Source organism: Hylobates moloch, unplaced genomic scaffold, assembly GCF_009828535.3.
Source record: "Hylobates moloch isolate HMO894 unplaced genomic scaffold, HMol_V3 SCAFFOLD_20, whole genome shotgun sequence".
In the NCBI taxonomy this organism is placed as follows: domain Eukaryota; kingdom Metazoa; phylum Chordata; class Mammalia; order Primates; family Hylobatidae; genus Hylobates; species Hylobates moloch.
Window position 1 is genome coordinate 12,683,642 of NW_026652295.1, and position 288,358 is coordinate 12,971,999.

The window sequence follows — 288,358 nt, forward strand, 5'->3', positions numbered from 1 at the left end:
AATATTACATAAGAAAAGCTAATTAGATCATGGTATGATATAACTGAGACCTCCTGATTTGATCAGGCAACTGACATATTTACTTAAGCTCCATTTCCAGGCTTAAATTATTTTTATTGAAATCAACAAAGTGGATCAAATTTCAAAATCTTAAAAATCAAATTTTACTTAGTTGAAGTATATAAAAACTGCTCTTATATAAGTGTTCTCAGAAGCTGAAGGGTCTTGCACATTGCCTTATTAATAATTAACTGCAGTGATCCTCAGTGCTCATCCAACCATCATCACTGCCCCACATCTGATTTTGCACCCTGTACCGCAGTTACCACTTTCAGTAGAATTTTAAAAAGAAATAACCCAATAATTTAAGAAAATAAGGTTTATTTTTATAAATGAGATAAATAAGGGGAAAAAACTAGAAGAAAAGAAAATGGCAAAGGAAGACTAGCTTGTGCAGCGCAGCAAGTACCATTCAGTTCTCTGCCTTCCCAAGCCAGGCTATGACAGAAACAGCTTGCTGCCTGCCACACTCCCATGTGCCCCTCCTATGTCACTCACAGAGCCCCTGTTTTAGTAGGAGATCACAAGGCTTTTTTTAAAAAAAGAATACCTTTCCCAGCCTCTACTGCAGACAGGGCAGCCAAGTGACACAGTCCTGGTCACTAACATATAGTTGACCCTTGAGCAACATGGGTTTGAATTGCAAAGTTCCCCTTAAACATGGATTTTCTTCCACCTCTGCCAACCCCTGAGACAGCAAGACCATCCTTCCTTCCCTCCTCCTGCTCAGCCTACTCAGTGTGAAGACAGTGAGAATAAAGACTTTGTGATGATCCACTTCCACTTCATAAATAGAAAATATATTTTATTTTCCTTATGATTTTCTTAACATTTTCTTTTCTCTAGCTTACCTCATTACAGGAATATAGTGAATACACATATAACAAAATATGTGGCTGGGTGTGGTGGCTCATGCCTGTAAATCCCAGCACTTTGGGAGGCCAAGGTGGGCGGATAACTTGAGGTCAGGAGTTCGAGACCAGCCTGACCAACACGATGAAACCCCATCTCTACTAAAAAAGATACAAAAATTAGCCAGGTGTGGTGGCAGGCATCTATAATCCCAGTTACTTGGGAGGCTAAAGCAGGAGAATCATTTGAACCCAGGAGGCAGAGGTTGCAGTGAGCTGAGACCACGCCATTGCACTCCAGCCTGGGTGACAGCATGAGACTCCATCACAAAAAAACAAAAATGGAAACAAAATATGTGTACAACATATGTGTTAAATGACAATCTATGAATCAGTAAGGTTTCCAGTCAACAGTAGGTTATTTGCAGTTAGGTTTTGGGGGAGTCAAAAGTTATATGCAGAGTATCAACTATGCTGGGGTTGGGTCAGTTCTCCTAACCCTACACTACTCAAAGGTCAGCTGTACAGCTGTACATGCAGAGGGAAAGCCTAATGGGCCACAGATGTGGCTGGCTTGTCCCTCTTATTCCTTTGTGTTTACCTTTGCCTTCCCTTTCCTCCTGCCCAGAACACAGATGTCATGGCCGCTGGTCCAAGAGCCACCTCGTGAGCACAAGAGGAAAGATCATTCCTATGAATACTGGAGCAGAATGGCAGGAGTCTGCAACCCTCTCCATACTGTGGTTCTGCAGCACCAGCTCTGCACTAACTGGATTCTTAGCTTCTGGTATTTGGGCTTCCCATTATATGCAGCCAAATGAAAACCTTAACTTATACAGAGGGATTACTCTAGACCAGGGGATTCTAGACCAGAATAAGGAATACTATAGAGCAGGACTGGCCACCTATAGCCTGCAGCAGGGCAAATCCAGCCAGGAACATTATTTTATGCTTTGTCTAAGGTTGCTTTTGTGCAACAACAGCAGAGTTGAGTGGTTACAATAGAGACCATCTGGCCCACCAAGCTGGAAATATTTCGATTATACGGACTTTTACAGAAAACACTGGCTGAGTCCTACTATAAAGGGTTATTCATAATTGTAGCAGCCCCAGGAGGTAAGAGCACTCCCTGAAGACCCCCACTACCATTGTTCACTCTCCAATAGCCAAAAAAAAAAAAAAAAAAAGCCCTCACCAACTGGGGCAAAGAATCCCGGTACTTGGTATTTAATTGGTTCACAAAGCGTCGGGTGATCCAGTAACAGTCGACACTATCTTCCACCATTTCCTCCATGGCTTTAGCTATGGCAAGAAATACTTCATCTTCTGGCTCCTGAAAGATTAATAATAAATCTCAAGAGGAAGGCAGTGAAAGAGAGGAATACATATTTCTTTAATAAAAAATGAAACCTTGCTCCCTAAATTTTGAAAAGGCTACATTAATAAATCAAAGTGGGATCAAAAAGCACAGAGTCCATCCCTGAAGAGGGGAGCAAGGGGGAGAAAAGGATGAGTAACTACAGGGTCAGTGCTGCTTATGAATGACCAGGTTTCAGGCTGAGTGTACAGAGACTCTCCAGCTTCTAACATTAAGCCCCTCACAGAGTCAACATAAATCATAAGCAAGTCACTGACTCTCTCCACCCGAAAATATTCTCAGTACTAGGTGAGAATGTCTTTGAAAAGGGTGTAATAAACAGCACCATCTGTAACTGGAGACATTTTTCAGCACGGTAATTTGCAATATTGAAGAGCTCCAAAAAGACTAATAAAGCATTTGCTTTATTTCAAAGCATTCATGCATACCTTCAGAATTTTGTTCTATCTTAAGCAGTAAAAAAGTTAAAATGTTCCTAGAATCAGAATTTTAGGAATCAAAAGAATGGCATTTCTCAAACCTTGCGTCAATACTCAGAATGCAAAAGTAAACTCTCAGGTAAATTTCAAAAGAGAAATCTTAGAAAAACCAGGACCTTATTTGAAAACCTCTTCTGTTTTCAAACACCATATCATATACAAAAAGCTTTACATTTTCATCTAGGATTTAATAGCTGAAGGATTTTAATGTTAAAAAGAAACTAAGAAGTATCACAATTTCCCCTAAAAAGTACCGACTTAAATCAAAATTGTTATTTTAATGTATTATTTCATTCTAAGCCCCTCCTTCAACTTGTTAATATTCTATAAAATGTCAAGAAAAACAGAATTCAAATAAAAGGGAATAAATTTTCTCTAAGCATTTTATTAATGTGTCAGAGGAGAATGGAAAATAAGTAGGAAGAAAAGGGAAAGGAAAATCTCCTTTCTTGGACTCCCGTGCAGTTCTGTGCACTGTACTTGGCACCCCCAAAGGTGGCATATCACTGACTGCTCCTGACCACTGACAGGTCAAGGGAAGAGGACCCACGTCGTCCTTCCTGGCCCTGTGCCGAGCAATGCTGCACCCTCTTATTAACGGATTAAAAAATGAGGCAGAGTGGGCGCTAAGTAGGTGCTATGGTTCAATTATCTGTCTCCTCTGAAACTTATGTTGAAATTTAATCCCCAATGTGGCAGTATTGAGAAGTGGGGCCTTTAAGAGGTGACTGGATCATGAGGGCTCTGCCCTCATCAGTGAGTCAATTCATAGATTAATGGGTTACCACAGGAATGGGACTGGTGGCTTCCTACGAAGAGGAAGAGAGTCTTGGGTGAGCACGATGGCACGTTCAGCCCCCTCGCCATGTGATAGCCTGTGCCACCTCAGGACCCTGCAGAGAGTCATCAGCAAGAAGGCCCTCACCAGATGTAGCCCCTGAATCCTGGACTTACCAGCTTCTAGAATTGTAAGAAATAAATTCCCTTTTTAAATAAATTATCCCATTTCAGGTATTCTGTTATAAGCAACCAAAAACAGACTAATATAATGAGGATCATGACTGGGGAGACATGGGGTGGCAGAGTCCAAAACACACACTCAGAAGCACGTTTGCCTGACGCTGCAGTAAAGGTGTCTCAGCTTGGAACACAGACAAGCTGAGTAGCGGTGAGGGGGAGCCTATACCCTAACATCTCAATTCTTTGAACTAACAAATTATCTAATTTAATTTTATATGTAATTTAAGAACGTGTGTACTATCAACTTCACTTTGCCAATAAGTGAAATTTAAAGATGATTGCTTAAATTATTCCAATTATTTTTTAAGGACCTTCTCTCTCTTGATAAACGTAATAAATATAAATGATCTTTATTAGCTCTAAGGTTTGTCCATGGATACCCCATCATTAACTTCAAAAAAAAAATAAGATCTGCAATAAAAATAAATTTTGTAAAATAGGAATGTTCCAGCAAATCCATTTGAACAATTCACTGTTTTAGCCAAACAAATAACACTTTAATTTCATACTGATAAAGAAGGAGAAGGGAAAATTCTTCCTTAGAGAAGAATGCCAACTAATACATGCAGAAAGAATGAGGGAGTTAGATCACCATTTGGCACCCAGCATAGTAAAACTTGGTTCAAGCAAGAATCATTAGTGGATGGCTATTTACAAGTCTCAAAGTACTTCCCCACAGTTACTTATTAATTACAAAGAGGAAAATAGTAGCCTTATAGTGGAGAAACTCTGCAGACACCATCTTACCCAAGTGATCAAAGTTAGCAGCAACAGTAATGAGTCCCATACTTCTGTGGTATTCCTGCCAATAATGCGTGACCAGAGTTTAATCATGGAGAAACATGAGACAGACCCAAATTGAGAAATGCTCTACTGGCCAGGGCTCTTCAAAAGTGTCAAGGTCATGAAAGACAAAGACTGAAGAACTGTTCCAGGCCGGGCACAGTGGCTCACACCTGTAATCCCAACACTTTGGGAGGCCAAGGTGGGTGAATCACCTGAGGTCCGGAGTTCAAAACCAGCCTGACCAACATGGAGAAATCCCGTCTCTACTAAAAATAAAAAAAATTAGCCGGGTGCAGTGGTGCACACCTGTAATCCCAGCTACTCCGGAGGCTGAGGCACAAGAATTGCTTGAACCCGGGAGGCAGAGGTTGCGGTGAGCCGAGATTGCACCACTGCACTCCAGCCTGGACAAAAAGAGAAAAACTCCCTCTCAAAAAAAAAAAAAAAAAGAACTCTTCCAGATGAAAGACTAAGACGTGGCAGCTAAATGTAATGTGTGATCTGGGACTGGATCTTGGATCAGAAGAAGAGCATCAGTGGGACATCAGCAAAATCCCAGTGAGGCCTAGAGTAGCTCTCAGTATTGTGATTCTCTGGTTTTGATCTTTACATTATGGTTGTATGAAATGTAATATTTGAGGACACTGGGTGAAGGTATTTGAGAACACTACTATTTTTGCAACTTTTTTCTACATCCAACATTATTTAAAAAGTTAAAAAATGAAAATTTTTTAGAAATCGTCAAATAACAATACTCATGAGCAAAAGTTTAATAAGGAATAGGATGTTTACATAGCAGTTTTAAAGTGTCTCTCCACAAAGAGAAATAGTAATTACAAAGGGAAAAATAAAAACTTTCCAGTGGAAAATTCCAGTAGGCACCACCCTTGCCAACTGATCGAAGTTAACACTACTTCTTATGGGGCAAATCCACACTATGTGCCTCCTGATAAGAGACACTGAGAAGGACACAGCATCACCTACCTGGTATCCCTGCCAAAAATGAATAACCTGAATCTAATCAGGAGGAAACACCAGACAAACCTAAATGGAGGGGCTTTCTTCAAAGCACCTGATTATGCCCTTCAAAAATGTCAAAATATATGCAAATTCTTGGTAGTATTCTTGCAACTTTTCTAGAAGTTTGAAATTACTTCAAAATAAAACGTATTTTAGAAAAACAAAAAATAAGAAGGTTGGGTCAGAATGTGCATGGCCATGAATGCCAAGATGTGTCACTTTTATTCTAATAACAATAGGGAGCCACCAAAAGTTTTTAAGGCAAAACATGATGCAATCAAAGGCTGGCAAGATGGGACAGTCTAGAGTTGAGCTTAGTGTCAGACAAAAGTGACCACTAACCAGTGGAAAAGAGGGACTTCGAGGTAACTTCCCAGACTCCAGCTGATACATGCGGAGATAGACTTCAGCCTGAGGTGTGGCATCACTAACAAAGCGAACGACTTTCAGGGCATGAAGGACATCCAAGTACTGCTCCCTACGATACATCATCACCTTGGCATGGGACTCATGGTGTGGAGGCAGGATTCCTAGAGAGAATAGGAAAAATGAAAAAAAGACAAGATACTGAGCCATCACTCCAAATCCCTCATCTATGAAAGAGGATGCTGCGAGAATCGATCAAGACAATTAGGCTAGAATTCACACAGATATTCAAGTACCATATAGAATCTCTTTTAGAAATTTTCACTATAAAACAATCTTAAATGTGAAATATTATCAGTGTTTGAATGCTGATGCATCATTGATATGAGAGAGAAATGAAACAACACTGGCAAACCCCTTGATTAAGTGTGCCGCATACATTCAAGATTAACAACCACATCAATCCTAACAACGGTTTAACTTAATTTATGGCAGCCTCAGGCTGCTTTTAGCTCCTAGAGGTCTCACCCTCGTCTTTGTACTTGGCCCCTACATCTCAGAACCACCAACAGCCCATTGAATTCTTCTCTTCCCCAACAGTTAAAACTTGCTCACTAAGTATCCTATCCTTCAGGTCACAAAAGTCCTTAATCTTCATTGGTGAGGTCACCTTACAGGACACTTCTATGACATATTAAGCTCATTAACCCATTTAAACATGGCGTCATATCTTTTTTACAAACAAATGGCTCTGAGAAAACATAGCGGAAAGACCACTAGACAGGCCAGCCATCCTGGATTCTAGCCTCAGATTGGATAATACTAGGACTCTGAATGTGTTTGTCTTTCTGGGCACTTGTTTCCCCACCTGTCACAGTCAGGAAATGGGATAAGCATTTCACCAAATGCTTCTCTACAGACTGCTAACCCCAAGAGAAAAAAAAATGCCCTCGTCAAACAGATTTGGGAAATGGTGACAATGAATTTTAATGGCTCTAAGTTTTGCCATAAGGAAAACATTTTAGGCCAGGTATGGGGGCTCACGCCTGTAATCCCAGCACTTTGAGAGGCCAAGGCAGGCAGATCACTTGAGCCCAGGAGTTTGAGACCAGGCTGGGCAACTGGGTGAAGGTATCTGAGAAACCCTGTCTCTACAAAAAATTAGCCAGGTCCAGTGGCACATGCCTGTAGTCCCAGCTACCTGGGAGGCTGAGGTGGGAGGATCACCTGAGCCTGGGAAGTCAAGGCCACAGTGAGCTGTGATCGTGCCACTGCACTCCAGCCTGGGAAACAGAGTAAGACCCTGTCTCAAAGAAAAAAAAAAAACAAAAACACATTTTATTTACTCAAGCCTCATTAAACTTAATGAGGCTCTACAGAAGCATAGACTCTGGAACAAAGTTCCTGGGTTTAAATCCAGCTCTACAATTAACTGGCTGGGTGGTGACCTTTAGCAATTACTTTATCTCCCTATGTCTTAGCTTTCCCATCTGACAAATGGGAATAATAATACCTAATATTATACAGTTGTTGAGATGAATAAACAAATCAATATACACAAAGCATTCAGAAGAGTACTCAGCAAACACTAAGCTAGTATAAGTGTTAGCTAGTACATTTGACTATGAATCCCTCTTTGGTGCAAAATGCCACAGATTTAGTATTCTAAAGAACACCCCAGAAAACAAAAACAATAGTAGCTAACATGATACCAGTTAATGTTAGAAAAAAAACTTGCTTAAATGTTCTTTTCCCTGAAATAAATCTTTACTCATGGTAGCTATGAGACTGTGTGCCAGGCTTCCAGAAAAGCCAAGGGAACACACTAAAGCGTCTCCTACATCTCGGCTAATACAGATTAAACAGCTGCGACCAAACCCTCAGCACACTGCTAGAGGCAGCACGTTAACCCTTGTTTTCTAACAGCTGGTCCTAAAAAGTCTCTTTTTGATATTTAACTAAAATAGCATCAGGAAGTAGGCATTTGAAGTAAAGATCCCTAAGTAATCAAAACTCTGTGCTAAGAAGAGTCAGGCTGTGTCCTACACAGCGCGACAGCTCTAAACTTCCAGTGCCTTGTCCTCAAAAAATAACTATGACATGATAAAGAAAGGTGGGCCGGGCAGGGTGTCTCACGCCTGTAATCCCAGCACTTTGGGAGGCCGAGGCAGGTGGATTGCCTGAGCTCAGGAGTTTGTGACCAGCCTGGGCAACACAGTGAAACCCCATCTCTACTAAAATAAAAAAATTAGCCAGGCGTGGTGGTGCACGCCTGTAGTCCCAGCTACTCGGAAGGCGGAGGTTGCAGCGCTAAGATCACGCTACCGCACTCCAGCCTGGGTGACAGAGCAAAACTCCATCTCAAAATAAAAAAAAGAAAGAAAGGTTAAGAAGCGTAGAAGTGAGGAATAAGCCAGATAGGCTGTAGCACTCAAGAAGTGAGGGAACACACAACTGTACAACTCCCATTAATCCACTGGAGTTATTAATAGACACACAGCACCTCCCAGAAATCGACACTGTTGACATTACCACTTAAAATGTACCCCAGAAGGCACTGAGAACAGTAACATTTAAAGAAAGTGCTCTAGGAGAAACTAAAATAGTTGTCACCACTTCTCCAGATTGTAACTGCACACTGACCTACCAGACATAAAAGTGCACGGAGACTGCCAGGATGAACAAGAAACAAGTCATTCTGCAGGGCTTCCTAGTACCGCTTATATTCCCTCGCTGCCTCCATATTACATAACCAGACGGGGTTGCAGGCTTCTCAAGCCCTGAAAAGATCCTACATTTTGGAAAGAAAATGAGGTCCACAATCTATCTTACCTTCAAATGAGTTCCACGAACGTAAGCTCAAATCCTAGCTCCGCCATTTACAGGCTGTAATGCCTTAGGCAAGTTATTTAGCCTCAGAGAGTCTTTTTCCCCACCTGCAAAATTAGGATACCAATACCTGCCTCACAGGGATTCTAGGATTACTCTGTATAATCTATGTAAACTACTCAGCCTACTGACAGGCACACAGGGATACCCAATAAGGAGCAATCATAGTTTATATTCTTCAGGGAATTTAGTCCTCACCACTATCTCACAGTTAACAAACTAAGTTTTTTTTTTTTTTTTGGAGACAAGAGTCTCGCTCTGTCACCCCGGCTGGAGTGCAGTGGTGCCATCTCGTCTCACGGCAACCTCCACCTCCCAGGTTCAAGCAATTCTCCTGCCTCAGCCTCCCGAGTAGCTGGGACTACAGGCACGTGCCACCACGCCCAGCTGATTTTTTGTATTTGTAGTAGAGAGGGGGTTTCACCGTGTTGGCCAGGATGGTCTCAATCTCCTGATTTCGTGATCTGCCCGCCTTGGCCTCCCAAAGTGCTGGGATTACAGGTGTGAGTCACTGCGCCCAGCCAAAAATACTTTTTTTAAGAAAGAAAAGAAGGATGGTAATGGATAGGAATTATATGCTCCAGCAGGCTCAGCAATGATAGGGGAAAGAAAATCTTGGGCTCAAAAGGGATGCTGCCAGTTACTCATGGCACTTAATTCACGTTTTCTTCCATAGAAACTAAGTAAGATCAGTTTTCCTTCTCATTCAGCCACTCACACCACTGGAATTTAGTCATTCACACTTCTAGGGAGTAATAAGTCTCCAATTCCTCTTTGACAGATTAGGAAGTTATACCTCTATAGCTGAGAATCACAAAATCTTACAAATTTAGAGCTAAAAACTAGGAGTAATTTAGCTCAAAAGCTTCAGTTTATAGATGCAAAAAATGAGTCCCAGAGGGGTCGCCTTCCTCCAGGTTACCCAGCTGATAGCAAAGCCTAAATCAAATCTCATTTCTCCTAGTCTAATGCTCTTCCCAGATCTTGTCTCAGGAACACACACTATTTTCTTTTCTATAGTATCATTAATAGAACAGAAAATAATGAGTGGTAATTGAACCTCCTGGGGAAGATCCAATATTCAGTAAAAGGCCTAAACAAATTCTCCTTTTTCTGACTGATAAGATAGCAAATGATCCCTTTATTCAATATTTTTTAAGATAAATCTTCCAACTCCTGGGTCTCATACCTAGAAGCACCTTCCATACCAATGCACGGTACATGGACGGGAGAGGGAACCTCTGACTAAAAGTACAAAGTTTCTCGGTATCTAGAGGAAGAAGAAAACAATTGTTAGAAGCTTTTCATGCTGATCACAGTATGTCAAAGCACATTTCATTTTTTAAAACTCAAAGAATAGTTAAGACATTTCTTCAGGGGAAGCCTACCATATGGTCAGTAAGTTTAGGAGAGGCAATACTAGTCTGATTTCTAGCCCAAGACTTCTGCCAATTAAGTTATTTAAAAACAATTTGCGGCCAGGCACGGTGGCTCATGCCTGTAATCCCGGCACGTTGGGAGGCTGAGGTGGGCAAATCACTAGAGGTCAGGAGTTTGAGACCAGCCTGGCCAACATGGTGAAACACCATCTCTACTAAAAATACAAAAATTGGCTGGGTATGGTGGCACACACCTGTAATCCCAGCTAGTCAAGAGGCTGAGACAGAAGGATCGCCTGAACCCAGGAGACAGAGGTTGCAGTGAGCCAAGATCGTGCCACTGCACTCCAGCCTGGGCAACAGAGTGAGACTCTGTCTTAAAAATAACAAAAATAAAAACAATTTGCATTTTACAGCATTGGAGATGCATTTTGCATATATTACTACATTCCCTATAACAGTGGCAGTTATTAATCACAGGGTTTATTTAATTCACACTGCAAGCCTGTTAGGTAGTTCTTGTTCTAAAAATGCAGAAACTGAAGTTCAAAGCAGTTAAATGACTTGATCAAACTAACATAGCTATTAAGTGGTACAGTCCACCTTCAAATCCCTACATTTTCCAATAAATTAGTGACTTCCCTGACCCTCAATTCCTCTACTTATCAAAGGAGAATACCGGACATACTAAAGCAAAGATCGCACAGTTGAAGATCAAAGATAAGGTGAGAAATGTTTCAGAAACTTTAAAAGTACTCTACGCAAATAAAGTATTATCTTTAACTATGGTTCAGTTTATTTTACTTTAGTCAACAACAGACCTTATTCAGACTGGCTTAAAATAAACTAAAATGTCAATATACAATGCACTCTTAGTATTTCCATAAAAGAAAATCATGGGCTGGGCACGGTGACTCATGCCTGTAATCCCAGCACTTTGGGAGACCGAGGTGGGTGGATCACTTGAGGTCAGGAATTTGAGACCAGCCTGGCCAACATGGTGAAATCCTGTCTCTACCAAAAATACAAAAAATAGCCAGGCATGGTGGTGCATGCCTGTAACCCCAGCTACCTGGAAGGCTGAGGCAGGAGAATTGCTTGAATCCAGGAAGCGTAGGTTGCAGTGAGCTGAGATCACACCACTGCACTCCAGCCTGGGCAACAGAGTCAGACTTGGTCTCAAAAAAAAAAGAAAATCATGACCAGAGTTATCGCAAATTTACCCAGAAGCAAATTTACCTAGATAATACATGAAAACATATGGGTTCAATAAAAGAAAAAAATACTAATGACTTTCTTAAGAAACCTTTCAAAAACTTCTGACGCTCAGTGAAATATGAATTTGAAAAATCTTAACTTTTCTCAAAATACACCATTCTGCTTTACCACATCACTAAAAAATACGGCAAGTAACCAATGCTTCTGGATGTCTTTTAAGAAAATATTTACTTCAGAACATGTGGAGTGATTGAGAACCAATGCGATTAATTTTAAAAAGTACTTACCCAGACGGTCATCTTTCAGGAGAATTTCTAATGATTTCTTTTCTTCAACTCCACGAAACCCCACTTTCTCATAATATACTGAACGAAAGTTTCTCTGAGAGTCCTCAGTCATATTTCATTCTTGGAGGAGACACAGAAAGATAGAGAGAGAGAGAGAGAGAGAGACGAAAGGGAAAAGTGAGTCTAGAAACAAAGAGTCAAGAATTAGAATAATTTTCAATGATGTTCTCCACCTTTTCAATAAATGTGATGTACCCTTGCATAGGGACCCAATATTAAATCTTTCCTTTTACTCAGTTCTACAACCATCTCACCTATGCATCTTGGCTAAAAACCAAGATATAAGTTAAAAGTTCTCTGAGCTGCTAAAATAGATGCCACAAGGTTTATGCACTAGGTTTCCCACTATACCTACGAGTGCCTAGCACAATAGAACATTCTGTAGCTATTATAAATGCGCAAAGAAAAAAAATAAGTGAAATGGAAGCCAGGCAAGATACGTCAAGCAAATTATACTCGAACAGTATACACTATTATTTCATTTTTTGTTTTTTACAAATTTCATGTATTTTAAAACTTAACACTCTATTCCAAAATGTTAGCAATGGTTATCTTTAGATAGTAGGATTCTAGATGATTTTAATTTCCTTTCTTTTGCTTAGCTACGTTTTTTTAAATGGGCATTTTGTAAAATGAAAAATTAAGTTATATAAAAGTAAAAAGCCACGAGTTCCTCACTTATCTTTCTTTTAAACACAATTCTATTAAGAGTGGCTATCAAAATTCAAAACCCACAACAAATGAATCGCGTTAAATTATAACTAGAAGAGGGTAAAGAATGTAGCCAATTGACAGTGATCCCAAAGTCAGAGTTGAAGACAGAAAAACGATTTAAAATCTATCGCAAGAACTCAAAAAGTTCAGTGGTCTCAGGTTCCTTCACAGTAACCTACCGGCGGTAATTCATCCAAAAAAAGACCAAGTTAGATTTGGCGTTTCAAGAACAGAAAAGATGTGATGCATTTCCCAAAAAGCACTGCACTGCCTCACCCAAATGCTTCCCGTGTCTGTGCACAAAAGAGTAAATCTTTAGGTTTACAAATCCTGCGACGTTCCCAGTGAGCAGGGGAGGGCTTCCTTCCTTACTGAAAAGATACCCTCTGAACCGATTCAGTCACAGGAAAGATTAGGATTCGTTTAGAAAATGAAATGCTAAAGGGCTCTGAGCTTTCGGGAGCAGATGTCTTAAAAATAAAAAAGTCAGCAGCATAAAACGCGTAATGAGTGTGGGGATTTATTTTTTTAAAGCATCCAAACAGCTGCATGACGATTTGGTCGGTCCCTGTTGTCTAAGGACACCCATTCTTAGATTGCACTACAATGACAAAGGCGTCCTCTAGGAGGAAATGCTGCAAATAATATCTCCTGCCCACGCGCGTCCACCTGATGGGAAAAGTAAAAACACCCTGGTCCAAGACCCCAGGTCCCATTCTCTCTATGATGGATGCTTCACCTCTAGTAGTGGAAACACACCCGAGTTGAGACTAAGTGGTCCGAGAGAAGCAGAGGAAGCCGTGCCCTGTGCGCTGACCGACCGCCGGGCAGGCGGGCACCGTTGGGGCCCGGGGCCCAGGGCCAGGAGGGGCAAGTCCTGCGGGAAGGAGGGAGGCGGCGGGACACCTGGGACACCGGCGCGCGCCCCGACGCCCCGGGAGACAAAACTCAGCGCCGCTGCCGCCGCCGCCGGACGTGACATCAACTCCAGGTCGTGGGGCGGGCACCGGGCGGGCGCATGCGCAGAGGGCGCGGGCAGGAAGCTCCACCCTCACTCCGGGAAGCTCGGGCTTCGTTTGTGAAACCCGACGGGATGAGGAGCTAGGCTCGCCTCCAGACTACTGTAGTTTCTCCCGCCATGGGCAACCGGCCCCTTGCTACCCCGCAAAATCTCGCGATCATTTACTCCGGCCATCCGAACGCGCGTGTCTGGGCTGCACTCCTGCCTCCGGCCCTCGAGGTTCTTGCCTAGGGGAGACCCGAGCCCTAGGGCCGTAGTTAAGCTGCCTGCGTGCAGGACCCGGGTTTTGCTTTTGCTAATTTCCTCCCCACCCCAGGTGTGTGGGAATAAATGCAGACCATCCGAACGAGAAGAAAAAAGGCAGGCAGAGGAGTGCAAGTCTGATTTAGAGCAGGCAGGCTCCTTGGGTTGGTTATTGTAGGGAACCGACTGGTTTTCTGGGCAGGTTGCAGCAGGTTGTGGATTAGAGGTCTATTTTTATATTAGATTTGGCCATTGTCTTAGTATATTCAGCCTCTCAGGTAAAACACTAAAATAGAAGAAAAATGAAGTTGTTTTTTTTTTTAAATGATGTGTTAAATACAAGCTCCCGATTTGTTATTAGTAGGTCTAACAGAACAGTTACTCTTTAAAGCAGCTACTAACGCTTACAAATGCTTTCTATTTCTGTGCTTGCCTCCCTGGTCCTCGGGCCGGCTGAGCAGCAGTGCCCAAGTAGGATTTTAAACCGCCAGGGTTTGAGAGAAATCCCCAGTGATGGGTATCGTCCCTTTGAAAGTCCAAATCTCTACCAAATAAGCCACACAGATGCCAAGCTTTAAAGGAAACTTAGGACTATCAACAGTGCAGAAGTCCAGTTATAGTGCAGACAAATATGTGGTATAATGGCTAGACAGAACTTAAAAATGAAGAAACGTGTGGTGGTTGAACTCAAACACTGATGTCCCTCCCCACCCCCTTACCACCACCATCTTTAGTTCCTCAGTACTGGGGTACTAAACCTTACCTGGGTAGCGTTCACATGAGTAAGCAGAGTTCTTCAAGTTACCTTACACAAGTTCCATTTACTTCATCTAAACCTTGGGCCGGTCACTAACTTTTACAATTTCCTTTTCTTATCTTTAAAATAATCACCAGGGCTGGGCGCCGTGGCTCATGCCTGTAATCCCAGCACTTTGGGAGGCCGAGGCGGGCGGATCACCTGAGGTCAGGAGTTCGAGACCAGCCTGGCCGACATAGTGAAATCCCGTCTCTAGTAAAAATACAAAATTAGCTGGGCGTGCTGGCACACACCTGTAATCCCAGCTACTCAGAAGGCTGAGGCGGGAGAATCGCTTGAACCCGGGAGGCAGAGGTTGCAGTGAGCCGAGATGGTGCCACTGCACTCCAGTCTGGGCAACAAGAGCAAAATTCTGTCTCAAAAAATAATAATAAAATAAAATCATCACCAATAGTGGTGATTATCTAGAAAATGGGAAGGGTTAAATGAGAAAGTACGTAAAGTGCTTGGCACAGTGCCTGGCATGTGGCACAGTAGGGATATATGTGAATTGGCTGTGTCAAGATCAATTAAAAATGCAAAGATGAGTCTCTGAATCATTTTATTTGGGAAAACAGAATTGCAGTTCAGGGCATACACATAGACTGGGGTGGTCTTCAGAAGAACAAAGAGATGGTTGGAGGTTTCATTAGAGAAATGTTATGTATTGCCTTGAAAGATAGCTCATTGACCCTAAGCAAAGTTTTTAGGAGCGGGCAAGCTCTAATTTGTGAGAGAAGGTGGTAGGTAAAACTAGTCTTAGAGTTGCAGGAATTCGTTTCAGCAGCTACTGGGTGAAACTGGTCTTCAGGTTATAGCAGGTCACCTTGGCAGCTGGCTTTCAATATAATTCCTGGGCAGGCACTTTGTGCCCCAACTGCTTTCTCTTCTCCCTCATCTCTGGACTCTAATTTAGCTGGGTATGACAAGATAACTCCAATTCATATACTCAGTTTTCAAAGCTGCTGTTCACTGAATGGTGACAGCAATATGGGTGCCTTCAACTGCCCTTCATTCTGTTTTTTGAAGAGCTGATAACAGAATATGTGGAAGCTTCCCTAAGAGATAACACTCTGAGACTTTTGTCAACTCTGCAGCCAGAATGAATCTAAAAATATCCCTCATCTACACAAAATCTTTCAGTGACTCCCCATTTCTCTCAAAGGAAAAACTGAAGTGCTCACAACAGCTTACAACACTTCCTCATGGTCTACCTCCTCTTACCTCAATCTCAACTACTATGAGTGACTCCCCTGCCTTGGGACCTTCTCATGTTCCCTCTGCCTGCAACACGTTATCCTCTGCTAGCGGCAAGGCCCACTCACTCACCTCCGTCTGGATCCCTGAGGCTACTCTCCCCACCCTACCTAAAATTACAACACTTTACCTGAATCTCAGTCCCCTGTATGCAGTTCTACTTTTTCCTTCTTCCACAGCAATGATCCTTTTTTTTTTTTTTTTGGAGACAGTTTTGCTCTTGTTGCCCAGGCTGGAGTGCAATGGTGCGACCTCGGCTCACTGCAACCTTCACCTCCCGGGTTCGAGCGATTGTCCTGCCTCAGCCTCTGTAGTAGCTGGGATTATAGGCACCCACCACTGCGCCCAGCTGATTTTTTGTATTTTTAATAGAGATGTGGTTTCACCATGTTGGCCAGGCTGGTCTCAAACTCCTGACCTCAGGTGATCCACCTGCCTCGGCCTCCCAAAGTGCTGGGATACAGGCCTGAGCCACGGCGCCCAGCCAGTACCGATCACTTTTTAAGACACTACATCATTGACTTATTTATTTTAGTTTTTACTGGATCTGTCCTCCCACCAGAATGTCAGTTTCACAAGGTTAGGGATCTTTGTTTGGGTAGCTGATATATCCTGAGTCCGTAGAACAGCGCCTGGCACACAGTAAGTGCTTAATATAGACTTCTAAACAAATGAAAAGGGCTATCACACAATGTGAAGGGGTGGCCATTCATTCTTACAGTTGCATATTTGAGTTGTGAACTGATAGCATTATTGGTCACTGGACTCTTAGCATAACACAGATTGTAGAATGGAGTTGTCAGGCAATAAAATTTTGTGGAATTTAATTGAAATAAGAATTGTAAAAGTCACAGGTGTACTTCACTGTAGCAGACATCGCTCCTTTCTTACTTGTAATATTTCTGCCCTCTAGTGGTTAGCCTTTTTTGCTAAATTATTAAAAAAAAAAAAAATGCACCGTACTGCTAGTTACAGAATCAAATCTCAAGGTTGAAAGGAACTTAAAGGTCAGCCAGTCCCATTAAATGTGGTGCAGAGAGCTAAGCTTCAGGGCATAAAAACAGCCGCATATCTTTGGAAGTGGCATCCTATCTTTCAGCTTCTAAATTTACTTTGGCAGAATAGTAATTGTCACATACCACTGGCCTCAATCCTTGCGCCTTGTTTTCTAGAGATAAGGAAATGGAGATGGAGTGAGGTTATCCCTGTAGGACAACTGTCTTCATGTTGAGGAGCCATTAAAGTGCATATAGTAAAAATCCCATCACAGCATAATTGGTGAACATATACGTTCAGATAGTTCATGGGTCAAACCACATCTCCAAAACATCTGAAGAGAGACAAACCTGGATGGTCCTGGACACTCATTTCCTCCCTCATTTTGGTAATTTGGCAGAAAACTGGCTCAGCAGGTCTGTGTTAACTCAGTCAGATAGGCAGAACCACCTCATCGCTATAAATATTTACAATATTGGGGCATGGAGATCAGCCTTTATTGGAATGTTGGTCACAGCACACGTAAACCTCTATGCCTGGCCTAAGCTGAAGGATAATTCGATTCCAGGGATGGCATGCGCTCTACTACTTTCTGCTTGTGTGTTTTTCCTCTAATAAACCCAAACTTCTACCTGTATCACTTAACACGGTGGTGTGTTTTCATGGCCCTTCCTGAGCATGCATAACTGTACCCCAGAAATGTCCTGTTACAGAGAGGAGACATTGGTTCACCTGTCAAAACGGGTGGCATATGTCTTATGTAGATGTGATTATAGATTTCCAATACTGTCCTCGTATATAGAAACCTCTGGTTACAGCCATAGGTTTCCTAGTGCGTATGGGGTCATTTAAAAAATAATGATTCCATTAACCACTGATAATTGTCTGACCTCGGCCCTGTCTTCTCTTTTCCATGAATCTTTGATAGTTCTAGTGTCAAAACAGTAAGTACAGTCAGCGGGGTAGAAAAGCAAACTCTATTTTCAGTGAAACTAGAAAATAACATGTTGAGTAGGTGGAGACGTTTCCAAAAGCAGTGGAAACCAAACAGGGCACGTGTAGGAAAAGGCAGAGAACAAGAGAGAGGTCCAAAGCTGCAGATCTCAGAAATAGCCAGCAACACACACACTTCTCAAAGGTGAGGGGTTTACCTTGAGAAGCAATATGTATTTCTGTTGTGTGCCATCTTGGGAGTGGAACAACCAGGCTGGTGATGAGGGCATCTCACAACCAAGTTAGATTCTGTGATGCAAAAAACAGGTCACTCTCCTGAAGATAACAGTGATAAAATCTGGACAAAATATAAAAAACAAGTACTTGCAGGTGTTTTAGTGTAACCGAGAGCAGGTAGATTCTTGTGGGGTGCTGAGCTTTGGAAGAATGGAACAGCCCCAGGTAAGTTTCCCATTTTCAAAGCCACCGGTGGGCTCACCCCTTGGCCTTGGGGGTGTGGTGGTTGTTTGCAGGGGCTGTGCCTGAAGCTTGGGCCTGTGGTCTGGGGTGCCTGTACACATGCACAGGAACTCCCAGTCATGGAGGTGGAGGCAAGAGGAGAAGGAGGGCGATGGAACTGGTAGAAAGTGAACAGCTTCCGTATTCCCTCCTCTTCTGTATTGTGGAGCGGTATGTAGAGATTGGTATTGTCTCTTCCTTGAATGTTTGGTAGAATACACCAATGAAACTATCTGGGTCTAGAGTTTTCTTTGTGAGAAGGTTTTAAACTATATATGCAATTTCTTCAATAGATACAGGCTATTCAGGAGATCTGTTTCTTCTTTCTTAAGATTTAGTAGTTTAGGGCTGGGCGCGGTGGCTCACACTTGTAATCCTAGCACTTTGGGAGGCCGAGGTGGTTGGATCACCTGAGATCAAGAGTTGGAGACCAGCCTGGCCAACATGGTGAAACCCTGTCTATACTAAAAATTAAACAAGTTAGCCAGGCATGATGGCAGTTGCCTGTAATCCCAGCTACTCAGGAGGCTAAGGTGGGAGAATCGCTTGAACCCAGGAGACGGAGGTTGCAGTGAGCTGAGATGGCACCATTGCCCTCCAGCCTGGGCAACGAGAGCAAAACTCCGTCTCAAAAAAATAAATAAATAAATAAAATAAAATAAATAAAAAGATTTGGTAGTTTAGGTCTCTGAAGAAATGTTTCTATTTCATTTAAGTTTCTAAGAGTATTACATTAAATTCAGGAACACAATACATTGTTATTAACTTTAGTCACCATTATGGACAATAGAACTCTTAAACTTATTCCTGCTGTTTAAAATTTTTTACCCTTTGACCAACATCTCTGTAACACCTGCCCACCCCAGCCCCTGATAACCTCCATTCTGCTCACTGCTTCTATTAGTTCAATGTTTTAAGATTCCACATATAAATGAGATCATGCAGTTTTCTCTTTCTGGGCCTGGCTTATTTCACTCAACATAATAAGTCCTCCAGGTTTATCCATGTTACTGCAAATGGCAGGATTTCCTTCTTTTTAAAGGCTGTACATATATGTACCACATTTTCTTTGCCCACGAATATACCCATGATTGGGATATTTCTCACACTGTGAGCTTAGGAAAACTTCATTTCTAAACAGTGGTTGGGATTCTACCTCCACCAACTGACAGTAGATGTTTGTCCATTAATCTGTTGCTGTACACTTGAGTCGTTTCATGCATTGGCTATTGTAATTAATGCTGCAATGGAGATAGGAGTGCAGACAGCTCTTCAACATACTGGTTTCAATTTCTGTGGATATATACCCAGTAGTGGATTGCTGGGTCATATGACAGTAGAAAAAATTTTAAGAAGTAGTGTGCGTAAGTAACAATGCATTTGATAAGGGCAACCCAGGTAAGACACAAGAAATGTCATAGAAGTTAAGGTACTCCCTGGAGTGTTTAGAGAAGGCACTATGTAGGAAATAGCATTTGAGCTGAGCAGTGAATGATTTTTATAGAAAAGAGTGCCTTTTCAACACAAGAAAGAGCAATCACTAAAATACAAAGGCAGGAAATGACAATGTGTGTGTGGATGATGGGAGCTGGCCTGGCAGCTGTGGTGGGGTCATGAGAGATAAGGCTTGGAGCTGGCAAAGTCGGTTGCAGGAGGCCCAAGGAGCGTGGGCCAAGCTCGGGCTGTGCAGAGATGACTCAAAGCAGAGAGAGCCTTTGAACGATGGATCTCCATAACCTGTGAAAGGGAGAGGCTTGGAGGCAGGAGTGCCTCTCTCAAGGTGCTAGAAGCTCTTGCAGAGGGAGGGAGGGAGGGATTGGTTTGAGCCACTGAGAGGATGTGAAAAAAGAGAGGTCACAGCTACTGGGGGCCTTAAGTCTCTGGGATACGAGGGTACAGAAAACCAAAATGAGAAAGTCAGAGAAAAGTAGCTTTGAGAATTGGCCGTGTTCAGAAGCCTGCTTGAGGTAACATAGAGCAACATTTGATGTCCGCGCACAGTGGCTCATCCCAGCATGCTTTGGGAGGCCAAGGCAGGAGGATCACTTGAAGCTAGGAGTTTGAAATCAGCCTGAACAACAGAGTGAGACTCTGTCTCTACAAAAAATAAAAAATTTAGCTGGGTATGGTGGTTGCATGGCTGTAGTCCCAGCTACTTGGGAGGCTGAGGCAGGAGGATTGCTTGAGCCCAGGAGTTCCAGGTTACAGTGTGCTATGATTATACCACTACACTTCAGCCTTGGTGACAAAGCAAGACTGTCTCTAAAATAATAATAGAATATTTTTAAATGGAAAATAGAAAGTATTCTATGAAAATGTCCAGAAATAGTTATAGGTTATAAAAATGCAGTGCTATTATGTTAAAGTCACTGTGAAATCTGAATTCTGGGATATTCAATGAAATCTTAAACAAAGTCCAAAAGTACAGAATTATTTAAAATATTATATAAAATTACCTTCAGGCTATGTGGACAAGATGTATATGAAACTCATATAAATGAGTTTCATGTTTAGACTTGGGTCCCATCCCCAAGATGCCTCATTGTGTATACGCAAATATTCCAAAATCTTAAAAAATGCGAAATCGAAGACACACCTTGTCGCAAGCATTTTAGATACGGGGTACTCAACCTGTACTAATTCTCTCCGTATGAGGTTAGATTTTGCCGGTCTTGTGGCAGAAACTCAGCTTGGTGTAATTCTCAATGGCAGCAGCAGAGGGCAGCAGCAGTAGACGGTTGGGATATTCCTCACACCGAGTTAAGGGAAACTTCATTCCTTAATGAGGTTTGGGATTCTGCCCCCACCCACTGACGGTAGCTGTTTCCAGATGCTGGGGAAGAGACGAATGGCCCTGGCTTGCCAAGTAAACCGCAGTTTAATCTACACTTTCCAGATGGAAACACTGAGCAAAGCAATAGGGATCTCTTTATTCCACGAAGCAAAAAGAATAATAATAGGCCTGGCACGGTGGCTCACGCCTGTAATCCTAGCACTTTGGGAGGCCGAGGCGGGCGGATTGTCTGAGGTCAGGAGTTCAGGATCAACCTGGGCAATATGGCGAAACCCCGTCTCTACTAAAAATGCAAAAAATTAGCCAGGCGTTGCGGCGTGTGCCTGTAGTCCCAGCTGCTCCGGAGGCTGAGGCAGGAGAATTGCCTGAACCCAGGAGGCGGAGGTTGCAGTGAGCTGACATGGTGCCACTGCACTCCAGCCTGGGTGACAGAGCAAGACTTGTCTCCAAAAAAAAAAAAAGAATAGTTCAAGGTATTGAGTGCCTATTCTTCTAAGAGCTGCATGCATACTATGCCATTTAATTGTCTTAACCCTGAGAATCTGGCATTATTATTACATGGTATTATAAATGAGTTTAAGTGGAAGCAACTTATAAATGATTGATATCTGACTCCTGAGTCCATTGTATAATTATCCCTTCCACTGTATTACCTGTCTACAAAGTGTTGTTATTCCAGTGTGTGTATGTGCATACATGCTCTCTGCTGCACAGAGAGTTTTTGTTAGCTTATTTAGATTTTGGGGAAAGGTGAAGAATTTATGCATGTTTTCATCTTTTTTTTTGAGACAGAGTCTCGCTCTGTCGCCCACGCTGGAGTGCAATGGTGCAATCTTGGCTCACTGCAACTTCTGCCTCCTAGGTTCAAGTGATTCTCCTGCCTCAGCCTCCTGAATAGCTGGGATTACAGGTGCCCGCCACCATGCCCAGCTAATTTTTGTATTTTTAGTAGAGACGGAGTTTCACCATGTTGGCCAGGCTGGTGATCCACCCGCCTCAGCCTCCCAAAGTGCTGGGATTACAGGCATGAGCCACTGCGCCCAGTCTTCATCTCTTCTTTTAAACCAAAACACTGTAAGGCGTGAACAACATACTTTGCTGGAACAGTGCAGTTTCAAGCGCAGTCCCCTCTCTGGTGCTGTCTATGAGCTGTTGGTCAGGGGCCTGTGAGGTAAGTACAGAAACCGAGAGCATTTAGATACTTTGATAGCAATTTGACAGATTCATTTTATGTCTGTTGAATCTCATAATAACAATTATGGGCTTGTATTTTATATATCTTTTTCATTTGGTTTTTCTAGTAATTTGTGGCTAGTTCCTTGCCCACAGGATTGCTCGAGAAGCACTGCAGTTGAATTTATAACACACATGTAAAAGTCTAGAGGATTTTAGATAGTTCCTTTCACAGGGGAAATGAAACCCAGCACCATTATTAAGACATGGAGCGTTGCTCCTCTAAATCCTCCAACAGCTTCACTGATTGTCAAGATTAAAATACAATAAAGAGAGAGAAAGTGGCAGAGAGAGAGGAATGGAGAAGAGGAACACAAGGAGGGACAGTCTTGACAACTCTCGCAGGAGGACTTGGGCCACACCACTGCGATGAGTACAGGAAAAGCACAAAATTAAAAAGAAGCAAATGGAATATGGAATACTTTTTCTAAAATGAAAACCAAAAGAAAACCCTGCTCTTAGATATGACTGCTGCACCTTTTGCATATACATTCGATACGGCAAATGATCCTGAAGTCCATGTACTAGGCCAGGCTTCCGCATTCATTTCTTCCATTCACTTATACAAATCAATACTTGATTTGCAACAAGCTGCAAGTCAGAAGTCGCCACTGAGGGTGCGGTGAGGTGGCTAACACCTGTAATCCCAGCATTTTGGGAAGCTAAGACAGGCAGATTACTTGAGCTCAGGAGTTCAAGACCAGCCTGGGCAACATAGCGAAACCCAGTCTCTACAAAAAATACAAAAAATTGGCTGAGCGTGGTGGTGCACTCCTGTGGTCCCAGCTACCCAGGAGGCTGAGATGAGAGGATTGCTTGAGCCCAAGAGGCCAAGGGTGCAATGAGCTGTGATTGCGCCACTGCACTCCAACTTGGGGAACAGAGTGAGACCCTGTCTCAAAGAAAGAAAAAAAAAAGTCACCATTTAGGAATGAAAAAGAAAAAAAGTTCTTTTAGGAGAAGTAGTATGTCTTAGGGAAAAACAAAAATCAAAACAATAAAGGAACTTGTCACAGCAAATGAAAAATTTTAAAATGGGAGGGAGAGTTTGTTAGAGTGAAGAAGTCAGGGGAAGCAGCATTGTTCACGTGCAGGCACTTTCTTTCTCTGAAGATATAAACTGAAAAATGACTGGCTCGGTTTTGACTCTGGAGTACTTGCTTAGCAGTGCACAGAGATAAAGGAGATGTCCAACTGTATAATATGATTTGCCAGGCAGTCTTCCCCAATTGCCCCCAAATCTTTCTTCCCTGTCCCTCCTCTGTATTTAATACCATTTCCTTGGCTTAAGGCTCTCTCCACTATTAAAAAGCCGAAGGAAGGAGTAATACATTCAACCAAATGGATCATTTGGTATGAGTTGACCAGATCCTCTCCAGAGAGCTTCATTTGATAAGAGGGACAGAGGGGACTGGAGGGGGCTCCGGACATTTCTTCTTCAGCAAACATTTGAGTCCCTACGTGCCAAGCACTGGGAACTCACGCCCCTACCCTCAAGGAGCTTGTGATCTACTGAAAGAGACGTGAGTGAATCCAGAAAACCATGCAAACATCCAGCGCTTTTATGTGCACAGTAGGTGGTTACATAAGGGTTAGAGAAGAACGCATTCAGACTGTGAGAGGTAGTAGAAAATGAGAAAGAATTAACTCGCTAATGCATACATGGGGGATTTCAGAGCAATGGGAAGCCATTGCTCAGATAATGCCAGGAGGTGGTACAACTGGAATAAAAATAGGAACCTAAGACCCTGTACACCAGCTAGTCTTGGGGGTGTGGACACGAAGCCCAGGATGATGTCAGGCTGTTCTGATTGGCTCCCATTGGAGCCTATTAAGACTGATTAAGGACTGTTCACTTTGGAAAATCACATTTTGACTTCTGTCCCTTCACAATTCAGCTCAAAACCAATGTTTAATTCAAGTTCAAGTCAGATTTAGCTCCCTTCAAATTAGTCATTGTGATTTTCATGACATAAAACTGCATTTTGGCAACAGGGCACAGACACATTCCACCTACTCAATGTGCTAGTTAAGCAAAATACTAACTTCTCAATGCCTCATTTGTCTCTTCTGTAGAATGGGCATATTGGCACTATTTGCCTCACAAGGTTATCATGAGGATTAAAATAAATAAACCCGTAAAGCACCTGTGATTACTTTGATTGCTAATTCACGCCCGATGGTTTGATGACCTGAGGGGCTGTTGGGGTGGGAAGGCCTCTTCTCACTGCGCATAAGAGGGGCTTGGATGAGAGGGTTGAAGGGAAGAAGTAGCAGGTGAACATCTGAATGGGTCTGCAGAGAGAGGTTGGAGCCACTGACAGAGGGATGGAACAAAGGTGCTCCCAAATCAGAAGCAGGCACTTGAGAAGAGGCTTCAGTAGAAGCACAAGCTTTTAACAGGAAGAGAAAGTAACTTCCTTCAGGCATATAGGAAGCTGGCAGGAGGTGTGGCCACAGGACACCATCCTCTGTTGAGGATACACAGCTAGATCTTCAATATTCACCTAATGTTTCCTGAGCTCCCACTATGTTCCAGGGGCTTTTCTAAGTGCTTGGGTATGTCCAAATGCATACATAAAACATCCCTGCCCTATGGAGTGTAGGGATATATAGTCTAGTGGGGCAAACAGGCAATGAACAATGGATATAATAAATAAGGACATTTATTTTTCAGAAAGAAAAGAGTTGATCAGGGAAATGCTGATTGGGTATTTGGGGGTGAGGTTGCATGTCTATTTATTTCAGGAATGACAAGGGCACCAGTATTGAACTGGAGCCACAGAAGGACAGAGTAGATGTGTGGTGGCAGAAGGGTTACAGGGTGGGAGAGAGAAGTTAGATCGCTTTGGTCACTGTGAGCACTTTGGCCTTTTCTTTAAGTGAAATGTGGAGTTTTAAGCAGAGAATTGATACAATATGACTCATTTTCAAAGAACTGCATTTGTTGCTATGTTGAAAATAGATGTCAGGGCACATGGGAAGACACAGAGACAGAGAGCTATTCCTGCAATTCAAGCAATGGATCATGACGATGACCAGGACCAGGGGGACAGCAGTGGGTGGAGTGACAAGTAGTGGTATTATAGATATATGTTTAAGGTAGAGCCAATAGGCATTCCCCACAATTTACAGGTGGGGTGTGAGAGAAGATGGGAGTCAACTGTGACCTCTTATATCGAACCTAAGCAGCCGGAAGAACGGGGAAAGGTGTATGTACAGCAGGCTTGGACTTGGTGCTTCTGAGATTATAAGACATCCAGTAGAAATGTCGAGTAGATGGCTGGTCCCAACTCTGGAGTATACCGGTTATCAATTAACTGCCTCTCAGCTCCAGATCCACCTTTCATTATCTGCTCTGTGGAAATGGAGCTGGGCCATGTAAATATCTTGACTTTGCCCTCTGGAATGATGTGAAAGTTTCTCAGCAGAGTGCATTGGAGGGATGCAGCAGGAGGAAAGGATTCTCTTCCCAATCCTGGTGAATGCTTCATGGCAGGCCCCTGCAGTGTGCATAGTGTGTGCAGCACCCAAGTCCTACAGTGAGCTGCAGCCAGTAACTGGCAGCTGGCAGCATAAGACACCTCTTATGGATGGCTTCCCTCCATACCTTTGAGCAAGTTCCGAAGCACAGCACCAATCAGCAGACTTTGCAGCAAGTTCCAAGGTGTAGCACCAAACAGCAGGCAGCTCCCCCAGCACCAGAGAGGGCCGATTCTCAGTACCATCAGTGTAGCATCTCAGCAAACCTTTCCACCTTCCCGTGAACCACAGCTGCACCCCTTCCAATAAGGTCTGGATTTCAGCCCTAGAGTATGAGTGGAGGTCCTCCTCTTCCAGATTTGTTCTCTTCTTGAACACTCTATCTCAGCTTTATGGATGGCAGAAGCTCCCTTTATCTGCTATTTATGCATCCTTTGGCATTTTCTTTACCGATTGCTAGCCCATCATCCATTACTCCAGTCTCCGATTATAATTATATTAAACTGTTCCTGTGCAAACTACCCTGTGGCTTTTGCCTCCTGAGTGGACCCTGGCTGATATCTGGGGTTCAGCAGAGAGCTTCAGGCAGAATGTATATCCTTGGGAGCTGTCAGCAAATAAAGGCACATGGAGCCATGAGATCACTAATGGAGTGGACAGATGGAGGAGGAGAAAAAATAGACCCCAACATTAAAAGATGAAGGAAAAAATGAGGAATTTGCATAAATGACAGGGAAGGAGCAACTGTAAGGTAGGAGGAAAATCAGGAGATTTTTCTGGCAACCAAGTTTAAAAAGTGTATCAGGGAGGGAGTGATCCACCATGTCAAAGTCTGCTGATACATCAAGTAAAAGTTCTGAGAGATGACAATGGGACACCATTGTGACCTTGACAATATCAGTGAGGAAGAAGACTGATGGAGGTGTTTTTAAGAGAGAATGGAAGGGGAAGAATTGAGACAGAGACCTTCAGAAATTCTTTTGAGAAGTTTTGTTGCAAATAAAAGCAAATAAATGAGTGGTAGCTGGGTGTGGGGGGCATAAGGAGGTAGTGCCAAGAAGAAGAATCAGCACATCTCTGAGATTATGAAAACGGTCTGGTAGCGAAGGAATAATTGCTGATTTGGCAAGAAGGGGGAGAAATGCTGGAGCCTCATTTTGAGTAGAGGATGGTTGGCCTAGAATCAGGAGTGCAAGTGAAGGGATGATACACAGGGCCTTCGAGGTCTGCCCAAAGGCCAGCTTGAAACAACCAAAGAAAAAGTTGGGCTTATCCAAAGGTGGAGACAGCCTAGACAAAGGGAAGTGTGACTTGGGAATGGAGCAGAATTGCCAGGAAGCCATGCCCTCCAAGCCAACTACAGCTACTGACCAGGTAGCTTAGCCAAGGAGAGCATGCCCTGTGAGTGCCTGTCTTCATGCTTTGGTGAACAGGGAGAGAATGAGACCTAGAGAATGGAGACCTGGAGAATGAGTACAGACTCCAGAGCAGATCACTGGGATTGAATCGCATCTCTGCTCTCGCATGCTCTATGACAAAGGATCAAAACAAAACAAAACAAAACAAAAACTTAATTTCTTTCTATTTCACTTATAAAGAATGATCTTGATAATTATTATACATGCACCACAGGCTGTTGCGAGGATTAAATGAGTTAAGTATCTAAAACACGTAGAACAGTAGCTGACACTATATAAATAATGAGCACTAGATCATACCAGTTAGTATTTTTAATGTTGCCTTTCCTTTAGTTTTAGTTTCCTTTTTCTTTGTTTTTTGTTTGTTTGTTTTGTTTTGCTTTGTTTTTGAGATAGAGTCTTGCTCTTACCGCTCAAGCTGGAGTGCAGTGGTGCGATCTTGGCTCACTGCAACTTCTGCTTCCCGGGTTCAAGCGATTCTCCTGCCTCAGCCTACTGAGCAGCTGGGATTACAGGTGTGCACTGCAATACCTGGCTAATTTTTGTATTTTTAGTGCAGATGGGGTTTCCTCATGTTGGCCAGGCTGATCTCGAACTCCTGACCTCAAGTGATCCACCTGCTTCGGCCTCCCAAAGTGCTGGGATTACAGGCATGAGCCACTGCACCTGGCCTAGTTTCTTTTTTCAAAAATGTCTTATTTGAATTAAAAAAAATTTTTTAAGGGGGATATATCCATTTCTATACTAGGATAGCTGAAGTTGGGTCTTTAGGGAGTGATCTAAACGGAAAGTCAAGTATGGTAGCGACTGATAACGTGGAAGTTTAGGCCAAAGTGGCCCAGAGTGGGGAAACCTCTTGTGGGTATAATAGGGTGACATGGTTTGGATCTGTGTCCACACCCAGTGTGGGGGGTGGGGCCTGGTGGGAGGTGACTGGATCATGGGAGCAGTTTCTCATGAATGGGTTATGCCATCCCCTCGGTGCTGTTCTCATGATAGTGAGTGAGTGAGTTATCGTGAGATCTGGCTGTTTAAAAGTGTGTAGCACTTCCCCACTCCCTCTCTTCCTCCTACCCCGGGCTTGTGAAGTGCCTCACTCCCCCTTTGCCTTCCTCCATGGGTAAATGCTTCCTGAGGCCTCCCCAGAAGCAGATGCCCCTATGCCTCCTGTACAGCCTGCAGAACCGTGAGCCAGGTCAACCTCGTTTCTCGGCCTGCCCTGCAGGTTGCTGTGACCATGAGACTAAGTCTTGGTCAAAGGATGGGAAGGGGATGTTTTACGTGAAACATTGGGGTCATTCTCTTCAAGGGAAGGGACACTCCCTTTTCCTTTTTCTTGATGGCTGGAATACAGTCACAGGGGTGAGCCATTCAGAACCATCCAGACAAAGACGACTCCACAGGAAAAATGGGACAACCAGATAGATAAGTCCAACCCCCAGCAGCTTGTCAGAACAGCCGCCATTCTAGCTTCCCCTGCTGCATGAAGGAGAAGGAGACCTGCATCTTGATTACGTTTCTATTACTTTGAGACTCTGTTTTATGCAACCAAACTTATATCCAAAAAAAAATTGATTTCCATAAAAATATGCCTGCAGGACCACTTCTTTGAATGCCATGAAACCGCTAGAACAGAGATGTGAGCAGATGTAAAGGTGCCAATCTTACATTCGTAGGAAAGTGCAGCTGCAGAGGGCAGAGAGCCCAGCTCTTTGCCAATTAAGAAAAAGAGAATTCAAGAGAGGCCCTGCTCCCCCAATCCTGGGCATCTTTGGCCTTCTGGTACTGTTGTGTTCATTCTTGATCTCATCTTCCTTTCCCTTCTTCATTGAGAAACGTATACTTTCTTCATTGTTCTACTCATGCCTAAGCTATCTGGCCGCCATCCCACCTTCAAAATGCCAGCAACACAATCTAATTCCTCGGTTCTTTGTTTGTTTGAGATGGAGTCTTGGTCTTTCGACAGGCTGGAGTGCAATGGCACAATCTCGGCTCACTGCAACCTCCACCTCCTGGGTTCAAGTGATTCTCCTGCTTCAACCTCCCAAGTAGCTGCGACTACAGGCGCATGTCACCACGTCCAGCTAATTTTTTGTATTTTAGGTAGAGACAGGGTTTCACCATGTTGGCCAGGATGGTCTCGATCTCTTGACTTTGTGATCTGCCCACCTCAGCCTCCCAAAGTGCTGGGATTACAGGCATGAGACACCGCACCCAGCCATTCCTCGGTTCTTATACTTGACTCAATTATCCTGAGTTTAAATCAGAGGAAACTCAACTCTGGTCTCCTGAAAAACTTTCAACTCATTTCCTCCTCTGCATCTTCTCACTATTCTGGATTTGGATTCCTCTGGTGCGGAGTTCCCAGAAGGGCCCCGAAATTATTTCCGAAACCGACAGACATTTTTTTCCTAATACGCATTCACCCTATCTTCGTCTCCCCACAAACATGTACTAGGCTCTTATTTATTCTCTTCCAGGGATCATACCAGGTTCTAACCTATGCAGACACCCGCCCCTGCAAGTGCAAAGCATGAATGATCATGGGAAAAACTCTTTCTTCATAGGATGGAATCAGAACTTCAACACAATATAAAGAATTAAAGTCTAATTTCAAACAGGTAGTTGGCAGGTATCCATCAAGGAAAACTAATTTAGGACTTAAAACATTTCTGGAAATCTACATGCTAGTACCCTAGCACGTACTCTTCATCCTCAAACATTCATTTATTTCCTTTCATTAGCAGTGTTACAGACCTCAAGTAAGTTCAATAGGAAGCCAAACTGACCTGATTAATTATTTTAAACAAACAATACAAAACTACAGTTTGCATGTTGGAGATCCCGAAGAAGCTTCTTTTCTTTGGATCACTGGAGTAATTTTTCTTTGGCTGTGATCTCTCAGGTACTGCATGAAGCTCCATGTTTCTTGGCCCTTTGCCTCATCACCAGGACAGTGGGAAACTCTCAAAATTGATTAGATGAGTTATGTTATAAGAAAAAGGTAGGATCGTCTCAGAATTAACTGGCATTTCACGGTGGAATCTGGCTTCCTGTTGAGATATGGGTTTAGACACCACCTCTATCATTTGCCATCTGTGCTACTCTTAATAAGTTAATTAACCTGTCTGAGCTTTGAATTTGAAAAAAACAAAAAAACAAAAGTGGGGGCTGGTGGGTGGGGGTGCACTAAACAATAGCTGCTATGGTGGTGAGGATTACATGAGGGCATGGTCACACTCCCCTGGCTGAATAGGGCCCTATCTCAGGCCATCTCTGCATAAACCATGCTCTTGCCCACTTTTCCCCACTTTGTAACCAATTCAAGTGGATGCCATATTGAAAAGGATCTGATAAAGTATCACTCAGGCAACATCAATAAGCTGCTTTCTCCTGAGATATTTGTACTTTAGGATGGATATGTCATTAATCAGTAGGGTGGAGTTTCAGGTATGAATGACAGAATGGAAGAGAGGAATATTGTGCGGGAAGTGCCAGAACCATCGAATCATACCAGCTGGACCAGTTTATTTCATTGTGATGCAGGTTCTACTCATTGTAGAATTGTACACTGAGGTTGACACCTAAGTAATGTTGAAAAGGGTGCCTTAGGATGCACATATTATAAAACCAAAAGGATAGAGAAGTTGTCTTGAAGGTACTGTGTCTGCTCAGGATGTAACAACGGTTACAATTTAAAATTCCCCCTCAATTAGAAAAAAAAGTGAAACAAAGACCCAACCAAAAAATTAAACAGTATACAAAAACCCCTTTAGTCATAATGGCTGTAGAAACTCTAAGAATTAGTGTGTGGCATCTGCACATCTAGACATTTCTCTATAGTCCTGGGAAACTTCCACATGGCATAAGGGGACAACAGACCTGGGATCCGGAATATGCATAAATCTTGCCAGTAGCAAGGGAAGGATCCAGAAAAGAGAATAAAAGGCTCTCATCTTGATCAGAACACACCTAATCCCCTGTGGATAAAAAGCATGACTGTTGGCCGGGTGCAGTGGCTCACGCCTGTAATCCCAGCACTTTGGGAGGCCGAGGTGGGCGGATCACCTGAGGTTGGGAGTTCGAGACCAGCCTGACTAACATGGAGAAACCTCATCTCTACTAAAAATACAAAATTAGCCAGGCGTGGTGGTGCGTGCCTGTAATCCCAGCTTCTCGGGGGGCTGAGGCAGGAGAATCACTTGAACCCGGGAGGCGGAGGTTGTGGTGAGCCGAGATCGTGCCATTGCACTCCAGCCTGGGCAACAAGAGCAAAACTCCGTCTCAAAAAAAAAAAAAAAAAAAAAAGCATGACTGTCATTCTTGGCCCACTGCACTTGAGTCTCCCAAATTCAGGCTGGGAAAAGGACTAGAACTTGTACAGCCCAGTGCCTGTTGAAGCCCTGTCCTGCACCTCTCCTCCAGAGAATGGATGGGTGTTCCCTGATTACAGAAATGGAGTCCAGAGTGGGCAGAAGAATTGAAGTTGGGACACCAGCATGTGGAACCCATCCCTGCCTCTCCGTGGTGACCCAGACCATGGGAAGGCTTGGCTGTGTCCTCTAGCCAAATTCCTGGGGTCCTTATATAGTTTTTTTCTCTCTGTGAAGAGATTCCTAGAAATTACAGGTTTACTTGACTTTTAACATAGTATTGAGGACACACTATCAGCTTGAAACAACTTACCATCTTCTCTCAGCCTTCTAATCCCATTACTTCCTCTCAGCCTTCTAATCCCATTACTTCCTCAGGTGGGGCTATAGGAGGAAGGGGAATACCAAACTATTTTGTTTTCAGGGAAGAAAGTGAATATGCAAAAAAAACTTTTTTTTGCTTTTATTTAAGCAACTGACTCAGGAAACACTTGACCTATTCACCTTCTCCTTCCTGGAACACTCGACTTGTTTTTCATAGGAGTCTTCATGTTAGTAGGGTTGGATGGATGAGCTCCGTGAAGATAATCACAGGCTGATTATTGTAGTCTTTGCAGGGCCAAAAAGAAAAGCAAAGAGAAGCCGGGCACAGTGGCTCACGCCTGTAATCCCAGCACTTTGGGAGGCCGAGGTGGGCGGATCACTTGAGGTCAGGAGTTCGAGACCAGCCTGGCCAACATGGCGAAACACCGTCTCTACTAAAAATACAAAATAAGCCCAGCATGGTGGCATACACATGTAATCCCAGCTACTCGGGAGAATCACTTAAACCTGGGAGGTGGAGGTTGCAGTGAGCCAAGATCACACCACTGCACTCCTGCCTGGTTGACAGAGTGAGACTCCGCCTCAAAAAAAATAAAAGGAAAGTGAAGAGGAGTCAGGAGGAAGGGTGGGTAGCTAAGTGGCAGTGAAAGGACGAGGATGTCTGTGAACATGGAGGGTGGCAGCGGGGGGCACACTGAGCATGGAAGTCTCTCTCCTGAGCAGCCGCAGAGTGCCCACTGGAACATTCTAGGGCACGGAGCAGGAGTACAAACATACCACTGTCATGGCTTCCTTCTTGGCATCTGGGTGCTGAGTGCCAGTCCCTTTTAGGCTTGGCCCATATTTGTGAATACTGGAAAAAACACAAAATGGACTGGCTCACAATATTTTCTGCTCATCCTGAAGGATGAAAACTCAATATTAGCAATTCTATGCTGAAGACAAGTTCAGACCTTTCAAAACCTCTTAGAACCAAAGATTCATTTTTTTTCCTGGAAAAGACCTTAAGAGACTATCCAATAAATGTTAATATAATTCCTATTTTGTAGAGGAAGCCACTGAGGCCTGGAAAGATTAGCTGATTTAATTTTCCCAAAGGCTTGCAGCCAGTGAGGGGTCGGGTTAGAAATCCAAGTCTCTTCCTGACCCTGGCAATGCTCTGTCCTACATTTTGTTACCTCTCTGGCTGACGAGTGATCATGAAGAATTGCAAAAAAATAAATTACTTCTATGCTGGGAGGAGGTGGTGAGGAACAAATGGGTGGTTACTTGCAAGGCTGCCAAACTCTGCATGGAGAAGCTTGTGAGTGGTTTTTTGTTTGTTTGTTTGTTTGTTTGAGACAGAGTTTTGCTCTTGTAGCCCAGTCCAGAGTGCAATGGTGTGATCTCAGCTCACTGCAACCTCTGCCTCCCGGGTTCAAGCAATTCCCCTGCCTCAGCTTCCAGAATAGCTTGGACTACAGGTGTGCACCACCACACCCAGCTAATTTTTGTATTTTTAGTAGAGATGGGGTTTCACCATGTTGGCCCAGCTGGTCTCCAACTCCTGACCTCAGGTGATCCACCCACCTCAGCCTCCCAAAATGCTGGGATTACAGGCGTAGGCCACTGCACCTGGCTGTGAATGGTTCTTAAAGCCCTATCTGAACATTAGAATCACGTGAAGAGCTGTGACCCAGCAGATGAATTCAATTAGAACCTTTAGGTATGAGGTCAGGGTAGCTATACTTTATAAAAGCTCCCCAGGTGATCCTAAGATGCAGCCAGGGCTAGCAACCACTGTTCTAAAACTGTGACTCTTTATTTTTTTTTTAAATTAGAGATGGGGTCTCGATATGTTTACCAGGCTGGTCTCAAACTCCTGGCCTCAAGTGATCCTCCCATCTCAGCCTCCCAAAGTGCCAGGATTACAGGCATGAGCCACCTCGCCCAGCCTAAAACTGTGATTCTTATAGGGCAGCAGTCTGCAACCTTTTTGGCATCAGGAACAGGTTTTGTGGAAGACAATTTTTCCATGGACCAGGGGTCCGGGGCATGGTTTCAGGATGATTCAAGTGCATTACACTTATTGTGCACTTTATTTCTATTATTATTACATTGTAATATATAATGAAATCATAATACAACTCACCGTAAGGTAGAATCAGTAGGAGCCCTGAGCTTCTTTTCCTGCAACTAGATGGTCCCATCTGGGGGTGATGGGAGACAATGACAGATCATCAGGCATTAGATTCTCATAAAAAGCGTTCACCTAGATCCCTCACATGCACAGTTCACAATAGGGTTTGCACTCCTGTGAGAGTATAATGCCAGTACCCGTCCGTGACCTGGAGGTTGTGGACCCCTGCGATAAGGGACAGGTGGAGGGCAAACAAGCCTCACCTAGAGCCGTGGCCCCAGTGAACATGAATTAGACTCAGCTGGGGGCCTTGCTGGATCCAGCCTCAGATTCAACATGGCTGGGGTGGGACTGAGGATTTGCATTTATAACAAGTTTCCTATGTGATGCTGATGCTGCTGAGCCGGGGCTATACTTTGAGAAGTGCCGACCTAGAGGTAACTTTCCACACCACACCTGTCCGGTCCCCATCCTTAAAGACTGCAGTATCACCCAGGTGGACTTGGGGTGCACAGGTGGGGAAGACAGTAGCTCTGATTGAGAATCCAAGCAAAACCGATTACAGAACACACGACTCTGATGGTGGAGGGTGTGACATCTCTCAGGAGTCTCAGGGCAGGCAAAAGTTGCCAACTAGCAACCCAGAGCATGAAAACCAGAACGAGAAGCTGGTATTTGTTTCCTGTGCTGAAAGTAAGGTTTCTTGAAACACACACTAGAACTGGTTAATTTTTGGAAAACAGCCGTGCCATAAGAAGGCTGTAAAGGGCCTATTTGGCACCATGGCAAACCAGCAACCAGGAGCAAGACCTTTATCTTAGGAAACCCAGTTGCCAGGAGCTCGGAGGCCTGTTTGGACCTCCACAGGGCTTGCTCCCAACTCCCATACCTCACTATAGGGCAATTGCCAGGATTTCAGCCGTAGGATGGGGTCTGAGAATGTCTGATCTCAGAAGAAAGGCAGCAGGAGAACGAAAACACGTTGAGAGTGGCGGCCCCCAGTTCTCCAAAGAGAACAGCCAGGTCTCACCACTCCCTGGATTCCATTTCTTAAAGATGAACCAGGCCTGCCAGGCAAGGCCACCATAGCTGAAAGGAATGATGTTTGAGCAGGTAAAACCCTAACAGAAGGGACAGTTCCTGAGTGCGTGGACACAGTGTTGGCAGTGCAGTGGGTGGCAGTGGTGCACGGTGAGAGGCTCCAGGGAAGCGACTCTTAGTATAGTGGCTGTTGTGTAGGAAGGAGAAAATGGAGAAGAATCTCGAATGAACCTGTGAGATGAGGTCAGAGCCACGCCTCACCACACCTAAGAAAACTTCCACGAAATGATGAAATGTTGGTATGTGCAATGACCTGGGAGAAAGCAGCCGGGGAGAGGAAAATCCTGGGTCTCCAGTGGAGTCGTCTCCCTGCCAGGACCCAACTGATGAGACTCGGACAGACCTTACAGCCATGCTGTGTGAATGCGGAAAATATCAAGACAGATCCGCCCAGACATTCAGTGATTCCTTAACAGGCAGATGCAAGAATTTTGCATACCACAGTAACCTGTCCAGGTCACAAAATCCTCTTTGTGAAGGGTCTGCCTGTAGCCAAGGCAATACTTCCATAGACTTCTGGGACTCAGAGTTCCCGAGGTGCTGGGAGAGGCTGCCTGTGGATTGAAGACTTGACAATGATGTCCTTGGACCAGCTTTTGTTCCCTCAGATCTGAACTGCTCCCAAGTCTGTGGATCAATGGAATGACACTAAACGGCACAGATACACCACGTCACGCAGAATTTCAGGGGATTTAACTTATCTGAACGTATCACGTGTGAAAAGGCTTTTTCTGAGCCCTGTAGCTGGGTCAAGCATGTGGAAATGCAGGTGAAAGAAAATACAAGGAGGCTTTAGCAGGGACGGGAAGGGTAGGTTTCCATGCAGACTTCTGCCACAGCGGACTCTTTGGGCTGTTTAGGCCTGGGCTTGAATCGCTTCACAAGCCCTGGCCTGATTTCTACAGAGCTTTTCAACACAGAGGATGAAAGGCATTCCGGAGCTGAAAGGGATTCTGTCTTCCCAGAGTACTGGGGCTGTCGGTGGCACCAGCAGCATAACAGCCGTCTGCCGACTCCTGACAGGCCTAGGGAGGGGCCCTTTCATACCACTACAGCTCCGTGTCAGCAGCCGCCTGTGGAGAGGAGGGAATTGTTTCCATGAAGAAATACAACTCGTCTTTTTGCTTTTAATTTCTCTAGAAGGAGTGGACTCAGAATGGTGGCAAAAGAGGCAAAATGAGAGTAGGCGTCTCCAAAATGTCAGGCTGGTGACTGGACCAGGGGCAGGAGGAGCAAAGCAGCTCAATTACCTGGGGAGCTTCAAAAAGTTTGTTTTTTGTTTTTGTTTTTGTTTTTGTTTCTTTAATTGTGGTAAAATGTATGTAACATTAAATTTACCATTTAACCATTTTATTTATTTATATATTTTTGGAGATAGGGTCTCTCTGTTGCCCAGGCTGGAGTACAGTGGTGCAATCTCAGCTCACTTCAACCTCCACTCCACAGGCTCAAGCGATCTTCCCACCTCAGCCTCCCAAGCAGCTGGGACTGCAAGTGCGCACCACCATGCCTGGCTAATTTTCATATTTTTAGTAGAGATGAGGTTTCACCATTTCCTGGGCTGGTCTTGAACTCCTGGGCTCAAGCGATCCACCCACCTCAGCCTGTGGATCCCTCATATCTCTGCAGGGATTACAGATGTGAGCCAGTGTAGGTGGCCCATTTTAACCATTTTAAGTGTACATTTCAGTAGTATTTGGTACATTCACGTGATCGTGCAACCATGACCACTGTCCATCACCAGAACCACAAAATTTTTTTTTTTTTTTTGAGATAGGTCTTGTTCTGTTGCCCAGGCTGGAGTGCAGTGGTGTGATCTTGGCTCTCTGCAACCTCTATCTCTTGGGTTCAAGTGATTCTCATGCCTCACTCACCCGAATAGCTAGGATTATAGGTGTGTGCCACCATACCTGGCTAATTTTTAATTTTTGTAATTTTAGTAGAGATGGGGTTTCACCATGTTGACCAGGCTGGTCTTGAACTCCTGGCCTCATGTGACTGTGCACCTTGGCCTCCCAAAGTGCTGGGATTACAAGTGTGAGTCACCATGCCCGGCCCAGTACATATTTTAAGTTATAATTTTTTAATGCAGATTTCATTCAGTAAAGCCACTGAAAAAGAATGAGATTTTTCTGTGCTGATGTGGAGAGATGTTAAAAATCCTTATTTTTTTTTAAAAAAAACAGCAAGCCACAGAACAGTGTGTATAGTACATATAATGGGTGTGTATGCACTCAGATGACTAGGAGGAGAACACAGATTGTTGATGGTGATAACCTCTAGAAATGGGAATGAAGCTCTGGAGTGGAAGGGTTTTTAACTTTCATTGTATACTTTTATTTTTGTACAGTTTAGGCGTTTTAACAGATGCCTGTGGCGTTTGCATTTAAAAGTTTTCCAGCCACCTATTCTGCCTGAAATCGATGCAGATAGTATGGGGCAGTGCCTCAGGACCTGCTCATGTTGGGATGCCTTTTTGATTCTGACACACTGCTATGTTTAGAAACACCGCTTTGGAACAAGATCTTCCAGACAAAGGTTTGGATACCCAGAGGAGTCTTTGGTGTCAGAATATCTGTTTTAAATGAATTATGTCATTATTCAAATCATATTCAATAAACATGGGAAAAATTTTATAGTTGGGAGTAAGGATCAAGACAAGGCAATTTCTACAGTACGCAGAGGTTCTTAACTTTTTGTGTGCCATGTTTACTGCTATGATTTGAATGTGTCCTCCAAATATCATCTGTTAAAAACTTAATCCCCAAATTCATATTTTGATTGGAGTTGTGGTCTTTGGACAGTAATTGGGATTAGAGAAGTTCATCGGGGTGGGCTCCTTATGTCGGGACTGGTGGCTTTATGAGACAAAGAAGAGAGCCCTGAGCTGGCACAAACGCTCTTGCCCTTTGTGATGGTTAATTCTGTCAACTTGATTGGATTGAAGGATACAAAGTATTGATCCTCGGTGTGTCTGTGAGGGTGTTGCCCAAAAAGATTAACATTTCAGTCAGTGGGCTGGGAAAGGCAGACCCACCCTTAATCTGGGTAGGCACAATCTAATCAGGAGGGTGAAAAATGTGAAAAGAGAGACTGGCTTAACCTCCCAGCTTACATCTTTCTCCTGTGCTGGATGCCTCCTGCCTTCGAACATTAGACTCCAAGTTCTTCAGTTTTGGAACTCAGACTGGCTCTTCTTGCTCCTCAGCCTGCAGACAGACTATTGTGGGACCTTGTGATTGTGTGAGTTCATACTTAATATATATATATATATATGTGTGTGCGTATGTATATACACATATATAAACTTTTTTTTTTTTTTTTTTTTTTTTGAGAGGGAATCCCGTCAGTAGCGCGATCTTGGCTCACTGCAAGCTCCGCCTCCCGGGTTCACGCCTTTCTCCTGCCTCAGCCTCCCGAGTAGCTGGGACTACAGGCACCAGCCACCACGCCTGGCTAATTTTTTGTATTTTTTTTAGTAGAGATGGGGTTTCACCATGTTAGCCAGGATGGTCTCGATCTCCTGACCTCGTGATCCACCTGCCTCGGCCTCCCAAATTGCTGGGATTACAGGCATGAGCCACCGCACCTGGCCATATATAAACTTATAAAAACTTAATACTTAATAAACTCCCCTTTATATATGTATATATATATGTAGATGTATATATAGTCACACATACATACACACACACACACACACACACACACACACATACATATTCCATTGCTTCTGTCCCTCTAAAGGTGGTGAAATGGCAGATGCTAAATCCTTGAAGACTTCAGGTTTGGGGGATTTGCAAATCACAAAAGCAACCAGAAAGGAGGAGGGGATCCAAGGTGCACTCGGGGTCTTAGGGATGTTGCTCTTTTAACACAGTTGTTGGCATTAAAGAAGTTCCAGGAAATGTCAACAGTTTGATAGCTTAGAACAGCCCTAAAAGTGACTCAGCCAGATGGTTCCTGTAAGAATTCCTCCCTCATTCCTCCTTGTCTGCCGTCCTCCTCCTCATACAAGCTGTTTCCAGAGTGCAGATTAAGGCTTGTCAGCCAAAGAGGAACCATACTTCAGATATCTCAGGCAACATTTACTTATCTTCACAACCTTCCTTATTTTAAGTGCAGAGCCCTCTGACCTTTCGTCTGTTTGTTCCCCTTCATCTAATTTACCCTACGTGAACTACCACTTTTCCTGCTCCCCTCTCCTTCCCTTGCTGGTCCATTAATGCCAGCTCCTTCCTCTCTTTTTTTTCTCCCCATCCTTTCCTCTCTCCTGTTTCCTCAGGGAGATGTCGAGTTTTAGCACTTCACAGCCGGAGTGATACAGAGCTGCTCTTTCCAGGCTAGCTCTGTCTTTTGCTTCATGGCGGAAACTTGACTGTCAAGTCCGGATCCCTTGGCCTAGAACTCTGAAGAGTCAGCCTCATCTGTTAGCTCCGAGACAGGCAGCTTTGGGAAGCTGAGAAAGCGCAGATCCTGGTCTTGCTCCTCTCCCTGGAGTTTCACTAGCTCTCAGTCCTGCTTGGCCTTTGCTTCTGAGGAGTCTGGAGTGATGTGCCATTCCCACAGGCGCCTCAAACAGCCTACGTCTGACTTAAATCGGATTTAGACCCTTTCGTTCTTCCTACAAGGGAGTTAGTGACATGGGGAAGTTCGACACTGAGTCTGAACCTGTGGGGTCTGTGCATATGATCTGCACATCAGCTGCAGCCCCTCAGGGCTTCCTAGGGTCCCTCCTTCCCAGGGCATTGATGGCCAATGATGAGTAGGTCAGAGACAAAGGGGCATACATACACAGGTATTCCAGACTATTGTTCTAGGATTGAGTCCCTTCAATGAGCGAGAAATGAATTAATCTATAATTGCCCAAGAAGGCTTCTAAAAGTGACTTAATCTTTCACTTCCATTTATGGCTGAAGAGAAGCAGTTAAGGTGATTAGAATCTGTATAAAATCAGGAGAGAAAGGTGTGTCTATAATTAGAATGACACTTTAGAGGAAGTCCAACAACAGCTTAGGTATGCTGGAGTTTATCTTACAGAGTTGTGGTTGGACCACAGCAATGCTACGAAAGCTGTCACAGCTCAAGTCCTCGCTCAGGAATTTACCTAGCAGATGTAGACTCAGAGATAGGATTCAAAAGGGAGCCTCAACTTGAATGCACAAGGCAAAGGATTTTGAATAGTTTCCATTTGCTTCAGCTTTTTGTAGCGGTCTTGGCTCAAGTAAATTGTAACACTGAGCTTCTGGCAGTGACTTGGCACAAACTCTGAAGTGATGTGCCTTCTTCATCTCTATCATCTAGACTCCTTGGACAACATTCCCTGCAGGGGTCATTGCTACTGCCAAATGCATAAGGGCTGGGGTGGGGGAGTGAGGGCGCCAAGCCTAGGGGATATCTAGGCAGAGAGATCTTTCCTGCTTAAGCAAAAGTTAGGTAAATAAGGGTCAATAACATGGGAGCCTATGAATTAGAGTGAGGTGAAGTTATTTTTGTTTTCATTTCTATACAGAGTTCTGCATACATCATGTATCTGTAATTCATTCTTACAGTAATTGTAACAGTCATTTCATTTTTTAGATCGAGTCACCCAGGCTTGTCACAACAGGTGCTAAAAATGCACAAGATAAAAGAAGCAGGAAGTGAAACCGGAAAATGGTTCTGTGAATCTGGGAGGTGGGGTGTGTAGACAGACATCAGAGGACACCCAGGTTTCTCTTCATTTCACCAGTAAAGAGCAACCTGAATGACTTACCATGCAATTATATCTGTTCTTTTTTTTTTTTGAGACGGAGTCTCGCTCTGTCACCCAGGCTGGAGTGCAGTGGCGCAGTCTCGGCTCACTGCAAGCTCCGCCTCCCGGGTTCACGCCATTCTCCTGCCTCAGCCTCTCCGAGTAGCTGGGACTACAGGCGCCCACCACCATGCCCGGCTAATTTTTTTGTATTTTTTTAGTAGAGACGGGGTTTCACCGTGGTCTCGATCTCCTGACCTCGTGATCCACCCGCCTCGGCCTCCCAAAGCGCTGGGATTACAAGCGTGAGCCACCGCGCCCGGCCATTATATCTGTTCTTTTTAAGCAACAGTTCAGAGACTATGAAAGCACCGCTGATCCTATCATGTGGTTTACTAGGAGGCATATAATCCCAGGTCTACAAAGCAAGAAATGGGACTAAATTGAGACAAACCATCACAAAGAGAATCCAAAACCCATGAAAGAAGAACTAGCTCCTAGATTTAAAATTTATATAACTGGTGAGGAGATTCGAGTTTTCATTGAGGGTTGGTTCTCAGGTCACGTTGCTGAAAGAAACTTAGGGGAATGGATGCCATCGTGATGACACTTCACATTCGGGTGGATGGTGCTTTTAGTTTTGACAAAGCACTCTCCTTTTTGGCCTTATTTAGAACTGCTCTTAGATTTACTGCAGAATCATGTGGTATGAGAATGTCATATGTTCAAGATAATAATCTATGTGGATACAGGGGGTTTCTACAATTTTAGCATAATAGATGGACTGAATTCTGGATGTATTTATATCACGACCTGCTCATGAAGGAGTCAATGAGATTTCAGATTTTGTAGTATTAATTCTTATTTTTAAGTGAAGGGGAAACCATAGACCAGAAGGAACATTCATGAGCATTCTCTAAGACTCAGCAAAAGATAGAAAGGAAAGGCCAGCCCCTCCATAAAATACTCTATGTCATGCAAATTTGAAATTAGGCTGAGCTCAATCTGAGACGGCTGCCCTTAAACACTGCTAAGAAGGAAGTGAGCAAAGATGCTCTTTTAAATGGTCAGTGCTGGGCACAGTGGCTCATGCCTGTAATCCCAGCACTTTGGGAGGCTGAGGCAGGCAGATCGCTTGAGTCCAGGAGTTCGAGACCAGCCTGGGCAACATGATGAAACCCCCATCTCTACAAAACACAGAAAAAAAAAAATTAGCTGGGCGTGGTGGCATGTGCCTGTAGTCCCAGCAACCCAAGAGCCTAAAGTGGTAGGATCGCTTGAGCCACAGGAGGTAGAGGGTGCAGTGAGCTGTGATCGTGCCACTGCACTCCAGTCTGGGTGACAGAGTAAGATCCTGTCTCAAAAAAAAAAAAAAAAGTGCCTTTCAGTGCTTGGTGTGAAGTATTAGGTTACAGTGTTAAAATACTAGAGAATTCTAGAGAATTCTAAAATTTGCTCCCCCAATCTAAGAGCTATGTTCTCATCCTCTTGTTGTCTACACTAGCTTTGGTTGTCCACACTAGCTTTGGACACACAAACACATACCCAGAGGCCATAGGTAGGTTACTTGCCTTTCATTTTCACATTTCCAAAATGAGGGTTTGAACCAGATGGCTTTGAAGTGCCTCCAGTTCTCACATGCTTTGGTTTCCAATCAAAATTGTAGGTCTGTTGATTTCTATTGCTCAGCTTCATGGATGCTGACTCATGAACAGCCTCCCCCAGCACATGCACAAACACCACAGGCACACACACCCCTCTACCTTGGATGCACCCCATTCATGCTTCAGATGCCGCAAACTGATCAGGCGCCTATATTGAGAGCAGCAGGGTGTAAAAAACAGGCAGAGAGCTGGAATTTTATTTTCTTTTAAATCTTTATTTATCCTTTTCATTCCTTTATCCCACCAATGCAAATTGCGGAGAACAGCTGGAAGCCACGTCGGAGCGGCACAGGCCAGCTGGCTGAGTGATGCTGATCGCTGGCTCCGAGCATCAAGCATCGCAGAGGTCACAACGGGCATCAGCTCTGGAGCTCCTAGCGGCGGACACAGGGCTGCTGGAGGCCCGCAGGGAGGGCCGCCTCCCAGCTTCCACAGTAGTTTGGCCTTAAAAACACTAAGAACAGTTGCATTCATTGTCTCTTTTTTCTTCTTTTTTTCCTTTAATAATAAAAAAGAAAACCAAAACCTCCTATAATTTATAAGCTATGTTTGACTATCTACATTATATAGAAAATATAGACTCTGTTTGCTTTATAACACACATCTTTTTCCCTTGATAAATAACTCTTTAAAATATCTAGTATACATGCCTTGACTTCTTATATATATAAGTTTGGTTTTATACATATACATACATATATACTCATGTTTGTAAAACACAATAAATATATACTCGACAATGACAGCCAAACAAATGCTGTTTCGGTTAAAAAACAACAACAACAATACAAAGCAGATGAAGTACTATAAAAGCACCAGGCAGCAGACAGAAAGCCATGTTTGCTAGAAACTTCTCCCTCCCCTGGGCAAGGCACAGGGCAGAATACTAAATACGTCCAGGTGCCTGAAAGAGAAGGAAGGCGGCAAAGGAATGGGTCAGGTCACAAGCTTTTGTTTGTTTCTTAGCCTGGGATTAGACTAAGAATCACAAATAAGTCATTGCATTTATAAGGAAAAACCAAGGGGCTCATTCAACAGCTTAGCCCTTGTGGTGGCTGCAGGGGACAGTAGAGACCTGGAAGGGGAAGGAGAGAGACAGTGACCTGGTGACAACTCCATGACTATTTTCTAGCCCCTGCCTACATTTGCCCAGGCAAGCTTTGATTGCCACACTAAGCATCAAGCCATTGCATATAATATGTTCTTTTCATTACTCTATTCACTGCTGGTGTAAACAGAAAGGAGGATTCAGTAGTGCAACACTTTAGGAGGCTGAATGAGAGCCACAGTTTCGGTGGCCCCCTCAAGGGCTCCAGCAAATGGGGACTGTGACGTGGGGGAGAAAAAGGCCAGTGGGCCATTTCCTTCCACTCCTGAGACAGTACTGGCTTCACCTCCAGATGCCAACGGGAACACTGAGCCCATCACCTTTTAAAGAAGCGCAGGAGGTCTTGACTCCTCTTATGAGAAGTCCCAGAAGCCCCAGTCAGACTGGGTGGGGGTCCCCTGAAACTCAGAGCACACTCCAGCTGCTGGCTCCTGTGCCTGGTGGGGAGAAGATGGAGGGGCGGGCATGCCTGCTGCTGAGAAAGACTGCTATAACGCTCCAGCTGCACACCCCTTTTCTTCCATGGCCCTCCTCTTTCTCCCCAAAAGGAAATTAAAATGTGGGGTTCTGATCATTGATTTTTAAACAAGCTCCCCAATGTCATGGCCTCTGCTCTGTAAACTCCAAGGCTCTGATGGCCAAAGAAAGTAGGCGGTGGTGGAGCAGTAGGCGGTGGTCAGGGCTAGATTTGTATTAATATCTAGGAGTGGGGTGGGGATACGGGTGGAGGGTGAGCCAAGTGGAGCAAGTCTCAGGAAATCCCAGAGGTGAAGATTTGATGCACATCCCCCATCCTTGCCAAATAAAATACAAGTTAGAGATCATTATCACATTACAGTCACAATGGGACATTTTAAACAGCTTGTTTTCTGAGTAGGTTCAAGACATAATTGGGTTTATTTTAAAAAATGGATTTCCCGGCTGGGCACGGTGGATCACGCCTGCCATCCCAGCACTTTGGGAGGCCGAGGCGGGCGGATCACAAGGTCAGGAGTTCAAGACCAGCCTGATCAATATGGTGAAATCTTGTCTCTACTAAAAATACAAAAATTAGCCGGGCGTGGTAGCCCGCATCTGTAATCCCAGCTACTCAGGAGGCTGAGGCAGGAGAATCGCTTGAACCCGGGAGGCGGAGGTTGCAGTGAGCTGAGATCACGCCATTGCACTCCAGCCTGGGTGACAGAGTGAGACTCTGTCTCAAAAACAAACAAACAAACAAACAAACAAACAAACAAAAAAGGATTTCCGGATTTCCCTGCAACTGCTCAGCGAATGGAGGTGCAATGCAGGTCTAATTCCAACTTCTCCACCCACTAGCCACAGGACTTCAGACAAGTCACTTCATCTCTCTGAGCCTCCTTTCCCTAGAGCTCTGGAGGTGCTGTGTGAGGCAGCATGAGACTTAAGAGGCAGAAAACCTGACTTTTCGTCCTGGCTCTACCACTAAAGATGTGGGTGGCCTTGACCATCACTCTCTGTTATGTAAAACAAAGGGACAGCTATTGGACTGTGAAGCCCCTTCAGATGCAGCTGAATTTACCTTCTGCCCAGAAAATCATTAACAAAGCTGATTCTGCCCCCAGTACCCACCAGAATGCAAGAGATCAGATGAGAAACCCAGCTTATGATCACAGGTCAAATTCAATAGCTGTGGCTATGAGACAAGATGAAGAGAGTAAGGGTGTAAAGGTGCAGTGCACAGCTAACATTTGAGTGACAAACAAACGAACTTTAAAGCCCCACTCCCTGAGAAAGGACATTTTCCTATGTTATATTCAGACCTCCAAGAGCAAATTCCAAGGCCATCTATAATAGCCAACAAGATTTTGAAAATCCCCAGCCCTGAGGCTTGCTGCATCACCTACAATCAAAATCAACACAGGAAGTCAATTTTAAAAGAGGCTGAGTGATATTTCCATTTTGGAAGGGGAAGAAACACTGGCTACTTCTATGTGCAGCTCTACAGCCTCCTGGCAGAACATCAGACGTTGCATCCTGCTGAACTGGAGGGTGCTGACAGCAGGCTGAGTGGAGCTGCAGGCCAGTCCATGCTTGTCACAGTCCTTCCTGGGTGTGACAGCAGACCCCTGTAGACGTTGATAAGGGGCGGTTTCCTGCCTGGCAAGAGCAGGAGGTGCCCACATCTCTTCCTGGGAGGCAGTGTGGTCTGGAGGAGAAGATTAAGGATTTGAATGACCTCATTTCTGCCTAACAGTTGTGTGACTTTGAACAAGTTCCTCTTCCTCTTACTGTCTCCATTTTCTCATGTGTATAAAAGAAATAACAATACCCAACACTATAGGGTTTTTTATGGATTGTATGAGATAACATACTTAAAATACTCTGCACACAGTGGACAAGTCTTGGAGTTGGCAAGTCTTGGAGTTGGCCAAGACTACCCCAGAGTCCAGATATACCTGGCACAGTGGTATTTGCTGCCATGTAGGCTAAGGGGAGTCTGGGGTGCCCTACAGTGCAATTGTCTGTTGAGAGGAGAAGTCTTGGAGGAGCCGACAGTGATCACAGATTCAAACTTTTCAAATAGGCCCAGGGCACTCCCAAACATTTTTTAGATACCAGGTAAGAACCCTGACCCACACCCTCCCTCAGAACTTGGAATCTAGGCCATTCGCACATTGATGGGAACGAAACAGGCGTGCAGGAACTAAATGGGAAGACTCCTAAAGCACTGCCTCCTTACATCAAGGCCCTTGATGTACATTAAACAAAGCAGAAAGGAGCCAAAAGATTGCTGGGTTTTAGTCCTAGGTCAAAGTCAGCTGTGGGTACCCAGACCCCTAAGGGCATGATGAACGGTGCTGGGCTGAAACAAAGTCCTTCTGCAGAACGCTGTTGAAGGCTAGAGATTTCAGCTTCATATAGCTACCCCAAATCAAGTCTTTGCATGTGGTGGGATAAGGGCAAATGGAGCACTAAAGGAGTATCTCAAACCCATCTGCTACATTTTATATTTAAAGAAAATGAACTATCCGGTTCTTTTCTTTCTCTTGTTCCTTCATCTACCTACTACATGCATTTCAGTAGATAAAATTTGAGTACACTCACTAAAATATTTTTTCATGCCTCTTTTAAAGAATGTATGTTCTTTCTAATACCCCAGCGTCAAATGAGAGTTTTTGTTTTAGACATTAAATATTTATCACAGAGCTTAGAGGCCTTTGTGGGGACCTCTCTCCAAAACCCCAAGTATTGGGAAAAGATTTCCCAAGTATTATGGTTTAGTACAGAAACATACAATTGAAACCCCAGGAATATCCCTATTTAGGTTATGAATGACTTAGAAAAATGAAACCCATTGAATCATTTTGTTTGCTTTCCCTTCATCCTTAATCGGAGCCCTTCAGGCTAGCTAGAAAATAATAATAAATTCCAATGTTTCCCCAAAAACTACTTTCCCAGGGAGCAATTTAGAAGAACCAGAACCAGCTGGGTGTGGTGGCTCACGCCTCCAATCCCAGCACTTTGGGAGGCCGAGGCAGGCGGATCATGAGGTCAGGGGATCGAGACCATGCTGGCTAATACAGTTAAACCCCATCTCTACTAAAAATACAAAAAATTAGGCGGCTGTGGTGGCAGCCACCCGTAGTCCCGGCTACTCGGGTGGCTGAGACAGGAGAATCGCTTGAATCTGGGAGGCAGAGGTTGCAGTGAGCAGAGATCACACCACTGCACTCCAGCCTGGGTGACAGAGTGAGACTCCATTTCAAAAAAAAAAAAGAAAAGAAGAATGAGAACCAAAGCAGTCCATGACATGGGCCTCTGTTCAAACTATTATTGGGAGACTTCCATTCCAGCAAATCTCTGGTTTGGAACTGATAGCTGCAAGAGCTGGAATGCTGACCATGAAGTCTGTCAGCAACAGGTCAGGGACCACAATGAACCATGCATGGAGTTCCAGCTGACCCACCCTGCAGTGCTGTAGCAATGCCTCAGGAAGCAGGGTGACTCTTTCCAGGAAGGCAGTACTTACTTCTCTGTTCTAGAAAATGCCCAGCATTCCCCTTGTGTTTGGACACACCACACTTAAACCTATGAGTAGCCTGGGCTTCAAAGAATATTGACCCTAGGGAGGACAATGAAGGATGCAACTGATTGGACTCTTCATTCTCAGATTTTGCCTACACAGGCTGGGGGTGGACTCCAGGCCTCTTAGATTCCCTTCTAGTTCTAATGGCAACTATCTGAAAAGAACTCTAAACCTCAGCTGCATGTAAAGACACCCGTTGGACTTCAGTGGGCCTGTGAACAAAAGCTACATAGACTTATGAGGAATGGCTTCCACGTCCACCCTTGATAAATGTCTTATGTGGGGTGAAGAATTAAACAAAGATAACAGAGGATAATTCCCTTTTCTCTGAATGCACTTGATTGGATCTTTCTTTCAAGACCAGATCTGAATTTTTTAAGAATGGTTTCAGCGACATTTGTTGGTAGCAAGCATTCAAAAATCTGTGTGTGTGTGTGTGTGCGTGTGTGTGTGTGTCTGTTCCCTTGTGGCACTGCCTGCTCCCAGCCTGCAGTTCAGCATCTCTAACAAAACTCTGTAAGCAGAGTGTGCAAGGACAAGACAGACAGGAGACCAATTAGAAGAACATGTTTTTTCCAACATTAGCCTTCCCAAGCCTAAGTGTGGCCCCTTGGGGGTTCTAAACCCCCATTTTAGAAACACTAGAAATAATGTTCCTTGTCCTTTTGTTTTGTTTTGTTTAGTACCTACCCCCAAATTCTCAGGTGTCAGAATCCTGAAAGCAAATGCTGGAGCTAAGGAAAATACCTTTTTTTTTTTTTTTTTAAGGAAAGAGGATTCTGATTGGAACTGAAGGCTTCCTTTTTAAATCCACAAAGCTGGATGAATCTCCTAAAAGCTCTTGCCCAGCTTGGTAGGACAGATGGGTGATGGAGCCCCAAACACCTCCCTGGCTAGGCTCACTTTACCCTCTATTTAGGAATTCACACTGCAACACTGAGGCACACAGCTGTCCCCAGTCTTTGGGGGCAGCATATGAGCTTATGGTCAAACCCATACTTTATGCTGTCTTCTTGGCCCTGCCTGGAGAGCCATGTGGCAGGGCTACCTTAACACCTCAGTAATCCCTCTGATACTCAATTCCACGTTTACTGGAAATAGTGTTATAAGGTGACTCCTTGCAGTTTTTACATTGTTGACAAGTTCAAAGAGATATTTTATTCTCTGCTGCCCCTGCTTTGGTGCAGCCTGTGCTCCTTTCTTGTGGCTTCTAGGAGTCCTGCTTGCTATTTCTGACCTCTCTTTCTCCACCAGGTGAAGGGCAATGAACCAAGCACAAAGACACACCCCCAGTGCTTCCTATGAGGAAGCCCAATCAATCAAAAGGTGGCCACTTTGCTACTAAGTACTTTTGCCTTTAGATATCTCACATCCAATAAAAAGTGGCTTCCTGGAATTTGAACTCTCTCACCAGCCCATCCCACCCCCAACCCCAGCCTAACAGGCTTCTGCAGACTGTGAAAATGGGCCTTCTCCTGCCAGCAGTGGGTGTCCCGGGCACTGAGCTTGCCATCTGATACCAGTTCCTTGACCTCGCAGAACCACTTGGCTTGCAGAAGGCCAAGGTGTGTGGGATGGATGAGGTAGGGAGGGAAGCAACCCCTCCTTGCTTGTCACAGTAAAGGGCAGCAGAGGCAGCTAAACCAAACTACTCTCGTGCAAATACCCAGCAGGGATCACCCCAGGAATGGCAGGCTCTCCTGAATGCTTCCAGGCTAGGAGCTCAGCCCACCAACAGTCTGGTTTGGGTTTGGGGTCGGTCACCGGGACTGGAGTTTACCTTCCCAGATGCCATTTACTCACACTGTCCCTCCACCTCCCTGATCCCCACATTCCCCATGGCCACCCTCTCCCCTCGGCCCTTCCCTCTCTGTGGACACCCCCTGCAGAAGGCTCAAGTCCCCGAGGTTCTCAGTCTGTACTAACAGTAGAGGGACACCCTGCTGCGACGCATGGCCTCGCTGATCAGGTAGGCGGGACTCAGCTCCGGCTCCTCGGTCATGACGGCAATGTTCTGCCACTCGCCCGTCTGGCTGGACCTCTTGATGGTGTCCACCACGCACAAGGCATACAGGCAGTCGTCGAAGGTGGCGGCCATGGTGAGGGGCCGCCCGTCCCACGTGCGCCGGTCGTCCTGGTCCTGGAAGGCCTGGCGCACCGCCTGCATCATCTTGATGGTGCCGCGCAGGTAGGGCGAGGGGATGTCGCTGAAGGCCTTCTCCGGAAGCAGGGAGTTGCTCACCGGCGTGGCGTCCTGCACCAGCAGCTCCTGCTCTGGGGCGCTGTTGCGCTGCCCGTAAAGGTCGGTGCCCACGGCCAGCAGGCGCCCGGCTGAGCCCACCACAGTGACATCCTGCTTGAACTCGCCGGGCACGTTGAAGTTGAGGGTGACGGTGCAGCACACCCCGCCCTCCAGCACCATCTGGAAGGTGCAGAAGTCATCGCTGGTGATCTGGCGGATGCCCTTGATGTGGTCAGTCTGCTTCACGAAGGTCTTGAGCAGCCCGTGGACCTTGACGGCCTTCTGGCCGGTGAGGAAGGTGAGCAGGTCGATGATGTAGGTGCCCACGGAGTGCAGGCCACCGCCGCCCATCAGGTCGTCGCAGCTCCAGTTGTACTTCTTGCCCAGCAAGCTGCCACCGTGCACCTGCACCTCGCACACCAGCGGCTCACCCACGTAGCCCTCCTCGATCAGCTGCTTCATGCGCACGAAAGCCGGCAGGAAGCGCAGGACGTTGCCCATGATGCTCATGAGCTTGGGGTAGTAGTGGGCGGCGGAGGTCATGCGGAAGGCGTCCAGCGGCGTGGCCGCACGGTCGCAGATGACGTTCTTGCCGATGCCTGCGGGTGGGAGGAAGACAGCGGTCAGCGGGGCGCGACCATGTCCGAGCGCGCGTCCCTGGGTCATATCTTAAAATATTTCACATTAATAGAAAAGGAAGGTCAGATGTGGTGGCTCATGCCTGTTGTCCCAGCACTTTGGGAGGCCAAGGCCAGAGAAGACCTTGAGCCTAGGAGTTGGAGGCCAGCCTGGGTAACATGGAGAGATCCTGTCTCAATAATAATAATAATAATAATGAGGCGGGCGTGGTGGTGCATGCCTGTGGTCCCAGCTACTCAGGAGGCCGAAGTGGGAGGATCACTTGAGCCCAGGAGGTCGAGGCTGCAGTGAGCTATGCTCTGGCCACTGCACTCCAGCCTGGGGACAGCAAGACTCTGTCTCAAAAAATAAAAAATAATGAAAATAAAAAGAAGATATTCTATCTATTTCAATATTACTTTAAATATTTATGTTGCATTACTTAATTTGTTGTTTTTAGTTTGTTTGTTTTTGAGACAGAATCTCACTGTTCCCCAGGCTGCATTGCAGTGGTGCGATCATAGCTAACTGCAGCCTTAAATCTCTGGGCTCAAGCAATCCTCCTGCCTCAGCCTCCTGAGTAGCTAAGACAGTAGGTGCCACCACACCCAGCTAAACTTTTTTTCTTTTTTGAGACGGATTCTCACCCTATCGCCCAGGCTGGAGTGCAATGGCACCATCTCGGCTCACTGCAACCTCCACCTCCTGGGTTCAAATGATTCTCCTGCCTCAGCCTCCCGAGTAGTTGAGATTACAGGTGCCCGCCATCATGCCCAGCTAATTTTTGTATTTTTAGTAGAGACGGGGTTTCACCATGTTTGCCAGGCTAGTCTGGAACTCCTGACCTCATGATCCGCCCACCTCAGCCTCCCAAAGTTCTGGGATTACAGGCGTGAGCCACCGCGCCCAGCCATTTTTTTTTTTTTAAAGAGATGGGGTCTCCAATTTTTTTTTTTAAGAGACAGGGGTCTCCTTATATTGTTCAGGCTGGTCTCGAATTCCTGGTCTTAAGTGGTCCCCTACCCTCTAAGTTCCCAAAGTGCTGGGATTACAGGTGTCCTGGTTCCAAAAGGCCATGAATTACTTAATTTTAATGTTAAATGTCTGGTATTGCCATTTAAATAGTAAGGTTTATTTTAAGATATTTAAGTAACCTATATTTTAGAAATGTTTAACAATATTTGCTAAGGTAGTATAAAATACTTCATTTTATATTTTATATAAATTTATAACATTTTAAACAGAAATAGATTTTGCTTTTATATTATTTAAATACAAAATATAAGATAGTACTATTAAAGTACACAATATAATCTTTTTACATACAAAATATATTATTACAGTTATATATAAAATGTTTTATATGCTGTATTTTATATTTAAAATATCATTTTTAGTAAAAGTGTATTATTATTAAAAATCATATAGTGAAAGGAGAAGAGTGCCTGTATTTGGACAGAATCAGAATACATAAACTGGCCGGGCGTGGTGGCTCACGCTTGTAATCCCAGCACTTTGGGAGGCCGAGGAGGGCAGATCACAAGGTCAGGAGATCGAGACCACGGTGAAACCCCGTCTCTACTAAAAAAAAATACAAAAAATTAGCCGGGTGTGGTGGCAGGCGCCTGTAGTCCCAGCTACTTGGAGAGGCTGAGGCAGGAGAATGGCGTGAACCCGGGAGGCGGAGCTTGCAGTGAGCCGAGATTGCGCCACTGCACTCCAGCCTGGGTGACAGAGCGAGACTCCGTCTCCAAAAAAAAAAAAAAAAAAAAAAAAAATACATAAACTTAAATCCTAGCCAAGGTAAGTCTAATTAAGTGTGAAGAATTTCTTAATGATACCCTTTGAAGGTCTAAGCTTTTGGCTGACGTCTTCCCCTCTCCACCCCCCACAATTCCCCAGGATTTTATTTTGAGCATTATCATGCTTGTTTATTTTGCATTCCGGATTAGGGCTGGCAGTGGTCACAGATGTGTTCGTTTAAAGTTTTTCTTTTCCTATAAAGAGCAGATATTACCTAAATCTGAGGAGTTGGCAGTGCCTGTTTCCTCCCCGACCCCCATCTGCTTCAGGGTGGGGTATGTTGCTTTTGGCCAGTGGAGGTCAGGCCAAATAAGACTTAGTCTTATGTGATGACTCTAATGTGTGTATAAATTACACAGAGACCAAAATGCCTCTCTGAGCCCTTTAGAAGACTAAGTGGTTCTGGGTCTGGGGAAAACAAAAGATCAAAGGAAAGAAGAGTGGCAGGGAATGAGAAAGGGATTTATTCCATGGAAGCCAAGAGTCAGGGAAGAAGAAAAACAACTCAGCTGGACCTGGAGAAACAGCCAACTGGAGGGCAAGAAAAAAAAAAAAAAGAATGACACAGATTTGTTAGCAAGTCAGATAAAACAGACGCTAGGCAAAAAGACTTGGGAGTCAAAGAGTCCTGGGGCAGGTCTCTGTGGTCTCCGCATGCTCACCCATAGACCCTCTAATGGAGACCTAGGCACTCCAGCTGCAGATGTGGGAGAGACCCCAAGAGAAATGGGGTGATGAGACACATGCCACCCTATCCCACTTGTCCTGACTACAGGCACTCAATTGACAAAATCCACGAACACTTACAACATGGTGAGCTAAGATGGGGTTTTGTAGAAGTCGTGCGATTGCAGATGTCTGTCCAGGGCCACAGCCTGGCACATGGCTTTCTCATTTTCCCATTGGAAGAGCTAGCCAAATCCTAGAACTGGTCAGTGCAGACAGGAGAAAGGAAATACAAACGACGGCTGTCAGTTTCCACGTGCACATCTAGTTCTGGCCCTGAGCGAAAAACCCGGAGCCTACAGAATGACCACACCTCCTTGCTTTTTTTTCTATGTTGGCAGAGCTGGGCTGGTCCCCCTGATGGCCATGAAATAGCAGTGAGAAGCTCTTTTAGTGCTTAGCAACCAGATGAGGACTGAGGCTCCGGCAGAGAGATGAGATAACATTGGTTTGTATCGCCAAAAGTGCCACACTCCTGTTTAACATTATGTTCTGACAATATGATCCTGTAGGCATAAGGCTCATCGAACACCAGCTCATGCTACCAGGAACAGATTTATATGTAAATGCAGTGGTAGGTCACCGAAGGGACAGGTGACAAATACTGCCAAAATCTGCCTCACACCCATTGGGTGTAGGCTCTGGCCTCTACTACACCCTATTTCAAGGTCCCCCAAAGCAGGATCCTGACTGCCATCTCCTCAGTATACACTATTGGTCATATTAATGGTACTTAAGAAAAGTTTTTTATTTTTTTCTATTATAAAAATTATAAAATAATAAAAGAAGAATAATTAGAGAAAAATGATCCACACCCCTTCCCTACACACCCAAAACAATGATTGCATGGAATTCTTTGCAGGTCCATAAAGAGATTTCAATGAAAACTCCAGAAGATGTAAAATGAACATGACATGACACACAAAAATGCAACTCCATCCCGAGACTCATGTGTGGATTCCCCAGGGATCTGAGATACAGACATCTCTTCAGGCTATTTATCAGGTTGGTGCAAATGTAATTGTGGTTTTGCCACTAAAAGTAATTGTGGTGCCCTCTTTTTAATGGTAAAACTGCAATTACTTTAGCACCAACCTAATATATGTGATATGGCTCCACAATATACAGCAAGGTCCTCGAGGATAAGGGCTGGGTCCTTTAATGCTTAAGTCTCCATTAATACCCACAGCACCTTGTGGTGCATCCAATGTGCAGCAGGAACCCAGCAAACCTTACTGCCTGTCCCACCTTTTTGCCCACAGTCTTTCGCAATATTCACGCTTTATAGATGGGTCTCAGCAACATCTTAACACACAATATCTTCAAAAGTCAAACGAGACTTCTAGGAATTTATTGTAAAGAACTAATCCAATATGCAAGCATGGCTTCTTGCCCAAAGATAGTTTTGACTGCATTATTTATTATAGCAAAAAAATGGGAACAGAGGCTGGATGCAGTGGCTTCACGCCCGTAATTCCAGAGTTTTGGGAAGATCACTTGAGGCCAGGAGTTTGAGACCAGTCTGGGCAACATAGCAAGATCCCATTTCTTAAAAAAAGCCAGGCGTGGTGGCGCATGCCTGTAGTCCCAGCTACTCAGGAGGCTGAGGTGGGAGCATCACTTAAGCCCGGGGGTTTAAGGCTACAGTGAGCTATGACTGTGTCACTGCACTCCAGCATAGGTGACAGTGAGACCCTGCCTCAAAACAAAAAAACAAAACAACTGTGAACAACGCAAATACCCAACAGAAAAAGGGGTAAGTCAACTGTCATGCAGCCATATAATAGAATATTGTGCAACCTTAGAAAATGATGCTTCTGAAGACTTTTCAGTGGCAAGTAAGATGATTATGATGTAATGTTAAATGAAAAGGGCTCTATTCATAGACATATATGATCTCAACCCTCTCTAAAATGACAAAAGAAAAAGAAAAACCCTAGGAGGTTTACTCTGATTAACAGGAGTGGTTGGATTAGTAGGATTACGATTAATTTTATTTTCTTCACTACATTTTTCCACATTTTCTAAATTTGTATTTTTACGGTCAGAAAAAAAAAGCTAACTAAAAAAATCCACAAAGAGACAGGAAGAGCTTTGAAGACAGCACTCACAATACTGGGAAAAGGGTCCTCCAAAGTCTATGGGGAGCTGGCAGGTCCCAGCTCTCATGGACCCATCCCAGTTCCTGAGCCCCGGAGAGCTGGTAGAAGGCTCTGCTGACCCTGAATCTGGAAAGCTTCAGAGGCCCGGGCTCTGTTGCCAGGTCTTCTTGCTCCATTTGCTCAAGACCTCTTTATGATTCTTAGTGAAAGCTGTAGACTCTCTCTCCAAAACATGCAACTCAGACAGATGCACAAAACTCTGCCACAGCCTGAAACCCATGCATGGATCCCCTCTGGTTCTGAGGCCCAGGCATCACCACACATTGTACAATAACTTCTTAAAGGCTTTGGGACATATTGTTAAAAATAAGATAATCCTTCCAGTTCTAAAAGGAACCCAAAAGGCAGAGCCAGCAGACCCCTCACAAATTGCTAAGCAAGGTTTGTTTTCTCTGCACTCTGGACAGTCTTCCCTTATCCTACCTCTCTCGGGGGGCTTCTGAAAAGCCCACTCTGAGATCCTCAAGATCCTCAAGTTTTTTCTTTTTCCAGCTTTTCCCCACCCAAATCTTCACTATCAGAAGGTTCTTGCTAAAGGAGCACAATTCTAAGCATAGACTTCTAGTCAGACACTGTGTCTGTGCGTGTGTGTGTGTGTGTGTGTGTGTAGGTGGATTAGTGTGGCACAGAGCATTCCCCTCATCCCTAAAACCACGTGCAATGTAAAGGGAACTTGCATTGTCTGAGTGTGTGGTTGACGTACCCCACAATCCTGGGTGTGTCAGATGCCATTCACTGTACGCTGGGATTTCTCCCAAAGAAAGCACACAGATACCTGTTCTGCAAACTGCCTGTCTGTCAGCCTGGGCTTTGGGCTCAGCTATCCAACAAACACCACAGGTCTTTGATGTTCTCATGACAATCATCTGTCTTAGCATAGGAGAAAGCACCAAAATGGCTCTTTAGAGAAAAGCACTCTCTCTCCATTTAATGTAGGAAATAAGTAGAGGCAGTCTTGCAGTCTTCCCTAAGCATGTGGCTATGACATTTCTTTGACTTGAGGGTAAGTAGATTCTACGGGGGAGACAGAAAATGAGGGGTTCAGGCAGAGGCAGAGGCCCTTTTTTTATAAGCCCTTTACAGCCATGGCTAATTTCCTAATGGGGAAACCTACAAAGCCTTTCCCCCTTTTGCCACGAGAAAAGAATACTGCCCTAGGTCACTCTGCACAGCCTAAGGAGGCCGTCTGCACTTTCTTACTCCTGGGTGAACAACTTCCCTGAAAGGACGAGGGAGCCACTTGTCCCATGCTGCGTCCACACGCCTCTGGGAGCACCAGGCCAACACACGTTCTTTAGGTCTCAGGTTTACATCCTCTGTGGCAAAATGTGGTGCCCTCTTTCTAAGGCAAAAAGATCAAAAACTTTGGGACTTCAAACAATTTTAGAGATAAAAATCATGCTGCAGAGAATTAGGCAAAGGGACTTGGAACATATGGATTCTATTTCACTCCAGATTAACAGGCAGTGAAAAATGAAAAACATGAAAACAAGAAGTGCCTGAGAAAGTATGTTTTGTGTTCTGCCAAGCCCCAAACATTTCCCGAGTGGTGGGAGAGGTCTGGCAAAGTCCCCCGGTGCTCACAATGGTGGCAGAGGAACGGGAGGGGCTTTCTGTGCACATGCAGGTATGATGGATGAGGGTCACTCCGCTGTGTCCATCCAGGACTGTGAGCCATCATGCCACGGCTCCATGCTCAGCCTGCCGCACTGAGGGCTCTGTCCCTGCATCCAGAAATGGCTGTCTTGGAGGGTTGCCGCATTTGTCAATGTGATGCAGTGTGACCACGGGTGAGTGGCAGAGAGCACACGGGGACTGGCCTGGGTCTTGGGGAGGCCTTCACAACTCACTCCACAAAGACCAGGCAGCCCTTTGTGTGAGAACAAAGAGCTAAAGCTGGGTCTTTTGGAGGCTTTGGGGCTTGAACCAACTTAAAATTTTAAGACGAGATCCTCTCAGCAGCAAATAAAGCAAAGCTATCTGTCCTTCAAATGGAGCTGAGAGATACCTTCCAACCTATGTCGCTGTGCTGCAGTTAGGAGCAAAATGAGATCCGTGGGAAACTTCCGACGGGTTAGAGTGCTGTGTGCAAGGCAGTGTGCCTGCTCTTCATCAGAAGCTTTTAAGTTAAGTAATTTCAGAAGGAGCTTTACTGCCCTCCTGAGATCCCTCATGGGGAAATGGAAAATCAGCTCCCTCCGAAGCCTGCTGAATGTGTTCTCTGTAACCGAGCCAAAATATTCATGGCCCTCTTGAGAAATCTGTGCTATAGGGAAGAGTTTCCAGCCCAGAGACCCTAAAGCCCTTCAGGCAGCTGCTCCCCTTATATCCTCCAAGCTCAGGGTCTCCAAGTTATGGCTGAGTCTCTGCTCCTATCTCAGGACAGATCACAGCTTTGGTGGGGCTGACACTTGATCCAAATGGTACTCCGGGGAGTCTGAGCAAGGGGCTTCCCATTCACACCTCTAGGGAAAGATGGAGCTCTGTTGTCCCACAAAGCAGGTACCTGTTGCTGCCCTTCATCAGGGAAGTTATCCCTGGGTACCTGAAGGATGGCTGACACCTGGCCACCCAGGGACCAGGGCTGTTCCCTAATATAATCAGCCTGGAACCTCAAGCATCCCTCCCCATGAGCACATTTCCAATCACACACTCCCTGATCTAATCATGGTGGAAATCTCGGAGGCAATGCTACTTTCCACGAGTTCCTCCCCATCATTCCACTTGTGTTGACAGCCCCTTATCTTCTCGAAGCCAAAACGGATGCTAGTTCTGCAGGCTGGCTTGCAGCTGTCCCAGCAGATTGGCAGAGCCCCCGAAAGAAGTCTCATCAGATACGGCTTCCTATTTTTTCCTCGCATTTGCAGAAGGTAGAGACGGCTTGCTTTGCATTTCAAGTCGGGAACTCATTATCTTCATTTATACTCTGTTCCTTCAACATTTCTGTGCTAGGCACTGGGACCAAAAAATGAGTAAGAAAGATGAATAAGAGCTCACAGTCTAGTAGAGGAGACCAATCAGGAAAGGCGTGATTATGGAATGCAGATCTCAGAAAGTGATAAACAATGAAACCATAAAGGAAGGGCTGCCCAACCAATTTGGGCACGGAAGAAAGTTCTGCTGGAGAGGGAATGTTTGAGCTGGGTTCTGAAGCATGCATAAGAGCTTGCCTATTCATCATTCAGAAGTTTGGGTCAGGTATAAAAAATGGTCTAAAATAAGGTTAATGGTGTTTAATGTGGAATCTGGGAAACTGCTAATACTGGACTGTTTATAAAAACTGTTGTGTGTATGGCCAGACGCAGTGGCTCACACCTGTAACCCCAGCACTTTGGGAGGCCGAGGCGGGCAGATCACGAGATCAGGAGATCAAGACTATCCTGGGTAACACGGTGAAACCCTGTCCCTACTATACAAAAAATTAGCAGGGCGTGGTGGCGGGCGCCTGTAGTCCTAGCTACTCAGGAGGCTGAGGCAGGAGAATGGCGTGAACCTGGGAGGTGGAGCTTGCAGTGAGCCAAGATCGCACCACTGCACTCCAGCCTGGGCAATGGAGTGAGACTCCATCTCAAAAAAAAAAAAAAAAAAGTTGTGTATATCCTGATGCACAATTTTCTGAAAGGTTCATTAGATTCTTAAAATAAACTGTGATTCAAGAAAGATTAAGCAGAATTAGAGTTTAGAGTAAAGAAAAAGAAAAAAGTCAGGTCAAAGACAAATCTCTGGTTTCAACAGAACTAAGCATATGAACAGACAGAGCTATTTATAATCCCCCCAACCCTGCACCCTGAGACATGGGACATTTAGTCACTTTCACTCACTCACTTACTGCAACACTCCATTTAGCTCAGCTCTTTTTCCCCTTTTATTTTTCTTCTTGCTAATCTCCTTCCTGTTCCCCCAACACACACACACACACACACACACACACACACACAAACACACACACACACACACACACTCTACGCTTTTTTTTTTTGAACTTAGAAACTGCAAGAGAAGTGGAAGTATCATCAGGGTTGACTTGTCTAAATTCCACTCTTCCCTCTGTCCCTTCCTCCATATACATTAAAAGAGGCCATCTGGAGAGACTAAATCCCCGATTTTCAATCCCCATGAAAGTTCTTAACATCAATACAACTTCCCAACTCAAAAGACTAGTCTGATCTGCTCATAGCACAAATGGCACAATTTCAAATAGCAACAACAGTCATTTATTGAGTACTTACTTTGTGCCAGAGGAGGCTGAGTATTTTGCACGCATTTTCATGTTTTAGTCTACACAACCAGGTACTTGTCCTGTTCCCATCTTACAGACGTGGAAACTGAGCCTCTGAGGGGTAAGCAACTTGCTTCTGATTCCACAACTCAATAGTAGTGGAGTCAAATCTAGAGTTTGAACCCAGATTGTGTAGCTACAAAGCCAGCCTGGTCTTTTTAAAAATATGTTTTGTGTGTGCGTGTGTGTGTGTTTGAGACAGAGTCTCACTCTATCGCCTAGGCTGGAGTGCAGTGGTACAATCTCAACTCACTGCAACCTCCACCTCCCAGGTTCAAGCCATTCTCCTATTGAGTCTCCTTAGTAGCCGGGATTACAGGCATGCACCTGTAATGCACCTGGCTAATTTTTGTAATTTTAGTAGAGACAGAGTTTCTCCATGTTGGCCAGGCTGGTCTTGAACTCCTGACCTCAAGTGATCCACCTGTCTCGGCCTCCCAAAGTGCTGGGGTTACAGGTGTGAGCCACCATGCCCATCCAAAAATAAGTTTTTTAATTGACTCATAATAAATATACATATTTCTGGGGTATATAGTGATGTTTCAATACATATAATGTATAGTGATCAGATCAAGGTAATTAGCATATTCATCATCTCAAATCTTTTTTTTTTTTTTTTTGAGATGGAGTTTCACTCTTGTCTTTTGTTGCCCAGGCTGGAGTGCAATAGTGCAATCTCAGCTCACAGCAACCTCTGCCTCCCGGGCTCAAGCAATTCTCCTGCCTCACCCTCCCAAGTAGCTGGGATTACAGGCATGTGCCACCAAGCCCAGCTAATTTTGTATTTTTTAGTGGGGACGGGGTTTCTCCATGTTTGTCAGGCTGGTCTTGAACTCCTGACCTCAGGTGATATGCCCACCTCGACCTCCCAAAGTGCTGGGATTACAGGCGTGAGCCACCGCGCCCATGCCAAAGAAATCAAATCTTTAAGATTTCTGTGTGTTGGGAACATTCAGTATTCTCCTTACAGCTATTTGAAAATGTACAATAAATTATTGCTAATTACAGTCACCCTACAGTGCTATAGAATGCTGGGACTTATTCCTCCCATCAAGCTGTACTTTGGGTCTGATCTGAACTTTTGCACTCTTACTGCCTTCTGACCACCCTTCTCTTAAGGCTGGCTAGGTTATTCTTTGCATCCATGTCACCCAGAGATACACGCTCCCATTCTTGCTGGCTACACGTGCCTGTGCACATATGTGCAATGTCTGCAGCACATAGCACAAAAGGAGGGCTCTGAAGACAATCATGCGACTGACTGCAGTGAGCTTCAGAAACCAGGGTGGTGGGGATGGGAGGCCCGATGTTCTGCTGGGTGACATCTGAAGTCTCAGGGCAATTTGATTAAGTTTCCATCCTAATTTCACACTTGAAATGGAAATGGGTCAGAGTGACTCATATTCAGCTCCTGTGTCAAAGCTCCTGGGGCTGTCAGTGGGCTCTGAAAGAGGGTCACAGCCAATGAAAGGAAGTCAGGATGGCTGATGGTGATGGGACTTGGTGTTGAACTGAATTAATTGCTCAAGTGCTTTCTACATTCAATCCCTGCATAAGGCCAAGCCCGTATCCCACCAACCCCTTTGTGGACCTTCCCCCATGACTCAAGCCTGTTGCCTGGGCCCTCTTATTGCCCAGGAACCCCCATCAGCACAGGGATTTTCTCAGATTGCTTCGTGTGCATTTGGTCATTAATGACGGAAACTATCAACAGCTTATATTTGAGGCCACAGTTGAGAATGCAGATATGATATTGGGGAGTCACCAGCCAGCTCCTTCCAGCAGGGGCATTTCCCAGGAGAGAAAAGAAAAGCTTGCTACTTCCAGCCCAAGGGAGACCAAGGGTAGAGGTCTAGAAACAACAGGTAGGTATGTAGAACCAAGAGACCTTCCAAGCTAGTAGCCAGCTTCCCATGCAGGGAGGCCTGGGGCAGCCCTCCTCTTCCTGTTGGTGGTACATACAGACCAGAGTGTGAGGGGTCAGGGAAATGGGATGAGGGCAAGAGGGCCCATGGGAGAACAGAGGCTTGGAGTTGGATACAGTGGTGACAGTGGTCAGGGACTTGCGGACAGAAGAAAATGGCCAGGACTGTGAACTCCAGCAGTTGAGTCCTGCTATAATTGGTCCAAAATAGCCAAATGACAACCACTGTACCTCAGTGGTCACTATTCTAGAGAGTGGCCTAGAACAGCCATTCTTGAGCCTACACCACCATTCCAAGCTTGGACAAGCCAGGATTCAGAGTATAGCCCCCAGATCCAAGGGACATAGCCAGAGTCTCATAAGCCACACTATCCCCATAGAAAGAGCCAATTTCTGGAGTGGAAGAGGAAAAAGCAGAATGCCAAACACTGGGTCACCAGAGTCATTTAAAAGAGGCTGAGATACTTAAAAGAAAACACAAATGATTGGATTGGGTAAGATTGCCGGGTTGAACTACAATTCCATTTCCTACCCACCCACCAAACAGGATGGAGGCCTAGAATGGCGGTCAGCCTGGCTGTTGAGAAATAAAGCAATCTATGCTTTCTCTTCACAAGTATGGTGTGAAACCTCATCACACATCCAAAAGGCTGGGAACCTCCTGTCATCTCCCAAAGCCCCCACGTAGTCCCCAACAAAACCTCAGAATCTCCTTGTTGATTGCAAGTCAATACTTCAAGAGAAACACTATCCTCACTGTGTGTACAGTGGGAAGGCAAGATACTTTAAACTAGGCAACATCTCAGAATAAATGTAGGAAATTCTCTATTCAAGGCAGGTTTTGCTTTAGTGAAGGGATCGCAAGTGCATTTACCCAGCAGATACTTTTTTTTTTTTTTTTAAAGCCAAGATATTTCACACAGTCCTAAGTTTTGGTCTCAAAAAATGCAAAAATCCAGAAACACTGGGTTTCTTCTGCAGAGCCTCCTTCATGACAACACTCAGTTGTAGCTATCTAGTGGCTTCCACAGTTAGATGGCATGTACATCTCCAGTATACCACAGTCCTCACCAGTCCCTAGTACATTGCTGTCCTGTATTAGTTTTGTATTGCTGCTATAACAAAGCAGCACAAACTGAGCAGCTTAAAACAACACCCATTTACTGTTTTTCAGTTCTCTAGATCAGAAGTCCAGGTGGGCTCAGCTGGATCCCTGATTAGGGTTTCACACAATCATTCTGGAGAAGAATCTGCTTCCAAGCTCATTCAGGCTGTTGGTTGAACTTGGTTCCTTGTGGCTGTAGGACTGAGGTCCCCATCTCCTCGCTGGCTGTCAGCTTCTACAGTGCCCACTTTCCCGCTGTGTGCCCTGCCATCTTCAAGCCAGCAATAGCATGTGGAAGTTGGATCCTTCTCATGCTTGGAAGCCCTCAGACTTCCTCTTTTGCCACCAGTGAGAGAGAATTTGCCACCTTTCCAGAGCTCCTGTGATTAGATTAGGCCCACCCAGATGATCCCCTTTTTGCCGTAGAACTAATCACAGAAGTAACACCAAGTGGCAAAGGTCCTCTTAGAATTCTACCTCCCACAGTTCCCTCCAGCCCTGTCCACTTATCGTGTTACCTGCCTGCAAGCTCTAGAAACCCCCACAGAGGAAAAGTCTCAAGTATTCTCAGACATATGCCTACCTTCCTTCCAAACCTCTCTTTGTTTCTGAGTTCCTTCAGTAGTTTTTACTCCATCAAAAAGAAAGACTCAGTGAGGTGCTCTAGGGTTTTTAAAATCTATTTTTAGTCCCTTGTTATCAGTGAGATTGTGTCCCCAGCTCTGGGTTCCCTGTAGGCAGTAGCAACAGAAACAGGTGCAGAACAGGGCCACAGCCTCAGTCTTGGGGCAGAAAAGAGCACAAGGAAGAGAAGAGGAGCTAAAACTTTATGTATCCACTTGGCATCAGGGGCTTCCCTTTGGCTCGCTTAAGCACCACTCCAGAGCCATCACCCCCATTTGTAGAAAATGGGGAACTAAGGCTTAGAGATTATGATTGTCCAAGGTCAGAGATAATGGGCAGATCCAGGGTGCAAATTCAGTTCTGTGGTCCCAAAGCCCCGCGTTTTCCATTTTTCACATCAGTGGAATGGGGGATAGGATGAAATGACTGAGCCTCAAAACTACCAGGTGGGTTAATAAAAGAAGTGCCAACCCCTCAGGCTCCGCCCCCAGCAGGCCCCAGCATTGTATTGAGAAGATTTGGGAAATCAGTGAAAGGAGGGCAGAGTCTAGAGCTTGAAGATGAAAGAACTGGAAAGCAAGAAGGGCTGGAGGCTTGACATGGGAGAACACAGTGGTTCTTCTCTTTGAAGGTGAATAGCTGGTTGCTCCATATCCATGGCAGTGAACCTGCCGGGACAATGGAAAGATTATTATCGAGAAACAGAGAGGCTGGGGAAACCAGCCATTATAGTGCTGGGGTTCCTATGGGATTCCCACAGCTGAATAAAGGAAGCCCTCCCAGGGCCCCAGCCTCTCATCTCAGCCAAAGGAACCAGGCAGTGATGGGCATGCCACATACTCCACTTCTATGAACCTAGGTGCCAGCGGGAAAGCCACTGTGGGACCACACTAACCCCACCTCCTGCAGCCTAGGAACACACGTCCTTGGAGGGATAAAGACACCTAGAGTGGCCAAAGCCTGCCCAAGAAAAGAAAGCAGCCCAATGCTCCATGCTTCCTCCCCAAGAAACAAGAGATCCTCCTGCTTCAGCCAGAAGCAGAGGGAAACCATCAGCTTATGAGAACCCCATCTGCTGCTGGTGTGGCCTAACAGAGGCAATAAACCCCTCCTGCAGCCAGGAGGCAAACCAGCTCCAGGGCTCCACCCACAGCAGGTGGTGAACATGATTAAATGCTACTTCCCGGAGCACTTTCACCTGCACCAGCTCCACATGGTAGACACAGTCTGTGCCAAGGCCCAGGGAGTGGTGGGAAGATTGTAATCGTAAAAACTGACAAGTAACCTACAGTGCAATAATTGAGTGTTTGTGTGTTTGGGGGAGGAAAGATAGTAGAGATGTGTGATTTTGGGGAGCTGCTCAGCCCCTGAATCTCCTTGCTGTGATTGGGAAATTTCCCACCTGAGAGTCTTGGTGGGCGGTACAGCCTCCTCCCATAGAAGGCACGCCAGCTGTTTGCTTTCCCAGAAGCCTTTGCAGCAAAGCCATGGGCACACACCCAGGTTTGGCCAACCATGGACACCACTCTGGCCTGGTACATGAGAATGGAGGAAGGTGGAGATCTGTGCTGGCAGTGGGGGTAGCAGCATCTAGTTTCTAGGGCTGTGATGCCCGTGATGCAATGACAGCTTCTATCACCCAGAGCCAGCACCACTGCAAGCAATCGAGTCTGTCTACACCAGATGGGTTCTCTGGTGTGATCTGGACTGTGGTTCCAGCTGCCAAGCCTTTCTTTGTTCCTTGTGTTTTGCAAGCCGACTTCCCTAGCCTCTCATACATTTCCATGAGGAACTAAGGTCCTTTCAAAAAATTCCCTTCTGCTAAAATCAGCCAGGTAGTTTCTGTTGTTGGCAATTTAAATGCCTCTTGAGCACAATAGGTTTCCAAGCTTTCTGGACCCCTTTCTGAAAAGATTGATTTGGACATGGAGGAAGCTCTGAGTGCCTATTAATAAAGCAGCCCAAGATCTAGTGTGATTTGTCAGACAGGGAAGTGAAATGAGGGTCAAGGGACGTGGACTGAAATTCTCACCTGGCATGTGCAAGCCATGTGGCCCAAAGAAGCTTAGTTCACTTACCTATAAAATTGGAATAATAATGCCTTCTTCAAAAGGCTGCTTTGAGGATGAAAGGACAGATGGGCACTGTCCTGACCCATGAAAAGTGCTCATAAATGTCTGCTCAAGTCAATAACAGACCCAAATAAAAACTACACAGGTCAGCTCTTAGAGCTGCAAGAATTCAAAACAAGTTGGTGGCAGGGAGGTGAGTGCGTGGCAGCACAGTGGGTGGGAAAGATACAGACTCAAAAATTACGTGGGTTCTAGATCTGGCTTTGCCACTCATTTCATGTGCAAAAACCGTCTGTGAAGCAGAGCTGATCTCTGGTCCTGCCAGCTTTGTTAAGACTGCTGACAGTATGAAATGAATAGTATATGGGGAAGTTTGCTGGAAGGAATAAGCCTACTGCAAGAAGAAAGTTATTACTGAGACGTAGTTCCAAATAAAACCAAAGAATACACTTACTGTAGTGTTCTCTGCCAGGGATCCCTGGGCAGATGCTCTTATGAATGAAAACAAAATGCAAAACTGCAGCCCCCAGATCTGCCCACGTGAATATCGTGATGGGGTGCTGGCGGGAGCAGCTTAGCGAATGTCAAGTTCAATTTATGCCATACACACACCCCTGGCGGAGACTTGTGTTGGCACTGCTGGCTGGCTGGGGTGGCCACAGGGAGTCAAGGCTGGAAAAATGGAGGGTAGAAGTTCCCTGGGCACTTAGCTGCACATATTATTAACTGCTCCCAGGAAACAAGGAAGGCTTAGCTAGCTATGGAAGGCTGTAGATTAAAACTCCTCTTTCCAAATCACAAAACCTCACTTTTGGTTGCAAGCTGATATTTTCATAGGTCTAGGCTACCATCCTCACTAGGCTGAGGATCGCTGGGAAATTCGTCTTATCAACAGAGCTCAGAAACCTCAGAAATGGGCAAGGCGAGACACAGAAGTGGGGAGTGTAAAGGAATGTTTACAAAGCATCTGACCCCAGAGAGCCAAGGCTTCCTCCTGCAGCCCAGAAGCCAGTGGATTTCTTCCCTCCCACAACCTCTTATCTCCAAGGGACAGTGCTTAATGTTTCACCTAGGGACCCAATGACAACCGCTGAGCTGAATGAGATGGGGTTTCAGCAAGCCCAGTCATCCAAGGCTGAAAGGCTGAAATACTGCTCACTCCTGGGGGTGGGGAGCAGTCATGCTGCCCCTGGTGCTGGCTGGGCTGAGTCCTGGTGCTTTGTTTTCTTTTGCAACAATATGCAAAAATAATGCAGACTGTTTTTGAAGACAGAAACTCAGTTGGCAAGAACTCCCAGAAAACTGGGCTCACCTGAATCTGTGTTGACCCCAGCAACACTCGTTCAAAATCTGAAAAGCTGGAAGCCCACAGCCTGCTTGGTGATGTCAGGTGGCAGCAGCCCCATTTTACAGACAAGAAAATGGGCTATGAGTTAAGTTTTCATATTTTCTCTTCCACATAATACTGTGAGGCCCTAGAAGAGGCCAGGATACAGGTAATAAAGGCTCCAGCCCCTGAGAAAAGGGTCCCAGCAGAGCTGAAAATGTTCCCTTCTACATCCTGGGGATGCTTCCATATGGAAAGGACTCACTGATTCCCAGGAAAGGGTTCTGCATGGACACAGTGCTGGAACAAGTCTGGCCTGGGGCTCCTGGACAATCAGCCACTCATCCCACTTGCACAGGACTTGGGTGGAGCATGTGGGAGGTGTCTAGATGTCTCAGACACAGCAATGCCCTAAAGGTGTGTCAGATGCAGAGAACAAGGACAGAGGCCCAAGTGTGGCTTGCTTTGTGCTCCAGTGCGAAGGGGCGTGGACAGGTGGTTTATCCCCTCCCCTCCTCCCCCTCAGCCCTCAGCCACCCTCCTCTCATGAACACCTCCTCCTGAGACAGGTCACCATGCTCAACCACACTGAAGTCTAAAAGTGGCCCCTGGAGTAAGAGAAATAAAACACACACACACACACACACACACACACACACACACACACACACACACACAACACACACACACACACACACACACACACACACACACACACACACACAAAACTTGCTGACTGAAGCAGTAACTACCACCAAGTACCTGCGAAGTGCTTTGTAAGAATCATCTCAGTGAATCTTCCCAAAACCTGAAGAGGTTATTGTCCTTCCCATTTCACACACAAAGCCAAACCCTCAAGAGTCAAGGCCCAAGTTCACATCCTAGCAAGTGGTTGAGCCAGGATCTAAACCCCCATAATCTGGCTCTGTGTATCTGTGCTCATCTTGATTATAATATAGTACAATATTGAATGCAATCTGGCAGCCAGTCAAATATGATGGCGAATAAATCAAGTTGTGATATGGTCTGGCTGTGTCCCCACCCAAATCTCATCTTGAACTGTAGCTCCCATAATTCCCAGGTATCATGGGAGGGACCCAGTGGGAGGTAACTGAATCATGGGGGTAGTCCTTTTCCATGCTGTTCTCGTGATAGTGAATAAATCTCATGAGATCTGATGGTTTTATAAAAAGGAGTTCTCTTGCACTCACTCTCTTGCCTGCCGCCATGTAAGATGTGACTTTGCTTCTCCTTCACCTTCCACCATGATTTTGAGGCTTCCCCAGCGATGTGATACTGTGAGTCAATAAACCTCTTTCCTTTATAAATTACCCAGTCTCAGGTATGTCTTTATTAGCAGTGTGAGAACAGACTAATACAAGAGCTGGAATTGTGGATTTTCATGTAACCATTCAACCCCATAGACTTTTTTAAAAAAATTTTAAGTTTCAGGGTACACGTGCAGGATGTGCAGGTTTGTTACATAGGTAAATGTGTGCCGTGGTGGTTTGCTGAACCTATCAACCCATCACCTAGGTATTAAGCCCAGCATGCATTAGCTATTTTTCCTAATGCTCTCCCTCCCCCAACCTTACTCCCCAACAGGCCCCAGTGTGTCCATGTGTTCTCATTGTTCAGCTCCCACTTATAAGTGAAAACATGCGGTGTTTGGTTTTCTGTTCCTGTGTTAGTTTGCTGAGGATAATGGCTTCCAGCTCCATCCATGTCCCTGCAAAGGACATGATCTCATTCCTTTTTATGGCTACATAGTATTCCATGGTGTACAGGTACCACATTTTCTTTATCTAGTTTATCATTGATGGGTATTTGGGTTGATTCCATGCCTTTGCTATTGTGAACAGTGCTGCAATGAACATATGGGTGCATGTATCTTTGTAATATAATGATTTATATTTCTTTGTAATCCCACAAACATTTATTAAGAGCCTACTGAAGAAGAGATGGGGGGTCACCCAGGTTGCCATCAGATCTAGTATTTTCCACAACTATTTTCTGTGCTTTAGAACCATGGTTCCCAACCTAAGGCATCCAGGGGTCCCATGGTGAACTCAGGGTAACTGCAGTGTGTTTTAAATTTAGAGGGAAACATTCTGTTACTTGACATCTATTGGATACTGCAGGAACTGCTAACTGGAGAAAGTTCACAGTTTCAACACTGGGTTACACGAGATTCCTTTCAGTGACAGCCTATCTCTGTGAAGCTGAGTTTTTGGCAGTTGCTGTGATTAGAACAAACACACACCAGGAAAAAATCAAGGTGTGGGATGGAACTGTGGGTGGCTGAGTTCTATCTGATTCCAAGTTTGAGAAGTTGTGCAGTGCCCCACAGGCATACACATCTCATTGTTAAAATAATTAATGGGAAGGCCATTAGGCTGCGATGACTCTCACGCCTTGGGTTCCTATGTTAACGAATCAAAACCCAACCCTATGTAAACAGTAAAATGAAACTTAAGCTTAACCAATTAGAAATGCCAACTAACATCTAATGGGGACTTGCCACTTTAACCAATCAAATGTTTTCTTTGACTTGCTTCTTCACACCCCTGGGTGGAGCACTGAACCACTTTTGGTCTGGTACTGCTGGACTCACGAATTGCTGAATGTTCAAGTGAGCGCTTTAAAATGTTAATGGGCCTACCTTTATTTTTTTTTAACACTATTAACACTGTGATTAAGAACAAAATAAACATATTGGTAGGGTGCGGTGGCTCACGTCTGTAAATCCTAACACTTTGGGAGGCCGAGGCAGGTGGATCACCTGAGGTCAGGAGTTCAAGAGCAGCCTGGCCAACATGGCAAAACTCCATCTCTACTAAAAATACAAAAATTAGCTGAGTGTGGTGGCATGCTAGCTAGCTACTCAGGAGGCTGAGGCAGGAGAATCACTTAAACCCGGGGGTGGAGGTTGCAGTGAGTCGAGATCGCGCCACTTCACTCCAGCCTGGGTGACAGAGTGAGACTCTATCTCAAAAACTAAGCTAAACTAAATGAAAATAAAATAAAATAAAAATATTTTTACTCTTTTGATTTATGAGTTATTTTTTAAAGCACCTGCTAAGTTATTAGGATTAATACTTATTATTTGGACTTAGTCACTTACTGTATGAACTCGTGAAGTCTTTCTTTTGGCCTAGGAGCACCATCAAAAAAATTACTGAGACATTAAAGGCACTGTGCATGGAAAATGTTTGGGCACCTCTATTCCAGAATGTCTGCATCCTCCTACTCCCAACCATAATTATAAGTTCCTGAAAGGCAGGAGCCTTCTCATACTGGTCAATAATTTGGTTTCTCCTCTGCATATTTCACTTGCTGTAGAGACTTTTTAGTACTCGTTAATGATTTACAATAGAGCGTGGCCAAGAGAGGCCCTCAATGATCCACAGCAGCACAGTGAGGTGTGAGTGATTACAGGGAGACCACTGACACACTAATTCGCTGGTTGCACAGGCTGGGAGGCAGAGATGTGCACAGTGCCTTTCTGACCTCGAGAATAAATCCATTTTTCTGAGCTCTCTGATGCACTGTAAAATAATCAATTGCCTCTTAAAGGGCTTTTGCATACAAATGAAGATAGAAAATTTAGGTATAAATCAGTTTAAACTCCTCTGGATTTAGGAGACTTCCTTGCCTATGAGGTTGGGGCTCTGTTTTATTGAAGCTTGAATCTATTATCATTTCATCTATTTAGATGGTTATTTCCAGTCTAAAAGGCAGACCCACAGATCCAGAAGGCAGAGGCCCTTAGGTCACAGGGGAGGATTAGCTTGTGGCAGCAGAGTTCAAGTTCCAGGCCCCTGGGGTATCTCACAGCTGGACTCTACCAATGAGAGTTGCAGGCCTGTCTTCTGTATCTGCTCACTAACCGGGAGAGTACAGATAACCTGGTTGCTTGGCAACCACTGCCATCCAATACTGGGGCCAGCAGAGGAGGTGTGTGTCCAGTGTGAGGTTGACAGTCTAATCTCGGGCATGTGCCAGCCTTCCATGTAGGTATCTCAAGACAGGACAGGCAGGAGAGATTCTACCCAGGTACCTGCTCCCATGGAGCTCTGGACCTACTAAACTGCAAGATGACATCCGTAACATAAAAGTGCCATTGGGAACCATGTGACACAGTTAATGGAACTATCATTCAACATTGGCAAATAGTTACGGTGGGAGCCTCCCTTAAAGACCAACCAATCTGCAACAAGGAATAGTGGCTGTTCTGCTGGGGCTGTGGACAGAAGATAGGAATGTGGGTCCAAAGAGAACTCTTGTCCTGTATTTTTTGCTAGACAAGGGAAGAAAATCACAGAATCATTTTTCTGCTTTCTCAGTGCAGCAAGACGAGCCAATCATCAAGGGTTTTATGAGTAGAACTTTTCAAATTATTCTGTTAGCTCATTGAGCAACTTTTGCATGCAGGTTAATTTCTATGTGAAGAATAAAAAGAAATGTAAGTATTTATTTAAACAGAGTGTAGGTGAGGTATAGGTAAAACACAGTGACTAAAACAAAGCTACCTGCCTTCTTCCTGCCTGCCTTCTTCAAGGGCTTAAAGCCCACAGATTGTACTCTGTGGAAGTCAAAGCACTTACAGAGTACATTAAATCCCAACTTCTAACGATAAAGCCAGTGAACTATTCCCCTTCAGTTCACTCTCTGCTCTACAAAAAAGTACTCAGAACAGAAAAAGTACTCAGGTCTAAGCAATTCTCTTCTTTAGATTTCCTTTCACTCCATCTTTCCCTCAGTCACGAGCTTATAAGACTATTCCTTTATCCTATCTGTTGCCCCAGGCCAGGGAGTTTGGGTAATTCCTTTTTTTTTTTTTTTTTTTTGAAACAGAGTTTTGCTCTTGTCGCCCAGGCTGGAGTGCAATGGTGCGATCTAGGCTCACCACAAACTCTACCTCCCAGGTTCAAGCGATTCTCCTGCCTCAGCTTCCCGAATTATTTTTTTAAACAACAGCCTCAGTGTTCAGAATCCTAGGTTCCCTTGTATTTCCAGATCCTAAAGGATCGTGATGTCGAATTGTTCTAAGGAGCCTCCTATCCGTCAGGTCCAAATCCCCTTTATCATATATAAGCAAGCAAACTGATACACCTGTGCACTGGATACATGCCACATGGGTGAAAGCTGACTCCAGGCAGCACCTGGCCTGACTGAGGAGGAACTCACGTACCTGGGAGGACATGCGGCTGTCCCTGCCAGCAGCCAGAGTCAGAAGTGCTGCCCAGTGCAGGCAGGTGGGCTAGAGTTTGGGGCAGAATCTCTTCTTCCCAGCCATCATTGGCTCCTGTGCCAGTGAGCACCAGCTGCCCACAAAGCTCTGCTCCCCAACGACCCTCATTCTGCCATTGTTCGTGGGGGCTTTCAATGGGTGGTGCTCACCTCAACACACACCTTTACTTTCAGAGGCTGAGTATTCAGCATATATGGGCAAGTGGCAGGTGTAGACTTCATGTGCACCCCTGGTCCCATGTCCCAGTCCTGACTCAGCCACCATCTGTGTGGCCTTGGACTCCATTTCCTCATTGGCAAAGCAAGGGGACGGGACTACAACAGCTGTTCCGAAGCGTTTCTGAGGAAAAGCGGCCCTACAGAGGGTTCAAGATTGTGCCATGCATAAAAAACAGAAGCTAGGGTCAAGAAGTTTGGGAAATGCTGGTGAAAAATGTTAAAAAGCATCAATTCTGCATTCCATCCCCATTACCAGCCTCCACCTCATTTCTCACAGTCCCAGGATAGATGATTAGACCAACGATACCCTCGCTTCATAGGTGTACTTCTGTGTGCTTCTGTTTTGATAGTTTTTGAGGCAATTTTAAACACTCAGTTACATAGGCATACACATAAGAAATTGCAATTGCAAGCAGCTTTCCCACATGGAAGAGGCTTCTCTAGTGCAGCACAGTATTAATACTTCTCAGAGCCATTCATGTTTACATGAGCATCCAAGCAGCAACATAGAGCAATGCCCAGATGATCTGACCATTCCTTTTCATAGTCAAGGGAATGTTGGAGAGAATGCTCTTGAGGAAAGGGCAGATAATGATTGGACTGGATGTTCTATGGGGTCCCTCCAAGTATAACATCCCATGATATCTATTATCCATATAATGCCTTGTTAACTAAATGGTCAATCTGCATTTGTTTCAGGGGCGTGAGAGCAGAGAAGGGACAGGAGGGCCAGCAAGGTTTTGATGCTAAGTTAGGGCTATCTGTGGTCCCACCAGCTGGGCCTGCATATGGCCTTAAGGGAGAATAGCACTCTATATCTAGAACTCCCAGCAATTCTAGAAGCTACAGTTCAAGGAAGGTGGGGATATGAAAGCACCTTAAGAACATGTTGGGGAGCGGGTGCCACCCATCTCCCCATTCCACACACCTTAAAGCTGAATAAGTAGAAATGAGAAGTGTGGTAAGCCGCTCAGGAAAAATCTTTAGCACCCAGGCATGCAAATAGCCTGTTCCCAAATTCAGAGGCCGAGGCAGGCAGATCACCTGAGGTTGGGAGTCCACAACCAGCCTGACCAACATGGAGAAACCCCCATCTCTACTAAAGACACAAAACTAGCCAGGCATGGTGGCCCATGCCTGTAATCCCAGCTACTCCAGAGGCTGAGGCAAGAGAATCGCTTGAACCCTGGAGGCGGAGGTTGCGGTGAGCCAAGATTGCACCATTGTACTCCAGCCTGGGCAACAAGAGCAAAACGTCCTCTCAAAAAAATAAAACAAAATAAAATAAAAAATCTAGAAGAAATGGATAAATTCCTGGAAACATACACCCAGGAAGACTAAACCAGGAAGAAGTGGAATCTTTGAATAGACCAAAAACAGGTTCTAAAATTGAGGCAATAATTAATAGCCTACCAACCAAAAAAAGTTCAGGACCAGATGGATTCACAGCCCAATTCTACCAGAGGTACAAAGAGGGGCTGGTACCATTCCTTCTAAACTATTCCAATCAATAGAAAAAGACGGAATCCTCCCTAACTCATTTTATGAGGCCAGCATCATCCTGATACCAAAGCCTGGCAGAGACACAACAAAAAAAGAGAATTTTAGGCCAATATCCCTGATGAACATCTATGCAAAAATCCTCGATAAAATACTGGCAAACCGAATCCAGCAGCACATCAAAAAGCTTATCCACCACGATCAAGTCAGCTTCATCCCTCGGATGCAAGGCTGGTTCAACATACGCAAATCAATAAACGTAATCCATCACATAAACAGAATCAACAACAAAAACCACGATTATCTCAATAGATGCAGAAAAGGCCTTCGACAAAATTCAACAGCCCTTCATGCTAAAAACTCTCAATAAACTAAGAATTGATGGAATGTATCTCAAAATAATAAGAGCTATTTATGACAAACCTACAACCAATATCATACTGAATGGGCAAAAACTGGAAGCATTCTCTTTGAAAACTGGCACAAGACAAGGATGCCCTCTCACCACTCCTATTCAACACAGTGTTGGAAGTTCTGGCCAGGGCATCAGGCAACAAAAAGAAATAAAGGATATTCTATTAGGAAAAGAGGAAGTCAAATTGTCGCTGTTTGCAGGTGACATGATTGTATATTTAGAAAACCCCATCGTCTCAGCCCCAAATCCCCTTAAGCTGATAAGCAACTTCAGCAAAGTCTCAGGATACAAAATCAATGTGCAAAAATCACAAGCATTCCTATACAACAATAACAGACAGAGAGCTAAATCATGGGTGAACTCCCATTCACAATCACTACAAAGAGAATAAAATACCTAGGAATCCAACTTACAAGGGATGTGAAGGACCTCTTCAAGGAGAACTACAAACCACTGCTCAACGAAATAAAAGAGGACACAAACAAATGGAAGACCATTCCATGCTCATGGATAGGAAGAATCAATGTCGTGAAAATGGCCATACTGCCCAAGGTAATTTAAAGATTCAATGATATCTCCATCAAGTTACCAATGACTTTCTTCACAGAATTGGAAAAAACTACTTTAAAGTTCATATGGAAACAAAAAAGAGCCTGCATAGCCAAGACAATCGTAAGCAAAAAGAACAAAGCTAGAGGCATCACGCTACCTGACTTCAAATATACTACAAGTCTACAGTAACCAAAACAGCACGGTACTGGTACCAAAACAGATATATAGACCAATGGAATAGAACAGGGGCCTCAGAAATAACACCACACATCTACAACCATCTGATCTTTGACAAATCTGACAAAAACAAGCAATGGGGAAATAATTCCCTATTTAATAAATGGTGCTGGGAAACTGGCTAGCCATATGTAGAAAGCTAAAACTGGATCCCTTCCTTACACCTTATGCAAAAATTAACTTAAGATGGATTAAAGGCTTCAATGTAAGACCTAAAACCATAAAAACCCTAGAAGAAAACCTAGGCAATACCATTCAGGACATAGACATGGGCAAAGATTTCATGACTAAAACACCAAAAGCAATGGCAACAAAAGCCAAAATAGACAAATGGGATTTAACTAAAGAGCTTCTGTACAGCAAAAGAAACTATCATCAGAATGAATAGGCAACCTACAGAATGGGAAAAAATTTTTGCAATCTACCCGTCTGACAAAGGGCTAACATCCAGAATCTACAAATGACTTAAACAAATTTACAAGAAAAAAACAAACAACCCCATCAAAAAGTGGGCAAAGGACATGAACAGACACTTCTCAAAAGAAGACATTTATGCAGCCAACAGACACACGAAAAAATGCTCATCATCACTGGTCAACAGAGAAATGCAGATCAAAACCACAGTAAGATACCATCTCATGCCAGTTAGAATGGCGATCATTAAAAAGCCAGGAAACAACAAATGCTGGAGAGGATGTGGAGAAATAGGAACACTTTTACACTGTTGGTGGGAGTGCAAATTAGTTCAACCATTGTGGAAGACAGTGTGGCGATTCCTTAAGGATCTAGAACTAGAAATACCATTTGACCCAGTGAACCCATTACTAGGTATATACCCAAAGGATTATAAATCATGCTAGTATAAAGACACATGCACACATATGTTTATTGCAGTACTATTCGCAATAGCAAAGTCTTGGAACCAACCCAAATGTCCATCAATGATAGACTGGTTTAAGAAATTGTGGCACATATACACCATGGAATACTATGCAGCCATAAAAAAGGATGAGTTCATGTCCTTTGCAGGGACATGGATGAAGCTGGAAACCATCATTCTCAGCAAACTATCACAAGGACAGAAAACCAAACACCACATGATCTCACTCATAGGTGGGAGTTGAATAATGAGAACACATGGACACAGGGCAGGGAACATCACACACTGGGGCCTGTTGGTGGGTGCGGGGTGGGGGAAGGGATAGCATTAGGAGATATACCTAATGTAAATGACAAGTTGATGGGTGCAGCAAACCAACATGGCACATGTGTACCTATGTAACAAACCTGCACGTTCTGTACATGTACCCTAGAACTTAAAGTATAATGATAATAAAAAATCTAATGCCCCTATCCAAACTACCATATTATTAATATTTTCCAAATACTGACACGTACACACACAAACACACACCCCTTCTGTTTAGAACTTAATCTTTGCCATTGCCCATGATATGCATTTTTTACTTTCCCACGTTTACCATGATTTACCTGTCCAAAAGGACTCCCTGCATTTCCTCTGCTCGGTCATCAAGTTCAAACAAGTTCAGCCCCCCGTGCACATTCCCACCTTCCCTCCTTTGCTCCCTGCCTCTCCAGTCCCCATTGTGCCACTCTTCTCCAAGGTCCAACTTAAGTCCCACCACCTCTGGGACATCCCCCCTGGAGACCCCAAGCCTTGGGTATCTCTCCTTCTTTAATATTTGCTGCCTGAGCCAGTTATGACTTTCCGAGCCTTAATCATATGACATCTGGAATTCTTAGGCATATTTTCCTGTGGAATATTGAGGTCCCCAACCACTTGTAAACTCTATTACAGTGAGGTAGTTTCTCCAAACCTTCTGGGCTTCCATTCTGTTGTTGTTGTTGTTGTTGTTGTTGTTGTTGTTGTTTATATAAATAGGGGCTAGGCATGGTGGCTCAGGCCTGTAATCCCAGCACTTTGGGAGGCCAAGGCAGGAGGATCACTTGAACCCAGGAGTTTGAGACTCACCTGGGCAACATAGTGAGACCCTGTCTCTAAAAAAATACAAAAAATAGCCAGGTGCTGTGGCATGCACCTGTAGTCCTAGCAACTCTGGAAGCGGAGGTAGGAGGATTCCTTGAACCCAGGAGTTTGAGACCAACCTGGGCAACACAGTGAAATCTCATCTCTACCAAAAAATTGAAACATTAGCCAGATGTGGTGGTGGATGCCTGTAGTCCCAGCGACTAGGGAGGCTGAGACGGGAGGATCACTTGAGCATGGGAGGCAGAGGTTGCGCTGCACGTCTGTCTGGGTGAAAAAGCCAGACCCTCTCTCAAAAAAAAAAAAAAAAAAAGAAAAGAAAAAAAAGAAAATCTGTTTCCTCTGGTCAGTGTGTTTCTAATAGGTAACAACTCCTCTACCAAAAAATTAAAAGTTGTTTTTAATAAATTTTTTTTTAATTTAAAAACTCAAGCGCTGGTTGGCAGTATTGAAAAGAGTTTTGGTATTTCAAATATTTCAGCAAGTTTTTGTATCACACTGGAGAAATGAGAGAGGAGGAGCCTGTCTTCAGCAGACCCTGTTGCTGTACCATGATGGAGAGAGAGCCTGCAGGAGCTGGCCTGTAGCTGCTGCTGCAGATTTTCTCATATAACTGACTCTTGTCATTTCATATTGGGACAGAGGGGGTAAGCAGATGAGCTAGGGAGGTAGAAACAAAGAAGTCAGGAAGATTTCCAGAGAAGAAGAGAAGTAAGAACGGCTAGGTGCAATGGCTCGCACCTATAATCCCAGCATTTTGAGAGGCCAAGGCGGGAGGATCACTTGAGGCCAGGAGTTTGAGGCCAGCCTGGGCAACATAGCAAGATGCTGTCCCCACAAAAAATACAAATAAAAATTAGCCAGACCTGGTGGCATGTGCCTGTAACCCCAGCCACTTGAGAGGCTGAGGCAGGAGGATTGCTTGAGCCCAGGACTTCAAGGTTGCAGTGAGCTACGACTGTGCCATTGCATTCCACCCTGGGCAACAGAGTGAGACCTTATCTAAAAAAGAAAAAGGGCCAGGTGTGGTGGCTCATGCCTGTAATCTCAGCACTTTGGGAGGCCGAGGTGGGTAGATCACTTGAGGTCAGGATTTCAAGACCAGCCTGGGCAACATGGTGAAACTCCGTTTCTACTAAAAATACAAAAATTAGCTGGGTGTGCTAGTGCATGCCTGTAATCCCAGCTACTCAGGAGGCTGAGGGAGGAGAATCACTGGAACCCGAGAGGCAGAGGTTGCAGTGGGTGGAGATCATGCCACTGCACTCTAGCTTCAGTGACAGAGCAAGACCCCATCTCAAAAACAACCACCAAAAAAAAAAAAAAAGGAAAGAAGTAAGAAGATGTGACAGAAGCCTTTGTACTCACGCCCCTTCCCCTGCTTGCCATCCTTGTAGAAAGGACCACGGGCCAGTCCAGAGAGACCCTGCAGTCACAGCAACAGGGCAGCTCCTGTAGAGCTCTCCATCACGGTACCATAACAGGTTCCTGAAAACAGAGTCTCCTCCTCTCATTTCTCAAGTCTGGTGATAACAACACTTGCTGAACTATCTCTTTTCAATAGTGCCAACCAGTGCTTGAGTTTTTAATTTTTTAAAAAATTATTGATTACAAACAACTTTTTTTTCAGAGAGGGAGTTGTTACCTATTCAATTGATATGGACTCTACAAAATAGTACATTATTTTCCTTGGCCAATTTTTTTTTTTTTTTTTTTAGGCATGGTCTCGCTCTGTCACCCAGGCTGGAGTGCAGTGGCGCAATCTCGGCTCATTGCAAGCTCCACCTCATGGGTTGACGCCATTCTCCTGTCTCAGCCTCCCGAGTAGCTGGGACTGCAGGCGCCCACCACCACTCCCGGCTAATTTTTGTATTTTTAGTAGAGATGGGGTTTCACCATGTTAGCCAGGATGGTCTCGATCTCCTGACCTCGTGATCCACCCACCTCGGCCTCCCAAAGTGCTGGGATTACAGGCGTGAGCCACCACGCCTGGCTCCTTGGCCAATTTGTTAAATAATGTATAGTTATTGTGCTAGCTAGCTAACTGATAAATAGACTCATTTAAAAAGATGTACCTTGTTGTTAGTCACACATTATCTTTTTCATAATTTTATATAAAATTTGTACTTCACATGAAAAAATGAGAAAGTTCTTCATGTATTATACGACAAGTTAGACAAAAATGGGCAAGATGCAGAAGAATGTGCATGGTATACTATCATCTGTGCAGAAAAAAGAATAAATACATATTTGCTTGAATTTATGTAAAATATCTCTTGGAAGGAACACTGATAACTTTGGTTGTCTCTGGGCAGGAGAATGGGTATCTGGGTGGGGAAGGATGGAAGGAGCTTTTCAGCATATCTGCTTTTTATACTCTTTGAATTTTTTTTTTTTTTTTTTTTTTTTTGAGATGAGGTCTTGCTCTTTTGCCCAGACTGGAGTGCAGTGAGGTGATCATAGCTCACTGCAGCCTCAAACTCCTGGGCCCAAGCAATCCTTCTGCCTCAGCCTCCCAAGTAACTGGGACTACAGGTGCATGCTACCATACCTGGCTAATTTTTTTTTCTTTTTTTCTGAGACAGTCTCACTCTGTTGCTTAGGCTGGAGTGCAGTGGCATGATCTCAGCTCACTGCAACCTCCACCTCCTGGGTTCAAGTGATTCTCCTGCCTCAGCTTCCCAAGTAGCTGGGATTACAGGCGTGTGCCACCATGCCTGGCTAATATTTGAATTTTTAGTAGAGATGGGGTTTCCCCATATTGGCCCAGCTGGTCTTGAACTCCTGACCTCAACTGATCCACCAGCCTGGGTCTCCCAAAGTGCTGGGATTACAGGCGTGAGCCACCGTGCTCGGCCTTTCATACCTGGCTAATTAAAAAAAATTTTTGTAGAGATAGGGTCACACTGCGTTTCCCTGGCTGGTCTTGAACTCTGAGCCTCAAGGAATCCCCCCACTTTAGCCTCCCAAAGTGTTGGGATTACAGGTGTGAGCCACTGTGCCTGGCTGGGTTTCTTTCTTTTTTCTCGTAGAGACAGTGGCTTTGCTATGTTGCCCAGGCTTCTTTTAATTTCGAACAAGGTGACTACATTGCCAGTTCAAAAATACATAGATAAAATTAAAATTTGTATTTAAAAATGAAAAAATTGCCCTCACAATGTCCCTTAGATGGGAAATGCGGGCTAAAGTTTCAGGAGGGAGGGGCAGGCTGGATTAAACAAGGAATGGCACATCCATCAGCATGACAGCCATGGCCTTGGCATGGCCGTCTCCCAAGAGGCTGAATCCACGATAAAGAGCCTATAAACCACCCGATAAAACTCATATATCATTGCCTTCCCTCTGATAAGGGGATCTTGTTTTTCCTTTCTTGCAATACAATAGAGATTCATGAATTAGCCAGAAATTCAGATACTGCTGTGTCATGGGCTGGTTGGCTTAGAGGTTGGACAGATGCCAGCCCCTTCCTAGCTGTGTCAGCTCAGATAAGGGAGTTAAACTCTCGGGGCTCCAGTTTCCTCATCAGTAAAATGTAGACAGCAATATCCTGATGGATCAAATAAAGATAACTTACGTAAAGCAACTGGTTGCCAGGACTCAGTCAGAAATGTTAGCCCCTTTCCACTTGAGATAAAGAGCCCAGAGGCTTTATGAGTTCCCTGGTCTTTGTTCCCACTGAATAAACTTCCTTGGCATCAACGCTACAGCCACTCCACCGTGTACCAGTTAGTTCCCAGCCATGAGCACAGAAGCTGAGGACCTGACCCTGAGGGTCCCACTCAGGCCATGGTAGCCCCGGTCCAGGGCACTGAGGCAATTCTAGTCTAGCTGCGCTTTGTTCACTCTGTGGGGGATCTGAGCCTGGGATGAGCAGAGGGCAGGCAGAAGGGGATGCAGGAATGTCATCCTTGTATGTCACTATCATCTGCCCTTTCCAAACTTGTAGCTCTGGGTTTTAGAATTTGGAGGCCTGGGGAATGCATTTACATGTTTCATTTGTTTGTTTTTAGTAATCATGTAATTACCCATGCAAACTAAGCTGAGGAACAGTGTCACTTCTGCTTCTATGTAGCTCACTAGAAATCCTCCAAACAATTATAGCCATCATTTGTTGAGCACCTACTGTTTGCCAGCGACAGTACTAGATGCTTTATCTTCAATCTTCCCTGCAGATCTCTACCTCCATCTTATGGATCAGAAAATGGAGGCTCTGAGATAGCATATTGAATCTGTGCCAGGTCAACAGAGCTAACAATTGGGTCAGGATTTGAACTTGGGTCTGAGGGGCCATGTGCTTTCCAATGCACCTCTCGAAGTGAGTGCCACACTGAGTTACAGAGAGCTGTGCCCATAGCATCATCACCTACAGGGCAGGTGGCTTTTTCCTAGGAGTTGGTGCCAAGGACTCTGAGTCCCCGTGTGGCAGACTGAATGTCAACATCCCGATCCCCAGAGCCTGTGAATGTTTTCTTATAGAATGGCAAAAGAGACTTTGTAGGTGGGATGAAGTTAAGGATCGTGAACTGGGAGGATTATCCTGGATTAGCCAGGTGGGTGGGATGTAAGCACCACTCTTACAAGGAGGAAGCAGGAGATCAGAATGGGTCATAGGAGATGTGTCCTGGAAGCAAGAGGTTGGAGGGACTTGAGAAAGGGGTCATGAGCCAAGGTATACAGGCAGCTTCTAGAAGCTGGAAAAGGCAAGGGTATGGATTCTTTCCAGAAGCTTCCAGCAGGAACACAGCCCTGCCAGCGCACTGAGTTTAGACTTTCTACCTCTACAACTGTGAAAAGAATAATCTGTATTGTTTTAAGCCATTAAATCTGTGACAATTTATTACAACAGCAAGGGAAACTCATATACCTGGGGAGGTTTCAAGTCTGAGGAAGGGATATTTACCTCCCAGGAGGAAGGTAGGGCTTCCTGAGTGGTGGTGATCACAGGTGTGCAGTGACCGACACCTTCAGAGCCACAGAGAGGCCAGATGTTGGAGACAGTGCTCAGAGAAGGGAGAAGGGCACCCAGAACCTTTGCTTAGGGAGCAGGAGCAGACCCATTGTGGGTGCCCACAGTGGTCTCGAACTCCTGGACTCAAGTGACTGGCCCGCCTCGGCCTCCCAAAGTGCTGAGATTACAGGTGTAAGTCACGGCACCCAGCAAGACAGATTTTTAATAAAGCAAAACAAAGGCGTACTCTAAAGCCCAGGAATTCCACTCCTAGAAATTTACCAAAGAGAAATGAAAACAAATATCTACACAAAAGATCCAAATGTGAAGCCACCCACAAAATGAAAAGCGGTGTCCAGCTCAGGCCCCTTGTCTCTCCATTTGAGGACTGGGGCCTGCCGTGAGAAAGTGATCTGCATTTTCACTTTTCACTTCCTCTTTTACCTCCAGGCCCTCTATCATCTCTGGGGCAGCCTCTGCCACAACCTGGAAGGGTGGAGGCCCAGCCTTGTATCATAAAACCCAGGGGCTGGCCCACTGGGGAGAACAGAAGGCCCTGACACCACCTGGGAGGGCAGACATTTGCCTCCACCTGCTTGCACATTAGAAGCCAATGCAAAACAGGACAGCAGGGTGGGGAACAGGACAAATATTTGGCCAAGTACCAATTCAGTCTCAGGAATGAGCAGAAGATGGTGGTGTCTTGCAGTGGGCATACCAGGAATAACACACAGCCCACGTGGCATTATCCTGGCACATTCTATTACTAACAATTTGAATGGGGGCAGGGGCAAACCTTTGCAAATGAAACATATTTTATATGAAAATAAACACTGGCACATTTGGAACTGAAAACAAATTTTGCATTAATTTTTAAAAGAAGACATTTCGGACTACAGGCCACATCCCCAGATACTCCCTCTATCTTCCAAAGTATGCATCTTCTTTCCCCTGTCCTTAACCACTATTGCAGAAGGAAGTCTGAGAAGCTGTGTATAGGGGAAAGTGCAAACCTGGAGCCTCTGCTGCTGGGTTTGACTCCGGGGGCTCCCAGCATGAGCTGTTTCATGTCAGTTACTGTACTATGCCATATATTATGTTATGTACAACGTCAATTACTGCTCTGAGCCTTGGCTTCCTCATCTTCAAAATAGAAATGAGAACTGTTACCTCATAGGGCTGTTCTGAGGATTAAATGAGATCAGGGATGCACATGCCTTGCGCATTAGTCAGTTATTACTGTTAACACCATTTACAGACACCTACCTTGGATCTGTTACGAGGCTCACTTCCTTAGCAGGGATCAGGAAAATGCTGATACAAGACCAGGTAGAACCTCCGTTTTGAGTTTATCCTTTTGAAATGTTCCAAATCTTAATTGGTGGTGATTTGAGTGTATGCATTTAGCAAAGCTCATTAAAGTATACACTTACTATCTGCTTATTTCACAGTATGTAAATTTACCTGAATAAAAAATTGTTTCTAAAAAAAATTGCTCCTCTGTCCTTAAACACCTATTTTGTATATTTAACCCAGAATGTGCACCCCAGTGCACAAATGCAGCGTTCAAGGAGCCCACATCGGGCGTCTAGTTTTGATTAATGGGCTTTCCTGGACTCGGAAAGGAGGGAATTTAGGATCCCAGCTGCCTGCAGGCAGAAAGAGGCTCTGTTGAGCCATCAGCACCTCACTGCCGCCTGCTCAGCCTCTTGGGCTTCTCAATAAATGGCGACTCCACTTTCCTGCAGGTCAGGGCTCAGACCAGTCAGTGGCCACCACAGGGCAGCATCCCAGAACAGGCGGTAGGGAGGGACATCCAGGGGCTCAGCTGCTTTTGAAAGCTCTCTATTGACAAGGATGCCACAGACACCAGTTGATTTGACTTGTTGTTATTTCTTCTGGCACAAATCATGAGCCAGTTACAGTAACACTGGGCGTTTAAAAGGCAGGAGCTAGACAAGCACTTTACTACTTTGGAAAACAGATTTTTTTGTTTTGTTTTGTTCCGAGACAGGGTCTCACTACATCACCCAGGCTGGAGTGCAGTGGCGCAATCAAAGCTCACTTTAGCCTTAACCTCCCGGACTCAGGTGGTTCTCTCACCTCAGCTTCCAGGAGCATACCACCATGCCTGGATTAATTTCGGCAGTGGGAGAGTCGGGGGTGGCATGTAGAGACAGTTTTTCCATGTTCCCCAGACTGGTCTTGAACTCCTGGCCTCAAGTGATTGACCCGCCTCGGCCTCCTAAAGTGCTGCGATTACAGGTGCAAGCCATGGCACCCAGCAAGACAGATTCCTAATAAAGTAAAACAAAGGCTTACTCTAAAGCCCAGCAATTCCACTCCTAGAAATTTACCGAAGAGAAATGAAAACATGTATCTACACAAAAGAACCAAATGTGAATGTTCACTGCAGTTGTATTTATAATTGCCAAAAACTGGCAACGACTCAACATCCAACAGCAGCTGAATAGATAAATAAATTGTGATACCTTCATCAAATAGAATACTACTCAGCAGTAAAGATAAATGAACTGCTGAGACATGCAACAATATGGAGAAATCTCAAAAACGGTATGCAGAGTGAAAAGAAGCCAGAGGCAAAAGGATGCAGACACTCTATTTATCTGCAATTGTAAAATAGGCAAAGTGAGCTATCAGGGCAGAAAGCACAGCAGTGGTTACCAGGGCTGGGACAGGGCTGAGGCTGGGAGGGTAGAGAATGCACCAAAAAGTCAAGTAAGGCAACTATCCGGAATGATGGAAATTTCCTTATCTTGAAATTGCAGTGGCATTGCACAGGTATATACATTTACCAAAACTCACAAAGCTATACATTTAAAATAGGTACATTTTATTGCATGTAAGTTACCTCAACAAAAGTAGCAGGGAGGAGAAGGGTGATCTGATGTCTCCGAGGGGTGCTCCCTTTTGTGGAAGCCAATACATCATTTGTTTCTCCTAAGATCCTCCACGTGGTCACACAGTCACTGAGAAGCTGTTTTAATCTATAAAACTGTGGGGATACTGATTTTATTTTTTTTTAAGAGGCCTCTGGCCTCCTGATATATTGAAGAGAAAATAAAGACTTCCTGGATGGGAAAAGCTCTAAAATAGACATAGGGCAGGCCAATACACTAAGACATGCAGGACTGGGCAGGGATTCAGCCAGCACACAATGGCAGTCACACTGAAGATGGGATAAATGTTAAAATACTTATTTATCAGTTGGTAAATAGCCATTGCCCTGAGATGCCTGAATATCTCTCCATTATCCGGGAATCCTCCCCATCTCTCCAAAGCCCAGCAACTTGAAGAGTTGGTGGCTACTACTGCGGGAGCCACCAAGATCCCACTCCAGCTCCAAGGCACCTCTGTGCTGATGGGTTGGTGCCTGGCCATACTCAATAAAAAGATATTTCAGACGTCCCACTCCTCCTGAGAACAATTTAATTTAAGAGTAATTCGAAGCAGATAGTGATCAAAAGAGCACACATTTCGTCAGAATGAAGTGCTGCTGATGGAAAAATACATAAAAGTGGGAGAATCTTTTTCCACTTTTGAGCTCTGCTCGGACCCTACTCACAGACTCATGTCTCACATGCAGATGAACATTTCAAAGCAAGAGGGAAGAGTCTTGGGAGACCAGAGAGAACACCATATCTGGTGACTAGAGAGTAAAGATGGGGAGGGAACACAGGAGGCCCTGAATGAGAAATTGTTCTGTGGGGCAGGGGAGACTGGTTCTCCACCCTATTGAAGAAAGAGGCACAAGAGTCCTCTCCACCATTCTTTATCACTATTAGTCATTGACTCTCAAGTACACGGAGTGGGGACGGGAAACAATGATGTTCTGTCAATATCCTCAGCAACGATGACTTCCCCTCAACAGGTGCCTGGAGAGACAACAACAGCATCACACACGTGTGAAGACCATAAGTCTATGTTTCAAATTCCTTTCCACAAAGTGAGGTGCGAGAGAGCCGAGACCCACTTAAGGAGGATGTCTGACTATAGATATTAGCCTATGTGAGGTGACAGACTTATTGCACTTGAATAATATGAATTTAAACCCTTAAAGCACAAAAAGGAAAAAAGAGGGACTCTTAGAAAATGAAGGAGACTTGAAAGTTCTAATTGCCAGGCATAAGGTGTGGGCCTGTGTGGATCCCTATTCCAGAAGGCCAATCATGAGAAGACATTTTATAGATAATCCAGGATATCTGAATCTGAGCCGTGTAGTAGATGAGAGCAGGGAATCCTTGTTAATTGTCATGGGTCCAGTAGTGGAAAGGGAAGGGAAGGGAAGGGAAAAAGGGAAAGGGAAAGAACCAGTCCTTATTAGTTAGAGATGCTAGCTATGGTATTTACAAATGGAATGTCATATAAGTATTTATGGATAATGGGGCACTATTTAAAATTTTGCAGAAAAATGAACAATCTGAATATGAATTAAGAAAACAAGTCCATTTACAACAGTATCAAGCAGAATACTTAGAAATATATTTAAGAAGTATAAAATAGGTACTATGAAAATTAAAAAATATATTTGAAAAAAGATCAAAGAAGATCTTAATAACTGGAATGACATCCTGCATCCATGGATCAGAAAACCTAATATTGATAAGACAGTAATATTATCCAAATTGATCTACAGAGTCAGAACAATTGCTATCAAAATTCCAGCTGCTTTCTATGTAGAAATTCACAAGCTGGTCCTACAATTCCCATGAAAATGCCAGGATCCCAGAATAGCAAACGTAATCTTAAAAGAATATCCTCTTTAAAAGTAGTAGGAAGACGACTTGAACACTTCATGATTTCAAAACTTACCTCAAAGCTACGGTAATCATGATGGTACTACTGGCATAAGGATGAACAAATAGATCAATGAGAAGAATTAATTAAGAGTTCAGAAATAAATTTTATCTTACGATCAACCGATTTCCAACAAAAGTGCCAAAAAATTCAATGGGAAAAGAATAGTCTTTTTAACAAGTGGTGCTAGAACAACTGGCTATCCACATGCAAAAAAATGAAGTTGGAGGCCTATCTCACATCATATGCAAAAATTAACTCAATATGGATCAAAGCCTAAATGTAAAAGCTAAAACTATAAAACTCTTCAAAGGAAACACAGGAGTGAAACTTTGACATCTCGGGTTTCGGCAAAGCCTTCTCTAGATATAATACCAAAAGACAAGTGACTATATATAACATACATAACTTGAACTTCATCAAAACAAAAAAACTGTACTTCAAAGGACATCATCAAGATATAAAACCACTGACTGAATGGCAGAATATATTTGCCAATGACAGATGTGAGAAGAAAAAGAGTATCTATAACATGCAAATAACTTAACAATTCAGTAAGAAGAAGACAACTCAAATAAAAAATGAGAAAGGATCTGAATGGACATTTCTCCAAAGAGGGCATATAAATGGCCAATAAGCACATGAAAAGATGCTCAACATCATCAGTCTTTAGGGAAATGCAAATCTAAACCACAATAAGATGTTACTTTATACCCATTAGGATGAGTATAACAAAAAAGACAGAAAATAACAAGTGTTGGCATGGTTGTACAGTAATCAGAACCCTCAAACACTGCTCATAAGAATGTACAATGGTGTAGCCACTTTGAAAAACATCCTGGCAACTCCTCAAAAAGTTAATCATAGAGTGACCATATGACCCAGCAATTCCAATCCTAGGTATATAGCCAAAAGAAATGAAGAAAGGTACTCAAACAAATACTTGTACATAAATATTCATAGTAGCACTGTTCGCCATAGCCAAAAGGTGGAAAGAACCCACATGTCCATCAACTGATGAACAAATAAACAAAAGGTGGTACAGTCATGCATCATTTTCTCATGGGAATATGTTCTGAGAAATGCATCATTAGGCGATTTTGCTGTGCAAACATTATACAGTGTACTTACACAAACCTAAATGGTAGGGTTTTTTTGTTTTGTTTTGTTTTGTTTGTGTTTTTTTGTTTTGTTTTGTTTTTTTTGAGACGGAGTCTCGCTCTGGCGCCCAGGCTGAAGTGCAGTGGTACGACCTCAGCTCACTGCTACCTCTACCTCCTGGGTTCAAGCAATTCTCCTGCCTCAGCCTCCCAAGTAGCTGGGATTACAGGCATGCACCACCACGCCCGGCTAATTTTTGTATTTTTAGTAGAGACAGGGTTTCGCCATGTTGGCCAGGCTGGTCTCAAACTCCTGACCTCAGGTGATCCACCTGCCTCAGCCTCCCAAAGTGCTGGGATTACAGGCGTGAGCCACCGTGCCCAGCCTGATGATAGGTTTTTATGTGCTTACCATACACCTAGGCTATATGGTACAGCCTATTGCTCCCAGGCTACGAAGCTGTATAGCATGTTATTGTACTAAATACTGCAGGCAATTATAACACAGGGGTAAGTACTTGTGTATCTGTAAAAAGGTACAGTAAAAATTATATTAAATGAGACCACCATTACATATGTGGTCCATCATTAACTGAAACACTGTTATTTATTGCAGGACTGTATAGCCATACAATGAAATATATTCAGCCATAAAAGGAATGAAGTACTGATATATGCTACAACATGGATGAACCTTGAAAATATTATAACATGTTAACATAGATACTGACATGATAGGAAGCTCTCAGCTTAGGGAAAGAGAATAAATTTTAGATTATAGAACATGGATTCAAAAGTGGCTGGAACAAATTGGCTGACACCTTACTGGTAACCTGCTATTCCTCTGGTGTTATCCTTCAGGATTGTTCCACTAAAATTTATTTTTTAAAAAATTTATTTCACATTATTCTATGTAAGTGATCACTTGTCAGTGTCCCAGGTGTATCTTAGCTAAAACTAGAGAATGCCCTAACTTAGATGGTTTTTGAAGCCTATATGTTTGGTATTGTTTGACCCTTAAACTTTTACATCTCTTAGCATGGAGGACGAAGAAAGCTGTACATTGTTGCTTGAGAGTCTGTACATTTAGTCCAGATTTGTGTTTGCACTGTCAGTGTGGCAAATGAGTGAAAAATGTTTAAGACACTAAAAAAAAAAAGAAAGAAAATATTATGACATGTGAAAGAAGTCTCACAAAAGACCCCTTATTTTATGGTTTCATTTATATAAAATCTCTAGAACAGGCAAATTTATACAAACAGAAAAATCAATGGTTGCCTAAGGTTGCAGTGGAAGGATGTTGGAAGAGTGATTACTAATGGATATATGGTTTATTTCTGGGGTGATGAAATGTTCTAAACTTGATTATGGAGATGGTTGTACAACTCTGTGAATACATGGCATTTTTGGCAGGAAAAAAGTGGGAAGTTATGGATGAAATATGAATAGCAAAATATTTGAATGTTTATATATTTTTAAAAGTTAAAAAGTAAACAACAATAGTTTGAAATCAGCCTAATTTTAAATGAAACTTGGAATACATTTCTGTAATGTCTAAAATATTGACTACTATTTTAATGCACATAGAAAATTACTGGAAAAGACTGTGCAAAATATTCTGAGATGGGGAACCATTTAAGCGGTCCCAAGGGTCCAAGTCTGATCCAGGCTCAGCCTTTTCTTGCACTAGGAAGTCACAAAGCCGTGGACTCATCAAGTAGTCATCTAGTCCAGCCCCTTCTTAGAATTGAGAGAAACTGCAGCCAGCCAGGAAGACTAAGGAACTTGCCTAAGTTTCCTGCCTTTCATAAAATTCTTTTAAGGATCAAATGAGACAATGTGTATGATGAAGTTTTATAAATCCTTTGGATTACAACTGTAGTATGTGAAATACGTGAGCTTGAACTTCAGTTCTGCCGCTTTCTCGCTACGGCCAAGTTGGTGGCTTAATTTCCTTGAGCCTCAATAAAAATGAAGACACCAGCAGCCTCAAAAGGGTGTTACAAGAACTAAATGAGGCAACACTATCCCAGCATCTCCCAGAACAGGAACTCGGTGTGAGTTAACTGTTAGCCACGTTCTTAGCAAAAGAACATGTGAACTACACAGTGGAGCCTGCATGCAGACTTGGGTGCAAAATTTAAAGTAATGTCATTTCAAGATGTCAAGAGGAAATTCTCATTTACAAAACCTGGTTTGAGTTGTCTGCATGAGTAATTTTCATGGGATCTGCCATGTAAAATAGTTTGTTTTTAAAGGTTCCAAGAATAACATGCTAGAGTCCTCTGTGCTAAATTCCACCTTTGGGTCAAATTCCACCATTGCTTTATGGGGCACCCAGTGTTTAAAAATTTTTGAATTTAAATGCCTCTATGTAGGGCACCTCTCTCCCCAGTGCACCACAAGCCCCACCATTCTCTGTTGTCTATCCTCAACCCCATCTCACCTCACATCAGTAGCTGGTCCCTGAAGGCGATTAAGTTTCTAGACTCTATCTCAAATGCTAGGAACTCTCTTTGTTGGCTATCCAACTTTCCTCTTATAAAGGTTTGCAGAGCCTCTTCTTTTCTTTTGAAGTCTTTTCAAGCTTTAGAAGGTTTTTAAAAGTTCATTTAAATATTTTCAATAACTTAAAAAAATGCTACAAGTTGGATTCCTAGGTATTTTATTCTCTTTGAAGCAATTGTGAATGGGAGTTCACTCATGATTTGGCTCTCTGTCTGTTATTGGTGTACAAGAATGCTTGTGATTTTTGTACATTGATTTTGTATCCTGAGACTTTGCTGAAGTTGCTAATCAGCTTAAGGAGATTTTGGGCTGAGACAATGGGGTTTTCTAGATATACAATCATGTCATCTGCAAACAGGGACAATTTGACTTCCTCTTTTCCTAATTGAATACCCTTTATTTCCTTCTCCTGCCTGATTGCTCTGGCCAGAACTTCCAGCACTATGTTGAATAGGAGCGGTGAGAGAGGGCATCCCTGTCTTGTGCCAGTTTTCAGAGGGAATGCTTCCAGTTTTTGCCCATTCAGTATGATATTGGCTGTGGGTTTGTCGTAGATAGCTCTTATTATTTTGAGATACGTCCCATCAATACCTAATTTATTGAGAGTTTTTAGCATGAAGGGTTGTTGAATTTTGTCAAAGGCCTTTTCTGCATCTATTGAGATAATCATGGATCTCGAACTAGAAATACCATTTGACCCAGCCATCCCATTACTGGGTATATACCCAAAGGACTATAAATCATGCTGCTATAAAGACACATGCACACGTATGTTTATTGCGGCACTATTCACAATAGCAAAGAGTTGGAACCAACCCAAATGTCCAACAACAATAGACTGGATTAAGAAAATGTGGCACATATACACCATGGAATACTATGCAGCCATAAAAAATGATGAGTTCCTGTCCTTTGTAGGGACATGGATGAAACTGGAAAACATCATTCTCAGTAAACTATCGCAAGGACAAAAAAACCAAACACCGCATGTTCTCACTCATAGGTGGGAATTGAACAACGGGAACTCATGGACACAGGAAGGGGAACATCACACTCCGGGGACTGTTGTGGGGTGGGGGGAGAGGGGAGGGACAGCATTCGGAGATACACCCAATGCTAAATGACGAGTTAATGGGTGCAGGAAATCAACATGGCACATGGATACATATGTAACAAACCTGCACATTGTGCACATGTACCCTAAAACCCTAAAGTATAATAAAAAACAAACAAACAAACAAACAAAAAAACGCTACAGTATTTTAAAAGATAACATAGACCAGTACTTTCCCAACAGGAGAAAAATACAAGCTGCAAATACAAGCCACCTGCACAGTTCTAAATTTTCTAACAGCTACGTTAATTAAGGGGAAAAAACAGGTGGAATTAATTTTAATAATATATTTTCCTTAACCCAATATATCCAAATTTTTATTAACATGTAATCAGTATAAACATTTCTCTTTCAAACGAAGTATTTGAAATCCAGTGTATGTTTAATATTTACAGCACATCTTAATTTGGACTGGCTCAAGTGCTGATAGCCAACAAGTGGCTAGTGGCTCTGAATGGGACAGCACAGATTGAGACGACCAGTGATCAATCATCCAATATGAGGCCTTGAAAGAAGATGTGCGGTTACACAGGAGAAGAACCTCTGCATTAGAAAATACGTAAGTGGCAGATTCCAGGGCTTTGGTGGTCTTGCTGGTGACCATGGCTATAGTAAAGTTTGAGATGGAATGAAACTTAGATCATATTATTTCAGCATAGAGGAGGAGGGGAGGACATTCACGGCTTCTATTTTTGCTGCTGTTTCTCCTTCTGTCTTTCCCGCTCTATGTGTATTGTGGGTGGGATAGGGCAGAGTTGAAGATAAAGTGAACAAAGAAGCATAAAAGACAGGATTGAGACATTGCCACTCCTGAGAGAGACTCGCAAGCCCCAGCCTCAACTCATCAGTGGCTTGAAGGGTTCCAGGACCAGGAGGAGCCTGGGGACACTGGCAAGGATTTTCCTTTGATTCTTGGCCTCCCCACCCCAACTTCTGAGGCAGCATCCTCTATCTCTAAAGAACAGGCCTCCTGCCTCTGCTATTCAGGGAATATTATGTTCTCCCAACTGTGATATTTTGGGTCCTTTTGGCAGGAGGTGGAGATGGGCAGGGGTGGAAAGAACCCACGAATGTTCTCAGAACAAGGAACCAGTAAAGTACAGACATCTGGCCCCAGGATTTTGCTGGCTCCAGGGACGTCACTATAAACCCACTAACACTAATTGCTTTCACGTCTGCTCCCATTTCTAGTGGAAATAAAATGCCTCTCTGGCTAATGGAAAATGAAACGCCCGTTTGCTGTTTGTTTACCACATTACATAAGAGCTCTCTGTACCACCCCTCCTCCCCTGGTCCCTGCCCTGAAACCCTCTGAAGGACAGCTTGTGCAAAGCCTGCGAGCGCTCTACAAGTACAAGGCAACACGGCTTCAGAAAGGGCACCCGTATTCATGTTAGGACTGTACAACTCCTTAATCCTAAACAGACGGGAGGGAAGGGCAGAAAGAAGACAGTGAGAGCACAATCAAGAGTGAGAAGAGAAGAATTCTATTTGCTTTAAATTCATGCTTCCAGGAATATTTTCCATCTCCTTACTTGATGCTAAGTGCAAAGATCTAGAGTAGCTCATCAAACCTCAACTTCCAAATTCAATTTCCCTGACAAAGAAGGGGAAATATATGTCCAGCTGAAACTGGGGTTTAAGAAAGTGGACTCTCATCCATTGGGTCTTTAAAGTGTCTGACAGTAGGTGACTGGGAAGCTTTCTTTGACAGTCCTGTTCTGGTTGGCTGCCTGTGTTTATCCCCATGTTGGCATTTGGTACACAGTGTGATAGCAAGTATAAAGACCTCTAGCTGTCTTTCCTCTGCCCTTGTCAGTTCTCTCCTTCTCCAGCAGCAGAACCACTCATTTCAGCTGGACCCATGGTTGCCAAGAATAAAAAACTCCATTTCCCAGTCTCCCTTGCCATTAAGTGTGGCCATGTGACTAAGTTCTGGCCAGTGGGATGTGAATGGAAGAGCTGCGTGAACTTTCCATGGTGCACCCTCCATTTCCCTTTTCCTGTGTGACAAGCATGAGACCATATTGGGCCATGTAGGCAAATACAATACTCTAGGGATGGTGGCGCAAGACAGAGGATCCTGGATCCCAAACACTGTAGAGCTGCCAGACTGCTTACAGAGGGACTGCTGTGGGAGGAAGAACTTTTTATTTTGGATCTGGGTTACGGCAGCTGAAATTGTAAGCTTGGGATCTATTTGCTGAAGAGAAGAAAGGAGGATACCCTTAAAATAGATGACCCCACCATTTGGCTTTCACATTGAAAAGCCAGCCTCAGCTCTTCCTACCTTTCTTATTGATGAAGAATCTTACATCCCTACCAGCTCCTGGGCCTCGGAGACTACATCTTCCTCCTCGCCTTTCTTTGTCCCCATTTTCTTCTGTATGCTGCCTACTCCCAGGCTGGCACAGAGCAGCACTCTTTGACCAGAATGGCCCAGACAGTTGGAATAAAGGATGACATTAAAATACAGCCCTTTGTTATGTCTCTAGGGAGTGTCTTCAAAACACCCTGTTACAATGGCCGGGAAAATTGCCTAATATGGCCAAGTTCAAAGGGCTTATCTTTGAATCAAAAGCGGGAATTGGGATTTGTGCAAACGTCATCTTCTGCCCAGTTCTGAGGTTCTATGCAGCAAACTTGGAGTAAAGTTAAGATCAAATGGGGCTCAGAGGATCAGCTATTACAATAGGCCTCAGTCAGATGGCTTTTCTTGAGCCACTGGATTTCATCAGAAGAGAATTGCAAACACAAACCCTTTGTTTAATGTAGACAGTGATGAAACAAATAGGGTGACTCCATCTCAACCACCCTCCTCCCGGTACTCACCCAACCGACTCTCAGAGATTGCCCAACCAAAGAGCAGAAGTTCACAGAATATCTCTTCTTGGGTCAGCACCCAAAGGTGGGAGCACTTGGCTTTGCTCCCAGAAAACTATAATCTGGTGAAGGCATGCAAGAAATGTGCCCTTCCCAACTGCACACTGCAGAAGAAGGTGGCTGAGAGCCCGGCCACGGTAGCATCTGTCCTCCACATAGAGAGTCTTTATGAACTGACACCTTCTCTCTCCAGCTCAGGCAATAGCTGCTGCCCGATCAGAACACAACTGAATGTGGCCTTGGGCCAGACTATGGCAGGCAAAGGTTAATTTCCTTTCCTTCTTAGGGCAGGACCTAGTTCCAACCGCCTCGCTTTGCCTAACTCAATTCTCCGCACAATATAGCAAGCTCCTTATCTTGGGCAGCGAGGTAAAAGCTTCCCCTTGTTCCTCCTTGTGGTTTCCAGTGGAACTTTGAGGAGGGGCACATTTTGCTTAAAAAACAACATTAATTGTGAAGCGAGAATAGCTTTTCTACTGATGGCTGCTTTTCTAGTAAAAATGTCTGCCTGCAAGGACCTCCCCATGTGACCTGGCAGGGAGAAAAGACAATGAGGAGCTCAGGTGAACAACTCAGGACCTGAGGAAAGTAGGCCAGTGGGTCGAAATAAAATCCAGCCACGAGCAAACAAAAGAGTTAATGAACAGGAGATCACCTGATGCCCAGGCCCCTCTGCCTTCAGCGATTTCATGTCTGAAGGTACTCTGTGCTCACCCGGGTAACACAGCTTTGTTAAGGGAATAGTCGGGCTGATGGATTTGTTCACTTCTATAGTCACTTATCTTGGGATGATTCCATTGTTTTTAGAAAAATGACAGTTCACTTTTTAAAAATTAACACAGGCCAGCGTGGTGGCTCACGCCTGTAATCACAGCACTTTGGGAGGTGCAGGCAGGTGGATCACTTTGAGGTCAGGAGTTTGATACCAGCCTGGCCAACATGGTGAAACCCTCTGTCTAATAAAAATACAAAATTAGCCAGGTATGGTGGCATGTGCCTGGAATCCCAAGTACTTGGGAGGCTGAGGCAGGAAAATTGCTTGAACCAGGGAGGTGGAGGTTGCAGTGAGCTGAGATTGTGCCATTGCCCTCCAGCCTGGGTGATAGAGTAAGACTCCATCAGAAAGAAAGAAAGAGAAAGAAAGAAAGAGAGAGAGAGAGAGGGAGGGAGGGAGGGAGGAAGGAAGGAAGGAAGGAAGGAAGGAAGGAAGGAAGGAAGGAAGGAAGGAAGAAGGAAGGAAGGAAGGAAGGAAGGAAGGAAGGAAGGAAGGAAGGAAAGAAGGGGCATTAATTACCCAATATGCTGGCAGAAAAAAGTGGAGAACAATTTGTAAGCTCAGAATCAGTGTCATGGGATCCCAGGACAGACCAATATAGGTCTGACCAATTTGGATGGAAGGAGAAAAAGTGAGGAGAAAGAGGAAGAAGGAGGGTAGAGGAGAGAGATCTGACTCCCTACACTAACGCTGAGAATCAACACCTTACCTGCCCTTACACCTTACCCCTCACCCTCTGCCTCAGCACGGAAGGGCCACATAATTACCCACACAGCAATACAGAGTTTAATTTCACAGATGCAGAAGGAAAGCTTTCAAAGTAACAAGGAAGCCTCATATAATTGTATGGTAAACTTGAGCTCTCACTAGGAGGAGCCCAGCTCCTGCAAACAGCCAGCATGTATGCAGACCTTTGAGTATGCTGTCATTGCGTTATAGGACAAACGAGACTGTCAGCAGGAAGGGTGAAAAACAGAAGGAAGGCTCCAGGCAAAGGGACACCTTGAAACGCAGAGGAGAACAGAGAAGCCATCTGTGAAGACAGAGGGCTCCAAACCCTGACTGAATCCAACCTGTGGCTCCAGGGCCTGCCTCCTTCATTACCAAGTAAGCATCCACAAAGACATCGGCTGTCCATTTTCTTTCCTTTTCTTTTCTTTTTTGAGACAGAGTCTCACTCTGTCACCCAGGCTGGAGTGCAGTGGCGTGATACCGGCTCACAGCAACCTCTACCTCCTGTGTTCAAGTGATTCTCTTGCCTCAGCCTCCTGAGTAGCTGGGATTACAGGTGCATGCCACCATGCCTGGCTAATTTTTGTATTTTTAGTAGAGTCGGGGTTTCACTATGTTAGCCAGGCTGGTCTCAATCTCCTGACCTCAAGTGATCCACCCACCTCAGCCCCCCAAAATGCTGGGATTACAGGCGTGAGCCACCGCACCGGGCCCTCAGCTGTCCATTTTCATCCAGCTGTACCCTGCAGCCTGGTTTCCTCAGACGCAGTCACACTGTGTCAGCAGAAAGGCCTCCTTCCTGTGCAGTGGCTGCACTGATGAAGGCCTGCCATCCAGTCTGTGATAGCAGCCAGTCAGAAGCGGGAAGGGGCACCTTAACTTTTCCTTCTCTTCAAGGAATTAGGATGATCCCTTTCTACAACCCGCTCATTGACGGCATTTCCAGCGAGAAGCCCGAGGAAAGCCTTTACTTCAGAGACCAGAGGAGGAAGCCCAGAGCACAAGCTTTGGAACAGGACGGCCTGGTTCAAGTTCTTGCTCTGCCTCTTTCTAGCTGTTGCGGTCAAATTACTCAACGTGTTTGTGCCTCTGTTTCCTCAACTGAAACATGAGGGAAATAAGAAGAGCTACTTTAGAGCTATTGCAGGGATTAAAGGAAATAATCCACAGCAAGTGCTAAGAGCAATTCCAGCCTTAGCAAGAGCTCCAATATTAGCTATGAGGGTTAGACTACCACTTAGCACATTATAAGTACTATGAGCTGAAGTGTGTCCCTCCAAAATTCACATATTGAAGCTCAAATCCCCAGTGCCTCAGAATGTGACTATATTTAGAGAGAGGTTCTTTGTGGAGGTAATTAGCTTAAGAGGACGTCATTGGAGTGGGCCCTAATCCACTATGACTGGTGTCCTTAGGAGAAGAGGAGATGACGCAGACACAACAGAGGGAAGACTCTGTGAGGACACAGAGAAGACACCACCTACACGGCAACGAGAGAGGCCTTAGGAGAAACCAACCCTGCTGACACCTTGATCTTGAACTTCCAGCATCCAAAACTATGAGAAGATAAATTTCTGTTGCTTAGGCCACCCAGCCTAAACAGCCTTAGCAAACGAATACAAAGGTTGGCTGGTATTTTTAGCAGAACTGATGTTCAACCAGTGTGGAAGCAAAGCCAATGTCATTTCTGGTTGGCGGTATCAGTTATGAAATATTTCAAATGTCTTTAATGTCCACTCCCTTCCCCCAGTTGTTAGTGTTACTCCAGGGGTATCGACCCTGGGGTGGGAGAACCAGCGTGGGCTGCAGAAATCAGCGGCAACGGGCCTGCCTTCTGCTCCCTCCTCTTGCCTTCCCTTCTGGGCCAACACAACTCAGCATGCCCTGTGCTCTGAGCACTTCCCCCGCCCTCCTTTGAAGCACAAAGGTTGTAATGACCAAGTGTAGTGATGAGGTGGAGGGGCTTCTCTGAGCAAAGCTATTATCAAATGCTCATCTGAGAAGGCCTTGGGGATCCTGTCTGCCTCAGAGTGTGTGTGTTGCTATGACGATAAGCATGATCCTGTTTGCCCAGCATCATTCAGTCTTTCAAGTGGTCTCAGTGGCAGGTACTGTATACACGAGAGGCCCAAGGAAATCTGAACTGGGAATGAAGTTTTGCCCAGGCAGATGGCCCACCCTCTTGGCTCTGCCACTGAGTCAGCCTTTGCCAACATGTTCCCCTAGAGTGCCTGCACCCTAGGCCGAGGGGCCACTCGTACCTGATGTTTTGCCCTCTTTTTTCAGTTACCAGCCATACAATTTGTCACTGCATCTGCCTGCAGGGCCTTGACCCTTCCACACTCTCCTGGGTAGCAGGAAGAAGGAACAGAGGTGACCTGCCAGTCTTAAAAATCTACCTGGGGACTGGCACTATGGGGAGTAGGCCACCCACTTGTGAGGGGTTGTTCAGCCTGTCATTGGCCTCCAGTTTTCTCTCCTGCCACCAAGGCACATCAGCACAGCTGGAGTCGGCATGCACAATGACAAGTAATGAGCACACATGCCTCGTCCAAAGCATAATCAAAAGAAGAGGTCCGATCCAAGAAAAGCCAACGTGATCCTCTCTAATGAATGGTCCCCACAGTGGCATTCAGCTCTAGAAGGGCAGGGAACTTCCAGCTGGCTGTAGTTTAGCTCTGTACTCTCCTTACCCAAGGTAAGCCGAGAGTGAGGCAGGATGAAAAGAATGTATGAGCATTCCCTGGCCAAGATGGGAAAAAAAGCACCACTCTGAAGCTAGAATTGACCGTGCCCTCCAAGGCTGCCCCAGCCACCACCCCCTGGACCATGGGACAGCCTGTGCTGCCTTGTCCAAACAAGCATGTGTGCAAAGCAACCCACAGCAAAGCCAAACAAACAGCTTGGCAGATAAGACCCCAAGGCTCTACCAAGCAAACCAGGTTCAATCTCAAAGCTTAGTTTGGTTCCGTCCCTTGCACAGGTTAACGGGACCAAGAGTCACCTTAGGAATTACGCAGCACAGAGATGCCTGATATACAGAGGCCAATATAGAATGCATAATAGGGCCAAGCCCCTAAGACTCTCCCAGAAATCAGTTTCTAGATTCTACAGATGATGCTTTCCATCTGCTTTACAGTTGCCAAAGCAAACCACGTTTATTCTAAAAACAGATCAGGGCTTGCCCATACCAATCAAAAGCAGGTTTTTATCTACTATTAGTAGGCTGCCTCTTCAGCAGAGACTATCGTGTTCCCCAGTCAGGCTAACTGGCATTAAACCACTTCTAAGTACCCACTAACAAGCTAGGTACCCTGGGGAAACTGAACACAAAGAAAGCATGGGCCCTGTTCCTTAGTATCTTGCAATGTGGATGGCGAGAAAAGATGTGCATATTTGGAGATGACTTGAGATGGCAGTGCAGTCACACTGGCTGGAGTGCCAGGTTTGTGACGCAGGTCTGTGAGTGCTGGAAGCACTGGGCAGAGTCAGCCAGCCCCCTGCAAATCCAACCAACAGAACAAAACTAGCCAGCAGAGGCTTAAGAGGGTGAGAAGCTGAGCTGTTTGTCTTATGTCGGGGGTGTGATGCATTTGGTAGCCCAGGGTGAATACAGCTATCTCTGGCCAGGCATGTAGCACAGCACAGAGTTGATGAGATCAAGTCCAAGAGCTACTCTGCTTGGGTTCAATTCCTGGCATGGCCACCTAGGTCCCTCATGTGATCTCTCTGTGCCTCCATAGCCCCATCTGTAAAATGGAGACCAATATACAGCATGCATATCATAGGCTTGTTGGGAAAAATGTCAGCACAGTGCCTGGCAGGTAGGAAATGCTTGATAAATGTTGGCTATTATCCTGGACCTAAACTTCTAAAGGGGTTCCCTTTTGTTTATGGCAGGAATCAGAATATCCACTCTGAGTCCAAGACAGATTATGTAGCTCCAAGTAATTTTCATGTTAAATTAGATTTTCTTGGGTGGTAGTGGGGGAGGCCTTAGAATCCTATGAACATGGCATAAGTCAAAAGAGACTGTGACTCAAGGTAAAGGCCATTGTAATCCCAACAAATGCAAGGGCTAGAAACAGAATGAGGCCTGCTTTTCCTGCCAGGGAACAGCAGCTGTAGCATCAGAGCAGGGAAGGGAATTAGGCACCAGTGAGAAAGCACATCAGCCATGATATCCCAGAACAGCTAGCAGCAGGGCACAAGCCCAACTCCCTGCTGGCAGGGCCCCCTCTTCATCCTTCACTGCTATATCCAGGTTCCTCCCCAGCACTCGTGCCCTGTGTGGGGAGGACACTTAAAATATTCCTCACAGACTAGACGCCAACACCCAAGTTTTCTCAGGTCCTCCTAAAGCCAATCCCCTCCCCTCTTCCACTCTTTCCAGAACTTGAGCACATGGGACAGTTCTAGAACATGCTTGACTGTGGGAAGCACAGTCTTTCTTTGCCTTCCAGTTGGCCTGCCCTTCTGCCCCCTTCCTTTCAACATCAATGTCCCTTCTGAGGGAGGGCATTGTCATCATGGGAGTGAAGTAGGGGTCGTTGAGTCACCTCCACCTCCTCCACCCACCTTGCCTTGGCCTCTCCAGCTCAGAACACAACACAGCTCTCAAAAAGTGGATGCTACTGGGCAAAGTCCAGTCCTAGGGGTGGCTGCAGATTTCAGAAGCCTTCCTACCTCTCATTTTTCCTTAAGGGGAGGCATCTGCCTGGGTCAGGGGGATGTTTGTGTTAAGTTCCACAGGGCATCCAGTGACAGCAGACCTTCTATGTGTCCGGATTCACTAGCTGGGCAAGCTGACCTCTTCAATCGTCCACTTACTCATCAGATGGATATGTAGAAATGGTTAAATGAGATCATGAATGCAAAGCACATAGAGTTTGAGCCATGATGGCCATCCGCCTAACTGACCACCATTATTATCTATATGCCTATGGTGATTGGCGTCTAGTTTTCTATTCATTCATTCAACGAACATTGACATATTTTTCTAGCATCAACCATGTTTCTGGCACACAGTGGTAACAGACAAACGTGATCCCATCCCTCGAGGAATTTATGGTCTAGTTGGGGAGTGTATATGGTTTGGCTCTGTGTCCCCACCCAAATCTCATCTCAAACTGTAATCTCCATGCATTAAGGGAGGGACCTGGTGGGAAGTGACTGGATAAAGGGGGTGGTTTCCCCCATGCCATTCTCATGACAGTGAGTGAATTCTCATGAGCTCTGATGGTTTAAAAGTGTTTGGCTGTTCCCCCTTCATGCTCTCACTCTCCTGCCGCCTTGTAAAGAAGGTCCTTGCTTCCCCTTTGCCTTCCACCACGATTGTAAGTTTCCTGAGGCCTCCTTGGCCACGCAGAACTGTGAGTCAATTACAAATGGACTCTTTCCTTTATAAATTGCCCAGTCTCAAGTAGTGCTTTATAGCAGTGTGAAAATGGACTAATACAGGGAGACAGCCAGAAAACACAGAAAGGAAGAAACATCATTTCAGGTTGTGAAAATGCTATGAAAGAAACCAGTGGAGTTTGTGGCAGAGGATAACAAGAAGGAACTTACTTTAGAAACAGCAGTCGAAGAAGGCCTCTCTGAGGTGACATTTAAGCTAAAAAGGAACGATGAGAAGAAACTAGCCATGTGGAGAGGAGGGGCTTGATAGGTCCAAGAAATGAAAAAGTCAGTATGGCTGCTGTGCCATCACAAAAGGGATAATGTCATTTGGTGAGGGGGAGAGCTGGGCAGGGGCTAGGTCTGTAGGCCTTGGTAAGAAGCTTAAATTTTATCCTAAGGGTAACAGGAAGTCTCTGAAAGGTTTTAACCAAGAGAGGGTATCTCATATAGATGTACCAGACTTTCTTTAATTATTCACAATAAAAATTCCTATTTACTTCTATCAAGCACTCATTGTGTGCTAGGCTCTAGGCTAAAATTTGTGCATGCATTATTCAGGCAGGGCATGGTAGCAATGGGGACTAGAGTGACGGAGATGGGGATGGAGAAAAGTGCAGAGATTTGAGAAGTGAATAAAGGAAAAGAAAGTGGTCAGGCTTTGCTGACAGAGTAAAGAGGACCCAGGGTAGAGCCCGGCTCAGACACTGCCGCTGGCTTCTCAAGCTATCCCATCATCATCATTCTTATCATATCCCTATCAGAACTATCATTTAACCAAAGAACAAGACAAGATTAAATCAATCAGTCAACTTCTTTAAAACCACTATAAACACTGCACAATGTGCTAAGTAAGAAGCACATGCTAGGTTATTCTGTACTCTAGAGAACTCTAGTACTCCGTGCTTGGGGACTTCAGAGTCTCGCTCTGTCGCCCAGGCTGGAGTGCAGTGATGTGATCTCGGCTCACTGCAAGCTCTGCCTCCCGGGTTCACACCATTCTCCTGCCTCAGCCTCCTGAGTAGCTGGGACTACAGGTGCCCGCCATCACGCCCAGCTGATTTTTTGTATTTTTAGCAGAGATGGGGTTTCACCGTGTTAGCCAGGATGGTCTCGATCTCCTGACCTCGTGATCTGCCTGTCTCGGCCTCCCAAAGTGCTGGGATTACAGGCTGGGGACTTTTTATTAACCTATTTCCAATGGCTGAGTCTAGGAATATTTTCCAAAGGAACCTGACAATTGCTAAATGAGCCAATGGACTTAAATCAGTTCCAAGGACAAAACCAGAGAATTAACCTAGAGACCCAAAGTCCTAGTGCTATTTACCAACTACAACAGTGCTGCTAGTACAATCGGTGTAACCAAGCACAAAGGGCTTCTTACCGCGTCACACAGCCTGTCAGGCACAGACGCAGAACAACATCAGGCTCAAAACAGTCACGGAGCCTTGAGCCCAGGAATGGCTTTTCACAAGTGCAGCAGGAAAATAATTCCCGGAACACGGATTCTTTCAACCATAGCATGAGTAACAATATCAATTGCCACGTTTTTGTGGAAACAACAATGCATGTCTGGGTTCAGAACCTGTTGGGAAAAGATTAAGCTGAAAGGGTCTAACCCACCCCTCACCATGGAGAGCACGTACGCTCATGCAGGCATTCTGAAAACCTTGCCCATTTTCATCAATGCATGGGTGAATTTCAAAACAATATGCAGCAGTCCAAGTGAGAAGGCACAAACAAAGTGAGAGGAGAAAAACACTTTCTAAAGCTGAATGCCTTGGGTCTGTCATCCTCCTGTACCTGGAAAGAATGTGTTAACTTGCAGGTAAGAAGAGAGAAAGGTATCATGCTTATCTGACCTGGCCTCAGCCCCAGACCTGGACAAAGGTTGTCATTTTTGGAAGCTAGCCATTCACTTACTTAGTAAAAATCTTACACCGAAGCCACTGCAGGGGACAGGCAGGGTTATAAATCACAACAAGATGGAGAACGGACAAAAGAAAAATGAAGGCTGGAACTGGAGGAAACAGCCACCTCTTGGAAGGGCAATTGTCCCATTCTCATTAATTACCCTCCAGAGCTGCAAAAATCCAATCTGGGCACATGGTCTGATTGACACATGACTGATCAAACTAGGTCCGTCTGCAGAATATGCAGCCATCAGGGATGATTCTCCTTAGATGAAGAAGTCTTATTTTCTTATCTCAGCCTTCAGTTTGCTCATGTTTCCTTTAACGGAATGAATCAAGTTATGCAGCCTGTGAAAATAATGAATGCAGAGGCCTAAAAGGTGACACATAGGAGCTTGCTCTGAACTTGAACCTGAGACACCACTTTAAGGAATCACCCGAAGCCCAGAGTATTGGTGTCATCTGTCACCTCTGCTCCTCATTTCTTATTCATACTCTTAGCTTAGAACTGTGAGATGTTAAAGCTGGCACACATCTTAGAAATCAAGCTGTCTGGGACTCATGTTGAAGATAAAGACGCAGTCCCAGCAAGGATGGGTGCCTGTTGCCACACACCTGGCCGACGGCAGAATTGGAATAAAACAGAAGGTCTCCTGAGCACTGGTCCAGCGAGAGCCTTCCTGCCACACTGGGAAGTGTTTCTCAGTCCTTTTCATGAATATAATCAATAATGCAAAGCCCTAGAAGGAAGTCGAACAGGTGCTGGAGCTAACAGATTTCAAATGCATCCGGCCAATTGTCCGGTCGGTGTTTCCTGGTCAGATCATGGAGTTTGGGAGCCCCAGCGGGTGGTTCCTGGCTTTGTGTTTTTCTCAAGTTCCCATTAACCAGAAGGCTTGGCATGGAGGGGGAGAAGCAGATGGTTCTTGCTGAAGTCCAGGTTGCCATATTGGACTTCCACTGCATTTCCTGTTGATGAAAGAACTTGGAAGATGCATGCCCATTTGAGAGGTGAGCGTCTTTCCAAAACGAGATGGAGGCAAGGATTATTAAAAACTATGACTGAGATCTGGAGATCAAGATTCCAAAGAGGGAACAGACTATTTTTAAAGTTTCTACTCTTCCCTGGGGGAAGGAAGGATGCCAGAGGCCTCTAAAGCCCACAGATTTCCTCCCAAGGGATGAGTGAAAGCAAATGACATTGATCGCCCTACAATATGTGCTCTTAAATGGGCCACTTCTCACTCTCCACAGAGACCGCCATCCTCTCTCTCCCGGACTGTGGCAGTAGCTGCTGGTCTCCTTGCTTCTATCCCTGCCGATGGCTAAACCAGAGCCACAGCCAACATCTTAAAACAGGGCATTGGATCCTGTGACTCCCCTGCTACCCACCTTCCGATGGCTTTGAATACATTTGATGTAGAACCCCGAGTCACTCCCATGGTTTGCAGGGCCCTCCCCGATCTGCTTCCTCCTCTGCAGTGCCCATGCCGCCGCTCCTCTGACTTCTCCCCCTCACTCGTTTCTTTCCAGCTCACCCACCACCTCCTCACCGTTGCGGGACACAGAAACCCACTCCCACCCCTTTCGCACTCACTGTTGCTTCCACCTGAAACCTGCTGTCCGTAAATGTTCATGTCTCCCTCCCTTGCTTCCTTCAAATCTCTACTTAAACGTCCCCTCTTCGGACAGCCCTTCTCTGCCCACCCCATGGAGGCTGGCACTTTGCTCACCCCTCACCCCTATCACCCCTGTGCCCGGCTGGCCGGGCTGTGGGGCAATGTGCTTATCACCTGCCGAGGGGATGCAGTCATCTCTCTCCCCTCCGAGAAGGTGTGCGAGCTTCATGCAGGCAGGACGTGGTCTGCCTGTTCACTGCCCTGTCTCCCTCCGGTGTCTGGGACAATGGCCAGCACAGAGAAGGGGCTCAGTCCATATCTTCTGGCTCCATGGGATCCATGCCTTTGAATGAGGTCTGGATGGAGAAAACACAGTTTCTAGTGGAAAACCCAAGGCCAGTGGGCCCTCTAGTTTCTTTGTATACACAGATTTGTTTCCAAATAGATATCCTCCCATCTACCCATGCAGCCCTGTTTTAAAGAGTGACAGCCAAGCCTCAGGACACATCACATGGAGGCCTGGCAGGGGTCTGAGGGCGAGGGAACAGCAGTTGAATTCCGGCAGGAAGAGGGCATCCTACTCTCAGATCCCAGTATAGTCCAATTCGTGGGCATCTTTCCAAGGAAGAGCTCATCCCACCCACTTCCTAGACACAGCTAGCTTGAGAGTGGAACGCTAAGGGAATTCGGAGCGGAAGAGAAAAGCAGGGGAAAGAGAAAAGCTGTCACCAATCGAGATGGATCCCAGAGCCCTCCTGAAAACTCCTGACCTCCCTGAGACAAAAGGCACATTTTCTCTTTCCTGTGCAGTACCTCGAAATGCATCCACTGGAAAACCCAGTCAAGAGCTGCTGTCTTTTTTCCTAAGTCTCTAGAATAAACTGCCGGGTATTTATCTTAAATTAACAAGACTTCTAGTTATCCAGCAGGCCAATGGCTCTACTTCAACAAAGCACCGATTTTTTCGGGTCTTTGAGAGGCCTAGGCACGTTCTTCCTTTGTGTGGGAGTATAACATGGCACTAAAGCAGGTTGTGATGTGTTTCAAGTGTATTTAAAAAAATTCCATGCCCAGTAATTGTACATAGAAGAATTCACTCTAAACAGGATGTCATACATCAGATAAAATATTATCTGCAAAGATATGCATCTAAGCACTATTTATAGTGGCGAGGGGGAGCCACAAACCACCTAAATGTCTAAAAATAATAATAATAATGCATGTAAAATTCTTAGCCCAGTGCCTGGCACACAGTGAGTATTCAATAAGGGGTAGATATAACATTGTTATTTTGAATAATTAAAGAGAGTATGGTACATTTATATGATGGATATTTTTGAAGCTTTTGTTTTTCTGTTGGTGTTATGACATGCATATAAAAATGCGAGTAAAAAATAAACTGGCCAGGCATGCTGGCTCATGCTTGTAATCCCAGCACTTCGGGAGGTGGAGGCAGCAAGATTGCTTGAGCCCAGGAGTTTGAGACCAGCCTGGGCAACAGAGCAAGACCCCATCTCTATAAAAAGTTAAAAACAAATATTAGCCAGGCATGGTAGCATGCACTTGGTGGTCCCAGCCACTCTGGAGGCTGAGGTTGGAAGACCACTCGAGCCCAGGAAATCAAAGCTGCAGTGAGCTGTGATCACACCACTGCATTCCAGCCTGGGTGACAAAGTGAGACCCTGTCTCAAAAAAAAAAAAAAGAAAGAAAAGCTTAAAACATTATACTTTCTGCAGGATATCCATCCATATTAAAAAAAACCATCAATATTTCTATACTATCCCAACCTCTATATTTGACAACTGCACAAAAGGCATATGTCACCCACCAGATACTCTCTCCACCCTACCACTGTAATCTTTATTAGCCTTCCCTCCCAGAGGCAAGTGAAAAAAAAAAAACCTTCTGTAACTCAATCAGCATTTTTAGGATCTATTATGTTCTAAGGCCTGACTAGGATGAACATCACAGAAGGGACTGTTGAGAAGATCAGGCCGGAACTCCTCCCACCTACGGAGGATCTCTAGTGAGGGAGCAGAGGATTTGCCGGGCATGCAAGGCCTTTCCCGGGGGCTGCAAATCGAACAGGCACAACAATCTGTGATGAATAAAGCAACGGCTGGGTTTTTTCTCTGGAAAGCACCACTGAGCCAAAATCTGAAATCATGAGCTATATAATTCCTTTGGGGGAGAAATATATCCACAGGGAAGGAAGAAAATAAATCAACAGGCTTTCAGAAAACTAGGGGTTGGTTGGGTCCCCTCCCCTTTTTCACCTTCATTCACACACACAGAAACACACACACACAGGACAAGAACACATGCACAAACACACACTCTCTCCCTTTCTTCTAATCGTGCCCTTCTCCAATTAAGGCTGCCATTCAATCCTTAGGTTCTGGTGACAACAAAATCAACAAGAAGCTCATTTGTATGTTTTGTTGTGTTGCAAAAACCCCAAGTGGAGTCAAAGAACCCTAAAACACATGCTGCCCGAACGGATTCTCAGGAGAGAAAATCTGACTCTGCAAATGCAGAAAATGGCAATAGCTGGAGGGGGCTTGAGACCCCGTCCACCCCGTGGAGGAAACTAGGGTCAACCAACTGACACTTGGTGTCCCCAAGATGCTACACAGAGAGTGTCCATTTTCTCCCCAGCTTCAATCTCATTCAACAAATCCTTCATCCTCCACTTTCCTGCTTACTCAATTTATTTAAAATAATGCCTTGACAAGACAGAAGCAGAAAGTCACTTCCCCAAAAGTCAAGATGTCTTTTACGTGTCTCTACTCCAATCCTTTGAAAGTAGATCACCAGCGTTCATGTGGATGAGAGGGAAAAAAGGAAAGAAAAAAGAAACCTGTGTCCCCCTCCATTCAGATCATTTCCATCTAAGTAGGAAGCCTGTGTTCACCCAGATACCAGTAGGCTGGTTCCTTTGTTTAAACAAAAGCTTTCCTGAAAGCTGCAGGGAACCAGAGGACAGGAATTCTTAGCAAGAATTTTCTCTTAGTGAAACAGGAAGTGTCCTGGTGGGAATGTCTTGGCCTGGTTTGACAATTCTGGAAATTCAGTGTGGTGAGGTAGGCTTTGTGGGAATGTGTGTGACTAGCAGGTTCACCCAAGGAGCTATTTTAAACCCAGCTTGCTTTAATTGGCTATTTCTCCTACATGTACCTCATTTTACACACACATCCTCCAGGTAGAAGAGCAAGTCCAGGAATGAACAGGGCACTTACAAAGTACTGCATGTCCAAGGGTGGCAGAGACACCCCCTTGCAGCTGGGTTACTTGAAAACCAACCAAGTGAATGCCTTTGAAAGTCTGTCTCATTTCCAAAAGACAATAAGGGAATGAAACCCCAGACAGCGTTAGATTTCAAGATAAATATAGACAGTCCCCTACTTAAGAACAGTTTGATTTACAACGTTTTGATGTTAAGATGGTTTTATTGGGGATATTAAATGTATTTTCAACTTAACAATATTTTAACTGACAATGAGTTTATTAGAATGTTGACCCCATCTTAGGTCAAGGAGCATTTATCTGTGTAATATGCCTGACACCATACCTGACACACAGGAAGCAACGTATAAATACCCAAACTCCTCACCCCCGCATTGAGGCCAGATTCCCAATGACAGATGAAACTCATGCACCATGACACACACACACCGACAGGCCTGAAATATATGATAGTTGGTCTGTTCATTGAGGACCTGCCATGCGCAAAGCTCGAGGCAAGCCGCTCTCCACGAGTGTCACAGGTTGCCCTGAGAATGTGGTCAGGTCCACTTTACCATACAGAGGAGGAGCGTGTTTAGGATGCAGGTTACTGAGCCAAGGGCATTCAGTGAGTCAGTAGCAGAACGGGGGCTGGGCCCACTTTGATATGGAAGGCATCCTCTTCCCAGCACATGGCCCTACATGAAGTTCCTTCACTTGACGTATTTCAGAGGTAAGTCCTTCCTTAGAGATCCTTTTTGATCTACCTCCCACCCAAAGCAGGAGCATCCTCAGCAGATGGTCATTCACCCTTCCTTTTTTCTTTTTTTTTTTTTGTTTTTTTGAGACACAGCTTTGCTCTTGTTGCCCAGGCTAGAGTGTGATGGCGTGATCATGGCTCACCACAACCTCTGCCTCCTGAGTTCAAGTGATTCTCCTGCCTCAGCCTCCTGAGTAGCTGGGATTACAGGCATGTGCCATCATGCCCGGCTAATTTTGTATTTTTAGCAGAGACAGGGTTTCTCCATGTTGGTCAGGCTGGTCTTGAACTCCAGACCTCAGGTGATCCACCCACCTCGGCCTCCCGAAGTGCTGGGATTACAGGCATGAGCCACTGTGACTGGCCTGGTCATTCACCCTTTTTAAAAACAATTATAATGGGCTCAGAGAGTCACCACTCCATCGCTGAGCTCAAGTCTAGTGGCCAAAAATTTTGCCTCTACACTGGGTTGGAGGCTGCCCTCACATAACCCTGATGCATTGGTTCTGGGTATGCTCATTTCTTTAACAGATTTGCCAAACGTTAGGAAGATGATGATGATGATGATGATGATGGTGACCACGGTGATCACATCAATGCTTATCTTAAATCCTCTTTAAACAGAGAAGCCATACGTCAAGGGGTTCCCTCTCAAACTTACCCCACTGAGTACATATTGGACATGTGGAGGTGAACAAGAGAATAATACTTATCCTAAATAATGGAACATCATAAAACTATTAAAATCAGGTTTCAAAGAAGACTCCATACCATGTAAAGATACCCACACGCTCTTAAGGAGAAAATTGGAAAAACAAAATAATCATTATTTTGTTTTAAGAACTATGTGTATATAAAAATGTATAGAATATAGAAAGAAATGCAAAAATATTAATAGTGGTTATTCTTCATTGATACAAGGGCTTTTTTCTTTCAAAAAGTCTTCCTTTTATATTTTTGCATCATTTTGAAATTTTACAAAGGTTTTAAAAACAAATTTGGAATTATCCATCCAATCTAGAGAACTTCTCATGAGAGGACAAATCATATAAACATTATAATAATAACAATAATTAGCAGCTCCAAAATTTATATTGCACCTAGCATATGTCAAGCAGTATTCTGAGGGCTTTATATATATTAACACATTTAATTCTTTTTTTTTTTTTTTAAGATAGGGTCTCATTCTGTAGCCCAGGCTGGAGCGCAGTGGTGCAATCTAGGCTCGTTGCAGCCTTGACCTCCTGGGCTCAAGCTATTCTCCCACCTCAGCTTCCCAAGCAGTTGAGACTACAGGCACATGCCACAATACTGGGCTAATTTTTTGTTTGTTTTTTGTAGAGATGGGGTCTCATTCTGTTGCCCAGGCTGGTCTCAAACTCCTGAGCTCAAGCAATCCTCCCACCTCAGCTTTCCAAAGTGCTAGGATTACAAGTATGAGCCACTGAGCCTCGCCTAACACATTTATTTCTCACCACAACCTGTTGAGTTAGTTACCATTGTTGCCACCATTTTAAAGATGAGAAAACTGAGATCAAAAAGATTAAGTCACTTGTTCCAGGTCCCAGAACTAGTAAGAGGAAGAGCCCAGGCTAAAATCCAGGCAGTCTGGCCCCAGGTGTCCTGTGTTCCTGGCCACTAGCCTGGGGTTGATGTTCCCCAGGCCAGAGCTAAAATAGACAGGATTAGGAAGATTGGGAAACGGCTCAAAAACCTATTTGAAAATTGTGAGCTTGTTAAAGTCCCTCATGGGGTTGCTCAGAGAGATAAACCAGAATGGGCAGTCCTCATTCAGATCTGAAAGCTTCAAGATCTTCATCCCATGCAGCTTCCTCACCAGTATACACAGTCTGACATCTCCCACCCTGGCCTCTGTCAAATCTCACCCAGAAAGCCAACTAAAAATAGTCTCCCATCCGGCTCTGACAGAAATGATGATGACAGCCAGGTTCAGGAAAAGGGTCTAGGCCAGGGGTGTCCAATCTTTTGGCTTCCCTGGGCCACATTGGAAGAAGAAAAAATTGTCTTGGGCCACACATAAAATATACTAATGATAGTTGATGAGCTAGGACAAAAAAAAAAAGAAAGAAAGAAAGAAAAAGAAACTCGCAAAAAGAAAAAAATTCACATTTTAAGAAAGTTTACAAATTTGTGTTGAGCCACATTCAAAGCCGTGCTGGGCTGCAGGTTGGACAAGTTTGGTCTTCTGCCATGCTGCTCACACAGAAGCATGCTCCGGCCAGGGAGTGCCAGTTGGGTTTCTGAAGTAGCCCTACCTCCAAGTCTCCAGGGCATACGATGCGAGATGCAAACATCACAGAGCTTTCTAGGCAGCCAGCAGACATGGAAAGCAGGTTAGTCAGGCTATGATTCAGTCTCCAGCTCTCTCCCTTCTCCCCTGGCTTGGCTGTGCCTCCTAGGAGGGAGTTCTGGGCCAAGAAGGCCACACACGCCCCCAGGCAGGCCACAGCCCAGACTGCCTGGTCCTACAATACAGAAGATGTGAGAGCCAGGAAGCCACAGAAACAGCCGTCAATGGGGCTTGGTGTCCCACACACAATCCCAGATTCATCAGACTCCAGCTCTTACTGTGTCATCTGGGTCACAAGGGAAATGGGAGCAGTGAAGTGGAGCTGGACCAGGAACCAGATATGAACCTACCCTGTTCCCAGGAAAGTAACTATGACCTCTCCTTCACTGTCCTTAGGTCTCTCAAGGATCCCACTTCCAATGCCTATCCCTTAAAAGCCCAGGAGGTGGCCTCTGCCCCCTAAGAAGGTGAATGAATCCCCTGCTGGTGTTCTGAAGGCACCCAAGATAGGTGAGGTCCAGGGAGTGCCTGGGACAAGCAGAAGGAACAATCCCCCTGAGGATGCGGAAGCAGAGTGACCAGGCCCATTGCAAGGCAACCCCTGAGCAAGGGACAATGCAGGACCTTTTGAGTAGAAGGGGGGCTAAGAACCAGCAAGGCCAGAGGACAGGGAACCCTTTGCCAAAGGTTTCAACTTCTGCCCAGCTTTCTCTTGTTCTGGCAACGGCTATCAGTGTCTATTGGTGGAAGAACATGCCCCTGGTGCCAGAAGGCTGGGGTTTGAGTCTCATCTCTTTCTCATATCTGTGTCTTGGGGGAGGTTACTTAACTTCTCTGGGCCTCAGTTTTCTCCTCTGTACAGCAGAAATATAATCATATCTATCTCACAGTTATTGTGATGAGCGTGGCAAAGCATTTTTTGTAAACTACAAGGAAGCTGGCAGTGGCTCCGATGTTGTGTGTGATTGGACCTCACGGGACAAAACTGAGGTAACAGAGGATCACAATGCACCTTTTTCAGTTTGATATAATCATCTTGAAATTACATTTATCAGGATCATACAGAGTCTTCCCAAAACTGAAGGCCATGCATAATTTGTCCACCTCAAGCCTTTGAACAGAGAACATGCATGTAGAGACTTCCAGAAAAATCCAATAACTCTTATCCAAATGGTCAAAAATCTAACTGGGCTCAAGTGAGATAACAGACATAGAAAACTGTGAAGAGTTAAAAACATGATGATAAAAAAGGACTTTGTCGGCCAGGCGCAGTGGCTCATGCCTGTAATCCCAGCACTTTGAGAGGCTAAGGCAGGCGAATCCCTTGAGCCCAGGAGTTTGAAACCACCCTGGGCAATATGGTGAAACCCCATCGCTACAAAAAATTAGCCCGGCATGGTGGTGTGCACCTCTAGTCCCGCCTACTCAGCAGACTGAGGCAGGAGGATCGCGAGAGCCCAGGAGTTCAACGCTACAGTGAGCTGTGATTGTACCACTGCATTCCAGCCTGGGTGACAGAGTAAGAGCCTGTCTCAAAAAAAAAAAAAAAAAAGGCTTTGTAATAAACTTTTCTGATGTTTTTCAGAATTCAATTTGTATAAATTTGAGACATCTACATTTCACAAGTGTGATTATCCCATGCGATAATAAAGGAAGGTTTATCCCACTATTTCCTACGCCTGGAGCTTCCTTAGACTTGTACGTAATTCCTGGTGCCCCTGACAGGCAGCTTTCCAGCCTCTATGGAATCTTTAGCAGCCCCGTGAGAGCAGGCTGAGCCTCGTGACATTGTGGCCACCAAGCGTGGGAAGGAACTCCTAAACTTCAAAGTTGACTCAACCAAAAGAGAAAAATGGCGAGTCACCGACAGAAAGGTGTTGATGGCTCTCTTTTCAAACACCTCCAAGCCTGGCTGGGCACAAAGGCCTGACAGTGCCCCGAGCTACATCAACACAAGCTGGGTTCAAAGACTCACAGGTCTAAGCATCCTGGGCACCACAGAGATAGGAAAGTCCATGTGGAAACAGATCGCCTTTTCTACCAACCATGTGTGAATTCTGAACTCCTTTTCTTCTCAATGTTAGAAAAGGAAAACCAACCCACTTTGCAGTCTCTCTGCGGTGTCTTTAGAAGGCCAGTTCCTTTCTGTGCCTCTCAAGCCCATGCTGAATTTCTCTGTTCTCGTCTTACTGCCTCTTTTGACAAGCCACGAGCCTCACTCAGCCCAGAGTGACACTTATCACTGGGCCGTGTGAAAACTGGGGGGCTGGGGAGGAAGTGAGAAGGATGCGAAAGCTGAGGCCGGAGGAGGGGGTGCCGCCTGAGGCCCTTGCGGCCAGCAGTGGAAACGCAAACTTGACATTTCCATTTTCCATCGCCTTCTGATCTCAGGCCCCCAGTGTGATGCGCTGGCTTTTCATTTCCACTCCCTTTCACACCCAGCACATTAAAGGCCGCTGCAAGAACAACAATGGAAAAAGGCTAAGGGCTTTAAATCACAAAGCCTGGGGAAATTCAACAGTTGCTGTCTCCAGCTTCTCTACCCAAAGCACCAAAAAGCCTTCCCTGAGGGAGTCCAGGCCCCCTCCCAGGGCAGGGGGCAGGAGTACTGCTTTTGATCATCTGTACTTCTGCGGCCACTTTCAAACTTCCCTCCCTAAACACCACAGCCCAGCTGTGAGCTGAAAGAACTCCCTTTGGCCCTCCATCAGAAGCGGACATTCTGACCATTCACTAATTCTAGTAAGAAGGTCCACTAAGTATTGTAAAATGTATAGCTTCCCGCCTGCTTTTTCTCTGACCTAGTTAAAAGCACTGTGTTGGACATACATCTTCTCGACCATATGAAAAGTGGAAATAAATATCTTAATTGGTACCAAGTCCCTGAGCACGTGAGCCAGCTTGCTAGATGCTCAGACAGGACTCTACAAACATGAGCCCAGGTCATATATTTACTAAGATGTGCTCCCAGGTGGCTCTCAAATGGCACCAAGAGGAAAGACCCCAGCAGAAATCAAGATCGGTGGGGATCTGTTCTTTTCATGAGAGTGAAAAGACTGGAGCTATCTCATTTTGGGCTGAGAAGCCCTGGCTGGCCATAGCACAGCTGCCAGTAAAGGGAAACAGCGCCACAGGCCGCCTGGAGGAGCTGGTCCCCTGTGCGGCAGACACTGGCTGTCAAAGGGTTGTGTGGCCCCAACATGAAATAATGGCTGTACTTATGAATTGGTTTGTTTATATACCATCAACCAGGATGCTCTGCCAGCTTGCTGCTTTAAGAATGATAAACTATTGAATGCAATTGAATGCCTATCGAATGCAAAGACCTCAGGGGACTTCAGACACAGGGAGAGGGTGAGTTCCATGGTCCTCTCAGACAGAAAAGTTTGGGTTTACTGCTAGCCAAAAACCAGGAGTGCAACAGGAACTGCTGACGTCATAAAGCTTGGCCAGAAATGTAGTCAGGTAGTGCCCTGAGCACAGCCTAGACACTGGCGCTCTAAGAAACAGCCCTTTGCCCAAGGCTATCTGGAAGAAATACAACAGGGCACAACACAATAGCGTGGCAGGAAATCAACTGGGTGGGTTGGCAAAGAGCATCTTTCTTAAAAGAATAGAAGAGGACATAGAGTGTACCCTAGGTAATAAGGGAAGTATTATTTTGTAAAACATTTAAGTTTTATATATTCATATGTATGAATATTACATACAGATGGATATGTAATATATATATTATTATACAAATATGCTACTATACATATATATACACACACATGCATATATAGAGTGGTATGGCAGGTTGTAATTTTCAAAAGTGATCACACTACTTCTCATCTCACATGTTCTTCCAGAACCTTGCCACTTCCTGATTAAGAAGTGAAATATATGTCCTTCCCCTTGAATTTGGATGGGTCTTTGGGACCAGCTTAATGAAAAAATATGCAGTGGAAATGGCACCATGTGACTTCCAAGGGTCAGCTATAAAAGGTGATCACAGCTTCCGTGTAGCTGCACTCTGTAGGAATGCTTGCTTTTAAAATCCCGCCAGGCCAGGTGTGGTGGCTCATGCCTGTAACCCCAGCACTTTGGGAGGCAGAGGCGGGTGGATGACTTGAGGTCAGGAGTTTGAGACCAGCCTGGCCAATGTGACGAAGCCCCCTCTCTACTAAAAATACAAAAATTAGCCGGGCATGGTGGCACACATCTATAATCCCAGCTACTCAGGAAGCTGAGACAGGAGAATCACTTGAACCTGGGAGGCAGAGGTTGCAGTGATCCGAGATCACACCACTGCACTCCAGCCTGGGTGACAGAACGAGACTCCGTCTCAAAATAAATAAATAAATAAATATTAAAAAATAAAATCCAGCCATTGCACTGTGAAGAAACCAAAGCCACATATGGTATGGCATCAAGCATAAATAGAGGGAATGGATTGGCCACAGTGTTGTCCATATTCTCAACACTCTCATTATGGGGTTCCCATAGAGACAGGCAGCTGTGTAAAATGGGGAAGACTTAATGAAAGAAGCTCTTGGAGTCCACCTATGGCAGGAGTAGTGGGACAGCGGGTAGGGAAAAGTATCCTTGTGGCCTCCAGCACAGCCTCCAGACAGTGGAAACCAGGGCTATCTGTGGGTCTCGGGTGGCCTGCCCCACTCCCTCCTCCTCCTATCAGGCTCGCTACCAAACTCTACTCCTCACCTTCTCTGTCTCCAGGACTCCTCCCATCAGGATACCTACCTGAGGACACTCCATCTCCAACTTTTCAGGTAACCTTCTCCTGCCCTCTCTACAGTCCAGCCATCATACAAATGTCTTATATGTGCTTCATCTCATTTGACATTCACAGCCATATTTATACATCGGGAAACCGAGGCATGAAGAAAGCAGTGAAGGCATTCGTCTCAGGTCAAACAGCTAATAAGTCTCGGTTTGGGACTGAATCAGGGCCATTGAATTTTGCATTGCTTATTTAGAATCACTATGCTATATTCTGCAAAGAAGAATGAGTTGGAGAAGGGAAACTGAAATCTATGGGCCTGAGGTTAGTGGTGGTGGGGGCTATGATGATAGCACCTGCTCTGCCACGGTCTGTGCTGTGTACCACATGGTCATGGTGTCCAATCTTCACCACTCTAGGCAAGTAAGATTATTATTATTGCCCATTTTGCAGATGAAGAAACTGAGGCTCAGAAATGTTAAGCGATTGTTCCAAGGTCATTTAGTCAGAGTCAAGATTCCATCTTAGACCTCCTATTCTTTCTACTCTATCATTCATATTCTCTCCTCGTCCAAAAGGAGAATGATGGCCCCACCTTGTCTTGACTAGCCGCACTTTCACACAGGTTCATTTGGACTTTCATTTTCTCTGTGATCTTTCTTTAAAGTCATACGCTGAAAGAGCCTTCCCTCCAGATAATTCCACACTCACCAATAGGGCCAAATGCCCTTTTAGCTACAGAGCTTGGTGGCACTTTTCTAACTAAAAAACTGCACCCACTCTCTTCTCTGAACCGCCCTACTCTAATTAGCATTATGCAAATTTTATTTCAAGAATGAAGCTTTTCATCTGTGATGAGAAAGAACCCAAAGCAATCAAGGACCCAGCACCTCAATACAAACTTAAATGGCCACTTACATTTAGTTCCCAGGTTGCACCAAGTATGAAATGTCACCAGCTAAAAATCTCTAATTAAAGCCATTTTCCCAAAGTCCCTCCTTCCTTTTGTCTGCCTTCAAAGTCCAAAGCTTGGCAGAAACAGTTGATTGTTCAGAGCCTGTGCCTCTAATGGCAGATTTCATGAAAAAAGCAATTCTCTCCACCCTCGGTATTCAAAATCACTAAGAGACCATTTCCTCAGCAGCATTCTGCCTCTACTCTGTTAACATAGTTCAGGGAGGAGAGGGTTCTCATTCCCCAGTGACTCAGCCCCAGCATGGCCCAAGTTGCACACCACATGGCTTCTGAACCCACTCTGAGCAGGCAAACATCAAAACAAAAAACCAACAGGTGTAACAGCACAGGTCCATTCAGAAACAGAAGACAGCCATTTTCCACACAACTAATCACCAGATTTCTTCCTGGTTAAGTAATATTCTTTTCTTTCTTTCTTTTTTTTTTTTTTTTTTTTGAGATGCGGGCACAGGCTGGAATGCAGTCATGAGATCATGGCTCACTGCAGCCTCGACCTCTTGGGCTCCAGTGATCCTCCCACCTTAACCCCCCAAGTAGCTGGGACCACAGGTGTGCACCACCATGCCTGGCTAGTTATTATTATTATTATTATTATTATTATTATTATTATTATTATTTGTAGAGATGGCGTCTCACTAGGTTGGTCTCAAACTCCTTGGCTCATGCGATCTTCCCACCTTGGCCTCCCAAAGTGCTAGGATTATGGTGTGAGCTGCCACGCCCAGCTTAATGATATTCTAAACAGACAAGAACCTTAGGAAGAAAACAGAAGAGGGAGACAGGGTGAATTTCCTATTTCCATGTCAGCCAAAGGTGACACTTCTGCTAGAGGGAAACTTCAGGAAAGGGCATCAAAAAAGAAAGTAACCCCATCCAGTCCCTTACCTTCCTCTTATCACAACACCCAGCTACACGTTTTCCCTTGAGGTTCCAGCCTGTGGCCTGTGCACATCCTGCCATATCACTATGGTTGTCCCCTGAGCAGGCAGCACAGAGGTTATTGCAGCCTGTCCTCACACCTTGCTCTGTCTCCTGTGCATCTATCTCCCCTTCCTACACCATGACTGCATATCCCACCAAACCTTCATCCATGCAGTAACAGAAGACAGAGTGTCAATAAACAAAGCAGCAACTTGCCCCAAACCAGCTTCCTCTCCTATATCTCTGGTCATATGACACTGCCCATAGAATATCACTGGTCACATGTACAAGTTAATTAGAAACATCCAACATTTACTCATGCAGCCCTAGTCTACATGATCAACATGTGGCTAAGCCACAGTCTGCCTAATTTAGGGTTTCTTAATGGCAGCATGACTGATATTTTGTGCTGGGTCCTTTTTTTTTTTTTTTTTTTTTTTTGAGATGGAGTTTCGCTCTTGTCACCCAGGCTGGAGTGCAATGGCACAATCTCAGCTCACTGCAACCTCCACCTCCAGGGTTCAAGCACTTCTCCCGCCTCAGCCTCTCAAGTAGCTGGGATTACAGGCACCTGCCACCATGCCTGGCTAATTGTTTGTATTTAGTAGAGATGGGGTTTCACCATGTTGGTCAGGCTACTCTCAAACTCTTGACCTCAGGTGATCTACCTGCCTCAGCCTCCCAAAGTGCTGGGATTACAGGCATAAGCCACCACCCCTGACCTTTGGGTCACTTTTTGTTGTAGGGAGCTGACTGTCCTGTGCATCATAGGATATTTAGCAGCATCCCTGGCCTCTACTCCTAGATGCTGATAGCTCCTCAATTGGGAAAACCAAAAATGTCTCCAGACATTGCCAAATATTCCCTGGAGGGCAAAATATCCCCCAGTTGAACATCACTGGGTTACGCTAAAGGAGGACTTTCATGGAAGAAAGCCTTGAGGGGAGTTTTCATGTGGGGTTGGGGGATGGGGAGTTTTCTTTTGTCCTCCACCACACCACATTGCATTCCCTCTCTCTTCAGTGCACTGCCAGCACCTTCACCCAGAATGCCTACAACTTCCTCTCTCCTCTGCCCAAACTATGAGAGTCAGTCAGAGAGGCAACTCTTCCATCAAGTCTCCCTCAGCCCGTACAGATCACCTGCTCCAGTTCCCAAAGGCACTTATCTGCAGACTACTGTCTCAACAAACATTTTCATAGTCTTATTGTAAGGCCTGCACCAGGCCCCCTGAATACTAAGAGGAAGTAAACATAGTCCTGAGAAGCACCACAACCTATGAGAGCATCAGAGTCACAGCCAGTGTTACAGCCTGTGTGGGGCAAGTGGAGGGCACAATGGGAAGAGGGAAGTCAAGTACAGGGTATTATGGGAACACAGAAGTCAGGTGCAAGGCATTAGGGGAATACAGAGGTCAAGTGCAGGGTATTATGGGAACACACGAATCAAGTGCATGGCATTATGAGAACACAAATCAAGTGCAGAGCATTATGGAAACACAGAAGTCAAGTGCAGGGCATTATGGGAACACAGAAGTCAAGTGCAGGGCTTTATGGGAACACAGAAGTCAAGTGCAGGGCATTATGGGAACACATACGTCAAGTGCAGGGCATTATGGGAACACAGAAGTCAAGTGCAAGGCTTTACGGGAATACAGAAGTCAAGTGCAGAGCATTATGGGAATACAAAAGTTAAGTGCAGGGTACATGGGAGCACAGAAGTCAAGCACCTAACTCTTGAACTGAAAGAAGAAGTAGACATCCAGAAAAGCAAAACATAAAAGACCAGTAAAAATCAGCCAGGCAAATGAAACACAGAAGGTACTCCTTGAAGACAGAGTAAATAGAAGCATAGTAGGTTCTCAGAACAGCAGGCTACAGGCCAGAACACAGCAGAAGAACCAAAAACAGCAAGGCAAAATGTGGTTGGAAAATCAGAGGCCTAGAGAATTTGCTACATGTTCAACCAGCATCTGACTCTTCAACAGGCCACTTGCAGCAGCAAGGTCACCGCACAAACTCACACATCTTGAGGGGCACATGTCTCAAACCAAATACCTCCAGGGCAACCATAGACCTGCTTCTTTCTAGAACTTTCTCTTTCTGAGCACCTCCAAGCGCATTCTGTGCTGTACTCACGAACATCCCAGCCTTCATGTCCTTACAGAAGGGGGTTTGGGGACTGCAGCCTTGAGCTACAACTGCCGTCTCGTCTCTATTTACCTACCTGGGAATAGAGTGCTAATAAAGAAACAACAAGCAATGGAACTCAAACACAGAGCAGCAGAGAACCCTTGAAGAATGTGTCTTTTACTTGTAAAATATTGGTTGTGGTAGAGTGCTAATTCCCTACTTGCATCATGAACAAGTTACCTTTGCATGTGCTGTTCCCTCTGCCGGGAATACACTTTTTCTCCCTCTCTAATTTCCTATTCATACTCTCCTCTCAAATAAGACTTCCTTTACTCACGAACTACTTCAGACCCCTGGCATACGCTCTTATTTCTCTTTCATCTCTCTTATTATAATTGTAATTAAATAATCAATGGTGTGTTTTCCTGTACTAGACTGTTAGCTCCAAAGAACCTGTACCAGTCATGGGCACCATCCCTCCAGGTGGGTTTGCCCCAGTAAGACCCCCAGTACATCCAAGCAGGTTGTTGCACTGTTGAGAAACTTCTGTGCTGGTTGGTAAACAGCTACTGCTCCAAGCCTGCTGCATGCCTTCCCCAGAAGCTAGACTCGATCCAAACCATGCAATGACTCTTTATAATATGGTTTCATAGCATTTCCTGTGCACAAAGTGTGGGCCCTAAGTAACATGCTAGCCGAGAACTTTGAACTTTTGCCTGCTGTTCTTGACTAATAAACTTGGAAAAGTTGGGTTTCTTCTCCAGCTAGCTATGTTTTTAAAACCCTAACATTATAAACACAGGAATGGAAGAGAGGGGTTAGGAGTGATGGTCAAAGGAGATTTTAGCACACATTCGTGTTTACAAATATAATTAGAAACTAACTTAAGCAACTGTCTCTTACATGAGTAGAATGTCTGGAAGGATTTGCAAGATACCAGAATCACAGAAATGAAACCCAATTTGCATTCCTGACTTCTAGCAACATTCATCTCTGTTATCGGGGAGTAACAGTGGTTTCTCCAAGAAAGGGAGTTGGGTGACCAGAGGATGGAGAAACAGGAAGATTAACGTTTCATACTTTACTCTTTTGTACCTTTGAATTTTGAATCACATGTGTGTATTACCTGGGCTAAAAGTATACAAACATGTTTTTAAAAATTAAATTTTGAAAGTACATAAATAAAATTTAATTTTAAAATGAAAGTAAAACACGAATATGTTCCTTGTTAAAAAAAGTCTGACACTATAGTAGGAAATGAAATCAAGATTTTCCCTTGCCAACTCCTGCTCATTCCCCAAATAAAATGGTTGTAAAAGTTTCTTGTATATTCTCCTGGAATATCTATCTTTTAAACACAATTAACACAAGTGGATCATGCTCTGCATTCAATTTCACATATTAAGTTTTCACTTACTGTATCTTAGAGATCTTTCCATATCAGCATATGCAAATCTAAATTATGGTCTTATAGGCTGCATAATAGTGTGTTGTATTAATATGACACAATTCACTTAACCCATTCCCCTATTTACATAGACACATATGGTGTTTCCAGTTATTCAGTATCATAACCAATGCTGCAATGAATAGTTGTGCTAATATAGCTAAATGAATTCCCACAAGTAGATTTGCAAAGGTGAAGGGTGATGATTTTCACCTTGACCTCTACTGCTGAATTGCTGGGCACGTACTTAATCATTCTGTGGCTTTATTTTCTCCATTTCGTATATCAGAAAATTATTGATGAGCTATCGGATTACTCCTATAAAAGGCTTGGCTAGCCTGAGGAATATGAAGCGAGATCATTTTATGTGACATTCTGTCAAAGGCACTGTGTTCATTCAGAACTCCAATTCAGAGCTTTGTGCGGAGCCAGCTCATATGGACAGCCCCAGGCCAACCTGCTGATCCAACAGCATCAGCCTCAGAGGCCCTGGGAAAGCAGGGCCTGGATATCCCATGGCCAAGTTGTGTTTACCTCCTAAAACCACCTTCAGAGGGAAAGTGTGAGTAAGGTATGAGAGAAAGGGAAAGGCTGACCCAAATGAGGTGGGTCTTGGTGAAGGCAATGATGAAAAGCCAGGAAGTTCCACCCTCAAAGCCCCGAATTGGTATTGGGTTTCTGCCTCTCCCTGCTCCATCATCAAGTTCCCTTGATGACACACCAAGCCTCGCTGAACATTTTATCTTTGAAATCATCCTTTCTCTAACCACAGCAAATGCAGGAGACAGGCTTGAGTAGGACCCTCTCAACTCTAAAAGTCACCTGAAATCCCTTCACACTCCCTCACATGCAGCCAATAGAACTTTCTGCAAGGCTAGAATTGCTCTTTATCTGTGCTGTTCAACATGGAAGCCACTAGCCACATGTGACCACTGAGGACTTGAAATGTGGTTAGTGCAACTGAGGAACTGAATTTTTCATCTTATTTTCTTTTAATTAATTTAAATGTAAATAATTGCTTGTGACTAGTGGCTACTGTGTTGGGCAGAACAGCTATCATTGTTTTTAAAGTACAGGTGCCTTTTTAGTTGAAACCTCTTATAATCAGCCCATTCAAAAAGACAAACCCACCCTCTAGCAATCATGTAACAGATGGATGTGTACAGATATACAGCAATGCATACACCATGGGCCAAAATACTGATCATGACCTTTGGCAGTCACTGCTATGTCTGGTCAGCACACTGCCATATACCAGACAGAAATCATTATTGGTGCACTTGAGTTTGCAAGAGTAAAGATACTTTACTCATTCTTTGTTCAGCAAACACCTATTTCAGCTATGCTGTGCTGGGCCCTGGGGTTACAGAGAAATAAAATGCTGATGGAGAAAATGGGTAAAGGAGGAAGGAAGAAAAATGAAATAAAAAATAAAATATGGAGAGAGAGAGAAAGAGAGAAAAATATAAACTATGTGGTTAGCATTCGGTGTGCACTTTTTAACATGTTATTTCATTTATTTCATTTAGTGGATGAGACATATAAATGCCAAATGGCCATGTTATGTGATGAAGGGTTTAGTAGGCTACACACAAAGAACTCTGGGAGGATCGAAGGGCATACACTAATTTGAGCCTCCTCTTCCATTCCAAAGTGAGATTTTGAAGATTTAGTATTGATGAACCCAGCCCTGAATACCCCCAGTGCACAGTTGTGATCATTCTGTTAAAACTTAGAATACAAAAGCTATGTGCATTGTGTTTACATAAGAATGAAGAGAAAGGGAAGTTCATTTCAACATGGAAGGCAAGAAGGCAACAAAACTGTTGAGGAACTGAGGATGCAATTACCCTCTTTACAAAGAAAGCCAATTGTAATCACACATAGACTTTTACTACAGCCTGTAACTGCTCAAAAGTAGTTCCCAAGCCTCACAGAAAATTCAGTACCATCTCTGAATGTAAAATTATACCTTCTCAAAAATGAATGAAAAAAATTAAATTTGAAAACATGAATGACTAGTCTCTCAATTAGTAATATATTAATATTAATATATATTCATCTACACTGCTGAGTGCTTATAATGGACCCGACATATATATTACTTATATCATCTCTAATCGTCATCACCCATCACCCTGTAAAATGAACACCCACTGTTAACATTTTATAGATAAAGAAACCAAGGTTCAGTGACGAAGTACTCTAGGATTCAACCCAAACTTTCTGAGGTCTGAAGTCCATACCCCAGCCCAGTGGTGAACATCCTAGCACTAATAAATGCCAGTAAAAACCCCTGAATAAGTGAATCTGTACTGGAGCTGGTACTTAGGTGAAGGTGTTAGCTGGTAATGTTCTGAGAGCAGAATTGTTAATCCAGACACAATGGATTTTATAATTAACGCTTATGAAACATTGACAGAAATTGATATCCCATAAGTAGACATGATTTTATACCAGTGAATGAGAACAGAATCATAGAAATGAAAGCCAATTTGCATTATTGACTTCTAGAACCATTCATCTCTGCAATCAGGGTACTCAGGAATTAACTGGTCTAGATATGCTAGATAGAAGGTTAGAGATACATTCCCCAAACCTTCCTCACATTTAATTTTCTCAAGACTGCCCCTTGTCTAACACTACAATAAAGTCACATTTTAAAAACTTATCACAATAAGAAGAAGGAGAATCTGGGAACAAACAATTGAAAATTGAAAGAAGATCATGTGTTTCTGTAATTTCAAGTGGATTTGGGTGTACCTGTAGGTCTAAGAAAGTGGCACAGTTGTCAGAAGAGGCTCTGATGCTCAGCCATTTCCCTCAATGCTTCTCTGCAACAACACCATAGGCTTAGAGTATCTGACTGTCTCTGTCAAACAAATGCAAGAATTGCATTCCCTTGCCTCCCTTCTAGCATCTGTGGGAACCACCACATTTGCATTTCAGAAGTTTTCTTTGCAGGTAGAGACACTGAGCTCACTGGGCACAGTAGCTCATCTTGTAACCCAGTTACTCAGAAGGCTTAGGCAGAAAGATTGCTTGAGGCCAGGAGTTCAAGAAGCTGAGCTAGGGATGTTGGCTGTCATTTATTGAGCATTTGCTATGTCCTGGCAGTGGACTAATCACCATGCATGTATTATCTCTTTTAACCTTCATGGGAAACATGTATGTTAGATAATACTATCCCCAATTTCTAGATGACGAAACTCCACTATTGAGCTATGAAACTCTTCAAGTCTTACTTAAACAGTGGCTCTCAACATGTTCACCCAGGGTGAGAAGAAGGGAGAATACTTTCAAAGACACCAATGTCTATGATTCACCCCTAGAGATTGTTACATCCTTGCTCTAGGATACAGCCTGGGCATCCAGAGTTTTAAGAATTTCACGGGCGATTCTAATGTGCAGCAAAGACTAAGAACCACTGCACAAAAGCAAGTCAGTAGAGGAGACAGGATTTGAACCCAGGCCTCTCTAATCCCAGAACCTGAGACCTTGACTGTTTGCCCTATACTGCCCTAAAGCTGAAATTAATATTGGATATTGGCAATCAATGATAATTGTTACAGGAAATCTAAGCTTGACCAATCCTAGCATTCCAGGCTGCCCAGTTCTTCCATGGAGTGCCAGGTCTTTCCATTTAACGGTTAACATTAGTTCTTTTTTTTATTGTTGTTGTTGTTGCTGTTTTGAGATGGAGTTTTGCTTTTGTTACCCAGGCTGGAGTGCAATGGTGCGATCTCAGTTGGCTGCAACCTCCACTGCCCGGGTTCAAGCAACTCTTCTGCCTCAGCCTCCCAAGTAGCTGGGATTATAGGCACCCGCCACCACGCTCAGCTAATTTTTGTATATTTTTAGTAGAGACAGGCTTTCACCATGTTGGCCAGACTGGTCTCGAACTCCTGACCTCAGGTGATCCACCAGCCTCAGCCTCCCAAAGTGCTGGGATTACAGGCATGAGCCACCGTGTGTGGCCAACATGAATTCTTTATTTGTGAACCATGTACATCTCCTGGACTGTAATCAGTCCATCTACGATGACTGCTCTCAGAGCCCTACCCTTGGGCAGCACTCCTCATCTCTAGAAAACCAAGAGTTTGGACTTCCTCCCATTTCAGGACTGGCTGGGTCTCCTGGCAGCAATTTTGCTAACAAATGTTTTCAGAAATCAAAACCAGATATGTTTCCTATTAAATCAGAGAACAGCTTTCAATGTAAACAGTACTTGGGTAATTACCCTAACATCCCTAGTTCACTTCAAGAAATGCAGAGCTCTTTAAATACTTTAAAATAGTGCTTATTTTGTTATTTTTAAAGCCCCAGCTTTGCAAAAATTTCCCTGGTGTGTGTCTGTCCTGCTCTGCATACATTCTCCACTGCTCTTCTCCTTCTACTGTTCCTCCCCACAGGCAGAAGGAACTGCTGCAATTAGCTGTGTATTCAGATGGACGGGAATAAAAAGAATAGGGTTTGGCCTATTACCCTGATTACTTCATCTGCTAACCTAAAAGTCCATCAGATCATCGTGAAGAAGTCATCACACAGTCCACATCTATTAAGATTGATATAATTTGGTACAATAAGCATTTAACAGTAAGATCTCCTTCCCCAGCCCTTCCCACAGAAGCTAGGGTAGTGCGGTGCCCACACTGAGCCCAAGTTTATTTCTGGATTCTGAGACCTCCCTCCAGCTCTGAAGGTGCATGAGGCCCACCATGGATGCCTGCCCTTCTTCATCCTCCCACATCCACGCTGCCACCACACACCTACGGGCTCTGACTTTTCTTCTTTCCAAATGAGTGGGGTTTGGGATGAAAAGCTCCCTATAAAATGACAAATCTGAGATCATTGCAAGTGATAAATCTCTTTCAAATGAAATGTGGCACACGTAACTTACGCATCACATAGATAAACACCCAACAAAAAGGAGAAAATAACTGACTCTAGAGTTCTCTCCGATTTCATACGTTGTGTTAAAAAATGTCTCTTTTCTTGAAAATTGGTAAGATAGTAGATTTTTAACTGTTCTCACTGCAAAAATAAATGGTACGTATAGTAAGTTCTCCCTTCATCAATATGTTCTTGGAAACTGCAACTTTGCGCTTAAAGTATATTGAGTATATTGTATTGGTATAACAACATACCAATGTGAAACCAATTCGACACAGACTAATTGATATAAATAACAGTTAAGTTCCAGCCGGGCGCGGTGGCTCACGCTTGTAATCCCAGCACTTTGGGAGGCCGAGGCGGGCGGATCACGAGGTCAGGAGATCGAGACCACGGTGAAACCCCGTCTCTACTAAAAATACAAAAAATTAGCCGGGCGTGGTAGTGGGCGCCTGTAGTCCCAGCTACTCGGAGAGGCTGAGGCAGGAGAATGGCGTGAACCCGGGAGGCGGAGCTTGCAGTGAGCCGAGATTGCGCCACTGCACTCCAGCCTGGGAGACAGAGCGAGACTCCGTCTCAAAAAAAAAAAAGAGTTAAGTTCCTATGGCATATTTCTGGTCACAAAAATATCACCAAACTTCTAAGTAAACACCCAAAACACTTATAATATTGAATACTGAAGTAAATGTGATAGATAGACACATATTTAAGAAATATTAATAAAAACAAGTAAGATAATTATTTACCCAATTATTCCAGTTTAGGAGCATGTGTGGCTGCAGCCTGTCCTGGCTGCTCAGGATAAAGGAGAGAACCAGCCCTGGACAGGATATCATCCCATGGCCAGACACACCCACACACACACCCCCACATTCATTCAGATGGGGACCGTGTAGACACGCCAATTCTCCTAATAGCACAGCTTTGGAATGTAGGAGGAAACTAGAGCACCTGGGGAAAACCCAGGCAGACACGGAGAGAGCATGCAAACTCCACACAGACAGTGGCCACAGCTGGGAATCAATTTTTTTTCTAATCATTATAACGAAAGGTTGCTGAACATTGTATGTGAAGTACTGCTTATGTTAATTAGCTTGACTTAGCCATTCCACAGTACATACAGGCACAACTCACTTTATTGTGCTTTGCTTTGTTGCACTTTTCAGCTATTGCATTTTTTTTTTTTTTTTTTACAAATTGAAGGTTTATACGACCCTGCATCAAACAAGTCTATCAGCATCATTTTTCCGATAGCATGTGATCCCTTTATGTCTCTCTATCGCATTTTGGTAATTCTCACAATATTTCAGATTTTTTCATTACTGGTATTATGAAACATAGTGATCTAAGCAACAGATTTTCAATGTAGATGAAACAACCTTCTCTTGGAAAAAGATGTCATCTAGGACTTCCATAGCTAAAGAGAAGTCAATACCTGGCTTCAAAGCTTCAAAGGACAGGCTGACTTTCTTGTTAGGGGCCAATGCAGCTGGTGACTGCATTGAAGCCAAAATTCATTTACCATTCCAAAAGTCTTAGAGTCCTTAATAATTATGCTAAATCTACTCTACCTGTGCTCTATACATGGAACAACGAAGCTTGGATGACAGCACAATATTTTAAGCCAACTGTTGAGAGCTAGTACTCCGAAAAAATGATTCCTCTCAAACTATTACTGCTTATTGACAATCCACCTGGTCACCCAACAGCTTTCACGGAGATGTGAATGTTATTTTCATGCCTGTAGCCCATGGATCAAAGAGCAATTTTGACTTTCAAATCTTATTATTTAAGAAATATACTTTGTCAAATGATACCTGCCATAGATAGGGATTCCTCTGAAGGATCTCTGCAAACTACACTGAAAACCTTCTGGAAAGAATTCCCTATTCTAGATGCCATTAAGAACATTAGTGATTCAAGGGAGGAGGTCAAAATATCAACATTGACAGGAGTTCAGAAGAAACTGATTCAAATCCCCATGAATGACTTTGAGGGATCCAAGACTTCAGTGGGAGAAGTCACTGCAGATGTGATGGAAATAGCATAAGAACTAGAATTAGAAGTGGAGCCTGAAGATGTGACTGAATTGCTGCAATCTCATGATAAAGCTTGAATGGATGAGGAGTTGCTTCTTATGGATGAGCAACGAAAGTGGTTTCTTGAGATAGAACCTACTCCTGTTGAAGATGCTCCGAACATTGTTGCAATGACAAGAAAGGATTTAGAATATTACATAAACTCAGTTGATAAAGGCGCAGCAGGGTTTGAAAGGAGTGACTCCAATTTTGAAAGAAGTTCTACTGGGGTAAAATGCTATCAAACAGTATCACATGATATTGAGAAATCTTTCTTGAAAGGAAATCAATGCAGCAAACTTCATTGTTGTCTTATTTTAAGAAATTGCCAGCCAGGCGCAGTGGCTCATGCCTGTAATCGCAGCACTTTGGGAGGCCGAGGTGGGTGGATCATCTGAGGTCAGGAGTTCAAGACCAGCCTGGCCAACATGGTGAAACCCCATCTCGACTAAAAATACAAAAATTAGCTGGGTGTGGTGGCGCACACCTGTAATCCCAGCTACTCAGGAGGCTGAGGCAGGAGAATCGCTTGGACCCAGGAGGCGGAGGTTGCAGTGGGCCAAAATTGCACCATTGCACTCCAGCCTGGGTGACAAAAGCAAGACTCTGTCTTAAAAAAAAAAATTGTCACAGCTACCCCAACCTTCAGCAGTCAGCACCCTAACCAGTCAGCAGCCATCAACATCAAGACAAGACCCTCTACCAGCAAAAGGATTACAACTTGCTCGAGGCTCAGATGATCATTAGCATTTTGGAGCAAATTAAAATATTTGGGACCCAGCAATCCCATTATGGGTATAGCCAGAGGAATATAAATCATTCTACCATAAAGACACATGCACACAAATGTTCACTGCAGCACTATTCACAACAGCAAAGACATGGAATCGATCTAAATGCTCATCAGTGACAGACTGGGTAAAGAAAATGTGGTACATAAACACCATGGAATACTATGCAGCCATAAAAAAGAATGAGATTGTGTATTTTGCGGGAACATGGATGAGTTGGAGGCTATTATCCTTAGCAAACTAACACAGGAACAGAAAACCCAATACCACATGTTCCTACTTAAAAGTGAAAGCTAAATGATGAGAATTCATGGACACGAAGATGGTAACAACAGACACTGGGGCCTCCTTGAGGGTGGAGGGTGGGAGGAGGGAGAGAAGCAGAAAAAATAACTACTGGGTACTAAGCTTAGTATCTAGGTGACAAAATGATCTGTATGACAAACCCTTGTGACACGAGTTTACCTAACAAATATACATATACTCCTGTTAAAAAAAAAAAAAAGTTTCCCTAGAGTTTAAAAAAAAATCTGGAAAATTCTTTACCCTAATGAAAATATACGTTCACATCTAAGATAGTGCTTTATACTTACGTTCAATATTTTTATTGGAATTGAATTTCAATTATTTAAGATAGAACATTTTATGTCTAAGTAACTAGAAACTTAAAAATAAAAAAAATTTAATGGAAGTATGTACATTGTTTTTTAGACACCATACTACTGCACACTTAACAGATTACAGGGTAGTGTAAACATAACTTTTATATGCACTGGGAAATATAAAAATGTGTCTGACTTGCTTTATTGCAGTGGCCTGGAACCGCACCCACAATTCTCCAAAGTAAGCCTATACATATTGCAAAACAACACATTGTACATGATCGATATTTACAATTTTTATTTGTTAATTAAAAACATAAAAATTAAATATGTATCTTTTCATCTCCCCAGCTCCACCATAAAAATCAACCCCCTCTAAGTATTAAATGAATCCCCTTCTAAAGGAAATTGATTGAGAATACAAATACCAGTCTGGCAATAACACCACATTAATAATCAGTAACACACCAACTTCTGCATACACTGGTGGGGACTAAACATGGCAAAGGAAGAGGGCTTAGCAGCCAGCCACAGGTGCCGAGGCTGAACAGGGAGGAGGGAGGAGTTAGCATTCCGGTGAAGGTGTCGGCTGGCAGCCTTCCAAGCTTGCAGATGTTCACCAACTCCTGTCTTCATCAGGAGCCAGATTTCCTGATGCTCGTTGAGCACCGCTTCTCATATTCATATTTGAATACTAAAGAAATAATATGCATCTAAATGAGTTCCAGAGACTGCCCATGGCTATAATCTCCTATTGATCACAGTAATAATGTTCTGTACTTGTACTGGGCCCTCAATCTGAAGAGACCAAGATCCTGTCCTACCATTTCCCTTTCAGAATAGCCATAGAATTAAAACTATTTAGGGAAACAAGCTCTTGTTTCACATTTTCCAGAGCCAAGGACAAACAGATCTCGTCATTTGGCAATGCCTGGCTTCTTTCCCCTCCGAGTATGGTTCTGAAGTGGGAAGAAGATTCTTACAGCCAAAGAACCAGGAGGAAAAGACAGCTGGGTCTGGCATCTCTGTTCTTCCTAACAGGCTTGCTTTCAAAAGAAAGGCAACATTTTTTCCCTTATTTCTGCAGAATCAAGAGGTTTGCTCTAAAACAAGAAAGCTTAATGCTGCCACTTAGAAGACACAAAAACCAAGTAAAACTCAGGACTAATCTTTAAGAGATCAATAGCTTCTGGCCATGTGTGACACAGGCTTGTCCTGCTGGGTTGCACCGTCCAGACATCCAACCTCAGCTGTCCTACACCTCTTGGGTGGACGCCACAATGTAGGTCTGATCTTTTCATAGAGCATCACACCACAGAGTGGGCTAAATGTGTCAACCTTGATCAGAAGGAGTGTGCTGGGTGGCAGGAGGAAGGTTAGAGAATGTCTGTTTGTTCAACCTCAAAAGGAAAGAAATGATGCTGGCAGGGTCAAAAATAGACTAGCAGAGGGATGCGGGATCTCAAAACCACCGTGCTGGAGTCTGAACCAATCGTTCTGTCCATTTTGCTAATAATCACAGCCCATTCCTAGCCCAGTAACAAACTGAAAGTTAACAAAGCTGCAGCTCTGGGGATTCTAACATGACAGGGACAGGCTTTTGAAATAGCCACATCATTAAATGGAATTTGTTTCAAATCACCTTTAAAACCTCCAAACACTGGCCTGTTCACTTGCAACTCCCAAAACTGAATCCTAAGAACCACCATGCCCAGGCTGCCCCAGGAGAATGAGGAGGATGGCATCAAGACAGAGAACTGTATGTGTTAGAACCCGGGGGACCACTGGGGTCATTAATTTTATCGACTGGTGGCTGTGATCTCTAGGTTGGAGGTTGTTACAGCATGGGGAGGATCCACATCCTGAAAAGCCTGGAAAGAGCCTGGGATTCAGACACAGGACATGGTGAAGCTGGGTGAGTCTGAGCAACAGCCAAGGGTTACACCAGGCCCACTCTGGCCACCCGCTAATCCTAAAGTGGCTTATCAAGCAATGCCAGCAAACACACCCCTGACACTGGCAGTGAATCACATGTGTAGGCCACATCCACTGCCCCAAGCACACGTATGCAAGTGGCCGTCAGCTATAGCAAGGGGAGCCTTGCACAGAAACAGGGGTCCCAAGAAAAAGGGTAAGGGCCGATGTGATCCCACTCATCTGTCCTGCTGACAGTGGAAAGGGATTTTAGAGATGAGAAGCACATATTTGAGCCTTTTCTCCTTTTACCAACTGGCAGCAACACATCCTTCATCCCCACCAGACATTTCTCTGCCCATCTTCTAGGTGTCCAAAACAGAGATGGTTTCCCCAGTTCTGAGTCCATCCAGCTCTAAGTAACAAAGAGTATTGGCAAAAATGGGCTCATCTGTAAGGGATGCTTTTGGAACCTATCTGATCTCCTGGATGTTAAAATAAACAATCCACTGATTTCACCACCATCCCAAAAGATCAGAGGAGATCGGTGTTGGAAGGCTTATTAGTATCCTAGGACTGCTGTAACAAAGGACCACAAAGCAAGTGGCTCAAAAAACAGAGTTACTGTCTTAGCTCTAGAGGCTGAAATTTGAGATCAAGGTGTGGGCAGGGCTGGATGCTTCTTAAGGTTGGAAAGGAAAATGTGCTCCAGGCCTCTCTCCTCTCTCCTGGTAGTATGCTGGCAATCGTTGGCATTCCTCGGCTGGTAGATGCATCAGCCTACAAGCCAGGTGCTGGTGCTCTCTATGTGTGTCTGTGTCCAAATTTCCCCCCTTTTATAAGAACATCTGACATGGTGGATCAGGGCCCATCCTAGTGAACTCATTTTACCTTTAAGATATTAAAATATTAACTTAAGATATTCTGAGGCTGGGTGCAGTGGCTCACGACTGTAATCCCAGCACTTTGGGAGGCTGAGGCAGGCAGATCACTTGAGGTTAGGGAGTTTGAGACCAGCCTGTTCCACATGGTGAAACCCCATCTCTACTAAAAATAGAAAAAAAGCTAGCCAGGCATGGTGGCGAGCACCTATAATCCCAGCTATCTGGGAGGCTGAGGCAGGAGAATCACTTGCACCCAGGAGGTGGAGGTTGCAGAGAGCTGAGATTGTGCAACTGCACTCTAGCCTGGGCGACAGAGTGAGACTCTGTCTCAAAAAAAAAAAAAAAAAGAATGCATAGGAGTTTTCCAGTCAAAGTCATTAGGGAAAAGGCACCAACCAAAAAAGTAAAGAGAACAAAGGTATAAAGCCTCAAACATTTGAGGGTAGGAGGTGAGGATGAAAGAGGCACAGACGGCTGAGGAGGGCTGGAACTCTATCCTGAGGGTGAAATGGAGCCACCGGAAGCATTGGGCATTACTGGCCACAATGGAGAGAATGGAGGGGGTAGAATTTGGGGTGGATTTGGAGGGAGGAGGGAGGTGGACATCTAGCATGGCTTCCAAGTCTCTGGTGTGTGCCTGGGTGGAGGGATGGAGGGGGCACTCGTGGTGCCCTGAACAGAGGCAGGGAAGAAAGGAGCGGAGCAAGCTGATGCAGCAGGGAACAAGATGATGCTTGTTATAAAGGTCTGGCTTCAGCAGTTCCTTCAAAAACCTCATTCTTAGCAACTTCTCTAATTGGCCACACCTGACTCTGGGGACAATCATACATGGAATGCTAATGTACTCGTTCGTTTACCTGTTGTTTTGTAAGTGCCCATCAGTCATTTATTGCAAGTGATGGTGAGGGTTTCAGTGTTGCCCTCTCATGCAGCCCATGGGATGCTCTGGAAGGGAGCCCCTCCTTCCAATTGTTTATCCTCCACCCCTATAAGGCACAGAGCACAGCACGTTCTCTGCACAAAGGAAGTGCTTGACAAAAGTGGCTGGCTAATGGTTTCCTTTTCTTGCTTTAGCCTCAAGGAAAGGGTAAGCCTCAGGTTCCCTTCACTATTTGTGCTCTTATTAGTCTTCCACCTGATAAGGATCTGGTGAACAATTTTGAATAGAAAATGGAAGTTTCCAAATGCCATTGCAACACTCAGTCTTCCTCATAAGTGTCAAGAGAGGCACAATATCTGCCTACTGCCTGCATGTTGTTTGCAGCAGCTCCTGGGCATACAGCTAAAGTCAGTGTCTCGCACCATTAAACCACCAAGGAATTTATAAACTTTTCCAAAACAGCCTCTGAGGGTCATGCTTCTAGAAACCTGGTGGACAGAGATCTGGCTGTACCTCCTGAGATGCTCTGTTCTTAAAGCTGCTGACTTCCAGCCCTAGCTCTGGAGACAGAACCAAAAGTCTCTCTAAAACAGGGGCTAATTTTAATGCTGGAATACAGAGAGGTGGAGTAACTCCTTCTGCCCTTGGAGAGCCACCTGGGCAACCCAGGGCAACTGAAAGAAGAAGAAAGGGCTACTCGAAAAAACAAAAACTGATTTGGTGCCTGTAATCCCAGCACTTTGGGAGGCTGAGTTGGGAGGATCGCTTGAAACCAGGGGTTTGAGACCAGCCTGGGCAACCTAGTGAGACACCATCTCTACAAAAAAAATTTTTTAAATTAGCCAGGCATGGTGGCACATGCCTACAGTCCCAGCTACTTGGGATGCTGAGGTAGGAGGATTGCTTGAGCCCAGGAGGTTGGGGCTACAGTGAGCTATGACTGTGCCAGTGTACTCCAGCCTAGGTGACAGAGGGAGACCCTATCTCAAAGAAAAACAAACAACAGCCTTTGTTGCATTCTCATGGTCCACAAATGATGCGACAGCCAAGCATGACAGTGCATACTCTCCTCTCCTTAGTTACAGACCCAGAGTTCTTGCCATGAAGGGTGCAAAAACTCTGCCTTCACAGAACAGAACTCTATTGGTACCTAAAGCATTCAGAAAAAGTTATGTGGTTTCTATTCAAAGCTCATAGAAACTCTTAAGTATGCTAAGTGATATGGTTTGGCTGTGTCCTCACCCAAATCTCATCTTGAATTGTAGTTCCCATAATTCCCATGTGTTGTGGGAGGGACCCAGTGGGAGATAATTGAATCATGGGGGCGGTTTCCCCCATATTGTTCTCATGGTAGTGAATAAGTCTCATGAGATCTGATAGTTTTATAAGAGGTTTCTCCTTTTGCTTGGCTCTCATTCTCTTTTGCCTGCCACCATGTAAGACATGCCTTTTGCCTTCCACCATGACTGTGAGGCCTCCCCAGACACATGGAACTGTGAGTCCATTAAACTTCTTTTTCTTTATAAATTACCTAGTCTCGGATATGTCTTTATCAACAGCATGAAAACATACTAATACACTAAAGTTAAGACTTTGTATTTCCTCTCAAATAATATTTCCTCCAGCGGTAAATTTTCCCAACTTCTATAAGACTAACTGGCTTTCCTGACTTGGTTCTGGAGAACTATCACCACCATTCAATTACGGAATGCTGCTGCTGCTCTTCCCGAAGCACGCTGCCAGAGCTGCCCAGGTGAGAAGGCACACCAGCTAAATTCTGTTCCTGAGAATTTCCTCCATATTCCAGAATGTCAAACCAGGCCAAGATTTCTGTGATTTTTTACTCCTAGACCACAAATGATCTGGCCTCTCAATGGACAGCACATCATTTGGATTCTAGGTGGCGCTAAGGGGGACATAAGTAATCATGACGCCACAGTTGCAGATGTTAACTAAGCTAAAGCTCCTTTTAGCACAGGCAGAGGGGCCCAATCCTCTGTAGCATGAATTAGCACCAGGGAATTACACGGGGCTTATCTTCACTTGTGCTTAGTCACTTTGAAAATCCATGAGTGTGTTTGGGGTCTCCAAACCTTATCACCCCCAGGTTTGGTAAGAGGGGATCTGGTAGCAGGACTCAGCATACAGCTGTTCCTATGGCTAAGAGTTATGACAGTGAAAGAGGATGAAGCACAACCAGCAAAGAGAAGGTGCATGGGATGAAGACCGGAGCACACCAGGCTCAAGCTCCCAAGAGTCCTCTTCTGGTGGATCACACTGGACGTGCTTAACTCTCCCAGCAAAGAGCGGTGGCTACAGATGTGAAGTGTTGTCAACCAGGGAAGTTCGGTAGAAACTCATCACCCAGGGACCTTATCATGGGGCTGCTGATGTAGGCAGCCTCTGCCTACCATGTCCCAAAATTCCAGACTCCCAAATGGAAAGCAAGTGTTCAGTATAAATCAAACTGTTTGCACAAACAGCTTCAGCACAGTAAGCCCATCTTATGATTTGGGGGAAATTGTATATTGGTGAAGGAAACTGTTTATCAGTTAAGTTGCCAGACACCAGCCAAGGGTCAACTTTGCAGGCAGGCCTTTATAAGCACAGCAGCCTAGAGCCTGCACGATGAATAAACCAAGACTCCGGTGAGGTATGAAAATCCCAGGCCTCAGCTGCTGTGTGATTGGTTGTCCTTGTTAAGGTTTCCTACCACACCTTGACCTTAGAGTAGTCCTCACCTCTGGGCTGGCCCATGTGATGCAACGGTGCTCCTTCTTTGTACACTTTGGGCAACTCCTGCCGGAGTTTTTAGTGACATCACAGAATTTCTTAGAGCCACAGGGCCCTGAAAGAACATTTGGTTCATTCCCCTTGGAATAGAGATGTGGCGAGGTTTAGTGACTTGCCCAGACTAAGTCTGGCCTTGAAAACCTTCCTCTTCCGCCAGACTCTACTGGCCCCAAACATGGGAAGGGCTTTGACATTGATGAGGCCTTCATCCACGGCCCTCATCCATGACCCACAGGCCTGAGAGGAGGGAAACAGACCAGCAACACGGAGGCCGGAGCCTAGGGAGTGGCCTGGCTGTGCAACCAGGCCTGGTGAGGTCAGGGAGCCATTGCCCGCAGTTCAGTCATGATGTACGAGAGCTCGTAGAGAACACAGGCTCAGGGCCAGTCCACTCTGATCAACACAGGGTCACCTTGAGGTGTCTTGAGACTTCATCAGCAAAGCCCTCTGAGTAGCTGTCAAGCAGGTGGTGGTGTGGGTGCCCTAGGGGTCCATCAATTTGAAACCAGTAGCTTGGGGGAGAGGGGCGGCCAAAGGCCAAGCAGCTTGCCTTGGCCCCAGGCAAACAGGATGCACTGTCATCTCAGGGGAGCAGGCGGGCAAGTCAGCAATTGCAGAAGGTGGCAGCCTGAGCGGTAAGAACCAGGGTTGGGAATGCTCACCCCAAAGACACGCTGGACACCAGGTTAAGGTCGGCAAACGAATGATCCTGGGTCAAATGCACCACGGGAGGGAGGGTTTCCACTGCATTCATGTGTGTGTTCCATGTCATGTTTTTTTTGACTAGGGCCCCACTCACCACCACAATTTTCCATCGTCATGCAAAAGGGAAGCAGACACATGGGGATTTGGATTGGATTTAAAAGACTCCAGTTCAGCTCAGCACTGTCTTAAATTGAGGAGATAAAAAGTCAGGTTTAGCGGGTAGTAGCTGTTTTCTATCACACGGACTGGGAAGCAGAAAAAGTGAATCGTCAAAGAGAGATGCTCAGGTGGGAGGCAAAGGGAGAAAACTCCCGGGTTCCCTGTGTCTCTGATTCTGATCCTTCCTGAGGCTGAGCCACAGCTCTGTCTGGGGCTCCATGAGATCCAACCAAATGCAATGCCTGATCCGAGACTGGATCATATTGAGAAGGGGAGGATGCTGCAGTGGGTCAGCTGGAGACACTGGCATATGGACAGTGAATTGGATAAAAGCATTGCATCGATATTAAAAATCACTAAAGTTGATCATTCTCCTGTGGTTATGTAAGAAAACCTCCCAGTTCTTAGGAACCACACACTTGAAGTATTTCAGACTAATGGATGGACTAATGGCATCCATCCTGGCTGTTATAACATAATGCCATAAACTGGGTGGTTTATGAACAACAGGCAGTTGTAGCTCACAGTTCTGGAGTTGGGAAGTCTAAGATCAAGGCGCCCGCAGATTCGGCATCTGGTGAGGGCTCGCTCCCTTCCTGTTTACAGGGGGCGCCTTCTCGCTGTGTCCTCACGGCAACATATAAATTTTGCGAGGATACAAACTTTCCAACCAGAGCACCCCATATCCTAATCATACCTTACCCACCTTGCCCCCTTTTTGTCTACTCCTCAAGCAGGCTTCTGTGACTTGTAAGCAAAGCAGCCCTAACATTTACCATTAGGATCGGCTGAGCCAAGCAGGCAGAGTTAGCTTCTTCACTCTTTATGACAAATAAAGCTTGTGGAAGTGTTCCAGATGAAAGGAGACTAAAGACACGATCGCACTGCTCCCAAGCTTTGGGACTGGAGCACACCGTCTAACTCCTCTGAAGCTCAGTGTTCCTTGGCTGTGAAATATCTAGTTAGACAGTCCCACCATCCCTTTTCCAGGGATTCTGGGCCAGATGTGAAAGGGAATCTGGTGACGCATTTACTGGATGTTATGTATCATCTCTGGTGTTTTTCAGCAAACTTTGTGAACATTCACATGCTGGGAAAGAAGATAAAACTATTGCCTCACATCAGTTCAGCTCAGGTTTTGTAAGCAATTGAGTTTGCACCAAACCTATCAAAGAAAGAATTCAATTTTCAAAGGTTCATTTCGTTTTGTTTTTCAAATTCAGAATTGAAGATAAGGAACTGTGTTTATCTCCTTGGGTTCTTTTGAAATTTCCATCCTGCTTCCAGGTCGATCCAGGTGCAGCATTTTGAAGAATGCCTGCTACCTTCTATTATTGCATCATTTTATGTCCCTGTCTCTCACTGGGCTGCAAGCTCTTTAAAACCCAGAGCTATTATCACAGTCATTTTTGTACGCACCTCACTACCTAGCAAAGTGTTTCATGTACAGCGAGGCTTGAATAAATGTTTATCAGATGAATAAATGTGGTTTCAAAGATAATTTCTTTTCAGTATTCAAAACACAATGAATAGTTGCAGATTTCCTAGAGTGAGCAATTATTGAGTCATTTGAAGATATATAAATCTAAAAATTCAGGTGGCATTGTCCTTATTCCTTTCAATTCACCCTTTTTAAAACATCCTCGATAAAACTATATTCCCATAACTTTAAACAAGCAAGTGAAATAGAGGTAGTAGAAGTGACAGAAGCAACATAGATTTAGTGAAAGCTACAATATGCCAAGTATTCTTTAAAGAACTTTATGTGTATTAAATTATAACCTGTCAACCATAGTTTAAAAATTGTTCATTTTACTGATATGGAAACAAGACAGGCAAGTTGCCTAAAGACACACAGCTAGTAAGTGGCAGCTGTCAATCCCAGGCCATCAGCCTCCATAACCTATGATCACATGACCTCTCACATAAGGGGAACAAAAAACCCCCTTTTGCTTTCATTATGGGTTGAATTGTGTCTCCCCAAAAGATGTCACAGTCCTCACCTCCAGTACCTGTGAATGTGACCTTATTTGGAAACAGAGTTGTTGCAGATGTAATTAGTCAGGATGAAGTCATGAGGGTTGGCCCTAATCCAATATGACTGGTGTTTCCACCTATATAAAGGAAAAATTCAGACATAGGCACGCACACAGGCAGAACCTCACTGAACATGAAAGCAGAGATGAGGTGATGCATCCTCAGGCCAAGGAGCATCAAAGACTGCCGGCAGGCCAGCAGAAGCCAGGACAGGACTGGAACAGACTCCCTCACAGCCCTCAGAAGGAACCAGCCCTGCCCATACCTTGATACCTCCAGCTTCCAGCCTCCAGAACTGAAAAAATTAATTTCTGTTGTTTAAGTCACAAAGCTGATGGTACTTTGTTATGGCAACTCCTGGAAACTAATATGAGTCCATCATACTGCTAAAAGACATTAGCTGGAATCAGCAATGCCAATACATAATCCTGCAGAAGGCATGTGCATAATGTAATAATCGCACCCTTGTTGGATTGAAGAGCTAAAGATACAGGACATTGATGGGACTTCTAACTCACTGGCATGCCCCCAAGTCCTACTTCCTGGCCTTTCAGTAACTATGTCTTAAAAAAAAGAAAAAAGAAAAAAAGAAACTAGAAACCCAAAAAACCAAGTGAAGTCACATTTCCATGCTACCCACCAGCTCCTCAGAATGAGCAATGCCACCACTCCCGTCCAGGAGCACACACGTTCCCACACTCACACATCAGCCACAAAGCAGACACTTCCCACTCCCTGCCCTGCAACCCACTGATGATATTCTCCACCCTCCCACAGACAGTGCATGACTCAGAGACGGCAGGTGGCAGCTGGGGACCGCTGTCAATGCTTCCCAGTCCTTCTGTGGGCTGCAAGAGGGAGAGAGAGGTGGCCCCGCAAATGGACACCAGAGCAAGAGTTTCGTAGAGGTGGGGGAGGAATCTTCAGACCCCAGGATATTAGCATCACTCCCTGGCTGTCACTCACAGCAAATCTCTGGTTGCCTTGATATCAAAAACCTCAAATAGACTGTAAAGGCATTTGAATGAGATTTTCCACCATCTGATGCAGTTGCTTCCGCTAGAGTTTAGGGTTTCGTCATCTGAGGTCTCCTGATCTAAATCTACACGTGTGCCTGACACACCAGGGCTCTACACACACACACACACACACACACACACACACACACACTGGCTCCTGTCCCTGCAAGAACATAGCCTCCTGAGAGAGCCCCAAAGCCTGGCAGTGAGCGATACACCCAGAGAGGTGCGGGGTGGGTCAGGTTTCTGACCCAACCCGAACTGAGTTTTACGCTCGGGGTTAGTTCTTTTAGAAGTCTCTATCACTAAATCACCTTGGTAATTCCAGACGCCCATCAGGGATTTTGTTTCCTGAGAGTGAAGCCAACTCTGGACTCACAGAAACCATGGGGAATGGTCCCCAGCAGGGTGGCTACCATGAATGGGAAAGCCACCTTGTCACTGGTTTGAATTGAGTTATAGAAACATCTGGGACATGAACGCAGGTTATTCTAAAGAGAAAATCCTATGATATTCACCAAGGGTTGACAGTTTGACAGAGGGACGCCTAAAACTGCAGGCAACGGAGTAACATTAAGCCAAAACGGTAGCCCACCAGACACCCTCCTACTGCCTGTCAGCAGCACCCCACATGGGCCAACTTTCTGTGTGAAACAAGGAAGCCCATTCAGAAGAGAAATACATGTTTCAGCCAAATTAAGCACAGACACCCACACAAAGAGCTCTATTAGATCATGACAGGCACAGAAGGTCAGCTTGCCCCGTGACCTGCCTGCACTTAGGCGCTGGAACACCCACCTACTGGAACTCTGCTAACAGGGAGGGGGACTCATTACCCGGAGCATCCTCAACTCCCAGTCGGTCACAGTTTAACACTGGCCTCGTCAGCCCTCTTGGGACAGCATTGTCCAATAGACAGGATGGGAGTTTACTAGATGCACACCTCTATCTTGACTGCTGCTTATTCAGACAAGATTGCGGGGCATGATTTTGCTATAGCAGGCCCGACAGGCTGGGGGCTGTCTCCTCATCTGGCTAAGCTCCATCATCCCAAGAAGGACGTGGGTCTCAGAGGTGGGTTTTAAAGTGCAACAGCCCTATCTTGAAGCAAGATCTCAGAAGGTTGAAAGGAAATGAGGCTTCCAAGAGACTCCTTTAGCTTTTTAATGTTTTTATTTTTTCTTTATTTTTTGAGACAGGGTCTGGCTCTGTCACCCTCTCTCATGCCAGGCTGGAGTGCAGTGGCAAATCTTGGCTCACTGCAGTGTCCACCTCCCGGGCTCAAGCAGTCTTCCCACCTCAGCCTCCCAAGTAGCTGGGACTACAGGCATCCACCACCACGCCCAGCTAATTTTTGTATTTTTTGCAGAGACGGGGTTTTGCCATGTTGCCCAGGCTGGTCTCAACCTCCTGAGCTCAAGTGATCCACCTGCCTCGACCTCCCAAAGTGCTGGGATTACAGGTGTGAGCCACCACACTTGGCCTCCTTTAGCTTTTTAAAATTTCTCATGAATATTGTCATGACTACAGATGCAAGCTTATTCCACTTTCTTTTGCCCATTAAATTCAGGTTAATTTTTGAACTACCCATCATGGTCACCTCTAATCCTTTCTAGACTAAAGCAAGAATCTAAATAAATATATAGACAGATTGGACTGCTCTCTTACTGCAGGTGATTAAACCTGAACAGATGATAGGTCCTGACATATAGCCTCCTAGAGCTGCACCATATAGAGTGGGCGGCCTGCACACTGCTCGTCTTGGCCCTGCACAGATCTGTCTTGGGAGCCAGGAGGTCTGAGCCTCCTGGGAATGAAAACCTTCCTATTCAGACAATCACAGGGACGTTATTGAGTAGAACAGAAAGTTCACGTGAACTTTTCAAATAAGAACAAGAGACCTCATAGAGACTGTGGTGCCCTGCAGGAGGCTTTGAGCTAAGCCACTCCGCGACTCGGGGGCACCTGAGCAAAGAGGTCAGGGACAATTTCAGAGCATTCAGGTGATTTCAGTGGCCCACCTGGGAAAATCAAAGATGGGGCTTTTCTCTCATAAACAGGAAGCAAATGGGCAATGCTGCCCACAGCCCACAGCTAGCAGAGTAGGTCCACAACTGCCCAACATGGAAAGTGAAAACAGACTGCAAAAGGAGCTCAGCCTTCCCAGAAAACAAGCCCTCCTGTGGATCCTGAGTCAGACCTTGCCAGAAGCAAATGGGCACCAGCCAGGAATTTGAGAGGTGACCTGGACTTTCCGAAATTTTTCAGAGTCTAAAATGGAGGGATGGTGTCTAGAAAGTTCTGCAATATCCCAAACTGTGCCCTATAGATAACACGCACTCAATAAACATTTGGGGATGATGAGAAATCAGCCTGCCATAAGCAGACAGCCAACCAAGAAACTTGGCTCACACAGCACCAGGAGCACCCAATATTCCGGGGCAGGAAGCCAGAGTCTCCCTCCTACCCCCAACCCAGGGTCCTCGTGAAGTGGTCCTCAGATACCCTTTGAGAGACCCTGATCCCGACACGTCACACACCCAGGGATGATGGAGCTGAGATTAGAATGTGGTCGGATAATGCCCCACTCAGTGCTGCTTCCCTTGTGCCAGAGCATGACTGATTATTGATAGAGACGGGGTATTTCTCTCTAAGTGCCAACAACCATCTATAACAAAGTTCTGCATTTGGATGTGATTCTGAGTAAGCAAGTCATCCTTAATGCAGTTCTAAACTGGACTCTATGACAAATGTTCTTTGAAAGTGGCTGCCGGCCTGTTTTTGCAGGAAAAATGAACTTGGGGGCTTCCACTGGCCTGGCTCAGTGTGCTCTTCATCATTCGCTTGACCTGTTCCAGCAGCAGCCTGCAGCTGAAATCAAGAAGCATTTTCTATCCAGCCAATGGCACAGGTCCCAGTGCGATGCCTGGAGCTCTGACTGGAGGCAGTGGCTCAAAAGGATTATTTCATTCCTTCTCACCAACCCAGAAGTCTCACCTCATCCAAAAGCTCATGTTTGAACTAATGACAATTAAAATGCAAAAGTACTGTTTCCTAGTCCCTTAGCCCTGTTTTCCTCATCCATAATTTTAAACCCTCTTTGTATTATCCAATTTTTGTTGTTGTTGTTGTTGTTTGAGATGGAGTCTAGCTCTGTTGCCCAGGCTGGAGTGCAGTGGTGCAATCTCAGCTCACTGCAACCTCTGCCTCCCAGGTTCAAGTGATTCTCCCGCCTCAGCCTCCCGAGTAGCTGGGATTACAGGCGCCTGCCACCATGCCCAGCTAATTTTTGTATTTTTAGTAGAGACAGGGTTTCACCATGTTGGCCAGGCTTGTCTTGAACTCCTGACCTTGTGATCCGCCCCCCTTGGCTTCCCAAAGTGCTGGGATTACAAGCATAAGCCCCCACGACCGGCCTGTATTATACCATGTTTTATATACTATTTCCAAACCCCTTTGAAATGAAGATGTAATCAATAATGCTCTCCACTGAACTCATCAGGTGATCTCGCATGGTGAAGGAGGCACACTGACCTTGATTTCAGTCCCAGAGCCCTTCCTGTACTATCTGTGTGACCTTCAACAAGTGACCTAAACTCTCTAAGCCCCATTTTCCTTTTCTACAAAATGGTACCAATACCTGCATTATAAGGTTGTTTGGACCTTAGAGGGACAAAAATAAGCTGATATGAAAGTGCTTTGTGCAGGTGGTATTGTCACTAAGGCAGCCAGCAAAATGACTCCATTTCCCCTTGGGCAAAAAAAAAAAAAAAAGTGAGAGGGGGATGAAGAGCATTTGGGGCATAATTTCTTGTAAGAAGTGATGATGGAATAGTGAGAAGAGAAGCCTAAAGAACAGCCAGAATGGTAACTGATAGATAATGCCTGTGTTTGTTTATCAAAGGCAGGTAGACAGCAAGAAGAAAGGCACATGCAGAAAGGATCCAGAGATTTTGTCCTATCTTGCTGCAGTTTGAATGTTTGTGTGCCCTCCAAAACACATGAATTGGAAACTTAATCCCCAATGCAAAAGTGTTGGGAGGTGAGGTCTAATGGTAGGTGCTAGGGCCACAAGCACTCTGCTCTGATGAATGGGTTAATGCCGCTATCAAAAGAGCTTGCAGTGGTACTGGTACCAAAATAGACACATAGACCAATGGAACAGAATAGAGATCTCAGAAATAAGACCACACATTTCCAACCATCTAATCTTTGAAAACCTGACAAAAACAAGCAATGGGGAAAGGATTCCATATTTTATAAATGGTGCTGGGAAAACTAGCTAGCCATATGTAGAAAACTGAAACTGGACCCCTTCCTTACACCTTACACAAAAATTAACTCAAGATGGATTAAAGACTTAAATATAAAACCCAAAACCATAAAAGCCCTAGAAGAAAATCTAAGCAATACCATTCAGGACATAGGCATGGGCAAAGGTTTTAAGATGAAACTGCCAAAAGCAATTGCCACGAAAGCAAAAGTTGACAAATGGGATCTAATTAAACTGACGAGCTTCTACACGCAAAAGAAACTATCATCAGAGCACATAGACAACCTACAGAATGGGAAAAAATTTTTGCAATCTACCCATCTGACAAAGGTTTAATATCCAGAACCTATAAAGAACTTAAATTTATAAGAAAAAAACAACCCCATCAAAAAGTAGGCAAAGGACATAGACACTTCTCAAGAGAGGACATTTATGCAGCCAACAAACATATGAAAAAAAGCTCAAAATCATTGATTATTAGAGAAATGCAAATCAAAACCACAATGAGATACCATCTCATGCGAGTCAGTATGGTGATTATTAAAAAGTCAAGAGGCTCATTACAGGTATGGTGGCTCACGCCTGTAATCCCAGCACTTTGGGAGGCTGAGGTGGGCGGATCACCTGAAGTCAGGAGTTCAAGATCAGCCTTGCCAACATGGTGAAACCCCATCTCTACTAAAAATATAAAAATTAACTGGGCATGGTGTTGTGTGCCTGTAATCCCAGCTACTGGGGAGACTGAGGCAGGAGAATCACTTGAACTCGGGAGGCGGAGGTTACAGTGAGCTGAGATCGTGCCACTTGGGAGACAATGTGAGACTTCATCTCAAAAAATAAAAATAAAAAGTCAAGAAACAACAGATGCTGGCAAGGCCGTGGAGAAATAGGAACACTTTTACACTGTCGATGGGAATGTAAATTAGTTCAACCATTGTGTAAGACACTGTGGCGATTCCTCAAGAATCTAGAGCCAGAAATACCATTTGGCCCAGCAATCCCATTACTAGGTATATACCAAAAGGCATATAAATCATTGTTATAAAGATACATGCATGCATATGTTTACTGCAATACTATTCACAATAGCAAAGACATGGAATCAACCCAAATGCCCATTAGTGATAGACTGGATAAAGAAAATGTGGTACATATACACCATGGAAAACCATGCAGCCATAAAAAGGATCAAGAGCATGTCCTTCACAGAAACATGGATGGAGCTGGAAGCCATCATTCTCAGCAAACTTCTGTTCCTGTGAACAGAAAACCAAACACTACATGTTCTCACTTATAAGTGGGAGCTGAATAATGAGAACACATGGACACAGGGAGGGGAACAACACACACTGGGGCCTGTCGGGGGTGCGGGGAGAGGGAGAGCATCAGGATAAATATCTAATGCATGCAAGATAAATATCTAATGCATATTAATACCTAGGTGATGGGTTGATAGGTACAGCAAACCACCATGGCACACATTCACCTATATAACAAATCTGCACGTCCGGCACACATATCCCAGAACTTAAAATGAAGTAACATTTTTTAAAAAAGAGTTTGCAGGAGTGAGTCCACTCTCTTCTACCCTTCCACCGTGTGAGGACACAGAGTTTGCCAATTTTTGCCCTATTCCGCCACATGAGGACACCTCAAGAAGCCCTCAGCAGACACCAGATGCTGGCACCTTGGTCCTGGACTCCAGTCCTCCAGAACTGTGAAAAATACATTTCTGTTTGTTATCAATTATCTGGTCTGTGCTCTTCTGTTACAGCAGCACAAGACTGTCTAAGACGTACCTTTGTCCATTGGCATGGGTTATGAGTGTGTGTACTGTCTACTTTTAACCTTCCACACTGACTCCCTAGAAGCCCAGAGTCCACCTCACCATGTTTGCATCTCCTTCACAGCCCTTGGTGGGGTATCTTGTACATGGTGGGTCCTCAGTAAGTGTGCTGCTCTCTTGATCAGGAGCAGCCCTTGGCCCTCTTTGTAGTGTCATTGAGCCAGAGCTGCTAGGGAGAAGGAGGGACACTGAGTTTGAAGGGGAAGGGAGGCATCCAGCCTTTACAGGCCCAGCCCCACACAGACCCTTGCTCCAGTGCCATCTGAAACATGCTAGGGCTCCCAAGTCAACTACCACAGCTGGGATTCCTCCAGTGGAGACTTGTCACCATCACCGTGGCCTCAGTTGGCTGAGCCCAAGCCGCCAGCCCCCGCTTGTTTTTACATCCACTGTCAGCTCATACCTTCCACCCTCCGCAGCAGGGCGGCAGCACTCTGCTCCCACATTGCCCGGTCGCCTCTGTGACTGTCTGCTGCCAGCTGCATCTGTGAGTGGTGTGCTGGTGTTTTTCCCTTAAGCTGGTGTGTACCAGGGTTCACTCTCTCCCTCACACGAACTCCTTGCCTCTGACTTCAGAGAGAAAGGAGGCTCTTTCTCCATCATCCCACCTCATCCCAGCCTCAGCTCTTTCCAGAAAACACACTAGCCAGGCTCAGCCTCTACCAAGAGAGCTGGATTGTGGAGGACCAGGGTTCCCACCTCTCAGAGTGATGGGCGCCAAGAACGCCACTTGCACCCTGTGTACCAAGCATGGTGCAATGAGTCACCAGTGCCCTGGGGCAGAGCAGGCCACCTCCAGCTGGTCAGGCCTCAAGTTGAGAGGCAGCACAGCAGCGCAACAGCACAAATGCTGGGAGCCAAGCTCTGACACCACCAGCTCCTAGTTGTGTAACGCTGGACAAGGTCCTTAACCTTGTACAAGTGAAGAGTCACTTCCTCAGACCATAGTGGTAAGAATTAAGTGAGATGCTTGGCACATGGCAAATACCATGGGGTTTGCATTTATGTTGGGGGTGAGGAAGGATCTGATATAGCATTTCTTCAATGCTATTGCACTGTTTTTTAAAATGCCCCTCATTATTTCTATACAGAGAGAATAAGAAGCAAACAAGGTCCTCGCAATCTTGGACCGCTTCATTCTAATCAGGGAATGGATATTTTTGTTCCCAATCTGTCAGTGTCATAAATTAGGGTTCTTCCTAGGATTTCTGCCCCTATTTGTACCCCACCCATCAGAGCCACAAGGAATTGTCAGAACGTCTCAGATCACTTCTGGGCTCAGCACAAATCAATGGGCTGTGAGTCTCACACCCAATTCATCTTCAGTCTGGTCAACTGTGAGCACCTGGGAGAAGGAACTGCTTTCTGAGAAGTCAAATAAGCCAAGTGATACAGTCTGCCAAACCCACCTCCTCTGTCAAAATTGACTATCATTACTTTTCTTCTTGCTGACAGTGAGGAAGAAACCACCCCTCCCCCATCCTTTCCTGGGCCCCTTAATTTTCCCAGCAGGGTCCTGAGGTCAGTGAAATCATAGGTCCTTTCTAGTTCCAGCTGCTGGAATTTAAACAAATCCTATCCGCCAAACCTCCAACAGAATTGCTGGCTTTACAAACAACATACAACAAAAACAAACTAAACCCAACCCGATGGTTAACCTATGCACCAAACTCCCACTGTCATCTCCGTTCAGAACATTCCGCCTCTCTGCTGAGAGAGTTCTTATCCTTGAGAAGAAAGCAACAGAGAGATAAAAGTGAAGCACCTCCTGTTCAGGTTGCAAATGCCATGCCAGAGCTCAGCAAGTCAGCTGAAAGGGAAGGACCTGGCTTCTTAAAGAGCATTTAAAAATGCAAAGCACATTATCTGTGACACCGCCCAGGGTACTTAATTAACTCCATGCCCAGATGAAAGCCCAAAGCCTGGCTTTCCAGACCACCGGAATGCAGAACAGTGGGGCTGGCAGCCCCTGGGGAGATGACTGAGTCTGGCCTCCCAGTTTACAGAGGCTGCACTTGGAAAAAGGGGTCTCACTGCCAATTAGCGAGTTAGGGGCAGGCACAGGGCAGCAACCAAGATCTGTGCTGTCCATCACAGGAGCCACAAATTAATTAAAATGAAAGACAATTTAAAATCCAGCTCCTCATTCACACTGGCCTCAGTTCACATGCTCAGTAGCCATGCGGGGCCAGTGGCTACCATGTTGGACAGCGCAAAACAGAATATTTTCATTGTCTTGGAAACTTCTATGGACAAGACTGCTCCAGATCACAAGCTCTTTCCATGTCATCAGGGTGTGGGTCTTTTTTTTTTAACCCACAGTTATCCATCCATGAAGCGTTGTGAAATCAGTTCAGTGGGTCACAGCCAGCTTTTCCTCTTCTTGTTAATGAAATGAAAGAAAGAAAATACGATAGCATTTCACGTGCCAATGAAACAAGGGTAAGCATCATGTCATAAACCTTATGTTCATTATTATTTATATTCATACATACATATGTAGGTTATCTGTAAATATTTTTAACGCTGATACAGTATATATATGCTATATATGTATACTATATACAATATTAATTATGATCCAGTATATAAATACAAAGATAAATATATATCTATCCGGCAGGGTCCTGAGGTCAGTGAAATCATGGGTCTTTTCTAGTTCCATCTGCTGGAATTTAAACAAATCCTATCTGCCAAACCTCAAACTTAATCACTGGCTTTACAAACAACATACAACAAAAAACAAACCATATATACGTATATACTGGATCATAATATAAAATTTGTTCTCCCTGTAAGTCAGGGTCAGAAAAAGTTACTCTGCTGGCCCCCAGATGTTTGGGTAATTTCACCCCCACTCATTTTCCCCTTTCCCAAATGACTCAGATCACGAGAGAGTGAGGCAAAGTGTCTGCTCCACAGTACCACACATGGGTTTTACTGCAGACCTGATTTTCCATGCACTCTTCCCTGTAAATCCATTTCCTCTGGACACACAGCCAGGCAAGTGGAAGGCTCCAGACGCTCATCTGGGTTCCAGTGCCCCCAGCACAAGTAAGAGCAGAAGGCAGTGGGCAGGGAGACCACAGCTGAGCCAGCGTCCATGCTAGGGCTTGTGAAGTCCTGCTCTTCTATCCTTACCACAGAACAAAGATTTGTTAGAATGTCAACAGTGTCCAGAAATCATTCTTGCTCCCTGGGACCACAAGCTCCTCCCTGTCCAACTATAGTTCTATAGTTCTTAGAGGTCAGAAGAAACTGAAGTACTCTTTCCCTCATTGTGATGGTTAATTGCAATATGTCAACTTGGCTAAGTCACAACAGCCAGATATTGGGTCACGCACTTTTCTGGATGCTTCTGTGAAAGTATTTTTTAAATGAGATTAACATTTATATCAGTAGATACTAAGTAAAGCAGACACCCTGTATAATGTGCTGGGCCTCATCCAATCAGTTGAAGGCTTTATGAGAAACAGACTGATTTCTTCTGAAGAGGAGGAATTCCACCAGCAGATTGCTTTGGACTTGAACTGCAACATTAACTCTTCTTTAGGTCTCTAGCCCACTGGCCAGGTCTACCGTGCAGGGCTTCCCTGCACCCTCTCTTCCTCTTTCTGTGCGTGTGTGTGTGTGTGTGTGTGTGTGTGTGTGTGTGTATCCTTTTGGTTCTGTTTCTCTGAAGAAACAGAAGTTTCCTTGACTACTACCTTCCTCGTCATTCAAGGCTCTCTCAAATGCTACCTCCTCTGTGCAGCCACACCTGATTTCCTCTGCCAAATCTAATTGCTTCTTCTTCTGTGCTCATTCTCATAGTATATTTCTTGTGCCACATTTTTGCAATTACTATGCTTTGTACTATCATTAATTGATCATTTAAAGCAGGGGTGTCCAATCTTTTGGCTTCCCTGGGCCACATTGGAAGAGCTGTCTTGGGCCACACATAAGATACGCTAACGATAGCTGATGAGCTAAAAAAAAAATGCAAAAAATTTTCATAATGTTTTAAGAAAGTTTATGAATGTGTGTTGGGCTGCATTCAAAGCTGTCCTGGGCCACATGCATCCCACGGGCAGGGATTGGACAAGCTTGATCTAAAGCTTAGATTCTAAATCTTGTTGCTCAAAGCTTGGTCTGTGAACCAGCAGCATCAGTATGCCCTGGAAGCTTGCTAGACATGCAGAATCTCAGGCTCCACCCCAGACCTACAGAATCAGAATCTGCATTTTAACAGATGCCTAGGTGATTCACACGCACATTAAAATTTAAGCAGCACTGCTGTAAACAAGTGCTTCTTAACATTGAGGAGATTTAAAAAATAGATATACCTAGTTCCTACCCTCAGAGACGCGGATGTAACCGGTCTGGGGCGCGGCCTGGGCTTCAGGATGTTTGACACCTTCCCAGGTATTCCTAACTCACAGCCAAGCCTGAGAACCATTGTAACAAACCCCTTGTCTTAGAAGGAGAATTGAGCCCGGTGAAACTGAGAGACCCCTGTTAAGGTCATAAAGTGAGTTAGTATCAGGAATGAGAATCCTACCAAGGTTTCCTGTCTCCCTAAAAATGTTTTAAGGAAAGAGGAAAAAGATCCATGTGCACTATCAGCACATTTGTAATGAAACCTGGGTCATCCAACACCCAGCTGACACAGGAAACTGTCATCATACCAAATATCTCCTCTGTAGGGAGGAACCAGCAGGGTTCTCTAGAAATAAAAGAAATGACTCAGCCTAGGTTGGATCTTAGGAACACTTCTCATTTAAAATGACTGTCAAACACCAAATTTGACAAATTTACACCAAGGGTAAAGTTACTGCTAGGGCAGATGGGTGCCACCTCTGATCTCGGAGGACCCAAAAATGTCCCATGTGGATACAGGCAAGTCTCCACTGGCTCCTTCATTCTCTGCTGATCCTGGGATGCTTTGGTTATGTCACTTCTTTGGAAGGTACAAGATGATGATATAGTGCCTTCTCTTTATTGCCATATGGCATGGAGTTTTGATCTGAGTTAGAAGATAATAGAAAAGATGAGAGAAGTAAAGCAAACAGATTTCTTTTCCTTTCAAGACCCTCTCTGGGTTTTACATTTATACTGGCCCAGTGAGGTCCACTAATTCTTCCGTCAGGGTTATGACCAGTAACAACAGGCTTTCTACCCACAGAGATTATTAATGTCACATCCTCTGCCTTTGAAGAAGGATGACTACATGCCGAGGGAGCCTGTCAGTGGCAGGCACCCACATAAAAAGTGGCTGTACCTGCCAGTGACTCAAGTGTGACAGGGTGACATTCTCAATCGCCTCCCTCCCTGTGGCCTCCTGTGAACTGTCCATGATACAATTTCTGACCTGCAGTTGCTTGGGATGGATATCCCCTTGATCTGCTGCTGATGGCGCAGTATTTCTTCTTTGCAAAACTACATCTTTCCTTGGTGCAGTGGACCACAACCTGCTTCATGAAGCATCTGCAGAAGGAGCTAACCCCAAACGCCCACTGTGCTGATAAATTTGTGCTAGAAAATTATACCCAACCCCACTGCTTTGCTAGCTTGACAGTTGGTATTAGCAGTTATTCATGCAGATGTGTTCTCAGCAGTGCCATTAAAGAGGGGAAAAAAACAAGGCACGACACATTGGGCAGGTGTGTACACACACCCATGGGCACACACATACACATATGCACACATACACACACGTACACATACACACATACTACCGGCAAGCAGCCGTCCCACTAACCCACAATAAGCCATGCTACTTTGCCCTGGAATACATCTCCTCCCTTACAGATAAAAGGAAGAATGCTTCCTGGTATAAAGGAGAGCTGTGTATATTTGTGTAACCGATTTCAAAAAAAAAAAAAAAAAAGAAGCTATAGCAGAAGCCAAGTGAACCAACCATATGACAGCAGTTGTAATAAAACAGCACGTAAAAATATTTACCAAATTACCAAATTAAATAATTTGGCTAAGTCAATACCAAGCTTTTAAAGTGAGTTATTAGAATAAACATAAAAGGTGGGAGCTAAAAGGAACTCTTAAAAATTGACTCTGGTGCCTGCATTATATAGGTAACGAAATGAAAGTCTAGCAGGGTGAAGTCACTTGCCCGAGGTCACACCACTAATTAGTATGGTGTCAGGACAAGAACCGCCTGTCCAGGCTCTCTGGCCAACACCCTTTTGGCTGCACACCACCACACACGCAGCCCATAAAGAGATTCAAGCAGATGGTGGTGAATTTTCTCAGGCCCAGGGTTCTAAAACTGCTAACCATTTACACCAGCACAGGTTTGACTGAAAAGAAACCTGCCTGCAAAGAAAAGGGGAAATAAAAAATGGAAATGTTGCAATTGTACATTTTCTTTGGAAGGCTGAATTGCACATTTTCTTTGGAAGGCTGAATGAAGCCAACAAGAGCTTCACTTCCCACCCTGGGGCAAATTCAGGAGGCAGAGAAAAATGATAGGACTGTTCCAGCTGTTTCTGCCATGTTTGGGTTTTTGGCACACAAGGTTAGAAATACAAATAAATTACCCTGCAGCCAAGAGTCTATGGTTTCTCCCCAAATTCAGAGTCATGCCTAATTACTCTCCTAAACAACGGGAGAGTCCCTAGACCTTTATTCAACCACTTCCACCTCCTAGAAGACTGCCTTTTTCCTTTGGACAAGGCTAAACTTATTTTTGCCCTATGAAAAACATGTACCTGAAGCTGGGAACAGCCAGTCCAGAGCCAAAGGATCACAGAATATAAGAACTGGAGAGTCATCTCAACCAAATCATTTTTTCCCATCTTATTGTCTCTTTCTTTTGAAAAATACATTTTTTCATTATGACATTTTTTAAAACAAGAAATTTAGAGAAGAAAAAAATTTATAATCCCATTATCTGATAACAAACATCATTAGGATTTGGGCTCCTTTACCAGACTTTAATTTTCTAGGGGTGTGTGTGTGTGTGTGTGTGTGTGTGTGTGATTTTAAACAAGGCTATTATCATAATATACAAATGCTTCTGTGTCCTTTTTCTTTACTTATATCATAAGAAAATTTCCTATATTGCTAGTCTTCCTACACATAATTATAATGGCTATTTAGTATTTTATCAATTATATTTATCATATTTATCTAACTGTTCTCCTACTGTGGAACATTTATGTTGTTTCTAGTGTTTCACTAATCATAAATAAGGCTTCACTGAACACTATTGTGCATGTAGGTGTTTTCATTGTTGTTATTTTAGGTTATTTCCTTCAGAGACTTGCAAGAAGTCAACCACCTCGTTTTCTTCATTGTTGGAAAAGCACAGTTCCCCAGTGATTAAACAACCTCATAAGGTAATAGGCACACTCTCCAGGGACCTCGGATTGGTCCTGACTTAGCTGTCAGTGTTCAGCTGTGACAACCCGGATAAGCCACTCAGTTCCTCTGAGACTCGGTTTCCCCTCGGTGTTAGGAGACAGGGAGCTTCCAGCCTGTCCTGGGTGTTCTGATTACCAGTGGTGTTCTCTTTCCACTATTCCCCACAGCCTCCCATCTGAGATATCAAGGCCCCTGACCAATCCCCCTTCCAGTTCTCTGCTTTTCACATCAGCTGCTCGGGAAAATGACTTAATCAAAGCCCATTATGGAACCAAATGTGTTTAAGCATATGGGAGCCAGGCAGATCAAGCCTATGGTGTGCAAAAGCCAGCAGCAGGATTGGCTGTTTCCTCCCCTATGGAGCCCTTGCTACCGCTTTCTGAATCCAGGTCATTCGTGGAACTCAATAGACCTTGCTTCTTCTCTGCAAGTGCTGGCCACAGGGCATTGTGACAATAATAAACACACATGGGCCTGCTCTTGGGGACTTCCCAGAACTCAGTTATGTAGGTGAGGGAGTCGGCCTGTGTCTCCTATTACGGCCTTCCAGAACAGTAAAGAGGCCACTGGTCACATCCCCTAAAGAATCCCTGTTGGTAACAGCACCACACTCAACCTGGAGCACGCCAGAACAGATGGAGGAATACATCACACTTGCCTTTTATATCTTATCCATACAAGAGTTTGCCATTTATTTTGGCCTCTTCAAAAATAAGTTATAATCAACAGAGAAGTGAAGATCATGAAATAACATTTTCTCAATTTTTTAACATCCTGTGGGATACATGCAGTCCCCAGGCTATTGTCTCCTCAGTTATGGAATTAGATGACGCAAGTTCCAGTTCAGTCACCATTTCCCCCTTTTTATACTTTGTCAATAAAAATGATATGGCCTTTGTTCATACAGACCATTGATACTGCAGCACATTATACTGGAAAACACATAAGCTTTGGAGTCAGGCAAACTTAAGCTGAATTCTGATTCCACTTGTTCTTAGCCATGTACACTTGCCAAAATACCATATTTCACAGAATCTAAGACACTACTGCAAAGACCAACAGTTATCTTACTACCAAGAAAGAAAAGCCCTTTTAGACATATCTATATTTCAGATGTTCAAATGTGAAAATAATACATGTCACAGAATCAGTGACATGTGATATTTAACTTCTCTACAGTGAAATTTCTCACTTGTAAGATGGAGATGCTAAATGTCCATGTTGGAGGGTGGCCATGAGATGTAAATGAGTAACACTTGTACTATGCCTCACTCCAGATCTGGCACATAGTAAGTACTCCATAGAACGTTAGTTTCTCTTCTCTTTCCAAATGTGATGAGTAGGTTCTGGATAGATTATGAGTTCTCTCAGAGTACATGCCATATCTGATATGCCTTTGACCTTTTCAAACTCCCCATGACTGAGAATATTGCCTTACACATTGTAGGCACTCAGTAAATGGGTGAGGAATACAGATGTTGAATTTGTTTGAAAAAGCGATAAATACTGAAGTTGGAAAATCCTGTTGGTGAATGTAAACAGTGATGTCCCACTGGCTTCCCCAGCACCTGTGTGCAATGAGCACATCTATCTATAATCTTGGCTGGGTCTGGGGACTGGAAAGGAGAGCAAATGCCGGCTCATGAAGCACATCCCTCCTGGAATCCCCCATGCCAGCAGGCTGTGGCTGGAGGCCCACTGCATTCAGGCAAGAATGTGCAGCTAAATCTCAGTTCCACAGACAAATGCAGCATTGTGGTTCCCGTGGGCCTCCAGGGAAAGCCAGGCTGCCTCTGTGCCCTGGACGTGAACGGCTGTGCATATTAAGTTAGACAGGCTGCATCCCCAAGGGCTTGAAACCTGTCCCCTGGGACTCTCCAACAGCAGCATCGTGGGGGGTAAACAAATGTCCCACGTGGGGATGCTGGAGGGAGCAGAAGCTCAGCTGAACAGAACCACGTGGCATTTTTTTTCCCCAATATTTTTCTGCCTGCTGATTTTCTTCCTCTGATGTCCCGATTCTGCTGGAAAGGGAGAAGAGACAGAGAAGAGGAACACATCTCATTTTCCACCACCCACTTTTGATTATTCATATTCATGTGGGAGATAAGAAGAGCCTGCCAGGGACACATTTAAATAACAAGTACTCTAAAATCATTACTTTGCCCTTGACTACAGTCAAGAGACATTCTGTGGGCAGCACACTGTAGTGTGTGTGCACTCACACTCTCACAAATGCACACTCACCTCTCCCTCCAACCCCCCACAAGCTGGAACTTAGCAGCCCCAGTTCCCTAAAGATCGCTCACACAGATGGATGTGGCTTTCACAACGTTAATGGGACTCGAAAGAAAAAAAAAAGCAATAATAATTAGCAAAACAGTAAGAACGTATTAGTTGAGGTTTCATGCTTTAGTATTTATGTAGCCTCTCCCCTCGGCTGAAGGAAAGGAAGAGGGAGTGGAGAGAGGAGGAATAAAGTCGGAAACCCCATTGCCCATGGAACTGCACAGCATGCTGGCAGTAGAGCAGAAAGCACCTTACTCTGAAGTCAAAATTCCTCCCCCTGGCCCAGGTCCTCAGGAGCTAGCTGCCGGGTGTTCTCGAAGGTTCTTGCAGGACAAAGAGGCCTGGCATATACTTCCTTCCCCTCACCACCTTCCTGAGCCATCTACTAAGACCTTTTGCTTCTTAGTGCTTTGAGGAGGGAAAACGTATTTCTTACCTCCCCTAGAGGATGGCTGAGAGGGTTAAGGAAGATGCTATCTGTGAGCAAAAGCACCCAGGTCCGTGCCATCTGCTACCTAAAGTCCTGTAATAAACCTGAGGGAAGGTGGCTGGAGCAGGGAGGGGCACTGTCATTTATCTCGTTGCTCAGTCCCTACGTCTAATAAAGAATTTAGGAAACTTCCCACGGCACATCTTCTTCTCATTAATAATAGAGTCCTTACTAATAAATCCAGAAAGCAGAACCCAGACCTTGTTAAACCTCTACTAATTAGTTTTGAGACACCCATAGCCCAATGTGGAGACTATCAACACATTCCCAGGAGAAAATGAAACATACCCACAAGTTGGGGTTGCTCGAAAATCCATGTTTGGATCTCACATAAGTGACTGATTAGCCCATTGCTATATCCATTAATGCTGTCCAGTAGAACTTTCTGCAATGATGGAAATGTTCTATGTTGCATAGTCCAATATGGTAGCTACCAGCCAGTCACATGTGGCCTTTGAGTGCTTGAAATGCGGCTAGGACAACTGAGGAAATTGTATTAGTCTGTTTTCAAGTTGCTGATAAAGACATACCCAAGAGTGGGAAGAAAAAGAGGTTTAATTGGACTTACAGTTCCATGTGGCTAGGGAGGCCTCAGAATCATGGCAGGAGACGAAAAGCACTTCTTACATGGTGGCGGCAAGAGAAAATGAGGAAGACAGAAAAGTGGAAACCCCTGATAAACCCATCAGATCTCGTGAGACTTATTCGCCATCACAAGAATAGCACAGGAAAGACCAGCCCCCATGATTCAGTTAACTCCCCTGAGTCCCTCCCACAACACATGGGAATGCTGGGAGATACAATTCAAGTTGAGATTTTAGCAGGGACACAGCCAAACCACATCAAAACTGCATTTTTCATTTTATTTAGTTTTATGTAAATTTAAGCAGCCACATGTGGCTAATGGCTACCGTACTGCATAGCACAGACCCAGAGAGCGTCTGGTATGTAGCTGGCACTCAATAAATCTCTGTTCAAGGAAAATCATAAATGGACAGTAGTTCACCATAATAAGTTCTGATTAAGCAGGATTCTCATATTTATTGAGTCCTCATTTTAAACAAAGCCCTGTTTAGGTCAACAACCTTCTGAGATGGGTGCTTTTATTATCCCCATTATACAGATAAGGAAATTGGGGCTTCAAAGAGTTAAGTGAGGAGCCCACACCCACATAGCACATGGCCAGCCAAGGACTCAACCCCGGGCAGTACCCACACACCCATTCCTGCAGTGCCTCCAGCTTTCTGAAGTCTGATGGGACAGCCTCTTCAAACTGCCTTTTCCATTGACCAAAAAAAGCTTTCAGGAGCATCACTTTACTTTCACCAGAATGACATCAAATTAGCCAAGGAACTTTTCCTTTTGAAATAGAAAAAATGAAGATACACAATTTTTGTCACATCTAGGGATCTTTTAAAAGCCTAGCCGGAGTAGTAACTTTGCAAGCCTCTGTTGTCTGATTTCTGGATCCCAAGTCAAGAGTTAACTATTCATTCCACCACTGTGGCCTCTTCCTCAAACCATCCCAAGACGGCAGACTACACTGAGAGCGCGTCACAATCATCATTTCCACGAGTTCTCACTTCTGAATGCTGAGAGGTGAGAAAGGGAGGAGAAAGGGAGGTGAGAAAGGAGGAGAAAGGGAGGTGAGAAAGGGATTTGAAACACCAGTGACCTAAATCCAGAGTTTGTAGCCCCACCCACCATGAAAGATGGGAGAGGCATGTCCACATGTCATATGCAAATGTCCTTTTCCAAAGAGATTATTGCATCCTTGCTCATCTAGTAAATTATAGCTGCAGCCAGCCCTGACCCTTGCACCATCAGGTCTCAACTGTATAACAAGAGAACATGCGCTCCCACCACCATCAGATGTAAGCACCAAACCAGGCGCAGGGCACCCTTCAAGGCATCCTCTCAACAGCTGACTGTTTACCATAGCATGCCCCTGACTCCATCAGACACAGAGCTGTCTTGACAGCACTACGAGCTGAATCAACTTTTGCAGTTCTTCCCACGCCCTCCAAGGTGGCCATCTGGGCTCCTCTCAACAGGGTCCTTTCCAACACTCCAGCAAGCTGTTTGCCTTGACTGACCCCAGAGCTCTGTCATTTGTGGCTGTCACCATTTGAGATATGAAGGGAGAGAAAGATGCAAGTGACACTTACTGCTGATGAAGAAAAGTATTTGTAGAATTTCAGACATTCTTAAACCACTCTAACTTTGCCCTAGGAGGTCAACTGCAAGCCACACAGTTTATCTTGCAGAACCAGTGGTTCCTTGAGGAGGACTTTACATCATAGAGCCTCCCATGTCTTCCTTTCAATTATTTAAATCCTACTCCCTCTTCTGGGCCCAGTTGAAGACCAACCCACCTTTTCCAAGAGGTTTTCTGGGACCCTTCCAGCTCTCAGGAATGCCCCTTTCCTCAGCTTTCAGGCAGCATCCACTCTCTGCAGTGCCACCTTCTCAGCAACCCACCAAAGAGGGGAAGGGTGCCCGGGACAAGTGGGGCCCCACTCACTGGCCCCACTCATTTTATCTCTGATGTCAAGCTCATCTTCCCCACTCAACAAAACAAATGTGCAGCAGTAAACCGGAAGCAATAATTCACCAGCTCTTAGGGGAAGCCCCTTCCAGGCCCCTTGTGCTGCGAGTGTCTCATTCAAACACACAACACATTTTATGAGGGGGATCCTGTTAAAACATTTTTGCAGCCAGGTGCAGTGGCTCAAGCCTGTAATCCCAGTACTTTGGGAGGCCGAGGTGGGTGGATCGCCTGAGGTCAGGAGTTCGAGATCAGCCTGACCAACATGGAGAAATCCCGTCTCTACTAAAAATACAAAATTAGCTGGGTGTGGTGGTGCATGCCTGTAATTCCAGCTACTGGGGAGGCTGAGGCTGGAGAATCGCTTGAACCTGGGAGGCAGAGGTTGTGGTGAGCTGGGATCATGCCACTGCACTCCAGCCTGGGCAACAAGAGCAAAATTCCATCTCGGGAAAAAATAAAATAAAATAAAATAAAATAAAATAAAATAAAATAAAATAAAATAAAATAAAATAAAAATAAGAATGCCTTTTTTTCCCCTTTGCCTTAGTGCCTTTTGTAGACTGGCACTGGGAAGCTCACCCCGGTGATCGACTCTTAATCCAATAATGATTTTTTAGGGATTACTCAACTGCCTCAAGCAAGCTCTTCCTGGCATAGCAGTATAACCATTCACTCTGCACTTAGTCATGTATCTCATTGCATTGCTCCATGTTTGCCTATGGGCTCTTCTTTCAAGGACAAAGACCATGTCTTACTTTACAGGGCATTTCTCACCACAGCTAACATAGTGCTAGAGGGATTCAAAAGGCATTTACTAACTAAAAATAAATGGAAAAAAAGAAACACTCTCCAGACACTGGGCAGAACAGGTGGTTAGAAAACCCTACTGGAAGACAATCTTCAAGTTGGAAACACCCCCTGGCAGAGGGTTCAGTGCATTCTCACAGCCCAGGGCAACGCCAGAGCCCCAGACATGGGCACCCCTCACCTGGTAGTCTTGCTCTTCTACTCTATGAACGATTTCAATGAATACTTGGCAAAACTAATTTTACTTGGGTTGGAGAATTCGTTCCGCTGTACTAGTTCCAAAATCAAAAATAAGAGGAAGTATATGAAAAACAAAAACAAAAACTCTACCCCTTCCCCCAAGTGAAGACTGCTACCTCAACAAAATAAGAAAATCACAAAACCAATGCTTACCAATCAATAAATGACAAACAACCCAATTTAAAAATGGGTATGAGATTTGAATAGTCATTTTATGAAAGAAAAATGTGACTGTCTAATAAACACATGAAAAGCTGTTCAACATCATTAATTATTATTAACAAAATGCAAATCAAAGTCCTAACAAGATACTTCTACATACCAACTATAATGGCTATGATCAAAAAGACTGACAAGGCTGGGCACGGTGGCTCACGCTTGTAATCCCAGCACTTTGGGAGGCTGAGGTGGGCAGATCACTTTAGATCAGGAGTTCGAGACCAGCCTGGCCAACATGGCGAAACCCCATCTCTACTAAAAATACAAAAATTAGGCTGGGCGCAGTGGCTCACGCCTGTAATCCCAGCACTTTGGGAGGCCAAGGCGGGCAGATCATGAGGTCAGGAGTTCGAGATCAGCCTGACCAACATGGTGAAACCCCATCTCTACTAAAAATACAAAAAAAAAAAAAAAAAAAAATCAGCTGGGTGTGGTGGTGGGCACCTGTAATCTGAGCTACTCGGGAGGCTGAGGCAGGAGAATTGCTTGAACCCTGGAGGCAGAGACTGCAGTAAGCCAAGATCATGCCATTGCACTCTAGCCTGGGTGACAGTGCAAGACTCCATCTCAAAATAATAATAATAATACAAAAATTAGCCAGGCATGGTGGTGCACACCTGTAATCCCAGCTACTTGGGAGGCTGAGGCAGGAGAATCACTTGAACCCAGGAGATGGAGGTTGCAGGGACCCGAGATCATGCCACTGCACTCCAGCCTGGGCAATGGCGTGAGACTGTCTCAAAAAAAAGACTGACAATACCAAGAGTTGGTGATGATATCAGAAAATTAGAACTCCCCTACGTTGCTAGTGGGAATGTCATGTGACGCCACTGCTCTGGAAAACAGGTTGGTAGTTTCTTAAAAGGTTAAATATATACACACTATACAACTGAGCAATTTCAGTCCTAGGTATTTAACCAAAGAAACGAAAACATGGCTCCACAAAAGAATTATATGCAAATGTTCACAGCAGCATTATTCACAATCACTAAACACTGGAAACAATACAAACATCCATCAGACGGTGAATGGATAAACAAAATGCGGTATACCCACACAATGGAGTATCACCCAGCAATAAAGATAAATGAACTTCTGATCCGTGCAACAACATGGCTGAACATCAAAAACATTGTGCTAAGTGAAAGAACTCAAGCACAAATGACTACGTACCTCACGATTCCATTTATAGGAAAGTTCTAGGAAAGGCAAACTATAGAGACAGAAAGTAGATTAGTAGTTACCTGGAGCCAGAAGTGGGAGTGAGGATTGACTGCAAATTGGCATGAGGAAATGTTTTAGTGTGTTGAAAATGTTCTAAATATATAAATTTACTAAAAATAATGGAATCACTTACAATGGGTGAATATTGCAAAATAAAAAGAATGAAGAATTTTATGGTATATATAGTTCAATAAAGCTATTTTTTTTAAAAGTAGTGTTAAAACTACAAACCAACTTAATTGGAGCTTTAAAATTTTGGCTGGGTGCGGTGGCTCACGCCTGTAATCCCAGCACTTTGGGAGGCCGAGGCGGGCGGATCACAAGGTCAGGAGATCGAGACCATCCTGGCTAACACAGTGAAACCCCATCTCTACAACAAATACAAAAAATTAGCCAGGCTTGGTGGCGGGCGCCTGTAGTCCCAGCTACTCGGTAGGCTGATGCAGGAGGATGGCATGAACCCAGGAGGCGGAGCTTGCAGTGAGCCAAGATTGCGCCACTACACTCCAACCTGGGCGACAGAGCGAGACTCCGTCTCAAAAAAAAAGAGATTTTTTTTGGAGAAATTTGTAGTTTCAGTTTAAGGACATTAATCAAAGAAGCATCTTAATACTCTAAGGGCTATTAAAATTAGAGATTGCAAAATTTTTTTAAATCATAACATTTTAATGTAAAGTTATTTTTCCTGCATTTTTTAATTCTCCACAGTAGGATATCAACAATTCTCAAGGAAAGTCTAAATCCCAAGGCATCCCACACTTGCCCAAACCCTAGAAGTCAAAGACCTATAGACGGGTATAGAATTGGTCAGGGTGAAGTGTCACTGCGGCTCTCAGTGGTGAGTGTGACAGTCTCTTTCCCAAGATTCTCCTTAGCTCAAGTCTGAACCCAAAAGAACGCTGGCTTTCCAGGTCTCCTGTTTTGAGGACAAGTGCTCAGAGGTCTGCTGCTCTCCTAGAGGGCCCACACCCACCAGCAGAACTAACCAGAGCAGTTTCTCCACCAACGCGTCTTCCAGGTGTCTCCTTGCTCAGCTTGCCTAGCCAGGTGGCCTTGATCCAGGCAAAATCTGTATTAGTCAGGGTTCTCCAGAGAAACAGAACCAATAGGGTGTGTGTGTGTGCATGTGTATATAGATGAGAGATTTGTTTTAAGGAATTGGCTTACACAACTGTGGGGTTGGCAAGTCTAAAATGTGCAGGGCGGGCAGGCAGACAGGCAGGCTGAAGACCCAGGGAAGAGTTGATGTTGCAGTTTCCAGTACAAAGGCAGTCTGGAGAAAGAAATCCTTCTCCCTCAATCTTTTCCTGACTCCTGGCTCCTTCAAGCTCCTAAGACAATACTTGAGCAGAAAGGGACTAAGTCTCGTGGCACTCCTGTGACCTGCTGCACACACTACCCAGGAGGCTCTTGGTAAAGGTCTGCAAACCTACCAAGACCACAGAACTCCACGCAGTTGGTCATGTTTATCTACTTTCCCATCACACTCTTCAAAATATATATGTCTTAAATTTAATAATAATTTAATAATAATAAGGTTGGTATTAATAGATTATCACCTCTATTATTTCTTTCACTGTTTTGCTATGGTTATTATCAAAGCAGTGAAATGCCAAATGTGTATTTCACAAAGTGGATAAAGAACCAACACAATCAGGCCAGGTGTGGTGGCTCATGCCTGTAACCCCAACAATTTGGGAGGCCGAGGCGGGTGGATCACTTGAAGCCAGGAGTTTGAGACCAGCCTGGCCAACATGGTGACCCCATCTCTATCAAAAATACAAAAATTAGCCAGGCGTGGTGGCAAATGCCTGTAATTCCAGCTACTTGGGAGACTGAGGCACAAGAATTGCTGGAACCTGGGAGGTGGAGGTTGTAGTGAGCTGAGATCGTGCCACTGCACTCCAGCCTGGGCAACAGAGTGAGAATCTATCTCAAAAAAAAAAAAAAACAAAGAAACAAAAAAAACCTACCTACACAATCAAGAAATGTCTATATTTGGTTTGTTGTTTTTGTTTTGAGACGGAGTTTTTTTCATTCTTGTTGCCCAGGCTGGAGTGCAATGGTGCAATCTCGGCTCACTGCAACCTCCACCTCCTGGGTTCAAGTGATTCTCCTGTCTCAGCCTCCTGAGTAGCTGGGATTACAGGTGCACAACACCACTCCCAGCTAATTTTTGTATTTTTAGTAGAGACAGGATTTCACCATGTTGGCCAGGCTGGTCTCGAACTCCTGACCTCAGGTGATCCACCCACCTCGGCCCCCCAAAGTGCTGGGATTACAGGCATGAGCCACCAGGCCTGGCCAAAATGTCTATATTTGTAATAACTTCCACCGTCTATATTCTTAGAATCAGCACTTTTTTTGGAGAGTACAGCCCAGATCAGAATGACTGCTCTTAACAATCCCTCCACCCCTCCAGCAGGGTGGTCTCGGCAGCATTTGGTGATGTATCCCCCACACTGTGGGTAACCACAGGAAAGACTGAGCAGGGAGAAAGCATCTGGTACAAACAGAGAGAGCTGGGCGCGGGGGCAGGGCTGCACCTTTCAGGTGGCTGAACCTGTCATGTTCATATTTAGGAGCTGCGTGTGGATAATTTTTCACCCACCACATGAGCCTGTGAAGCGGAGGAGGCTGGTGTAGAGCGGGGTGAATGAGGAAGCAGACACACAGAGAGAAGCAGAATAAAATTCAGAGGGTTTCTGGTTTCCAGGTATCCACCAAAGCCCTGCTGCAGCCCTGTTCCTGCGTCATGTGGGACCCCCCCAAGCACCCCCACTGCAAGGGATAGTAAATCTTCACAGCAGCATGGTGAGCTCTTGGTAACCCCATCAGTACCTTTGAGTGATCACGTAGCTGTGAAGCAAGTACTGGATTTGCAGCAAATATGACACCTGAAGCTTGGCTTAGGTACCGTCCCTTTACAAAAAAAAGAAAAAATTTAAATATATTCTCTGAGTCTTACAGGAAGGAATCATCTTTTCAAAAAATATTTTAAAAAAATCTTCAAAAGCACCATTTGGAAGAGCTAAAGAACTACTCACTTAAAAATTTTAAAAATTTTAAAAAAGAACTAACTGCCTTAGGGCAAAGTAAAAACTACTGTTTATTGAGCTTGATGCAGAGAGATGAGGGCAGCCACCAGGTAGGTCTTTATATTTTCCCTCTCATTTTAGTTATCACACCAACCCTATATGATAGTGTTAGCTGTGTGTTATTGGCAAGAAAACTGAGGCTCAGGAAGGATGGTTACGACTCCCAAAGTCAAACAGTAGTAACCTGTCAACCTTTCCTTTCATTGATGAGTGTTATGAAGCACAACATCTTATATAATGATGCTCCTTTACTGGGCTATGATTGCCCTGAATCAAATATATAACTAAGTGCCTGTATATTTCATTCTTGATGAAACCCTTAAAACATGCTATTGACTTCCACTTTTTGTTGTTCTTCTTCTTCCCCAGTTTAAGGTATCAAAATGTCCAACTTCTTCATTTAGCTTCTTCTCCCTCCAATGGAAACTTCTGCAGAATTGCACATTATCAAAGCCAGATATCATCAACAAAATAATCGTTCAACTGCACCTAATTTCAGTTAGATGAAATGAGATTGGTGATGCTTGACTTTTCCTAACAATAAAGAGAGTGATTTCTTCCATTTACATAATGCCCAAGGGCTTCCTCGGCCCTACAACAAATTGATAGACCAAAAATCATTTCACTCAGTGCTCAGGGGCAGGAACCCAAAGAGAAAAATGCAATCACCTTTTTCACATATATCCAGAAGAGACCTCAAGCAAGAACTGGAAATGCAAGGTTTGCTAGGATGTCAGAATGGCTGCTGTCAAGTCCAAGTGCATCGTGAGCATTATCTGCAGCCTTATTTCTGCTGGCATGGCGATGCTGGCCAGCAAAGTCCTCTCTCAACCCCATTTCCTCCTCGCTCCCTCACCTCTGCTCCTGGCAGCCCTCTTCAACATGAAGCAACTGCTGACACCACAAAGAAGGACAGAAAAGGGCCAATTGCTCCAGGTCCTCAGCTGATGACGCCAAACAAGTTGGGACAAGATCAATGTGCAGCAAGATCAAAGCTCAAGGAAACCCTGTGGCCTTACTCACCACCCCAAAAGAGCCTTGCACTCCCATGGAGAAACTTCACCAAGAGAGTCTGCACTGCTGTCTCCAAATACAGAGATCATGAAAACAGACGTCATCACATTCCACACAAGGCAACAGGTATTTTAGCACGGTTCCCCTGCCAGGTTAATTACTCACAGGAGGGTATGTCTTCTGTTCCCAAAGGCAGAGAGCTATCTCATCTCTAGTGTCTGACTGTTCCAGCATCTACACTGCCTGAGGGCTGGATAGAAATTCTGAACCTCAGGTCCCACCCAGGAATCTGTTTTTTATTTTATTTTGAGACAGGGTCTCACTCTGTCACCCAGACTAGAGTGTAGTCGTATGATCTCGGCCTTGACCTCCAGGCTTCAGGTGATCCTCCCACCTCAGTCTCCCAAGTAGCTAGGACTACAGGCATGCACCATCATGCCTGGCTAGAGACACGATCTCACTATGTTGCCCAGGCTGATCTTGAAGTCCTGGGCTCAAGCAATCCTCCTGCCTCCATCTCCCGAAGTGCTGGGATTATAGGTGTAAGCCACTGTGCCTGACCTGGAATCTGTTTTTTGATAAGATCCCCAGGTGATGCAACCACACATGAAAGTTTGAGAGGCACTCGGCTACTGCATACAGGAGGATAAGAATACTATGTGTTAACTGACACATTCTGTTTAGAACCTTTTGCCTTCCCCCAGGCATACATGTATTCAATGAAAATGCATTCATTTGTCATTCAATAAATATTTATAGTGTGTCTACTAGGTGACTAAGTGTCTGGCACTGTCTAAGGGAGATAAGGGTACCCTGGTGAACCAAGCAGACAAGGGTCCTACTTTCAGATAACTCACATTCTAGCTGGGGAAACAAATAACACACAAGAAAACAACCAAGCAAATGAAAGAGATCATCACACACAATGAAGAATGTTACCAGGAAGAGAAAGAAGGTGACAGAGGCAGGACTGAGGTTGGAGGAGAACCTTGTAATTGGGAGGGGAGGATCCAGAAAGGTCTCTCGCCCAAAGTAACACATAAGCTGAGACTTGAAAGTGAGAATGAGCTAGCCATTCCAGAAAGTGAGGCAAGAACCTTCTGGGCAAAGGGATGACCTGGTGCAAAGGACAAGAGTCAGGAAAGGGACTGGCATGTGAGGAACAGAAAAGAGGCCAGGTGGCCGGAATATAGAGTCCAGGAGTGTGTGAAGCCAACCAAGAAGTGGGAGAGATGGACAAGGCAGGGCCATTTCAGGCCAAGAAAGTCATGCCAAGGAGCTTGGACGTTATTCTAGGTGCTGTGGGAGCCACTGAAAGTGGAGAGTGATACCTTACACACACACACACACACACACACACACACACACACACACACACGTGCACATGTGCTCACTTTCCCCATTGTACAGAGTAGACTGCCTAAGAAACAAGACTGGACCCAGGCCGGCTGGCTTTGGGCCTGTGCTGGCCTGGAGCCCCGTGCTGCTGGGGACACAAAGGTGAGTGAGGCTTCTTTGCCTTGTCTGCGTCCTGACCGTCAAGATGCTTGCTGGGAGAGGCAACAAGGAAACTGACAAAAAATACAGTGTCATTTTAGGTGCCAGTTAATTAGGCAATATCTTTGTTAAATGTAATCAGCATGTACTCTCTGACCAGCAATTTACGCATCTATCCCACAAACAAGCTGGCATGTGTGCAAAATGACATATGCTCAAGATTATTCATTACATGGTTGTATAAGCAAAAATTGGAAACAACCTAAATGTTGAGTAACAGGGAACTGCTTAAATAAATTTTGATGTATCCATACAATGAAATACTAGGTAGCCAAAAATAGGAACAATAATACTTTCACATTCAGAGTTTCATATATTTGTATATATGTAAAATATATGTATATATGTTATATATCATAATATATATAAAAATGTGCATACATGTATATCTATAAATATGTTAATATACGTATATATGCAAATCTGTATATGTATATGCTGTATATGTAGATATAAAATAATATACATAAATTTAATAATGCATATTAACTGATTAAATATAATTAATTTATATTAATATTTATATTGCTTGACATTGATTATATTATTATATTAAATTTATGTAATAATTTAATATATTTTAAAAATAATATTTAAATTTTAACATACATAAAATTTCAAGCTGATATTGTTACATGACAAAAGCAAGGTCCATAAGAATGAATGGCATGCTACCAACTGTGTAAAAGGTTTTTAAAATCCCCACACAGGCCAGGCGTAGTGGCTCACACCTGTAATCCCAGCACTTTGGGAGGCCAAGGCAGGCAGATCACCTGAGGTCAAGAGTTTGAGACCAGCCTGGCCAACATAGCGAAACTCCGTCTCTACTAAAAAATACAAAAATCAGCTGGGTGTGGTAGCACACACCTGTAATCCCGGCTACTCGGGAGGCTGAAGCAGGAGAATCACTTGAACCCAGGAGGTGGAGGTTGCAGTGAGCTAAGATCGTGCCACTGCACTCCAGCCTGGGCAACAGAGCGAGGCTCCGTCTCAAAAAATAAAATAAAATTATATTAAATTAAATTAAATTCCCATACATATACTTGCCAGGATATACCTTGAAAAATATATATTATTTTTAATACTTTCACAGAGTTTCACATATTTGTGTATATGTAAAATATGTATATATATTATATGTTATCTATACATATATATATAGCCTTGAATGGGAGACATAAACAACTGGTAATAATGATTGCCTCCTGTCCAAAGGCAGGGACTGGGGGACATTCGGTCTTCACTGTGTACTTTCATAGCATTTGAAATTTGTACTACATGAATATATAGCCAATTCAAAATAACTAAATAAAATTTAAATGTTAAATGAATGCCTTAAAATAGGTGCTAAGCAAGATGGGGGCACACAGTGCTGAGACAACAGAAGGGTACGTAGGGTGGGGGGTTTGAGGGAGAGGAAGCGGTAACACTTGGGCTGAGTATTGAAGGGCGAACATGGAAGGAGACCTCAAGGGACAAGGGCTTTCCTGACAGAGACCTGGACATGCGCGCCAACAGGGCCCATTCAAGGAAACCCCAGCAGTGTGGGCTCGCTGAAGCTCTTGGCTTCGGGAATGGCCACCAGGACGTGAGGCTGGGCTCACTTCTTCAGGATGTGAGGCTGGGCATGTCATGCCAATCAGCTGGGGCTTTTCCTGAAAGGGGAAACAATGACATGACCAGGTCTCTAGCACTGCCAGGTACTCCATACCTGGCAGCAGTGTGGATAGTGGCTAGAGGCAGGGTTGGGTGGGGTGGACTGCAACCTAATTCAGAAACTACGTAAGGACCTGACTTCTATGGGGAACAGACACAGAGAGTTTCAGATGGCATCAACCAGGTTTGGGAACCGATTCCAGGGCTGGGATGAAAAAGGAATAAAGGACGACTCCAACAGTCTGACCTGGGCTGCCATGATCTATGGCAGAGGAACAGGTACAGCTGATGGAAGAGGAAGAAATGACTCTGGGTGAGGTAGAGTGCTGGGTTCAAATCTCTAGCCGTAGGTCCAGGAGCAATGTGACTCAGGTCTCTGAATCTCAGTTGCTTCATTTGTGAAATGGAGCTAATATCTATCTTAGAGGATTATTTTAGTCATGAAATGAAATGCTTTATACGCAGCACTTACCACGCTGCCTGGCACACAGTATGTACTTAATAAGAGGCAGCCTTGGACAGTGTAGAAAGTACACTTGGTAGAAATGTCTCTACAACAGAGGAATGCCTCATTCACTAAGGTAGGGATTTTGAGGAAAGTTTTAAAAATCAAAGGAGGATGTGTGTGATTCAATTGATCTGAAGTTTCATTTTACTGTGGTCCCTAGACCAGCCCCTTACTTTGACAGGCCTGTGACCAGTTATGAGTGTGGATCGAGGGCCACAGACCTGTCACCCTCACTGGGAAGTAATTCAAAGCCCAGGCCTTTGCTAAAAGGACAATTTACCAGGACGAATCAGAGTAGCTAGTTTCAATTCCAGGCAAACACTCGTATCTATACACTCCCAACAGCCAGATCAGCCTGATGACTGTTTGGGGTTTTTCACTTCCTATGTTGTATGTGTTGAACCTTCAACAGTGACTGTAAAGCAAACCAAGACGACCACCCCACTGTGCACTCACAGGGGCACCCTGCAAAAGAAGGAGCTAAAAAAAGAAAGAAGAAAGAAGCTCAAAACTTACCCTAAAAACATGAACAAAACTCTATTCTGTCATCATCATTATTAAACTAGGTCTATTATGCCTCTTATCGTTGGTTTTGAAGAGGTAACAGACATGTCTTGTTAATTAAAGTCACAGGGATATTTGAAAAATAAGAACAGAAGAAGTATCCAGAAATGTCTAATTTGTGTCACATCTCCTGAAACCAGAGCCCCCAGACACTTTCATGGCCAAGGTCCCAGAGACAGCCAGAAAACAAGGTCATCCTTGTTCCCCAAATTGCCACCCTCCTGCTCTAGGGTTGCTCTGTGGGTCTGAACCCAGGACAGGAACCGCCATCTTTATGGTGGAGAAACGATGTTACAACATGGTCTTTCAGATATGACCAGTCCTAAGCTCTCCAGTATACGCAGGGCTCATGAGGGACCAGTTTTGTACAAATTGCACTAATAGAATTATACCATAAGATGGTTATAAAATATTTGATATGCAAAGAGCCAGTGTAAACAAGGGAGTTATCTACCCAACATACATGTTCCATTAAACAGAAAATAAATATTAGCCAGACTCAATGGCATTCAGTTCAAGGCCAAAGAAACAGGCCACAAAGGGCAGACACTTAATAAAATTAACTGACAAAACTGACAATGTGGGCAGCCTACTTAGGAATTCTACTAGATGTTGCATCTGGGTCAATAGCCAAACGGCCTGATAAAAATGCCTTTCTATGGAGAAAGAGTTTTACATTCTGTTCATAGCTCTTCGAAGACGGAATTAACACACACGTATATTTCACCTACCCTGAATCCATATCTATTTTAAAAAAATAAAACAGTCTTTCCAAGACTACATAACTTCCGGTTGGTTTCTGGATGTTGTCTCTGTTCCTTCGCAGCTCCTCCCTTCTAATCTGTTCTACTATTCGCTTCATCTGGTTATAAGCTTTGTTCTTTTTATAAGCTTTGTGTTTTTGCTCACCAATAGAAACTTCAGCTTTCAAAGGTGAGCTGCTAATTTTCTTGGAATTGTAAGATCAAGCAAGCTTCCTGGGATTGTTTTAGGTTACGTGTAAGAACTGATGATGAACAAAACATGCCCTTCTCTTTCCCCTGAGCATAGGTTGAGAGGCTGCTACTCTGTCCTCAGAGATTGTTCAGACTGCCTGGGAGTTGAGGGGAGCAGGGACCAGATGGTGAGGCACCCTGAACTCATCTCCAGCCCGCGGGTCAACACTGTGCCTTCAGAAACTATTCCTGAAGGCGATTAGGGAGGGCCTTTTCTGATGCAAAGCATCCATGCCTCTGGAGCTACTGCGCCCATCCTCCTAAAAATTTAAAATCTATTACTCCAAATTGGGGCAGAAGACATTTCCCGGGAGGCTGCAGCCAAAAGTTAAAACCCCCTGGTTTTACCAAATCAGTCTTTACTAACCTATGACGCCTCCGAAAACATTCTAATACATCATCACCCCCATCCAACAACTCCCACCATCCTTGCCTCCAGCGCAGACGAAATAATTCCTGCCGATGGTCACATCTCTAATCTCACGCTAAACTAACTCACAGCAGAAAGAAACAAACGACCCCAGCAGGGCGCCACAGCTGCTGAAGGGCAGGTCCTCTATCGCACCCAAGAAAACCCGAGACACGTGTGCGGCCCTTTTATTCAGGCGTTTCTGGGCGCGCACTCGCCTCTCCCAGGCGCGCGCGCACCCCCCCCGCCCACACATACACACACTTGGACACTACACACACACCTGAGGACTAACTTTCCTTTTCTCGCGGAGCACCCCATCCCCTGTTATTGGCATCTGATCTTCCTAGTTCGGATCCCCGGAGCACACGCCTCCTCCAGCCTGCAAGCTACACACGTGGTGAAGCGCGTCCAAGTGGTGCCAGGAGGCAGGAGGGAAGCGCAAAGGTGGGGAAGGCCGGGGACGAGGAAGGAGGGAGCTCTGAGTCGGATCTGGGATCTCAGATCCCCGGAACAGCGTAGATGCAGGATAAACTTCTGGGATGCGGAGAGGGAAAGGCAGCGGGGAAAGAACCCAGAGAAGGTTGAAGGGCGGGGGTGGGACGGAGGATGTGGGGTAAGGGTCGCTCACCTAGGGTTTTGACAGCGATCTGTCTGGTGAGGGGCGGCGGCAGGTTAATGCACACTAAGTCCACGTCCTGATGCAGCAGCACCTCATCAATGCGGCTAGTGTAGAAGGGGACACTCATCTCCTTGGCCAGCTCCTCTGCTTCTTCCTGCGTGCGGCCCCACAGCGCCTTCACCGCGAAGCCCTCGTCTTTTAGCAGCGGGATGATGACACGGGCCGTGAGGCTGGTGCCGAACACGCCCACCCCGGGAAGCATGGCTGCTCAGAGCCGCCTGGTTCTGCTTCTACTCGGATCTCCAGTCCAACACGCGCACACACCCACCTCTAGCCAGTCCTGCACCCGGCTCCTGCAGCCAATCTAGCCGCGGTGCGCCAGCCGCCGTGCACCGGGCAAGGCGCCCGGGTGCCCAGAGCGCACTGAGCTGCAGGCGGAGCAAGCTCGGGGCGCCTCAGAACGGTGACTGCGGCAGTGTCCGCCACGCGGGGCTCGCGTCCTTCCCGGAGTCGGCGGCAGGGACCCCCCCAGGGCGCCGGAGGCTTCGAAGCCCCCTGGAGCCCCGGCTCAGGCTGCGCTCCCGCGGCAGCGCCAGTCCGCTGCGTGCGCCCCGCCAAGGCCGCTCCATGGCCGGCTCATCCCCGCGGCCGCGCCGCCGCAGCCCGGGACCGGCTCTCTCCCGCGTCGTTTGCGCAGCCGGCGAATCGCGCACACAAACGTCTACACCCTGCCAGAGCACGGAACCGCTCCGCTGGGGAGTCTCCTTTCTCCCCCGCCCTCCGTTTGGAATGAAATAATCCCGTGGCCGCTAGGAGGCCGGCTAAGGATTCGGCTCGGAGAGCGCCGGACTGGGATCCCGAGCTGCAGCGCGGCAGCTGCGGCCACGACCCGGCGCCAGCCTCCTCATTCTGCTGCCATGTTCGCTCGCCTCGCGGCTCGGGCGGCCTCGGCGCTAGGCCCGCTCAGGCTCCGGGATCCCGCGGGGACGAGGGCGGAGTTGGCGAGTTTGGCTGTCAGCGGCCGGTGTTCCTGCACCGCCCTCGCCGCAGCGCCGCGCGCCATTGGCCGCCGCTCGCCGCCCCCTCCCCCGCCGCCGCCAGCTCCGGGTGCGCGCTGCGCCCGGCCCCGGGAGCCCAGCCCAGCTCCTCCCCGGCCCCGCCTCGCTCGCCTCCTGCCCCTCCGCTTCTTCCCTTTCTTTGCCCTCACCATCTCCTTCTCCTCCCTGCTTCACTCCAAACCCCTCCCCAAGCAAGCAAATACATCTATCTAGGCAGAGCGCGCCCTAATAGGTTAGTCGCCTGTCCCTTGGAAGAGAGCAGTGGGCGCCTTCGCCTGGGGTAGGTGAGGGTACCCGGCGAGGTGCGAACAGCCGATAATAATAACCTCGGCTCCAGGAGCGTTTCCTGAGTGCTGAGCATCATACTAACGCCTTTCCAGGCATTGTCCCTTTTAGTCCTCGCAGCAACCTAAGGTTATTGGAAACCCATTTTACCAGTGATGTGAATGAGCCCCAATGAAGACTAAGGGACTTGCGCAAGGTGACATATGTAAGCAACAGGCCCGCGATTGGAATCCAGGCCCCAGAGTCTGGGCACGGAACCGCAGACTTCTATGGTCTCCTTCCAAGCTAGCCTGCTCCAATCGCGCGCCCCCGCTCCGGCCGCGCACGCACGGTTCAGCCGCCTTCTTCGAAGACAGTCCAGTCTTGGCGGGCTCCCATCTGCCTCCCACCTCCCCCGCCCCTAGGCTCGTGCCCGCCCCCGCGTAGACGCTGTGGTGTGGACGGCCGCAGCGGGGCAGGGCTCTCCGAGGCTGCTGCGGCACGTGCGTCTCGTATCTAGGTTTCCAGACGGATATGTCGCCCTGGCCAGATGCCACGCCTGCCTCTTGCTTCGGCTCCTGTTGCCGTCGCCACTTAACCGCAGCCTTTACTTCTCCCAGCTTGCCCCCACCTCCACCCCCCTGAACCCTTCCCAGGCCCTCGAGGGGGCACCGATGGGGACTGGCCAAGGCTGGCCCCGCACCTCTGGAGCCATGGGGACTCTGCGTCTGTCTGGTTTTCCACTATATCCTCAGCACCTGGCACACTGCCTGCCCTGTATGTAGTAGGCGCTCAATAAACATTTGCTAAATAAATGAATACGTATTCATCGAATGCCCGCTTCGCACCCATTTGGTGCCAGGAAAGGGGACTAAAAATTGAAAGGCACGTCTTCTAGCTGAAGGTCTCTGGAGAGGTCATGGGTCAGGTCATGTTCATCTCCTGTCTTCAGCACTGGGCTCAATGTAGCACATGGTCTGCCGCAACACGAGTGGAAAACGTGATACTTGCAAGAGTTTAAAACAACTTGTAACAACTGGCAGTGAGGCGGGGCGCGTGGAGAAAGCAGGATACCAAGAAAGCTGTGTGTGGCAATGCAGGGTGGAGGCTGACCTAGGGCATTAGAAGAAAGGCACAAAGGACACGGTGCTGGGTGGCTGGCAGCAGCCTGGGGAGGACTGAGAGACAAAGAGGGGTGTTGCCCTCAACACTAACAGGCTTCTTTTGAGCAGGGGTTTTGTAAGCACCAAGGCAGGAACGCCTATCTGGGCACAGGGGCAGGCAGTGGTGTCAGACCCAAGGGACTGGATACATCACAGGCTTGTCACATGTCAGAGATGGCCAGGCTCTCAGGGAGCAGAGGATGTGCAGTAGTGGTCGGAGCACAGCCAGACGCACTGGCATTGGCTTCTGGCTCTGCCATTTACTAGCTGTGGGACCTTGAGCAAATCACTTCTCTGCGGCATAGTTTCATCTGTAAAATGGGTGGGTAATAATGGTATATACCATTACCAAGGGGTTTTAGAGGATCGTATTCATTAATATTTACAAAGTCCTGAGAATAAGGCATGGTGCATAGTAAGTTCTACATAAATGTTAAATAAATATAGAGAATGGGTCTGTTACGGATGTCATTTCTTGATGAGAGAGACCATTGTACAGTGCAGCAATATCTAGCTAATAAGACAGAATTTTGTGTTATTTTAAAGGGAACTCTACCCCTAGCTTGAGTGTGAGTAAAAAATGGAACTTCTAAGCCTGCTGTGGTGGTTCACACCTATAATCCCACTGACTGGGGAGGCCTAACCAGGAGTATCGCTTAAGCCAGAAGTTCTAGACCAGCTTGGGCAACATAGCAAGACCTCATTTCCTAAAAAATTAAAAAATTAGCTGGACGTGGTGGTGTGTTGTGTGTCTGTAGTCCCAGCTACTTGGGAGACTGAGGTGGGATTGAGCCCGGGAGTTCAAGGCTGCAGTGGGCCTAGCCTTGATCATGCCGCTGCACTCCAGCCTGGGCAACAGAGGGAGACCTTTTCTCTAAAAAAGAAAGAAAAGAGACCTTCCATCTATATAATATCAAAGAAAATGATCACATTTTATTCTCATTAAAATTTATAAATAAACATTATGATCTCCATTTCATAGAAGGCAAAACTACGTCCTGCTAGCAAGTCCAATTTAAAGGTTTAAAACAGAACACTTCATTTCCAACCTTACTCTCAAGCCATTCCTGCCTCATCAATAAATAAAATCACCAGTTCACCAGTTGGCCAAAAGCCTTGGAGTCATCTGGTCCTCATATCCTTTATAGCCAACCATCAGCAAATCCTGTCTGCTCCACTTGCAGAATGCATCCAGAGTATGCCCACCTCTCCCTGCCATGGTTGGGGAGTCCAAGTCACCGTCATCACTATCAGGACCACTGTCCTTACTGGTCTACCTGCTTCCAGTGATGCCCCTCGTAGTCCATAGATCCCATAAAAGATAAGTTGAATCATCACCTGTCATGCTTGGCACCTGCCAGTGAATACCCATCACACTTCAAATCAACTCCAAAGGCCTTAGCATGCCTGAAAGACTCTACCTGGCCTAACCCACAGTGCCTTGCATCTCATAGGCCTATTGCATACCGCCCCATACCCTGCATTCCAGCGCTCTGGCCTCTTTGCTGTGCTCTTTACAGGCTGAGTTTGTTCTTGCCCCAGGGCCTTTGCACTTGCTGTTTCATTTGCCTGACACCCCATTCCCCCCAACACACACATACATACACACACAAATCCACAGGGCTCTCTACTCACTTTGCTCAAGCCTCTGCTCAGACTGCCTAGCCTGACCATCTCATCTAAAATGACACCTCTGTCATATTTCATCCCTTTGTCCAGCTTTATTTTTCTTTATACCTCCTGTCACTGCCTCACATTATATTATATGCCTGCCTATCTGTTTATCATCCATTTGCCTTGACAGGTTACAAACTCACTGAGACAAGAAGTTTGGGTGTCTCATTCACTTTTGAATCCCCAACACCTAAAATGGTACTGGCACCTGCTAGACATTCAGTACCCATTTGTTGAATGAATGCTTGCACATTCTTCTAACAATCGTGCATTGTTATGAGTTAATATTTACAAAGTCATCAGAACCGTGCCAAGTGCCATGTGCAAGAATGGCGCATGCAATGGAGATGCACAGTGGAGTAGGACAGAGCCCCTGCCCCCAGGTTGCTTACACCTGGTAGCCCATTGGTTGATGACATGAATTGGCCATGGCAACACAGCATGACACACCCATAAGACTGGTCTGCATGGGTTGATTTGAGAGCAGAGGAGGGTTCTGAAATCTGAATGGGAAAACTGTGAAGACATGCACTAACAGAAGTGGACTGGGCCCAGGTTTTGAAAGACTTGCTGGAGTTAGCCAGAAGAAAGAGAGGAGAATAGTCTAGACAGAGGAAAGCTATGAACAGGCTAACTCAAGGTGAAAAGGTGTATGTGGAGGCCAGAACATGGTGGGGAGAATGAATAATTAGATTGGTGTTTTAGAGCCATTACTCAACTTCCAGTACGGAGGGTGTCTCGTGAGGGGCCACTAGACCCAGCCCTGCAGGGAGCCCACTGCAGTGACCCCAGAGTGAGGGAAAGAGGACTAAGAAAGGTGGCAGCTATGGGAATGAAGATACCAGTGCGGAGATATCATGAGATAAAAAGGAAATGAAGTCTCCTGGGTCTGGCAGCTAATTGGACATGGGAGGAGAGTAAAAAAATGTTGGCATGATTTCTCAGCTTGAGGCTAGTGGAGAAGCTGGGCGTGCACTTGTGTCCTCACTAGTTAGGCAGGTCTTGCTTCATCCATCCTGGGCATGGGAGGATTACTCTGAGCATGCATCTATTCTGAGGTTCTGATGATACAGACCTTTGCACGCACAGTGCCTGTGCACATGGTCCCCACAGACGAGTCTTATTCTTCAAGTTCTTCATGTGAAACCCTCTTTTTTTAATTAATTAATTAACTTATTTATTTATTTATTTTGAGATGGAGTCTCCCTCTGTCGCCCAGACTGGAGTGCAGTGGTGCGATCTCAGCTCACTGCAAGCTCCGCCTCCTGGGTTCACGCCATTCTCCTGCCTCAGTCTCCCCAGTAGCTGGGACTACAGGCGCCCGCCACCACGCCCGGCTAATTTTTTGTGTTTTTAGTAGAGATGGGGTTTCACTGTGTTAGCCAGGATGGTCTCGATCTCCTGACCTCATGATCTGCCCGCCTCAGCCTCCCAAAGTGCTGGGATTACAGGCGTGAGCCACCGTGCCTGGCGCATGTGAAGCCCTCTTAAACCGTGGATCCTGAATCCCAACCTGTAACACAACCTGAGATTTTGACATTTTAAGACAGTTCTGAAAATAAGCCTAAAATTTTCTTTCCCTCCGTCCATGATTTAGCTGCCAGCCTCTACTATTTGCATTTGTGTGAAGATTTTAGGCCCACTTGAATGTCACTGAAAATAAACGTCCAGCCTGGACAACATAAAAAGATCCTGCCTTTACAAAAACTTGTTTTCAAATTAGCCAGGAGTGGTGTGCATGCCTGCAGTCCCAGCTACCTGAGAGGCTCAGGGAGGAGGATTGCATAATCCCAGGAGTTGAAAGTTGCAGGAGCTATGATTGACTGCACTCCAGCTTGGGAGACAGAGCAAGACTGTGTCTCAAATGATAATAATAGTAATAATAAAATGAAATAAAATAAATGAAATAATTTTATTCGTATCTCTAGGATGATGATAAAATGGAATTTCTTCTCATATTAATTTAATTTAATGATAATTTAAGGTATCTTTCACGTAAGAGTCATTTGTACATATTACAGACATTTTAGAAAATAAGATGAAGTCAGCCTTAATCATTCTATCCTTACACAGCCACTGTAAATAGTTTGGTTTACTTGCTTCCACGATATTGGAAATATGTTACTATTTCAATGAAATAGAAAAGTTTTGCTCTTTATTTAGATTTGTTTATTGTTCTTTATGACACAAAGTAGAAACAGGCTTTGATTCTTTTTAGTTGACTGTCCATAAATGCCCAGTGTTCTTATAAATCTTAATATCTGTGGAATGAAATACTTTTGTTTTTTGTGGAATTATAGCTTTGCCAGGTTGGAAAACTTGAATAAGTTATGACTGCTGAAGATCTTTCAGCAGGTCTATAAACAGGTCTAATATTCATAGCACTGAGATATGTTCCAGAACTAGTTTTCATTAGGAGAGTTTTAAAAGCACCCATTCATTATTATATATTCAACTGTTTGTTCTTTTTGTTGTTAATAATAGGTGCCACTTACTAAGTGTTCATTATACATGATGCACTAAGCTAAGCACCTTTCTTTTTTCTGAGAGGTGGGATCTCACTATGTTGCCCAGGCTGGTCTCGAACTCCTGGGCTCAAGTGATCTTTCCGCTGCAGCCTCACAAAGTGCTGGGATTACAAGCACGAGCCAACAAGCCAGGCCCAATTTGTTTTTAAGCTAAGCACTTTGCATATATTTACATTTAGCTCTTTCAGGAAGATACAATTATCCCCATTATTACAAAAGAAACTGATAGATTTTTTAAAGTTAAGTAATTTTCCTGAGATCGCAAAGGCAAGCGTTTGGACTAAATCACCTAACTTCAAAATCAGAGTATGTGACCACTGAGTATGCTGCCCTTGAACTTACATTGTGGTACAATAGGGTACCACAGCCCCTATTTTCCCTTGCAAGCACTTGGTCCCTGTAGGGAAGGGAAGAACACTTAATTCCCCTTCTAACACAGGTCAACAGGCTCCCTAAGCAGGGGGTTGCTAGAGCTGCCGTCCAGGTCAGGAAAAGCAACACTGTGTTTGTGGTGCTGCTCCTCGGGGACAGAGGCATGGAACAGTATCGGCCACCATAATCTCTGCCTTGGACTACCACAGTAGCCTTCTGACAGGACTCACTGTCACTCTCTTGCCTTCTGCAATCCAGAGGCAATCAGAGAGCTTTCAAAAGCATCGCTCATGAAACTGACATGTTTAGAGCCCTCCCCTGCTCCCTGCGCTGCACTGACAATGCCATCTAAACCCCTCAGCATGACTCCGGTGGCTCTGTCCTCTGCATTTCTAGTGCCACACACTCTTGACCTGATGCCCCTTCTGCCTCAGTCACACTCACCTCCCCTTGGTTCCTCGGTCTTGCCTGGATCTTTCCTGTCTCAGGACACTTGGACTTTCTGTTTTCTCTTCTGCGAAGTGCTCTTCCCTCAGCCCTTCATTCTCCTGGCTGGAGAGGCCATTTGGGCTCAATTCGCATGTTGCATCCTTCCCACCCTATTGAGGTAGCCATCCTTCCCAAATCCCTGCTGTTTCTCTCCAACACCACCCTGTTTAATTCCATTCACAGCACTTACCACGGTCTGCTTTGAGTTCGCTTCTTTGGCCCCAGCTGGAATGTAAGCCTACTGGGGCAAGGAATATTATTGGTTTATTTATTGCTATATCCCAGGGCCTAAAACAGTACTCAGTACCGCACTAATACATAATAAATACTTGTTGAATGAACAAATTAGCCACAAAGGCATGAAAACTTTTTTTTTTTTTTTTTTGAGACTGAGTCTGGCTCTGTCGGCCAGGCTGGAGTGCAGTGAGTGGCACGATCTTGGCTCACTGCAACCTCTGCCTCCTGGGCTCAAGCAGTTCTCCTGCCTCAGCCTCCCAAGTAGCTGGGATTACTAATTTTTGTATTTTTAATAGAGACAGGATTTTCACCATGTTGGCCAGGCTGGTCTCGAACTCCTGACCTCAGGTAATCTGCCTGCCTCGGCCTCCCAAAGTGCTCGGATTATAGGCGTGAGCTCCGCACCTGGCCATGAAAACATTTTCTAATGTCATGTAATAGCATGACAAAATGCTTATAGCATGACGTTGGGTTTACAAGTCCAGTCAGTATTGTATATATAATATGATCACGACTACCTATTTTTGTCTTTGTGTTATGATAAAATATACATATGTATGTGATAAAATATACAAAAGCTACCATCTTAATTACTTTAACTGTACAGTGACATTAAGTAATTCACATTTTCGTGCATACAACTATAAAATTTTAAGAATAAATAGCCTAGAAAATGAAAAGTAATACACCTTTGTCTATATTTCTGGTTTTTCCTTTTTTTTCTTACAGTCGTAATAAGGAAAAGAAATCATTTAAATGTGTAAGTGAACTAACAGTTCTGGTCAGATGCTTAAGTATCTCTTTCTTCTCCCATTCTGAGTACATGAACTTGTCAAGATCTAAAAGTGTCTAGCTAGTCACTAGTCCTCTGAAATGCCAAAAATAATAGTTGACTCAAGTAGGTTGTACTACAACACATTCCTTATCTGTGTCACCCACCAGGCCAAGAGAAGCCTAGACACTCTTTGACTTACCACCAGCCAATCCGTGGCTCTTGGAGAGTGGGAATGCCCTTACGTCAATGCATAGGAGTTTAGGCATCACAGAAGCTTCTGTGCAAAATACAGAACTTTTCTTTTTGGTGTGTGAAGGTCTCAGGGTGCTTGGCGTCTTCATGCACACAACTTCTCTGGAGTAATGCTGTTCAGTGTACGTTTCTGCTGCCTCTGTCAGCCTATTAAGGTGTATAGGGCAGATGATATAATTGCGCTATAAATAAACAGACAGCAAGGATGGTGCCCTTTCCAGGCAGATCAATAAGCACATAGGAAAACTATTTAGCGTCCCAAATCATTAACACGCTGCTTATACACACAGATTTAGCACACCAGAAAAATAACCTTTATAACAGTCTGGCAGAAAATAAATACTATTTAAATTTTTAATTTCCAATTGAGAGAGGAGAATGACATGGCATCTGCAATTCAAATTAAGAGCACTATTTTATGCCCTTAGTTTCTGGTTTAAAGAGTAGATATATAAAACAATACATGCTCCATTTCAAACATCTCACCTATTTATTAATAGATGCAACATGCAGAATCCAAGATAGATCACTTGACCTAGAAGTATCTAGGCAGTAACTCCATACGTAGGCTGTGGCCTTGTAATTATAAGGTCCAAAAGAAAGCCACTCAAAAGGCTGAGAGACACTGGGTCTGTTTTTAGATAGAAGTAACCAGGGCCAAAGTGCAGCCTAGGAGAAGGATGGCAGAGAGAACACATCACACAACTCAGCAAAAAAGGAGTAGAAGGAAACCAAAAATATTCATTTCTTCAACCAGAGATTATAGAAAACATATCTAACAACTGGTATGCCATGGGCACCGACCAATCAGAACAAATATCTATATTTCTGGAGCAGAGTCCTGGAGGTTCCTTGGTAGATCAAGGCTCAACACTTTTGTTCACTAGATCACAGTAAGGCTTGGGGGATCTTGGGAAGAGGTCAAGGCAGTGGGTGGCAAAGCTGTACTCAAAGCTCAGGGCAACAGCTGAATATTTCACCAAGCAGCACAATCATACCTGGTACTTGTATACCAGCTGACCAGCAGCCCTACCTTCTTTCCACTTCTGTTCATTTACTGCCTGCTGTGTTTGAGTCCTGGAGATGCTCAGTGAGAATACAGAGCTAAAAGCTCCATCCTTAAGCTGTCCCTTAAGGAACTCATGGCTTTGTGCATCAAACAAGCAAACAGATAACTGCAATATAGTGTGTGAGAAGTGCAATCACAGAGGTAAGCTACAGTTCTATGAGAGCCTCCTCTCTGTTTCTCTTTCACACACACACACACACACACACACACACACACACACACACACACGCACACTGCAAACCATTAGCTTTTTTGGTTTCCCAGGATATTATTCAAGTTCTGCTTCTGCAGTCCTTCTTCCCTTTCTGATAAGACTAGATTCCTGAGGTGTAGACTCTTTCTCTTCCTCTTTTGCAAACAATAAATTTACATTATATTTAGAAACAATAATAGATATTTAGAAAAAAAATCTTTACTCAACGAAGAATACACATTTTTTATAAACCCACCCAGAACATTTACACACTTGACAATTTGTTGGGCCACAAAGAAAATCACAACAAATTCCAAAGGAATGAGGTCATTAGGTCGTGTTCTTTCACCACAGGGCACTGAAAATAGAAACCAATAGCAGGAATGTATCCCCTCACCCCATAAATTTGACAATTAAAAATATTATTCTAAGCAATTTCTGGATTAGAAAATAAACCATGATGAAAATGGAAAATATTTAGAAATGAAACACAATAAAAGCACCCATATAAAAACATGTGAGGTACAGCTAAAATTGTACCCAAGTGGAAATTTGGAGCTTAAATTCACTTTTTTAGATAACAAAAGAGATTTGAAATTTAAGGAATTAAACATTCAACTTAATGATCTAGAAGGAAACAATAATAAAGAATTTAGAAAGAAAAAACTAGAAGAGAAATAAAGATAAAAGCATAAAAAGAATCTAAAACCAAGAATATAAATATTATTAATAAACCAAAAGGTTGCTAATAAAAAGACTAATAAAGTAGATAAATTTCTGGAAAACCCAATTAGAAAAAAGAGAAAAGGCTAAAAACAATATTTGGGATAAAAATACTATAAAGAAATCTCTGCCTATAATTTTGAAAACTTTCCTGAAATGGACAACTTCATAGAAATTATAAAATTGACTCAAAAGGAAATAGAAAATCTTAATACGCCAATAACTATTAAAATAATTGAATGGCTAGTCAAATACCTCTCCTCAAGAAAGGCAGTATGTTCTGACAACTTTACAGGCAAGTTTAACCAAATTTTCAAAGAACAGACAATTTTATTTTAGGCAAGCAGTTCCAGATAATAGAACAAAAGGGAAAAGCTATGTAACTCATTTTTTGAGGTTACTATAGACATAAAAGTATGTATTTTTTAATAAAAGCAACAAAACGGCAGGGCGCGGTGGCTCACGCCTGTAATCCCAGCTCTTTGGGAGGCCGAGGCCGGCAGATCACGAAGTCAGGAGATTGACACCATCCTGGCTAACATGGTGAAACCCCATCTCTACTAAAAAATACAAAAAATTAGCCAGGTGAGGTGGCGGGCGTCTGTAGTCCCAGCTAATCGGGAGGTTGAGGCAGGAGAATGGCGTGAACCCGGGAGGTGGAGCTTGCAGCGAGCCGAGATCGCGCCACTGCACTCCAGCCTGGGCAACAGAGTGAGACTGTCTCAAAAAAAAAGAAAGAAAAGAAAGGAAAAGAATAAGCCAATATCATTTATGAATATAAGGAATTCTAAATAAAAACCTTACAAATCCAATTTAGCAGTATATAAAAGTAATCATAACTCAGTGGGGTTTATCCTGTAAAAATATCCATAACTCAACATTAGAAACCTGTATTAAGTTACTTTAAAATATGAAGATATTAAAGGGAGGACAGCCATAAATTGTTGGCAATAAAATTCAACACTCACTTATTTAAAAAATAGTAAAACTTTTAGCAAACTTGGAATAGATGGAAATTTTTTTTTGAACCTGTAATAATGTCATAATAACTGATGAAACTTCAAACACACTTCTACTTAAGCCAGTGTACTCATTATCATTCCTACTACCTGATATCACACTGGAGGTTCTTCCCAATGAAAAGGGACAAGAAAAGAAAAGGCGAAAGAATCACAGAGGAAAAGATAATACGGCCATTTTTTTTTTCTTTTTTTTTTGAAGACGGAGTTTCACTCTTGGTGCCCAGGCTGGAGTGCAGTGACGTGATCTCGGCTCACTGCAACCTCTGCCTCCCGAGTACCTGGGATTATAAGCACGCGCCACCACACCCAGATAATTTTGTATTTTAAGTAGAGACGGCGTTTCTCCATGTTGGCCAGGCTGGCCTCAACTCCTGACCTCAGGTGATCCACCCACCTCGGCCTCCCAAAGCGCAGGGATTACAGGCATGAGCCACCGTGCCCAGCCGATATGGCCATTATTTCCAGATTGTCTACTTGACACCCAGGAGAATCTTCAGGCAAACTATTAGAGGATTCAGCGAAGTTTCTGGATACAAGATCAACACAAAGAAATCAATAGCATTCCTTGATACCAATTAGAAAACATAGTAAAGAAAATATTCTCATTCACGATAGCAACAGAAATGATATTGATCCTGAGAATAAGTTAAGCAAATTACGTTCAGGGCTTTATAGGGAAAATATCAAAAGTTGCTGAAAAAGGAAAAAGAAAAGCTGAATACATGAATAAAAAGAAAGACTTAATACTCTTTCCCCAGATGAGTCATTAGTTCAATACAGGTAATTTGGAAAAAGAAGTACAAGGATGGGAAAAAAGCTGTTTCAATTATCTATTGGTGTATAACAAACCTCCCGCAACTTAATGACTTGAAGCAACCATCATGATTCTGCAGTCTGGAATGGGCTCAGCTTTGCAGTGCTGTTGTGCTTGCAGGCGGTCACTCAAGTGGCCACATTTAGCTGGGGACCAGTCAGCTGGGTTGCTAAGATGGGGGCGCTCCTCTCTTTGCCTAGGAAATCTCAGGGCCTGTGGTCTCTTCCTGTGGGTCTCTCCAGCAGAGTAGCCAGACTGCTCACACGCTAGCTCAGGACTCCAAGAATGCAAGGCCCTGCCTAAGGTTTATTTTTTATTTTTATTTATTTATTATTTTTATTTATTTATTATTATTATTATTATTATTATTATTTTTTTTTTGGAGATAGACTCTTGCTCTATCCCCCAGGCTGGAGTACAGTGGCACGATCTCGGCTCACTGCAACCTCCACCTCCTGGGTTCGAGCGATTCTCATGCCTCAGCCTCCCTAGTAGTTGGGATTACAGGTTACACCACACCCTGCCAATGTTTTTTTGTTTTTTTAGTAGAGACAGGGTTTCGCCATGTTGGCCAGGCTGGTCTCAAACTCCTGACTTCAGGTGGATCTGCCCCCCTCGGACTCCCAAAGTGCTGGCATTACAGGCATGAGCCACAAGGCCCGGCCCCTTGCCTAAGGTTTAGATCAGGAATTGACATAGTATTACTTCTAGTTCATCCTAAGATTAAAACAAGTCGCAAGGCCAACCTAGATTTGAGGGGAGGGGACTACACAAAGGTTTGTATACAGGAGATGTGTTCATCATTGAATCTGCCACCAGGGGCCTATCACCCACCAAGATTTGTAAAGTTACAGTGTAGTGTTTGTGAAGTTACATTGTAGTGTTGGTGTAAGACTAGATAAGTCAGTCAGTGGATCAGCACAGAGACCCCTGAAACATGTCTGCATATGTGGAAACTTGATGCAAGAAGTGTCATTATACATCAGTAAGGAAAGGATAGACTTTTAAAAGTAGGGGTGGGATAAATGATACTTTGTACCTATGATGAATTTCAACTGCTACAATTCTTTGATACTCCTCCCTTTAAGATATGGAGTGTAATTCCCCTCCCATGGACTGTAGGCTAGACTTGGTGACTCACTTCTAATGAACAGGATAAAGTGGAAGGGACAGTGAGTGGCTCTAGAAACTGTCATAAAAGGCACTGCAGCTTCCTACTTACTCACACTTTCTCTCTGTCTTGCCTCACTCACTCTGGGGGAAGCCAGCTGCCATGTCACGAGGACTTTCAGGCAACCTCATGGAGGAACTGAGGCCTTCCACCAACAACCATGTGAACGTGCCATCTTGGAAGTAGATCTTCCAGCATGGCCTTCAGATGTGTCTTTGTCTGCTCAGGTTGCTATCAAAAAAAAAACTACAGGCTGGGCGTGGTGGCTCACGCCTGTAATCCCAGCACTTTGGGAGGCCGAGGTGGGCGGATCACCTGAGGTCAGGAGTTCAAGATCAGCCTGGCCAACATGGCGAAACCCCGTCTCTACTAAAAATACAAAAAATTAGCTGAATGTGGTGGCAGCAAACTGTAATCCCAGCTACTCAGGAGGCTAAGGCAGGAGAATCGCTTGAACCCAGGAGGCAGAGGTTGCAGTGAGCCGAGATCATGTCATTGCATTCCAGCCTGGGCAAAAAGATGGAGTGAAACTCCGTCTCAAAAACAAAACAAAACAACAACAACAGTAACAACAAACTGGATGCCTTAAGCAACAGACGTTTGTTTCTCACAGTTCTGGAGACTGGGAAGTCCAAGATCAAGATGCCAGCAGATCTGGTGACTGGTGAGGACCTGTCTCTTGACTGGCTGTGTCCTCACATGGCAGAGAAAGAAAGGGCTCTGGTCTCTTTCTCTTTTCATAAGGGCACTAATCTCATCATGAGGGCTCCATTCTCATGACCTCATCTAAACCTAATCACCACCCAAAGACACCACCTCCAAACACCATCACACTGGGGATTAAGGCTTCAACACATGAATTTGGGGGGACACAAACATTTAGTCCACAGCAAGATGACTGCAGCCCTGCCCCACAGCTTAACTGCTGAGCCAGAACCACCCACTAAGTTGTTCCCAGATTCCTGACCCTCAGACACTATGAGATAATAAATGTTTATGCTTCTAGGTTGCTAAATTTGAGGATTGTTTGTTATGCAGCGGTAGATAACTAATATACTGCCTTATCCCTAAAACAAAGTAAAATTGGATCACACCTTACACAAAAAACTTTAGAACTTCTTAGAAAATAAAGTAAGAGAATATCTGTGGTTGTAGAAAATGTTCCTTAAATCAGACACATATCCACATACACGTAGACACATGAAATAAAGAAAAAGACACGATGACCAAGGTTAAAAGATGAATGACAAACAAGGCGAAGATATTTGCATCCTACAGTATCCAGAACATAAAAAGAATCAATTATTAAGTAAAAGACAAGCAGCCTAATAGAAAAACAAGTAAAATAAATAGATAATCCACGGAAGAGGAAATCTAAATGACCATTAAGCCATCTATAGTAACAAGAGCAACGCCAATTAAACCAGGGTGAGATTCTATTTCCCATCCATCAGATTGACAAAAATTAACAAATATAAAAATATCGAGGGTTGATCAGGATGTGGGAAAATGGGAATTCTCAGACATTGCTGGTGAGAATACATACTGTTATAGCCATTATGGAAGCAATTTGGCAGTATGTAGTTAAACCTAATATGTACATACTCTGTGAACTGACAGGTCCACTTTTAGCAGTTCCAGAGATTCCATCGAGCATTTCTGGAACAATAGCACAAGAAGACCCATACAAGGTAGTTATTGCTGAATTGACTGCAGTAGGGAAATATTGGAAACAACCTAAATGTCCATTTATAAAACGAATAAATAAAATACAGTATATTCAAGGCCGAGCACAATGGCTCACGCCTGTCATCCTAGCACTTTGGGAGGCCGAGACAGGTGGATGACTTGAAGTCAGGAGTTCAAGACCAGCCTGGCCAACATGATGAAACCCTGTCTCTACTAAAAATACAAAAAAATAGCTGGGTATGGTGGTGCATTCCGGTAATCCCAACTACTTGGAAGGCCGTGGCAGAAGAATCGCTTGAACCCAGGAGGCAGAGGTTGCAGTGAGCTGAGACCACGCCACTGTACTCCAGCCTGGGCAACAGAGCAAGACTCTGCCTCAAAAAAAGAACAACTTAAAAAAAAAGATAGTATATTTAAACCAATACTGTACCAGACTAAAAGAATATACCACAGTTATACGTGTCAATATGCATTGGTCTCAGAAAAATAACATTGATTAAAATAAAAATGTGATTACTTTTACATTGATGTTAAAATCACATGCAAACAATTCTGCATTTTAATGAATACATGTGTGTGTGCATGTGTGTGTGTGTCTGTCTGTTTAAAGTAAATTGGAAGAACTCATAGGACTGTGCGCTAAAACTGTATGTAAATTAAACTTCAATACATGGCTTAAAAAATAGACTGGGAAGACAGCAGTGGTTAATTTTATATGTCAAATGTAAAAATGACTGGACCAGAAAGTGTCCAGATATTTGGTCAAATATTATTGTGGATGTTTGAATAAAAGAATAACATTTAATGAGATGAACATTTGAATCTGTAGACTGAATTCAGCAGATTGCCTTCACCCTGGTCGAGGTGGAGGTTGGCCTCATCCAGTCTCTTGAAGGCCTAACTAGAACAAAAAAGCCAGCTCTCCCCTGAGTAAAAGAGAATTTCTCCTCCCTGACTGCCTTCAAACTGGGACATTGGCTTTTTTCCTGCCTTTGGACTCAAACTGAAACATCACCTCTTTCTGGGTGTAGAGCCTGCCACCTTCAGATTGGAACTATACCATCAGCTCTCCTGGGTCTCCAGCTTGCCAACTCACCCTGCAGTTCCTGGGACTTTCCCACCTGCATAATCATGTGATATTATATATATTATATATAAAATATACATATAACATTAGTAAATTAGTATATATATTATATATGTATATACATTATAATGCAACATATATATACTATATATACATTAGTATATTGTATATTTGCATCATACAACATCCAGAACATAAAAAGAATCCATTATTAAGTAAAAGATAAGCAGCCCAATAGAAAAACAAGTAAAATAAATAAATAGATAATCCATGGAAGAGGAAACCTAAATGACCATTAAGCCATCTTTAGTAACAAGAGCAATGCCAGTCAAACCAGGGTGAGATTCTATTTCCCATCCATCAGATTGACAAAAATTAACAAATGTGAAATGTATATATACATTATATATACTAATGTGCAACATATAGACATTAGTATATATAAAACCAGAGTAAAAGAATATACTAGTTATAGATGTATATGTTAGTAGTATATATGTAGTATATATTAGTAGTATTATATATGTAGAATATATAGTATATATGAAGTATACATTAGTATATATAAAACCAGAGTAAAAGAATATACTACAGTTATAGATGTATATGTTAGTAGTATATATGTAGTATATATTAGTAGTAGTATATATGTAGTATATATAGTATATATGTAGTATACATTAGTATATATAACGTATAAACGTTGCACATTAGTATAGACAATTACATGTACACTATACCTTAGTATATATAATGTATATATGATATTAGTTATATTAGCTCTATTTGTTTATATTAGTTCTATTAGTTCTATCTGTTATATTAGTTCTATTTGTTTTTTCCCTCTGTAAAACCCTGACCAATCTCAGTGTATGTCCTCTGTACATACACTAAACACCCGGTAGCAGTTGGTTCTTCAGATAAGGAAAGGGGAATGGGAATGGCTACTTAAACTTCAATATTTCATTTCTATTATTGAAAAAGGCTGAAACAAATGTAACAAAGTGCTAATGATAATCATTTCTGGGTTGTGGATTGACAGCTGTTGTTATATCATTCTTCATACTTCGCTCTATTTTTGAAATTTCTCCAAAAAGAAATCAACTGCTTCAGAAAGTAAAGTATAATGCAGAAAGTAAAAATTACTCATGATTCCACAATTGTTGACATTTTGGCGTATATATTTCTAGACCTTTTCTTTACATATACATAGGACATACCTGCATATATATATATATTCCCTCCAACTTATAAAAATAGCTGTTTTATAGCCTGCTTTTATCAATCAAGAATCTTAACAAGGCCAGGCACGGTGGCTCATGCCTGCAATCCCAACACTTTGGGAGGCCGAGATGTGAGGATTGCTTGAGCCCAGGAGTTCTAGACTAGTCTGGACAACATGGAGAAACCCTGTCTCTAAAAAATAATAATAATTTTAAAATAATAATTTTTAAAAAGTCTTAACAGACATCTTTCCACATCAATATTTTGAAACACTGAATAATGTTTTTCAGAGAATGGTTGAAAGTCTAATTTATTTAACCAATCTCTTATTTATAGCTAATTTAGTTGTTTCTAGATTTGTTTGTTGGGTTTTTCTTTAATAAATATTATTGCAATGAAAATCCTCAAATATACACATTTTTATCTTTTTACTTCCTTAAGATCAGATTCTTAAAGTGAAATTGCTTAATCAAAGAATATCTACATTTTAATCACTTTTGAAACACACTGGCAAGCTACCCTCCCTTCCAGAAAGGTTGTCCCAATTTATACTTTCCCACACCCTCGCCAACACCGAAAGCTAGACCTTTCAACACTATCTGGACCGACATCTCTGTGGCTTTTGTATTACCTTTAGGAAGCATCTAACTTCCTGGAATTCTTAATAAAAATCTCAAATCTTTAACCAATAACATAGTTTTTGTTTGTACCAACACCAACCTGAAAAATCTTTAAAATACTAATTTATATTTTTAATACACATATGTTTCAAGAATGGATGGATGTGTATTGAGTAAATGTGTATTGCATTAATTATATGTAATCTCAATGGTCCTAACATCCCATTTCTCCCTAGCCTAACGGAATTTCCTCTTGTTTAGGAGCCACATATTTTCATTTCAATCACTCTTGGAAGGCACTCAGAATTGCTAACCAAATTCTGGCTCCTTTTGAAATGAGGCCTGCATTTGTGGAGGTCACGCGACATACAGGTGTTCACATCATCCTCTGTGTAAGTTACCTGGCCTGGCTCCTGCCAGGGCTGTACACCAGTGACCACTGAGCCCCCAGACTAAACGCAGGAGCTTGCCCCAGGGGTGGCGTTCCATGCTGTTTATTCAAGGGACTCCAGAATTAGAAGCACCAGTTTTATTTGTAATTAGTTGGCCCTTCAACTGCACAGAATCTCTTCCTTCTCTGGATAAGTTTTGCTTTCGATTTTCAACTTGTGAAGGATTCTGTTCAGACTTAGTGTGAAGCAGGTCACCTGTCTCTTCTTGCCCAGGTTGCAGAAACACAATGAGGCCACGGTTCTATTGTATAAGGGTCAGTGGAATAGTTCAGCGTAGCAGGGAAAAAACACTCACTAGAATGAAACCGGGTACAAAGTCGAATGGTAATCACAGCATCTATTTAGAATGTTCAGTAGAGATAAGAGTGTAGGACTTTTACTGGCAACATCTGAGACAGTGACTTGAAAGCCAAGCTTTGGAAATAGAAGCACGGAGTAGAGCCCTGGGATGGAAGAGTGAGACCAAAGGGACAAGCTTCTCATAAAAAAGAATGAGATGGTGTCCTCTGCGGGGACATGGATGGCGCTGGAGACCATTATCCTTAGCAAACTAGTGCAGGAACAGAGTACTGAATACTGCATGTTCTCACGAATAAGTGGGAGCTAAATGAGGAGAACACATGGACACATAGGGGGGAACAACACACACTGGGACCCTTCGGAGGACAAAGGGTGGGAAAAGGGAGAGGATCAAGAAAAACAACTAGTGGGTACTTGGCTTAATACCTGGGTGATGAAATAATCTGCACAACAAGCCCCCATGACACAAGCTTACCTATGTAACAAACCTGCACTTGTACCCTGAACTTAAAAGTTAGAAAAAAAAAAAAGGAGAGGTTTCTAAAGGCAGGGAGACCAAGTATGAGTGGGCGGCAGATGATGAGGGCTGAGAAACCCTGTGCTGTGACCTTAACCTGTTAGAACAGATATATGATATATGATATATATATATATATATAACCTGGTCTTACTCTGTTGCCGAGGCTGGAGTGAGTGCCATGGCAAAATCATAGCTCACTGCAGCCTCAAACTCCTGAACTCAAGTGACCCTCCCACTTCAGCCTCCCAAGTAGCAGGGACTACAGGCCCACACAACCACGTCTGGCCAAGTTTTTTTTGTTGTTGTATTTTGGAGGGTTTTTTTTCGGTTGCTTTCTCTGAACTTTTTGTAGAGACAGGGTCTTGCTATGTTGCCCAGGCTGGTCTCAAACTCCTGGCCTCAAGTAATCCTTCCATCTTTGCCTCCCAAAACCCTGGGATTACAGGCATGAGCCCTCAAGCCTGGCCAAGAATGTACTTCTTAAGTCCACACATATTCATTAGTCAAGTGTTTATTGAGAGCCTAGTATGGGCTGGGCACAGTGCCCAGTGCTGGGGAGAAAAGTCCTGGTTCTTTGATCAGCTTCACGACCCAAAGTTCTGCTAAATAGTGTAACAGACATATGCCCAACTCTTCCAGGCAGGGGGTCAGCGAGAGAAGTAGACAAGAAGCAGGGAAACCCACAGCCTCTCTGCACCTGTACGTCCAGTTATCCTCAAGGCTGTTCTGGCCGCAGTTTCCTTATCTGAAAAATGAGAATTGTGCTAGTGGGTGCCCAAGGTCCCGTCCAGTCCCAGTATCCCCTGCCTTGTATCCATTCATTCCATGAACAGTGAATACCTGCCAGGTACCATGCTGGACTATTTTGGAAATCCAAGCTTGTGCCATAGGGGAAAAGAGAAACTGTAAAAGTCACTGACTCAATCAATTTTTTTTAAATGTAAAAAGAAAGGCCGGGCACGGTGGCTCACGCTTGTAATCCCAGCACTTTGGGAGGCCGAGGTGGGAGGATCACGAGGTCAGGAGATGGAGACCACGGTGAAACCCCGTCTCTACTAAAAATACAAAAAATTAGCCGGGTGTGGTGGCGGGCGCCTGTAGTCCCAGCTACTCGGAGAGGCTGAGGCAGGAGAATGGTGTGAACCCGGGAGGCGGAGCTTGCAGTGAGCCGAGATTGCGCCACTGCACTCCAGCCTGGGCGACAGAGCAAGACTCCGTCTCAAAAAAAAAAAAAAAAAGTAAAAAGAAATAAGGCTGGGCGTAGTGGCTCATGCTTGTAATCCCAGCACTTTGGGAGGCCGAGGCAGGCAGATCATCTGAGGTCAGGAGTTCAAGACCAGCCTGGCCAACATGGTGAAACCCTGTGTCTACTAAAAATACAAAAATTAGCTGGCCATGGTGGCGGACGCCTATAATCCCAGCTACTCAGGAGGCTGAAGCAGGAGAATCACTTGAACCCAGAAGGCAGAGGTTGTAGTGAGCCGAGATTGTGCCACTACACTCCAGTCTGGGCAACAAGACTGAAACTCCGTCTCAAAAAAAAAAATATATATATATATACATACACAGAAATAAGTGGTCTTCAGATCAGTCTAGATGTTGCTCCGGAAAGCAGAAGGCTGCCTTTGCTTTTCTTCCCTCTCACTCCCTCTAACCATCGCATATTCTTTATAAACCCTGTGTTTGCACAGGCTTTGTGGTTAAGCAGAACAATCCCTGAAAGCTGGCTCCAAAATGCAGTAGCCACATTTTTTTTTTCCTCTGAGAACAGTGGAAGCACTTATCACTGTATCCACTACATGGAGACCTAACTACCTAAATATACCCATGCTGGACACTATGCCAACCTCATTAATATTCATGACCTGACCAAAGACCCAGGAGCTTTGAAGAAAAATCTGGGTGGTTGGTTTTAATCCTTCAAGAACTCAATTCACAGTTACTCTTAGCAGGAGCATGTAACTCATCAGGAAGCAAATGATATGCACAGAATATATTTTATCATCTGGAGACGTGGAAAGTTTCTATATGTCTATTTCTATACATATAATCCCACGTCAAAATTGTGTCACAATTCAAAAAACCATATTGCTCTAGAGATGAGCTGTCGGTAGTGGAATTCTTTTTAGTTTTTATTTTTTAACTAATAGAGAAGTATTTTTAATGAATTATAAGAAAACCATAGTTTATTTGTAAAGAGAGCTGTAAGGGTCTTTAGCTGCTCCAATCAGGAGACCAATTGATGAGATATTTTTGTTATAACTAAACTGTTATACTGATGGTGCATTTGGGTACTGCAAATGATTAAGGTACATAACTATGTACTTTATAATGGAGGCTACCTTCTAATTAGATGAAGTAAAGAAGATGAGATGGGGGGGTTGGGAATACATACATTTTCTCAGAGTTAGATTGCTGTTCAAAAATATTAAAATTCATGAGGTTTAGCATGCATTTATTCTCTGTTTTACTTTTAAAAACTTGTTTATTAAAAAGTACACTAACCAAAATTGATGTTAGTGAATTATCACAACGTGCTCACATCTGTGTAACCACCTTCCAGGTCAAGAAATGGAACATTATCAGCACCCAAGAAGTCCCCTTCTAGCCCCTCTATCATTATCTGTTCTCCTCTCCCCAAAGGCAACCACTATTCTCACCTCTAATGACAAAGGTTTTTTTAACATCATATAATGGAATGATATAATATGTATTCTGTTTCATATGACTTCCTTTATTCAACATGATGTTTTGGAAATTTCAGTGTGCTATGCACAGCTGCATTTCATTCACTTGATTGCTGTGTAATATTCCACCATATGACTATACCACAATTTATTCATTGATTCTACCATTCAGAGATACTCGGCTTTGGTTACAGTTGGAGGTTGTTACAAATTGTGCTGGTATGAACATTCTGGCACATGTCTTCTGGTGCATATCTCTGCGTGGATTTCTGTTGGGTGGATACCCAGGAATGAAATTGCTGGGTCATAGGTTATACGAATGTTCAATTTTGAGAAATAATGCCAAATAGTTTTACAAAGTGGTTGTACAGCTTCATTTATTCTTGGCAGCCACTCTTTTTATTTCTGGCAAGGGAAAGTCGAGTGAGTAGGATTTTTAATGTCTTACAGGTTTTTTGGAACAAGTATCTTTTTACAAACACCATTTGAATGAGTAAGTTTAAAACACTATAATTAGGGGTTTTGAGATTAAATTACTTTCTAAACTACAGACTTTTTAAAAAAAGAAGTGCAAAAGTGCTTGGGGTAAAATACAGTGGGGATTTCCTTGTTGCCAAAATAGCTGAAAAGGAATTCCAGATGCTAAGCTCAAATAATTCACAGCAGGGCTGGACAACCTCTGACTTTCTTGTATCATGGGGATTTCAATAAAACAAACAAAATACTGGGAGAAGCTAGACTCACACTATCAAGCAATGTCACTCACTGGAGCTTAAGTAAATAAGCAAACATTTTTAATATAACCATAGTTCCCATAGTTCCACCAAGAAGTAGGACAGGTTTGAAGATTAAAAAGATAAAATAAAATAAAAAATAAACCATCACAGTATCTAAGGTTGGAAGCTTCCTTCTTCCCGATATGAAACAAGCAATTGTAGTCGGAAACAGAGTGGGTAAGTTTTCCAAAGGATACTAAAATACCCACTGGGGCTGTTCCCCGCCAGAAACTTGAGTTTTCCGTGTATGGCTGTATTTCTCACCCCCGTAAAGCTTTGAATTTATTCTCTGGCTGGATCGTGAGAGAATGGGCTCACCAGCGAGCGCCCTTGGGTTACTTAACCTATTTCTTGCCAGGTTTAGTAAGGTCCCATGGTTAAGATATTAACTTTTTTGTATGTACAAGTTTAAGTACAAAGTTAAATAGCCAGTTAAGAAAATTATCCTGATACCTCACATTTTTTTTTTTTGAGATACCTCACATTTTAAGAGTTGTGATTAAAAGCGATAAACTAAAGTGTATTCACTCAGTGGGATACCACGTAGCAATGAGAATGAATGAACTACAACTACTAGAAATCATACAAACAAATCTCACAGTCAGTGAAAGAAGCCAAACACAAAAGAGTGTATACTGTGTGATTTCATTTATAGGAAACTAATTTATGTCGACTCGGGTCAGAATCACGTGCTAAAGGCAGGGCCGATTGGGAGGGGTTTTGAGCTCTTCTGGGGTGCTGGTCGTGTTGTTTCTTCATCTGGATATTGGTCACATGGGTGTATTTATTTTGTAATAGTTTGCCAAGGTGTGATGATTGGCGCACTTTCCTGTTGTGTGTGTGTATATATATATATATATAAATGTATTTTAGACAGAATCTCACGCTGTCGTCCAGGGTGGAGTGCAGTGGTGCGACCTCAGCTCTCCGCAACCTCCGCCTCCCAGTGTGTTAGGAATTGGTGGGTTCTTGGTCTCACTGACTTCAAGAATGAAGCCCCACAGACCCTTGCAGTGAGTGTTTCAGTTCTTAAAGGCGGTGTGCCCGGAGTTTGTTCCTTCTGATGTTCAGATATGTCGTTTTTTTCCTTCTAGTGGGCTTGGTCTCGCTGGCTCAGGAGTGAAGCTGCAGACCTACTGCGATGTTACAGCTCCTAAGGAGGCCCTTCTGGAGTTGTTTCATTCCTCCCGGCGGGCTCGTGGTCTCGCTGGCTTACAGGAGCAAAGCTGCAGACCTTTACGATGAGTGTTACAGCTCATAAAGGTAGTGCAGACCCAAAGAGTAAGCAGAAACAAGATTTAACAAGATTTATTGTAAAGACCAAAAGAACAAAGTTTCCACAGCGCGGAAGATGACCCGAGCGGGTTGCTACTGCTGGCTCGGGCAGCCTGCTTTTATTCTTATCTGGCCCCACCCACATCCTGCTGATTGGTTCATTTTACAGAGAGCCGAGTGGTCTGCTCTGACAGGGCGCTGATTGCTGCATTTACAATCCCTGAGCTAGACACAAAGGTTCTCCATGTCCCCACTAGATTAGCTAGTTATAGAGTGTCTACACAAAGGTTCTCCAAGGCCCCACCAGAGAAGCTAGATACAGAGTGTCGATTGGTGCACTCACAAACCCTGAGCTAGACACAGGGTGCTGACTGGTGTGCTTACAAACCTTGAGCTAGATCCAGAGTCCCAATTGATGTATTTACAATCCCTTAGCTACACATAAAGGTTCTCCAAGTCCCCACCAGATTCAGGAGCCCAACTGGCTTCACCCTGTGGATCCCCCACTGGGGTCACAGGGGGAGCTGCCTGTCACTCCCGCCCCATGCACCCACACTCCTCAGCCCTTAGGTGGTCCATAAGACTGGGCGGCGTGGAACAGGGGCGGCGCTCGCCGGGGAGGTGGGCCAGCATGCTGGGGGACCCAGTACACCCTCCGCAGCCACTGGCCTGAGTGCTAAGCCCCTCACTGCCCCGGGCTTGTGGGCGGGCCGGCCGCTCCGAGTGTGGGGCCCGCCGACTTCATGCCCACCCGGAACTCGCGCTGGCCCGCAAGCACCGGGTGCAGTCCCAGTTCCCGCCCGCGCCTCTTCCTCCACACCTCCCCGCAAGCTGAGGGAGCCGGCTCCGGCCTTCGCCAGCTCAGAAAGGGGCTCCCACAGTGCAGCGGCGGGCTGAAGGGTTCCTCAAGTGCCGCCAAAGTAGGAGCCCAGGCAGAGGAGGCACTGAGAGCGAGCAAGGGCTGCGAGGACTGTCAGCTCGCTGTCACCTCTCATCAGATTCAAGCGATTCTCCTGCCTCAGTCTCCTGAGTAGCTAATTTTTGTATTTTTAGTAGAAACCGAGTTTCGCCATGTTAGCCAGGCTGGTCTCCAACTCCTGACCTCAGGTGATTTGCCTGCCTCGGCCTCTCAAGCTGCTGGGATAGGTGTGAGCCACCATGCCCGGACAGATTTCCATTCCTTGCTCAGGAGCACAAAGCCTCCTCAAATCTTTAACAAGAATGGTTACCATTTTATGGCGTAACAACTGTATATTGGGCTGTTAGGTCCAATACATAAATTCCAGTCCTTACAACAGACACTCAAAATAGCTAATACTCTCCCCAGCTCTCAAAAAAAAAATAAAGTTGAGAGATGTTTAACCTTTGCCCAGAGCTAGGCAGCTAGCCAACATCTGCTCCAAAGCCCAGGCTCCTTCCTGAAGTCCTAGTGGGACAAAATTCCACTGTGAGGGCCCAGCGCTCTTGAACCTCCTGCACAAACTCAACATCCAGGGCCATCTTGAAGGGGGCTGGCCTCAGAAGGCCAAGCATGCCACGGCAATGTCTCATCTGATGACCGGTGGGGGGCAAGGCTGCCTGCCTCACTGGTGCTGCAGAGACCTTAGGTCCTTTTTTTTTTTTTTTTTTCAGATGGAGTCTCGCTCTGTCTCCCATGCTGGAATATAGTGGCGTGATCTTGAGAGACAACAACGTGCTAGCAGCCCTTGCTTGCTCTCGGCGCCTTCTCTGCCTCGATGTCCACTCTGGCAGCGCTCGAGGAACCTTTCAGCCCGCCAATGCGCTGTGGGGGCCCCTCTCTGGGGCTGGCCGATGCCGGAGCCGCCTCCCTTTGCTGGCGAGGAGGTATGGAGAGAGGGGCGGGCAAGAGCCGCGGCTGCGTGCAGTGCTCGCAAGCTGGAGCCTGCTGGGCTTGATCAGCGGCTGGGTCCCATGCGTGGCCGCCATTCCCTCTTCACCAGATCGTTAGCCACGATGGAGAGTGCCTCCGTCTCTTTCTCGTTTCCCCTCTTTCCCTCTTGGTTGTCTGGCACAAGCTCTCTCTGGGCTGCTGGAGCGCCTGGGCTAGGTGCTGCAAAGCTCCCTGGCGAGTACCAGTGAGAAGTGAAGCTGGCTGGGTTGGGATGGGTGGGGACTTGAAGAATTTTTTGTGTAGCTTAAGGATTGTAAGTGCACCAATCAGCACTCTGTGTCTAGCTAAAGGTTTGTAAACTCACCAATCAGTGCTCTGTGTCTGGCTAATCTGGTGGGGACTTGGAGAACTTTTGTGTCTAGCTAAAGGATTGTAAACGCACCAGTCAGCACTCTGTGTCTAACTAAAGGTTTGTAAACACACCAATGAGCACTCTGTCAAAAATGGACCAATCAGCTCTCTGTAAAACGGACCAATCAGCTCTCTGTAAAATGGACCAATGAGCAGGATATGGGTGGGGCCAGAGAAGGGAATAAAAGCAGGCCACCCACGCTAGTAGGGCAAACCCACTTGGATACTACTAGACAGTTTGTGGAGGCTTCGGTTGTGTTGGTTTTTGCGTTTTGGGTCTGTGCTGGCTTTATGGGCTGTGGTGGTTGCCGTGGAAGTTTGTGGTTTGAGTTCTGAAGCTAGTGAGGCCATGAACTCTTTTCGAGGGAGGAGACTTCAGATAGATGGGTGTGAACGGTTTAAGACGCGCAACGTTTTCGACTTGTGACCATCACCGGGAAGGTCTGTAGCTTCACTCCTGTAGGGTAAGGCAGATCATGCACCCAGTGGGAAAAACGAACAACTCCAGATGCACCACCTTTAAGAGCTGTAACACTGGAGATTAGCAGTTTTGCTCTTGCAGTCAGTAACTCCATGAACTCACCAGAAAAGAAAAACTCCGGACACAGTATTTTCTAGAAGTGTAACACTCATTGTGAGGGTCTGTGGCTTCATTTAAGTCGATGAGACTAAGAACCCACCAATTCCAGACAATCTGGGCTTGCTGCTATTGCTCTTTCTGGGTTCAAGCAATTCTCTGCCTCAGTAGCTGGGTTTACAGGCATGTGCCACCACAACTGGCTGGCTTTTGCATCTGTGGTGGAGATGGGGTTTCACCATGTTGGCTAGGCTGGTCTTGAACTCCTGAACTCAAGTGATCCAGTCAACTCGGTCTCTCAGTTAAGATTACAGGCATGAGCCACTGTGCCTAGCCCCCCCATTTTTTTCCCCCACATCTAGCAGTTTATTACTTTTCCTCATTAGCCAGCTAAAGAGGCGTTTGGGCTCGCCACAGCTGCTGGGCAAAGGGAAGTAGGCAGGGGGCGATTCGCTATGCAGAGTGGGCCTGGCTGTGGGCCAGTGAAGAGGCCACATTAGACCATGTCCAGTCACAGAGGCAACTTCAACTTAGTACTACTCTAGCAATTGGATTCTGGTGAATCACAATCCTCTACCCAGGTGCTGTCCTCACATCCTAGAGCAATCCGTCCTCTCCCAACCAAACACACCACCTCTTTCAGGAAGCCTTCCCAGCTACACAAGACCCCAGGGCGCTCACTCTGGCGTTTTAGGGAGTCCCTTCCACATACACAATTTAATCTTCACCAGGTGCCAGTAAGTGCTGTGCGCTTTCTGCAGAGGAGGAAACCGAAATTTGGAGAGGTTAAGCGGTTCACAGAAGGCTAAAACATTAGTGGCAGAGGTGAGATTGAAAGTCGGGTTTTGTCTTGTACCCATCCCGTGGCCCTATGACCTAACTCTGCATCCTCTTTTACCCCGGCAGCTCCCTGTGTGACTGTAACTTTGAATTGTCACAAGATCCTGTAATCATTGATTTGCATGACTCCCTGACTAGATGGTGAAAATTGGAAGTGTCTCCTTTGATTTTATATCCCAATCCTTAGTAAAGTCCTTGATAAACAGCACATGCTAAAAAAGGCTCCTGAAAGAATGAAAGGAAGAGCCATACCGATAATCCTGCATCTCTCTTAGCTGAATGTTAGAGACCATGAGATCTCTCCTGCCCTCGGTTTCTATATTTGTAAAAAGCATATAAAAATGCTTCCCATTTCATGAGGCTGTTGTCTTAGTCCATGTTGCTATGAAAAAAATACCGTAGAGTGGGTGCTTTAAAAAACGTTTATTTCTCACAGTTCTGGAGACTGAAAGACCAAGATCAAGGTGCTGGCAGATTTGATATCTGATGAGGGCTCTTTTCCTGGTCTGAGGATGGCCACCTTTTTGCCAAATCCTCACAGAGGAGAGAGAGGGTTCTAGTGTCTGTCTGTCTTCTTAATCCTATGATGGGGGCTCCACTCTCATGACCTAATGTAAACCTAATGACCTCCCAAAGACCCCATTTCCAAATACTATCATATTGGGAGTAGGGCTTCAACATATGAATTTGGAGGGGAACACACAGTTGTTATAAAAATTAAATGGATTAAAATATGTTAAGCACTGGAGCAATACCCGGTACAGGGTGAAATTAGCCAAGTCACCTCAGCAGCTTACAGGCAAAGCCCCTGTGGGAATACAAAGGAAAGAATTCTCCCCTTTCTTGGATGCACACTGGACGTCAGATGCTGTGATTTACATGTGATCACCACTCGAACACTGTGGTAGTACCACTGTGGTATTACCAGTGCTATTAACTTTGTTTTATGGATGAGAAAGCAGAGGCTTCTAGAGGTGAGGAGACTCACCCAAAGCCACCCAGCTAATCGGTTCTGCAGCTGGGATGTGAGCCCAGCTGTGTCTGCCTTCGAGCCCCGTGCTCTTAAACAACGGGTCCTAGGAAGGCTGACTAGGGGCACTGGGGATGGCTTCAAGGGTGAGAGAGTATTTGGGACAAATTTTGAAAATGAGTACAAATTTTTAAGAGTGGAAATGTCTGCAGCCCTGATTTTGGCCCTTGATGTTCAGTACTGTGGTTTTAGCTCATTGCTTTGGCTGTGTCAGGGTTTCTCAGCCTCAACACTTCACATTTGTCATGGGGGGTTGTCCTGCACATCGCAGGATGTTTAACAGCATCCTTGGCCTCTACCCCCAGGCGCCAGTGGCATGCCACCCCTGCCACCAAAATTGTCTCCAAATTTTCCTCCTATGTGGGGCAGAACCCCCTGTGGCTGAGAACCACGGAGCTATGTGTATATGTGGTCTCTAGAGCTCAGTTGTCAGCAGCAGGAAGCCCAGGAGTATAATGTGCCTTTTTGTTTTCTCCAAATTGGATAATAACCCAATTCCAGAAACAGACATTGCTCCATGAAATACTTGTTGAAATGGATTAAGTTGTCATCATAGCCACCTCACACCTTGTAAAGTACCTCCTGTTTGTCCTTCAGCTCTCACCTCCGAGGTGCCCTCTTTAGAGATGCTTTCCCCAAATATAGACTGGCCAGGCACACTTTTGTCACCTTCAGTGAAGAAGAGCTGCTGTATTAACTAGTTAGCTCCTCAAGCGCCAGGGCATGGTAGTGGAGTGGCACGCGGTAAGCCCTATACAGTATTCTAATTCAGGAAACGAAGGCTCAAGAGCCAATGCAGTATGTTCAAGATCACACAATAAATAAGGGACAGACTAAAACCCAAGTCACATGATAGTGGAGGAATCCCCTGGAGGGACAGGAGAGAGGATGCTGAGCGGAGCATCGAGTGGGTTGACATTTGGGGCAGGGTGCCTGTCACAGAAGAACACTGGGTTTAAGGAGGCAACTCTGTCAGAAACCACGGGCCAACATGGCAGAGGTAAGAGTAATGAGCATGGTACCCCAAGAACACACTCGATCCCAGCCTCAGCACAGGACTAACTAGGATGAAGGATTATGCCCCCTGGATAAGCCAGCTGGTAGGTCTGAGGATGCTAATGAACTTCCAGCCCAGGCTTAAGGGGTGCTGAGCTACAGGAGAGGAAAAGAGAATCTGGGTGAGGCCGAATTTGCCCCTCATGTGGGCCCCCATGAGCTGGTTTCCCAGTGTGCCACACTCACTGGCCTCTCTTGGACAGACGTCAGTCATTCATTCAGGTACTGACATGGGTAATGGGCACCTACTGTCATCCCAGGTTTTATGGTAGGCACAGAAGATAAAAGGTGCACACAACAGAGGGCGTCCCTATCTCTCAACCCTAATCTAATTATCACACAAATAAATGTTTAATTATGAACTGTGACAGGTGGTGGGGAGGAAAGGCTCAGCATGCCATGAGAACGTAGAACATCGCCTAGTCTGAGGGTAGGGGAAGTTTTCCCCAAGAAGGGATAATTGAGCCAAGACCTGGAGAGTGACCAGGAGGTGGCTGTGTTAGAGTGTATGTTGTAGGTGGCCGTGGATGGCTCCAGGCCAAAGAAAGCAAAGACTGAGGCAGAACCATGGAGGAATGAGGCAGAAGAATGCAGGACCACAGCACACGCAGTTACAGTCAACATACTGGAAACAAAGAAAACAAAGCTAATGCTCCATCCATTGTTCTAAATGGTGACAGCGCCCTCTCCTAAAAGGACCAAAATAATGTACTACCTTAAAAAGAGAGGCAGGCTGGCTTCATAAGCAGGACTTCCCCAGGATGGTGGAATCTTGGTGGGGTTGTCAGAGTTTGATTTGAGAATGCCCAAAAATCCAGTTTTTCCAGTTCATCTGATCAGTTAGATTCAGAGGATTGACTCACCCTGACCAAAGTCACAGAAAACAGATGTATAAATCAAAATGCCTATGTATAGTTTTGACACAGGAAATACGACTGCCTAGCAGATTGAAATATTCACGTCTGTTGGTCAATGCATTCCTTTCCCTATGAAGCAATCTGTAGGGGAACGCAAATGATGATCAAAAGGTTAATGTGTGAGTAAAGAATTGGAACAAGGGCTACTGGTCAAATAATCCAGCTATGATCGTTTTGATGCACCATTCTCCACTAGAGGTAAGCATATGTCTGAACCCCAAATCAGAACACACGGCTTGACAAAGAAATTTAGCCTGATTTATGAGTGTCATTTGTGCATTTAACTGTCATTATCGGGTCTTTACTAACAAGTATAAATAATTAATATTTTGTTATATATTGAATAAACCACCATTACTAGAAAGAGTAAAATAACATGAAAAACACAATGTTCAGCAAAATATATATTTAATATTTGTGCCATCATTTGTATCCAACATTTATCTGTCCAAGTTGATACTTTGATTTTTTCTTTTAGTACTTATTTTCTACCAGTGCTCAGTTTTCTCAATTACTATTTCTTTATTTCTTCTCTCTCTCTCTCTTTTTTTTTTAGATGGAGTTTCACTCTTGTTGCCCAGGTTGGAGTGCAATGGTGCAATCTCAGCTCACTGCAACCTCTACCTCCTGGGTTCAAGCAATTCTCTTGCCTCAGCCTCCTGAGTAGCTGGGATTACAGGCATGCGCCTCCACCCAGCTAATTTTGTATTTTTAGTAGAAATGGGGTTTTTCCATGTTGGTCAGGCTGGTCTCGAACTTCTGACCTCAGGTGATCCGCCCACCTTGGCCTCCCAAAGTTCTGGGATTGCAGGTGTGAGCCACCATGACTGGCCCTCTTCTCTTAGTAAAATGAAAAATCTCTTAAGACGTCTTTGATTGGGCACTGTGGCTCACGCCTGTAATCCTAGCACTTTGGGAGGCAGAGGCAGGAGGATCACTTGAGTCCAGGAATTCGAGGCCAGCCTGGGCAACACATCGAGAGCCTATCTCTACAAAAAATAAAAAATTAGCCAAGCATGGTGGCACACTCCTGTATCCCAGCTACCTTGGGAGGCTGAGGCAGAAGGATCACTTGAGCTCCGGAGTTCAAGGCTGCAGTGTGCCATGATCACACCACTGCACTCAGCCTGAGCAACAGAGTAAGACCCTGAGTCAAAACAGAAAAGTTGGCTGAGCGCGGTGGCTCACACCTGTAATCTCAGCACTTTGGGAGGCCGAGATGGGCGGATCATGAGGTCAGGAGATCGAGACCATCCTGGCTAACACGGTGAAACCCCATTTCCACTAAAAATACAAAAAATTAGCTGGGCGTGGTGGCAGGTGCCTGTAGTCCCAGCTACTTGGGAGGCTGAGGCAAGAGAATGGCGTGAATCCGGGAGGCGGAGCTTGCAGTGAGCCCAGATTGTGCCACTGCACTCCAGCCTGGGCAACAAGGCAAGACTCCGTCTCAAAAAAAAAAAAAGTTTTTGAGCAATTTACTAAGTTTCAAAGAGCTATTTAGTTTCATTGGTGATGGAAGATATTTGCAATCCTCAGCACTGTCCATCAGACCTAGAAGCAATGACAATTCAGCAGCAACGAGCAACTCTAGCACCAGATATGATTTCTAAATACTACTTCTTACTAAAAAGACACCAAGGATCCTTGGAAAAACAACTGAGTCATGATCTGGAACAGGAGTTTTTCGATATAAAGCTAGAACATCTTATTATGCCCCAAAGCAAAGGCACTGTGAAAGAATCCTGGGATGACAGCAAAAGAATGCAGAGGCTAATTTGAAGGGGTTCTCTCTGGCCATAGTTGGGTCAGTTTCGTGGAAAAAGATAATAGAGTGAAACACATCAAATATATAAAAATCCAATAGTTCACATAATGATAATTTAAAAACAAATCTGTGGTCACCCATGGAGATTGGAAGGGCACCAACTCCTGACAGGCTGATAAATAAAAGGAAAGGATCTTATCCTGCCTTTTTCTGTATAAACTGTATTTCAGTATAACGGAGTAGTTGATATGAGAAATTTCTTCTTTATAGAAGGATCACAGCTAAGAAAAAAAATTGACAGAACTAGAAAATTATCATTTTCAAGTCCTTGTTGAATTAATGGATTCTGGCAATGAACTGCAATGGCTGCAAAAACCATTAGATGATAGGTTGATGAGGATCTTTATTATGGATGGATCAGGCTGAGAACACCTAGCACTAACCCATCAACTTAAACCTGTAAAGGTAGAAAAATCAGACATCATATTTTTCCTGATATGATACAATCAGAATGCATAACAAACCACCTTTAAGTCTTACCAAAATGAACCTAAATCAAACCAAGGTCTATCTATCTGTTCACAAGAAATACAGGGATAGAGAAACAAGTGACACCGGGAGAATACAACCTGTGAAATCTGGAATGTGGGAATTTCTGTAGGACAAGTGGCCAGTTTCTCTGATGAATGAATGGCATAAAAAGGACATGACAGTGGGGGAATGTAAGAGACTTAAGAAGCACATTGTATTGGTTTGGCTGCCATAATAAAATGCAACAGACTGGGTGGCTTAAACAACAAAAATTTATTTCTCGTAGTTCTGGAGACTAGAAGTCTGAGCTCAATGTGACAACAGGGTTGGGTTCAGGTGAGGGCTCTCTTTCTGGCTTATAGATGGTTGCCTTCTCATGTGTGCTCACATAGCCTTTCCTCAGCGCATGCTCGTGGACAGAGCAAGATCTCTCTCTCTCTCTTCCTCTTATAAGGCCACCAATCCTATGGGATTAAGACCCTTATGACCTCGTTTTAAACTTAATTGCCTTCTAAAAGCCCTGTCTCCAAATATAGTCACGTTAGAGGTTAGGACTTCAACATAATGAATTTAGCATGGACACAATTCATTCCATAGCATGTATCAGCCATGTGCCATGTATGGACCTTGTTTGAATCCTGCTTGTAAGAAACCAACTGTAAAAGGACATTTATGGGACAATCAGGGAAATTATTGTTGTTGTTGTTGTTGTTGTTGTTGTTTGAGATAGGCTCTCATCTGTTATCCAGGCTGGAGGGCAGTGGTGTAATCATGGCTCACAGCAGTCTCAAACTCCTGGGCTCAAGTGATGCTCCGACCTCAGCCTCCCAAGTTGCTGGAATTGTAGGTACACACTATCAGTCCTGGCTAATTTCTTTCTTTTTTTTTTTTCTTTGTAGAGAGGGGTTCTCCATGTGTTGCCAAGGCTAGTCTAAAACTCTTGGGCTCAAGTGATTCTCCTGCCTTGGCCTCCCAAAGTGCTGGTATTACAGGTGTGAGCCACTACACCTAGCCTCATCAGGGAAATGGTAACATCACCTATTGGATACTGGATGATAGTAAGGAATCATTAATTTTTTGTAGATATACCAAAGATGTTGTGGTTGCTTTCTTAAAATTCCTTATCTCTTAGGGATACATACAGAAGTATTTACCTTTGAAATTATATAAAGCCTGGGATTTGTTTTAAAATGACATATTAGGGGTAGGAGTAGAAGTTGGAAAGGAGATATAGATGAAACTAGATCATCCATCTATCAATAACTATTGAAGGCCAGGCACTGTGGCTTATGTCTGTAATCCTAGCCCTTTGGGAGGCCAAGGTGGGTGGATCACTTGAGCCCAGGAGTTCTAGACCAGCCAGGTCAACAAAGTGATACCCAGTCTCTAAAAACTATATATATATAAATTAGTTGGGCGTGGTGGCTCACACTTGTAGAAACAGCTACTTAGGAGGCTGAGCTGGGAGGATTGCTTGAGCCCTGGGAAGTCAAGGCTGCAGTGAGCTGTGATTGTACCACTGCACTCTAGCCTGGGCAACAGAATGAGAACCTGTCTCAAAAAAACAAAATAAAACAAAATAAAACAAAAAAAAAAAATGAATTTCTACGTGCACCAGAAGACTGAGGCCATCTTTCCTTGCCTAATACAGCCATGGCTTATGGTCCCAAGAAGCATCTAAAGTGGGTAGCAGCTCCAAAGCATTGGATGCTGGATAAATTGACCAGTGTGTTTGCTCTTCGTCCATCCACCAGTCCCCACAAGTTGAGAGAGTGTCTCCCCCTCATCACTCACAGGAAATGAAGACTATTTGCATGCAGCAGTTCATTAAGATTGATGGCAAGGTCTGAACTGATAAAACCTACCCTGCTGGATTCATGGATGTCCTCAGCATTGACAAGACGGGAGAGAATTTTTGTCTGATCTATGACACCAAGGGTCGCTTTGCTGTACATCGTATTACACCTGAGGAAGCCAAGTACAAGTTGTGCAAATTGAGAAAAATCTTTGTGGGCACAAAAGGAATCCCTCATCTGGTGACTCATGTTGCTCACACCATCCGCTACCCTGATCCCTTCATCAAGGTGAATGATACCATTCATATGGATTTGGAGACTGGTAAGATTACTTGATTTCATCAAGTTACACTGGTAACCTGGGTATGGTGACTGAAGGTGCTAACCTGTGAAGAATTGGTGTGATCACCAACAGAGAGAGGCACCCTGGATCTTTTGACATGTTCGTGTGAAAGATGCCAATGGCCACAGCTTTGCCACTCGACTTTCCAATATTTTTGTTATTGGCAAGGGCAACAAACCATGGATTTCTCTTCCCTGAGGAAAGGGTATCCGCCTCACCATTACTGAAGAGAGAGACAAAAGACTGGTGGCCAAACAGAGCACTGGGTGAAATGGTCCCTGGGTGACATGTCAGATCTTTGTACGTGATTAAAAATAATGTGGTATGATTAATAGAAAAAAAAATTGAAATTGGGTTATGGGCACTTGGGGCTCTACTTCACTATTCTCTCTACATTTGTGTACGTTTGAAATTTTTCATTATAATAAAAAATCCTTTTAATGCAAGAAGGAGTGGAAGGAAGAAATAAGAAGTATTTCGACCAGACACGATGTGTAGCTCTTGTTAAACCCCGATTAAAACACACCAACTAATAAAAAGACTTTTTGAACAAATGTAACAAATTGACCATGTTCTGTGTTAGATGATATTATAAGTTACTGTTAATTTTGTTAGGTATAATTGTGCATGGGTCTTTTTTTTTTTTTTTTTTCCTGAGGCCTTGTCTGTTAGAGATACGTATCAAAGCATTTATATATGCTGGGATTTGCTTTAAAATACTGGAAAAAAAAACACACCAAAACAAGGAGGGTAGATGAAACATGATTGGCAGAATGTTGATAATTGTTAAAATTGGTCAACAGATTGGTGGAGTTTCATTACATTATCATCTGAAATTTTCTATCATAAACCACTTAAAATAAACATTCATGAGACCATCGTGTTCCAACCCAACAATGACAGGAAGAATTCATACATCCTCTTCCAAGTATCCTTGGAAGATTAATGTTTTCATGATAAAAATTTTAAAGTACTTTTGTACAGCTCTGATTCATAGCTTCCTTTTTCCTAGTCAGCAAGCAATTTCTCATTAGGATATGACTCAAGGACATACGGTTCATTGCAATGATCATCAAATCACACAGTGGGAAGAACACCGTAAAAAAAAAAATTCCCTTCCTATGGCAGAGTGTGTCATTCACAGTTTTCTGCAACTGAAACCGTTTTGAGATTTGTTTTCCAAAGACCTTGATAGTGTACAACATTATCATATGCATCCCGTAACAAAAAAGAAACTATTATCGGGCCGGGCACGGTGGCTCATGCCTGTAATCCCAACACTTTGGAAGGCCGAGGAGGGTGGATCACCTGAGGTAGGAGGTCAGGAGTTCGAGACCAGCCTGACCAACATGGTGAAATCCGTTCTCTACTAAAAATACAAAAAAATTAGCCAGGCATGGTGGCACATGCCTGTAATCCCAACTACTTGGGAGGCTGAGGCAGGAGAATCACTTGAACCTGGGAGGCAGAGGTTGCAGTGAGCCGAGATTGTGCCATTGCACTCCAGCCTGGGCAATAAGAGTGAAACTCCATTTAAAAAAAACAAAACAAAACAAACAAACAAAAATCTATCTATCTATCTATCTATCTATCTATCTATCTATCTATCTATCTATCTATAAAACAACCAGAACCAAAGTTGTTATTTTGGATCTTTGATTTTTTTTCCTTGAGAATAACGGGAGCCTTTTTATCTAATAATAAATGCACTCTTGAAGGTTGAAGCATTTTAATTATTTTTAATTATTTATTTTCATTATTTTAAGCATAGGCATTTTCAGGAATCTCATAGTCCATATTGAAATACGCAAATGAAAAAGTCATTTAAAAATTTCACCCCAGCCAGGGCTGGGTCAGAGAACACGTTGAAGTGGACAGAAAGAAAGAGTTGCTCATCTGTCTGGTGCCCCGCATAATTCATAGGTGGTGCCCAGTGGGCTTGAAAGACGGGACTAAGCAGAATTGTTTCTAAGTGGAAGTGGGAATCAGGGTGCGTGAATTTTTTGGTAGAGAACCACTGGGCTCCCTGATTTAACATTTCAGTCCACTATTCCACTCCTCCAACTGCCTTCTGTTCTGAGAGGTGTGGGCTGAGCCCGGCGAGAGCCCAGGTCCCATGTCAACTCACCTGGGCTGCAGGAAAAGGCCGCCTGCGCTCTGGGCCCTCCAGACTTGACAGCCGTGACCCCGAGCTGGTGTTTGACAAACAGACCAGACAGATACCACACAGTGCCCTGCAGTGTCTCTGCCAAGTGACACAAAAAACCAAACCATTCTGGGAAGGAGGAGCAGGTCAGTCAGTCAGCTTCTAAAAATACCCAAATAGGAGCACAGAAACATCCCATCACCCCATGTCAATCAAGAGAAAGTCACAGAAGAATATGTTTGCCAGAAAAAAAAAAAAAAGGCAGCAAGAGCGGGCAGGAGAGCCCCGAGATGAAGAAAACTTGTATGAGGGTCATTTAAATGCTGGTAGGATGGCCTTTAGGAGGCAGCTGCTTGGAGAGTCTCATAAATGGCCTTTGGGTAGTGGTGGCATTTGCATCAGGCCACCAAGGCCCTGCTGCTAGCTGGCCAGGCTTAGGGAGGGCTGCGGGCTCTGAGCGTGCTATGGGCCTCAGGCCATGCTGTGAAAAGTCAGCAAGATCACAGAGGGGCTGAGCCGGCAGGATTTTCCAGAAATCACCCAGGGCAAGAAGACTAGAGCAAATTATATGTGGGTGGTTGGAGCCCAGAGTGAGAAACTGTAACAGCAACATTTTTGCTGCACTTCTGTGCTAAAAACAGCGGGAGACGTGGACAAGGACCACTTTTGGGAGTGGGGAGCACGATCTATCTAAGCAGCATCCCATATACTGGCTCCTGTAGAGGGAGGCCCACTTAAGAGGAAATGCAAACACAAACATCCTGGGACAGCTTTAGGCGCCCATGCAGTCTAGTGTCGCACTCCCACGCTGGGCCCTTCAAATAAGCAGTGGTGGTCTCTGTAGCCCCTCAACTCGCCGTCCATTCCAGCCCAGCTGCACTGTCTCTATTCTCATGACTGAATATTCTAGTTTAGCCTGAAGTTACCTCCTTACATAGTTTATATTCAGCTTAGAGGTGTCTCCATACACAGTGAACTGTAACCCAATAGAGGTATAAACAGACTGTAAATTACTCTAGGAACAAGTAGTGGAGTCTCAGCCAATCACAACAAGCAGCCAGCTGTTCACACCGTGTGCAAATAACGCAGAAGCCAGGTGGTAACCAATCTGGCTCTTTCAGTAGTCACTGTCCCTCTCATTTTTCTGTCCCTAAATCCTCTCCAACCACGCGGAATTGCCAGTTTCTCCAAACGTTTTCTGATTTCGGAGGCTGCCAGATTTGCAAATCACTCTTTGCTTAATTAAACTCCATTGAATTCACCTTGTCTAAAGTTTTTCTTTTTTTTTTTTTTGAGACGGAGTCTTGCTCTGTTGCCCAGGCTGGAATGCAGTGGCGCAATCTCTGCTCACTGCAACCTCCGCCTCCCGGGCTCCAGCGATTCTCCTGCCTCAGCCTCCCGAGTAGCTGGGATTACAGGTGCCCACCACCATGCCCAGCTAACATGGTGGCTCACGTCTGTAACCCCAACACTTTGGGAGGCCGAGGCAGGTGGATCATTTGAGGCCAGGAGTTCGAAACCAGCCTGGCCAACATGGCGCCAGTTTTAACATAGGTCTTCCCCTGCCTTATCCTTCCTTGTCACCTAGGTTTCTAGGCACACCTGCCTCCTAGCCAGGGAGTGCTGGCCTCAGGCTTCTGAAGAGCATCACACTTCCAGAAAGCTGAAAAGGAAATTATACCTCCCTGACACATGCTCACTCCTCCTCCATCCCCATGACAAATTCCCTCCAAAATCACCACACTGCCTTTCTCTTCTCTTCCCCGTATTAAACTACATTCCCCATAATGATTAGATGAGAAACAAACACCCATTTTTCCTTCAGAAAACCCTCCTAACTTACGAACCAGAGCAAAGACCCATGCAGGACAAAAAGGAATCTTCTACAATGTGTAGATCAGAGTATCTTCAATTTGTACTTCATATTTGTGCTTTAGAATTTACAAAGACCAGCCGGGCATGGTGGCTCACACCTGTAATTCCAGCACTCTGGGAGGCTGAGGTAGGCAGATCACTTGAGGACAGGGGTTCAACACCAGCCTGTCCAACGTGGTGAAAGCCCGTCTCTACTAAAAGTATAAAAATTAGCCAGGCATGGTGGCGGATGCCTGTAATCCTAGCTACTCGGGAGGCTGAGGCAAGAGAATCACTTGAACCCAGTAAGCTGAGATCGTGCTACTGCACTCCAGCCTGGGCGCTGGAGTGAGACCCTGTCTCAAAACAAAACAAAACAAATATTTACAAAGAACTTTCCCACACGTGATCACATTTTAGTCTGACAACCACTAAGTGAGACAAGTATTACTAATCCCATGTAGATGTTTAGGCTCGAAGAGTTTAAGAGTTTAAGCAATAGTTCCAAGGTCACCCAACTACTCAATGGCAGAGCTGGGATTCTAACCTTATCATGTAATTCTGCGTAAAATCCTTCCTCCAATAAAATAATAATAATAACTACCTGTTTTGAGCATTTACTATGTGCCATGCCCTATGCTATGTACTTTACACACTTAAATTTAGTTAACCCTCAGGAAAACCCTATAAGATAAGGTTGTGCTACTATGATGCCCATCTTAGGGATGAGGAAAACTGAGGCACAAGGAGGTTAAGCAATTGCTGAGGTAACGCAGCTATACCACTCTATCCTGTAGCTTCCTAAATTTTTGCTATTCCTACTTCACTGCAAACTGCAAACTCAGGCTAGGAAACAAAATAATAAGCACCCCAATAGAAAATTTGGAAAGTACAGAGTCAACAGTTAAGACCCTGGCAAGAGGAGCTCATTTGCAAGCTCAGACCTAAAACAGCAAGCTGCAGGTGTTAGCTACTAAACCCGTGTAAACAGGTGTCACCAACTTATTTTAAGCCTCAGTGAAAAGGTTAGTCACAGTATCAGCCACAGCCAGGCAGGAAACAGATGGCACACTCCAAATTGCTTAACTGAAAAAAAAAAAAAAAAAATGTAATGAGGGGACTATTTACGGAAGTGCAGCCAGGATGAAAGGACTTTACCAGGGGTGGTGTGGCACCAGAGACAACAAACGCTGGGAGTGGTTACCCCCTCTAACTGCAAGGGCAAAGGGGCAGAATGTGGTACCGCAACCCAGTGACCACCAGAGCTGGGAGAGGGACTGCTTCCCAGAAGCTGTGGGACAAAGCCACTGCCAGGGCAGCCTTCCTCCCTTCCATCCCTGCCAGGTGCCCCCATTAGCCAGGAATGCCCAGAAGCTATCAGGCAAAGAGCTTTGATGAAGCTGTCCCTAGAGATGCATCTCCTAGGCCACAGTCAGGGTGGGGAGAGGTGAAAAATGAATGGGGATGACCCCTCTCATCCTGACCCTGCCCACACAAGGGCTTTAGCCAAAGCCACACGGTGTTTGAGCACTAGTTGTTTCAGTACCAACATGCTCTGGCTCATGTTTTCTCTAAAAACGCAACTGTGGGCCGGGCGTGGTGGCTCACACCTCTAATCCCAGCACTTTGGGAGGCCGAGGTGGGTGGATCACCTGAGGTCAGGAGTACGAGACCAGCCTGACCAACACGTAGAAACACCGTCTCTACTAAAAATACAAAATTAGCCAGGCGTGGTGGCACATGCCTGTAATTCCAGCTACCCGGAAGGCTGAATCGCTTGAACCTGGGAGGCAGAGGTTGCGGTGAGCTGAGATCACACCATTGCACTCCAGCCTGGGCAACAAGAGCGAAACTCCGTCTCAAAAAAAAAAAAAAAAAAAAATTGTGTTAAGCACACCAAACATTAAAAGGAGCACCAATATCTTTTCCCAGAGGCTGTGCCGTCTTCCCTTTCTTGTGGCGTTCAATCAGTGACTGCAGGGCCTTACTGCCTGGCCTCATATATTAAACAGGACTTCCTTCTTGGTTCCTCCACCTTGATCAAGAATGGGTTGGTTCCTCAAAAAATAATCATAGGACTGCCATATTGAGAGGTGATAGCATGCTGGCAGTCCTCACAGCCCTTGCTCGCTCTTGGCGCCTCCTCTGCCTGGGCTCCCACTTTGGCGGCACTTGAGGAGCCCTTCAGCCCACCTCTGCACTCTGAGAGGCCCTTTCTGCGCTGGCCAAGGCCAGAGCCAGCTCCCTCAGTTTGCAGGGAGGTGTGGAGGGAGAGGCGCAAGCGGGAACCAGGGCTGCGTACAGCGCTTGTGGGCCAGCTGGAGTTCCGGGTGGGCGTGCGCTTGTCGGGCCCCACACTCGGAGCAGCCGGCCGGCACTGCAGGCCCCAGGCAATGAGAGACTTAGCACCCGGGCCAGCGGCTGCGGAGGGTGTACTGGGTCCCCCAGCAGTGCTAGCCCACCGGCGCTGCGCTCGATTTCTTACCAGGCCTTAGCTCGCAGGGCAGGGCTCGGGACCTGCAGCCCGCCATGCCTGAGCCTCCCACCCCCTCCATGGGCTCCTGTGCGGTCCAAACCTCCCTGAGGAGCACCACCCCCTGCTCCACAGCGCCCAGTCCCATCGACCGCCCAAGGGCTGAGGAGTGCGGACGCACGGTGCGGAACTGGCAGGCAGCTCCACCTGCAGCCCTGGTGCAGGATCCACTGGGTGAAGCCAGCTGGGCTCCTGAGTCTGGTGAAGACGTGGAGAACCTTTATGTCTAGCTCAGGGATTGTAAATATACCAATCAGCACTCTGTATCTAGCTCAAGGTTTGTAAACACACCAATCAGCACCCTGTGTCTATCTCAAGGTTTGTGAATGCACCAATCCACACTCTGTATGTAGCTAATCTGGTAGGGACGGGAGAACTTTTACGTCTAGCTCAGGGATTGTAAATACACCAATCGGCGCTCTGTATCTAGCTCAAGGTTTGTAAACACATCAATCAGCACCCTGTGTCTGGCTCAGGGTTTGGGAATGCACCAATCCACACTCTGTATGTAGCTAATCTGGTAGGGACGTGGAGAACCTTTGTGTCTAGCTCAGGGATTGTAAACGCACCAATCAGCACCCTGTCAAAACAGACCACTTGGCTCTACCAATCAGCAGGATGTGGGTGGGGCCAGATAAGAGAATAAAAGCAGGCTGCCGGAGCCAGCGGGCCAATCCGCCAGGGTCGTCTTCCACAGTGTGAAAGCTTTGTTTTTTTGCTCTTTGCAATAAGTGTTGTTATTGCTCTCTGGGTCCACGCTGTTTTTATGAGCTGTAGCACTGACTTGCAAGGTTTGCAGTTTCATTTGTAAAGCCTGCAAGACCAGGAGACAACTGGGAGGAATGAAAAACTCCAAATGCACCACCTTAAGAGTTGTAACACTCACCGCGAAGGTTTGTAGCTTCATTCCTGAGCTAGTGAGACCACGAACCCACCAGAAGAAAGAAACTCCGAACATACCTGAACATCATAAGAAATAAACTACAGACACGCTGCCTTTAAGAACTGTAATACTGTGAGGGTCCGCAGCTTCATTCTTGAGGTCAGTGAGACCAAGAACCCACCAATTCTGGACACAATATGATCCAGCATTCCTACTTCTAGGTATATATCCACAAAAAGTGAAATCAGTGCGTGGAAGAGATATCTGCACCTTTGTGTTCATTGCAGCGTTAATCACACAGTAGCTAAAATATAGAAACAATCTAAGTGCCTATTCACAGGGGGATGGTTAAACAAAATGGGACACAAATTTTATGCATATATGTGTATATATTAGTATTCAGAAAAGAAAATGTTTGTAACAGATGAGAACATTATGCTAAATGAAATAAGGCAGACACAAAGACAAATACTGCATGATCTCACTTATATGTGGAATCTAAAAATGTCAAACTCAGTATAATGGGGTTGGGGGTGCTGGGAAGTGAGGGGAAATGGGGACGTGGTCAAAGGATAAAAACCTGCAGTTGTAAGAGGAATCAGTTCTGAGGCTCTAACAAACAGCCTGGTGGTTATATTTAATAATCCTGTATTATATACTTGAAATTTGCTAAGAGCAAGTGGAGTGTTTTCATCACAAGGAACGAAACAGTAACTAAGGTGACATTTGTGTTTAACTTGATGCTAGTAGTCATTTTAGAATATATATTTATATCAAATTATTGTGTTGTATGCCTTTATATTTTTTGTCAATTATATTTCAATAAAGCCAAGGGAAAAAAATCCGCTTCCCCAAAAGAAAGATGAGTTGAAGCAAGATCTGAGAGCTGTGTTTCTCTTCTGCATCTGTCTTTTTACTTTCAGCTTCTCTCACTTTTTTTTAAAAAAATGTAATTCAAGAGGAAGGCAGTAACACAGAGCAAATCAATTTCCAGACCGGCTGTGCTTACACAGTCCTGGAGCAGACAGCGTCTAGTTGTCAACGTAGGCAGAGGTGACAACTGCACCAACACCTCTGATAGGGAGTTGTGTCTGCCTGCCAAGCATTTAGAGTGGGAAAGGAGGAAAGGAGAGGGCGGGAAACGCACGCACAGCTCAGGCTGTCACCATGGAAGGGGGAGAGGAAGGGCTTTCTCCTGATAATCAGGAAAACAGAGAGAGTAGAGGTAAGCAAGCTTGAAAACAAAAAGCAACTTCCAGGGCCCCAAGGCAATGGAGGGCCTGCTTATGGCCAAACCGTGAGGCCCACAGCAACCTGGTGTGGCCCTCCCAGCCTGCTGGGCCATTTAGGAGACCGAGAATCTCAAAAGTCCAAGTGACGACTGTAACGTTTGGGCAGGCGAGGGAGGGGGGCTGACTGGAAGAGGAATTTATATATATAGTTAGCAATAAAAATGGGTTTTATTTAACTTGAATGGGGTCGGGGTGGGGGCTTTCTTGCTTCCTGTATCACCTGTCAGTCAGCTTCATCTCCCAAGGCACCTTTAACATCAAAATCCTGATACTGTTTGACAAGAACTGCTCTCAAGTGAAGAACGATTTCACGAAATGCCAAATCAGGATGAGGCCCATATTTAAAGACTAGCGTGTCCCCAAAACACTGGAGTAAAGGTGGGATATGAGGAATTGTAAATGGCCAAATCCTGGTTTCTTAGACTTGTCTTTGGGGTCCCACATGTTTTTCCTTACTCACTGTTTTCACAAAGCATCCATGGTAACAACCAGGGACTCAGTAAAGAGAGAAGTCAAAAAGATCACCATAAAAATGCCCAGTGGGGTCATAGGTCTGGGCCGTCCCACCTCTAATTTCCCTCTGCTATTGGCACACTCTTCAGCTTGGTTGCTCACTCAGGCCCCAAACCACGAAGTCATCTTGGACTCTTCCCTTTCCTCACCATTCCGCATCCAAGTCATCAGATTTGTCTTAAAAGTCAAATAAAAAATATTTACAGCCGGGCGTGGTGGCTCACGCCTATAATCCCAGCACTTTGGGAGGCTGAGGCGGTGGATCACCTGAGATATGGAGTACCGAGACCAGCCTGACCAGCATGGTGAAATCCCGTCTCTACTAAAAATACAAAAATTAACAGGGCATGGTGGCACACGCCTGTAGTCCCAGCTACTCAGGAGGCTGAGGCAGGAGAATCGCTTGAACCCGGGAGGCGGAGGTTGCAGTGAGCCAAGAACATGCCACTGTACTCCAGCCTGGGTGACACAGTGAGACTTCATCTCAAAAAAAAAAAAAAATTTAATGTGCAGCAAGAATCAAGATACTGGGGGATTGCAGCCGGGTGCAGTGGCTCACGCCTATAATCTCAGCACTTTGGGAGGCCGAGGTAGGCGGATCTCCTGAGGTCAGGAGTTCGAGACCAGCCTGGCCACCATGGGGAAACCCTGTCTCTATTACAAATACAAAAATTAGCCGGGCATGGTGGTACGCACCTGTAATCCCCGCCACTCAGGAGGCTGAGGCAAGAGAATCGCTTGAACCCAGGAGGCGGAGGTTGCAGTGAGCTGAAATTTCGCCATTGCTTTCCAGCCTAGGGGACAAGAGAGAGACTTCGTCTCAAAAAAACAAAAAAAAAAGAGAGAAAGATACTGGGGGATTGCAGGCATGAGGGCCTCACCGTCAAAGAGTTTCCAATCTTATCAGGGGAGACAATAATAAGCACATAAATAAATAAAATTCCCTCCAATTATACATAAGCCTGCTCTCATCTGTTAGGTAAAAGAAACTGGCTTAATTCTAGCTATGGAAAAGACTTACAAGGGGTTATGCTTAGTGGTTCAAAAATGTCATCAAGGACTGGAGTTCTTTCCTCCTCTCTTGTTTTGCTGTATCCTAAGATTAGAAGCAAGATGGCTGCAGCAGCTCCAGGCATCCATTCAGGTATAACCACAGCCAGAGGGAGAAGAGGCCTTTTCTTCCTGCGGCTCCCCAAGGAGAGAGGGACTATTCGCTAAAAGATCTCACAGACTTCTTTTCATGTCTCCTTAACTAGAATTGGGTCACTTGCGCATCCCAGAACCAAAAACTGGCAGAGGGAATCGAATTAACCTTTGATCAAACAGGATGGAGTCTCTGCCCCAAGGAGGTATGTAGGAAGATGAAATCTGACCAGAATTAGGGTTCCTTTAAGGAGGAAGAAGAGGGAAACAAATTCTGGGTTGGCAGCCAACGATATTGACAACACTAAGAGGGCATTTAAAAACCCAATAGGGTAATGAGACAGAGGGCTCAGGAAAGGCTGCCCTAGATCTTGTCCCCATTGCCAGTGCCTGGGGCTATGGCAGGAGCGCCCTGACTGGTCTTCCAGCTACTAGCCTGCTCTCTCCTGCTCTCTCTCACCCCCTGCACCCATTTTCCACACCCTCCCATTGGATCTGCCTAAAATGCAAATCGCCTCACCTTATTTTCTTGCTTAAAACGCTCCTGTAGCGTTACTTCATGTGGAATAAAAAGGCAAACTTTTTAGCAAGAGATGATAATTTAGTACTTCCCACATGCAGGGCACTATTCTAAGCACTGTCTACTGTGTTATTTAACTTACCTCTCACAACAGCACTCCCATGGAAATGCTATTCTAGCCCCATTATACGAGAGGCAGTCGGGCACTGGGATGTTCAACTTGTCCGTCTGTGAGTTTCCTGTTGCTGCTGTGACACATTACCACAAACCTAGTGATTTATTTATGCATTATTATTATTTGTTTGTTTTTGAGACAGAGTCTCACTCTGTAGGCCAGGCTGGAGTGCAGTGGCACGATCCTGGCTTGCTGCAACCTCTGCCTCCCAGGTTCAAGCTATTCTCCTGCCTCAGCCTCTGGAGTAGCTGGGATTACAAGTGTGCACCACCACACCCAGCTAATTTTTGTATTTTTAATAGAGATGGGGTTTCGCCATGTTGGCCAAGCTGGTCTCAAATTCCTTGCCTCAAGTGATCTGTCACCGCGGCCTCCCGAAGTGCTGGGATTACAGGTGTGAGCCACCGCACCCGGCCCAAACCTAGTGCTTTAAAATAACACAAATTTGTTATCTTACTGTTCTGGAGTCAGAAGTCCACAGTCAGTTTCCCTGAGCTAAAATGAAGGTGCCTGCAGGGCTGCATTCATTCTGGAGGCTCTAGAGGCAAATCCATTTTCTCACCGCTCCCCTCTTCTAGGGCTGCCTGCATTCTCGCCACAAGGCTACAATCACTCGACCTGTGAGTCCATCATCCATTTCCTCCTCTCTTTTCTGACTTTCTGCCTCCTTTTTTTAAGGGCCATTGTGATTACATTAGCCTCGCTCAGATAATCCAGGATCATCTTCCCTTCTCAAGATCCTTAACTTAATCACATCTGCAAAATCCCTTTGCTGGGTAAGGTAACATAGTCACAAGATACAGAGATTAGGAGAGCAGCATCTTTGGAGAGCCGTTATTCTGTCTTCCACTCCTCAGCTCATATGGCAAGAAAGGAGTGGAACCAAGCTTTGAACTCAGCTTCTGCAGGCTCTGCAGCTCCCAGAAGGAGCCATGGGAGTTGGCTTGCTGCACCCTCTCCCAACCTGGTTGTTTTGTCTTCCACCTGAAAAGCCTTTCTTGCATATCCCAGCCCCTCCCAGGGCTAATTCCCACTTGCCCTTAGGACTCAGCTCAAAGTGTGATCTCTTTTAGAAAGCCTGCCATGGTTATGCCTTCACGCATCAGCTAGACTGTCTGTCTCTCCTCCAGGCTCCCAGGTCACCAGAGCTTCCTAACTTATAACATATCATATATCACTTATACCTAACTTCAAATGGGAATGGGCTTCCCACAGAGTGCCTAGAACTCAGCAAATACTGGTTAGTTGGTGGGTTGGTGGGATGGTTGGTTGGTTGGTTGGTTGAATGAATGAATGATTGAGCTGAGGGTAAGACATTTGAAAGGAGAGACATATGATAACAGCTAATAGACATTAGGGAAGGATTTTTTGGCAACAGTCTTTTGAAAACTGTTCTAGGGTGGAGGTACACCTCAGGGTATAGAATGACTTATACTTTCAAGAACCAAAAGGGATCCAGGTGGGGCCCCCAATAAGGAACCAGTAAGTGGACATCTCAGGCTGCTCTAGTTTTTCAATTCAATTACCAGGTGAGAAAGAAAGCGAGTTTCAGGGCAGGAGCTAGGTTTCAGAATAAAGAGTGAGTACCTGGTGGTGGTGTGTCTCTTGGGACAGGTGAGTGATAGACCAGGCACGATTTCAGAACCCAGAAAGACAAGCCTTTAGCCACTCCCCACCTTGGGAACTTTCAATTCGTTAGAGCTTGAAGCCTACATTACATACACACACATACGCACACACACATGCATGCACACACATTGAAGCAAAAAGAAATTAAGTTCACTGCCACAATCATAGAACTAGTCAGTGGCAGAACCAGGCTGTGAACCCAAACTGGCTGAGTTCAGCTCTGTGTGCTTACCATTGCCTGTCACTGCCTGTCACGCTGCCTGTCAAATACCAGTTGTATTCTGACCACACTGCCTGTGAAATACCAGTTGTGTTTTATTTTTTTATTTCAGATTCAGGAGGTACATGTGCTTGTTCATTACATGGGTATTACATGCATAGTGGTGGGAGTTGGGCTTCTAGTGTCTTCATCACCCACATATTGGACATTCTACCCAGTAGGTAATTTTTCAACCCAGCCTCCCATCCCGTTAGAGTCCCCAGAGTCTATTTTCTCCATCTTTATGTTCATGTGTACCACCAATTACGTTTTATTTTTAAAATAAAGCAATATCTGGGGATTTTGGAGCCTGATCTAGTGGACATAAAGCCCACAGAGAGAAATAAAGTCAAGGAGAAGACAGAGGAAGAAGGAGTGAGTACTCACTGCAAAGAACATGTCTCAAAACCAGAAGTCAGAAGGCCCAGGGTATCAGGCCAGTCCTTCATGCTCTAAGTGGATTTCCTTCTCAAACTCCGCAATGACCATTCAGTGAGTGTTAGAGTTTTGACCTGATGGAAAGGATTCTTATATGTAAAAAACACTGGCCAGGAGCAGTGGCTCACGCCTGTAATCCCAGCATTCTGGGAGGCTGAGGTGGGCGGATCACCTGGGGTTAGGAGTTGAGACCAGCCGGGCCAACCCCGTCTCTACTAAAAATACAAAAACTTAGCCAGGAATGCTGGCAGGTGCCTGTAATCCCAGCTACTTGAGAGGCTGAGGCAGAAGAATTGCTTGAACACAGGAGGCGGAGGTTACAGTGAGCTGAAATCATGCCATTGCACTCCAGCCTGGGCAACAAGAGCAAGACTCTGTCTTAAAAAAAAAATTACATTATAATTCTATCTTATTAGGTCCGGTAAACAAGAGGCAGGATGAGTTCTCACCCAAAAGAGCATATTTATGTCAACTCTGGAGTTCACCAAAGCATTGAATAAATCATTGCACCAATGCATTGAATAAATCGAAGCTTCCTAAAAGGCTCACCTAATATTCTAAATTATGTTTTTATCAAAATAAATATAAAACACTCCTGTGCTAGGAAAGTTAAAGTGCCGACATATATTGATACATACCAGGGCTCTCTTACGCAAACCGAGTACACTTCTGTCGGATCATAGAAGGACTAGGGCTTTAATTCTTATTTTCCCCAAAGAGGTATTTATACGCACCACAGGTGGAGAGTGGCAAAGGTGCAGGGGCCAGGAGAGGCCTTGGAGGAGCAGGGAGCAGTCCAACGTGGCTGGCATGGTTGGGGCTGGGCAGGAGAAGAGGCTGATGATCCAACGAGGCCATGCATGCCCAGATAAGGAGCTTGGACATCTCTCACAGGAAATCCGGAGCCCTTGAAGGTCAGGGCAATGCAAGGACCCTTGGCCCTTCCAGCTGCCAACAGTAGATGCAAAGCAGAGTCGTGGAATGATGAGAAAGTGCAGAGAAAGTGAGCTCAGTCTCCACTGCTCAGTCACTGCTCAGCTCTGAGAGGCAGGGTTTGTCACCTCACTTCTAGAGTCTCAGGTACCTGATGAAGTGCCATAAAGGCAGAGATGTCAATAAACTATTTAGCTGCCAGTGAAAAATAAGACATTCTCAAACATGAAGCATATAGTAATATGTAAAGGTACATCATGTATGTGATACACACTAACCTTGCAGACTTACTTAAAACAATCATGAATCATGTTCTGTATTCTCCATTCCTTCATCTGATAATAGTAATTCTTGGTAATGAGAAAAATACCCAGGCAGGTAATCAATTTAATGGCTGTCAGTTGTGTTTTCAATTGTCACTAGACTATGCCTAGCCTATTTAAGGCACTTCAAAAATTAAATCTTTTCCTGAAAAGGTGAATTTTTAGTAAAGAACCAAATAAACTTTCAAATTGTATTATCTGAACATTATTGTTACGGTAGCTGGAATTCTTGATAAAAATTCCAGGAAACCTAGTTGTGAGGCGAAATGAATACTGCACATTGGGAGATAACCTGGATCACTGAGAATCACTCTGGACTTTAAAAAAAAAAAATCTTGATGATCCATCACACTCCAGGCCATTTATATGCAAGCCAGTTGGCTCAGCATCTCTGGGGGAGGACCTGGGCATCAGTATTTATTTCCTAAAACTCCCAGGTGTCTTCAGTGAGCAGGTGGCAACCAAGCTGAATATAGAATCACCTGGAGATTTTTTACACTACTGACATCTGCCTGCACGCCCCCAGCCCACCCCCTACCCCCGCCGCCCCCGCTGCCCCCGCACACACCACACCAGAGATTCTGATCCAGTTGATCTGAACAGGGACCTGGCTTTTCGTTTTTTTGTTTTGTTTTGTTTTGTTTTGTTTTGTTTTGTTTTGTTTTGTTTTTTGAGACAGGGTCTCGCTCTGTTGCCCCAGCTGGAGTGCAGTGGCACAATCACAGCTCACTGCAGCCTTGACTTCCCTGGGTTCAGGCGATCCTCCCACCTCAGTCTCCTGAGGAGCTGGGACCACAGGCACGTACCACCACATACGGCTAATTTTTGTATTTTTTGTAGAGATGGAGTTCCATCATGTTGCCCAGGCTGGCCTTGATCTCCTGGGCTCAAGCGATCTGCTCGCCTTGGATGGGCATTGTTTAAGGTGCTGGCTGAGGGGTCTACTGTGCAGTCAGGGTTGGGGTTCTCTGGCCTAAAGCGACCTCTCTAATAAATCAGTCCAGGCCAATGAACCACCTCTGGATCTTGCCTTTCCCACATTCTCCAATCTTTTGGCAGCCAGCAATGATAGGGTGAGGTGAAACTACTTTTTCCCTCTCTAATTTGCGAGTGAATTAAATCCATCACCACCTTGAGCTGTTAACCATTTTTACCTCGATGCAAATTACCTGTGGGGCAGCAGCCCTTTGGGAAGTTATCCCAGTTGATTGTTAGCTGGTATCAGAAATGTATCAACCCAGTTCCTTCCTCTGAATCATTCCCTCCCTTCTTGGAATCCACAGAACTTTCTCATTGGCTCATATGCAGTTCACTTGTGGTATAGTTAGCTAAGGGTGCAGTGGGAGAGTGGCCTTGAGCAAACCAGGCATGTGGCAATCCCCAAAAGTGGTTGGTTGTAAGGATGAATGAAGGGAAAGATACCTTTGTGAGTGGAGGTGCAAGAATATGAAGTTTGCACCCTGTGCAGTAATAGGAATTGTGTATCAATCACTTGAGGCTTTAGAGAAGTTAAGTAGCTTGCCCAAGGCCACAAGGTAGATGACCACATCTGGATTCAAATCCAGGTATCTATGAATCCAGTGTTTGTTCATTTTTCTCTGAGTCGCATTGGCATCTTGTAGAAATAGGCCCTAAATCAGGTATTTGAAACCCCTGGGGCTAGAGTGGCTTGGAATTTAGAACATTTTGGATTTTAGAAGGGTAAATACATTAATATCTGTACTGCGAAACATATAAATATTTATCCCAAATGGGATTTAAAAAAAAATAAAAGCCTCCCATCAGCCTCCTGTCAATTCAGAACAGATCGTACCAGCAAGTTTGGGGGTTAAAGACCTTTTTTTGGATTTGGGAAATGCAGATAAGGGATTGTGAACATGAGCATCAAAGAAAACAATTGCACATAGTGGCAAACATCTATTGGACAGTGAATGTTTGCCAGGCTTTCTGCAAAGCTCTGTACATGTGCGGCCCTCGCAACCAGCTTGCAAGGTAAGTGCTATTGATTACTATCCCTATTCTAAAAATCAGGAAACTGAGGCATGGATGGGCTAAATAACTTGTTCGAGGTCATATGACTAATAAATCCACTCATTTGTTCCATCTCCATTGAAGTTGAAAGCTTATAGTTGAAAATTTTTGTAAAATCATCCACTCTAGAGAAAACCTTTTTTTCTTATTGAATGATTAAAATGTATCCAGAATGACTGGCTGGCACTGCACTCTGATTTCAAAGTCTTTGCTTTACAGCTTTATGTTTGCCTTCTCTTTTTATTGCCTGTCTTGTATTAACAGCAGCCAATTCACACAAAACAGCTGTAGGTTGTCTCCTTTGCACACTGATAAAAGTCTCAGGAGGTTTCAGGGGGAAACCTTGTGCAAAGTACTGGCTCCATCAAAATGAGATCCACTTCCAATAAAGCAGGATACAATGTGGATTTCTATTAAAACAGTATTATAAAATTAAAGTTGGATGATTGAGGAAGGCTTTTGCTTAGTAATGAGACTCTGTGGGGATGCAGAAGTTGGCCATAAACAGTGTGTTTTGTCTTCTGCATAACTCAGTTTCCTCTGCTCTGATAACCTGTACCTTCCCAAAGCAATCTAATGAAATTCACGGGAGTGGTTTCCTACTACTGTGCCAAACATTGTTTAGAATGCACTTTAAATACTCTCAAAGATTTAAAAGAAAAGCATCGATGTTCTAATAATTATTAAAACACATCCTCAGAATCCATATAACCATTCAAAAATCAAGGAGAACAATGTCCTTTGTTTAGTTAACCTTTCACCTTTTTTGCCTCATCAGAACTTAAAACTATTAGGCAAAACATATATAACCCTAGTGACATGCATTTATTTTGTGATTAACTGAATTTTTTATTATTTCAGAATAGTAGAATATTGTTGTTTTTTCACAAATATGTTGTTTAAAGGTTTGTTGTTATCTTAAGAGTGATTTTATTAAGCCTGTGTAAAGAGAATGTCCAGATACTGAAATCCAATAGGAAGAAAGGTTTGTCTATAGGAATTCAGTGTAAAAGCAGCTTTGAACCAATTTATTCTTAAATAAATAAATAAGTGTCCTTATGCTGGGTTGGCTTGCCCTACAACATGGGCTGCTTTCTTCTTCACAAAGCTCCCCCTGCTGTTTAATAAAGTCTAACTTTCCCCAATTCTTTCTGAACCTGAAGTGCTTCTAATGATCCTACGAAGTTATCTACTGATGCCTCACATTTTATTACCAAAGCTAGAGCATTTGGCCAAATTTTGCGAAACATTGAGAACACAGTAATTCTTTAACAAATGCTTGTTGAATGAATTAGGATATTCCTGTCAACCTCACACCATAAGCCCAGCAACCAAGACAGAAAGAGGTGATGTAGCTCTCAGCTTACACCTACTGTCCATGTGACCTTGGGCAAGTCACGGCACTTCGTTCATTTATTTATTTATTCAACATTTATTGATTGTTAATCTATACCAGGCACTATGCCAGGTGCTAGGGACACAATGGTGGGCAGATAGGTGTGCTTCCTACCCTCACAGACCTTCTGAATCAAGGGGCTCTCAAACCTCGGTGTGTGTCAGATTCACTCAGAGGCCTTGATAAAATATACATGGCTGGGCCCCACCTCCAGAGTATCTGATTCAGTGGGCTGGGGTGGGGTCTGAGAATTTGCATGTCTAACAAGTTCCCAAGTGAGGGTGATACTGCTGGTCTGTGGGCCACACTTTGAGAACCGCTGGCTTTAAGAGGAACAGTCACAATAGTATGATAAATGCTGTGATGAGTCCTGGGTGAAACAGGGGCACAGAGCAAAGGATTAATCTAGTCTATGGGGATAGAGAAAGTTCTCCCAGACACATGCATTTAATCAATCCTAAGACCTTAACATCTCAGGCGTTGGGATACAATAAACACTGATCCTTCCTTTTTACACTTTAACGTCTCCAAGATCACAATGCATTTGATGAAATACTGTAACAACATTTAAGCAGAAAGGGTAATCAAGACAATGTGGTGCTGGCACACGGAGACATGTATAAATCAATGGAATAGAATAGAGTCCAGAAGTAAATCCGTATACCCATGGTTAATTGATTTTTGACAAGGGTGCTGAGATCATTCAATGGGAAAAGGGCAGTCTTTTCAACTAATGGTGTGGAGATAACAGGATAGCTACATGCAAAAGAATGGAGTTGGATCCTCTACCCAAAACATATCCAAAAAATTAACTCAAAATGGGTCGAAGACCTAAATGTAAGAGCAAGAGTTATAAAACCCTTGGAAGAAAATAGAGGTAGATCTTCATGACCTTAGATTTGGCAAAAGATTCTTAAATATGACAACAAAATTATGAAAAACAAAAGAAAAAATAGATAAATTTCATCAAAATTAAAAGCTTTTATGTTTCAAAGGACACCACCAGTAAAGTGAAAAGATAACCCACAGAATGGGAGAAAATGTTTGCAAATCATACATCTGATAAGGGACTTGTATCTAGGATATTTAACGAACTCTTAAGAAGACAATCCAATTAGAAATGGGTAAAATACCTGAATACACTCTTCCTCAAAGAAGATATACAAGTGGCCAAAAAGCACATGACAAAATGCGCAGCATCACTAGACACCAAGGAAATGCAAATCAAAACCACGATAATACTTCACACACACTAGGATGATTATGATTTTTAAAATGGCAGATAGTAAGTGTTAGCAACATGTAGAGAAATTAGACATTTGCACACTGCTGGTAGGAATGTAAAATGGTGCAGCTGCTTTAGAAAACAGATGGCAGTTCCTCAACCGATTAAACAGAGGTACTATATGACCCAGCAATTCTACTTCGAGATATATATCTAAGAGAAATAAAACCATCTGTCCACACAGAAACTTGTACAAGAATGTTTACAGGGCCAGGTACAGTGGCTCATGCCTGTAATCCCAGCACTTTGGGAGGCCGAGGCAGGTGGATCACCTGAGGTCAAGGGTTCAAGACCAGCCTGGCCAACATGCTGAAACCCCGTCTCTACTAAAAATACAAAAATTAGCCGAGCATGGTGGCGGCCGACTGCAATTCCAGCTACTCAGGAGGCTGAGGCAGGAGAATTGCCTGAACCTAGGAGGCAGAGGTTGCAGTGAGCCGAGATCATGCCACTGCACTCCAGCATGGGCTACAAGGTGAAATTCCATCTCAAAAAAAGAATGTTTATAGCAGCATTATTTGTAATCGCCAAAAGATGAAAACAACCCAATTGTCCAGGGTTACACATGGACAAATGGAGAACCAAAATAAAGCATGGAAAATCATTCCACTATAAAAAGGAATAAAATATTGATACATGCTTCAACAAAGATGAACCTTAAAAATATTATGCCAAGCGAAAGAAGTGTCACAAAAGACCACATACTATAAGATTCAGTCTGTATGAATATCCTAAACAGGGAAAGTTATAGAGACAGACAGTAGATTACTGGTTGCTTAGGGTTGGGAGTGGAAAAGGGAGAGGCAGAGAGGTGATAGCTTAAAACTAAGGGATTTATTTTCAGGGCAGTGAAAATCATCTAAAATGGACGATCGTGATAGCTGCACATATCTGTGACTACGAAAACCACTGAACTGTGTACTTTAAATGGGTGAATTGTACGGTGGGTGAATTGTATGGTATGTGAATTCTATCTCAATAAATTTGCTTGTTAGGCCGGGCGCGGTGGCTCACGCTTGTAATCCCAGCACTTTGGGAGGCCGAGGCGGGCGGATCACGAGGTCAGGAGATCGAGACCACGGTGAAACCCCGTCTCTACTAAAAATACAAAAAATTAGCCGGGCGTGGTGGCGGGCGCCTGTAGTCCCAGCTACTCGGAGAGGCTGAGGCAGGAGAATGGCGTGAACCCGGGAGGCGGAGCTTGCAGTGAGCCGAGATTGCGCCACTGCACTCCAGCCTGGGCGACAGAGCGAGACTCCATCTCAAAAAAAAAAAAAAAAAAAAAATTTGCTTTTTAAAAATAGATGCACATACACCCAAATAGACACCTGCAAGATGAATGATAATTAACCAGGCAGAACACAGGGGTACAGAGATTGGAAGAATGGAGAAATAAGAGTGTTCCCAGCAGGCAGAACTTACTAGATGACGGCCTGGGGAACATGAAAAAAAATGGATACGTTGGCAAATATTCTATTTGAGGGACAGAAGGGCAAGAATTAAGACAGTAAGACCAGGCCACAAAGAGCTGTGCTCTCCCTGCTTACATGTAAGGACAATAGTTCTCAAAGTGTGGTCCCAGAATGTGAATTGGCCACTACAGAAAATGGTTCGGAGGTTCCTCAAAGGATCAAAACTAGAACTACCATATGATGCAGCAATCCCACTCCTGGATTTATATCCAGAGGAATTGAAATCAGTGCATTGAAAAGCTCTCCACACTCCCATTTTCATTGCAGCACTATTCACAACAGCCAAGAGATGGAATCAACCTAAGTGTCTGTCGTTGGATAAATGAATAAAGAAATTGTCGTATGTACATTAATGTCATATTGAGAGGTGACAGCATGCGCCCTCGCTCGCTCTCGGCGCCTCCTCGGCCTTGGCGCCCACTCTGGCCGCACTTGAGGAGCCCTTCAGCCCACCGCTGCACTGTGGGAGCCCCTTTCTGGGCTGGCCAAGGCGGAGCCGGCTCCTTCAGCTTGGAGGGAGGTGTGGAAGGAGAGGCGCGAGCGGGAACCGGCGCTGCGCGCGGCACTTGCGGGCCAGCTGGAGTTCCGGGTGGGCGTGGGCTTGGCGGGCCCCGCACTCGGAGCGGCCGGCCAGCCCTGCCGGCTCGGGCAATGAGGGGCTTAGCACCGGGCCAGCAGCTGCGAAGGGTGTGCTGGGTCCCCGAGCAGTGCCAGCCCACAGGCGCTGCACTCGATTTCTCGCCCGGCCTTAGCTGCCTCTCTGCGGGCCAGGGCTCTGGACCTGCAGCCGTCGAGCGCCGCCCCCTGCTCCACGGCGCCCAGTCCCATCGACCACCCAAGGGCTGTGGAGTGCAGGCACACGGCGCGAGACTGGCAGGCAGCAAGACCTGCAACCCCGGTGCGGGCTCCACTGGGTGAAGCCAGCTGGGTTCCTGAGTCTGGTGGGGACTTGGAAAACCTTTATGTCTAGCTAAGGGATTGTAAATACACCAATCGGCACTCTGTATCTAGTTCAAGGTTTATAAACACATCAATCAGCACCCTGTGTCTAGCTCAGGGTTTGTGAATGCACCAATCGACACTCTGTATCCAGCTAATCTAGGGGGGACGTGGAGAACCTTTGTGTCTAGCTCAGGGATTGTGAACGCACCAATCAGCGCCCTGTCAAAACAGACCACTGGGCTCTCTGTAAAATGGACCAATCAGCAGGATGTGGGTGGGGCCCGATAAGAGAATAAAAGCAGGCTCCCCGAGCCAGCAGTGATAACCAGCTTGGCTGGTTTCTTACGTTGTGGAGGGGTTGATATTATGCCTTTTGCAGTAAGTTGTACTGCTGCTCACTTTGGGTCCGTGCTTCCCTTATGAGCTGCAATGGCCATGACAAAGCTGTGCGGCTTCATTTCTCAAGTCAGCGAGACTGTGAATTCACCCGAAGCAACAAACAACTCCAGATGTAGCGATTTAAGAGTTGTAATAGTCACCATGAAGGTCCCCAGCTTCACTCCTGAGCTAGCGAGACCATGAACCCACCAGCAGGAAAAAACTCCAAACACATCTGAACATCAAAACGGACAAACTCCGAACATGGCGCATTGAAGAATTGTAACACTTACTACAAGGGTTCGTGGCTTCATTCTTAAAGTCAGTAAGACTTAAGAACCCAGAAATTTTGCACACACTATTTGGCCTTTGAAAAGAAGGCAGTCCTGTCATTTGCAAAAACATGAACGCAAAAGATATTACACTAACTGAAACAAGCTGAGTACAGAAAGGCAAGTACTGCATGATCTCACCACATACGGAATTTAAAAAAGTTAAATATGCCGGGCGCGGTGGCTCACGCTTGTAATGCCAGCACTTTGGGAGGCCGAGGCGGGCGGATCACGAGGTCAGGAGATCAAGACCACGGTGGAACCCCGTCTCTACTAAAAATACAAAAAAATTAGTAGGGCGAGGTGGCGGGCGCCTGTAGTTCCAGCTACTCGGAGAGGCTGAGGCAGGAGAATGGCATGAACCCGGGAGGCGGAGCTTGCAGTGAGCCGAGACTGCGCCACTGCACTCCAGCCTGGGCAACAAAGCGAGACTCTGTCTCAAAAAAAAAAAAAAAAAGTTAAATACATAGAAACACAATAGTAGAAAGGTGGTTACCAGGGGCCCGAAGCTGGGCACGTGGTAATGGGATGTTTGTCTAAGGGCACAAAGTTTCAAGCCAGTCCCGGTCACTCATCATGTAATCCCAGTTCTTTGGGAGGCTGAGGTGGGCAGATGACTTGAGGTCAGGAGTTCGAGACTAGCCTGACCAACATGGTGAAACCCCGTCTCTACTAAAAATAAAAAAATTAGTTGGGTGTCATGGCAGGCACCTGTAATCCCAGCTGCTCAGGAGGCTGAGGCATGAGAATCACCTGAACCCGGGAGGTAGAGTTTGCAGTAAGCCGAGATCATGCCGCTGCACTCCAGCCTGGGTGACAGAGCAAAACCCTGTCTCAAAAAAAAAAAAAAAGGTTCAGTTAGGAGGAATGAGTTTTGAAATCTATCGCACACGGGATGATAGTTAATAATGGTGTGTTGTATACTGGAAATTTGCTAACAGATTTTAGGTGTTCTAACCACATGTACACAAAAAAGAACATGTGAGATAATAGATATGTTAATTTGCTTGACTAGTAATCATTTTGCCATGTATGTGTACATCAAAACGTGATACGCCTTAAGTATATACGGTAAAAAATGAAATAAAAATTTAAAATAAAAAAAAAACCCCTGTGGTTCCAGGATCAGAAGCAACTGCATCACCTGAGAGCTCGTTAGAAATGCGCATTTCCAGGCCTCACCCCGGACCTACTGAGTCAGGAACTCTAGGGTTGGGACCTAGAAATCTGGGTCTTAAGCCCTCGAGTTGATGGCACTGAAGTCTGAGAACCACTTCTCTTGGTTTCTTATAAATCTGATGTCCCTACAGGAGCTACAGTTTTTAAAATAGGGTCAATCTAGTCCTAGCACTCCTGGCTTGAACCTTCCAGCATTCTGCACTTATTAGGCAGAGGGCTGACACAATCCATTTACGTTTTGAAGGTCCCCTCGGGCTGCTCTGCGGAGAATCAATTAGAAAGGGCAAGAATGAACACAGAAGACAGATGAGGCCACTGTAACAATCTAGGTACAGGCCATGGGAGCTGGACTCACTAGGCCAGTAGCAATGAGAACAGAAAAGAGCACACAGCTCTTTGAGAGATAGGTAAGTCGAGTAAATAGGATTAGACCTTTCTCCCCAGCAGCCTCCCAAATTTTCTTTTTGTTGTTGTTGTTGTGGTAAAATACACATAACATAAAATTTACCATCTTAACCATATTTAAGAGTACAGTTGAGTGGCATTAAGGACATTGACACCATTGTGCTCAGTGCCACTCATCCACAGAAATTTTTCATCTGTCCAAACAAATTCTGTACCCATATTCAACAACAACCCCTATTCCTCCCTCCCCAAGCTCCTGGTGACCTCTATTCTACTCTCTGTCTTTATGAATATACTTATTCTAGGTTCCTCATGTAAGTGGAATCATACTATCTTTCTGTGTCTGGCTTCTTAGCATAATGTCTTCAAAGTTCATCCATGTGGCATGTGTCACTGTTAGAGTAGGTTGTTAGGTAGACATGAGCAGGGCAGGAGAGGGCTCCCCTACCCCCATCAGGAATGTCAGGGAGCCAGCAGACAATGGCCAGGCAGCTGTCATACTGTTTCTCTAAAATAATAATGGGTCACAGCCGGTACCAGGGAAAGGCAGTCTCCCAATAGATAGAAACACCTGAAGCTGTGATCAGCAGCTTCCCAGTAAGATCTCAGGAGTTAGGCAAATGGGACTCAAGCATTTGCACTAAGAGGCAAAATAGCAGAGTTTAACCGGTATATGACTTTCCTCTAGGAACATTCAACTGGTAAGGGAAAAACGCCTCAAGTGAGCATGCGTACAACTCCAGTAAACACACTGTGCATGCGGCCCCTCCCAAGTGCTGGCAGGCCACTGCATATGTGGAATGCCAATGTATAAAATCCCAAGTCAAAGGTCACACCACGCACCTGAATCTCTCAAGTCACCTGTTTGGCCCTCTTCCAAGTATACTTTACTTCCTTTCGTTCCGGCTCTAAAACTTTTTAATAAACTTTCACTCCTGCACTAAAACTTGCCTCGGTTTCTCCCTCTGCTTTATGCCCCTCGGTCGAATTCTTTCTTCTGAGGAGGCAAGCATTGAGGTTGCTGCAGACTGGTATGAATTCACCACTGTTAACATTACAACTCCATTCTTTTTTATGGCTGAAAAATATTTTGTTGTATATATAGACACACTTATATATATTATATACATATATACATATTACAATATACATATATACACATACACCACATGATGTCATATACATATATACATATACCACATGATCATTATTCAATCATCTATTGCTGGACATGCATTGCTTTCACCTTTTGGCTATTGTAAATAGTGCTGCTATAAACATGAACGTACAAGTATCTGTTCCAGCCCCTGCTTTCAGTTGCTTTGTGTATACACCTAGGAGTAGAACCGTTAGATCGTATGTTAATTCTGTTTAATTCTGTTAAATTTTTTGAACTGCCAAATTATTTTCCATAGCACTTCACCATTTTCCATTCCCACCAGCAACCCAGGAAGGTTTCTGCTTTTCCACATCCATGCCAACATTTGTTATTTTCTGTTTTTTTTTTTCATAATAGCCTTCCTAATGGGTATGATGTGGCATTTCACTGTGGTTTTGATTTGTGTTTCCCTGATGGCTAGTGATGTTAAGCATCTTTTCATGAGCTTATTGACCATTTATGTATCTTCTTTGGAGACATGCCTATTCAAGTCCATTGCCCATTTTATAAATTTAGGTTTTATGTTTTTTGTAGGAGTTGTTTATATATCCTGGGTATAAATCCCTTATCAGATATGTGATTTGCAAATATTTTCTTTCATTCTGTGGGTTGCTTTTTCACTCTCTTGACAGTATCCTCTGATGCATAACAGGATTAGATTCTGGATATATTCACTGACTTATTCAACTTGTATTAATTGAGTGCCAACTTTGTCCCAGGAGCTCTGGAGGCACTAGGGATTTAGCAGGGAAAAAAGCATGCTTGGTCTCAGGGTGAGAGAAAAGGAGGGTGGATAAAGGCATTTAGAAAATCCCTTTTTAACACTATAGCCTGCCTCCCATGGCTGAAATCTTGCTGCATAATCCTGTTTTCCATGTCAGAAGCAGAGAATTACCTTTCTCTTTGCCTTATTGGTGTTAACAAATTTCACTTCTCCCCAGGCAGAAAGATGGCTTGAGCCACCTGAGGCCCAGATCTTTGGTGATGTGGCAGAAGGCAATAAAGACCTAGCTTTTTTCTCTACGGAATACAGTGAGCCTCTGGAGAGGCCTGCACAATGGAGGAGCTCTACAATTTAAATTTCATTTGCTTTAAAGTAAATGTACTTCTGGGCTTCTGAGCCACTTTGAGAACTTTTCTGAGGACAAAAATCAATGCTGCCTGCCAATATAGCCAACAGCTGCTGCAAAACAGCAGGGCCTGGTTTTGAAGAAAGGTAGGAGCAGGACCTCCCTGATCCACTGTGGTCTTCTCCTCCATGGGGACCAACAGCATTCTTTTGACCTTAGATTTAATGGTTATGCCCAACAAGTTATTGGAGCAAAATGCTGGGGAAGGTAATGTAAACCAAAAATAAAATTCTAAGCCCTCCAACCATTTGAATGGACCCTTCTTCTCAGCCAGGGGCATTCTAAAGTTAACCTGAAAAACTAGTTGAGGCCATGATAGGAAGCGGGAGTTGGGCATGCCTCATTATTCCCTCCTCCCTTTTGTAATTCAGACACATCTGATCAACAGTAACATTAAAACACATCTTAAGGGTGATAGAAGAGACTCTGAGTCTGGTGAGAAATGGTTACAATCTATTCTCTCTGAAGCCTGCTACCTGGAGGCTTCATCTGCATGATGAAACCTTGATCTCCACCACCCCTTATCTTTACCCAGACATTCCTTTCTACTGATTCCAGGCCTTTAGATAATAACTCAACCAATTTCCAATGAGAAAATCTTTGAATCTGCCTATGACTGGAAGCCCCCACTTTCAGTTGTCCTGCCTTTCTGGACTAAACCAATGTACATCTTATATGTATTGATTAATGTCTTATGTCTCCCTAAAATGTATAAAACCAAGTTGTAGGCTGACTCCCTTGGGCACATGTTCTCAGGATTTCCTGACAGCTATGTCACAGGCCATTGATCACTCATATTTGGCTCATAATAAATCTTATCAAATATTTTACAGAGTTTAATTTTTTTCTTCGACAGTAGGAGAGACAATCCTTTAACTCCATTTTTCTGGTACTGTGAAGAGGGATTTTTTTCCCAAACAGTCTTGCCACACCTTCCTCATTGATTCTCAGGAAAGAGAAGTCATTCAGCAAAGTGGTGAATTTGATACAAGTAATCCCCTTGTGTCTTTTTCTTTGGGAAGATGATTTACACAGAAGTCATCATCCCTTTTATATTTGGTTTAAGATCAAGCTCAAGATCTCCAAGTAAAGTTTTGTTGCTAATGAAAAATGTTGTGCAATTGAAGAAAATTTTATTTAACCATGCTAGAAGACTGAATTGTCTTCTATTCTTTCTACATAAAGTGATATTATAAAAACCATTGTTTTGTGAAGGGGTAATCAAAGAGTATGCAGCCAAAATAATGTAGAGAGGATGTGAGGGCAATCTGGCTGTGACATCTGTCACCCCACTAATCGCCAGGGTTGATTCGGCTGATCTGGCTGGCTAGGTGGGTGTCCCCTTCCTCCCTCACCACTCTATGTGTGTCCCTCCTGAAGCTGCGCACTCGGTCGAAGAGGACAACCATCCCCGATAAAGGAGGACCGGTCTCCAGTCAAGGGTATACAAGTAGCTGCGCTCCCCTGCTAGAACCTTCAAACAAGCTTTCAAAATAATGTAGAAGAGCGACAATATTTATTAATATGTATTTAATAAATATATTTTTTGGTTAAAATAATATTAACATGTTAATTTCTAGATGAGCAGTATTTGTGGTCTTTGTCAGTTTTATAAAATCGTAACTTGTTGTGATTTCTCTTTTCTTTTTTTTTTTGAGACGGAGTCTTGCTCTGTTGCCCAGGCTGGAGTGCAGTGGCACCATCTCAGCTCACTGCAAGCTCTGCCTCCCGGGTTCACACCATTCTTCTGCCTCAGCCTCCCGAGTAGCTGGGACTACAGGCGCCCACAACGTCACCTGGCTAATTTTTTGTATATTTAGTAGAGACAGGGTTTCATCGTGTTAACCAGGATGGTCTCGATCTCCTGACCTCATGATCCGCCAGCCTCGGCCTCCCAAAGTGCTGAGATTACAGGCGTGAGCCACCGTGCCCGGCTATGATTTCTCTTTTCTTTTTTTTTTTTTTTTTTTGAGACAGAGTCTCGCTCTGTCACCCAGGCTGGAGTGCAGTGGCAAGATCTCGGCTCACTGCAAGCTCCGCCTCCCGGGTTCATGCCATTCTCCTGCCTCAGCCTCTCCCACCTACAGGCGCCCGCCACCACGCCCGGCTAATTTTTTTGTATTTTTAGTAGAGATGGAGTTTCACCGTGGTCTCGATCTCCTGACCTCGTGATCCGCCCGCCTCAGCCTCCCAAAGTGCTGGGATTACAAGCGTGAGCCACCGCGCCCGGCCCTCTCTTTTCAATCTAGACAAATATTCCCTTTCATATATAATTTGATATTCATAATTTTGTTCTTAAAAGTTTCCCTCATATTGTATACACATCAGGCCTCACAAAACCTTGATCCATCCGCCCACCCCCACATTAATCAAATTAACTCTGAGGTACTAAAAAGCTATAAATCTACTTCCTCTTCTATTTTCCATCTCAAATTAAGTTCATCATGTTGTTCAGTACAGCCTACAAAAGGTTCTGCAGTGAGCTCAAATGACATCATAATGACAATAAAATGCCAACAACACATGCCTCCTGTCATGAAGTCACCATGGATTCAAAGTTCAAAGATTAAAATCTCAAAGAAGTGAAAGTCCAGGAATTTTATGTTACAGTTCAAAGGAATTAATCCAATATATTTACCCTTGTGAATTAAAGTGTAAAGTCCAAATCCCTTAGGTTAACTAAAAAAGAAACTAAAGGTGGCACACGCATGCTCTCCCAGCTATTTGGGAGGCTGAGAGAGGAGCATCACTTGAGCCCAGGAATTTGAGACCAGCCTGAGCAATAGAGTAAGATTCTTTCTCTACAAAAAGGAAAGAAAGAAAGAGATATAGTTTGGATTTGTGTTCCCGCCCAAATCTCGTGTCGAATTGCAATCCCCAGTGTTGGAGGAGGGGCCTGGTGGGATGTTGGAGGAGGGGCCTAGTGGGAGGTGATTGGATCATGGGGGTGAACTGACCCCTTGCTGCTCTCGTGATAATGAGTGAGTTCTCACTTGATCTGGTTGTTTAAAAGCGTGTAGCAGTACCTCCTCCTTCACTCTCTTCCTCCTGCTCCAGCCATGTCAGATGTGCCTGCTTCCCCTTTGCCTTCCACCACAATTGTAAGTTTCCTGAGGCTTCCCCAGCCTGCTTCCTGTACAGCCTGCAGAACTGTGAGCCAATTAAACCTCTTTTCTTTATAAATTACCCAGTCTTGGGTATTTCTTTATAGCAGTGCAAGAACAAACTAACACAGAAAGAAAAGAAATTAAAATCTTCCCCAATTTCTTCTACTCATTTCCCACCAGAGGGCTGTGGGTGACTGGGCAGATGGAGGTGCTCATCTAGAAGCCTGGCCTGGGACGATCATGTTCTTTCAGGATACCCAAAAACATCATTCATCTGATCACTTTTCAGAACATCAAGGCTATGGTGGCACTGCTCCTGTATCTATTAATTGGCAAAACAAAAACAAAAAACTAAGGCCCTGGCCCTTAGTCATCCAGGCAAAAATTATGCTCTAGAAACCAATACCTTGGTGTTGCCAAAGACACTGATAGCTGAGTGGAGCAGGAGAAGGCAGAGAAAGTCTTGGTGTTGGCCACACCAGGCAAAAGCTAGTTAATCCTAGTTATACAGGATCTATGACTTGTGCCCTTTAGCTTAATTGGGAGACTCTTCCTACCAAGAAATTAATGAGAGCACTCTATTTACCAAGGGAGAGGGTTACTTATGTCCGTTGTTTCTTTTAAAGAATATTAAAGAGTAGCATTCAAGACATCCCTACTTTCTTACAAAGGTTAGAAATTTACAAACTGCCCCCCAATCATTGCATCTTATTCTTATCTTTTTTTTTCTTTTCAGTTGGAATCTCGCACTGTCACCTGGGCTGGAGTGCAGTGGCACCATCTTGGCTCACTGCAACCTCTGCCTCCCAGGTTCAAGTGATTCTCCTTGCCTCAGCCTCCCAAATAGCTGGGATTACAGGTGCCTGCCACCACACCCAGCTAATATTTTTGTATTTTTAGTAGAGATGGGGTTTCACTGTGTTGGTCAGGCTGGTCTCAAACTCCTGACCTCGTGATCTGCCCACCTCGGCCTCCCAAAGTTCTGGTATTACAGACATGAGCCACTGCGCCCAGCCTTCTTATCTTTTTTGTTTTTTCTCTGATATATTGAAAAACTCTAGAAACCTGTTGTATTTCCCCTGTGAATATTAACCATTTAAAGCTAGTAGTTAATACATAAATACTCTGTCTCATACATGGAATTCACCTGTGGTTTAAAGTTCTGACCTGCAGATCTGGCTGAAAAACACAATAAAAGCAGCAAATGATTGTTCCATCCATGATGACTAAAAGTCTGTATATAGAAAGATACTTTTCTTCATAATTTGGTGTTTCTCACCTTTGCTGCTCAATAGAATTACCTGGGAAACTTTGAAGAAACACTAATACCTGGGCTCCACTCCAGAGAAATTAAATTTGGAATTTGGAGATGGGGAGGGTGAAGTGGAGGGATATAGTCATATGTTTAATAGGTTTCCCCAGTCAATTTTAATGTACAGCCACATCTAAGAACCATAAGGCCTGCTGAGGCCTGCTGCGGCCTGCTGCAGCCACTGACTTCCTTATCTTTTGCTATCCTTGGTTTATTTCCTCATTTTGATAGAGAACATCCTCCACGTAACCCTCTCAGAAAGGTGTGTGCATCAGATATAAATTTTTCTGAGTCCTTAAATGTCTAACTAAAATGTCTTTATTTGATTCTTACTCTTGACTAGTAGTTTGCCTGTGCATAGAAGTTTATGTAGAAAATAATTATTCTTCAGAATTTTAAGGTGTTGCTCAAGAATCCTGGGTTGTTCTTAGAGATTCTTCAAGAACCCTGTGGAGCTGTTGAGAAGCCTAATGCCATTGTAATTTTCATTAATTTGATTGTGACCTATTATTTTTTCTGGAAGGTTTTATAATCTTTATCTCTGGTGTTTTCAAATTATTCCTGGGGAGAGGGTGGGAATAAGTAGGGAGAGAGAATATGTGTTTACATATTGTGTTGGGAATATACTGGGCTGTTTTAGTCAGGAAGCTCATGTTAACCATTTAAAAAATTATTTCCTTAATAATTTCCTTTCCTTCATTTTCTCTATGTTCACTTTCTGGAATGCCTACTAGTTGATCATTTGACCTCCTGAATTGAGCTTTCAGATATTTTTTCTCTCTCTCAAATTTTCTTTTTGTCCATTTTTTTCTGAAAGATTTATTTGGTTATTTTCAAACTTCATCATTAATTTTTTTATTTCAGCCAACATTCTTAATTTGTTTTTAATGCTATTTCAGTAAACATAACCATTTTTTTCTGGAAATATTGAAGTTGATTTTGACATTCATATGGGAAAATAAATAAGCAAGAAAAGCCAGAGAAATTCTAAGAGGAAATACATTGAGAGAGGACAAGTCCTCTCAGATATTAAAACACACAAAGACTTAGTAATAAAAACAGTGTGGTATTATGCATGAAAGACAGACAGATCCATGCAGTAGAATAGAAGGCCCAGAGATAGAGTCAACCTTACAGAGAAATTGAATATATGACAAAGGTGTCATCTCCAATTCATGGAATAAAGACCAACTTTTTAGCAAAAGGTATTGGGGTTATTGGTCAGCCATTTGAAATAAGATAGAGCTAGATCCACACTTCACACCATATGGCATGGCCAGGTAGACTCAAAATGGATCAAAGATTTAAAGGTAAGTAATTAAACTGCAAAATGTATGAATACCTAATAAAAGAGAATAGGGTAAACTCCTCTTTAAGGGACAGAGAAGGCATTTTTATTATGATTTGGAATTCAGAAGTCAGCAAAGATTGATAACCACATAAAATAACAAAGACTTTTACGTGGCAAAAACATCAAAAGTGCAATCAAAAGACAGTAGGAAAATATTTGTAAATCGTATCACAAAGGGCTAATCTTCCTTTATAGTGTTCCTAGAAATCAAGACAAAAATAAAAAGCAGAAGCATTGGAGAGTTCGTGGAAGAAAGAACTACAAATGACCCTTAAACATATAAAAATATGAACAATTTCACTTATAATAAGAAAAATATAGATATAAACTATACCAAGCTGCCATTTTTTCCCTAATATGGTGCGGGGGAAAAGAATCCTAAATATTTGACATCACATTTTGTTGGGAAGGCTGAAGAGAAATAGGCAGTCTTGTATTTTCTTTTCCTTCCTTTCTTTCTCTTTCTTTCTTTCTTTTTTTTTCCTTCCTTCCTTCCTTTCTTTTTTTCCTTCCTTCCTTCCTTTTTCCTTCCTTCCTTCCTTCCTTCTTTCTCCTTCTTTCTTTCTTTCTTCCTTTCTCTCTCTCTTTCTTTCTTTCTTTTTTCTTTTCTTGAGACTGAATCTTGCTCTGTCACCCAGGCTGGAGTTCAGTGGCGCGATCTTGGCAGCTCACTGCAGCCTCTGCCTCCCGGGTTCAAGCGATTCTCTTGCCTCAGCCTCCTGAGTAGCTGGGATTACAGGTGCCTGCCACCACGACAGCTACTTTTTGTATTTTTAGTAGAGATGGCATTTCACCATGTTGGCCAGGCTGGTCTTATATTTTCTTATTGCAAAATCATACAACTCCTTATGGAGGGGAATCTGGCAACAGCTACCAAAAATACAGACATATTTTCTGCTCTGAGAATATATCCTACACAATCTTGTACATAAGTATGAAAGAACATATGTATGAGTCTGTTCACTGTGGCATAATATGTAAAATTTAAAGATTATAAACAACCCAGGCATTGAGCAGTCAAATACTGGCTGAACAAACTAGGGTACACCAATTTGATGGAGCTGTAAAAAGAAATATGGTAGATCTCATGCTGATGCAGAGAGATCACAGACTGTATTGTTAAGTGATGAAAGCGAAATTCAGAACAGTGTACAGAATATTATTTGATTGAATGTATATAGTATGCTACCTTTAGTGTAAAAAGGAGGGAATAAGAATATATATCGTATTTGGGCTGGGTGTGGTGGCTCACGTCTGTATTCCCAGTACTTTGTGAGGCCGAGGTGGGTGGATCACTTGTGGTCAGGAATTCAAGACCAGCCTGGCTAACATGTCCAAACCCCATCTGTACTAAAAATACAAAAAAAAAAAAAAAAAATAGCCAAGCATGGTGGTGCATGCCTGTGGTCCCAGATACTTGGGTGGCTGAGGCAGGAGAACTGCTGAGGCAAAGACTGCAGTGAGCTGAGATTGTGCCACTGCACCCCAGCCTGGATGACAGAGCAAGACTCTGTCTCAAAAAAAAAAAAAAAAAAAAAAGAATATATATTGTACTTAAAGAAATACTAGAAATGAGAAACTCATAAAAATACTCTTTCAGAGGAAGGATTAATCAATATTTGATTTCTCTAAGGATGTTACATAGATTTGAATAAGTTGTGGGTTTTTTGTTTTTCTGTGTCCTGAATTATTTACTTTGGTCTTTGTATCAGTTAAGAATGCTTTCAGCTACAAGTTACAAAAAACTTAAACAAAAAGGAGTTTATTTTTCTCTTATCACAAGAAATACAGTAATAGGTAGATATTGGCATTGGTTAATGCCAACCAGATATTGGCTGGTAGCACTAGAGTTCTTTTGGCTTTTTCCTCATGACCATAAGATTGTTGCCATAGCTCCAAGCATCACATCTGCATTCATAGCAAGAAAAAATAATGGAAGAGGGAATGCCAGCCATTTCTGGCATGGTCCAATGATGATTCATCATCTAGAACTGGGCACATTACTACCTTGAATACATTTAGGGCTTTGTTAAAAGAAAGAAACGAGACCAGCAGGATAGGCTATAGTCTATCTCTGTCATATTGGGAGATTTCCCTCCTAAATCACTGGTTGTCCATTTTTATCCAAGAGTGAGGCATCAAAAATTGCTAGTAGGAAGCAATCTTCCACTGGGTGAGGCTTATTGCAGGGCAGGCCTCTTGCTAGGATGATCGACCAGAGGCTCTGCCCTCTTTTTTTGCAGAATTCCAAATATCAATGTGCTGAGGTGGTTTCTGTGTCCCCAGTCAGTTTCTCCAGAGAGAAATCCTTCCCTGCAGGTCTGCCTTGGGGCAGGGGTGGCTGGGGAGCATGCAAGATGGAGGGGCTCGGGGATCAGACTATTCCAATCTCCAGCTTTCAGAATCATTAGATTGGGCAGACGATCAATCCCGCTGATGAGAAACCCAAGCCCCAAGACTGTCCCCCCAGTTCCTGGTATCTTTAAGGCAGTGGTTTTCAACCGGGAATGATTTTGTTCCCCAGGTAAGGTTGCCAGATTTAGCACATAAAAATACATGGTGCTCAGTTAAATTTAACTTTCAGAAAACAAGAGAAAATTTGTTTACATAAGTACGTTCCAAATATCACATTATTTATCTGAAATACAAATTTAATTGGGCACCTTGTATTTTATCTGCCTCCCGGAAGACATTTGGCAATGTCTGGGGATGTTTTTGGTGGTTACGGTTTGGGGTGGGGGTTGCTACTGGCATCCGGTGGGTAGAGACCAGGGATGCTGCTAAATATCTCACAACACACAGAACAGCCTCTTAAAACAAATAATTATCTGGCCCTAAATGCCAGTTGTGCCAAGGTTGTGAAACCCCACTCTAAGGCAAAGCTCTTGTGCCTGGGTTGGGGCACATTCATCTATTTTTTAAATCTCAGCATGATCTTTTTTCCATGGTCACAGCAAAGACTGAAATAGTCTTTCTTGTTAGTTTTCCTCTCTATCTAATAGGCACTGCAAGGACGTGCTGGCCAAGAGGGGACAGCATTTATCTCAAGTTCAGGGGCATGAAGGCCAGCCTGCCTATGCTCCTTGAGCCTTTTCCTGGTAAATCCCAGGCTCAGAGCCTGCCTCACCAAGCAGCTGGGAAGAGCTGGGCTGGGGGTGGGGTTGGCGCCAGGCTTGCCCAGCTCCTCCAGGCGGGAGTCCTACCTTCCCAGCCCATGGGAGGGAGGGAAGCCACACGCAGCTGCCTTTCCATGAAGAGCCGCTTTCTTTGCAGGCGCCAGGGTGGAGGGGAGCAGGCAGCGCTAGGTGGGGACAGTATGACATGGCTGTGAATCAAACAACTTTTAAAAAGACTGGAGAGGAAGGAAGCAATGGGTGGAGAAAGTTCTGAATGTTTTCTGGTTATGAGATGTGTATAAATTCATGAGAGGTTATTTGAGGATATTTATCCCAAGCCTTATTCACGATTGTCCTTGAAATGAATACCAGAACATTAGAATTCAGGGAGAATCGTGACTTTTCTACAATGACTTGCCTCCATTTTCTTCCCTCCCCACAGATCTCTGTATTCCACATCACACCTGTGAGGATACGTGCAAACAGGGTGAGCATGCACCCTTATCCCCAAAATTTGTAGACGATGGCCCTGAGAAAAGTATGACTAGCAGAGTTTTTCCCTATATTTTATTTTTCAGTAAAGAATATGACAACTTAAAAACAAAAACAAAAATACCACTTACCTCTAACTCAAGGATAAAGAAGGGAGTTTTTCTGAGAATGTAAAAATAAAAATCCATTTGGGCGTTCATTAAGTAAAGCAAGATGAATCAGGCTTTTGGTTATATAAAAGCTCGGCTTTTTATGGAAAATCTGTCTTTGCAGTTCTCTGCTTGCGGGAGAAAAGAACGCAAGAAGCACAAGAAGACAGGCCGTGGAGGCAGCTTTATAAACACTAGAAAAGCCCTTTTTAGGCTCAGCTGTGTCCTGGCATGGCCTAGATAGCAGAGTGGGGGGAGAGGAGCTGGGGGCGTGAGGATGGCAACCCCTCCCTTTTCCATGACCAGTGAAGTCACTGAGTTTACTGCCAAATAATGTTTGTAATGTCTACCTGAACTTTAGTGGAGATCTATTTCTGCCACTCATCTTTGGAAACTATTGTTATAAACTTAACTAAATTTTTAAAAAAAGAAAGAAAAGAACCTGGCTTTTTTCATCCACTGTAAAAGTAGTGGAGATACAGAAGGGGGGAGAAAACTTGGAAAGTTCAAAAAAAGTAAAAAGTAGAGAATATAATAGTTGAAACATATTTGAACCTATAGTTAATCACTTACAGACACCACCCCTGACTTTGACCTGTTTCTTTCTAGGGTTTCCTGTAGGCTTGGTTTTTGAATTTAAATGCTTGTGATGACTCCTTAAACGCAAGGTTATATCTAACTCTAAAAAAAAAAAAGCTGGCTGGGCACAGTGGCTCACACCTGTAATCCCAGCACTTTGGGAGGCCAAAGCAGGTGGATCACGAGGTCAAGAGATCGAGACCATCCTGGCCAACATGGTGAAGCCCCGTCTCTACTAAAAATACAAAAATTAGCTGGGCGTGGTGGCGCATGCCTGCAGTCCCAGCTACTCACTCGGGAGGCTGAGGCAGGAGAATCGCTTGAACTCAGGAGGCAGAGGTTGCAGTGAGCCGAGATGGTGCCACTGCACTCCAGCCTGGCAACAGAGCGAGACTCCATCTCAAAAAAAAAAAAAAAAAAGCTATAATGTATTGAGCATTTGATATTTTCCAGACATTTTGCTAAGCACTTTGTGTACATAATTATATATCCATATAGATATATATTTTAGAGACAGTATCTCGCTCTGTCCCAGGCTGTAGTACAGTGGCACAATCATAGCCCCCTGCAGCCTCAAACTGCTGGGCCCAAGTGATCCTCCCAACTCAGCCTCCTGTGTAGCTGGGACTACAGGCGTGCACCACCAATTCTACTAATTTTTTTGTATTTTTGTTTGTTTTTCGTAGAGGGTCTTGCTGTGTTTCCCAGGCTGATCTCTAAATCCTGGCTTCAAACAACCCTCCTACTTCGGCCTCCCAAAGTGCTGGGATAATTTTACCTAATGATCAAAACACACTGATGGAAAGATAGTTTTGTTACTTCACGTTTTACAGATGAGAAATGGAGTCTCTTACTAGCCACAGAGCTAGAAAGTGGCACAACCAGGCATATCATGCATTTTTCACTTAATATTAAACATGACCTTTACCATGTTAACTCTATTTAAACATAATTGTAGCTGTTGTCCAATGTTTTGAGTTGCTTTATCACAATTTATGAGATCATTCACCTATTAATGGACATTTGGGTTGCTTCCCATTTTTTCTGGTTACAGATAATGTTGAACTTGTGATTGTGGATAATGCAATGAACATCTTTGAGCAAAACTATATTTAGATTTAGATTTTCTTTAGGATAGATGGATTTCCAAAACTGAAAATAGAATTGCTATAAATGTTTCAAGTAGCTTTATAGAGTCATACTAATGTCCAACTAGACCCCTTTCTCTCTGTCTTCATCAGCAATAAAAACTATTACTTAAAAATATAGTTAATTTTTAAAATCAAGAATTAGTGAGTTGTTTGGACTTAATTGTATTTTATAAGTAATCAGGTCCAATGATTTTTTTTCATGCATTTGTTGGCCAGACATAAGTCTCCTTTTATGGATTGTTTTTGTTTTAATCCAGTTATCTATTGGGGAGTTAATGTTTTTCTAATCAATTTGAATGAATAATTTGATAGCAAATATTTGTCATTTGTTATAGACTTAGTATTGTCCTCAGGTTGCTATTTCCCTTTAACATTTTTTTTTACATGTTTGAAAATGTTTACTGAAACCTCTTGCTGTTTTTATTGTGAGATTTCTCACGTAGAGTTCAGATATTCATTTCTCTGTTCTCTGAGTAACATGTTTTTAACACTTCTGAGGGATTACTCAGTAGTATTTGTAAAAATTATGGTTCAAAATAACACAGAGAGATAAACAACACAACCCCAGCTTTACTTGGACAATTGATTGCTGTGAGCTGTGGGTCTCAACCCACCCAGAACTGATTAGCAAAGCCAGCCCCAGGCCCCCTCCTGGCTGCTCCATTTCCTTGGCAAGCCATTCAGCATTTAATAGCTCTCATTATGTGATGTAGAAAATTCTTCATTACAGCTAATTTGAAACTCTTATTCTGCTATGCAAATCCATTGGCTTTTGTTCCATCCTCAGCAGAGACAGAGTGGCTAGCCATTGTTTTCCAGCTGATGATTCTTCATGTATAACACCTGCCCAGGACATGGTGGACTCTTAATAAATATTTCTTTATTAAAGTTGATACTTAAAATATCTAATTAGAACTACTCTCGGGCTAACTTTCTCCAAGTTAAGTGAGCTAACAACCACTTATTTATTTATTCATTTATTTGTTTTTGAGACAGAGTCTCGCTGTGTTGCCCAGGCTGGAGTACAGTGACACAATCTCCACTCACTGCAACCTCTGTCTCCCAGGTTCAAGCCGTTCTCCTGCCTCGGCTTCCTGAATAGCTGCCACCATGCCCAGCTAATTTTTGTATTTTTAGTAGAGACAGCGTTTCACCATGTTGGCCAGGCTGGTCTCGAACTCCTAACCTCAAGTGACCCGCCTGCCTCGGCCTCCCAAAGTGCTGGGATTACAGGTGTGAGCCTGACCCTACCATTTCTTTTTTTAACCCTTTGGATCATCCTTGTATTTCTCTGATTTCCTTCCAGGTGCTGCCAGGTGCTCAAGGTCCTCTTGAAGTATACAGTCTCCAAGCTGAGACAGACAAGAGTTGGTCCTATCACCCCTGCCCCAGAACCCTCCCAGAGGTGGGCTGGTAGGACCCTTGGCAACAGTTTGGTCCGCCCAAAAGCAGTGGGAGAAGTGGTGTGGACAACTGTTAGGCATTGCTTTCCTCTGGCAGAGATGCAGGCTGAGATGCAGACAGCAGGCCGCAGGAAACAGGGCTGGGACAGAGCTGGGCTGTCAGGCACAGGAGTGCCAGGCGCAGGGAGGAATTAATTTGGCTCACAACCTGACACTGGATTGAAGATTAGCCAATTTCAACAATAACATATTGTTGTTATTAATGAAACAATCATTATCACAAGACAATATATTAAAGCCAACAGACAGTCCTATATGTAAACTCTCAACATGATTAAGGTATTTCCCTTTTTCTCTGAGAACAGCATACATTCCCCAGTCCTTAAAACACTCCCTAGAAAAATCAGACTAATAAAAATAACAGTACTATAAGCCTGGCTTCTAGGTTACCTTATATCTGAGTAATCTGATGACAGAGGTCACCGTTATTACTTTGGAATAAAAGAGCTACAGTTTGGAAAAGGGGAAAGTCTTGACTGATGTCTATTGTTTTGCTTCAAAACTGAATGTGTGTGGTTTGAATTTTAAATCATCATAAGTGTCTCCTTCTGTGTCTGACAACCTTAGTTGTTACTCAAACTGAATTGAGAATGAGTCAAATGAGGGCTCAGAGCCTGTGCCAAAATCCTCACTCACAGGTGAAAATCGTTACCAACACAAGCCAAACAGAGACTAGAGCTTTGCCCTGGGGTCAGGGCCACTCATCGACAGAATAGGAAGATGCCAGTTTTGTTTTTTTTTTAAAGGTTTAAAAGTGGAATAGGGCAAAACATAGGTAGTATTTCCACCAGGAAGATGGCCACCAGAAAATAGTAGGAAGGATATAATCAGAATTAATCAAACTTCTAAACTTTATTTTCACTTATGTAGGGTCTTATAACCCTAAAACATCAATTAGTTATACATGTCTAAATTTACTAATAATTCTTGCCAAAATAGACTGATACCTTTAGATAGTTATGGGATTTGAAGCAAGGCCAAAAATAATGAGTTGTTATAATATTAAAATTACTACTGTTAGTATAACTTTATTATAACTACAAGCTTACTATGTGCTGAACAGCATAGCAAATGCTTTATATGTTATTTTATTTAATTCTGTGAAACAGATATTGTAATCACATCAGACCACTCCAGTTCAATTTTTATGTAACAATGTTGTAAATTGCTTTTCAATAGCTATAGACTCCCAGGTTGAAGGTGACATAATCTGAGCATGCCTCAGTGAACCAAGTGTGCAACCACCAGGGGAATCTAAGAGATGGGATGGAGGAGCGGGGTCTCAATTAAGAAGCAGACAATGCATGGCAGGATCCAGGATCCAATCAGATCAAGCTCTGGTGTCACCCCATGGCAGGATCCAATCAGATTATGTCACCTCATTGCAAGATCCAATCAGATCACATCTTATTATTTCATGCTTATAAAACCTGACTCAGCCCCAGCTTGAGGACACAGATTTGAATGTTTCTTCCTGTCTGCTTGCCAGTCAACTCACAATTAAACATTTCTTTTCTCAAAAGTCAGTGCCATGGTATTGGCCTCTACATGCATTGGAAAAGCAGCCCATTGATTAATAACAGTATTATTATTATCCCCATTTTACAGATAAAGAAACTAAGGCTCAGATAAAGTATTAATAAATAACTTAACCAAGACCATATAGCCAATAAGCAGTGGGAGCAAGATTTAAACTCAAACTTGCCTGATCCCAAAACTTAGGCTATTAATCTTTACTTAAGTTTGTGTGAAGCCTAGTGAACCACCAGCTATGTGGCCTTAACCACATTACTTAAAAATTCTGAGCCTTCGCAATTCCTCAGGGATCTAGAACTAGAAATACCATTTGACCCAGCCATCCCATTACTGGGTATATACCCAAAGGACTATAAATCATGCTGCTATAAAGACACATGCCCACGTATGTTTATTGTGGCACTATTCACAATAGCAAAGAGTTGGAACCAACCCAAATGTCCAACAACGATAGACTGGATTAAGAAAATGTGCCACATATACACCACGGAATACTATGCAGCCATAAAAAATGATGAGTTCGTGTCCTTTGTAGGGACGTGGATGAAACTGGAAAACATCATTCTCAGTAAACTATCGCAAGGACAAAAAACCAAACACCGCATGTTCTCACTTATAGGTGGGAATTGAACAATGAGAACTCATGGACACAGGAAGGGGAACATCACACTCCGGGGACTGTTGTGGGTTGGGGGAAGGGGGGAGGGACAGCATTAGGAGATATACCTAATGCTAAATGACGAGTTAATGGGTGCAGCAAAACAACATGGCACATGGATACATATGTAACAAACCTGCACATTGTGCACATGTACCCTAAAACCTAAAGTATAAAAAAAAAAAAAAATCTGAGCCTTTGTTTATCTGATGTGTAAAATAGACTTTTGCAGTGACATCTGTTGTTTTTGGTTGCCCAGAATCTATTTCTTCCTTGACTTCTAATGGCACGTTAATTTTCTCTGGGATGATCACTCTCTTCAATTCTTATTTAGTACACACAGCACAGATGAAGCTGACTGACTTCTCCATGCTGCATGGAAGAGCATGTGACCCAAATCTGGCCAATCAGGATAGTCCAGCCTCCTGGCTTAGCGGTTCGTTTTAGGTGGTCACATGACCTAAGCCAAGTTAATGAGATTCAGCCCCCATTAGGATCCCCAGTGGGAAAGAAGCATTCTCTTCCTGAAAAGGGAATGTAAACCTAGAACTGCTGGTAACCATTTTACCATCACCTAGGGAGAGTCTGCCTGGGAATAAAAACAGTAAAAGAGCTTAAGTTTCTGCATTTCAGCATTTCTAAAGTTTCTTATACTTCTGGGCTTTTCAACTGTATATGATACATTCTCTCTTTTCCGTAAGCCAGTGTGGAGTAGGTTTCTGCCTCTTGCAACACGAACTCTGATTAAAGCAATATGTAAAATGCTTAGCGCAGTGGTTGACACCTGTTAAGTCTTCCATAAATGTTTGTTATTATTAAGATATGCTCTCAACCAGGTGCGGTGGCTCACGCCTGTAATCCCAGCACTTTAGGAGGCCAAGGCGAGCGGATCACCTGAGGTTAGGAATTAGAAACCAGCCTGGCCAACATGGCTAAACCCCGTCTCTACTAAAAACACAAAAATTAGCCAGGTGTGATGGCACGCGCCTGTAATCCTATACTCAGGAGGCTGAGGCAGGAGAATCGCTTGAACCCAGGAGGCAGAGGTTGCAGTGAACCGAGATCGCGCCACTGCACGCCACCCTGGGCAACAAAAGGGAAACTCGGTCTCAAAAAAAAAAAAAAAAAAAAATGTTCTCAAAAGTGTATACAAAATTTTTAAAAATCGAACTGTTTGTTTTTGTTTTGCTTATTTGGCCTGAAGAAAAGCACAATTTCCAACTACCTCCCAGTTTAATATTTTGTCAAAGGGAAAGCGCTTATATGGCCTAATTAAATGAAGCTATGTCAGCTTCATTGCGTGCTAAACGTAGCCCCTAAAAGAAGGAATCTTCAGCTTCTATTGCTAATGTTGCATGGCTTCTGTTTTGTAATCATTTCTGCTTACATACATCATTAAATCTGGAACATCTTGCCCATCAGATTTGTGTGAAGCGTTCATTTGAAGAAAATATTCTGCATCTTAAAAAAAAAGCTTGAAAATGATATACCCAATCTCCCCCAATTTAACCAAACAGGAAATGTGCCAGTGAGCTTGGTTCGCTGTGCTCGGCCTGAACTTCCAGCTAAGTGTTCTTTCCAACATTCGCCTCTGCTGACCTTTTGTGACCTGAACACTGACATGTGGCAGGCCCAAAAGTCACTCGTTTTCTTTTTGAGCTAGCAGCAGGATGACTCAATGGTCGATTTGGAAACGACATTTCAATAGTTTAGCTGGTGGGTTTTGTTACTCCACACTCAACAGACTCCATTCCTACCTGGTCCGGGTCAAATAACTAAATACTTGCCTTCTCTACAATATTGCATTATGCTGCCTCAGAAATAAATAGCTGACAGTGAAGAGCTCAGAAAATTTAGTTGATGCTGAGATGATAGAATACAAGAGTGAACAAAAAAGTCCATTTAGGCAGAAGCTTTTTCTACTAGGCTGAAGAATGATCGACTCTCTTGGATTCTCTCATTAGATTACTATTGCTTAATTGTAGGGTTTTCTAGAATGCAAGGAGAACTGAATTTGAATTCCCTTCTAGAGCTTTCCTTCAGCCTTTTTGAGAAAGGTAAAATTAAAAATTGAAAGACAAGCACTCTTCTAGTGCTGAAGCCCAGAGGTAGCAACTATTGATTTTGCATGGCAATGCCCTAGGATTCACTTCAGTGCTTTTAACCTTTCCTTGACTGAGAGTCCTAAAAAAGGTGTAGTCTTGGCCGGGCTCAGTGGCTCACGCCTGTAATCCCAGCACTTTGGGAGGCCAAGGCAGGCAGATCATGAGGTCAAGAGATCAAGACCATTTTGGCCAACATGGTGAAACCCCGTCTCTACTAAAAATACAAAAATTAGCTGGACATGATGGCACGTGCCTGTAGTCCCAACTACTTGGAAGGCTGAAGCAGGAGGATCGCTTGAACCCAGGAGGTGGAGGTTGCAGTGAGCCAAGATCGCACCACTGCACTCCAGCTCCAGCCTGGCGACAGAGCAAGACTCTGTCTCAAAAAGAAAAAGAAAAAAAAAAGTGTAGTATTTTTGTAAAATATATTTTAAACTGATTATGAAGAAAAGAATAATAAAACATTAGCTAGCAACTGTGAATAACTGATAGCTTGGCTAACAGGCAAGAAATGACTGCTTTATTTAGGTAAATATTTTCTTTGTATCAAGTTTAGTAACTTTGGGTCTAAACCACCTCTTCTATTAACCCCTAAGAAAGTCGTGTTGGAACATGAGTGTGAATATGCAAAAACCCAGGGAGAGATATCTCTAGTGACAGTTTTAGTGTCTGTGGTTAAGGCGCTGAGCTGGATTGATTTAGAAGCCTTACAGCAGCAAGGTTTAAGACCCTTCTCAAGCCAGCACTTCCCTAAGCCAAGCTTCGAAAAGAATTAGCTCAGCACTTAGTTAATTCTTCTCTTGCTTTTGACTTTTAAAGTAGCCTGGATTTAGTGCAGCCTTCTACCAATGAATGATACAATGTTGAGATCACACAATCCCAGATTTGACAGTGCCTCACTCCCTAACCTTAGGCCCATCACATAACCTCTATGTCCAAGTAGTTGCACTTAAAACAAAAGATGTTAACATTGACCTGAAGATTCAGGGAAGAATATCTTACTAATGATGTGAAAGCACTTAGGACCTATAGTGTGCTATAAAAACCTCTCCTTCAATAATATATGGATAGCCTAAGTGAAGCATGGTAGCCAGCTGCCATGGTGGAAATGAGCTGCATAGGTACCATTTTGGCATTCAGTGAAATTTAAGACAATGAAGGATATCCTTCCTCCACCACGGAACTTTTGCCAAGTGACAAATACATCAAAGTAAAGGACACTTGCAAACTTACCTTTTACCCACTTCCCTCTGGGTGTACTGTAAGGACGTGATGTGTGATTCAAATCTATCTTTATAAAGCGTCAAAAAGCCTGAGCTCTCCTCATTGCCTTTGGCCTTTATTGGCCAAGGAGGCAGAAAGAAAAGCTTGTGTTGTGAAGCATGCTGGAGCAGAAAACGCTAACAGGGTTGGAGTGTGTAAGGGTCTGTCTAGAAACTGTAGTGGAGTATGTGAAAGAAGAGACACACAGGGCAAGTGGATACCTGGTCACTCATCCTCATGTTTTGGAAAACATGTAAGTCTGCTGCTGTAATATGAAGCATTTCCAGACCCAAAGAGGCCAATATAAGGCAACACTTGTAAGAAGGTTGTACTTGCTATTGCAGTGGGCATTGTCCTTCTTTTTGGCTGCTCAGTACCTGTACCTCTTTCCCATGTTTGGGGAATTCTCCCACCTTATGAGCTCTGGTGGGAAGCAGAGTCAGTCTTCCACTCCAGAAGGTGAAAATGCAAGATGCTTGCTTTCCCAGGTAACAGCCACAGGACTGATGTTCTGCAGAAGCATCCACCCTGACTTAGAAAAATGACGAAAAGAAGGGACCAAAAATAACTCACTGACAATGGCAGAGGATTCAGAAATTCAGCTTCTCGGGCAGCAGAGAGAGTGGGCCTGGGGTAACCTCCATATCCACAATGCACAGCATCCATGGTTCAAGCTCAGATCTGATCCTGGTAGTTGCCACTGAGGTGTTCCTTCTGCAGCAGTTCTGCAGTGGAATTTTGAGCATTGCTCCTGCCAGGTGGTCCTAGACCTGGCCTCAGTGACTCTGAGATACCTAGCCTCCTTTTGTTGTTGTCGTTGTTATTTATTTATTTATTTAGAGACAGGGCCTCACTCTGTCACCCAGGCTGGAGTGCAGTAGCGAGACCAAGGCTCACTGCAGCCTCAACCTTCCAGCTCAAGCAATCCTCCCACCTCAGCCTCCTGTGTGGCTGGGACTACAGGCACATGCCACCGCACCCAGCTAACTTTTAAAATTTTCTGTAGAGACAATGTCTCCCTATGTTGTCCAGGCTGGTCTTGAACTCCTGGGCTCAAGTGATCCTCCCCATTCAGCCTCCCAAAGTACCAGGGTTACAGGCAGGAATCACTGCGCCCAGCTGTTAACTGTTTAATATGAACATTTTGAAACATATACAAAAGTAGAAGGAATAGTATAATGAATGCACTTTACCCATTCTCTAGCTCTTCATCCCCTACTCCTCCTGGTGTAATTTACTTACCATAACATTCACACATTGTAGTTGAACAACTCAGTTGTTCATCCATCATGGGGAGGATAAGCCAGTTCAAAGGGCTGTGGACCTGGGTGAGGCCAGGACATATGGAAAGTCCCAAGAGTTTCCACTGCTTCTTTCTCATCTTATGTCTAATTCTCCTCCTCTGCTTCCAAAAATCATCAGGTGAATGCCCTCTTGAACTTCCACTGGTAGGTAAACAAGGGCAGTAACTCTCAAACTGTAAAGTGCATAGTCACCTTAGATCTGAAAATGCAGATCCTGATGGAGCATTTGAGAGTAGGGACTTATATTCAGCATTTCTAAAAAACTTCCAGGTGTTGCTGATGCTGCTGGTTTCAGAATCACACCTGTTTGACATGACGGAAACAAAACATTTTTGTTTTGTTTTAGTGTACAGTTCAGTGGATTTTGGCATATGCATAAATTTGTGTACCATTATGACGAGGATACAGACAATTTTAATCACCCCAAAGAACTCCCTTCTGCTGTCTATAATCACACCCTTCCCCCCTCCTAACTTCTGGCAACTATTGATTTGTTCTCCATCCCTAGAGTTTACGTTTTTTAGAATGTTATATAAATTGAAATATATAGTAGGCAGCCTTTTATGTCTGCATGGTGTCTTTGAGATTCATCCAAATTGTTTCATGTAGTCCATTGCTTTTTTTTGAATAGTATTATGTTGTATGATGTACTGCCGTTTTCTCATCCATTCCCCTATTGATAGACATTTGGTTGTTTCCATTTTGGGGAGATTATGAATAGAGTTGCTATCTAGAATTTTTTTTTTTTTTTTTTTTTTAATGAGACTGAGTCCCATTCTGTCACTCAGGCTTGAGTGCAGTGATGTGATCATAGCTCACTGCAGCCTCTAACTCCTGGGCCCGAGCCATCCTCCAGCCTCAGCCTCCTGAGTGGCTGGGACTACAGGCCACCACAACTGGCTAATTTTAAAATTGTTTTCTAGAGACAGTCTCGTTATATTGCTCAGGCTGGTCTTGATCTTCTGGCCTCAAGGAATTCTCCTACCTTGGCCTCCCAAAATGTTGGGTTACAGGTGTGAGCCACCACACCTGGCCCTAATCTTTTTTAATGAATTCATTTTTTAATAGTTCAGTCAGCCTGTTGGTTTCTGTTGTTTGCAATTAAGAATCAAATGGCTATTCCTCTATAACTGGAACATCCGCAGATGTCACTTGCTAAGAGTATAAATAAGCTCATTACCATTTACTTATTTTATTGGTCAAATATTCCATACCTACATCACTACAGTATCCCAGGTATTGTTTTGCTTTGATTTTTGTTGTGAAGGGGCATCTTCAAACCCCTTATGCCAGTGCCCATGTCAGTAGGATGACTCATCCCCATCCACTGTTCAACAGTCTCCTTGGGCCATTGCCCACAGATCATTTTTGCTGTGTGATGGGTAATGACTTGTGAATCCTGCTCTTCTTGGTTTATATTCTTAGAGTTCCTAGGAGAGATCCTTAGACCCCAGGCATCACAGAATTTAATGAGCCAAATGCTTTACTTTTACATAAGCTCTTTCCTCCCTAAAGCTCAGGTGGTGTCAAGGGGACTGGCTTGGGCAGGCTTGGGTCATGACCACTATGCTCTGTCTACTTAGACCTGCTGCCTGGCTTCAGACCTTAGACCTATTGTTGGGACCAGCTCAACACGCCTTCCTGTTTCTTCCCTGAGGATGAATTCACTTCCAGCGTCCCCGTAGTCCACGCTCTGTCTTCTAGAGAGCCCCTTCCCCATTTCCCTGCCAGTTCACCACATATGCCTTTCTTGGTGGTATCTTGTACCACGCATATCCATCATGGGGAGGATAAGCCAGTTCAAAGGCCTGTGGACCTGGGTGAGGCCAGGACGTATGGAAAGTCCCAAGAGTTTCCACTGCTTCTTTCTCATCTTATGTCTAATTCTCCTCCTCTGCTTCCAAAAATCATCAGGTGAATGCCCTCTTGAACTTCCACTGGTAGGTAAACAAGGGCAGTAACTCTCAAACTGTAAAGTGCATAGAGTCACCTTAGATCGGAAAATGCAGATCCTGATGGAGCATTTGAGAGTAGGGATTTATATTCAGTAGTTCTAAAAAACTTCCAGGTGTTGCTGATGCTGCTGGTTTCAGAATCACACCTGTTTGACATGACGGAAATTTCAGAATCTGGTTAATATTCATTTTATGCCTTTCCAAGAGGGTTGATATATGGTTTCTTTTTCAAGGAGATTGATGAAGCAGTACAAAGATGAGGGGGTTGATAGTTGCTAATAACTACTCAGATGTTATTTCAAAGTTAAATGTATAAAGTAATTTCATAACCTAGTCCTGGAAAGTAGCAAATGAACAGCAACTGCCTATTGGGTGGTACTGTATGCTAGGCACTATGTTAAATACTCTTCATACCTTATTTCATTTAATCCTTACAACAATGCATTCAGAATGAGCATTACTAGCCCCATCTGAAAGGTGAAAAATCTGAGGTTCAAGATGCTAAGACAGAATTGGTGAAGAATAGATTATTAAATCCTGTGCTTTTCAATCCTACAGAACATTGCCTACAACACACTTCTACATGCACTCCAGTGTTTATCACACACTCAGTGGAGTAAGTGATCAAATCTGTTTATGAAATAAATACAGATCGAATATGTAATAAAATGGACAAATGTCCGCTGAAGTAGACTAAAACCCAAGCTCTCTACTGTGTGTTTCCTGAGGGTGTTTTTTGTTCCTACCGCTCTAATAAAGTGTTGTGATTAGAGACAATGCCGATGCACTAGTTTTGCCTCAACTTCAATCTTTTGCCTTGATCTCTCACTAGATTATATTAAACTTCTTAAAGACTCTGATGAAAAAAATTTTTTAAATGCTTTATTCGCCTAAGGAAAATGTTAATATTTACAACAGGTACCCTGTAGACCCCTGTATTAGAAAGGAAGGGAGAAAAAGCAAAGACTAAATTTCAGTATTTAAAGTTTTGAGGAGGGGCTAAAGAAAAAAAATTTTAAAAGTATGTTTTGTGGTAGAGTTTTATTATTTCATCCATGCACTGCTAATACTATCAGTACTCATGCAGAGCTTACATTGAAGGCCTAGCCAGTTTTTGGCACATAAAGGATAAATGAATGAGTATATAAATGGATGGATGCTGTGATGGATGTATAGATGGATGGATGGATGAAATTAAACTAGAGGTGGCCGCATCTACCCAGTCAATCTGAAGAATATTGGATTTTATTCTCATGTTTCTTAGCTTTCGACCTACTGTCTTATCTTTTGTTTTGTTCAGTTCTTCATGTAAAGATGACTTTTCAAAATGAACACATCCTTTGGTTAACTTCCACAACTTAATTTTGTTTTTTTTTATTTTATTTATTTATTTTTTTTGAGACGGAGTCTCGCTCTGTCGCCCAGGCTGGAGTGCAGTGGCGCAGTCTCGGCTCACTGCAAGCTCCGCCTCCCGGGTTCACGCCATTCTCCTGCCTCAGCCTCCAAGTAGCTGGGACTACAGGCGCCCGCCACCACGCCCGGCTATTTTTTTTTGTATTTTTAGTAGAGACGGGGTTTCACCGTGGTCTCGATCTCCTGACCTCGTGATCCGCCCGCCTCGGCCTCCCAAAGTGCTGGGATTACAAGCGTGAGCCACCGCGCCCGGCCAACTTAATTTTAATTATAAAATATTTAGGAATAAATTAAATAGGAAAATGTGGAAAATTCATATGAAGAAAGTTGAAAACATTCCTGATTTACAAGATGACTTGAATAAATGGAAAGGTAAACATTGTTTTTAAATAGGAAACTTCACTATCATAAATCTGTTAATTCTCCTTAAAGCAATTTATACATTTAACTCGCTCCCTTCAAAAATATCAGTAGGATTCAGTTTCTAGAGCTGCATAGCTTTTAAAAAAATTCTGCTTCCTTTCCCCTCCCTCCCATCTTCTCCTCTCCTTCACCTCCCACATGCTTATACAAAGCGAAAGTTTTCTTCGTTGGAAAAACTGCACCACTTTGGGGACAACCTGGGGACAGCAAGCAGAGGAGAGTGAGGGAGAGATGCTGCACTGAAAAAAAAAAAAAAAGAGGCCTAAGAAAGTCCCCATTTTAATATTAAAGACCTCCCACCCCATCCCAAACCCTCTTCCACAACTCAGTCAGGAAAACTCTGGCAAACAGGCACATACCTTTCACCAACAGGATACTGTATGATGCTTCTTTAAATACCTGAAAGCCTCAAAGACGGACATTTTTTGTGTCCTCCAATGAACTAGCTCTATCCTTGCCCAACAGTGAGGCCATTCCTCAACCCCCACCCCGACCCGGGATCATCCTATCCATTTTTGGTGTCTTGCTATGAACAGACAGTCAAGGATCATCAGATACTTGAGGAAAGCCTCCAACATGAGAGACCAAAACAAACACAAAAGGAAGCAGGAGAAAATAGAGACAATGTAGGGAGCAAAAGAAAAAAATGCACGTTTTATATATTATATATAATGTTCAACATTATATATATATGTTTTAATGTATCAGGATATTATACGCAATGTCCCTGGTTGCCTCAGAATGTTGCTTAGGTTCAGAAGGCTGAGAAGAAAAGAGGTGACAAGCACCCCACCTTTGAAAGAGAGGTGCTAGATTATTCGTAGTTGGCTCAGCAGCCAGAAGGCCGGGTCCAAATTCTGACTCTGTAGTTAGCAACTCCGTGACCAGAGGCAGGTTAGTTCATCTGTCCATACGGTAAAATGAAGAAAATCAAAGCCTCTACCTCACTGGGTCATTGTGAGGATTGAAGAATACAGTAACCCATGGGGAATGTTCAGAACAGTGCTGGTGCTTAGAGCTCAGCAAACATTAGCTATTGTTACCATTATGCCATTATTTGTCCCTCACTCACCCAGAGACACGTAAAAGGAAAATAATTCTCTGGCTATCGTTGTTAAAATGCAGGTATGTTTCTTATCTCTCACCAGGGAGGAGAACAGAGCTTTTCCCTACACCTCAAGACAAGTGAGGAGGGTTTCAGAAAGCCACCCAGAGAGCTTGACCTGTGTCCCTGGAGCTGGAGGACCTCAGGGACTGGTAGCCAATATGTACCTGTGAAAACCCACAGGAAAGATGTGGCTAGGTGGGCCTGAGGGAACAGACCCAAGAGAGTTTGGGCTGTGTTAGGAATGCCTCTGTTTCCAGGATTCAGCGGTGAAAAGATTCAGGCACGTTTTCCACGGACTTGATGCAGCCCCATGGGAAAGGGAGTTGGCTTTCAGTTTTCTTGGAAAGAATCCTGTTCTACCAGCTTTCTGCCAAGAGAAGGGCCCTCTGCTGGAAAAGATCCAAACCTACTAGAATGCAGAAGCTAAGGAGACGATGTCAAGGGAGCTAAGGTTAAAAGAATCCCCCCAAACTACACAGGTCTCTCATCAGAGAAAGAATCAGCATTTGGAAACTGCTAGGACTTTGATCCTTATCCTTGAACTATTGTAGAGACCAAGGACCAGGATGGAAAGGTATCAGAGACAAGAGGTCCTCAAGCATAGACCTTCCCCACTAAACTCCCTCCTACCCCCACCCAATAACTGTGGACAACCTTCCATCCAATGGTAAACACTGGGAGAGTAGAGAACTTGGACACCTCATTGGAGATGGATTGGGGTATTGTCTTAGTCCATTTGTGCTGCTGTCACAGAATACCACAGACTGGGTAACTTATAAAGAACAGAAATTTCAGCTGGGCGTGGTGGCTCACGCCTGTAATCCCAGCACTTTGGAAGGCCGAGGAGGGTGGATCACGAGGTCAAGAGATCGAGACCACCCTGGCCAACATGGTGAAACCCCGTCTCTGTAAAAATACAAAAATTAGCTGGGTGTGGTGGCACTGTAGTCCTAGCCACTCGGGAGGCTGAGGCAGGAGAATGGCTTGAACCTGGGAGGTGGAGGTTGCAGTGAGCTGAGATCGTGCCACTGCACTCCAGCCTGGTGCCAGAGCAAGACTCTTTCTCAAAAAACAAACCAACAAAACAGAAATTTCTTACATTTCTGTGGCCTGGGGAGTCCAAGATCAAGGAGGCACTGACGATGGTGTCTGATGAGGGATGTTCTCTGCTTCCAGGATGGTGCTTTACTGTACCCTCACTGGCAGAAGGCAAAAGGGCAAGAGAAGTGAACTCTCTCTGAAGGCTCTTTTATAAGGGCATTAATCCATTCATAAGGGCAGGGCACTGACAACTTAATCGCCTTCCAAAAGGCTCCACCTCAATGCCACCACAATGGGGATTAAGTTTCAACATAAACTTGGAGGGGACACATTCAAACCACAGCAGATATGAAAGGAGAACCACATCTGCTGATAAAGGTGGAAACAAAAACAACCACTTAAGAAATTCTGTTCCATTGGGGCAGTGGGGGACACATTGTCATTATTCCATTAAATATCTTCAAAAAGATCAACGTTGTTGCCTCCACCAAAACAAACATAAACAACAAACTGGGTGGTATAAATGTGAAAAAGGAAGAACAGAGCTCCTAGATATTAAGAATATGGGGCCAGGCGCGGTGGCTCACGCCAGTAATCTCAGCACTTTGGAAGGCGGAGGCAGGCGGATCACCTGAAGTTGGGAGTTCGAGACCAGCTTGATCAACATGGAGAAACCCCGTCTCTACTAAAAATACAAAAACAATTTAGCTGGGCATGGTGGTACATGCCTATAATCCCAGCTACTAGGGAGACTGAAGCAGGAGAATTGCTTGAACCCAGGAGGTGGAGGTTGCGGTGAGCCAAGATCGTGCCATTGCACTCCAGCCTGGGCAACAAGAGTGAAACTCTGTCTCCCAAAAAAAAAAAAAAGAAAGAAAAGAATAAAAGAATATGGGCTCATTGGCTGGGCGTGGTGGCTCACGCCTGTAATCCTATCACTTTGAGAGGCCGAGGTGAGCTGATCACTTGAGGTCAGGTGTTCGAAACCAGACTGGCTGACGTGGTGAAACCCTGTCTCCACTAAAAATACAAAAACATTAGCTGGGCTTGGTGGCAGGTGCCTGTAGTCCCAGCTACTCGGGAGGCTGAGGCAGAAGAATCGCTTGAACCCGGGAGACAGAGGTTGCAGTGAGCCAAGATTATATCCCGGCACTCCAGCCTGGTGACAGAGCAAGACTGTCAAATAAATAAATAAATAAATAAATATATATATATATATGGGCTAATTGGCTGGTCAGTGGTGGCTCATGCCTGTAATCCTAGCACTTTGAGAGGCCGAGGCAAGCGGATCACCTGACGTCAGGAGTTCGAAACCAGACTGGCCAACATGGATAACGGACTGGCCAGAAATGAGAACGTTACTAAAAAACAAGAAACATGTTCAATGGCCTAAATTCACTACTCGGCCTGGAAGAAAAAAAAAAAAAAGAAAAGAATATGGGCTCATCATCCAACCATCCAGCCATCGAAAGACAGTGTGTTGTTCTCATGGCCCCAGACTGCCTTCTGTTGCAGACTTGTCCTGACAACCTAGCTTTCCTCACTGAAGAGCATGCAAACACCTGCAATCCCCATTTTCCTGTCTGCCACCTCTCAGTTATTATGTCAATTTTATTCCTTAAGATGTGCTGTGTGCACTGTTGCTGTGTGTAGCAGGGTTGGGAGAATGCTGTGGCTACATGTTACACGCAGATGCACTGACCAGCTGATGGAGGTTAGAGTCACAACTCACGGTGCTCTGTGTGATGCTCCATCTCAGGGCAGGGTCATTCTAGAAAATAAATCCCTAGGCATTTATTTCCATATTTGTATTTGCACTAGAAGCTTAAAGAGGACAGTTCACCCCTGAGAGACAGCAGTGATAACCAGTAAAGTGAGAGATCCCAAGAGGATGTAAAACTCAGGATGGAGAGAGATTCTCTTTCCAGAGCTAAAGCTTGACATGTCTGAATCTCACCAAAGGAAATAGGCAAAATTATTTTCCAGTGTATGTGCTTCTAAACTCTTCTATCACCTACCCACATGTCCCAGGAAAACCTCTGTAAATAGGATGAGTTATCAATGAACTCTATCTTGCTTGTTTATTTATTTTTAATTTTGTGCTGCTATAGACAGATTCATAAGCAGAAAGAAAAGGTCATTCGCCTCTTAAATTTTAGTAAAGATAGCCCAAGCTATTATCCTCTGAGTTTGAGGCTGCTTTTCCTGTGAGATTGTTCATTCATTTATTTATTATGCATTTACTAATTCAGCATCTACTATAAGAGATCCTGAGGTACTGGGAATACCACGGGGAGCAAAACAAAACAAGAAGCCACCTTCACAGCCTGGTGGAGGAGAGAAACTTTAATCAAATACACAGAAATATATTTAAAATCTCAACTGGGATAAGTGCCATGGTGCTACAGGAGCTTATATTAGAGACAAGGGACCTCACCTAGTTGTGAGGGAGGAGGGTTTAAGAAGGCTTCCCCCCCGCCCCACCCCACCAAGGGACAATTGAATTGAGACTGGAAGGATGAGGGGAGTTACTGTGGAGGGAACAGGAAAAAGTCATCTGGGAAAAGAGAACAGCCTTTGTTTTAGAAGGGCAAGGCCATCGAGACATTAAGCTGGAGTTGCCTGAAAGATGGAAAGGATAGTGGCTGATAGATCAAGATGAGGAAGTGGCTCGACACTGGTCAGGGAGAGTTGGCGTTTCCAAGTCTGGGAGAAGGGATGAGTTCCAGGGCTGGTATGTGGATGGCGGATGCTTGGATCTTGATGGAATACAATGCCCCAGAAATGGCAGAACCTGTGGGTGGTGAAGGCTACATATCGGGCCTGTGGACTGTGAAAGTTTGCAATAACTGGCACTGTCTCCCTCTTCTTCCAATTGAAAGGATTAACACACAATGGTCAATATGAAAGCACAAAAGAAATGGAATACACTTTAATGAGAATTGGTATGTGTAGCAGCTTGGAACCTTGTCTTTGAAGTCAAAGCACTTAGTTTCAAATCCCAGCTCTACTGTTACTGGTAAATTGCGTTTTTTTCCTATATCTGTATCAGTTGCAAAGAACACCAACTGGAAAAAAAAGCAAGCGGGTTTCATTCCCGGCCAAGAATAGAGAAGGAGTAAACTTTCACTCTAAAGACCGCTTTCTTCCAGAGCTTTGGGAAGCTGGGGAATTGTAAGGCGTTAGATGTGGAGTGGGGAGGTATGCAAGCATATGCTGGGAGGAACTCCAGACGCACAGGTGCATTTCATAAACATGCCTCTTCATACAATGCACTATCAGAAAATGGCGGCGATTCTCTTCTATGGGTCGGGAGTTGAGCATATAATGATATATTAATGATCTATAAGTAACAAGGGGTGGCTGGTTCTGGTTTTCTCTGGTTCCTAGTAGACCTTATCTTTCTCTGGTACATGGCAAAGGGCAGTGAAGCTCCAGGGCCAACCGCAGTTGTTTTAAGCTAAGTTCCCTATACACAAAGAGGCTAAGAAAAAAACAAACAAACAAACAAACAAAACGGTTTAAGAAACAATGAGCATTTTCAGCTGTCTACTGTTTAGGAAAATAATGAGCTCTCAGTTTTGCCCGTTGAGCGATTTCTCCAGGACTGCCCTAGTAACACTACTACTCAACAGTTTTGTGCTTTGAGCAGTTACTTGACCTCCCTGGGCCTCAGTTTCCCCACCCATAAAGTGGGGATAACAGTACCTATTTCATCAGGTGGTGGAGACAATTTAAACTGGTTGATAATGTGAAGTTCTTAAAAGTGTCTGGCTCAGAATAAGCACCATACACGTTAGGGGAAAAAACAGCAGCCGGATGTGAGGCCCTCCCCCATTTCGTTACTCCATAAACCCCTGAGTTGCTGGTAACACCTGCAGGAGTGAGAAGGGCCTCAATATGGGCTGAATTTCCAGCCAAACTGTGGGAAGTGGCTGAGATTTCAGGTAGGCAAAAAATGTTAATGTAACATTTTTGGCCCCCAAGTTCTGAGACCACTTACTTCCCTTTCCAGTCCACTGACATGCCCGCAAGCAATTCCATTCTGCCAAGTGGTGCTGGTGGCAAGCCGGAATCCAAGAAAAGGAAAGACTCCGATTTTAAGGGAACGGGGACATGCAGAGCCACGTGAGTCACCGGTCCCAGAGCCACGGATGGCTCTCAGCTCAGCAGAGTGCACTCGTCATTGCGTTCGAGGTTAGGTGGCCTAGCCTGGAAACCAGCTCACCGTCATTTGAAATCGTTTCAGGGAGAATGACCCCAACACTTAATATCCTGTCCTGAAGTTGTGTGGTCCAGCCGTTTGCTGAAGGAGGAAGCAAAGCCAGTAGTAACTCACTACATATTTGGGCAGTGGAATGAACCCTGGAAGCTGACAAAGTCGAAGCAAGTCACTCCGCCTCCCCACGCCCGCCGCCCCCCACCCCACTCCCACCCCCACCCCAAATAAAAACAGAGACAATCTTTCAATTATAAAGAAGACCACGGCGCCCGGGTCTCCGGCAGGGGCCGCTGCAGCCGAGCAGAAGGCTGAGCCGCTCCGCCCCACGACCTCCTCTCCAGCCGGGGCGCCCGCCTCCAGCAGGTGCGTCTCTGCCCGCGCCGGGCCCGGGTCTCCGCGGCCTGTCCCGCTTGGGCTCCGGCTTCGAGTTCCCGACCAAGCACTGCTCTCGCGGGACTGCGCGCACCGCCCAGGGCCTGCCGCGGGCTCGCGAGCGGAGGTGGTGCCGGTCCGCGGTGCGCATGCGCGGCCCGGCCTCTGCCCTGCGGTCCCGGGCTGGTGACTGGTTAGCGGTTAGAGGAAGGGATGTGGGGGATGGCGGGTGGGTACGGAGAGCAGGGAGGGAGGCACCCCGGGGGGCGGGGCGTGGGAGACTGTTTTCGGGGGCGCGAGCTGCCCCAGGTGAGCCGTGGCTCAGGTCCGGAACACAGCGCCTCTAGGAGAAAGCCTGGAAGGCGCTCCGGGGGGACCCAGAGCTCTTAGCGGGCTGGCAGCACGTGCGGGGCCCAAGGTCTTCCGGGCTCTGCGTGGGGGTCGTTGCGGCTGGAGACCAGGGAGGGGGATAGAAACGGGGTTGGAAAGTAATCCCACCCGAGCAGGCGGGCCTGGGAGGCCGCTGTGCTGGGGAGCCCCGCGAGGGCTCCGAACAGAGCCTGGCTTTTCAGAAAGGCCACCCTGGTCACTGCAGCTGCCAGGGTGACCGAGGAAGGTGGCCGGGGTGGAGGCAGTGGGCGTGGAGAGGGGTAATTCCAGACGTAGTTTGAAGGTGGAGCCGTCAGGTTCTGCTGAGCAGCTTGGCTATGGGGCGTGCGAGAAGGGAAGGCTCAGGGCCTAGTCCCTGGGCACGAGTAGCAGCCGGGAGGGTGGTGTCCCAGTGCTTCGGGAGGAGGCGGTTTGAGGACGGCTCTGGAGCTCAGGCTTGCCCGCGTGGAGTGGAAGCTGCCTCTTGGACACGGGGCGGGGAGGCCGCATGCAGTCTGGAGCGCTGGGAGGATGGGAGATCCAGAGGGGCAGGGCTGGAGGGGTAGGAGGAAAACCTGAAGAGGGTGGCGCCCGGAAGCCCGGGAAAGTGATGAACTGGGTCAGAGGCCGGGCATCAACAAAAAGGAGGGTGGAGACGACCTTGAGGAAAGCAGGTGATGGAGCGGGAGGGAATGGGGCCTCCTAGTGGAGACACCTGGGAGTGATGTATTGCATTTATTTAGCTCGTAGGCGTTCAAAAAGTATTTATTGGGAGGCTGTACAACTTTTTGCAGTTCATTGCATTATACTTAGCATGTATTTTGTTTCATATAAATAAATATATATAATTTTTATTGACAAATTTATGTGTTTATAGGGCACAATGTAATGTTTTGATATACGTATACATTGTAGAAAGATTAAATCAAGCTAATTGATATAGCCATCACCTCACCTACTTATTTTTTGTGGTGAAAATCTACTCTCCTGGAAATATACAATACATCATCAACCATGGTCACCATGCTGTTCAGTAGATCACTAAAACTTATTCCTCTTACCTAACTAAAACTTTGTATCCTTTGACCAACATCCCTCCCTTCCCCATCTGCCCTCCGCCAGGCCCCTGGTAACCATCATTCTACTCTGCTTCTATGAGTTCAACTTTTTTAGATCCCAAGTATATAAGTGAGATCATATGCTATTTGTCGTTCTGTGCCTGGCTTATTTTACTTGGCCTAATGTCCTCCAGGTTCATCCATGTTGTTGCAAATGACAGAATTGCCTTCTGTTTTAAAACTGTATAGTATTCCATTGTATATATGTGCCACATTTTCTTTATCTGGTCCTCAGTTGATGGATACTTAGTTGCTTCTATATCTTGGTTATTGCGAATAATACTGAAAAGAACACAGGAATGCAGCTATCTCTTCAACATACTGATTTCAATTCCTTTGTATATATACCCAGAAGTAGGATTTCTGGGTCATATAGTATTTCTATTTTTAGATTTTTGAGGAGCCTCTATAGTGGTTTCCAAAATGGCTGTACTAATTTACATTCCACCAACGGTGTACCAGGGTTTCCTTTTCTGCACATTCTGGACGACATTTGTTGTCTTTCGTCTTTTTTATAGCAGCCGTTCTAAGAAGCGTGAGGTGGTAGCTCAGTCTGATTTAATTTGCATTTCCCGGGTGATTAGCGATGTTGAGCATTTTTCGTGTATTTGTTGACCATTCATATGTCTTCTTTTGAGGAATACCTGTTCAGGTCCTTTGTCCATTTTTTAACTGGATTATTCGTTTTGTTTTGTTTTGCTATTGAGTTTTTTGAGTTTCTTATATATTTTAGATATGAGCCCCTTATCAGATGCATGGTTTGCAAATATTTTCTCCCAGTTTGTGGGTTGTCTCTTTACCCTATTAATTATTTTCTTTGCTGTGCAGAGGCTTTTTAGTTTGATGCAATCCCATGTGTCTATTTTTGCTTTGGTTGCTTTTGGGGTCCTATCCAAGAAATCATTGCCCAGACTAATACGGAGTTTTCACCTATGTTGTCCTCTGTTAGTTTTACAGTTTCAAGTCTTATGTTTGAGACTTTAATCTATTTTGAGTTGATTTTTGTATGTGGTGTGAGATAAGGACTCAGTTTTGTTATCCAGCATGTGGATATTCAGTTTTCCTGATGCCATTTATTAAAGAGACTTTCCTTTCCCCATTGTGTGTTCTTAGCACCTTTGTCAAAAATCAATTGACTGTAAATACTTGGGCTTATTTCTGGGCTTTCTATCCTGTTCCATTGATTGACGTGCCCATTCTTATGCCAGTGCCATGCAGTTTTGATTACAATAGCCCTATAATATATTTTGAGATTAGGGAGTGTGATGCCTTTGGCTTTGTTCCTTTTGCCCAAGACTGCTTTGGCTATTTAGGGTCTTTTGCAATTCCATATGAACTTTAGGAATGTTTTGTCTATTTCTGTGAAAAGTGATATTGGCATTTTGATAGAGATTACATTGAATCTGTAGATTGCTTTGGGTAGTATGGACATTTTAACAACCATTAATTTTTCTAATCCATGAACATGGAATACCTTTACATTTATTTGTGTCTCTTTTCTCACATCAATGTTTTATGGTTTTCAGTGTACAGGTCTTATATCTTTGGTTAAATTTACCTGAAGTGGTTTTTTTTTAAATGCTATTATAAATGAAAGTGTTTTCTTAATTTCTTTTTCATATAGTTTGTTGTTAGTGTATAGAAACACCACTGATTTTTATATGTGATTTTGTATCCTGCAGCTTCCCTGAATTTGTTTATTAGTTCCAACAGTTTTTTTTGGTTAGGTCTTTAGGGTATTCTGTATACAAAATCATATTATTATCAAACAGGGATCACGCTGATAACGTGACCTTATATATAGAAATCTCATATATCTTATATGTCTCTATATATTATATATATTTTATATATCCCTATATATCTCTCTGTATATCTTATATACATAGATATTATATATCTATATTTTATATACATATCTATATTATATATAGATAGAAAATATATGTAGAAAAATTCTTCCCTTCCTGTTTGGATGACTTACTTCCTTTCCTTGCACAATTGCTCTGGCTAGGACATCTAGTGCTACACTGAATAGACATTGTGAGAGTGAGCATCATTGTCTTGTTCCTGATCTTAGAGGAAAAGCATTCAACTTTTTACTGTTGAGTATGATTTAGCTGTGAGTTTGTCATATTTGGTCTTTCTGTGTCATAGTACTTTCTTTCTATACGTATTGAGAGTTTTTATTATGAAAGGATGTTGAATTTTGTCACATGCTTTTACTGCATCTTTTGAGGTGATCATACAGTTTTTGTCCTCCATTTTGTTAATATGGTATATTTCATTTATTGATTTGTGTATGTTGAGCCATCTTTGCATTCCAGGGATAAATCTCAATCATGATGAATGATCCTTTTAACGTGTCAGTGAATTCAGTTTGTTAGTATTTTGTTGAGGATTTTTGCATCTATGTTCATCAGGGATATTGGTCTGTAGTTTTTCTTCTTGTAACGTCCTTCTCTGGCTTTGGTATCAGGGTAATACTGGCCTCCTAAAATGAGTTTAGAAGTATTTCCTCCTCTTTAGTGTTTTAGAAGAGTTTGAAAATAATTGGTATTGGGAGGCCGAGGTGGGCAGATCACGAGGTCAGGAGATCGAGACCATCCTGGCTAACATGGTGAAACCCCATCTCTACTAAAAATACAAAAAATTAGCTGGGCGTGGTGTCGGGTGCCTGTAGTCCCAGCTACTCCGGAGGCTGAGGCAGGAGAATAGCATGAACCCGGGAGACAGAGCTTGCAGTGAGTGGAGACGGAGCCACTGCACTCCAGCCTCAGCCTGGGGAACAGAGCGAGACTCCGTCTCAAAAAAAAAAAAAAAAAGAAAATAATTGGTATTAGTTCTGCTTTAAATATTTGGTAGAATTCAGGTCATCAGTGAAACCATCAGGTCCTGAGCTTTCTGTAAATTTTTTTCCCTCAAATTTCTGATACAATATCTCACTTCTATCTTTCAGAATTGGTAGGGTGCCCCCCTTTTTCACAGAGAACATACAGGCTTTTAAAAAAAATCTGTTAGGTGAGTTTCAGACTTCATGAAAAGGCATCATTAAATGACATTACTTGGATTAATGTCAGTTTATAAGAACCTGCCTAGCACCCAGAAAGCTCCCAATGACTGATCAATGAGTTTATTTCCTCCCTCAAGGCCTCTTTTCCCACCTGGAAGATAAAATCAAGGCAGGATTCTTCACCCAGGGTAGCTTTTACCCTGAGTCCTCTTTCTTCTAACTCCCACAATGGTGCCCCGTCACCCTTCTGACATTGCTTCTAAATTTGAACAGGGTTGTAACCTTGTGGAAACTAGAACCACTGCCTGCCCTGACCCCCTAGAAAAGCAGATACATGTTAACACAAAGGATGTTTTCAATAAAGACTTTGTAGTAGTATCTTAAAAGACTATTTAGTAGCAAATACTAAATCATATTTAGACTTTTAGTCTTAATACTTCGTAGTCGCAAATAAAGACTAAGAAAATAGTTTTATGTTATGAACATTTACGATCTTGGGAATAATTTCAGGTAAAATTGTTCTTAATTTCTTTTAAATTCTTAATGACTTTTACAATCGTACCTTCATGCCTGATAAAAAAATGACAGTTTATTCAGTAGTTTTTTTGAATTCTTTTACAGTAAGTGGAAATGTTTTCTAATATATAAAAACCTACAGAAGAAGAAAATAATTTTCTGGATCAAATTAGAAGTCTGTATTATATTGATGTCTCCAGATTCAAATATATTAGAAAGCAGCAGTGGAGACAACCATATTCATCTTTGGGAGAAATAACTAAAGGTATGTATTGAGCTCAAGATGATAGCCTAAGTAACTTCACGCAGCATATAAGAAGCTTTTAGTTACAGTTAGGCAGTATTCAGAGTTTTAATCTTCACAATTTTCAAGACATGCAAGTTTAATAATTGTCATCTGTAACGATATTTTTAAAACTTCATGCCCCTAATTATTGAAGCTGGGTGATAAGAATATAAGGGTTCCCTATACTGCACTGTTTATTTTTTATATATTTAAGTTTTTCCAGATTTTAACAAAAAACCCACAAACTATATTAACACCTCATTTGTTCCTTACCGAGTTTTCCAGGTAAATTGAAGTTTGTCAAAAGTTTATCATGCCCATACTAGTTGAAGATCATGGCAATCCATTTTCCTCAAGCTTTCTTTAAATCAAGCACTGGGGTGATATTCATGTTGGTTGGATGTCACCATTGTCACTGAGTCTGGGAGCTGCTCACCAGAGTGGCTGCTGGGGCCCATGAGTCTGTTTACTTCCCTCTGGCAGCCAGTCTGCCTGCCTTTTCTGCAGAAGTAACTTTAGGCAGCCAGACAGCCTTGTCCCCTGAGGTTGTTCTGGAGACGCTACACCATGTTTCTCTAACCTGTTCTCTTTTTGAGTGTCAGTCTTCTTCTGCAGTCTTTTTGATTGCAGAAGAGACAGGATACATTGAAAACGTGTTGACTTGCTTGCTTATTTGTAGGTGAGGTTTATCATATTACTGCTTATGCACTATAAAATTCACCTTTTTATTATATAGTTCTATGAATGTTGAAAAAAATCACAAAAATAAAGATAATAGAATTTTACATTGCTCTAAAAATTTCTCTGCTCCCCTTCACTCACCCGACCCCTGTCCCTAGAAACCACTGATGTGATTTCTGTACCAACAGTTTTGCCTTTTCAAAATGTCTTATAAATGGTCTCAAAAACTATGTAGCCTTTTGTATCTGGCTTCTTTCACTTAGCATAATGCTTCTTCACTTAGCATAATGCTTCTCTCTCTCTCTCTTTCCCTCTGTCTCCCTCTGTTTCTTCCTCTCTCTTTCTCTTTCTCTCCTTCTCCCTCACTCTCGCGCCCGCTCTGGCCTTCTCTCCTTTCTTTGACAGGGTCTCACTCATCCAGGCAGGGAGTGCAGTGGCACGATCATGGCTCACTGCAGCCTCAACCATCTGGGCTCAAGTGATCCTCCTACCTCAGCCTCCCGAGTAGCTGGGACCATAGGCATGCACTGCCATGCCCAGCTACTTTTTTTATAGAGATGGGGTCTCACTTTGTTGCCCAGGCTGGTCTCGAACTCCTGGGCTCAAGTGATCCTCCTGCCTCAGCCTCCCAAAGTCCTGGGATTACAAGTGTGAGCCACCATGGCTGGCCCTTTTTTTTCTTGTGGTGAAGCAATTTTATTTTGAAATAATTTTAGGCTTACAGAAATGTTGCAAAAATAGTACACAGAGTTCTCATATACCATTTACCCAATTTCCTCTAATGTTCACATCTTACCTAACTAGAGTGCAATGATCTAAACCAGGACAAGTACTACACCTAGACATTTACATATACAGTACTAGTAGCTGATTTACAGGCTTCATTCAAATTTTGCCATTTGTCCTACTAATGTCCCTTTTCAGGTCTTGAATCCAACCCAGGATCCCATGTAGCATTTACTTGTCATGTCTCATTAGGATCTGGGACAGTTTCTCCAGTTCTTATCTTTCAAAACTTTGATACTTTTCTGAAGAGTATTGGCCAGTTTTGCTGTAGAGTGTGTAGAACGCCCTTCAGTTTGAGTTTGGCATTTTCTCATAACTAAATTGCAGTCATGAATGCCACACAAGTGATGCTTTGCCCTTCTCATTGCATTATATAAGGAGGTAGGTGGAGTCACCATGTCTTATTACTGGTGATGTTAACTTTGATCACTTGGTTAAGGTGGTAGCTGCCAGGTTTTCTACTATAGAGTTATTATTGCATAACACTTTTAAAGATTCATTCATGCTGTTGAATGTATAAACCACAATTTGTTTACCCATTTATAAATTGATGGACATTTGGTTTGCTTCTAGTCTTGGGCCTGGCACTATCTGTTAGGCCTTGGTGTTCTATTGAACATAAACCACGTCACAGAGCACCAATATCAGACAGGGCCACTCTGTGACCACGATGGGTCAGGACAAGAACAAGGCCACTCAGTAATCACGTCTGAACTGGGACCGAAACAGGAACATTGTTGAAGCCACAAAAATGGCCAAACATCCTCCCATGCCGCTAACCTGAGAGACTCCTGCTTCTTGGCCACTCACAGCTCTAGCCTCCCTTCATTCTTTCCGCCTTTTAGGTAAGATCCATTATGGCATCCAATCCAGAACAAAGCCCCATTTCCATGAACCTCTCCCCAACATGATCTAACACAAGCCCAAATCTTCTAATCGGTCCATTCCAGGTTCCTAACAGATGCTGCAGTTCTTCATGGCACGTTCTATCTCTCGCAGCTTGCTGGAGCACAAGTGTGTTCCTTGGACTGGAAGGCATTGATAATCCAAACAATATATAAACACATATATTGAAAATCCTTGCTCAGCTCTAATCTCCTTACATAGCGTTTCCCACCCTATACTCAATTCTTTTTACTAATTTCTTGTGAATTCTTTTTTTGTTTTTACAGCAAATGCAAGAAAGTTAAGTTAAGGTCTATTCTTTTATCCCCTTGCCTTTCTCTTACAAAATGCAATTGTGGTAAAACACGTGTAACAAAATTTAGCATTCTAACCGTTATTAAGGGTACAGTTCAGTATATTCACATTGTTGTGCAGCTAATCCCCTGAACTCATTTCATCTTGTAAAACTGAAGCTCTATACTCATTATTTTTAAGTAAAATATGTGTCTAATAAAATTAACCCTTTGTTAGTATTGAGTTCTATGAGTTTTGACAGATACAATCATGTAACTACCACCGCAATCAAGATATATAACAATACCATTGCCTCCCACCAAAAAAAAAAAAATTTCCCGCATGCCCCTTTTTAATCACTCTGCCCCTTTTTAATCACTCCTCCCCTTTCTGCCAACCACTGTTATATTTTCTGCCCCCACAGTTTTGTTGGACAATCAGTGTCATTGTTCCAAATGTTGTCCCTCTCTGTGTTTGTTTTCCTTTTATAAAATTCCTCAGGTATAGATAAAGATTTACTGAATGTGCCTTAAGATCCACGAGTTTCTTTGATACAATGTTACCTTAATACTATTGTCATAGTATGCTTCTTCCCTTCAGAATTTAGTTCTCAGTTAGAAATTACATTCTTGGCTGGGCGCGGTGGCTCACGCCTGTAATGCCAGCACTTTGGGAGGCCAAGGCGGGCGGATCACGAGTTCAGGAGATCGAGACCATCCTGGCTAACGCGGTGAAACCCCGTCTCTATAAAAAATACAAAAAAAAAAATAGCCTGGCGTGGTGGCGGGTGCCTGTAGTCCCAGCTACTCCGGAGGCTGAGGTAGGAGAATTGCATGAACCCGGGAGGCAGAGCTTGCAGTGAGCCGAGATTCTGCCACCACACTCCAGCCTGGGCAACAGAGCAAGACTCCATCTCAAAAAAAAAAAAAAAGAAGAAATTACATTCTCATAGAAACTACTTTGGGCTGGGCGTGGTGGCTCATGCTTGTAATCCCAGCACTTTGGGAGGCCTAGGTGGGTGGATGGCTTGAGCTCAGGAGATCAAGACCAGCCTGGCCAACATGGTGAAACCCTGTCCCTACCAAAAATACAAAAATTAGCCAGGTATGGTGGCGTGCGCCTGTAGTCCCAGCTACTGGGGAGGCTGGGGTGGGAGGATCGCTGGAGCCTAGGAAGTCAAGGCTGTAGTGGGCCGTGATCACACCACTGCGCACCACTACACTCCAGCCTGGGTGACAGAGTGAGACCCTGTCTGAAATAAAGAAACTGTACTTTGACCACAGGTTGAGAGACTAGTGGTGGTTTTCATACCTTTTTTTTCTTCTTTTTTCTTTTTGAGATGGAGTTTTCACTCTTGTTGCCCACGCTGGAGTGCAATGGTACAATCTCTGCTCACTGCAACCTCTGCCTCTGGGGTTCAAATAGTTCTCCTGCCTCAGTTTCCTGAGTAGCTGGGATTACAGGCATGCACCACCACTCCCAGCTAATTTTTTGTATTTAGTAGAGACAGGGTTTCACCATGTTGGTCAGGCTGGTCTCAAACTCCCGACCTCAGGTGATCCACCCATCTCAGCCTCCCAAAGTGGTGGGATTATAGGTGTGAGCCACTGCACCTGGCTTCATACCTTTTGAAAAGCAGCAAGTTTTCAAATGAATTCTCACATTTAACCCTTTCTCGCGCATTTTAGTGATCCTCAAACTTGAGTAGTTACTAGAATCACCTGGAAATAGATGATGGGGTCCACCCCCAGAGTTTCTGATTCAGCAGGTCTGAGGCGGAACCAGAGGCTGCATTTCTAACAAGATTTCAGGTGATGTCGACGCTGCTGGTCTAGGGAACACACTTTGAGAAGCACTGCTCCAAGGCACCTCTGCACCTCTAGGAGCACTTGAGAACACAAATGGAAAACAGCCAGTTTAGAGGATGATCTGTTACTAAAGATTTTTTAAAGGACATTTGTGTATGTGTGCGTGTGTGTATAATATAATATACACGATGTGTTTCTATAATATATAAAATATAAATATATGTATTTCCATATATAGAAATATTTGCTGATTGTTTCTACAATATTTGTTTTTGTGATTTTTCTAAAGCCTACGTACCTCAAGCATTAGAACTACAAACAAACCCTGATGCGACCTCTCCAGATTGTCCCAAGTCGATTGATTTCCCAGCTATATTGTGGCCTGAAGCCTCCAGCCTCCACACGAAACCAGATTTGCCTGAAAATGGCTCGGCCAAGTTCAAGTAAGTCATTCTTACCCATTGCCTCACCTGCAGCCGAATGTGAAGTACCCGAAAGTCCTACACTTTGAGAGGAACGTCTCTGTCAAATTAGGTATTGGGCAAGGTTTTGGAGAAAGCCACTCTGTCCTCTTCTCTTTTTTTTTTTTTTTTTGAGACGGAGTCTCGCTCTGTCGCCAGGCTGGAGTGCAGTGGTGCGATCTCGGCTCACTGCAACCTCCGCCTCCTGGGTTCAAGCGATTCTTTTGCCTCAGCCTCTCGAGGAGCTGGGACTACAGGTGCATGCCACCACGCCCAGCTAATTTTTGTATTTTTAATAGAGATGGGGTTTTGCCATGTTGGCCAGGATGGTCTCGATCTCTTGACCTCGTAATCTGCCTGCTTCAGCCTCCCAAAGTGCTGGGATTACAGGCATGAGCCACCGCACCCTGCCTGTCCTCTTCTCTTTTAGGTAACCCCTTCTAGGGCACCTTCAGAGCCTATCTCCTTAATATTCAAGTCCATCTAGGACGTTTTGTTGCTTCTGCCAGAATATTTGCATTTGGGTTTTTACACGTTTTGTACTTTAAAATCCTTATGTCTCTGCAGGGGAGGAAAACTGGTGATTGTCCGATAGGGCAGTATGAGGTTAAATTTTCTCCTGGACAGAAATACTTTGCAGCTCTAGCTGGCAAAAACCTACAAATTAACCTATCTGGGCCCTTAGTCTATAGTGAACTCGGAAGAAGAGTAGGCTTTTTCCTCTCTGGCTCCATTCATGTTTTGGCAGCACAAGGCTGAGAGAAATTAAGACGGTCACAATGGAACAGAATAGAGGCCTCAGAAATAACACCACACATCTACAACCATCTGATCTTTGACAAACCTGAGAAAAACAAGCAGCCTATCTCTGGAAGGGATGTGAGTTCAGGTAGAGCTTTAGTGTGATTGGTGGGGTAGTTGGGTTGGTTGCAACCTCACGAGAATGGCGTGTTGTGACCGTCTTTGTTATTTCTTTTACTTTTTATTTTTTAAATTATTTATTTATTTTTTATTATAATTTAAGTTCTAGGGTACATGTGCACAATGTGCAGGTTTGTTACATAGGTATACGTGTGCCATGTTGGTTTACTGCACCCATCAACTCATCATTTACATTAGGTATTTCTCCTGATGCTATCCCTCCCCAAGCCCACGACCCACTGACAGGCCCCAGTGTGTGATGTTACCTGCCCTGTGTCCACGTGTTCTCAGTATTCAACTCCCACTTATGAGTGAGAACATGCAGTGTTTGGTTTTCTGTCCTTATGATAGTTTGCTGAGAGTGATGGTTTCCAGCGTCATCCATGTCCCTGCAAAGGACATGAACTCATCCTTTTCTATGGCTGCATACTATTCCATGGTGTATATGTGCCACATTTTCTTAATCCAGTCTATCATTGATGGATATTTGGGTTGGTTCCAAGTCTTTGCTACTGTGAATAGTGCTGCAATAAACATACATATGCATATGTCTTTATAGTAGCATGATTTATAATTCTTTGGGTATATACCCAGTAATGGGATGGCTGGGTCAAATGGTATTTCTAGTTCTAGATCCTTGGGGAATCGCCACACTGTCTTCCACAATGGTTGAACTAATTTACACTCCCACCAACAGTGTAAAAGTGTTCCTATTTCTCCACATCCTCTCCAGCATCTGTTGTTTCCTGACTTTTTAATGATCGCCATTCTAACTGGCATGAGATGGTATCTCCTTGTGGTTTTGATTTGCATTTCTCTGATGACCAGTGATGATGAGCATTTTTTCATGTGTCTGTTGGCTATATATATGTCTTCTTTTGAGAAGTGCCTGTTCATATCCTTTGTCCACTTTTTGATGGGGTTGTTTGTTTTTTTCTTGTAAATTTGTTTAAGTTATTTGTAGATTCTGGATGTTAGCCCTTTGTCAGATGGGTAGATTGCAAAAATATTCTCCCATTCTGTAGGTTTCCTGTTTACTCCAATGATAGTTTCTTTTGCCATGCAGAAGCTCTTTAGTTTAATTAGATCCCATTTGTCTATTTTGGCTTTTGTTGCCATTGCTTTTGGTGTTTTAGTCATGAAGTCTCTGCCCATGCCTATGTCCTGAATGGTATTGTCTAGGTTTTCTTCTAGTGTTTTTATGGTTTTAGGTCTTACATTCAAGTCTTTAATCTATCTTGAGTTAATTTTTGTATAAGGTGTAAGGAAGGGATCCAGTTTCAGCTTTCTACATATGGCTAGGCAGTTTTCCCAGCACCATTTATTAAATAGGGAATCTTTTGCCCCTTTTTTTTGTTAGGTTTGCCAAAGATCAGATGGTTATAGATGTGTGGTGTTATTTCTGAGGCCTCTGTTCGGTTCCATTGTGACCGTCTTAATTTCTCTCAGCCTTGTGCTGCCAAAACATGAATGGAGCCAGAGAGGAGAAAGCCTACTCTTCTTCTGAGTTCATTTTTACCAGGAGTCCATGGTAGGGAAGAGAGGAAGGGAAGGGGAGGAGGGGTTGAGCCCTTATTGACAGTCTATATCCTAGGTTGGGCATAGTGTGTGGCTCTGGGCTTATGAGGATGAGGAAGTCCCATCCCTGCTTAGAGGGAGTCAACCATACATGAGAAACCAGTCAGATGCCCCTTATGGCTGAGATACAAAATGAGGCCATGTTCCCTTTAATATTTAAGCTCACCATCTCTGAGCCCCCATCCCACTATGTTTCTTCCTTGCCTGCTTCCTGCCTGTCCCTGGTTCCATCTGTCAGGGGAGGGTTAGCCTCCCCTCATTCATTCAGTCCAGGGGTTAGCCTTGGTTGCCATTTCCTCAAGAGAGGAAGGCCAGGAAGCCTGCTTAGTCAGCTGAGGAATTCAGTTCCACATTTGCTGGAATTCTTAGTGCTTTAACACAGATTGGCCATCCTTGGAAGATCTCCACATCCAGGGTGGGGCATTCCCGGCTTCAGTATCTCAGGCCTGCAGCAGTCAATGACGTACAGCACTCGCTTCTCCAGGGGGAGGGCAGAAAAGGGGCTCTCTCTTCTCCTCCTAGCAGCGTATGTTCAGTGTTGTACTCCTTAATTCTGGCTTTCCAGGGCCATAGCACTTACCTTACAAGGGCCTGCAGAGCTGCAGTGCCTAAGAGAGAAGTGGAGACAAGCTGTGTCCCCAGCCGACCTCCCTTTCCCAGTTTCTGCTGCCCAAGAGAAACAGTGGCAGCTCCCCCATCATGAGTTCCAAGTCTGGCTGCTGCTTCTTGTCCTAGGATGAGGACATTTGTTTCAGGGGGAAAAAATCCCACCTTGTGATCCACGTAAAGTGCTTGGCATAGCACTTGGGGTGCAGGGAGCCCTCATCACCATAGCTGCTGTCCCTGTGGGTCTGTGTTCAGGCAGGAGAACTGCCTGGAGTTGCAGGACGGGAGGGCGAGCCATGGTCTGTGTCCACAATTACTTCCTCTCGTGTTATTCTCTGTCTTCAGTTCCCTTTGCTACCCCAAGTCTCTGGCAGTGTCCTGTTGAAAAGTTTGGCTCTTATTTGAGTTGTCAGGGAGAAGGCCACGTGTCCTCAGATAAGGCCCTTGCCCTCACCTTCAGTCGCTGTGCTGAGGGAAGCTGAAATTAGCAAGATCCCCAAAGGGAAGGTGAACTTGGGGAGGAAGGGTAGGCTTTGGGGTCCAGTGGGCCTCAACTCAGCACTCACACAAACATACAGGCTTGTTTTTACTTTTATGAAGGAAGATGGATTCCTTCCCACTAGGCTTTTTTAATCTTCATAACATGCCTGCTCTAGGGAAGGCACTACTGTGCACCTCAAAGAGCCAAGGAAAGTAAGGATGGAGAAAGGTACGTAATTTGCATAAGATCACACATTTGGTTGGGAGGCAGAGCTGTGGTGCAGAGCCAGCTGTGTGTGCCCAAAGCCCCTGCTGCTTTAAAATATTGTACACTCACCCAGCAGGTCACATGGGGATGGTGTTTTCATGGTACAGGAATGATGTTTGTTTATCTCAAAGTATGACTTCACACTGGGTCAAGTTTCAAGATACAGACAATTGATACGGGATACAAATGTCCAAATGGTACACTAGATTGATAAAGATTTTACTCTGTTTAGGTATGGCAGATTTTCGGAAGTTTTTTGCAAAAGCAAAGCACATAGTCATCATCTCAGGCGCCGGTGTTAGTGCGGAAAGTGGCGTTCCGACTTTCAGAGGAGCTGGAGGTTATTGGAGAAAATGGCAAGCCCAGGTTCGTAATGTTTCCAGAACATTAAAAGCCTCTGTCGAGTGAAACCATAACAGAGTTTGACTCAAATCCTATACCGATCCCTGAAACCCCGGGGAAATGTTTTTAAGTGAACTGTGACCCTATTGTCTCACCGATTTTGGCATAAACACAAAGTTCCTAAGATTAAGATCAAAATTTAAGCAAGGCTGCCACTTTCTAGATAGGTATGGATTGCATTTATTCAGGTAACAGTTTCTCCTAATAATTGTGTTAAAGTGAAACCAGAAGACCTTGGTTAGCATCATTCATTACTTTATTCTACAGTTATTGAACTCAAGTATGACACATAAAGTTGCTGTGAACTTTTCATGTTAAAACTAATGTCAATTATTGAAGGGTTAGGATTTGATATTCAAAAATTTATAGGAAGCCCTTCAGAATGTAAGTTCTGTGAAGGTGCGGATTTTTTAAATTCAATTTTTATTGAGATCTAATATACATAAAGTAAAAGTCACCAGTTTTAAGTGTACAATTTAATGAGTTTCAACAAATGGACATAGTTGTATAGCCAGCACCATAATCACAATATGGAACAATTCTGTCCCTCCAGAACATTCCTTCATGGCCCTTTGCAGTCCGTGCTCTCCCATCCCACTGGCTCAGGAAATCCCTAGCTTTGGAAGGCAAGGAATTGTTTGATTGTTTGAGATGGAGTTTTGCTCTTGTTGCCCACGCTGGAATACAATGGCGTGATCTCGGCTCACTGCAACCTCCGCCTCCCAGGTTCACGCGATTTTCCTGCCTCAGCCTCCCGAGTAGCTGTGATTACAGGCATGCATTGCCACACCCGGCTAATTTTTGTATTTTTTAGTAGAGACAGGGTTTCACCATGTTGGCCAGGCTGGTCTCAAACTCCTGACCTCAGGTGATCCACCCATCTTGGCCTCCCAAAGTGCTGGGATTACAGGCATGAGCCACCGCGCCCGGCCTCTGTTTGTTTTATTTGTTGCATTGTCTCCAGTTTCCAGAACTCTGGCACATTATAGGTGCTTAATGGATTTTCGTTGGCTGAACGAAAGCAGTCATAAATAAATACTGCAATACATGTCTTCCATGGTTAGTAGCTCATTTATCATTGAATGCAGAGTTCACGAAGCTGCCCCTTCCTTCTTCTGAACATCTGAGCTGGCAGATGTTTGGGTGTTTTGCCTCCTGCCTGCTGCCGTCTGGGCGAAGGGTGGGAGTCATTACCTTAAAGGTGAAGTGGGGAGAAAGGAGACCAGAGAACATTAGGGGCCAGCAAGAAAGAGGGGCCACTGGGCATTCCCTGGATTAGCGGCAGCAGAGGGTGGGAGGTCAGAGGGTGTGGGAGGAGCTTGGAGGAGGGGCACTTAGTTGTGTCCAAAAAGGCTCAGAGTTTGCAGACAAAGCAAAGAAGTCGATAGAATGCATTTGACTCCAACACTCTTCCAGGGACACCTGTGGACATGTTCCTGTGCCACCTATAAACTGCTCCAGGCCACGTGTTCCAGGTGGAGAGCAGGTCGGTGTGGGTCAACCTCTCACGTGGCAAAGGTTGGCATTGCCACTAAGCAGAGGGGCCTTTACGGTAGAATGAAATGCACATGTATTCAATGTAGGAAGTGTCTCCTTGATAAAGAAGCCATATTTCTTTTTAAAATTAATGTTATTGAGGCAGAATTTCCTTAGAATAAAATGCACCCATGTGCATTGTGTGTACAGTTTGATGAGTTTTAACAGGTGCATGCAACTGCGTAACACCCCCACCTCCACTGTCAAGAAACAGAATGTTTCAGTCATCGCTGAAAGTTCCCTGTGCCTTTCCCTGCCAGCTCCCAGCCCCAGACAATCCCTACTCGGCTCCTTTACCAGAAAGGAGGTTTGTTTCTCCCAGAACCATATTTAAAGTGTATGTATTTTATCTATTCTGTTTATATATAAAATATACACTTTTTATGTGTAGCTGTGTGTGTGTTTAGTTGTGTGTGTAGTTGCATGTATGTGTGTAGCTGTGTATGTATGTAGATGTATGTAGTTCTGTGTGTGTAGGTGTGTGTGGTTTTGCGTGTAGGTGTGTGTATGTAGATGTAATTGTGTGTATATGTTTAGTTGTGTGTGTATTAACAGATATGTGTAGTTATGTGTATGTTTAGTTGTGTGTATGTTGTGTAATTGTGTATGTTTAGTTGTGTATGCAGTTGTGTGTATGTAGATGTGTGTAGTTGTGTATGTAGATATGTGTGTATGTTTACTTGTGGGTGTAGTTGTGTATGTAGTTTGTGTGTATAGTCGTGTGTATGTAGATGTGTGTATATGTTTAGTTGTGTGTATATAGTGTGTATGTGTGTAGTTGTGTGTTTAGCTGTGTGTAGTGCATGTGTGCAGTTGTGTGTGTATGTAGATGTGTGTAGTTTGTGTAGTAGTGTATGTGTGTTTAGCTGTGTGTGTGCAGTTTATAGGTAGATGTGTGTAGTTGTGTGTGTTTAGTTTGTGTGTGTAGTTGTGTGTATAGTTGTGTGGATGTAGATGTGTGTAGTTGTGTGTGTATCTTTAGTGTGTGTAGTTATATGTATGTAGTTGTGTATGTCTAGTTGTGTGTATGTGTGTGCAGTTGTGTGTGTGTAGATGTGTGTAGTGTGTATGTACGTTGAGTTGTGTGTGTGGTTGTATGTGTTTAGTTGTGTGTAGGTGTGCGTGTATGTAGACGTGTACTTGTGTGTGTGTGTGTATAGCCATAGCTATAGTTATAAAAACTGAGTTTCTCAACCATAGTCATTAGACCTCAGTGGGCATTTTGTGTTTCATGTTTTCCCTGGGTGTAAGTCAAAATGAGATCCACTTAGGGCTCCGTGAAAAAGGGGATTTGACCCAAAATACCTTCCTGCATGTTACTTTACTTCATCTTCACAACTTACTTGGGAGGTGAATGGGACAGGTTGCGTCATCCCTGTTTTGTCACTAAGGAAATTGATTTCTCCAAGGTCCCTGGGCAGTCCCAGGATAGGGACGTAGGCTGGTACCCAGGCCCTGCCTGGCATCTGCCATGTTGTTTGAACCTAGTGCTGCCATCTCCAGCCTGCACCTTCCCGACGCTGCCTGTCTCTGCCTTACGGAGGAAGGGCCTGTGCCCCAGGGTTCAGAATCCTGGCTGTCTCTGCCTCCCTCACTCCTGCCTCCTCTCCCACCCCAGGACCTGGCGACTCCGCTGGCCTTTGCCCAAAACCCGTCCCGGGTGTGGGAGTTCTACCACTACCGGCGGGAGGTCATGGGGAGCAAGGAGCCCAATGCCGGGCACCGCGCCATAGCCGAGTGTGAGACCAGGCTGGGCAAGCAGGGCCGGCGAGTCGTGGTCATCACCCAGAACATCGATGAGCTGCACCGCAAGGCTGGCACCAAGAACCTTCTGGAGATCCATGGTGAGAGACCCCCAGCCTCACATTCAGGGAACCAGCTTTAAAACACCTGTCCTGCCGTTTCAGCATCACCTCTGGTGCCTTCCCTCCCTCCCTGCTGGACACCCATCCCGTCCCGTAGGATGCTGTGGCATTTCCTTTGGGGACATGTTAGTGTCCCGTGGCACCTGGGCAGCTCCCTTTGGCCATGGGAGGAGCCCCTGACCCACTAACATTATTCACTTAGCAGTTCCTACATCCTGGCTGCTCAGGGTGGTCTGAGAGCCAGCAACATTCGGCATCCCCCAAGAGCTTGTTAGAAATGCAGAATCTCAGGCCCCATAGGCCCCACCGAATCAGAATCTGCATTTTCCCGTGAGCCCGGGTGGCTGGTGTGCTTTTTATATGGGAGGAACACTGGGATGCACAGCTGCGTGGCCCCTTCCTCTGTGGAGGGGCATGGTGCTGTGAGACAGTGGCCTCAATGAGCTGAGGAATAAGAGGCCTGGTCCATTGGACAGCTGGGGCTTGAGCAGGGGCAGACTGCAGCATCTTGGGGTCTCCCGTCACTCCCCCTTCATCCTGGTGGGCACTCCCCACTGAGGCTGTGCTTCTCCCCCGCCCTGGAGCCTCAGGGAGCTGCCAGCTCAGTGCTGGACACTGCACCAAACCCACCAAGCCTGTGATGTCGGTGGAGTTTGTCTGGGGTCCCTCTGGGCTACTTCCTCTGTCCTGGGTGACCCCTCACCCCTTCACTCTTGTCTTCTGGCTCCTCCCTTCTTTGCTGTCACCACAAATCTAATACATCCAGTTGTCCACAGTCATAATGGGCAAACTAGGGTTTCCCCCAAGGCCATTTGCATTTAAAGAGTCTGCATTCAAATCCAAGGAATGCATTTCTTATTTTTTAAGCATTTATTTCTCTTAATTTAATTTAATTTTTATTTTATTTTATCTTATTTTATTTTATTTTTTTAGCGATGGGGGTTTCACTCTTGCCCAGGCTGGGGTGCAGTAGCCCGATCATAGCTCATTGCAGCCTTGAACTCCTGGCCTCAAGGGATCCTCCCACCTCAGCCTCCAGAGTAGCTGGGACTACAGGCACATGCCACCATGCCCAGCTAATTTTTAAAATTTTTGTGGAGACAGTGTCTCACCATGTTGTTCAGGCTGGTCTCAAACTCTTGGCCTCAAGCAATCCTCCCTCCTCAGCCTCCCAAAGTTTTGGGATTACAGGCATGAGCCACTGTGCCAGCCAAGAATGCATTTCTAAGTGTAGCATTTCCAGAGGCAGTGCACCAGTGGGAGGTGTTTGTTTTTGCGTGTGTGTGGTGAAGCTGCCTGCTTTTACTTAGATCACCCTGATAAGGAAAGCGAGGCACTACTCATTTTGACTCTGTCTCTCTTTTGTTCGTCAGGAACAGCCAGCCACCTATTAACCGAGCATCTTTTTGGTTCCTACATCTGCTGGGTCTGAGCCACTTTCCACGTGCCTCTGCTTATTTCCCTGCAGTGTCAGAATGTGGGCTATGTCATCTGCATAAAACCGAGATGACAATGCCTATCTTACAGAATTGTTGTCGGGATTAAATAAGATCATATATGTGTGTTAGTCAGGACTTTTTAAAATTTCAAATGATGAGAACTCTCTTCTAACTTAGGTTAAAAAAAATCAGTGGCACCTTCAGTCCGATGAAGGGTTTTTTTTTAAGATGCATCATGTTTTTAATGTGGCATTTAGAATATAATCTGCCTAAACCATGATATACTATTTTATTATCCCTTAGAATTATTTTATACTGAGAGAAAGAGCTTGTTAAAACTTAGACACGTTCTTTAGAAATTATATCTTTCCAGGCATACATAAAGTATGAGTATGATAAACTGGTCCAAATATTTCTCATTATCTAGCTCTTCTAGATGATTCTGAGTGACTCAGAGCATGCATGTCTGTGTTTTCCATGCAGTTTCATGCTCTGTGTCTCGGGAGATGGATGATGCAGCCTTTCCTGAGGGAATGCCCCTCTGTTATAGCTGGGATTCTCATCCAAGCTCCTGACACACCTTCCGCAAGTTCGCTATTGGGCCTGACATGCTCTTACCAAAAGGCATCAGTGGAAAGGCTGTAGACAATAGCCAAAACTTGCTTTCCTTCCTGAAGTGGCCCTTGAAGGGTTTGTTGGCAGAAGGATCCAGGGGCTGAATCTGCCCGGTCAGGCCACGGAGAATAACAACCAAGTCACCCCACTTTTCAGTGTTCTCCTTCAACAAGTCTGTGCAAGCACGATGGTGATGTCACACTCTCATCTGGCCAGTAGCAATTGTAGGACACATCTGAATTTCAGAGATGTGAAAATGGGGAAAAATGTCTATGCTAAAACTGACAAAGTAGGTTTATTGGCTCACAGAACTGAGGAGCCTAGGGGTGCAGCTTATGTCATCTTTCCTCCCGGCCCCTGTCCCCCTCCTTCTCTCAGCTTTGCTCACTCTTTGAGGTGGCCTCCCTTCTCCCTCTGCAATTGATCTGCCTCCATGCGCCAAGGGAGAGTGCCTCCGATGACTCCAGGCTCTCCAGCTCAGCCACCTGCTGAGGACCAAGGCTTGCTTGGTCCACACGCCCACCCTTCTGACCAAACACGACTGCAGAGGGATGGGCACCACAGGGGGCCATGTGCAGCATGTGGCCGAGCTTGTATTTGGGATGTGACCCACAGCCCTATTGGCTCAGCATGTGAGAGAGCAGGGATGGTGCTCCGCAAGGAAGGACTGGTGGGCAGAACGGAGCAGTGCACGTCCACTGTGGTTGAAAGGGCTCTACATGGCACCAGGTGCCTGGTACCCATTTCATAAACTGTGGCCACCATGATTGCTTCAGCTCAATAAGTGGTGGTTAGTATTAACAATTACTTTTTTCACTTGTTAGTTGATTACTTATTTAGTGAGGTGCTTTTGTATAAAAGATTCAAGCTTTCTGAAATCAAAGTTCAAATTTTGTAAACATATCCCACACCACTGAACCTTTATCAGTCATATCAATAAATCATGCCCTTAGATTTAGATTGAGCTCCCCCTACCCTATTGGCCACTTCTGCCCACTTGAACACCACTCCAAGGTCATCTGATGGCACATTAGTCATGGAGTTATTTATTTTTCCTCCAGATTATAAAGTCCTTGAGGGCATATGCTCTTGACTGGCTTAAGAGTACTGCATGCCTCTGTTTCCCATGAAAGCTAGGGTAGGCCCATTTGCTAAAATGAAGTATGGCTCAGTGTGGCGGTGCACACCTATAGTCCCAGCTAATCCAAAGGCAAAGGTGGGAGGATCGCTTAAGCCCAGGAGTTGGAAGCCGCAGTGAGCTATGATCATACTCCTACACTCCAGCTTGGGTAACTGGGTGAGACCAAAAAATGAAATGAAGTGTGAAAAGTGAAGTATCTTACACCCTTTTAGACATGGAGACGATTGCTCTTGATTATACTAAATTCTGGATTTGCTTCATATGTATTTTTCAGGTAGCTTATTTAAAACTCGATGTACCTCTTGTGGAGTTGTGGCTGAGAATTACAAGAGTCCAATTTGTCCAGCTTTATCAGGAAAAGGGTAATTATACCACACTACAGAATAAGTATTTGTTGTTTTCTCCTTTAGGTTGAACATAAATGTGAGGAAATTGAACATTCATCAAAGATTCCCATGGATATTTATGAGAAATAAGACTACAAGGCTGGGTGCAGTGGCTCATGCCTGTAATCCCAAAGTGTTGGGATTACAGGGTGGGAAGACTTCATGAGTTCAGGTGTTCAAGACGAGCCTGGGCAACATAGTGAGAAACCTGTCTCTACAAAAAAAACAAAAAACAAAAAACAAAAAAACAAAATTAGCTGGGTGTGGTGGCACATGCCTGTATTCCCAGCTACTAGGGAGGCTGAGGTGGGAGGGTTATTTGAGCCTGGGAAGTCGAGGCTGCAGTGAGCTGAGATCATGCCACTGCACTATACAGCCTGGGTGACAGGGAGAACCTGTCTCAAAAACAAAAACAAAACAAAACAAAACCCTAAATATAGCCATGTGATAAAAGAAATATTTGGCTCACAACTTACAATGTTAAGTGAAAACCACAGGGTCCTGAATTTGTGCACACAATGAGTTTGTTTATCTGCATATAGTTAAAAGACCAGAAGAAAATACAACAAAATATTAACAAGGAATATCAGGAGTGGAGATTATGGGTAATTTTTAATTTCTTCTTTATATCTTTCTGAATTTCCCTACATTTCTATGATGAACATGTACTACTATTACAATGATGAAAAAATTTGAGGGTAGACACAATATTGAGAAAAATTCCACTGAGCCATTTTAAAACAGTATAAATTGTATAAGGAATATATAACATCATTGCAGAGGATACAGATGATGATGATGTATAAAGGTAAACATGAAGTTCCCCCTTAGCACACCCAGCTACTCCAGCCCTCCCCACACACGAATTCCCTCACTGGCAGTACAACCACTGGTGATTTTTTTTTTTTTCTGAGACAGGGTCTTGCTCTGTTTCCCAGGCTGGAGTACAGTGGCACAATCACACCTTACTGCAGCCTCCAACTCCTGAGCTCAGGCAATCCTCCTGCCTTAGCCTCCCAAGTAGCTAGGACTATAGGCATGCACCACCACACTGAGCTAATTTTTGTATTTCTGGTAGAAATGCAGTCTCACTATACTGCCGAGGCTGATCTTGAACTTCTGGCCTCAAGCAGTCCTCCCATTTTGGCCTCACCAAATGCTGGGATTACAGGCATGAGCCACTATGCCCAGCACCACTGGTAATTAATGGCTTGGGGTTCTTCCTTCTAATGCCCTTCCAAGTGAGCATGTATTAATTAGGAGTTTTACACCACATACTGCCAGGCAAATATACAAACTGAGTTATGTTGTTTCTTTATTTTTTATTATGCCAATAACAATCTTTTCTTTTCTGATATTATTTATTTCAGTGCTCCAGAACCTGGAACTCAAGATGCCAGCATCCCAATTGAGAAACTTCCCCGGTGGGTAAAAAACTCTCATTTGTACTGGTGTTCCGGGTTACCAAAAAAAGAAATATATAGACATCAAAACCTAAATATGTATTTGGCAAGATGCCTCTTAAATCAAATGCACAAATGTAAAAACCAGGCTTGACCTCTGAGACCAAAAGTGAAAGGACAAAGGATGAACCAAATTAGGATGAAAAGAATGATTTCTTTCCAACCGGCTTTTTGCTTTGTGTTCTGGCGAGATCATTTGAGGTCGGGAAAGTTTCTGAAACCGTCATGCGACAGGTGGTTACCCAGTGTACAGAAAGCATAGGGGCTGACCTGTAACTGGTCAAATAGCATCACTGGCATTATTAATCCAGGGTTAGGGAGGCAATGAAAGGACCTGAATAGGAGAGGTTACAGGACCAAACAGAATGTTCATAGATTTAAAAAAAAAAAAATAGGAAGATTTTTATGCCAATTTTTCAAAACCAGACATTAAAACAGCACTTCTATAACCTGTAATTGGATTAGAGGTTTTTTTGTTGTGTTTATTTTATTTTATTTTATTTTATTTATTTATTTTTTGAGATGGAATCTCACTCTGTCACCCAGGCTGGGGTGCAGTGGTGCGATCTTGGCTCACTGCAACCTCTGCCTCCTGGGTTGAAGTGATTCTCCTGCCTCAGCCTCCCGAGTAGCTGGGATTATAGGCGCCCGCCACCACGCCCGGCTATTTTTTGTGTTTTTAGCAGAGAGGAGGTTTTGCCATGTTGGCCAGGCTGGTCTCGAGCTCTTGACCTCAGGTGATCCACCCGCCTCAGCCTCCCAACATGCTGGGATTACAGGCGTGAACCACTGCACCCAGCTGGATTAGAGTGTTTTTAAGGTAAAATAAAACAGCACTTCTAAAAGTGTTTCATAGAACATTAATTTAATGTTACGTTGAGACATTACTTGAAAAAAACATGTTAGGCACTCAAATACGGAAATGTTACACTAAACAAAGTTAAAATGTTTGCTTTACTGTAGGACTTTTTAGAGCATTTAATCCACATTGCTGCCTTCTAAAAAGTGGTTATAATACATATGTTAATGCTTTACTGGCTTATTTAACCACAGAACCTTTTAAATTTTCCTCGTGAGGGTTTTAATTGCTAGATATTAAAAGTTTTCTTCTGAAGGAATAGGTAGACCTGGAGGATTCCTGTGATGCAGGAGATTACTATGTCGAAAATGGTGTTTGGGGGATGATTTTAGGGGGTGTATAGAAGGTGACCCTGAGGTAGGAGGAAGTGAAAGAAGAGAGATTTTTAGTAATGGACACAGGAAAGCTGGCTACATACTGGACCAGAGAGACATGAACCTGAGAGAACATGAAAGGAGGTCGTTGATGAAATTAGGGGATGCTTGGGGTGGGAGGCAAATCTGAGTCCAGTATGACTACCAGGTCTGGGTGGCTGTGAGCCCAAGTGTGAGCATAATGAATGAACTGGGAAAGCTTAGCTGAAACAACGTGTCAGCACATCAAGTACATACAGACAAGATAAAAAATAAGGACAGTTCGGCAGGGCGCGGTGGCTCATGCCTGTAATCCCAGCACTTTGGGAGGCCGAGGCAGGCAGATCACCTGAGATCAGGAGTTTGAGACCAGCCTGGCCAACATGGTGAAACATGTCTCTACTAAGAATACAAAAATTAGCCGGGTGTGGTCACACACGATTGTAGTCCCAGCCACTCGGGAGGCTGAGGCAGGAGAATTGCTTGAACCCGGGAGGCAGAGGTTGCAGTGAGCCGAGACCATGCCATTGCACTCCAGCCTGGGCAGCAGAGTGAGACTCCATCTCAAAAAAAAAAAAAAAAGACCATTAAACCTGATGCTTCATATGCAAGGCAAGTTTATGTAGGCTGGGAGGGAGGGTGTAGGGAATAAGAGGCATCAGAGGTGACCCATCTGCATGTACTGGGTT

At 44.3% G+C, this 288,358-nt stretch overlaps 3 protein-coding genes and 1 pseudogene across 23 annotated transcripts in view; 2 read left to right on the top strand and 2 right to left on the bottom strand.

The window, feature by feature from the left end:
* The window catches only part of TBC1D7 (TBC1 domain family member 7), a 64,948-nt gene extending 51,465 nt beyond the window's left edge, over window positions 1-13,483 (bottom strand). For 2 of the 7 annotated variants that reach the window (XM_058432054.1, XM_058432058.1), the window contains exons 1-5: window positions 13,267-13,463; window positions 11,734-11,916; window positions 10,039-10,119; window positions 5,937-6,124; window positions 2,107-2,244 (exon numbers count right to left, since the gene is read on the bottom strand). In XM_058432054.1, the coding sequence (XP_058288037.1) occupies window positions 2,107-2,244; window positions 5,937-6,124; window positions 10,039-10,119; window positions 11,734-11,845 (519 nt within the window). In that variant the 5' untranslated portion in view covers window positions 11,846-11,916; window positions 13,267-13,463. Of the gene's footprint in view, window positions 1-2,106; window positions 2,245-5,936; window positions 6,125-10,038; window positions 10,120-11,733; window positions 11,917-12,686; window positions 12,772-13,246 lie in introns of those variants that run through there. The other 5 variants (XM_032141792.2, XM_032141793.2, XM_058432055.1 and 2 more) reach the window with 5 other exon arrangements.
* Window positions 13,484-42,703: 29,220 nt separating this feature from the next.
* On the bottom strand, window positions 42,704-171,968 carry GFOD1 (Gfo/Idh/MocA-like oxidoreductase domain containing 1). 3 transcript variants are annotated; one of them, XR_009211387.1, is made up of 3 exons: window positions 171,528-171,968; window positions 47,611-50,512; window positions 42,706-47,083 (listed from the first exon to the last, which is right to left on the bottom strand). XR_009211387.1 is itself a non-coding variant. In XM_032141518.2 (2 exons), the coding sequence occupies exons 1-2, from the start codon at window positions 171,778-171,780 to the stop codon at window positions 49,593-49,595; spliced, it is 1,173 nt and encodes a 390-aa protein (XP_031997409.1). In that variant the 5' UTR covers window positions 171,781-171,968; the 3' UTR covers window positions 42,704-49,592. The 3 variants fall into 3 exon arrangements, 2 of the variants coding, with proteins under 2 accessions (XP_031997409.1, XP_031997411.1); XM_032141518.2 differs by having other exon boundaries at window positions 42,704-50,512; XM_032141520.2 differs by lacking the exon at window positions 171,528-171,968 and adding an exon at window positions 171,180-171,381 and having other exon boundaries at window positions 42,705-50,512.
* Window positions 171,969-206,584: 34,616 nt separating this feature from the next.
* LOC116459937 (small ribosomal subunit protein eS4, X isoform-like) lies at window positions 206,585-207,340 on the top strand (annotated as a pseudogene).
* Window positions 207,341-263,497: 56,157 nt separating this feature from the next.
* SIRT5 (sirtuin 5) overlaps window positions 263,498-288,358 on the top strand; it is a 37,812-nt gene continuing 12,951 nt past the window's right edge. Inside the window, exons 1-8 of one of the 13 annotated variants that reach the window (XM_058432463.1) lie at window positions 264,600-268,550; window positions 268,662-268,821; window positions 270,883-271,154; window positions 273,586-273,739; window positions 277,843-277,976; window positions 281,167-281,392; window positions 284,883-284,970; window positions 286,365-286,418. In XM_058432463.1, coding sequence (XP_058288446.1) covers window positions 273,625-273,739; window positions 277,843-277,976; window positions 281,167-281,392; window positions 284,883-284,970; window positions 286,365-286,418 — 617 coding nt within the window. In that variant the 5' untranslated portion in view covers window positions 264,600-268,550; window positions 268,662-268,821; window positions 270,883-271,154; window positions 273,586-273,624. The other 12 variants (XM_032141407.2, XM_058432465.1, XM_058432464.1 and 9 more) reach the window with 12 other exon arrangements.

Coding starts and splice junctions, on each gene's coding strand:
- GFOD1 (XM_032141518.2), bottom strand. CDS start 171,780: ATGCTTCCCGGGGTGGGCGTGTTCGGCACCAGCCTCACGGCCCGTGTC. Junction 50,513..171,527: donor GATCGCTGTCAAAACCCTAG/GTGAGCGACCCT, acceptor TCCCACCCGCAG/GCATCGGCAAGAACGTCATC.